This window comes from Dromiciops gliroides, chromosome 1, assembly GCF_019393635.1.
Source record: "Dromiciops gliroides isolate mDroGli1 chromosome 1, mDroGli1.pri, whole genome shotgun sequence".
Taxonomy (NCBI): domain Eukaryota; kingdom Metazoa; phylum Chordata; class Mammalia; order Microbiotheria; family Microbiotheriidae; genus Dromiciops; species Dromiciops gliroides.
The window spans coordinates 649669931-649958288 of record NC_057861.1 but is presented as its reverse complement, the minus strand read 5'-3'; the positions used below and the strand labels follow the sequence as shown (position 1 = coordinate 649958288).

At 37.6% G+C, this 288358-nt stretch overlaps 1 protein-coding gene across 1 annotated transcript; it reads left to right on the top strand.

The window, feature by feature from the left end:
* Positions 1–99761: 99761 nt before the first annotated feature.
* LOC122753232 (copper chaperone for superoxide dismutase-like) lies at positions 99762–218762 on the top strand. The gene is made up of 6 exons (XM_044000510.1): positions 99762–99817; positions 100223–100565; positions 110580–110747; positions 194889–195002; positions 199683–199741; positions 217979–218762. Exons 1-6 carry the CDS (start codon positions 99762–99764, stop codon positions 218760–218762), a joined length of 1524 nt encoding a protein of 507 aa, XP_043856445.1.
* Positions 218763–288358: the final 69596 nt, after the last annotated feature.

Genomic DNA, 288358 nt, shown 5'->3' with positions numbered 1-288358 from the left:
TCTCATATAAGTAATTTGGTAAATAACTTCTAATCTATTTTGTGAACAGTTTGTGTAACACATGGGATAATTCTTTAAAAGTTTTAACTGGGGAAAGCTAGGTGGCGAAGTGGATAAAGGTGGCCCTGGATTTAGGAGGACCTGAGTTCAAATCTGGCTTCAGACACTTGACACTTGCTAGCTGTGTGACCCTGGGCAAGTCACTTAACCCCCATTGTCCCACCAAAAAAAAAATTGAACTAACTTCTTACTAAATTAATCTAGACTTGGTTCCTCTCCTGCTTCCCCTCCCCCCCACACTTTTGGGAGTTTTTATGATTTTTCTAATTTCTCTTTCTGAGATCAGATTGTTTACATTCTGTACTTCCTATTCTGCTAATCTGGATCTTTTATTAGATTGTAAATATATGACCATCTTATTTGTTTTTAGATTTGTTTGAACATAGAGAGGATAGTTTCAGATAATAGTCTTCATTTCCTCTCCATTAGCTAGTTCCCCCTTCTTTTTTGATTTTTTTTGATTTTCCTTTCTCTTTTAAAAAAAGACAAGCTAATAGTTTATTTTACTGACATTTTCAGAAAGATCTTAGTTTCAACTATCATGTCAATAGCCTTTTTGTCTTCAATTATTAAAAATCTTTTAATTTTTAGTATTTTTATTTTTGTTCATGGATTATTCATTTCCTAAATTTTTTATTTGCATTCTCAATTCATCAAATTTGTCTTTGTCTAATTTTTTTATATGGGTATTAATAACTCCCTCATTTTGCAGATAAGAAAGCCAAGGCCCAAAAGAAGCTTGGTGACCTGCTCAAGGTCACATAGCTAGTTAATGACAAAATCAGTTCTAAATCCCAGTTCTAAATCTTCTAACTCCCGGTTTTTTACTTTCTTTAAGTTCTTTCAGCAAGTGACTGAGGAAGCTGAATTAATTTCTTTTCAGACCACCAAGAATGACTTGGTAAGTCACTATCTATACAGTCACACATTCTGTAAAGGAACAGTACATTTCTAAAGAACAAAAATCAGTAACAAATTGCTTCTTCTTACAATCAGGTAAAACAAAGTGAATGTAAATTTTTGAAAACAAATGGCAGATCTCTTCTGAGGGGGAAGTGAGAATAAAAAGGTCATGGTTGAGATTACAGTGCTAAACAACACAATGAGATCGATAGACCAATAGGAAAAGGTTTACACAATCACCAAAATATGCAGGATACCCCAGGGGCCATCACTGACTTGTACTGTGTCTCACCAGCAAGGGCTGTAAGTATAAACATAGAGCAACAGTGACACCAAAGGGCTGTATTTCTCCATTTTGATGACTCTGGGTTTATCAGAAATCGGAATGTTTGCAGGGATGAGGTGGGGGTGGGGAAGGCATAAGAGGTGGAAAGAACCATGGAAATGTATGTATGATGATTTCAGATTCAGATTTTCCTGCTCAGTTTATTTTTTGCAGAAGCTAAGGCTTTATCATTTCCTGCATTGCATGTGTTAAATTCCTTTTAGAATGTTACTATCCCAGAACAATCAGAGGAGTATCTTTGATTCAAGGAATCAAGATCACTGACCCTTGTACTCGAGGCCATGTGGTCAATTGATTAATCCTGAATATTTATTGAATTTTATTCTTAAAAAGTTGCTCCTTAAAAGGATAAAATTTAGATCGGTGATATTCCTTTACAAGGGAATTGTATACAGAATAGGACCACTAGAGGGCAGTCGAGTCCATATTACTCAGAACTTTGTTTCCAAGTTTCTGCCCCTCATTTCTTCCTCTAGCTATTCCTCATACCAGTCATCTAATGGAGAATATCCCATGGTCAGAAGGGTAGCTTAGTAAACCCTGAGAAGTTTAATGACACTGTATAATCATAAATATATTCTATGCCTCTTTGTATTTTCTTTTTGTGATCCCAGCACCTAACGGCCACAAAGTATGACTTAATCATTTGCAATTGTATGGACTGGGTATTGGTTTGGATAATAAAACTATGATTCTGACAGGTTTCAAATTTAGCAAAGTCACTTTACAGCAGAATCCAGTGAATAATAAATCCAGTGATAACCACAATAATGTAGATATCGTCAGAAGATAATACAACTCACATTAAATGCAGTTATCAATAGTGTTTCCAGATGTTGGAGCATACTTATTTCTTCTTGGTAGGGAGTTGATGGAGCAGCTACGTGTCACAGCAGCTAGAATACTGAGCCTGGAGTCAGAAAGACCTGAGTTCAAATGCGGCCTCAGACACTTGCTATGTGACCCTGGGCAAGTCATGTAACCCTGTTTGCCCAATGGCAAACCCCCCAAACCCCAAATGGGATTTCAAAGAGTCAGACGTGACTGAAAATGACTGAACAACAGGGAGTTGATAGATATGGGTATACAAATATACAAATTTTGCCAGGCCCAGTAGTTGTATTGAACAGGGTTTTTTTTTCCTTTTTTATAAAGGACAGAATTATGTGGAAGGTTATTAGGGAGTGATTGTGATTATATATATATGTATGTAAACATGTATGTTTATATATAAAACATAAAAAGTGAAATGAGTTGCCTCAGCAGCTAATGGCTCTCCACTTGATGGGAGATCTTTAAGCAAAGTTTGGACAAGTACTTGTTGGGAATGTAAAAGAGATTTCTCTTCAGATCTGGGTTGTACTAGCTGGCCTCTAGTGTTCTTGCCAACTCAGAGATCTGGGGATTCTCTGCACATCTAAAAAAAAGACCGATTGATGCTGCCAATTTTTAGAATTTCACTGAGAAGTTAAGGAAGAATAATATTCATTACTATGCATTCCTGTGCAACCCAGCCAAATAAGGTTATCACAAAGTTGTTTTAATGCCTCATTCTGCTATGGTGTTGAAACTATTTTCTCAATTTGATTATATTCAACAAGTATTTATTTAGTTTCTACTAAGTGCAGGGTACTGTACTAGGCACTGAAGATACAAAAGGGAAAAAAAACCCACCTTGCCTTAAAGAATTTTATATTCTAATGGGAGTGTAGGGTCTAATATGTATGTATTTATATATGCATATATGTATGCATGTTTGTATCTATTTATTTATGTATATATATTTGTGCATGTGAATATGTACTGGAAAGGAAAGTCCACAGTAATTTCCAGAGAGAGGAAGGACAATGCTAAAAACTAAGGTGGCAGGGGTGGCTAGGTGGCTCAGTGGATAAAGCACCAGCCTTGGATTCAGGAGTACCTGAGTTCAAATCCGGCCTTAGACACTTGATTTACTAGCCATGTGACCCTGGGCAAGTCACTTAACCCCCATTGCCCAGCAAAAAAAAAAAAAAAAAAAAAAAAAAAAAAAAAAAAAAAAAAAAAAACTAAGGTGGCTTGGAAGGATCTTTTGTAGGATGGGACATATGAATAAGCTTTGAAAGAATGTAAGGATTCCAAGAGGCAGAGGTGAGGAGGGAAAACGTTCCATATATGGGGGTGGGGGTGGCGGAGGCTGTGTGAAGGCATGAAAACAAGAGCAGGAGTTTCATGTACAGGAAACTGAAAAAAATTCATTCTAGCTGGAATGTAGAGCATGTTAAAAATCAGTCTAGAATAGAGTGGAGCCATAGTGTGAGTCTTTAAAATGACAGAAAAGTTTGTATTTTATCCTAGAAATAATAGGGAACCACTGAAGTTTCTTGAAGGCAATGCCATTATGGTATAATCTCTGGTAGTTCTACCAAGCTGGAAAGACTTTGACTAAAGGAACAGTAATGAATTGTATATCTGAAATCTGAGGACCAGCCTAATAAAATTCAGAGAGACAGGTACTAGGGTATGAGATTTTTTTCCCCCACAGCAATTCATATTGTCTACTGAGGTGTTAAGAGGACCAAACCAGTGAAATTACTATCTTGGAAATACTGAAGTCTATCTTTTTTACTTGTAAGGTTAACTTCCTTCTCCCACCCCTCTCTCCAAATGTTTTGAGGAGGGAAAACTGTGGTACAAAGAGGAAAAAAATAGACCTTAAAGAGAGTAATAACAGTTTATGCACAAAATATTGAAGATTGATTGACATATCAGAGATGAGTTATTGGAAATAGTAGGATTCTGGAAGCTATATTAGTCCCACCTCTGCCACTAACTAGCTGTCTGACATCTTTGATCCTTATTTTCTGTATCTCTAAAATAGGAGCAATAATATCTTCACTGACTACCTTACAAACTTATTGTAAGATCAAATGAAATATACTCTAAACTACTTTATGAACTATAATTGTTGTTGTTGTAATTATATTCAGAGGAAATCCAGACTCAGACCATTCTGGACAGATCCTGAAATAGGTCAAGATCTCTGCAGTGATGAGCTTAACATTGCCTTGGCAATAAGTAAGGTGAAAAGAAAAAGAGTGATGTTTCTGCTGACACAAATTCTGGGTCTGAGGAAGGCCACTGATGGGAGTGGGAGGGGAGTTGATGTCATTACCCTCTTCTTTTACCCTTCTCCACCACAGGATCCAGTCCTACCCACTTTGGACTTGGCCCCAGGATGATATGAAAATTAGGGATGGAGTACAGATTGGAGGTACAATACCCATCACCAGAGATTACTCCATAAATTTTAATGAAGAAGGAAGGGGAATCCCCCAAAATAGCAGTGGAGAATGAAAGGAGGTTATTTGACCTCTGAATAAATCTTAGGTAGCCTTCCAAGTCAGTGAGGGATAAATATATGAAAGCATATGAAAACCTGGGACCTAATAATTAGGAAACCACACCCCCAATTAGGGAAAGAAGTCCTTAAAGTTGACTGTATAGTCAATGTTACAAGAGATATGAAGACTTAAATCCGATAAAATGACATACATAAATGAAAACTTGTCAGACTCATGATTCTCTTTAGGAAAACAGTTCAACTGCTTTCTTGTAAACTTTGCAGATTTCACCAAAAAAGTTTTTTCTCCCTCCCTTCCTCTTTCTTTCTATCTTTCTTTCCTTCTCTCTCTCTTTCCTCTCCCTCCTTTTCTCCTTCCCTCTTCATCCTTTCTCCTTCTTCCCTCCCTCCCTTCTTTCCTTCCTTCCTTCCTTCTTTCCTTTCTCCCTCCTTCCCATCTACTCTCCTTCCCTCTTTTTAAATTTTAGATGAAGCTAGTGCTTAAAAATGATGAGATTAAGTCAGGTTAGAAACATAATGACATTTATTGAGTTCAACAAACATTTAACCTTGACTACCTTGCTAAGATTCCCTCACTTTATCAGAAGAGGCAATAAATACTGAAAAATAAGAGCCAGTTAAGACTTTGTCTTTGGACATCATTGAACCAATTCTGCAAGCATCCCTAGGGTTCTCCAGGCAGGCCAAAATAGAGACATCAAGTGAACTGTTGTGGTCACCAGCTATCCAATATCAAGTACCAGAAACTGGTTAAAACAGAATTGCAGTAGCACAAAAGAAATGTGTGATGTGCAAATTTAGAGACATCTCCATTTCAAATGTTCATAAGGACTATTTGTGCTGAACCTGTGGTAGAGCCTTCTGAGTTTGTGTTGGTCTCATCAGCCACAATTGGACACACGGTACATTGACCCATACAGTGATTTCATTTTGGTCCTCTTTGATTACAAAGGATAACAACCACCAACCATCACCAGAAAGTGGACAAAAATTATGGTCCAATCTGCAAGTGAAGATAAAGGATCATCCCAAAGAAGTTGAGGATAATCAGGGCTTTTCTCCAGATAGCCATATTTAGAGAGTTTCAAGTCTAGAGCATACTGAAAACAACAGTAGTCCTTTAGCCATGTATAAACAATAGAGCCTAGAACTTAGCTGGCAAGAAAAAAAAGGGGGTTTTATCTAGACCTTTAATTTCATTGGTATAAGAACTGCCAGTTAGGAAAGTCCCTCTGCTAGGGCAGACTGGCAACTATTCTACAACTGATATTCTTAGAATTTTCTGGGGGTACTAAGTGGTTAAGTGACTTGCCCAGGGTCACACTGCCAGTATGCATCCAAGTCAGAACTTGAGCCCAGAGCTTACTGATTTTGAGGCTGGCTTTCTATCCATAGTGTCATACTGTCTCTCATCCTTGTTACAAGTTAGCAAGAATAATTAGTTAAAATATAAAGCCACTAGTTGACAATCACCTCATGCTGATGTTATGGGTTGTCTCTGTCCCATGCCTCACTCAAATGACATTATGTTTCATGCAGCTTGCCCCAGGAACAGAAATTCCTAGCTATAGCTCTAAGTAAAGACATTTAGGATTTGGCAAATCTTTTTCAGGGGTGGGTTGGTCCAGATGACCCAGAGGTCATGATCCTGTGGTTCCCACACCTACAAAACTCTCTACTGTGCATTTAGCCACAAGTATATTTTGGGATGCAACCGTTTTCCTGAAGAGCTTAGTCAGGAAGGTTTCACCATGATTCATCCCTTATAAATGCTGAAGACACTGTAGCTATTTTATAAAGCAGGAAAACAAGTTCTAGCAAACCCGATCTCTATCAGCTTCAGATTAAAAGGCCATGCTTAGGAAATGAGTGGTAAAATAGGCTGGTTACATTTTAATCTCAGTTACATAAATGATTGTTTTGAAAGAGAGCTGGCACATTGCTTGGCGAGCTTTCATGCCCATTAGTTAACATTTTCGGAAGGAAAGGAGAGAACTGATCTAGGTTAAGTACATACAAAGACTGGCATCTTATGCTTGAAATCCTAATTAGGATGTCATGAAGAATGAGCTGACTATAGCCAAGACTGGCTCTAGTAAATTAAAATTTATCTTTGATTTTTTTAAAAAGGACATCAAATCAGATAGGTGTGGTTTTCTATAGGTGGTTCTACTTAATCATAATCTCTATAGATGTCAGCCTTTTATGTCAGTTCTTAGATACTTTGTTATTGTTATAAAGGAAGCCTGGCTTGCTGGCTAGAGCTTGCTAGGTTTGGAGTTGGGAAGACTTGGGTTGGAGTCCAATCACTGAATTTTAACAGCTATACAACTTGAGGCAAATCAATTAATCTTTATGAATTTGAATTTCCTGCAAAATGGAGATAAGATTCCCTACCTCATAGGGCTTTTGTGAGTCTCAAATTATATAATGTATGTATGTGTATATGTACATATATCACTCTATAAACTTGAAGTTGTTATATACATATCAGTTATTTAAATTTATTATTTTTATTATTATCTCTGATCTCATCATTTCAGGTACTCCCATCAGTGATCTACAGCATAAGCCATCCATACTCTGTAATTCTGTGGTACTCCTCTTTTTATCTTCTCATAAATCCTCTATAGTTAGGGAGTCTACCTAGCATGCTGGGGGACCCTTCCCTAAATACAATATTGTAGATATACATATCATGTGTATGGAGCAGCCTCTAGGAAGGCTCTGGTCACAAAGATCCTAAGATCTTTTTTCTCCCCACTTTGGAAAGAGAAGATGCTAACAGGAGATCCAGGCCAGAGGGCAGGATTTTTCCCTTGTCTAACTAGATTTGGGCGGAGTACTTGAAAAGGAAAGGAAAACAGAGAGGTGATTGGGGCTCCCTAACCCTTGGTTGCCGCTGGTGGTAGTAACTTTTGCTGTCTCCTTATAAGCGTTCATGAGAGACCTTGAGAGGCAGCCTCTAAAAGGAAAGGCAGAATGGTATATGCCAGTGTATTTTACAGCAGGGGCTCACTCCAGCAGCTGACACAATGAGAGAAAAACAGGAGAAACTAGTGGTCCTTAATTGCCCTATTGTCCTTGTCTTCAGCAAAGTGCGGATAACACATTTTTGTAATTCTGTCCTTTAAAAAACTGTTAAAATCTGAATTTGACATCTTATTTTATTTCTCCTTAACACCTATATTTGACCCTGTCTTTACATTTCCTAGTTCCCTTTGTTTACTGTATGAGGGTACAGAATAGCTCTTGGAGCCACACAGGAAAGAATGACTTTCCCTCATATAGGAAACTCAGGAGAGATTTTCTTTCCCAGACATATGATTGGGTACATGAGGGCCTAGGCTTCACCAAGTAGCCAATCTGTTGTTAAGGAGCCCCACTGAACCTTAGCTAGATTGGTCCTTGGAAGGAAGGTTCAGTCTACTACTGAGGTCATAAGCAATCAAAGAACCTTCCAGAGTTGGGCTCTCTTTGTAGTCTTAACCTTCAAGAACTCAGAGTCCCCTCTATGTCATGCAGAGACATTGCAGATGGACATTATTAATATCATTGTATATATTGGTTTTAAACTAATTTCATCTTCTAGCTGACCAGTAGAAGAAAATACATTGTGAGGAATGGAGATTGTAAATTATGGTTTTGAGAGGATATGTACCCACAAAGAATCTTGAACTAAAGATAGATTTTTGGGGTCTCAGTTGTGTTTGGAGGGGGATGGCATGTGCTACAAACTTACATAGATATGAATAAATACATGTGATGGATGGAAGAAATAGCTTTTTGCAAAGAGAGGAGCTGAAGATAAGAAATGGTTTCTTCTCCTGTAGGAAGATCTATGTTAACTGAATCCTAGTAGTTCTTATTAAAAGTGTGCACCTATAAGTGCTAGCAGACAGAACAAAAGTAGGAAAATAATGTGCTCAGAATACTATCTGCAAGAAGGCACAGAGGGGCAGCTAGGTGGTGCAGTGGATAGAACACGGGCCCTGGACTCAGGAGTACCTGAGTTCAAATCCGACCTCAGACACTTAACACTTACTAGCTGTGTGACCCTGGGCAAGTCACTTAACCCCAATTGCCTCACTTTAAGAAGAAGAAGAAGAAGAAGAAGAAGAAGAAGAAGAAGAAGAAGAAGAAGAAGAAGAAGAAGGCACAGAGCAGGGTTGTGGGAAAACAGAGTACCTTGGAAGAGACAGAGGAGGGAAGAAGGGATATGACAGAGACTCATCTCTGGGAAAACAGCAGGAACTCCCAAGAGGAACCTGGAATACTTGGAGGAATAGGACTAGAAAATAGTAGCCCATAATGGTGGTAAGCAGAAGTACTAGTGCCAGCAGGAATTGGAGAGGAAGTGATTGAGAATGGAGTACTGATACTTTCCCATTGGTGTCTTTCTTTCTTTCTTTTATGGAAAGAGAGCATATCATTTTGAGAAGGAGAAGAGAGTAGGAAATTGCATTACTACCAAAGGAAGAGGAATACACTTTTTTTTTCATAAATATATACACTAAGGGAGATGCAGCACTAGCTTTTTCTCTATCATTGTCCTAAATAAATATTTTACTATGTTGATAAGAAACCAGTATTACTAGTAGATTAGCTGCCTTAAAAGAAAATTAATTTCTGTTATTTCCAAAGGGATAAAAAGAAACCTTTTAGTTTGGGGCAAGATATGAGTCATATGTGAAAATCACTGAGTATCTCCCAAGATTGAATGTATCCTGATTGTAGAATACAGAGCATGACAGAGAAAGACAGAAAGATAGGGAAAAAAAGAGTGGAGAGCTTGCCAGTTTGCAAGACCTTTAATTCTTGGTGAAATTAATATTATTCTTGGTTTGAAAAATAAAATTGCAATCATTTTAGCTTTTTAAAAAATTGAACTCTAACATTATTCCTGTATTTAATAGTAAGAATGGACTGACTACCAGAGGAAAAACCAAGTAGGCAAAAAAAAAAAAATTGGCAAATTTTTTGAAATGCACTACAGCTGTGTTACTCATAGTAGAATTCAATTAGGATTACCTGTGTCATTTCATGGGAGAAAATAATCCTGTAGAGACATTAAGTGAGTTTTTCTCATGAATCCGTGAGCAGCCAAAGGCAACATCATGTATTAAATGCAAAAGTATCTCTACTCGACTGCTTATCCCATCCAACAAAAATCAACACACTGATGGTATAAGTCCTTCTGTTTCTCTTGGATAAGGGGATATTAATGGTTTAGAGCTTCTCTCTGATGACATTAGAGACAAACTGAAATCCAGAGAGGCACAGTCATGGCATGGAGCAGGAGGGAAATCTCTGAATTTGGAGTCAGAGCATCTGGATTCAAATCTTGGTTCTGCTATTTATTAAACCCTTATCTAGTCACAATCCCTGGATATGGCTTTAGTTTCTCTCTCTATTAAATGAGAAGGGTTGCACAAGATAAATTCTCAAGTCCCAAACAGCTCTCAGTTTATGATCCTGTGATTTTATAAATCCTTTGGTCTCTTGGCCCCAGAATCCTCAGCACTTGGCAATAGCATGGATTCAGTCACTGGCATATTGTCATTGCTATGCTAAAGCATAATGTTTAATGTGCTATACTAATATATTGCAAAGATGATATATACTTATAAATGAATCCCATGCTAATATGACCTTGATATATATATATACATATATAATATATGTATACATATACACAGATATATGTATATGTGTATGTGTGTGTCTATATATACATATACATACATATATACACATATATACATATATATATATATCCCAAGTTATATGAACATCAGCTGAATGAACCATTTTACCATCAGTTCATTATTATGTCACTTCTCTGATTGAGCCCTGTGTGATGATGGAGGAGTTTTTTCAAGGCACCAAGGATAACTTAGAACTTGCAAGGTCCCCATTTGAGGGGAAAATCCAGAAGAGGAAAAAGTAAAGTTAAACAAATAGAGTGTAAGATTGGCCTTTAATCTGTAAACAATGCAGCTGATTCCAAATTATTGTTGTCCATGTAGTTTTCTCTTTTGTAATAACAACTCACATTTAAAGTGTGCTTTAAGGTTTGTTTTTCTTAAAACCACCTTTCCTTAATACAAATATTGTACAAATGTTATTATCCTTGTTTATACAATTGAGGAAACCAAGATCCTGAGAGTTAGTGACTTGACCAAGGCTACATGGCAAGCAAATTATCAAAGTCAGGACTGGTACCCAAGTCTTCTGACTCAAAGACTGATTTTATACCATTCTCTCTCTCTCTCTCTCTCTCTCTCTCTCTCTCTCTCTCTCATATATATACATATATATATACATATATCTATACATATACATATATATACATATATATATAATAAGGAAGTGGTATTTGAATTCATTTTAAAATTTAATTTAGGTAAAGATTTAGCTAACAATTTTATATTAACTTCAGGTAATATTATGAGAAATTACATGCCCTACAAATTAGTGTTCTCTTTTTTCTGTCTTTGTTTCTATCTCATCATATATTTATCTGCCTAGATTATACTCACTCATACATATTGAATTCTCTTTGATTCAACTTAAACAGACATTTGTAAAGCACCTACTATGTGGAAGATATAAGAGATCCAAAGACAAAAAATAAAAGTTTTTTGTTCACAAGGCATTAGCATTTTATTGGGTCAACACAATTTGTACACAGGTAAATAGTACAAGATAATCTGAAGAAGGAGGCAGGTGGGTGGTGTGGAGGTGGGAAAGACTTTTTGTAGGAGGTGACATTTGATCTGAGCCTTGAATAAAGATAAAGATAAGGAGAGGCTATGGAGAGGAGGGCCTGTATGCCTACCAAGCATAGACAGCTTGTATATCAATATGGAGTTAAGACACAATGTGGCTGCTGTTTGGCTGAAACATGAAGGATATTAAAGGCAATAGAAGATTCTTATAAAGGCTTGGAGATAGGTTGTAAATGGTCTTCAGTTGTATCCCATGGAGTTTTTATTTCATCCTAGAAGCAATAGGCAACTATCAGATAATTGTGAATACAGGAGTAATGTGATCTGTGCCTTAGTAAGATTATTTTAGAAGTTACATAGAGAATAGGTTGGAGAGAGTAAAGACTAGGAACAGAGATACCAACTAATGTTCTAGTAGGAAGCAATGGTAGCCTAAATGACACGGGGGCTGTATGAGTGGAAAGAGGAGGAAAGATACAAGAGATCTCATATAAAAGAATGAACATTTAGGAAAGGAATTGATGATTACAAAGACCCTATGTAGCTTCACCAGTAGGACAGCTAGGTGGTAAAGTGAATATAACGCTGGGCCTGGAGTCAGGCCAACTTGAGTTCAAATCTGGCCTCAGCCACTTACTTGTTGTGTGACCCTAGGCAAGTCAATTAACCCTGTTTGTTTCAATTCTTCTTCTTCTTCTTCTTCTTCTTCTTCTTCTTCTTCTTCTTCTTCTTCTTCTTCTTCTTCTTCTTCTAGTGAGGCAATTGGGGTTAAGTGACTTGCCCAGGGTCACACAGCTAGTAAGTGTTAAGTGTCTGAGGCCGGATTTTAACTCAGGTACTCCTGATTCCAGGGCCGGTGTTCTATCCACTGCACCATCTAGCTGCCCCTCTTCATTTTTAAAATGAACTGTAGAAGGACATGGCAAACCACTCCAGTATCTTTGCCAAAAAAAAAAACCCCAAATGATATCACGAAGAGTTGGACACGACTAAAACAACTGAGTAACAATGGTTTCACCAAGAACACATTTTTTCAGACTGACTTCATTTCCTTTTTTGGAAGGGTTATAATAATGGAAGGTTCAGGAAATGTAGTAGAGAGATAGTAAATATTTTAGCAAAATACTTGCTAAAATCTCTCATATTATATTCTTGTGGATAAGATGGAGAGCAATGGGCTGGAAGGTAGTACAGTTAGTTGGATTCAGAACTGGTCAAATGACTAGAAGCAAAGAATAGAAATGAATGATTTAATATCACCTTGAAAAGACTTTTTCAGATCCCCAGGAATGTGTGCTTGCTTCTATGCTGTTTAACATTTTAATGAATGTCTTGGATAATGGCAAGATGATATCCTTATCAAATTACAATTTATGACCCAATATCCCAAACTCTGGGTTTACACTGGCTGGGTGGATTCAGTAGGTGGGAAGCAGGCTGTCACACAGATCATATTCCTTGACTCATTTTCCCCCACCCAGAGTTTTCTCTCAGAACTTCAGGCTATAGCTCATGTCTAGGTCTCTTCATACATGCATAAAAGGTCCCTTGTTCCTAGGCAACTACTTATGGTAAGAGGACATTTTAGACATGAGACGGGATTGAAATAAAGTCTGTCTCACTATACAATTCATAGTAGTAGTTGAGAGCAAAGTCCAGGTTTCTGGTACTCCATAACATGTGTTAGTTCCTTGCTGCTCCTCTCATTCTTTTTTTTTTTTTTTGCAGGCAATGGGGGTTAAGTGACTTGCCCAGGGTCACACAGCTAGTAAGTGTCAAATGTCTGAAGCCGGATTTGAACTCAGGTACTCCTGACTCCAGGGCTGGTGCTTTAACCATTGTGCCATCTAGCTGCCCCACTCCTCTCACTCTTAAGCAACATGTTTACTACTCTTCTTTCTAAGACACTGGCAAAGTCTAGGAACTCCCTTAAAGTTATCCCCACCTCAGACTTCTTTCTCTAGAAGGCTGTCTTCTAGAACTATCTAGGAACTTGAGATTCTCCAGGAAATCTCCTACTTCTATCTCTCATGTGGCTCTATCCCTTCCAAAGTAACGAGGTTAAAAGCCTCTGCCATTGTCTCTTTCTACAACCACTTGGCAGTGTGCATCTGCAGGTGTTTCTGCCACTTCTTCTCCAAACCTGGATATAGAAGCTCCCAGTTGGAGGGTGGCTCTATGGGTTTATATTCCACAACCCCTAGTTTTGCTGTGGTTCTATCTCTCTGTCTTATTTTGTGATGCCTCTGTTAAATAGGCTTACTACAAAGAGGTGATTCTTATTGAGATTTTTCCCTTTGATCTGTTATTTCATTTTTGTGGTGAACTTTTTCCCCCAGTGTAGATTATCAACTTTTCTGTTAGTCTATTGCCTGGGGGTTCAGAGAGATTACTTAGGGTCACACAGGATTTATCAGAAGGAAGACTTGAACCTCAATCTTCCTGACAGTAATACAGACCTTCTGTTTTCTAGTGAGAGGGAGGTACTTTCCATATTCCATCAAAGAGATACCCTCAGTTACCTTACCAAGGTGCCAGTGGGTATGTTCATACCTCCCATAGGGATAGGCTATCAGAGTCCTTCTCCTCTAGCAATCAATCCATGGGGATATGGTACTTAATCACCCCACAGAGAGATTTCCATTTATTTGGCAGTCTTTCATACATGATCGAATGCCAAATTATGTTCTTATCCCTTTAAACTCCTGAGGTTGCCAAGGTTTGCTCCTAGTCAAATCTCTTCAAAATTCTCCAATGTCACACGACTACAAGAGAAATATAATTCATTAGCTAACAAAGTTAGCATTAAATGTTATCTTTTTTTCTTTTTTTTTTTTTTCTGGTGGGGCAATGAGGGTTAAGTGACTTACCCAGGGTCATACAGCTAGTAAGTGTCAAGTGTCTAAGGCTGCATTTGAATTCAATTCCTTCTGAATCCAGGGCTCGTGCTTTATCTACTGCATCACCTAGCTGCCCCCTAAATGCTATTTTGAAACAGTGTATAATAAGATTAAATTAAATTAAATAAAAAATTCAGCCTCACAAATACAACATGGGGGAGATATGGCTAAATAGATCACCTGAAATTTCTTTCTTTTTTTTTTTATTTTATGGTTCAGTATGATGGGTTGGGATTGGACCTGTGATTTCATGGCTTTGTGGGATTTGCTGATAAGCAACATTCCTCTTTCAGTACAGGTCAGCACTTTAAATTCTTAGAAAGTTGCCTGGAGTGTCTTTTCCAGGTTCATACATCCAATTTGTGCCTGAGGCAGGACATGAACCCAGGTCTTTCTGGCTAGATGGTAGACTAAAAAAAATCCATTTCACTGTATTGTGTCAACAGTGTGATATGGCAGTCAAAAATTTTAATGTGATCTTGGACAGCATTGAGAGAGGCATTGTGTTCAGAAGCAGAACAATATTCCTCTCATTCAACACTGCCCTTTTTTTTACATTTAGTCATAATTGTCACATTTAGGGTAGGACTTTTGATAACATGGAGAGGATATAGAGAAGGGTAACTGTGCTGGTGAAATGCCTTATGATTATACCATATGAGAATTTTTGAAAATTCTGGACTGTTAACTTGGAGAACAGAAAACTTGGGGATGGGGAAGTTGGATGTAGGATGTTATAGCTGTACTTAGCAGTTGAAAGGTTTTCACATAAAAAAGGTATCAAATTCTTAGAGGTTGAATGGGGTGGTAGAAAGATATCTGAACCTAGAATCCAAAGATCTAACCTTGCCTATGGCACTTCCTAACCATATGACCATGGAGAAGTCATAGAATCATACATTTAGAAATATTGTAGAAGGGGCATAAATAATCATATAATCCAACCCTTTAATTTTACAAAAGAAACTAAAGCCCAGAGAGTGAACTTAATCGAACAGAGGTATACTAAGTGGAAGTAAGTAGATTCAGTGAGCTTCTCTGACTCCAACCAAATCCAGCATTTAATGCCTTGGAACATTAGTCATCCATCCTGTAAAATGGAGATAATAATGCCTATATTATCTACCTTAAAGGGTTGTTATAATGATCAAATTAATATTGTATGATGAATGGATGAAGATGCATATAATACTTTGTAAACAATGGGCTATATAAATGTTAACTTTTATTATTATTTTATTCTCCTGATCTGTTAAATGAAATAATTTAGAGTAAATAATTTCCCATGTCCAGCTGTAATATTCTGGGATTCTAGGGCTTAGATTCAGGAAATCTGGATTCTATCTGTGTCTTCCATTAATTATTTGTATGAGAGGAATCATGCTGTAGTGGAAAGAGTACCAACTTAGTAGCCAGGAGAAGCCTGGGTTAGAATCCTACATCATATACTTATGAGTGATGTGATCATGAGTACAACAATTAATCTCCCTGATTCTCAAGGGATAATAATACCAATAACTTCAAAGAGTGAGAAATACAAAGAATGAGAATAACTTCAAGTGTGAAAATGTAAGACATTTGCAAACCTTAAAGGATTATATGTCTAGTACTCTTATTACTACTGTTTCTGTTGCTGTTGCTGCTGCTTCTGCAGCCACCACTGCCACCACCACCACCATTACTACTACTACTACTACTACTTTGTAGGTCTCAGTTTCTTACCTGTAAAACTAAGGGGTTGGAGATTATCTCTAAGGTGGTCCCTTCTAAAATTCTCTGGTTTGTAGCTGGTTTCTCATTCAGCCAAAGTAACCTGGTATAGATGCCTGAAGACAAGGAAATCCTGTTTTCCCATTGACAATGAAATGTAAAGAATGGGTGTTCCCTGGGGGAAGGGAACTGGGCCAGTGTTTTCCTGAAAGTATGTAGAGTTTAGTCCCTGGCAGGAAAATGAAGCTGCCATAATCAGCTTAAACCATTACTCTTCTATCTGGTACACTACTAATTAAGTCTATTTAATCATGATTGCCTTTGTTCAGGAGAGAAAACTTAGAGATAGAGAACACAGGAAGCAGGGGATGGTGGAGAAGGACAGGAATGCCAACGGCAGGATGATGGAGATATTTGGGGGTTTTGCAATAGTACCATCTGCTTTGACAGGAATTGGACACATGTTTGAAGACCTTGGAGAGAGTCTTGAATCTCTGTCCTAAGAGGAAGACCTTGTCAATCACTTACTGTTGAACCAGTCTACAAATTGCAGGCTCCTTGGCATATACCAGTGTCCATGGTTACTGGAGGAAAGTAGGAACGTACTCAGAAGTCCTTTTCAAAAGAAACCTTCATATCTACTCCCACTTCACTAACAGGTTTTCTAAATCTTCTGTAACTTCGTGTTAGCTGGGAATGAATGTCTGAATTTAGGCTTCAAAAATGTTCCTTTTTTCCCCCTCAATCTGTATAATTACTGTTTTTTTCCCTGAAGCCTTTCAAAATACTATAATTAACAGATTGGCAGATAACCCATATAACTGCAGTTAAGGCAAATATAGTATGCAGCTGTCTTTGCATTAAGTGATTAAATCAAATAGCAGAGTTTTGAAGTACATTTATAAAGCATAAATTTACCTCCTGGCAAAACTGACTTAAGTAACACACCCTATGCCATCTGCTCACTCTACGGCTCCAGTACTAATGTTGTATTCCCCAGGACTGCAGCTATGAATGGCATTGCCACCAGCTGTGGGGAACCAAGTGGTATTTAGGGATATTTTCATCTTTGAGAAGGCACAACTTTGGGGCCTTTCTATTGATACTTGCAGAAGATGTGTATATCCTGAACACACGCACATACACAGTTATTCACACATGAACACGCAGATGTCAGGATGCATCGGAGGAGGTGAGCTCGAGATTCCCTTCCACCTAAAATATTTGATGACATCATTATATGGTTTGAAACCTCAAGAAGCATATAATTGGAATGCAAACATCAAAAGCAAACAAATGAAAATATGAATAATGGGCAAGAAAATACAGACATTTTATGCTTCATACCCCAAGCCATAAAGTTTCTTAGTACTCAATTAAAATGTAGGCATTTCTTGGCTCTCCAGTCAATTATTAAATATTTATTGTACATCTACTATGTGCTTAGCATTGTTCTACAAACTGTGGAAGATCTAGGAAGAGTTAGTCCCCCAAATTGACAGTCTTAGCTGGAAAAAAGACTATATGTATGAAATTTTACAAATTCATTAAAAATTCAAATAGCTAACATTTACATAATGCTTTAAAACTTGACATATGGGGCAGCTAGGTGGCGTAGTGGATAGAGCCCCGGCCCTGGAGTCAGGAGTACCTGAGTTCAAATCCGGCCTCAGACACTTAACACTTTACTAGCTGTGTGACCCTGGGCAAGTCACTTAACCCCAGTTGCCTCACTAAAAAAACAAAAACAAAAACAAAAACAAAAAAACTTGACATATGATCTTTTATATTGGTCCCCTTTTCTCCATTAACACTACAACCACTCTAGTTGAGTTCTCTTGCCTAGACTATTTCAATAGTCTCCTAATTACATCTATCTATCTATCATCTATCATCTATTTATCTATCTCTCCTAATTGCATGTATATATATAATATATACACATATGTATGTATGCATGCATGTATGTATGTACACACACACACACACACACACCCCTAGAAGTAATAGGGAGTCACTAAATTCCTGAAGCTTTAGAAATATCAATTTCAATTTGGCAAATATGTGGAGAATGGATTATAGAGGGAAAAGCTGGATTGAGGAGAGGTGCATACACACACATATACTCATACATGTGTATACATACATATATACATAATATAGATTTCATATATACCACTTTATAAAAGCTTCTTCCTTTCTTCTATCCACAATGTTGTGTGGCCTTAGAAATAGCAACAGAAAATCCAAAACAGTAGATCATTGTTTCTCTTGTCATCTAGGAGTTAAACCGTAAGCTATTTGAGTGTTTGTATGTACAGAATGATTATACATATACACATATAAGTACATACACACATATATACACTACATACACATACACATATTTGTGTCTAATGGTGGGCATCTCTAGGGTGGGGGGAGAAAAAAGGGGGAAAAAGAATGTTATACAACAACTAATACATATTTAAAAGGATTAGCAAATTGTACATAATAGTTTTGCTGTTTCATGTGCAATAATTTTTTTTCTATTCTACTATGTCACGGAAATGCCCATTTGCTTCTTAAGTTAGTAATAATAATAATAATAATAACAACAACAACAACAACCTGTAAACTATTGCTTTATTGCGTGCAGCTTAGACTGAATATTGACCTTCAAGAGTCAGGTGTTCAGCTGTTAACCAGTAAGCCAGATCAGGTAGGTCTAAGGCATTGTTTTTTATTCTTAAGACTGAGAGATAATTCTTTGATAATTTGAAATTGAGTAGCATGAAGTTGTCAGACTGGGCCAGAGAATTCAAGTTGCAGAAAATGAAGGCACTCTGAGTTTGGGTTTGTATAAATATTTTTTAATAAATCAGCCATTTACCATTTTATTAGCAGGCTTTATCTGGAGACAGGAGCAGATTCCATAATTATTATGAATCACATATACTCCAGTCATTTAAAAACAGTCTAATTTTTATTTACTGTAGCTTGTATTGAATGTTTCATATTATAAGCCATAAAGTAACAGGTCAGAGAAAACTGGAGGTATCTGGCCTGCTCAAATAGATTTTTAAGTTTTATTGGTCAGTGGGGGTTGACTTTGTACTCCCCAGTTTATGATTTATAATCTGAAATGGTATTCGTTTTAGAGTGTGTTTAAGCAAGTATGTTCACTTTGAATAAGGGGAGCTCCCTTTGTTTCTGAGATGCTCCATATCTAGGAGAATCTCTTGTTTTAACTCCCTTTCTCTCCAGCTAACCTCAAATCTGGTATTGAAGGGATTTATTAGTGAAAGGAAGTGGGTGTAAAGTAAGACAGAGAAAGCAATGCCCCAAAGGAGAGTTTTGTGAGGTCATGGCAACCTTCCCTGCGAAGATGGACTGATTATCTTTGTAGCATGGGGAATCTTACAAACATTAAGTAAAAATCCAGCTATCAGCAATGTGCACACGCATGTTTCTAGAGGTTTCTCGGGGGTTCTGCTGGTATTTGGAAAACTTTTATGGGCTTTCATTGGGTGAGACAATCTAAAAAGGTGATTATATGGCTTTTTTAAATAACAGAGGAAGCATCTTAACAAAATGAGCCTCCCTAAGGGAATAAAGGAGAATGCAGTTGTATCTTGAATGTGAAAAGCCCTTCATTATGAGAAATGGGGCATATAATTAAGCATGCCTGTGCTAGGCAAACTAATGAGTAAATTGATGCTCCAGGTGAAGCAGGAGAATAGAATCTCTCCCTATCATGATAGATAATGATAACCAATTTTAACAGAGAACTTGATGGTTGCAGAGTATTTTTTATATATGTATTATCTCATTTGATCTTCCCAAGCACCCTGTGAAGCAGACAGTACATTTTATTATCTTCCTTTTTGAGAGGAGATAGGCAAGACTCAGAAGAGGTTGGAACTTGTCTATATTCACAAAACCAAGACTTGACCCCAAGTCTTCGAAATCCAACTCAAATACTTTTTTGTACTATACATACAACATTGACCGAAAAATAACCAGTACTGAGATTAGTCAGCCAAGGTCAACATCAAATAGAAAAAAAAAAAGCAAAAGTCAAAGAACTCAAATCCAAACCAAACAGTGAAGAACATTGAACTAGTTGTGTAGGTTATATTTCTATTAAAATATTTGGAAATTTTGCAAAGGAAGAAGGAAGATAAAGGAAGACAGGTGGTTACCCAGAGCACAAAGATGGAGGGTTATTTCTTTTTTTTCTTTCTTTCTTTTTTTTTAGTGAGGCAATTGGGGTTAAGTGACTTGCCCAGGGTCACACAGCTAGTAAGTGTTAAGTGTCTGAGGTCGGATTTGAACTCAGGTACTCCTGAATCCAGGGCTGGCGCTTTATCCACTGCTCCACCTAGCCGCCCCGATGGAGGGTTATTGCAATGGAAAAAGCTGTTATTCTAATTAATTTAGGGTAAGAAATCATTCTATGAAATGAGGCAAGGAATGTAGGAAAGGCCCGGAATGTGAATACACTTAATATCATTGGCCAGGAGAAAACTATCTAAAAACTATAAAAAGGCAGGAATGATGTGGGGTGGGGGTAGGAGGGAGAGGGAACAAGCACTTATTAAGTGCCCTCTCTGTATCAGGCACTGTGCTAAGCACTTTACAAATATTATCTCATTTTATCCTCACAACAACTCCATGAGGTAGGTGCTAATATTATGCTCATTTTGCAGTTGAGGAAACAGAGACAGACAGAAGTAAACTGACTTGTTTAGGGTCACACAATTACTAGATATCTGAGGTTGGATTTGAGTGAGGTCCTTCTGACTTCAGGTCCAGTGCTCTATTAACAGCACCATTTAGTCAATAGCATTCAAATAATAATAGCCAGAATCTATATCACCCCTTTAAGGTTTGCAAAGTGCTTTACAAAAGGTAACTCATTTGATCCTCACAGCAGGAGTATGTATAAAAAGTATAGTAGAGGGGCAGCTAGGTGGCACAGTGGATAGAGCACTGGCCCTGGATTCAGGAGGACCTGAGTTCAAATCCAGCCTCAGACACTTGACACTTATTAGCTGTGTGACCCTGGGCAAGCCACTTAACCCCAATTGCTTCACCAAAAACAAACAAACAAAAAAAAAGATAAATCTTACCAAAAGTAGGAGTAGATAAATCATTGGGCTAAGAATCAGGAAAGCTGTACTTTAACCTATATTCCTTTACTTACTACCTATGAGGCCTCTCTTGGCTTTAGTTTCCTCTGAGGGGAAAAGGTATATTGAGCTTCCATTTAACTCAAACTATCTGTTTTACGCAACTTTTGTTCCTGGATCCCTTAAAGTGATTTCCTATGTTCCCTTTAGAAGGTTGAATTAGGTAGTACTAATAAGGTACTAGGGATGGCTGGGTGGTTCAATGGATAGAGTGCTACTGGGCCTGGAGTAAGAAAGACCCATCTTCCTGAGTTCAAATCTGGCCTCAGATATTTACTGTCTTATGACCCTGAGCAAGTCACTTCACCATGTTTGCATCAATTTCCTCATCTACAAAATGAGGGGGAAATGGAAATGTCAAACCACTCTAGGATCCTTTCCAAGAAGACCTCAAATGGGGTCACAAAAAGTTGAATATGACTGAAAATAATTGGACAACAACAACAATAAAGTATTAACTTATTTTGATTACGAACACCAAGAGTTTATTAGAATTTTTTCACTCAGTTATGTGTTTTTGCTATATTCTTATGTGTGATTCTCTTATAGCCTAGGCCAAATTATTTGTAATATATGACTATTTGATTTTTATTAGGAATAATTAGAAAACTTTCATTCAATGAGATAATATTTATAAAATATTTTCATCAAAAATGATATACATGTAAATCATGACTATTATTAATATTTGTATTCATTTTAAAAGAAATTTTTTCATGTGGTAAGGCAGTAAGAGCAATGGGCTTAGAGTCTAAAGACCTGGTTTCAAGTTCTGTCTCTCAGCCACAGAGTTTAATCATTAACCCTGTATCATATCAACACTTTCCATGTTACCTTCACTTAACATCTCTTTCCTTATCTGTCAAAGGCAGGTAATAATTCTTTCACAACCAGCCTCACTGGGCTGGGAGGAGTATTATATGTGATTGAGTCCAGAAAATTCAATAATGTATGGAAAACATGTCTTAACTCTAAAACCTTAGGTGATTTGGTATAGCTAAAAGCATATTGAGTTTGGACTCAGGAGAGTTCAAATCCTGGCTCTGTCTCTGGCTACATGTGGAACTTTAGGTAAGTCATTTCTCCTTTCTAGAATCCAGTTTCTACATCTGTACAATAAGTAACTTATTAATGACCATGCTAAAAGATAGGCAAGGAAGGCAGGTAACAATTGTTTATCGAGTACTTATTGGGTGCCAGTCACTGGGCTGAGCCTTGGGGATACCAAAACAAAAAAAAAGTACCTACCTTCAACAAGCTTACATTCTAAAGGGGGAAGAGAACACATAAAAGGGAGCTGAAAAGTTTGGGAGAGGGATAAAGGTATACATTTAGGGACATGTTTAATGTTTGCTTTTGTGAAAAATAGATTCTTAGGTCAAATTGCTGTGGTTTCAAAAGGCTCTTTCTTTAGCTTGATTCAAAATTCTTGGTATAGTCACTTTATTTCTTTGATATTGTTTTATTAATGTGGGGAACTACCTTGGTATGAAAATCCTTTCCAAGGACACAATTCATCTGTGATTTGTAATCTTAAAGGGTTGCCTGGGATGCCAAGAAGCTGTGACCTACTACTCTCAGAGCAGCAACCACTTTATATTACCCTTCAGTGGGGCTAAATATTCTGTATATATGCAGGAAAACTCTCTCTCTCTCTCTCTCTCTCTCTCTCTCTCTCTCTCTCTCTCTCACACACACACACACACACACACACACACACACACACACAGATGCATAACTACAGTTTTCAAACTCTTTGCATACAAAGCCACAGATTTTTTGTCCAGATATTTAATATTATGTATCCCCAATTGTGTCAGGGGAATGCATCTTTCTAAAGAATCATCTTAAATTGTCCTTCTTCAAGATGAAAAACCCAGTAATATTTAAACTGGTTTTCAAAAAGGGGAAAGATCACACAGATTTATAAGGCAGACCATAAAGGAAGTAGTAGGTATGCTAAACAACAAAGAACCTTTGAGGAAGTAGAGATTTGGTTTTAGAGATCTTGGTTTTTTGTTTGTTTGTTTTGGTTTGGTTTGTTTTTTTTCGGGGCAATGAGAGTTAAGTGACTTGCCCAGGGTCACACAGTTACTAAGTGTCAAGTGTCTAAGGCCAGATTTGAACTCAGGTCGTCCTGAATCCAGGGCCGGTGCTTATGCACTGTGCCACCTAGCTGCCCTGCAGATCTTGTTAAGAACAAATATTGCCACAATTTTTTTTTGTTTGTTTTTTTGTGGGGCAATGGGGGTTAAGTGACTTGCCCAGGGTCACACAGCTAGTAAGTGTCAAGTGTCTGAGGCCGGATTTGAACTCAGGTCCTCCTGAATCCAGGGCTGGTGCTTTATCCACTGCGCCACCTAGCTGCCCCAATATTGCCACTATTAAACCTTATAGTAAGCATGGTTACTAGACAACATATAAGTGTAGCTGCCACTGAAGACTTCTGCTAATTCCCCATTATGTTATAGATTGGACTATAGAAGGCTGCACCACTGGACTGCAAGTAAAGGCAGATTCCATCAAACTGGAAAGAACCTGGCAATATTCTGTGCATTTAATATCCATGGGACAGCCTAATTTGATAAGAAATTAGCTCATCACCACAGGACTGACCATTATGTGACAGAATGGGGCTAGGGGTGGAGGTGGGGCAAAGCAAATCACAAAGACTACTTTGATGTGGAAAAATAAAGGCATGTATGTGTAAAGAGGACCCACACTGACAGAGGCACAGATCACTGAAGCATAAAAGTATAGAATCAATTATGTTCATTTTTTCATTCATTCAATCAGTTAGTCAACAAATGTTTATTGATCATTGTGCTATATGCTAGGGATGAAAGAGAAAAGCCAAATGCTCTCTGTCCTCAAGAAGTTTATATTCAACCTGAGGATGGGGGTAGGAATAGGGAAATATATGGTCCATACACAATAAAAAAAGTACAAGGTAATATAAGCATTTTTTGACATGGAGGGAGTGTTAATAACCAGAGCAATCCAGGAAGACTTTGTGTAGGATTTGGCAGTTGAACTATGATTTGAAGGAGGCTGGGGGTTCTTTGATTGCAGAGGTGAGGACTAAATTTTTTAGAAAGGGGCAGAGTGGTGTAAATTCATGGTCAGTAAGTCAACAAGCATTAAGGGTGGGTCAATCCATGACTCCCATATGTTTAATGGTGTAAGTTATTATTGTTATTGTTGTTGTCATAAAAGCCTAGCATTCTATGATACCAGAATTTCAAAGTTGAAAGGGATGTCCAAGGCCATCTACTGAAATACAGGTCTTATGTATTCTTATAGCCTCACTCAGCCCAGTAGGGGCTTGGAGTTAAGTCATGGCTGCAATTCCTGCTCCAATATAGGCAGCTCCAAAACTATACTATTGGAGCAGCTAGGTGGCATAGTGGATAGAGCACTGGCCCTGGATTCAGGAGGACCTGAGTTCAAATCCAGCCTCAGACACTTGTCACTTACTAGTTGTGTGACCCTGGGCAAGTCACTTAACCCCAATTGCCTCACCAAAAAACCAAAACCAAAACAAAAAATCTATACTATTGCTTGGGCTTCACTTTTGGTTTAGGCTTGATGCTAGGGCACTGTGAACTACCCACAGCAACCACATGGAGACTAAAGACTGCACAAAGAATCCTCATAACATACTTCTTTCACCAAAGTGAATTTTCTTTTATTTCACATCCTTACCTCACCCCATCTAGTTTATAAAGGAACTGGATATAGGGACAGGAGAAGAGTGAGAGGAAGCAGTGTGTGGTATAATGACAAGAACACTGAGATGTAGTTTATTCCTGTCTCTGTAACTATGGTACTTTGGCCAAGTCACTTCCGTTCTCTGGGCCTCAGATGTCCTCCTCTAAAAAGGTAGGTGATGGGCTAGATGGTCTCCATGCTGCCCTCTATCAGTTAAGAAGTCTATGCTTAGGGGCAGCTAGGTGGCACAGTGGTTAAAGCACCGGCCCTGGAGTCAGGAGTACCTGAGTTCGAATCTGGCCTCAGACACTTACCACTTACTAGCTGTGTGACCCTGGGCAAGTCACTTGACCCCAATTGCCTCACTAAAAACCAAAAAAACCAAAACCCACCCCCCAAAAAACCAAAGAGGGCCACATGAAATTGTCTCCTTTTGTTGTTGTTATGCCCAGATATTCAAAACATAAGAAATATTATAGTATTATAAACTAACAGAGTGAGAAGGGCCTTAGAGTTCCTCTAGTCTCATCCCCTCATTAAACAGATGAGGGAACTTGGATTCTGAAAGGGGATGTGATCTGCCTGAGCTGACAAGAACCATAAAATCAGTTTCTTTCCTAAATAACAAGTTGTTAAAACTTGTAACTCTCTGACTTAAAAAAAGATACTTCCCTGTCACCATAGTAATAATCCCAGCAACTGCTATATTTATAACTATTTCACATCCTCACCCCAAGGTCCCTCTCATTCAGAGAGCTTCATTTCCTTCTTCACTTATTGGCTCAATTCCTTATTCACTTAATGGCTGAATTCAATTGGTTTTACTTTCTTCTCCTGTGGGTTGAAATGTTTGGTCAGCATCCTTAGAGACTGAGTCTCTTTTAGGGAACATGTTTTTAACCACAAAAACCCATGGAGAATGATGTTTTTGAAGGGACTAATTCAATCTGGGGTCTAATAGTCATGATCCATCAACTCAAAAAACCAATGTGATGGAGAGTCATTTGCGACTTGGTACATAAGGTATCTGAGGCCTATTTCCTTAGGTTAGAATGTTGATCTGTTATTGAATTAGCAGATGGCACAGAGACTCAGGTAGTTAATTTGTAATGACCAATTAATGTTGGATGACCTATAGAATTCAATGGAAAGTATTCTCTTTTCCTTGCTCCATTTTGCTCCCCCACCCCTTGGGAAACAGCTCCTGTTCAGGTTTTCCATTATTCCACCTGCAATTAACCCCCAGGGAATAGAATCTAGAATTTCCTGGGAGGTCATTATTGGCTCTCTTGTGTTCCTCCATTGTGGTGCAACAGGGGAAGACAGACTCAAATTAGATACTGAAAGGTAAGCTAGGACGAAGGGGTGCCTACTCAGACAAGGGCAGAAGGCAAGAAGAGAAACAGTTTATAGCAATTATACTTACAGTCTTGAAAGGATTAGGTACATACACACCCAGTTAATTTGTCCCCAGGAGGCATGCAAGTGATTTTCCTTCCCTGAGTAATTCTGTCAAATGTATCTGTGTTTTCATTAACTGCTCAAATAATTTTTTTCCTGTTCATTGTATGGCTATACTGTATTTTTTGTATTAATAAGTATTTATCCTCTTTCCTTATATTATTATAGCCATTAACTGTGGTGTGTAAATGTTCTGGTTATTACTGTCTAACTCTTGTTGAAAGAGGCTGAATAAAAGGGTGAAGGTGAAAACACATTACATAAAGAAGCATGTAGCCAGAGCTTCCTGCCAACTACACAGGGGCACCAAATTCATGACATTTAGTTGCTGGGCACAGCAGCTCTGTCGTGTGGTTACATTGAAAGAGAATGTCACTCAGTTGGAGAAACATAATATACTTGAGAACTGCACATCTTGGAGCTGAGAAAAATGAAACATTGGAGAAAACAAAAATCTTTGAGTTGTTTCATAGAAGAACTTTAGTAGTGGTGTTGGCCACTAAACAGTTGAAGCCAAGATGGACCATTGTAGCTCACGAGAGATATGGGGACTATCAGTCATAGAGGAAGAATTTATGGAGAACACCAAACAAAAGGGAAAAGTAATTGGGGTTAAAGTAACTCAGTCAGTGATAGAAAATTGTCAGAGATGAATAAGTGCTTATGTGAAACTCTCCTTCAGGAAGAGAAAAACTCACAGCTGTCAAAGCATGTCAGAAGTGTTGTGAATAAGCAGTATCTTGAAAATTTGGGGGGGCAAGAAGGAGGAGGATATAATATTTTAAGGGAAACAAAATATGGAAAAATATAGAAAAAGCAAAGTTTTAACTGCATTATGTTACTATGTCAGATTGGTTATAAAGTTGAACAGCTTGAGGGAATGACAATATTTTATAATATTATATGTTAACCTGACCTTTATAAATAATTTCTATTTACCTTCAAGATGTTGTTAAATTGACTACATTAAATGTAATTCCTGTGGAGTTTTTTTTTTCTCTTCCTTTTTCTTTCTTTCTTTTTCAACTTTGCATTATTTTAAGATTGAAGAACAGAATTTTTTTTTAAAAATTGGTAATGGTAAAGAACATTAAGACAAAATACTGGAGACAGTTTAATTTAGGGGAAGGAACACTGGCCACTGGTTATGAAAGCCTGATATCAAGTTCACTTTCTGCCAAACTATATGGCCTTGAGGAAATCACTTTCCCTCTCTGGGGCTCTATTCCTTCATATGTAAAATGAAGGGGTGGGTGGAGATAATCTCTAAGGTCTCTTCCTGCTCTAACATTCTTTGAGTGTTAATGGGTTTGGCAAAAGGGGAAGTGGACTTCATTATCAAGCTGACTTTGGGGTGTTGTTAGAGAAGCAAGGGGGGAATTGGCAAGAAATTAGATTCAATCTCCCCAAGCTTATTGAAACTATAAGCTAATTGTAAGTTTACTTGACAAAGTAGAGTACCTTAGAATCATATGTAGTAGATCTTCAAGTATCATCATCTTCAAATGTTCAAATGAGGAAACAAATGCATAAAGAAATTATGTAATTTAAAGTCATACTTATTCATAGAACTGGGAATTTAATCTTCTTCCCTACATGGTAAAAATCCACTAATATGTGAACTATACGAGTAAGTTAAAAACTTTTCTTGGCTTTGAACATTTCAGAATCTCAGAGAAGGAAAGGGGCTCATAGGCTTAACTAGTTCAAACCATAGATAAGGGAGCAGCTAGGTGGTGCAGTGGATAAAGCAAGTCACTCACTGCCCTGTAAAAACAAACAAACAAACATAGCTAAACAAGACTCCCTTCAACAAGTTACATAATAAATGGTTATCCAGCCTTGCTTCAAGATCTCAAGTGTGTAAGGAATTAATTGTGATTTGGGGTTTCCATGACTCCATCTTTGCTTCATTATGGTCAGACTGAAAAGATGTAATCTTGAAAAGCCTAAGAAAAGATGGGTGTATAATTGAAGAGATTATAGAACAAACAAAAGGAACTCTGATTAGATTTGTCATGTATATTAGGTGGGACTGAATAACACAAAGAACATTTACTGAGTCAAAGTATCCAACAAAGTACCTAAACCCCATCTGGAGTTCCTCCACGCCCACATGGGCCTGGCCAAGTTATAATGAGAAAAGCCCAGGAGGTATGTTGAACCAATTGGAGACTCAGCATGGCTCAGAACCTCACTTCCTGTGGGAGAGGAAGGGAGGGGTGGTTGACCTTCTGATTGATCCAGGAGATGCTACACAGTTGATTCTCCTTGGAACTACAGATTCCAGGTGGTGGTGAGTTTGTGTTGTTGAAGTGAGGCTGGCTCTTTAGGCTAGCTGGAAGAAAGTTTAGGGTTTGAGGCAGTTTTTGTTCAAGCCAAGCTGTTCTGAGTAGCTGAGAATTCAGGGCTTATTTGAGGTACCTGGGGGCCTTTTTAAACCCTAGAGATTTAGATTCTAAACATCTGGGAAGTGGGACATATTTTTCCCTTTCTCTATCCCCTTTCTCTTTGTCCCTGGCTCTATTAACTTCACATGTGTTGTAAACATTGTTCTCATTAATAAAACCTGATTTGTTTGTGGAAAAGAAGCTGTTAATCTCCTTTCTTATCAGTCTGAGAGAAATAACTAAAGAAAAGGCAGTTTGGAAGAGAGGAAATTCTGGACCTAGTGGTCTCCCTTTTTTTGGGGAGGTGGGGCGCGGGGTAATGAGGGTTAAGTGACTTGCCCAGGGTCACACAGCTAGTAAGTGTCAAGTGTCTGAGATCAAATTTGAACTCAGGTCTTCCTGAATCCAGGGCCAGTGCTTTATCCACTGCACCACCTAGCTGCCCCCTCTCCCATTATTTTATGAACCCCAATATTATGGTGAGCCACCCAATTAACTCTCCTCATACTGAATTTGGCCCATACAAGTGAGAGGGAGGTCACTATTTCTAATATAGTTTTGGGCAGCTCACACTGGTAGAAACATTTCCTTTAAATCAAAATGAAATTTTCCTCTTTGCAAAATTTGACACTGAGACCATGAATGAGAAGTCCAAACTCTCTTCCACATGATAATCCTTCAGATACATGAGGATAGCTGTCAAATCCCCAAGTCTTCCCTTTGCCCAGTTAAACATCCCCAAATCTATCAAATGATCCCCACTGGGCATGGATTAAGGCTATTCACCATCCTCATTACCCTACCCAAGATATTCTCTAGTTTATTAAGCTATCTCCTTAAATGTAGGGCCCAGAACTGAATGTTCTCTCTTATCAATCTCTATTAACCTTTTTCTCCTCTTTCTGGTGCAAAGACGTATGCGTATGTGTGTGTGTGTGTGTGTGTGTGTGTGTGATTTATTTTTGTCAGAGAAAAGAGAAGCACAATTAGAATTGGATATCTCTGCCTTCATTGTCACATCTCTGAGAGATCTGGCCTTGTCTCTTCTTGGAATCTACTCTCCCCTCCTCCCCATATAGCTTTGAAAAAACCTTTTTATTGTCTTGAGCTTTCTTCACCAGCCTCAATAATTTCTGTACATTAAGCACTCCTAACTCTATTCTTCCAGGAAAGAATTATGCTTTTGTATTCATACTATGCTACCTATATGTACGGTCCTTTAAGTAGGATGCTATACAGGAGTTTTGTGGATTATCCTCTTCTTTGACCAAGCAATGCATTCCAAGGAATTTTAGGGAAATCTTTTCTTAAGAGACCATTGCTCAACAACCTCAGGAGCTCTAGAATTTGGGAAACCTCAGTATCAGGAAACTACAAGGCTGAGAAAATCCATTCTCAGGAACTCTAGACTCTGACCTGTGCAGAGAAAAGGACACAAAATCAGGAGGTGCAACTGGAAGTCTAGGAACCCACCTCTCTCAAGCTTGCTATTTGCTTCTCCTGTCAGTAACCATTGTTTTCTTCTTGGCAGGAGAAAGAGAGTGAGATATCCTGTCCCTGGGAACTCCCCCCCTCCCCCATACCCTTTGCTACACTACACTCTGGACAATAAGTGCACATAGTAGGTGCTTAATAAATGTTGATTGATTAATGACTATGAGAAATGTTGGCTCTTCAGACAAGTCTTTAGTTGCAGATTCTCAGTGACCAATTGCCTTGGAGGCAGCTCTATTCGCTGAGAAGCAAGAAGGGGAATGCCTATATCCTAATAAAAGGTACTAGAGTGAATGGAGTGTAAGTCTATCTCCTTAAGATAGAGGTATACATCTTTAAATCTTATCAGGTAGAGAAGTGTATTCATCAAGCTCATCATTACATATCTAATTAAATGGAACCATACACAGTTGGTGTACATTTTCTTGGAATGATGCACACACACATATATTCTGAAATGCAAAAAAGCTAATTTTAATAAACAAAATGTGATACTCTTCAGATATTTGTTTCAAAGTTGCATGGCCATGCCACACTTGACTCTATTATATTCATAAAACATAGACCAGACATTCCCTATGAGTCAGTTTCCAAAAATAAAAAAAGATGGATAACTTTTGTTTTTACATTTATTTTATTTTTTTATTTTTATTTTACATTTTAAGTTCCGTTTTGTCCCTCCCTCCCAACCTCACATTAGAGAAAGCCAATATTCTCTCTCTTTCTATATATATGTGTGTGTGTATATATATACACACACACATCTAAACACACATACACACATATACACATGTGTACATATATGTATATGTGTGTGTATATAAACCATATAATACATACTTCCATATATTTCTCTGGAAGTAGATAACATTTTCATTCATAAGTTCTTCATAGTTGATTTGAATAATTATATTACTCAAAATTTCTTAGCCATTCACAGTTACTTTTTGAGGAATATTGCTGTTTTATTCTACATGTTCTCTTGATTCTGCTTGTTTCACTCTGTATTATTTCATGTAAGTCTTTCCACATTTTCTAAAACCAACCTGCTCATCAATTCTTATAGCTCAGTTGTATTCCATCACACTTATATACCACAACTTATTCAGCCATTCCCCAATTGATGGACATCCCCTCACTTGTTTTACATTATTTATTGATCTATGTGCTACCCTTCCCACTCCAAATCAGCACTAAACTCCTCCTTGTACTGAAGAAAAATAATTAAACCAAAAGAGCATAAACAAGATGTCTGACAATGTATATAATACTCTGTTCCCATATTTCTTTACCTCTCTACTGAGAGAAAGAAGGAATGTTTTCTTATTGTTTATTATAATTATCCTCTGTCCAGTGTTCTTTTAGGGATTTCCATTACTGCAATAATAGAGTATATTGCTCTTCTTGGTTCAAACTTTGCCTGTAGACTATTTTGGGGGAGGGGGGTCTGGGCATTGAGGGTTAAGTGACTTGCCCAGGGTCACATAGCTATTAAGTGTCAAGTGTCTTAAGCCAAATTTGAACTCAGGTCCTCCTGAATCCAGGGCCAGTGCTTTATCCACTGTGTCACCTAGCTGCCCTTTGCCTATAGACTACTGCAGCATCTTTCTATATCTCTCCCCACTTCAATCCATCCTCCACACAACTGCCAAAGTGTTTTTCTTAAAGTCCAGATCTGATCATGTGACTCTTCTACTGATTAAACTCCAAAGGCTCCCTGTTGCCTCTGGGACAAATATAAATGCCTTTGTTTGGCTCTTAAAGCCTTTCCTAGCCTTGTCCCAATTGCACTTTTCCAGTCTTATTAGATATTATTTCTCTTCATTATTATTTTTCTACACTACATCCAAATGGTTTTCTTGATATTACTCACATGCAACACTCCATCTCTTTTGTCCATGCTTTTGTACGGGCTTCCACTATAATGCAATGTATGACTTCCTCACTTCTGCATCATAGAATCTCTTATTGCATTCAAAATTCACCTAAAGAGACATTCTGCTTCCCCATCAGCTAGTGCCCTCCAAAAATTGCCTTGTGTTTATTTATATGTTGTGGTAAAAAGTTTTTAACAGTCAGTTAGTGAATACAGACGTACGCCAGTTTTTGAAGGACCACCCTTTCTGGGAGGAGACCGATGGCTATGCATGGGCTACGCACGCCAGTCCAGCTGCTAAGCACTCCATTTCCGGAGTGTGAGCTTAAAAGGCAAGGAGAGAACAGAAGTGGAATCTCTTTTCAGCTCTCCTTGTTCAATGACTGCGCTGCACACACAGACGCTGACAGAGGTTGGACTCAGCCTGGCTCGCCGTAGCAGCACGTGCCTCACACGGCTCTCCTCCCCAAAGGTGGCCTTGGGCTTTTGGTGAGTTCTATACGGAATAGAGACTAAGCTTAGACTTAAGACTATTTGTTTTGTATTTCTACTTTCCTATCCCTTTAATCAACATCGCCTTGTAGCTACCAAACAATAAAAGCTCTAACTAGAGACCAGAAGCTTCTTCCATTTACTAGTCTGGGAGATAAATTAAGGGAAAGGTTAAAGAGGGGAGATTAATGCTCTAGTATCCAATTTAAAATCTCACAATGTGTTCATATTATATCTCCTGATAGAATATAAGTCCCTTGAGGCTAGGAACTTTTAATTTCTTTCCCTTCCCTTACCCCTCTGCTTTTTATCCACAGAACCTAGCACAGTGCCTAACACTTAATAATGTCTGTTGATTGATTGGTTGATTCTGGTTCTGCTTATTTTTACCCTGAATCAGTTCTTAGGAATCTTTACATGCTTCTCTTACAAAGTTAGCATGAAGTAATCACAACTTACCCTCTATTTATATGCATCATGTAGAGGTTCTTTAAGCCTCTACCAATGGAGAATCATTGCTGTCAGAGACCATGAAACTGAAAAATCTTCAAGTACAGCTCTGCCGGTTGCCTGGATGTTTGTTGTCTGGGGGCTGATCTAGTTAGGTTTGGAGTAGTTCATAGCAGGTTAGATACAGGGAGAATGACTATAGTTCACAGCTGCTAAAACAATAAAATCACATATCATTATATTACTATAGTGCTTCAAGGTTCAAATAAGTGTTTTCCTTATAACAATTCCATAAGAAAAGTGTTAAAGAGTAAATTACAGTTATCTGTTTCATATCTGTATGATAGACTGTAAGCTAGATGAGGATAAGGGCTGTTTCTTATTTAAAGTTTGTGTCTTCCTAATTACCTAATTCCAAGTTCTAGCACACACTAGATAATCAATAAATGCTTTTTAAATTGAATGGAGCTAAGAGAATTTTGTTTGAGAATTGAATAAGACACAAAAGGTCTATAATGTCCAAATAAATTGATAGCCACAGGGACATCAAATCATTCCTTTAAAGTCTGAGTTGACCACTTCTCATAAAGAAAGGTGGTCTTAAACCATATGTTACAGTCTATTAAACATACTTTTTTCTTAATAAATAGTAAAGTTTTTATAGTACTTTAAGGTTTGCAAAATACTTTCCTGGCAAAAACCTCATGAAATAGGTAATACAAGTCACTATTTCCTCCACTATGCAGATAAGGAAGTACATTCATAAGGATTAAGGGATTTGACCATGGTCAGTCAGGCAATTAGTCAGTATTTGAATCCAAGTCTCTTGACTTTTTGGTTGGCTGGTTGGTGGCACAATGTATAGAATGCCAGGCTCAGAATCAGAAAAGTTCATCTTCCTGAGTTCAAATCTGGCCTCAGGTGCTTACTAGCTGTATGACCCTGGGCAAGTCACTTAACCTTGTTTGCTCAGTTTCCTCATCTGTAAAACGAACTAGAGAAAAATGACAAACTGCTCCAGGTTCTTTGCCAAGAAAACCCCAAATGGGGTCATGAAAAGCTGAAACAACTGAAGAACAATTCTTGACTGTAAGTGCAGAGTGCAGTGGAAAGAAGTCCAAGAATCTGGGAATGATTTTTGGCTCTGACACTTACTACCTGTGTGATTTTGAGCAAGTCACTTAACCACTTTAGGCTTCAGTTTCTTAAACTTTAAAATGAGGGGTCAGGTGAAACAAATCCAATCTCTCTTTCCCCTGGAAGCCATGGAAGTATATTGAAATAGTTATAATGTATTCAATGAGTATTCTTTTCTGGTCTTTTTGAGTTGCTGTGGCTTAAAAAATCTTACCCTGTTACCATGCAAGTGATGAACTCCTCTGAATCTAGCTAGGCATCTCTTCAGATGATAGATGCTATCTGTTTCCAGGCCTGCATCCCAAAACTTTGCCTATTGGTGGGAACTATAAGAGCATGCATTATATTGGCAATGCCTTTGAGAAACCAGGGTCACCTCAAGGTTATGATAAAACATCAGATAATGACCGTAGAGATGATAGTTGCTTGAATAGAGTGGCAATTTTGGTTTACAAACAAAAATAAACAACTGAAAGATGTATTTGTTAAAGGCTTTGAAATAGTTTAGAGTATTATAGAGAAAAAAATATAAAAAAGAATATAAAAATAGAGTATTATAGAGCTGGAAAGGAAAGGAAGTATAGGAAAATTAAGGGTTTGAATAAAAAAAAAGCCCACTAAGATATGGAGAGGACAAATCTTGGGAAATTCTAGGATTTATAACTGTGACAGAATCCAAATGGCTGACTTCTGTGAAGATTTTAAATTCAAAGTACATGCAAGAAATTACCTAGAGTCATCACTAGAAATTTTGGTGCCTGGGGAAATCAGCACACATCCCACAGGCTCAAATCAACTTTGCAATTCGGGAAGTAGAAATAATACCACAAGAAATTGAGTTAGATTCAGTTGAACTCAAGGGAGAATTAGTTACTATAGCAGCTAAGAAACTGATGTTATTAACAAAGGCTAATCAAGTCTTCAGGCAGGTAGGTGATGCAGTGGATAGAGTGTTGGGCCTGGAGTCAGGAAGATCTGAGTTCAAATCCAGTATCAGACACTTACTAGCTGTCATTTAACTCTATATGCCTCAGTACCCTCATCTGTAAAATGAGCTGGAAAGGAAATGTCAAACTATTCCAGTATCTTTGCCAAGAAAACACCAAATAGGATCATGAAGAGTCAGATACATGTGAACAACAAGAACAAAAACCAGGTTTTATAAAAGCCCTTCTTTTCTTTGACTCAGTTCAAGCACTATTCTACATATCTTTCCTCTTCTTCCTCTCACCTCTTAGTTCCCTAAGGCCCCTTTCTTCCAAAATTATTGTTGTTGTTCAGTCATTTTTCAGTTATGTCTGACTCTTCATGAACCTATTTGGAGTTTTCTTGGCAAAAATACTGGAGTTGTGTATCATTTCCTTCTCCAGCTCATTTTATAGATGAGGAAACTGAGACAAATAGGGTTAAATGACTTGCCTAGGGTCACATGACTAGTAAGTGTCTGAGGCTGGTTTTGAATTCACGAAGATCAGTCTTTTTGACTTCAGGCCCAAGGCTCTATCCAGTGGGCCTTTTAGCTTCCAAAATTACCTTGTTTTATTTTGAATATGTTCTGTATCTGATTATTTATGTATGGATTATTTCTAGCCAATAAAATAGAAGCTTTTTAGAGCTGGACCTCAAGGAGCTTGTTTCTTTTTTGTCATTGTATCTCTAATGCTTAATAAATGCTTCTTAATTGATGATTCAATGATTAGTGCCATAGAGAGGTGTTTTGGTAACATGGATAAAAAATCAGACTTGAAGTCATCAATGTAAGAGTTCAGGTCTTGCCTCTGACACATTCCACCTGTGTGAAAGTCACTTAATCTCCCAACACCCCAGGCAACCCTCTAAGATTAGGAATTCCAGAAGAATTGCCTACATGCATTGGTAGAGAGAGTCCTCACACTTGAGATTCACCTCCATGACTAAAATCACAGGTCCAGATTAAACAAAACAAAACAAAACTAGGTGCTAACCTCAACTGCTTTTACACTAAAGAACAAATTCATGTTTTCAAATTTTTGCACCTTCTGAATACTGGTGTCTTGGGGGCAAAGCCCTGGTCACCTTGCTTATAGTTGTAGCTTTATATCCACTAGAATATTTCCCCCTCTTTCATATACACATTCAAATGCCTCTAGTTTTTCTCAGTGTTGAAGGCTGTAGTGTTGACAAACCATGAATGGCAACCATGTATCTGTAGATGAGAGTGTCTGTCATACTGAAAAGAGGACTATATGGATAAAGGTAATTTAGCTCTTCTAAGTTTCCTCCAGAGGTGTGTGATCTAGGGACCAGGGTGAGCCTGGAAATACCTACCACAACTCTTCCTCCCTGATTATTTTGAGTCATAATGGTACCATTGCTCTAGAAGGATTAGTGTTCCCATGTCTCCAAGAGAGGCTAGATTTATAACAACCTGCTTAACAGAGTGCTTTGTCTGTCTTAGCTTCCCCATCTGTAAAATGGGAATAATCATAACACTTCCCAGGGTTTTTGTGAGAAACAAATGAGATAATAATTGTAAAGCTCTTAGCACAGTTCTTTGCACATAATAAGAGCTATAAGAGTGTTAGCTATTACCATTATTATTATTATTATTGGAGAGGAGTCAGGATATCTTGAATCTAGTTGCTATAGACACTATGAAGAGACAATGAACTGGACCCCAAATTAAGCAGGAGACTTGACTTTATGGGTCCTATCTTTTTGACATTAGCATTCTTCTTCTAATAATAATAATGATAATATTTAACATATATGTACATATATGTACATGTATATTGCTTGCTATATGCCAGGCACTGTGTTAAATGCTTTATAAATATTATCTCCTTTGAACCTCACAGAAACTCTGGGAGATAGGTGCTATTATAATCCACATTTTACAGGTGAGAAAATTGAGGCAGATAAAGGTTAAGTGACTTGACCAGAGTCACATAGCTAATAAAGGGCTGAAGGTATATTTGAACTCAGGTCCTCCTGATTCCAAGCTTAGATCTCTATCTATTGGGCTACCTAGCTGCCTCTTCTGGTGGTACAATGTGTCTACAAGTCATGAAACAACATTTGCAAAGAGTTAGAGCTTCCAATCACCCATAGAGTAATGGGGGGGGCACCCTGTGGTTATGGGTAGCTTGCAATAATACCAATGAAGAATTTTATGCAGTCTAAATGATATCATCAGAGAGATGGGAGTGGAAAAAGAGGTGGGGCCCATCATGAAGGTATGGTAAGGTATAGATAACCCCTGGACACACTCAGTGCTTCACTGGTTATTGACATGTGTCAAAAGATTTAGGGAAAGCTCCAGCACATTGTATGTAAATCCCATGGAGGATTTATAGTGGAGCCTAGACAGATGTTGCACAGGATGAGAAGGCATGGATGGATTGTGATCAGCAGACTTGGTTGGATTCCCCAGAAACAATGAAACAAGAAGGCATTAATGTATAATTCATAAGAAAGGAAAATACTGTATTCAATGTGCCAAACATTTATAAAGTGCCTACTATGTGCCCCATTCCCTGTTGGACACTGCCGGGTGCTAGAGCTACAAAGATGAAAATTACAAAGTCTCTGTTGTACAAATCTGATCATCTAATGGCAGGAAGATGGCACATGCTTACATTCATTCACTCAATAGGCATTAAATGCCTTCAATGTGCCATTCAGGTAGCAGGATACAAGGGGATCAACAAAATATCCCCTGCCCGTAGATAGTTTTAGATTCTATTGGGGCAGGGTTGAAGACATGGTAAGTTGGGAACAGCATAGACATAGAAAATTAAATTCATTCAAGGTAATTTCCAGAGGGAGGATACTATCACCTTGCTTGGAGAGGAATGGACCATCAGGATAGGCTTTCTGTGGAAGATAGTGCTGAAAATGAGTTTTGAAGGATGCAGAGATTCTAAGGGCAGCTAGGTGGTGCCATACCGCATAGAATGCTGGTCCTGGAGTCAGGAAGACTCGTCTCCTGGAGTTCAAATCTGGCCTCAGACACTTACTATCTGTGTGACCCTGGGTAAGTCATTTAACCCCTGTTTGCCTCAGTTTCCTCATCTGTAAAATGAGCTGGAGAAGGAAATGGCAAGCCACTCCAAGTATCTTTGCCAAGAAAACCCCAAAATGGGGTCACAGAGAGTTGGACACAACTGAACAACAAGAAACAACAACAGTTAGAGACACTTGTACTATGAGCCTGGCAGAAAGCATTTGACTCACAAAATAAAACAAATCCATGGGCCAGTGAAGTGTTTTGTAATGAATGGGTTTTTCCTGTACTGTATACAATGCATGTATGCAAGCATGGCCACGAAGCCAGGAGGCCCACAGCCAATTCTTCCCTCGTTGCTTGTTGTCCTTGGCTGATTGCCTATTGAAGCAGCTTCACAATGTGATTATGCAGCCTCTTTGCCTCACAAACCATAAAGGACCTGTGCTTTTAGCAAGTTGTCATGTGTCTCAGGGTCGCATGTAGCTTGTTGGTCTGTCAGGTGCTAAATCCCTTCCCCCAGAATTCCATGGCTAGGCTCTACCATTTATAGAACCCCTTGTCTAGAGTGGCTTCTCCCTGCTTGTGGAATTCCCACTCAGCTCCTCCAAGATGCCTTTCTTGATGTTTCTGATTGACCTTAACTTTCCCCCTCAGACCACTCATAGTACTTTTGTTTTGGAGTTCTATGAAATATGAATATATAATAATGTGCAATGAATTTGTTTGTACTGATGTATCATTCCACTTTTAGATTGTGAGCTCTCTTAAGCTAGGAGAGCTAGATGGTATATTGGATAGGCCTGGGGTCAGGGAAACCTAAATTCAAATCTGGCCTCAGACACTTTGTAGCTGTGTGACCCTGGGCAAGTCACTTAACCCTGTTTGCTTTAGTTTCCTCATCTGTAAAATAAGCTGTAGAGGGAAATGGCAAACCATTCTAGTATCCTTGCCAAGAAAACTCCAAAATGGAGTCACAAAAAGTTGAACACTCCAGAAACATTTGAAAAACAAAATCTCTGAGGCCATGGTCCACGTCTCCTCTAAACTTTGTATCTTTCTTAGTTCAGTTCTATGTCCATAAAAGGTACTTAATGAGCATCTCTAAGAAAACCTCATTCCTGTTTTCTCATCCCACTGTTTTCTGCAGCATAGTATAGTGTATAGAGTATTGGACTTGGAGTTAAGAAATCTAATCCAATTCACCGTAATTATGACATCATCTCCCAATGTCATGGTCCTCTTGGAGGATGAAGGACAAACAACAACAGCAATAACAACAACAGTAACAACTTTGAAAAATAGAAACGAAAGATGTCATCAAGGAGATGTATGATAGAAAAAGATGGGCAAGGGTAGTGAATGGCAGGTGGACAGCCAGAATGTTCCACTGATATGAGGAGAAATCAAGGAAAGCCCTTAACCTACTAGGTGGATCCTTAACAAATTGGTCCATCATGGGTAGGTTGAGCTGTGTAACTGAATAGAATTTTCAAACTAATAAGATCACAGGTCTTTTTGTATAGTATTGTTGTCAAGGCAGTTGGATTTCATTGGTTCATAGGATCATAGCTTTAGAAATGGAAAGTGTAGGGGCAGCTAGGTGGCATAGTGGATAGAGCACTGGCCCTGGATTCAGGAGGACCTGAGTTCAAATCCAGCCTCAGACCCTTGACACTTACTAGCTGTGTGATCCTGGGCAAGTCACTTAACACCAATTGCCTCACCAAAAAACCCCAAACAAACAAGAAATGGAAAATATCTCAGAGGCTATACCCAACCTCTTCATTTCACAGATGAGTCTGAGAGAGGTTAAGTGACTTACCTCATGTTCCACAGCTAGGAAACAGCTAAGGAAGGACTGGAATTTAGGTATTCCTTACTCTAGGTCCAGAGCTACCTAGCTGACTCTTGGCTGCCAATAACATTTCTTCAACTCTCTTTGTAGTTGCCGAACCCAGGGGATTTCTTGCCAATCCCAGCTTTTACCTGTTCTCTATACAAGGCTATGTGTGTTGCAAGATAAATTTCATCATAGAAAATATATCACTCTACATTAAAAATAGTTTAGTCTGACAGTGAAATGAAAAGTAGAGCTTTCATGTTGTGCCAACATTCTCCAGCAGATGGCGATTTCAATGTGTCAACTAGAACCAACCTATTCATTTCTGTTCCAAGGAATTCTACAGTTAGCAGTTTTTTCCTCAGTTCTTCAATCTTGGGTCTTTGACATCTTCCGTTTGGGAAGGGAAAAAAGAATCACTTAAAAAATATGCATTACATCTCATTGAAAAGGGGGGAGGGAAAAAAAAGAAAAGGGGGGGAGGGAGAATGAAGTGAAAGGTACAGCTCAGAGAGAGAACATTGAATTTGGCTTTTGGAAAAAAACTTATTTCAGTAAAACAATAATAGAACTTTAAAAGGAAGTTTTGTAGGCATATGAAAATATAAACGGAAATAATAACACAGCTCTTGTTTATTGAAGTTGCAAATACCTGTAAATAAGAAAATAACCCAAAGACTAAGAATAGCATATAACTATAAAAATCTTTTTAATCTCTAACCGGCAAAATGTGATTTCCTCAGTTTAGTCTATTTCGCAGAAACATCCTGTTAGCATTGTGATATGGTGGAAAGAATACTGGGCTTGGAATGAGAGGACCTATGTTCCAATACCAGATGTGCTGCTTAACGGCTGTGTGGCCTTGGACAAGGCAAGTAACTTCTCTGAACTTTCATTTTCCTCATCTCAAAATGAGGGGGTTTGGCTTAGATGAACTCTAGAATCCTTTTCAACTCAAAATCTATGATCCCACGAAAAATAACACAAATACCTTCTTATAATCCTAATGTGGCAAAAGAAAGTATTATAAAGGATCAGAACTATTATTGTAAAATTTGAAAAATTAAGACATCCTGAATTTTAGTAATTTGACCAAAAAAAAGAGTCATAATTCTGGTGTGCATGCTATGGTTTAGATGCTAAATGGTTAAAAATGAGTTTAAAAAAAACAACAACAAACTTTGAAGCTATGGGTTTCCTCTCTCATAAACATGAACTTTTAAAATGTCAGTAAAATCCTTTCCCAGGCTTGAGTTATTGGGAATGGGATTTTTCCCCCCAAAGCCTAGTAACTTAAAATGGACTGGATGACTTCCAAACCCTTCAAAATAAATTCTGGTCTGGCTTAAGTCTATGTTATACATACTTTTCAAAGTGGAGAGGATTTAGGGAAAAATAAAAAGGCTCAAAAATGGGTCTTAGTAATGAATGGCTTTTAGAACTTTAACAGTAAAAATGACTAGATTGTGTAAATTAAAACATTCCCTTCCCTTCTTCCCTTCTTCCATATTTTCTTTTTTCTTCTTCTTTTTGTGTGTTCTCTCTCTTTATTTTGTCCTTTTTTCAAAAAATCACATTGTTTCTTTTCTGACCCTACTTTTAATTGTTAGCTTTATCTGTTTACCTCACTAACTTAATTTTATCTTGAGGTACTGAATATCTAACCTGAATCAAGTTTTCTGAATTGTTTGTACAGTTAAGCAATCCACTTCATCTTCAGGAAGTGGTCAAAGCATCATTTGCTTAGCTGAAGGATTTTTAAGAAGGCAATATAAGGGATCCTTATCTTTGTAAGCTTTTTTTCCCTAATAAATGATGGGTTTTACCTGCAGTTTTGGAGGCCTCAGGCCTACATAGAAGACAGAAGTAAAATAAATGCTAACAATAAACAAAATACTAACATCCCACATCAAAAAGGCCTTATAAATATAAGTGTATATGTGTGCACATACTTTTTGGTATGAAAAGCAGAATTCTGGCTTCAGGTAGGCGGTAACCACAGCTTCTCAAACTGACAGCTTCTTGGCCAATGATGCCTGCATCAGCTTGATTGGTCCATAAGTAGAACCAGGGAGAAAGCAAGGAAAAGATAGGAGGAGGAGGAAGGGCAAATGAATTTTGTTTGTCTTTTGCAAAGCACCAGCACCATCCTGTGGTTTAAAGGAGAGATGAGAGCAGAGATAAGAGCAGCTTCCCTAACAAAATTTGAGAAAAGTGAAAAACAAAATCAAACCATCCATCCAAGCTGAAATGCACAAGAAATGGCTAGATCTTCTACCTGCCACCAAATACTGAAGGGAAAGTGGATTTTAGAAATTTAAATGGGTAGTGTAATAACAACACAGGTAATTTGCAGGTTTCTGATACTGCAAACCATGTTTTGTAAAGATCATGGATTTAGAGTCAGAAGGGCCCATCAAGACCACCTATTCCAATTTTGCTTTTGTACTTGTGAAGACCAAGACTCAGAGAATTAAATTTCCATGTCCTAGATCACACAGGTGGTCCTTGGCAAAGGTGGACTTTGAGCAGAGATCCTCTGACTCCCAACTCCAATATCTTTTCCTCTGTACACACTGTCTTGGACCATGTCTCAAAGACATTCACTTGGCCACATGGCCAGCCCAAAGGGTTTGCCTGCTATAATGAGAATACCTTTCCAACAAACATTTAATAAGAAACTCAGCTTTATAGAACGTGATGTACCTTGTTGCACAAGAAACAAATTTAGATAAGACACAGATGCTACCTTTCATGGAGCCTAAGTTTTAATAGGAACAGGTGATAGAAATGGTGGTAACTTTGATTCACAATATAATGCCACAAATCTAGAATGTGTTCTAGAAAAGAAAGACCAGTAGATAGAGGAGAAGTGATTCCTCGACAGCTTGTACACCGTTGTTTGTACATGGCTATTTGTATATTGTCACCCCTACTAGATTGTGAGCTTCTTGAAGGCAGGGACCGCTTTTTTTTTTTTTTACCTTTCTTTGTGTCCCCAGTGCTTAGTATAGTGCCTGGCACATGCTTTATAAATGCATATTGACTGACTGCTTGTTTTCAGTTTCCTTATCTATAAAATAAAGGTGTTAGACCTGGTGACCGCTAAGGTCCTTTCCATCTCTAAATACTAAACTACTTGAGAAAGACAAAACAAAATACTATACCAGGATCTGGGGTTCGGGTTCTGCTTGAGGTTTAATTTGAGACTGACTTTAAACAGCCTTGAGCTAAAGTCATTTGCCTTTCCATTGCTTTGAAGCAAATATTTTGGTTTAATACCTGCAAAACAACATTTCTGTGTTAAAATGGAATGGTTTGGGGGCAGCTTGGTGGCACAGTGGATAAAGCACCAGCCCTGGATTCAGGAGGACCTGAGTTCAAATCTGGACTCAGAACTTGACACGTACTGGCTGTGTGACCCTGAGCAAGTCACTTAACCATTATTGCCCCACAAAAAATAAAATAAAATAAAACAGAATGGTTTTTGTGATATAGAAAACTTTTGTTTCTTTTATATACAGAAGGATATAGTTGAGACACACGTTGTGGTAATGTCAATATTTGGCTACAAATACTTAAATATAGATAGATAGACATATATGCCAGTACTTTAAGGAAAATTCAGAGATATGTTACCAATTTTTTAAAATGATTAATTTTCAAAGTAACTCATGACTAAAACCCCAATGAATTGGGGTGAAATTGCTTTCATGTAATTTTTTTATCTTTTTTATTTTTGTTTTATTATTTACCTCGTATCATTTATCCTGTAGCCTATCCTACATTGTAGCATGTGTAATTTTTTTTTATGTGGGGGTACAATATATGATAAACACTGAAGAGCATGATTATATGTATTGAATAATTATCACCTATCTTCATACTTTTACATATCTAATTACAATGTTATATAAATGTTGAGGCAAAAATCTTCTAATACATACTATCTACTCAGGACATACCTAAATGGAAGCACTCCATAATATGTTAGACAAGTGGTCATCTAGCTTTTGCTTGCATACTCCAGTGATGGAAAACCTACCACCTTCCAAGGCAGGCTATTCTACTTCAGGGGCAGCTCTAATTGTTGGAAATTTTCTTGGTCTCATATCTAAATTTGCTACTTTATAACTTCTACCAGCTGCCACTGGTTCTGACCTTTAGGACCAAATAGAATATAACCAATCCCTTTCCACATGGCTGCCCTTCAAATCATAGATGATGGCTATTGTGTCCCTCCCCTTTCAAGATTAAATATTTCTTATCCATTTCTTTATCCTGTCCTAATAGACATGAATTCAAGAATATTCATTATCATGTTTTCCTTCTTCTGGACACTCTCTGGCTTATTAATAGTAGCCCTCTTAAACCCTGATGCTCAGAAGAGAATACAACATGCCTAGATCAGGGAAGAGTATTTTAGGACTCACTCCTTAACCCAAGCAATTATGCTTCTCTCAATGCAGCCTAAGTTTCCATTAGTATTTTTGGTTGCCACATCATCTTACTGATTCTTTTTGAGTTTGAGTCTGCTAAGATCTTCAGACCTTTTTCAGATAAGCTTCCTTCTATCTATGCTTCCGCACTCTACATTTGGAGAATTGGTTTTTGAGCCCAAGTGTAAGACTTAATTTTTATCTTTGTTGAATTTCATTTTGTTAGATTAAGCCCTGTCTTCTAGGCTGGAAAGATCTTTTGGGATTCTGGCTCTGTCATTCAGTGTGTTAGCTATTCCTTCCAGCTTGAGGTCATCTACACATTTTACGAGCATGAGATTTAGGCCTTTATCTAAGTCACTGATAAAAGCATTAAACTATACAAGCATAGCTCTCTGAGACATCATGACACAGGAGACCTCTTGGCCAAGTTGACTTTAAACCATTGAGTTCAGCTGTTCAAACAGCTCTGAATCCATCTTTCTCCACAAGAATAGCAATCCATTAATGAATCAACAAATGTTTGTTAAGCCTCATGATGTGCTAGGTATTGTTAGACATTAGGGATACAGAGGCAAAAGTCAAATATTCCTTTTACTTCAAGATGTTACAGTGTGAGGGGTACGTATGTATGTATATGTGTGTGTGTGAGAGGGAGAGAGAAGTTACATATATATGTATACACACACCCTTATTTTTATATGTATATATGTAGACAGAAAATATTATATGGGTATGTATATATATAGTATATATGTGTGTGTATATATATTTATATACACATACCCATATATATATACATACCCATACAATATATATGTGTACACACATATATACATACACACATGTGTCTATATATGTGGGTATATATATATACCATATAATGTGTGTCTATATATGTGTGTGTGTGTGTATACCAAATAATGTGTGTTTATGCATATGTTGTATATATGTGTATATATACACATACACATACACATACCCATATAATACAAAATAGATATAAGATTAAGTGGGGATATTAACAGTTAAGAAGATTACTACAGGTCTTATTAGAAAGTGACATTTGAAAGGCAGAGGTGAGGGGTGCATTCTAGGCAGGAGAGACATCTTTATTAAACTCTTTGCTAAAATCTACAGTAACTATATCTTTAGCATTCTCTTGATCTACTAGTTGAGAAACTCGTCCCTTAAGAAGCTTATATTCTCATAGGAGACAGAACCTGTTAACAGATAAGTAGGTGCAAGAGAATTTGAGGAGGGAGAGAGCACTAAGAATCTGGGGCACTAAGTAAGGCTTCACATAGGAGGTGACAAAGGAGCTGATTTGAAGGAAGCTAGAGCTACTAAGAAGGGCAACTAGATGGCGGGCTGAATAAAGCATGGGGGCCTTAAGTTAGGGGAATCTGAGTTCAAATATGGCCTCAGACACAGTAGCTGTGTGACCCCAAGCAAGTCACTTAACCCTATTTGCCTCAGTTTCCCCATTTATAAAATGAACTGGAGAAGGATATGACAAATCATTCCAGTATCTTTGCCAAGAAAACCCCAAATGGCATTATGAATAGTTAGAAATAACTGAAATTACTGAACAAGAGATGCTAAGAAGAGTAGAGAATGCATTTCACAGAGAGGAGATAGCATGTACAAAGGCAAAGAAGTGGGAGACAGAATGCTGAATTTGGGGGACAGCAAATAGGTCAGTTTGACTCAAATGCAGAGTAAATGAAAGGGATTACTTGGAGTGTTCTGAGGAAAATCATTGAAATACTTTAATATACTAACGTTTTGCATACTGTATATCTCCACAGCACAAGGACTTCCTGAGGCTTCTTACCTGATTGCTCTCTCATAACACAGGTAGACATTTGGCAAAACTACTCATTTGGCCAAATTACTCCTCCAGTATACACACACTAACCATAGGCAGCTATAGCAGTTGTATAATGAAAGGGACACGACATCTGGAGTCGGAGGACCTGACCTTGAATCCTACCTCTATCTTTGGGTAACCCTGTGGCAGAGAACAAATCACTTAAATTTAAGTCTCTGTTTTCTCCTCTGTAAAATTAGGAAGTTGGTCAAGAACAAAGTTTTTTAAACTGTGGGTCATGAGCCCATGTGGGATCACATAACTGAATGTGGGAGCTACAAAGAATTTGGCAGTAATGCTTGATTTGTACACTTATTTTATTTACCTATATACACATAGAAATTTCTCTAGCAAAAAGGGGTCATGAGTGGAAAAAGTTTAAGAATCCCTTGTCTAGAATATGATCATTAAGATTATAATAAATCATATGATATTCTCCTCCATCCTTCAGGCATGGAGAAAAAGTGAAGAATTCTGGAGGGGTTGGGTGATATGGTGAAAAGCCATGGGCATTAGATAGTGAGTTAGACAGGACAAAAGATAAAGGGGAAAAGATTTTCTCTCCTTATTGTACAAGGGTGTATTGCTTCTGAAAAAGGAAAATAATTAAACAAGTTAAATTTTCTTTAAACTAGAGTATTCAGCTAGAGTAGAATAATATTTTCTTTAATCAAAAGAATACTGAGTTCTGAGACTAGCCTTCTCATTGAACATAGATTGTAAGCAAGGGATCTCATTTCTTCGTACTTCAGCTGCTTTCATTAAGAAATAAAGGGATTGGACTACCATTGAAATAGGATTTATTATTCTTTTTCCCATTTAGCTCTGGAGGGAAGAACGAAGAACAATGGATAGAAATTTTGGAAAGAAAAGGCAAATTTAGATATATTAATGTCAGTAAAAATCTTCCTGACACAGCTATTACAAAATGGAATGAGCCTCTTTGGGTGATGGTTATATTTCCCCCCTTTTTGGAAGTTTTCAAATAGAGGCCATATGACCACTTGTTTAATACATTGCAGTGAGGATTCCTTTGGGGGATGAGTTGAATGAGATGGTCACTGAGTTTCTACTCTAGTTGTATTGAACTCCAGAACTCAAGTTATATGATTAAATGATCTCTAAAATCCCTTCCAGTTTTGGATGTTATAAAACCAAAACCCTCCCCACCCAAGGTTCCATGTTTCTAGATGCTAGGCAAGTCACTTAGCTTAGCTATGCCACTAAATTATTTTCCAGTCCAAGCCAATGCTTAATTAGCTAATTTTGTCAATGTGTTCCCATTTCCATTATTCCATCTTCAAATTTGAATAAAATAAAATATGGAAGACAAAAAACTGGAAATGTTTTCACTCAGATAGCCTAAAGAATAACAAAATAAAACCATCACAATTTAATAGTATTTGGCTGTGTGTGGGTGCACATTTTTATCTTTCTCACCCTAAGAAGAAAAACTGATGATCTGGAAAGGATGAAGGAGAGTCTGGGGTCAATTAATAAAGTATTATTGAGAATTCCTGCCTTGTATACATATCTGGCCTGAAAGTCAAGAGGGAAAAACTCTCCCATGTCGGGGTTCTCATTCTTAAATGCTATTTCCTGTAACAAATCAATAGTTACAACATGCTTTGGATTTTCCCTTAATAAGAAGTAAATAAGCTTAAAAACAACCAGAAGTCATTTAAAGTTTAATCCATCCTTAAAATCATCAGATGCTCTCCATTCTGTCCTTTTCTTTTCACATGAGATGTTCTTTGCTGAGACAAGTTGAAGTATTCATTCATTTCCCAAGCCTCTTTGAATGGGGTGGATTAAGAACATCTGGAGCATCTTCAGTGCATTTTTTATTACAAATGTCCAACTTGGAAGTCCCCGTGATTTATAGCTTCTATGCATTTTAGCACATTGCCTGGTTTTTGTAGCTTTTTATTTTGGGACATCTATGTAATGATGTAATATGTCACTTATGAAAATTATCTAATGATAAAAGTCAATAAATCTGTTACATGTCATATCATACCCGGGAGGGAATTAAATTTGGACAGATTCCTGCTCATATTTAATAACTTGGATTGTGTGGAATGCATCTAGGGTGCTAGTCTCAACCTGTTCCAGACTTCAATGAGTTTGCTTTGCACTTTCTTCCACTTCAGCCTTGCCCAAGATCTGAAGATTCTCAAACTTCTATGGTTCTCTGGAGTTACTGAGCCAGAGTGAAAGGATTGATGTCATGGGGGAGGGGGAGGTCAGACTTCAATATTTCATGGGATCCAAGAGCTCACTGATGTGGGTGCTACTCAGTACTGGGCAGGAGAAGACTAGGAAGCTAAAGGAAACAGTGATGATGATTAATAAGATTCACAGGGGGGGCAGCTAGGTGGTGAAGTGGATAAAGCACCGGCCTTGGATTCAGGAGTACCCGAATTCAAATCCAGTCTCAGACACTTGACTTACTGGCTATGTGACTCTGGGCAAGTCACTTAACCCCAATTGCCTCACTAAAAAAAAAAAAAAGATTCACAGGGAATGTAGATTCTCTGTCTTTTTCATCTCTAAATTGATTTTTTTCTTTATAATAATTCTCACCTCCCTTTCTTTTTTCCAATTCCACTTGGATCACTAGAATCAGGGTCACCTCATGCTCAGTTTGTTGCCATAGTCTCTTAACTGATTTTGATGTCTTTAATTTATCTCTGCTCTAATATCCAGTTACCATATAAATGTTCCTAATACTTCAATTTCATGTCTCTTCTATGCTTAAAAAACTTAATGTTTTCCCATTAATTATAAAGGATAAAATTCCAAAATTATTGTTCTGTCATTCAGAGCTTTCCATAATCTGGCCTCAAAATTACTTCACCAAATTTAGCCTGTTATTCACCAACACAACCCTTTATTTGCATCATGTTGATATTCTCAGTCTTCCTGTAGATTCTCATCTCTGTGCTCTCTTGGGCCCTCTAGGGCTTTCCAAAGCATACCTTTCCTTCTAGCTCAAGTTTTATCTCCTGGAAGACACTTTCCCTGACTGTTTTAGTTCATAGAGATCTCTCCTTCTTTCGAATGCCTAAGGAGCTTGCTTTTCATTGTAGACAGTTTTGTCATAGCGACTTCTTTGTTATCTCATTGCCATTTTTCATGTATTTGTCTTGTCTTCCCAGCTCTGTTTATTCAACAACAATTTACTTAGCCCCTACTTACAATGATTATATTATACCTCTATACAATGCACTGGGGAACAACATGCATGCTAAATCTGATTGAAACAAAGAGTTGCGGTTGGTGAGTAGTGGGAGATAAGTTTAAATCAGGTATGGGGTGATGCTGGATTCTGGTGGTAGAAATCATGGAAAGGAAAGAGAGACAAGCGCTATTATGGAGGAACAATCAGTATGGTTGGATGAATGATTTGGGAGATTTTGTTGTCAGAGGAGATGGGTTTCCTTTGAATCTTGTTAAGAGAGATGTAATGGTAGGGGCAGCTAGGTGGCACAGTGGATAGAGCACTGGCTCTGGATTCAGGAGGACCTGAGTTCAAATGTGGCCTCAGATACTTTACACTTACTAGCTGTGTGACGCTAGGCAAGTCATTTAACCCCAATTGCCTCACCCCCCCCCCCAAAGAGATATAAAGGTACTGAGAGAGAGAGATGAATTTCAGGTAAGACATAAAGTCCCTGCCCTCTTGGGGCTCACAGCCTCCTCTAGGAATAACATGAATAATTAATACAAAGCATTACAGAATTTCATGTGCCTACCAATATTGTGATAGGGTTGGCTGTCCAGGAGGCCATAAGACAGTGAATACTTGAATTAACTAATCGATAAGCAAGTATTTATCCAATGCTTACTATGTGCCTTATATCTGAGTTAAACTCTGTATCTGGTGATACAGGGGTGTGAAAATAGCCCTTGACCTCCAGGAGCTTATAGTCTTTTGTTTGTTTGTTTGTTTTGTTTGTTGGTTTGGTTTTTTGTTTGTTTTTATTTTTCTGGGCAAGGAGGGTTAAGTGACTTGCCCAGGGTCACATAGCTAGTAAGTGTCAAGTGTCTGAGGCCAGATTTGAACTCAGGTCCTCCTGAATCCAGGGCTGGTGCTTTATCCACTGTGCCACCTAGCTGCCCCCAAGGAGCTTATATTCTAATAGGAATTTAGATAATCATTTGGTCTTTTCCTTTTATTTATACTTTACAGAACCTAGCACAGTATTATGTACATAACAGGTATTCAATAAATAATCAGTTAATGGAAAAATTGGTAAAAACACCTTGGAAGCCTGAAAACCAAAGTTTTAAAAAATTTCTACTATTCTGGTGATGTCTGACAGGATAAATATGGTATATACTTTTTCCAATCTAGGGTTTAGAGTTGGAAGAGATTTTATAAGTCATCTAATCTCAACCTTTCATATTTATAGGTGAAGAAACTGACGTTCATAGAGGGGAAAGGACTTTCTTGGGGTCCCACAAGTAGTAGGAAGTCACAAAGGTACTGGGTTTTGAGCTGGGGCACACAGATTTCAAATTCTGTTCTTTTTTGCATTATACGGAGCTGTGTTTCTAGTTAGGACAAGTTTTTGAATTGCTATCAACATTGTGTTAAATAGAAGTCAGAATTCTGTGAATAACAGAATTGACACAGTCACCTCTCTTCATGAAACTGATGAATTAGATGGGTTTAGGAAGGTGTGAGAGCAAATAAAAATGTCAAGGATGTCCTTTGTACACAGAAAATGATTTCCATATTGAATAACAACATCATTTCAAAGACAATAAAGAAGGGTCCTGGGCTGTTCAGTAGCTCTAGGGCAGTTGAGAGCAGTGTTCATTTCTCTCAAATTAGTCATTCCCAGTCTCACACACCTGCTTATCCTTTTGCCCATAAAACCTGTCTTATTTCGAAGTCACTCTTTCTTAACATGGTACTTAGCAAGTGGGAAAACTAATAAAACCACAAAACAACCCCAAGTCAATTTGGTTTAAGCAGAGTTCAGACAGGAAAGAATGTTTGCAATGGGCTGAACCACCACTGGACAAAGACCAGTTACTTGCTATCAGGGTCACATGTAGAGTGATCACATGATAGTGAGGGAGGGGCCCCAGTGCATTCATTGGCAATCATGCATAATGAGCCCATTCAGATCAGGTTGAATAAAGTCTGTGCATCACTCAACACATTCCTGGGTAGGTTGAAGATTGAATGCACCAGGAAGACTTCTCACACTGGAATGTGGTATAAAATAGTTTTCCATTGGGGTTCCTTAGTAAATAGGGGGAACAAGAAGAGGGTTTGAAGGACTTTGAATGAATTTCCTTTACAAGATATTTGGAAAGACATACCCTTGAATCATAGAGGTCCCTTAATAGATAGAGAACTGAATTTAGAGGATTTGGATTCATGTGTTGATGGGATTATAGAATAAGAGCTGGAAAGAAACTCAGAAGTCAGCTAGTCCAATACCCCCATTTTACAGATGAGGAAACTGTGGCTAAAACAGGTTAAGGTTACACAAGTACCAGTGCCTGAATTAAAACCCAGCTCCTCTGTATCCAAAGCCAGTTCTCCTTGTTGTGCATTATGCTGCCTTTCACACCCTACCTTCCATACTTACTGTGTGACCATGGGTAAATCAATCTCTTTGAAACTCAATATCTATAAAATGGGCATAGTTACAACACCTCCCTCAGAAAGTTATCGTGAAGATGAAAAGAGCTAATGCCTGTGAAGCACACCCTAAAAGCTGCCATATAAAAGTTATTAATATTGTTATGAGTCAACAGATGTAAGTAGTATGCCCTTCATTTTACAGAAAAGTAAAGTGAGTCGCAGAGAAGTTAAGCAACATTCCCATGGTCTGTAGCTGGTGTGGAATGCCCAGTTAGTATGGATCTAGAAAGTGCCTCCTAGTACTAAGCTCTCTCCAGTATACTATAATATCTCTACTATTTGTTAAAAAATAAAGAAACCTAGGATGAAGTGAGAGTGGTGTTCTAATACAACTGCAAGCAAAAATAATGAAATAATGATGGAATTTATTATTAGATTCAAAGAGAGTGGATAACTATGGAATAAAATTGTATACTTAGATTTCTGCACTGTTCAGAATTTTTGATCTGCTGCTGTCCAATAGTGGACAAGGAAAGCACACCAGGTGATAGAAAGCCTTAAATTTCTAATCTGGGGCCTGCAGATGCCCAAGAGGTCTGGAGATAGATTTTAGGGAGTTTGTGAACTTGGTTTGTGTCATGGTCAGGCCTGTGGAGAATGGATTGGGGAGGGATGAGACTTGAGAGAGGAGGATAAATGAATGAGGGAGGATGATTAAAGTAGTCTGGGTGAGAGGTGAGGAAGGCTAGAATGAGAGTGGTGGCTGTTTGAGTAGAGGAAAGAGGACAGATGTGACAAATGTGAACTAATATTTGCCCAGACTTGGTAATTAATTGTTTGGATCTGTCTTTCTTGCATCTGAGTCTGAATCTGACACTGTACTCTTTCTTTTCCCTCTTCATTAGTTCAGTTCCTTGAAAACAAATGTTCTCTATTTGGAGGGATAAGTGAAAATACGGACAGGAAAATAACTTTCCAGAGAATGGGGGGGGGGGGAGGGCTTTCATCACCAACTACATTTATCCGCTGGCACATAAATGCCTTCATTTCTTCTTAAGTACCACTTTCATATGAGGAGATGAACATGCTTAATTGAGAGCAATTAAGCCTCTTATGAGACAGATATTATTATGTTTCTCTTAAAGATAGGGAAACTGAGACATGGAGAACAACTGAATCAAGGCAAATCACAGAATAGACTGGGGGAGGGGTGAGTACAGTCCTACACCCAAGGGAGAATTCACCCACAGAGATAGAACACAGAAATTCTTTTGGAAAGATATTATTGAGCAAAAGCCGGGGGGTGGGGGAAAAGAGGACTGGGAAAATGTGTGTGTGTGAGAGAGCCCAGGAGAGAGAAAGAGACAGAGAGACAGAGAGAGACAGAGAGACAGAGAGACAGAGAGAGAAGGTGGAAATATACCAGTGGAGGCATTTTAAAGGAAGAGGCCTGTATATCTTTTGGGGAAAAGTAAGGTTTTCCAAGGAAACATAAAGACAAAATAATATGTAAAAGTAATAAGTAGAAAGGGAAATGCTTTAAAAACATCAATTTGCTCTCTGATCTAATTTATGTGAGATTACTTCTCCCTCCACCCCCACCCAGACACAGCCTTTCAAAAGTAGGGGGAGAATATAGTGGGAAAAAATCTAATATGAGCAGCTTTCTAGAAGATTCCAAAAAGGACTGGTATGGAGCCAAATGTTTCTAATCTGCACTTTGCTTATAAATGGGAAAGTAATTTTTAAAAACTATGCTGATAAACCTTCTCTTTGTTTCTTTTGTTTAATCTTGATTAAATTTTTTTTTAAATGGCAGCCAACGAAGAATGTTGATGCTCTTTGGAATATCTAAATGCTTCCAGCTGCTTTGAAGCTTTAAAAAAAAATCTCTTAAAGGGAACTTTCTTGCCTGCTTGAACCATGAACATTATTAAGAGTCTTTCTGGATTTTTTTCCCTTCCTTTTCTATTTTTGGATCTTGTAATTCAAACTATGATTCAAACTATGTTATTCAGACTCTGATTAGTTCCATATAGGAAATGAAATAAATGTTTTCAGAAATTCATTTCTTAATGTCCCACTACAACTCAAAATCTTCATTAAACTGTGCTTCTTTGGAAAAAAAAAACACAAACCAACAACAACCCTGAAATAATGGACATTTGCTGTGAGCACCCATTGCCAGAAATTCAGAACATACTTTGTGAATAAAAAGACATCATTTACAATGTAACTTTAGGACAGCAAATTCTAAGAATACCTTTGAATACCTTTGAATTCACAGGATTTAGTGTTAAAAGGTATCTTAGAAATAATTTCATCCAATTCCCTCATTTTGCAGAGAAAGTTACTAAGAATGGGGGGGGGGGGAGTCATTCTCCCAGGGTCACCTTGGTCATAAATGACAGAACTAGGTCTTCTGGTTCTAAATTTTGTCCAAATTTGTCCCTTCTTCCCTTCCTCCCTCCCTCCCTTCCTTCCTTCCTTTCCTCTTTCCTTTCTTCCTTTCATAAATGTTGCCTAACTCCTATAATTTCAACTGAGCTCAATTAAAGTAGATACAATAAATATTGATTAAGCTCTTATTATGTGCTAGGAGATATAATGTGCTGTAACCAACTCCTAATTCAGGAAAGCAGATTGCTAATTTTTCTCTGTGACCATTTATATCTCAGAAATAACTAAACATTACAAAATTAGGATTTGATTTGTTTTGTTGATTGTCTAGACTTAAGAAAGTAATAGAGAGAATATTAATACTGCAGTTATGACTTCCAGCCAAAATGTAGAAGTAGAGGAAGCACCCAACTGAGCTATGCAAACAAATTTTAAATCGTGCCTCAAATTGAATCTGGAGTGGCAGAGCCAACAAAGGTCAGGGCCACATATTCTTCCAGCCCATGATAAGATAGGAGATCAGAAAGAGAGAGCTGTGATATGGGAGTGGAGGCTGGCTTGGAGCCCCAGTGGTGGGACTAGGTGGTGGTGAAAGAAGCAGCAGTAGTTTCAGTTCTCAAACCAGTTAGGGTAAGGGAACCTGACAACTTGTCAGAAAGAGATACTAGATGCAAGACCAGACACTCTCTGGTGACACCGTTGCCTATACCCATTTCTTGGTCATAATTCAAGGATAGAGAGGAACACTTTCAGCCAAGAGGTACCAGGGGCCCTTTGGAACAGTTGATTACAATCCCAAGGGATAAGGGGCCCTTTTTTGGTAAGGATCAGATTGTAAACCAGGAGAGCAATGACCAGACCTCTTCACACATTACATCACTTTAGAAGCACCCAAAATGTTAAAATCCCCAGAACTAGCTCTGGAAATAGTAGCACCAAAAAACAAACAACCCCCCCCCCCAAATGCTGAAGGTTGACACGTGCCCCTTGATTCTGAAGGTTGACAAGTGCCCCTTCCCCTGGCCTCCAAGCTGGAAACAGAGACCAACTTTAACATAAAAGTACAGAATCAAGAAACAGGGTTAAAAATGAGAAAACAATGGAAAAAGAACCTGACTATAAACCATAACAACAACAAAAACAAAAACAAGGAACAGTGGTGAAGGAAAAAATAGGTAGAGAAATGAGAGTGAAGGAAGAAAATTATGAAAAGATAATTAACAGCTTGGTAGAAGCAAATAACACCTTAAAAATAGAATTGTTCAAATGGAAAAAGAGGTAGAAATATTCACCAAAGAAAAGAATTCATTAAAATTAGAATTGGGTAAATGGAAGCTACTGACTTCTTGAGACATCAAGAAACAAGAAAATAAAGTCAGAAGAATGAAAAAAAAGAAAATGTGAAATATCTCATTGAAAAAAAAAACAATAGACCTGTAAAATAGATTGAAAGACAGTTTAAGTATTAATCAACTACCTAAAAGTTATGATCAAAAAAGAGCCCAGACAGAATATTTCAGTTATATTCTTGTTTTGTTTTGTATTTTTTCCCTGTGGGGCAAAGAGGGTTAAGTGACTTGTCCAGAGTCACACAGCTATTAAGTGTCAAGTGTCTGAGACCAGTTTTGAACTCAAGTCCTTCTGAATCCAGGGCCAGTGCTTTATCCACTGTGCCACCTAGCTGCCCCCAAGAATATTTCAAAGAAAAAAAATATCAAGGAAACCTGGCCTGATTTCCTAGAACCAGAGGGTAAAATAGAGATAGAAAGAATCCACTGATCACCATCTGAAAGGGACCCCAAAATGAAAATTCCCAGGGATATTATTGCCAAATTCTGAAGCTCCCAGGTCAAAAAGAAAATACTTTTACCAGCCAGAAAGAAAAAAAAAAACTTCGAAATACCATAAAGCCACAGTTAGATCACACAAGATTTAGATAATTTGACAGAAAAAATTTGACTTTCAAATGAGACTCAAGAGAAGCACAAAAAAGTAAACAGGAAAGAAAAATCATAAGGGACTTAAAAAGGGTCCAACTATTTACATCTTTCTGTGGGAAGATAATACATATAACCTCTAAGAATGTTTTCACTATTAGGGTAGTTAGAAGGATTCTACAGAGAAAGAGGATGCAGGAATGGATTGATCATGTTGGGATGATGTCAAAAAAGTAGATAAATGAGAACAAAGGATGCTCTAAGAGAAAAGGGAAAGGAAAAGGAGAATGGGGAAAATTGTATCACATAGAAAAGGTGCATAAGAAAGAACTTTTATAGGGAAGTAGGAGGGAAAAGGGATAAAGGGAAAGGATATGTGTATGAAAAAAGAGAGGGAGGGGGAGAAGCTAGGTGGCACGGTGGATAAAGCACCAGCCCTGGATTCAGGAGGACCTGAATTCGAATCTGACTTTAGACACCTGACACTTGCTAGCTGTTTGATGCTGGGCAAGTCACTTAACCCTCATTGCCCTGCAAAAAACAAAACAAAAACAAAACCAAAGAAAATAAAAAGAAGGCAATTTGTAGACTCTGTTGAATTACTAGACCTTTGGAAGATGTTAATGTGGGATGGGGGTAGTGTATAGGACCACTAGTGGATCAGTGTCCCAGTTTATCCATGTCCCATAGGCTCATGTTATTTAACATAATAGTAAGACAATGAATATTGATTGAATATTGATGAGCATGCAGTGATGCAACTATGTAGTCCGATGGATAGAATATAAGATTTTTTTTTCTGGGCAATGAAGAAAAGCAGAAATGATAAATGCAACCTTTTAAGACTTTAATGCAATAGAAACCACATTCAATAAAGGGACATAGAAGCATAAATTAAAAATTAGTTGAAAACTAAATAATAAAATTTTTAAAGATTGATTCAAAAAACAAATCATAGGAACACCCAATAATTTTGTTAAAAAGAATGACAACAATGAAACAACATTTCAGAATTTGTGAGATGCAGGCAAAGCAGTGGTTAGGGAAAAATTTCTATCTCTAAGTTTGTAAATCAATAAAGGAGAGAAAAAGCAGATCAGTGAGTTGGGTAAACAAGTATTAAGGATTAGAAAAAGAACAAATTAAAAATCCCAAATTAATCACCACAATGGATAAGCAAATGCAAAATATGAACAAAGTGAATACAAAGTTATTTTGGGGAGAGGTAAAATAGTTAACAACTGACAGGATCATCTAAGAACTCTTGAAAGAGGGGGCTCTTGAAGTGATCTCTGAATAATGGAAAAGTTTTCAGGAGATGGAGGTGAAAAGAGGAAACATTACACTGTAATGCATTATGCAACTTTTAAAAAACATCATGTTTGGGGGGCAGCTAGGTAACGCAGTGTATAAAGCACCGGCCCTAGATTCAGAAGGACCTGAGTTCAAATTCATCCTCAGACACTTGACACTTACTAGCTGTGAGACCCTGAGCAAGTCACTTAACTCCCATTGCTCTGCAAAAACAAAAACAAAAACCAAAATCATGTTTGGTGTGGGAGAATCAGTGCTGTGTATGGGGAAGATTGCATATATCAGTTTGACTAAAATATTGGAGAAGGCAGGATAGATAATGTGAAATCAGTCTGGAAAGATAGGTTATGAAGAGTTTTAAGTGGTATAAACAGAAATTCATAGACTTAGAAGCAATAAAGAGCCACAGAAGCTCATTGGGCAGGGGAATGACATGATCATATCTTTGATTTAGGAATTTCAATTTGAAAGCATCATGGAGAACAGATTGGAGATGGAGGGACTTGGAAGCCAAATAGGAGTTTATTGCAATAGTATAGGTAGAATAAAGGAGATGAGGCCCTAAGCTAATATGGTGACCATGTGAAGTAAGGAAAGGGATTATGAGTGAGTGATATTATGGAGGAAGAAACAACAGGTCTTGGTAATTAAGTGGATATGGAAAAAGTTGCTGAAGGAGAGTGAAGAGTAGAGTCCAACTTTCAGGATCTAAAATCCAGTGAAATCAAGGAGTTATTCAGTGGGCTGAGTGCTATGTTAGGTGCTATGAGAGATAAAAGGAGAAGAAGCATGGTTTGGCTATGAAGCATAATAGGGAAATAAAAAACTACTACATGAACTATTTCTCTTAAAACAGGAAAAACAAGAAGCTGGTCTCCTCTGCATGTGATGGCTTGGGGCTGTTTGGATTTTTGTTTCCAAAAATAACATAGCAATAATTATAGCTAGCTTTTATATAGTGTTTTAAGGTCTGAAAGGGGCTTTACAAACATTCTCATATTTATCCTCAAAATAACCCTGGGAGGTAGGTTCTATTATTTGTCTCACATATTAATGAGGAAACAGAGGCAATGATAGTTTAAATGACTTGCTCAATGTCACAAAGCAGGTTTATATCTGAGGCAGGATTTGAACTCATCTTTTTAACTACAGGTTCATCCCTCTAACCACTCTAGCACCTAGCTACCTGTTGTTGTCATTTAATGTTCTCTTTAAGGCATTCACATAAGCAAAAAGGAGAAGACACATGCTGCTGGAAAAGTCTTAGCAAGGCCTCTTAACCTGGCCGTGAACTTCTTTTAAAAAATATTTTAAAGACTATATTTCAATATAATTAGATTTCTTTGGAATCCAATGTATTTTATTTTCTGTTTTTAAAAACATTATTCCAAGAAGGGGTCCATCCATAACCTTCATCAGACTCCCAAAGGGGTCCATGACACACACATACAAAATTAAAAACACTTTCCATAAAGGGATGACACCAAATCTAGCAGAATTTCTTAGGATTGTACATTTCAAAGGCTTAATTTATCATGATCATAATCATGGAGTCATTGTAGGCATTGCCTTCTGGGTTTAAAAATACTTTTTCAGGGCAAACATAAATAACCGTTTTGAATGAAGTTGCTTTGGAATGGAAAAGTTGCTTCGGAATGTCAGAAGGAGAAGCTGTGATAAAAAATGAAATATTGCCCTCTAGCTCAGAGTTAAGTGCCAGCCAGTGCTTTGGACAAAGTTTCTCCCTGATAAGTGAATCAATTTGTGTTGTGGTGGTAATAGTGAAAGGAAGATCCAGAACTAGGGTAGGTTAATGGTGTGGAATCCCCCTCTGCCAATGAAGATAGGTACCTTGTCTATAACTTATATATGGTCTTAGAGAACTGGCTCGATGTATTAGGAGGTAAAGTGATTTACCTGTGATCACACAGCAAACACAGGACTCAAGCCCAGCTATTTTTTCACTCCAAGGCCAGACTTCTCACCACACACCAGGCAGCCTAACCAATAATAATAATAATAATAGGGATTTCCTACTCTGTAGCTCTTAAAGATTGATAAAAGGACTTTCCACACAACTGGCCCATGAGGTATTCAGGACAAATATTATCTTTTCTGATAAGGAAAATGAGTCACAAAGAAGTTAAGTGACAAAATTGTCCAAAGCCATATAGCTTACTTAGTGGCTTTTTAGAAATAATAAATATTGATTTCTACAAAAAATAGTTAGAAACTCTTCACTGAAAAAGGAGAGACACACATCCCCAATGTAATAGATAGCATTAAATAACACTTAGCTTGTCTACTCTTGAAATGGAAGGACATATAAAAAGGACCCTATATTAATGGAATCTAAAAAGGGTTTTTTTCTCCAACCTAGCCAACCCCTTGACGTCAATAATAGCAGTGCCTCAGCAGCCTGTTAGTTCTGAAAGTTCTTCTATCCCTATAAAACAACAGAAAGGGTTTCTCAGTTTTTAATTTTTAAGTCAAGAAAAACAAAAATGGAAATTTCTGAAACATAACAAGAGGAGGAAGTGGAGGAGGGCTGGAGTTTAGATTAGTAATGGATTTGGAATGAATTACCCTTTGGTCTGGGGATGGGCAAACTAATATTTTTGTTGGTGAGAAGATACTAGAAGAGTCCTAGAAATGGCATACACATGATGAATAATGGATATAGAGAGCTCTCTGCCTATCACCTAACAGGGCTGTTCTCTGAATCTGTCTACCAGCTGTCTAGCAGCTGCATCCCCAGCATATTTCAGCTGCTCTTTTCTAGAAAAGAATTTAGTAACTGATAGTTTGGGGCAGATAAAAAAGGGGTAAGAATAATCTTCACCCAGGTAACATTTCCAATGATTCCCAGGAAAGCTTTGATTGCATAAGATAACTCTCCCAATTATGCTTAAGACTACATTGCCTATGTCAATTCCTGGGCACAGAGTAGTGGCAAGCCTGCCCATTTTCACTATAAGATTTCTATTATTTTTTCAGTCAGACCTCTAATAGCTTCTATTTAGCATACCCGGCAAAAGGTGACTGTAGTTTTCCATCTGAACCCTTTTTCAGAGGTGCCAAGCAATAGGATTGCTATGGGTCAGAAGCAAAAAGAACATGGAATTTAGAGCTAGAAAGGATCTCAGGTATTTTTTAAGTTAGTTTTCTCCTTTTATGGGTAAATGGAGAGAGGCTGCTTGGTGTAATGGATAGAAAGCCAGCCTCATAGTCTGAAAGACCTGGATTCAATCAAACCTCTGATGCATACTGATCATATGACCTGGATGAGACATTTAATGTTTCAGTATTCTGAAAATCTCTTTGACTCTAAGTTGCAGAATCATGCTGATTTGTATTGGTAGAATGAAATTTCTCACTAGGTGCTCCTTTCACTGTTGAAATCACAGATATAAACCCTCTCCAGAAAGAAAAGAACCCCCCCGCCAAAAAAAAACCACACTAAATTTTAGAGATTAAGTGACTTTGCCAAAGTCACAAAAGTAATAAATAGTAGAGTGAGTATTTGAATTCAGGTCTTCAGATTCCCAATCCAGTGTTCTTTAAGGAACCTGATGCTAATATGCTATGGCTATGCTATGGGTTGCTTCCTCCTGATGGTCATATTCATTAACTACCCTGATTTTAGAAAGGGAACTCTGAGGAAGCTCATGAATTCGATTCTACTACATGCTAATATTTAAGAATTGAAGTGGCCTAGCAGGCATTTCAATACTTGGTCAATGAATGATTCATAGGACAGTGTTTGCTTTTCAGGGGAGTTTGAGTAGACCCACATTCAAGTTCTGGCCCAATCACTGGGTGACCTAGAACAAATCCTTTAACCTCCATGGGTCAATTTTCTCATCTATAAAACCAGATAATTGAATGAGATGGTTTCTAAGGTTCTTTCCAGTTTTAAGGTATACTATGCCTTATATAATATATATTACATATAGTATATATATATATATATATATATATATATATATATATAATGTACAATTATATAATTGCCTGAACGGAACCATCACTGCCTAGTTAATGAGTTCTGGTGATTGAGGGGTGGGGTAAGAGGGGGATTTATGTCTGAATTCTTCCTGGCCATGCTACTTACTATTTACTACTTACGATGTGACAATGATGAGACAGTCATTTATCATCCCCCCCACCCTGTCACATGTACATTTACTATTTCCCTTTCAAAAATCAACAAATCTTGTAGTTTCTTTTTATATATTATCTCTAAAGTTTATTCTTTACCTATTTACCACCTCCTCCTTGTTTATATAGATGTCTACCTTTATGCTATGAATATGTTAGATAATTTTCCCTAACCCTCCTTTCCCTTCCCTCCCCTCCCCTCATTCATTCCCTTCTCCATTCTTTTCTTAAAAATAGCAGAATTGTACCTAGGCCATGTCAAATTGGCCTTTTTCTTTGCGTCCCGATGATGATAGGGATAAGAAGGAACATATATATCATCTCACCATATTTGAATGTAAGCAGTTTATCCTTGGTCAGTCCCTTATCATTGTTCATTGATATTCATCTTTTAAACTTTCTTTTCACTCCAGTGTTTGTAGTTCAAAAGTTTTCTTCAACTCTGATCTTTTTATCAGAAATGCTTAGAAGTTCTCTATTTCACTGAAGGATTATTTATATCCTGTAGTATTATACTTAGTTTTGTTGAGTAAACTATTCTTGTTTGTAAGCCCATATTCTTGTGTTGGAGGGTATTACATTCCTACTTCCTATGTTGGATGTAGGGATGTGCTGGTAAATGTTTAATAACTGGCTCTTCGAAAAGTAAGGTACATTTTAAACTTTAATCTGAATTATTAACATCTTCTCCATCCTTGTGTTAAGGCTAGAAAAAAAATAATAAAGCTCTGATTTGTAGCTTTACCAATTTCTGAAGTGTAAATACTCACAATGAAATTTAACAATTGTTTTTTTCTTTAGTTGACTCCAGGACATCCCTATTGGACTAGCCTCTGTCCATCAAAGATGCTGTACATTGTTATACCTCCAGTCTTTGTTCACATTGTTCTCTGTACCTGGAACATCCTTACTCCCCCTCACATCTTCACCTGCTGAAGTCTTACCCATCTTTAAAACCTAACGCAAAGGTCATCACCTCCAAGAAATCTTTCCAGATCTCTGTCAATCAGTAATGACTTTCCCTCTCAGGCTTCACATAGCACTTTGTCCTGCACAATATTGGGTATTATTGTTATCCATTTTATGTCTTACCCATTTACTAGATTAGAAGCTCCATGGTAGTGCTATCAAAACGTTGTTATATTCCTGTGCCTAAGAAAATGCTCTGCACACAGTAGATGCTTAAACAATGTTTATTGCATTAAATTAACCTGTATCATATCAATCCTCATTAAGAATTCTAGTCACATCTAATTTTTATACCATGGTTCCCAATTCATGCTCCATTTTAGACTTTTTAATGTCTCTTTCTTTTATTTTTTTTTCTTATACTGGTCTAAATATAATGACCCATACATGGGCATTTCCACATTTTCAAATAAATGAATCAGATTGCCAGTGCCCAAATCTAAAAGATGATTTAGAGCCATTCAAACCAATTGAGAATAACAGTAACAGAAAAATAAATCACTTTATGGTTTACACTGTGTACTTTTATCTAATACATCACAATTCTGTGATGTAGTCAATGAAGGTATTGTGAGTCCTTTATTATAGCAGTGGAAACTGAGACAAAGATGTTGAGTAATTTGTCCAAAGTTACATAGATATCTAAGTCTCAAACCCATATCCTCTGACACCAGATACACTACTTTCCCCACTATTCCATAGTACTGTCTCATATATGATATAGCAATATTTTGACTACTGTTGATTTTAGACAAATAACAACTTTGAAAATACACATTTTGCATTTCAAGGCTTATAAAGCACTTTCCTTTGAGTGCCTTTACTTCTGTCATTCTCTCTGCCTCATGCCATTATCTAGGATTCTTCTTCCTCTTTCCCCCAACCTACCCCAACATTTCTTCCACTGAAGTATTATCAGTCCTTTAAGATCCAGTTCAACTGCTATCCCCTGTAGGAAGTCTTCCTTGATTCCCCCCAACCTCAAACTGGAAGTGTTAGCTCTTCTACATTTCATAGCATGTTGTTCTTTTTGCTCTCTTATTTTTTGTCTACTTTTATCTATATTCATTCAAATCTTTTCTTCCCTACTAGATCAGAAACTTATTAAGGATTATGTGATATTTTCTTTGTATGCCCATCTGATCTTTAATAAATATTTATTGAATTGTATCAAGTAAAGCAAATAAGCCCCTACTGAATCAAAAATTAATTTCTTTTTCTTTCTTTCTTCTTCTTCTTCTTCTTCTTCTTCTTCTTCTTCTTCTTCTTCTTCTTCTCCTTCTCCTTCTCCTTCTCCTTCTCCTTCTCCTTCTCCTTCTCCTTCTTCTCCTTCTCCTTCTCCTTCTTCTTCTTCTTCTTCTTCTTCTTCTTCCTGGGGCAATGAGGGTTAAGTGACTTGCCCAGGGTCACACAGCTAATAAGTGTCAAGTGCCTGAGGCTGGATTTGAACTCAAGTCCTTCTGAATCCAGGGCCAGTGCTTTATCCACTGTGCCACCTAGCTGTCCCTAAAAACTAATTTTGATGACTTTTTTCTTCTGAAAGTAATCAAACTAAAGTTCTCCCCACCTGAATGACTCATTTTTTTGGAGGGTCTATTATTTTTTATTATGCTTAAGTCATAGATGATAATATTTGCGGTACTAATAGTCCTCTTTCAAAACATATTGACAGTTTGTCTTTTTAATCAATTTTCTAAATGTAAGCCATCATGCCACATGTACAGAGATGTGCACATTGGCATAATTTTATGAAAATGGAGTTTTTTGGCATATGGTCCTTTACCCATGAACACTTTAGGTAGTCACAACTTTTATCCATATGTACCATTTATTCTTTGTAATTTTCCCAGTTTCCTAAGTCTACTTAGAGTTCAGTCTTACCTTTTCCCATTCCATTCTCTTGTCATCTTCTTTTCCCAGTGTCTCTGCTTTGCCTTAGGACACATAAATTATTCCTAATTATATTTAAATTAAATTATATATAAATCTCCATGATAACAGTAAAAATAACATTTAGAGTAAATGCTTGAGAATTAAGTGACCTAACCCATCCTATTAATAAGGTGACACACTGGTTGTAGAGTCATTATGTCAAGGATCTGTGATTTTGTCACAGTGGGAAAATCCTTCCTCATCAATGACTTGTAGTGTTAGAGAGTTAAATTCCAAGAGGTTGTGACATAATCACTGTCACTTATAAGGGATAGAATTTGAACCTAGATATTCTTGACTCCAAGTCTAGAACTCCACATTGTTTCTCTGGTTATATTTTACTGGATTCCAATTGTATATCTAATTTTTTAAACTTGAGGGTATTCACATTTACCAAACTGGTCCATCTCTAGGATATATTTGACTTGCTTCTGAGAAATTGATTTCTGATGGTATTTAGAATCATTCATCACATACAATGTAATATCTCATTTGATCCTCACAACAACTTTGAGAAGTAGGTACTTTTATTATCTCCATTTTACAGGTGAGAAAACTGAGGCAAAGAGAAGTTCAGTTATTGATCAAGAGTCACATAGATAGTGAGTATTTGTGTTGAGAGTTGTACTCAGGTCTTCCTGACTCCAAGTCTCACTCTCTATCCACTGTGCCACCTAGCTTTTATTAAGCACCCACTGTGTACAAAGCACTCTGACAAGCAGTAAGGGAGATCTAAAAATTAAATAAGACATGGATTTCACATTTGAGGAAGGTACTATATGATAGGGGATATAAGACAGAAACATAGATATTTATTATACATAATATTACTTTTATTGGTAAGTATATTAGAAAATTATGAGACAAGTAGGTAATATTGTAGATAGAGCCCTCAAGTTGGAGTCATGAGAATCTGAATTTGAAGTTTCTTTTAGCTTCTAGATGTACGACCTTGGGTAAGTTACTTAACCTATATCAATCTCAGTTTTCTCATCTATATAAAGCAATAATAATAGCACTTATCTGATAGAGTTGTTATGAGTATCAAATGAGATAATATACATAAAACTCTTTGTAAATCTTGAAATGCCATATAAATGTTAGCTGTTATTACAAACAAAGTACTATGTGAGGTTTAAGAGGAAAGGGGATTAGGAAAATCTTTCTAGAAGCAGTGGCATCTGAAATAAGCTTTAAGGTGAGGAGGGGATTTCAGGTCATGGGACCAGAATGGACAAAGGCAAAGAAGCATGAAAGACCAGTGTGTGGAGCATTGAGACTAAGAGTTTGGCTGGAGGAAATGTAGAAGGAAGTTATATTTGTTAAGAAAAAAAGTTTATGGAAAATTTTAACTAGATTAAGAACCTCATTTTACAAAAGAGGAAATGGAAGACCAGAGTCCAAATGACATCCCCAAGGTCTCATATTATAGTCAAAAGGAAGAACTGGGATTCCAAACTAGGTCTTCTAACTCCAAACCTGGTGTTTCATCTTCCACTCTACCTCATACTATGCTCAGGCATTGGAGTGGGTCTTTAGTGGAAGTCACAGAATAAATGAGATGAAAAGTATTGCCTTACTGCTTTCTTTGGGCCACCAGCCTTAATGCCTTTCATAGAACATTGCATTCAATGTTCAGGATTTTGTAAAAACTCAACAGAATTTCAGCATTCAAAAGGATCCCAGATGCTGTCTCCTCCAATCTATACCTGACCCAGGATCTTCTGTATAAAATCCTGAAATGGTCATCAATCTTCTGCTTGAAGTCTTCCAGTAATGAGTCTACCCTCTCTTTTTTACCTTCCACCTCCTGTTGCAGTCTCATTCCAATTCTTGTAAAATTATTTCATACAATACTTACAATAATTAACTATTATAGAAACGGTGACCTTGCCTTTTCTACCAATATGAGCATACTGTGCCTTCCCATTCTTAGTTGAGCACAATTGTATTTTCTAATGATGTATTTGTAAGATGGAGTCCATGTATAGATCAGCAAAACAATCTGGTCACAGAATGCTTGAAAAGGTGTCAGTCTTTTGTTTCTACCTGTTCTTATGTAAACATATGTCTCAGGTGTCTGAAAGAATGGTTGATACGGCTTCTCAGCTTCCAGTTTGCCATTAATCCATTAGTGGGTTTCATGCATGAATCCCAGAGTATTTGTTGAAGTGCACATTCTGCCCTTGTGAACCAAATGCTGAGTGATTTGTTTCCAAAGCTCTACATTAAATGTCTCTTTAAGATGCCATGGATCTGTGATTTCATCAAGGTGCTATGTCCCTCTGTCGATACAACTTACAACCCTTCCAGGCCATATCAGACTGATCTCCCTATTACCCTACAATTAACCTTGTGATGAACCTAGAATTTAGCTTGACTGATCCTCAGTTGGCAAACATGTGAGTCATTGTCAGGATGAAGGTTTTGGGGAAGGGCTTAAGGAGGATTTGAAACCAACCCCACCAAAACCTTCAAAATAGCATGTTAGATTTGGAAGGAACCTTAGGGAGCTTCTAGTCCAGGTTTTTACCTTATAAAGAAGAAACACACACACACAACCCTAAGGTTCCTGATGTCACAGAGGAATGGCCATCCAACTCTTCTTACTGAAACTGAGGCTGAGATGAAGTATTAAATGGGGCACAAATTTCATAGATGAGTCACAGTAAGAGCCAGAGTTGATATGTGGAAAACACTTAGTCTAAGTCTATCATTTAAAAAATTATTTTTTTAAATAATAAAATTATTTTTCTCTCCTTTTCACCTTTCCCTTCCCATTGGAAAAATAAAAATAAAAACAAAACCCTCATAGTCAAACAAAACAAATTCCCTTATTTGCTATGCTCAAAGACATGTGTCTCATTCAGTATTTTAAGACTGTCACCTCTCTGTCAGAAAGTGGTTAACATAACTTATATCTGGTCCTTTGGGCAACCATTTTACTTTCTAAAGGAATAAAAAAAACCTTCCAGAGTTGGTGTCCAAGAAGGAACTAGAACTTGGGTCTCTTTACTTCTCAGTACTTCCTCAGCCAGATTGTTGAAAATTGGCCTTTTGGCATATAGCAAGACTCACTGAGATACTAGCCCTTCCTAAGTACAAGACCCCAGTCTCATGATTTAAGGATATGTTGCCCCTGAACAGAGGGGCATGTATGCTGGGAGGGTGGTAGTGTGTATTGTCCTAGTCTGTTGGAGGATGGGGTAGGCTGTGGCCTGTACTCACATTACTATCATCTGCCTTGCCCTCCCTTTGTTTGGACTCTTAGCTGCAGCTATTTGCAATGATATTCATTAGCCAGGGCTAGTGCTAGTTCTCCCTTCATACCCTTTGGTAGGTCGGGACCTTAGGTTAATTAGTTGTATCTGTCTTCTTTCCCACATCCTGTGGAATAAATTCTGCTTCATAGAATTCCTCTCTTTTTTTTTTTTCAAAACTCAGTTCAAATATCACTTTCTACAAGAAGGTTTTCTGAATGTCCTCAAATTCTAGTGCCCTCCCTCCAAACTACATTATTTTAAAACTTTTTTGTATTTCTTTTCTTCATTTTTATTCTGCATATGCTTATATATGTCTTTTTTTTTGTTCTAAGTTAGAAAGCTGTTTGTAAGCAAGGATTATTTCACTTTTTGCATTTTCACCTCTAGGACCTAAAACAATGCCAGGCACATAATAAGCTCTTAATAAATGTTGGTTGGCTAATGATTGATTGACCCAGTAAAGGAAAGAGAATGATCAGATAAGTTAGAGGACAATCAGGAAAAAAAAAAAGCAATGTTATAAAAATACAAGGATAAGAGAGCATCAGAGAGTTTGAAGAAATGGTTAATAGTGTCAGACTCTACAGAGAGGCCAAGAAGGATGAGAACTGAGAAAGGATAAGGGGGAAAAAACCCATTTAAGCAGAGTTATAACTAGGAATATTTTGTTAGGTGTTGTTGGTGATATGCCCCACTCCACAAACCCACACCCCTGGGAAAAAAAGGGCTTACAGAGAGATCAGTAGTGCTGGGAGACACATCTGGCTCAGGACTTTGTAAGGGAGCCATTGTGATAAGACCCTAGGGGGTGGTGTGAGGACATTTGTGCCACCTAATGGAATAGCTTATTGGAGGACCAAGAATCAAATTGTGGAGACATCTCCAACATCTCATATATCCAATCTCTTGTCAAATTCTGTCATTTATACTTTCACTTCATCTCTCAAATCCAACTCCTTCTACCTATACACATTGCCAAAATGTAATTTTATCTTTCTTCTGGTCAATTATAATAGCTTTTCAGTTGGTCTCTCTGCTTCTAGTTTCTCCTCACTTTAATCTTTCTTCAAATATAGCTGCTAAAGTGACTTTACCAAAGTCTAGGGTTGTGTCATTTTTTCCTCAATAAATTCATATGACTCCCTATTGCCTTCAGGGTCACTTATAAACTCTGCTCTTTGATTTTTAAAGCCCTCTACAACCTGGCCCATTTGTTACATTTCCAGCCTTATTACACATTAGTCTTCTCAACTGACTTTATGGTCAATCCAGAATATCCTTTTTGCTGTTTCTCACACATTACACTTCATCGTCCATCATCCATCTCTATTCCTTTGTACCCACTATTTCCTTTGTCTGGAATGGACCATCGTATTCCTTTTTCACTTTGGCTTCTTACTTTGGCTACCCAAACAGGTCCAAAGTCATCTTCTATTTGAAAACTTTTTCTTGATTTCCCTAGATGCTTGTGGCAGGTGCCCTTGCCTTTTATCCCCATTACCTGGTGCTTATTGTGTGTATGTATGTGTGTGTGTGTGTGTGTGTGTGTGTTTGTGTGTGTATTATACACAAGTTGCCCTCTTTGTTAGAATGTAAGGTCCTTGAGGGCAGAGACTATTTCCTTTTTGTCCTTGCTTATTCGGTGCTAAAAAGAATGCTTTGCACATACTCAGCAATTCATAAATGCTTGTTGACTAATGATACTCATACACATCTTGATGGAAAAGATGGAAGTGTGTTTTATAATCAGTGTAACAGCATATATTCATAAAACCCTTACACCTTTGCCAATATTTTTGGGCCCCTTAAAGGCCAAGTTTAATCTGGGAGGGGAGGGAAGCAATAGCTGCTACCTGTGTGGTCAAAAGTAGATTAAAAACTGAAATCCATCTTTAAGAATGAATCAAAGAAAACAAGACTGAAATCAATTCTCTAAACTCTATACCTGCTGCTTTATTTTCCACACCACATCTTTTAAAGCAAGCAGTAATTAGCTGCACATACCTTTGTTAGATGAAAGCCTATTATGAGGTGGGATTTCCACATTAATACAAAATCCTTGCACATGCCTTTGATATACATAATGACCAAGCATGCTTGGCTTAGTTGGAAACCAAAGTAGATTAGTCACTAATCCATACTTGTAAGAGCCAACAAAAATGGGGTGCATATTAGAGGGGGATATTGCCAAGAGAGGTTGCCATTGCCATTGCCCATTCTATGTGACCTCTCTTACAGCATTAGCTAGTGTCTTTTCTGCCAGGCCCTGTCCTCTTTCTGACTTCACTGTTTCTATCATTCACCCTCTTTTCTGTTGGCATTTAATGAGCACCAAGGTCCCTTTTGGCTCTCAGTTTACAATCCTAGGATTGTATAACCTCTTATATGTCATCATTTACCAAGTCCTATCAATTCTATCTCTATACAAATCTAGCTATTGGATTCAATCTCTCCTCTCTATTTCCACTGCCTTTACCCTGGGGAGCTGGGTAACATAGTGGATAGAGGTCTGAACCTATTGTCAGTAGAACCATAGTTCAAATCTGGCCTCAGACACTTATTATCCTTATGACCCCAGGCAAGTAATTTAACCTCAGTTTTCTTAATTGTATGTGAATAGCATCTACCTCCCAGGATTGATGAGAGGAACAAATTGCAAAGTACTCCAGTACAATGCCTGGCACATAATAGGCACTTAATAAATGATTATTCCTTCCTTTGTTCCTCCTGGTTTAGGTCCTTTTTACTGCCTGGTCAGACTATTATAATAGCCTCCTGGAAGCCTTCCTGCCTCCATTATTTTCTTCCTCAAATCCATTTTTTATACATCTTTTCAAGTCCTATTCCTGAGATATATAACTGGCCATGTCACACTCCAGGTCTAAAATCTTCAGTGACTTCCAAATGCCCACTAAATAAGGTTCAGATTCATTTGCTTCCCCTCCACATACTGGCACTATAACTTCATCTTTTTTATTCCCTAAATACCCCCTCCACTTTTCCATGTTCTTTATTTTGAACAGATTGTGAAGGGCTCGAAGTGTAGGGTGTGTGTGCGGTGTGGTGGTGGTAGTGGGGGGGGGGAGCCATTGAAATTTCTTGACAAGAGAAGTAATATAGGTAGACCTAGGCTTTAGGGATGCAAATTTAGCAGTTTTGTGGAAGATGAATTAGAAAAGGGGAAAATGCAGTAGAAAGCTGGATATGTAGATTTGGAAATCATATGCATATAGATAATACTTGAATGATGGGAGTAGACGAAATCATTAGGTAAATAATGGGTCACATAGCACAGACTCACATTCAAGGCTATTACCTTCCTTCAGCCTCTTCAGGTTAATACCTCAATGTCAGTTTCTGGTTCTCCTTGAAATTTTATTGCCTTAATATATCCAGAGAACAGAGGATCAAAAAGGAGACCATAGTCTCCTCTCTTGGTCTCATCATTTTCTTATGACTTACTGGGGTGCAGGTAGGATTTATATTATCTGATCTAACACAGTTCCTAGCACTTGTACATCTCCTTGGCCTACTTATTCTTTAGACATTGCTGGGAAGAAGCAAAAATGTTCTTCTTTTAAGGGTCACAGCCCAACTCCCATATACATCAGTGGAGATGTACTTCTCCTCCAGGAATGACTGGGAAATGCTGTGAAAAATAAATACCTAAACAGGAAAAAAGAGGCCATAAAACTATCAGGGTTGGAGGGGAATTGATAAAATGAAAAAAATTCTTAGAATTGGGAATCAGCATGGCAAGTGGTTGCAATCATGATCTTCAAAGGAGTAGAGAGAACTTATAATTTAAGTTCTTTGAGGTCATGGATGTTTTTGGTTTTATCTTTGCATCTCTAGAGCCCAGGACATCTTAGACATTTGTAAATGTTTATCTCTCTCTTTTTTTCCTACTGAATTTCCTACTGAATTCTATTGAATTATTGAAGATGAAGAATAGGAAATAAGGTCAAATAGGTAATGTTGGCCACATTATGGAGAATCATGAATTCCAGACTGAATAAGTTGGTCTTTATGCCACAAGCTTTGGGGAGTCATTAAAAGTTGTGGAGAAGCAGGATGAGGTGATGAAATTGGACTGGACTAAGTATAGACAGGTCATAGTACTGGCATCTTCTTTCTTGGTCAGACCACATCTAAAATATTGTGTTCATTTCTGGGTACCACATATATGGAAGGACATTGACAGGCTACAATAGGTCCAGAATAAGGCAAGCAAGATGTTGAAGGGCATTGAAGTCATGCCATCTGAAGATTGATTGAAGGAATTGTCTTCCCATTCTCTCTCTCTCTCTCTCTCTCTCTCTCTCTCTCTCTCTCTCTCTCTCTCTCTCTCTCTCTCTCTCTTTCACTCCCTCCCCTCTATTTTGCTTTCTCTCTCCCTCTCCTTTTTCCTTCTCTTTCTTCTTTTATAGAATCTATGTCTCTTACTGTCTCCATCTCTTTCTCCCTGCTCCTTCCCCAATCCCCTTTCTGTCTTGTATTCTAATAATTCTTAGCAAGATATCTTTCCCTCTAAAGAGTAAAATCATGTAATTATTTGGGGAGTTTGATTTTACTGCCATGCTAAAACCAGGGTCAAAAGCTATCTGTTTGGATAAATGGATTTATTCACTATTCCCTATTTCTCATAGTCTTTTGTGTAGTTAGCATTGGTAGGAAGATATCAAGCCTTTGGATATGAACTTGGGGAATCCTATCTTCTTTAGGGGAAAGTCACCAGGAAAGTGGTTTAAACCCAAGAAAAAATCATTTCCCCTAAATTAGCAGTATCAGGAAGGGGGCCCAGAAAGAAATGCCTAGTTTAGTACCTCTTCTTTGAGGAGAACAAAGTGATCAGCCTTGTGGCTCCTCCTCTTGGCCCCTAATAGGCAGGGAAAGCCCATCAGAATCACCTTATGAACTTTATTTAGACAAACCTGTGTGGACGCACATATTACCTGCATAAGCAGCATGTACATTCAACACCTGAATCTGGGAAAGCCTAGAGCCAGTCACTCTCTCATAGTCAATGTTGTGACCATGAAATTCACACTGGAGAAAAGTCTTATGAATATAATGAAAGTGGAAAAACCTTTAGCCAGAGAGATGATCTTAAAAACAAACAAACAAATTAACTAATATTGTAGAAAAAACCTTAGAAATATGAACATGGGAAAGTGTTGACTTAGAGTTCAAGTCTTATTCAAATCATATGATTTAAAGTAAGGAAAAAACTTTAGCTATTTCTAATTTAATCTAGTTACAGATCTGCTTTAAATGTTTTTCCTTTTGTTTCTTGCTCCAGTCTGTAATGATTTTCTTTTAATTGGAGAATTAATACCATTCACATTTGTTGTTATAAATAATACACTGAATTTGTCTTCTGACATTTTCTTTTTATTATTGGTATTGCCTAGAGGGAGTGACTGACTGATCTATTCATGCCACTATTAGAACAAGTTAATATTTTTCCATGTGAATTTTGTTACTTTAATTGGGTCCAGAAAGTATCCTCCTGCTATTTTAATGGATACAGCACTAAATTTTTAGATGAATCTATATAATAATAGCATTCCTTGGGCAGATTATATTTGGAGTACTGTATACAATTCTGGGCATCACCCTTTAGGAGGACATTGAAAAAGTAGAACTTATACAGAAGAGGAAAATCAGGATAGCAAAAGGACTCAAATTGATGGCAAATCAGGATTGTTTGGAGGAACTTGGAATGGTCATCCTGCAGAAGAAAAGCTCTGGGAAGATATGATTGTTGTCTTTAAGTATTTGGAAGGTTGTTAGATTGGTTCTGTACAACTCAGGAGGGCAAATCTAGGAGCAATGTGTGCAGGTTGAAATGTGGCAAATTTAGGTTTGATATAAGAAAAAAAATTCCTGATTATTAGAGCTATCTAAAAGGTGAATGGGGTCCCTAAAGAGGAAGTAGGGATTCCTCAGCAGATGTCTTCAAGCAAAACCTGGGTAAGCATCTGTTAGATATTTTTTAGATGAGATTCTTACTGTCTCAATTATTCAATAACATGATCCCTGAGGTCTCTTACATTTATAGCAGTTCTTTCTGTAGTGGCTAAGAATGCAAAATCAAAGTAATGCCCATCAATTGGGGAATGGCTAAAAAAGCTGTGGTTTATGATGGTGATGGAATATTATTGTGCTTTAAGAAATAATAAACAGCATGATTTCTGAAAGGCCTGGAAAGATTTGTATGAACTGATGTATAGTGAAGTCAGCAGAATCAAGAGAATGTTGTGCAAAGTGACAGCAATATTGTTTGATGAAGAACTGGGAATGATTTGACTATTCTAAGCAATACAATGATCCAAGACAATCCCAAAGGACTAATGATTAAGCATGCCTCCAAAGAAAGAGCTGATAGTGATTGAACACAAACTGAAGCATGCTATTTTTCACTTTTTTTTTTTAGGACAATGGGTGTTAAGTGACTTGCCCAGGGTCACACAGCTAGTAAGTGTTAAGTGTCTGAGGCCGGATTTGAACTCAGGTACTGCTGACTCCAGGGCTGGTGCTCTATCCACTGTGCCACCTAGCTGCCCCTTCACTTTATTTTTTTTTTCATTTTTTTCTTTTATTTGAGTTTTCTTGTACAAAATGACTAATATGGTAATGTTTTACATAATTGCACATGCATAACCTATATCTGTTTACTTACTGCCTCAGGGAGGGTAGGGGAAGGAGGGAAGGAAGGAAGGATAAAATTCAGAGCTCAAAACTTAAATAAAAATGCTTAGGGAGCAGCTAGGTGGTATAGTGGATATAGCACTGGCCCTGGATTCAGGAGTATGCGAGCTCGAATTCAGCCTCAGACACTTAACACTTACTAGCTGGTGTGACCTTGGGCAAATCACTTGACCCTCATTGCCCCATCCCCCAAAAAGTTTATTATTTTAAATAAATAAATAAATAAAAAGGTGCTCACTATCTTCTAACTCCTTTATGATCATAGAAACAGAATTACCAAATATCCAAGATGGAACATATACCTGAAATGTTGAGTGGCCTTTGTTCAAAGAGCTCCCTGTTGCATATAAATGTACCTTTAACATTTTTAGGTTATTTAGGCTTGGAATTCAGGACAGAGATTGGGAATGGATATGTGTGTACACACACACACACACACACACACACACACACACATATATATACATATGTATGTGCGTAGGGGTGTGTGTGTGTATTTGAGAATCACCAGCCTAAAATTCTATTAATTGAACACATAGGACAAGATACAGATATTATCATTAAGGAAGATCATGTAGAGAAAGAAAGACACTTTTAACAATTTTCACTTGATCATACCATAGCCTTAAGCTAGCCTCCTTTTCTCATCTTCCCTTCCTAGACAAGATCTTAGAAAAAAAAATGATCCATAATTGTTGCCCCAAAATTCTTCTTAGCTCTTTGTAATCTGACTTCTGAACCTATGAATCAACTGGATCTGCTCTCTCAAAGTTCATCAAGGATATATCCATTGCTTAATCTGGCAGGCATTTTACCTGAGGTTCTTTGACCTCTGAGATTTTAGCACTGCTAACACTCCCCTCCCTCTTTCTGAGTAATCTTTGTTCCTTATCTTCTATCAAATTCTTCTCTTGTGTTGACTCTGGCTTGTCTGCTCATTCTTTCTTGAGCTCCTTTGTTGGATTATCATTGATCTCCCAACCCTTAAACAGGGGTATGTCCTAGGACTCTATTCTGGCCCCTGTTCCTACTTTTTTTACACTTTTTCCCTTAGTGATCTTATCTAGTCTATGCATTTAAATAACAGAGATCTATGCTGGTGATTCCCAAACATAAATATCCATACACATATATTCATATATAATAAATGTCCTTTTATGTATAAATATATATACACATACATATATATATACACACACACACACATATATACATACATATTCAGTGTTAATTTCCAACTGAAATTCCAAGTCCACATAACCTACTACTTACTGGAAATTTCTACATGAATGTCTCTTTATCATCTCAAATTCAACACGTCCAAGACTTGAACTCATTATTTTCCTCTTAAACTCACCCTTCCTGCAGAAATTACCTATTTATATTGAAGCCAATGTTCTGTTAAGGTCTTTAAACTGAAAGTGAAGGTGGAGGAAGGTGGGATGTGTCTACCTACCAAGCTAGACAGTACAATATAGGAAGAAGAGTAATAAAGACACCCAGAAGTTTACATGAGACACAATCCAAGAATGGAACCATGAACAAAAGCTATGACCTAACTCAGAAGTCTATGCACAAATACAAAAAGCCAGGGTAATAAGTAAGATGAACTGAAAACTCTGATATAAGGAGGGAACATTTGGGTTTATAGATGTCACTAAGACCCATGATTGGAATATGGAACAAGAAGGGTATATCTTATCTAAAAGAAACATGATAGGTAAAAGTGAGTGGGGGCATTTTATACTGAGTATATGCATATGAAGAAATGCAGGAACCAGATAATAAAAGCAGCCTGGGAAGCATTTGAGTAAAGATCAATGAAGATGAATCAGTGAAGATTGATGAATATACATTGTCAAAGACCACCTATTTAGAAAGAGGAAATAGATGAGGAATTTGGGAATTATCACAAATCTGGCATAAAGTATGATGTAGTAGAATTTAGTGACTTCAGCTATTCAGACATCTGTCTCTGAATAGCTCTCTGTCTCTCTCTCTCTCTCTCTTACTCCCACCCCCCCCAATTTAATTTGTTCCTTCAAAAACTGGAATAATTTACAAAGGGAAATGTTATTCCATGTCTTATTCTGACCAGCATTAAGATGACGATTAGGGTGGAAATATGGAAACTTTGAGGGAGAAGCGAATACTATTAGAATTTGTAGTAAAGAAGGAGATGAAAACTGGGCATAGTCTGATATGCTTTTTAGGTTTGGAGAGTGTGGATTTCAAGTTTCAGAGAAAAAAATATTTTGTTTAGTTCTGGGTATCATGTTTTTGGAGGACATTAGTCATCTGCAAGGCATTAAGAAGACCCCCAGGATGATAAAGACCCAAGGAATCATGCCATATATTAATTGGTTGAAGGAACTATGGGTGTTTGAAGAAGGGAAAACAGGGTGGACATAATATTTGTATTCGAGTATTAGAAGAACTGTTTTCTGAAAAAGAGATTAGACTTGTTTTACTTGCTCTCAGAGAAATCACATAAGCATAGAATTTGAGAGATGGAAGAGAACGTAGCAGCCACTTACTCCAATCCATATCTGAAAAGAATCTCCACTATAATCAATTTTGCCGGCACTGTTACTATAGTTTCAAAATGTATAATGGTTCACATTTATTCTGCATTTCAGGTTTACAAAGTACTTTTGATGTGGGATGCAAAAAGGGGTTAACAAAAAATCCTAAGACCCCAGCTCTAATTCAGATATGAGCTCTAAGAGGGATTCAGACCCCAGTTAATGGATAACTTACAAGTCAGGATGCTAAGTTTTCTTAATCAGTACCCAAAACAGGGACATAAAGGGGCAGGTCATATAACAATGATAAAATTGGCAGGCTTTAGAAACTCAAACTAGAAATAAATTATAAATGAAGATCTTTTGAAACTAGTCATGCACAGAAAAGGCCAAATTTGTCCCCAGATTGAATGCCAAAAACACACCTCCACAGGAAAAATTACCCACCTTGGGGGTTGGCTTAGGACCCCAGGAACTCCAAATAAGGATAAGCCCTCCCCTGTACCTCCCCAAGGTAGAGATTATTATAATGAGACTGATAATCAATTTATCTATACTATAAATATAACTATCTTTTCTTTCTCTATTCAAGAGATTCCACTTTTCTGGTTCTCTCCCTGTGGTCACGCACAGTATTACAATAAAACTTGGGAAACTGAGTCACTGAGTCTTGTAATTCTTTTGGGACAACTTACGATCAATTTGACCCTATTTCCATCCCACATCACTTTCATCATAACAACTCTATGATGTTGGTTGTGTGTAGTTACCCTTTGCCCCAATATACAGATGAAGAAATTGAGGTTCAGACCTAGAACTATAGATTTAGAATTGGAAACAATCTTGAAAGATCTAGTCCAACCACCTCATTTTACAACTAAGGAAACTGAGACCACAGAAAAGTAGTGTCTTACCTAAAATTACACAGGAAATGGCAGTCAGGATTTGAATCCAGAACCTCTGACTCCAAATCTGTCAGTCTTTCCCTATACCACATTACTTTAGTCAGACCATAGCTAGGATTGGAATATAGATCTTCTGACTCCCAAGTCCAGAATGTTTTCAGATCCAGGACATTGCATTGGTGGTATGTTTTCTAAAAACAAAATATTAGATAAATCTAAGGTATGTGCATTTCTTGATTTTTGTCTAGGATCTCACTAGTGCCTTGTGGGGGGAGGGGGCACAAAGGGGTGGGAAGGTACAGTGAGAGTTGTTTTCAATTAGAGAAGGTTTCCTTCTGACAGTTCTCTCTGTCTTAAGTCTTTCTCCACTCCATTCTACCCATCCTCAATTTGACACTCCCCTGTCAAAGTAATCTTCCTAAAGCACAGGTCTGACAGCATTCCTTTCATTGGTAAACCCAAGGGCTCCCTACTACCTCCAGGATGACATATGAAATACTCTGTTTAGCTTTTAAAACTTTTCAGAATTTTTCCTCTCCTCCTTTTTCATTTCTACACCTTACAACTCTCCATATTGTGAGAAAATAATTATTAATAATGGATATCTTGTGCAAATTAAAACAACTCTGAGGTACCACCTAACACCTATCAGATTGGCTAAAATGACAAAAAAGGAAAATAATAAATGTTGGAGAAGCTGTGGGGAAATTGGAACACTAATGCATTGTTGGTGGAGCTGTGAACTGATCCAACCATTCTGGAGAGCAATTTGGAATTATGCCCAAAGGGCAATAAAGCTGTCTATACCCTTTGACCCAGCAATACCACTTTTGGGTCTTTTCCCCAAAGAAATCATGGAAAGGGGAAAGGGACCCACAGGTACAAAAATATTTATAGCTGCTCTTTATGTGGTGGCAAGGAATTGGAAGTTGAGGGGATGCCCATCAATTGGGGAATGGCTGGACAAGTTGTGGTACATGAATACAATGGAATACTATTGAGTAGGAGGAGTTCAGAGAAACCTGGAGGGTCTTTCGTGGGCTGATGATGAGTGAGATGAGCAGAACCAGAAGAACATTGTACACAGTATCATCAACATTGAGTGTTGATCTACTGTAATGGACTATATTCTTCTCACCAATGCAATAGTACAGAAGAGTTCCAGGGAACTCATGATAGAAGAGGATCTCCAAATCCAAGGGAAAAAAAAAAGAACTGTGGAGTATAGATGCTGAATGTGTGAATGAACCATACTATTTCTTTTGTTTTTGGTGTTGTTTTTTCTATTTTGAGGTTTTTCATCATTGCTCTGATTTTTCTCTTATAACATGACTAATGCAGAAATAGGATTAATGTTATTATGTGTGTGTGTATATATATATATATACATACATATATATACATACATACATACATACATATATATATATCCTATATCAGATTTCCTGCTGTCTAGGGGAGGGGGGAAGGATGGGAGGGAGGGAGAAAAATCTGAAATTGGAAAGCTTGTATAAACAAAAGTTGAGAACTATCTTTACATGTAACAGAAAAATTAATTAATTAATTTTAAAAAAATAATGGATATCTTGGGGGACCTACGGATCAGTTTCTTAGTTCCTTCTCCCCCACACCAGAAAGTCCTATTCTCCTTGATCTTATTTGGGACAAACTTGGAGATTCTTTTGTTTAGCTCTCTGAAGGACTAATAGGATCAAACCACAACTAGATAATAGACATTGCCTTAAGGACCTTGAGTGATGTTCTTCTCCCAGATGTCATTAATAGAGTTTTTTTTAGACCACCCTCAAATCATGTCAACCATTGGAATTGAATGATGCTAACCAATAAGCTTTGATCAATGTATAATGACCCAACTCTATTAAAAGAGGATAAAACCCTTGGCCACAACAGGAGTGCTCTCCTGGCTGGCACTTGGCTCTCTCTCTGGACTCACTCTTGGCTTGGCCCTCCCTCTCAGGACAGCATAGGTCTGATGACCTGAGACCATGAGAAGTTAGGGAGATATGAAGTCAATCCTTTACTGGTATATAATATTGATAAAATAGTAATATACTTAACTGACACTGATATAGCAATAGCAATTATTTTTAAAAACAATTTTAGCTTAATTTTAAGAAACACAATATGCTGTGCAAGCCAGTAACACTGACTAGCCTCCTTACAATTCCTTGAAGGAGATTATCTCTTGACTGTGCCTTTCACTTGCTGTCCCTATTTCTTGAAATCCTCTCTTCATCTTTGTCTCGTGACCTCCCTGCATCCCTTCAAATCTCAGTTAAGGTCCCATTTTGTTCAAGAAGCCTTTCTCCATTCTCCTTAACCTAAGTTCTTTCCCTCCTCTATTATCTCCAATTATCTTATAAATATTTGTATATATTTGTTTGCATGTGGTTTCCCCCATTAAGACTGTGAGCTCCTTGAGGGCAGGGATGGCTTTTTGCCTTTCTTTGTATCCTTAGTACTTTGTACAATGGTTGGCACTTTGTTGTTGTTCAGTAGTTCAGTTTTGTCTGACACTGCATGACTTCATGGACAAACTCCTTGGCAAAGATGCTGGAATGGTTTGCCATTTCCTTCTCTAGTGTATGTTCTTATTTTACAAATGAGGAACTGAGGTAAATAAAGGTTAAGTGACTTGCCCAGGGTCATATAGCTAGTAAGTGTGTGAGGCTGGATTTGATTTCACAAAGATGAGTCTTCTGACTCCAGGCCCAGTATCCACTTTATTACCTAGCTGCCCCAGCCTGGCATATAGTAGGTGTTTAATAAATGCCCAGGTCCTATGAGAACATTTTATTTTGAATTTTTTCAAAAGTTTATAGAAACTCAAAGTTCTCTGCATAAGTTACCAGTGAAGTGTTTTATTCCTCAGAAAGAAATTTTATTTTACTGTTTATGTCTGACAGTATGTTCAGGAGAAGTAGAATGAGTTTGATGAAAGCTTTTCTTATTCAAACCAGACAGATCAGAGTGGCAACTGAGGTTTCCTGCAGCGAGGAACACTTTGCCATGCTGCAGGTGGCTAGAAATAACTGCACAAAAGAATTATAGGTAAGATAACTCTGGTATTGTACAACAACCTTGGAACAAAGGCATGGGCCAAAATAAGAAAGTTGGGTTCTGGGACAATTGTGATCCTCACTGAGATAGCACTCTAGGGCATTTGTACAGTAAGACCTAGAGTGAAGGTAGAACGCTTAACTTTTATTTTGAGTATAGCATTTCTGCTTTGAAAATTTAAAGAACTTTTTTACACTTTTTTTTTAGCATCTTCATTTCACAATGTCAGAAGATTTTGGAAATGACAGTCAACAAGCATTTTACGTGAGCAGAACAGCACTATTAGAGATACAAAAAAAGACAGAAGCACTGTCCTAGTCCTTCACATAATGTGGGGGAACAACATGCAGTTAATTTTATACAGTGTAAATGGAAGGCAATCTCAGAAGGGAAGCTAAGGAGGTGTTGGCCAGAGTGGACCAAGAAAGGCCTCCAACAGTAAGTAGGATTGGAGCTATAAGTCCCAATAGTATTATTTTTTTCTTGAAATCACATGCAAAAATGTCCACTTTTCTGGAAGGACAGCTTTATGGATAACCTTTTTCACCTGTATGCAGAGGGTACTGAATCTAAGGTCCTTTCCAGCTAAATTTAAATCTATAATCTGATGATTCTGTATACAGTAGCTAGGCAACAAGTAAGTATATGACTACTTTCCCAGAAAAAACATCTACATAGGGGTGGGAGAATAAGATATATTGTGGGCAAGAATAACTAAGCTGACAGTAGAGCTGTGACAAGTTTCTCTTTAAACAGCTATGTTGGTTTTTTTTTTTTCCTTTTTCCCTAATCATCTTTGGAAGTAGGCCTAGTAGTGGTATTGCTGGGTCAAAGGGTAGAGACAGTTTAATAACTTTTTGAGCACAATTCCAGATTGCTCTCCAAAATTTTTAAAATTATATTTTATGGAAATGCTTGCTTTATTCCATAAATTAAAAATTAAATTAAATAAAACCAACTATGTTACAAATGTAAATTTTACAATACTGATAGTAGGAGGGAACCTTAGGTTCTAAGCTGGAAGAGAATTTAAGAGATTATTTGTTCCCACCCCAAATTCCATCCCTTTTTTTGTAAAAAAAAAAAAAAAAAGGAAAATGATTTACTGCAAGTCACAGAGAAAAGGGGTTGCAGACAGAAGGTCTGGAGCTGAGGTCTTCCAACTCCCAAACCAGTATTCATTCTTGATCACTGCTGCCTGAGTGTGAGGACCTCTTTTCAGGTGTATGTTAATCAAAGGTGACATAACAAAGGTAAACATCAAAACTAAAAAGGAGCCCATCTGCAGAGAAAGAACTGATAGTATCTAAAAACAGATGGAAACACATTAAAATTTTTTTTTTCTTTTCCTCTGACAATTCCTTAATCTGAAGTTTTGGGGTTTTTTGACTATTTTCTCTCACAACTAGCTAATATGGGAATTTTTCCATGACTACTCATGTATAACTTATTTTGAATTGCTTGATTTCTTGTGGGTGGGGGGTGGGAATGGAGGGAGGAAGAGAAGTTGGAACACAAAGTTTTAAAAAATTGATGTTAAAATTTGTTTTTAGGGGCGGCTAGGTGGCACAGTGGAGTAAGCACTGGCCCTGGATTCAGGAGTACCTGAGTTCAAATCTGACCTCAGACACTTGATACTTAGTAGCAGTATGACCCTGGGCAAGTCACTTAACCCCCACTACCCCGCAAAAAAAAAAATTGTTTTTAAATATATTTTGGAAAATAAAATTCTTTTCAAAGCCAAAAAAAACCCCAAAACCCAAAAAACTAAAAAGGTGCACAGTGAGTTAGAAATGGAAAATGTCTCTATACACCAGTCTTTATGTTCCATTCATATGTCATTATTGCTAAGGTAAGTTTTACCTTTGGTTAGTAATATCAAACAATCAACAAGCATTTATTAAACACCAACTATGTTTTGGGCCCTTTGCCAGGTGTTAGAGATATAAAGATAAAAGTGAAAAAGTCCCTGCCTACAAGTACCTTACATTTTATTAGGGACACCATTATATGTGTGTGTGTGTGTGTGTGTGTGTATCTTTCTCCAAGTCCAGTTCTGTTTCCACCTCTCTCTCTCTCTCTCTCTCTCTCTCTCTCTCTCTCTCTCTCTCTCTCTCTCTCTCTATATATATATATATATATATATATATATATATATATATATAAATGCACACACACATATCATACCCACACAAATATACATAAAATAGATAAAAGGCAGTTTTTATTTTTTGAGAGGGAAGGGAGGAGGGACTCAGGAAGGGCCTCGCATAAAAGGTGGTATTTCTGAGTCTTAACAGAGACTAGAGATTCTAAGAGCAGCTAGAACAAAGGCACAGAGAATGAAGAGGGGATATCTATACATAGAGGAGCAGGGAGGCCAGTTTGACTAGATGGTTGATCTTGAGAAGAGAGTTTACAGGAGGCTTTGGAAGCTGGTAATTATACCCACAATTTTCCCATTTAAAAAATAAAAACAAACAGAAGACATATTTGATCCCCAAGGTCCTTCGACCACATTTTGAAAAATAATATATCAATTTAGCACAGGGTTTTTACACATAGTAAACAAAGTAATTTTTCTGTTAGTGCATTTACTGATGGTACTATTACATGCATATTTTAAAAAATTCTGTGTACTATGTCTTGGGTATAGGGAATGAAGATTAAACAAAGACTAATAGAGAGAAGGAAAACTATGAACTCATTCATTAATTTTGTTTTTGTTCAGCCTTATTAATTAGTAGCTGTTAAAATAAGAGTACTTATTTGATTTCCCATGTTTCATATTTTATCCAAGAGAGATAAATTTAGCAAACTTTAATGAGCTAACTTTTTTTTAGTCAAAACAGAAATCTTTATTTTAATAAACATTTAGCCTTGTAAACAGGGCACTAAACACATTCAATTCAAGTATCTACTCATCATTCTCCCTGACTTTGGGTATCCACTAGAGTAGAGTTTTGACTGTGATTGTAACATAAAAATTTCAAAATTTAGGAGTTTTGACCACTTTTGATATTTGAATCTCCATTTTGGAATATGCTTCATTCTTGTTTAACTATCAGATGTTCAAGAAGATGAATTTGAACCAAATTTCTATGGCATTCATTGAGGGAAAATCTGGCTTTTGAGTTTACTGTCAATAAGATTTTTTTTTCAGTTTTTCTCTTGATTTAAGAATCTGTTCTTCTGAAAATCCTGTTGCAAGATATTTGTAAAATCCTTTTTATCAGAGGCTTCTTAATGTTTGATTAGAAAAAACTGGCATGTATTGACATAATCATATACTTTTCTGAACTGTTTTGACACATTGGTGGTATTAAGGAACTTTTAATATTAGCTAAAATATGAGGTCATCAGAGAGTTGTAAATCACTTTTGCACAATTGACACTTTAAGCTAATGCTTATCTTTCATCAGAAATGGTCTCTGTGGTTCAGACACTACTAAAACAGACTTCTTGGCACATTTGGATCCAACTATGTTGTTAAATTAGGAACCCTAGAGAGAGAAAACCTTGAAGATGGTTTTGTGATAAAAAAATAGACATCAAATTCTTATCACAAATTACAGTTGGAGGGATAGAGCACCGACCCTGGAGTCAGGAGTACCTGAGTTCAAATCCAGCCTCAGACACTTACTAGCTGTGTGACCCTGGGCAAGTTACTTAACCCCAATTGCCTCACTAAAAATTAAAAAAAAAAATTACAGTTGGAGCCCTCAACAATTGTTCTAAAAAATAATTTGGATGAAACAAGTGAAATACTAAGTAAAAATAATATGTGTTCCCTTTGCCCCCATCTTCTCTCTCCCATATTTTTTTTTTACTATGAAATTAAAGAGAGGTATGTGAAATGTACTTGGATTATTTTTTCTTGAGGGGTTGGGTGGGGAGAACTAAACTCAATGTGACCAAAAACTTGGTTCTTACTGATTTTATTTGGCTTTATTATAATGAATATATGTGCATACACACACACACATATATATATATATATATATATATATATATATATATATATATATATATATATATCAACACAGTAAAAGCAGCTAAATAACTTCAAAGAATTGGAAATCAGAATCACCTAAAAAGAAATGAAGAGGTCCATTGGTAGGCAACACATTGTAAAGAAGTGATTATGAAGAAGTGGTATAAAATGGGTCATCAAAGAAATGTACTGTATGATAAAAAAAAAGTAGATGAACTGGCCATGGTGGGAGAGCAAAGGATAACTAATGATCAATCAATTTCTGATCTTTTTTTTGTTTTGTTTTTGTTTTTTGTGGGGCAATGGGAGTTAAGTGACTTGCCCAAGGTCACACAGCTAGTAAGTGTCAAGTGTCTGAGGCTGGATTTGAACTCAGGACTTCCTGAATCCAGGGCCAGTGCTTTATCCACTGCGCCACCTAGCTGCCCCCCTGATCATTTATTAAGTGCCAACAAGGTTAGTCCTAGATTCTAGGGAAACAAAGAATAAAATCAAACAGTCCCTAAGCTCAAGGAGCTTATATTCTATTGGGAAGACAGCATGTACATATAGAAGTAGAAACAGAATAAATAAAATATAGTTTAGAGAGGGAGGATACAAGCAGTTGAAGGGATTAGGAAAAGCTTGATAAAGAGTGCTTTAACTAAGTCTTGAAGGAAGTAAGGCATTCTATAAGGGGAAGGGAAAGAAGGAATATATTCCAGGCATAGGAGGTAGTCAGGGCAAAGTATGGAGAAGACAAATGAAGTGTCATGTGTAAGGTAAAGCAAGATTAGTTTGTCTGGTCTCCAGGGGGCAGGAAAGGCAATAATGTATAATGAGGTTTAAAGGGAGTGATTGGGACCAGGTTGGGAAGGGATATAATATCAATGAGATGAGTTTATAGTAAGCTGCTTGACAGTGGTGATTGTTTCATTCATTGTATTTATTTCATAAACCTGAGCACAGTGACTGGCACATAGTCACTGACTAGCGAATAGTTGTCTATTTTTTTTTTTATTCATTGATCTTAGAGGCAATAAGAAGATACTGGATTTTATTAAGTAGTGGGGTGACATGATCGGACTTTAATTTAAGGAAAATCACTTGGCATTTTGTGATTATAATTCAATATTCCAGTGGATTTATGATCTCTCCATAGCAGTCCATTTCCCATATGGCATGACTCTTGTCTATACCTCCCAACCCCATACTTTTGCCCAGCTAAATTTGTTCTGTATGATATATAAAGGGCAGCACTATCTAGTGAATGGAGTCTTGGATTCAGAATAGGAAGACCTAGATTCAATCCTAATTCTGCTTACTCCTTAGACTTCAATTTATTCATCTGTAGAATGAGGAGGTTGAATCAGATGACCCAAGGTTTCTTCCACATCTAAGTCTCTGATTCTATATCTTATGAAATCTAACCAGATGACAATGTTTTTGGTATCAGATACTTCTGCAATTAAGGAACTTAAATGACTTTCCCATAATGAGCTGTGATAAGGAAAACATAGATTCCCATCTCTAAACATTCTTTCCTATTCCACTGTTATTCTCATGATAGATGTCTAGACACCTTATGTTTATTTCAGAACTGATATTGTCATTAAGGAACTCCTCTCTCTGGTCATGCAGGCTTCTAATTCTAGGGATATTAGTATAAACTGCAAGCACAGACTTTCAACAGGCATTGCCAAAACTTAGGAGAAATCCTTGTCTCAGATGAGTTCTGTTTTTGCACTTCCCATTTAAACAATAAGTCACTGTTTGTAGAAATGGGAAAGTTGAGACACATTCCCCAAACTATCCCTGGCTGAACCTTGACCCTGGTGTACCATAATAGCAAAAACAACTAAGGAAACCTTATTCTATCCTGAACTTTGTTTATTATTTCTTGCAGAGATCCTCCCCACCAGTCTTTAGGGTCATTATGGTTTTCTCACAGTTAATGTATCCTTTCCTCTTTTTTTTTTTCCCCAGCTTGTTGCATATCCTGTAGCTCTGACTTCCTCCATTAATCTTGTTGTGGTAAAATAGAGGATTAGTCGCACCTGCTTCCTTTAAATGAATAGAATGTTTGGAGTGAGGATGTACCTGGTTCCCTCTTCCCCACCCATAATGGACCATTAACTTTTAGAATCATCTGGTGGTCTGATGATCATGTCTCAGTTGTCTGCAAGTGTAACCCATCTCTGTCTTCTATGGTTTAAGGCTATACTGAGTTTTATTGAAAGGGACAATCTTTTGTTTCCTTAGTTTTTGCGTTTGCTCAGTTCATAGATTGCCTCCAGACATGAATTATGGTACAATATTTTTTACTGAACAATATTCAAGGAAGACCATTTTAATTCTGGCCCCAGATCCATAATTAGGAATTCTGGCAACTGAGGCAAATTCGGTAGAGAAAGGATGGGTATGTGTGGGTGGAGAGTAGACCACATTAATTTTTTTTTTAAACCACATTTTGAATTTTGGAGATTCTGGAAGTTTAGGAAGTTTAGAAACTCAGAAGTCAGAATGTCCAAAATGGTCAGGAACTGGGGTGGATAAGATTGTAATATAGGTACTGAAATTACTGGGGAGGAGGGAGAGAGACATGGAGAGTCATGAATCAGATATATTATAGACTGAGAGCTAGAAGGGACTGAAGAAGTCATCTACTTGAATGCCATCATTTTATAGATAACTTATTTAAGTTGCACAAAATTACATAGGCAATATATAAGTGAACAAGTATTCAAACCTGAGTTCTCTGACATGAAATCCAGTAATAATACCATTGTATTTTTGCTGCCTTCTATGATTGCAGAATTGATCTGTGTTAGGGAAAACAATCCTCTTCTCAATAATTTTTGGAAAAATCAGCATCAATGTGACAAAGGCTCGTTTATTTCCTTCTCGTGAGAAGGAGGCACTCTAGTGTGCAGCTAGTGGGTGCCAAGAAAGGGGGCTCTCAGACCCTGTTTTAAACTCTAGTCCCTAACGTGAATGGACCCTCCCCTTTTTCATCATTGGTCTGATTACTCAAGTGTTACAATCTATGTGCAAAAACTAGCTAATCAGAACACAGTATAATACCTAATCAGTTCTTTCTTATATGGCCATAACTCATGAGTGGACCTTATTCTTCCTTATATGAACACAACTCAGGAGCGGACCTTATTGAGACCTGGGCTCCTTGAACCATGTGATTTTGTTAGCCAGAGGGGGAGGAGGGTATCTGAGACCTTTGTCCTAAAAACAGGTCAGGAGGGAAATGATTGACTGTTATATCCTCATTGAGAGGAGACAACTACCCATTTTCTCACAATCTGTATAGTATTGAATAAACTTTTAAGAAGAAGTGCTGGCAGAGGGTTAGCAAGGAGTATTCTAACACTTTTATTTCTTTGTGTAAATGTTGTTCCCCTCATAGGCTATAACCTTCTTGAGGGTAGTTGTGTGACCTTGGGCAAGTCACTTAATAGCTTTTTGTCTAAGTTTCTTTATCTGTAAAATGGGATTAATAATAAGACCTACCTCTCGAGGGTGATGTGAGGATAAAATGAGGTAATACTTATAAAGTACTTTGTAAACCTTAAAGTGCTATATAAATACTAGCTATTATAATTATCATCAAAATAAGAAATAAACCCAAAGATATTAATTCGTTTATTAAAAAAAAACATTTATAAAGGGTCTATTGGGTAGGGAACTGGGGCAGAAGTGGGGATACTGAGAAAAAAAGTTAAGATAAGACATTGTCTTAACCCCATAGATTTTATTCATCATGCTATCTTTGGTAATGCTCAGTTTTTTTCTTAAATTTCAGAAACAAAGCAAAATTAAGCTACTATCCTAAGTTGATAACAAGAAAGCAGACCAACTTTCTGTATTGAGAAGTATTTTAAAATGTATATAAAACTATTGAATCTAAATGGCTACTTGTAAAAATCTCCTGTGGTATAATGAACAGAGAAGAAAGTTGTGGGGAGAGTATGATGATCCATTGGCAGAGGTTGATGTGCTTTCTTGTTATTTAGTGATGGCAATTGGATACAATCCCCTGGACTAGACAGAACAATTGAAAAGAAATCACATTAGCATTAAACCAGAAAGATTACATTACAATTTTCTCTAATCTATGTCCTCACTTGAATTTGTTGATGATACCCAGAAGCAAACCATTTAATTCTTGTGCTGAAATGAAGATGTTAACCTTGATTTTGTTGTCATATTACCAAGGTTTCTGATGTTTTTGTTTCTCCTAGGGAAAATCTTGTATGTGTCTCAAATTCAAATGCACATTGCCTTATAAATTCCAAGAATCTAATCACCACTCTTTTAAAAATTATCAATCCTTTGAAATCCATAAATAGCAATTAAATAGCAGTTTAGAAAATACAAGTATCATTTCGTCTTCAGAAGCAGGTCACTTTGAGACTGACTGGTTTGAGATGGTGCATCTAATTCTTTCCCCTATGAGGAAGAGTAATCTCAGAAGAAGGTTGTATTCAAAAAGCTGTGAAATTGTGAAAGCACAAAGATACCATTGTGAGACCATGCATACCCTGGGCCTCATCAAGTGCAGAGAATTCATAGAGAGCTCAATGTGCTAATTGGCTGATCCAGTTCTGAGCCCAGAGAAGCTAGAAAACATTATTTTCTCCAGTTGTCTTTACCAATGAGTTCTGCTGTGGTCAACAGTGGGAATATATCTATTTACTTTAAAAATTGCAAACACATTAGGTCCCCCTAAAAAAAAAAGGTAAGTAGCAGCACATATAGAGTAGAATGCTGGACTTGGGGTTGGGTAGTTCTAGATTCATGTCTGGCCTCTGACACTAACTGTATGGTGAAATTTAAACTACTTAGCTCTCTGTGTCTCAGAGAACTCTCAGACTACAATGTTCAGATCTAGAGTTCTCAGGTCAAACAGAAGGATGATCTATAGGCATTTATAACACCATTCCCCACCCCCACCCCCCCATCCTGAGTCTTATGCATTTACAATTAAAATATACTTAAAAGTAGAGAACTGACCTTAATATATCCTTATATGCTGAAGACATAATATTAAGCAAATGGACTTTGCAAAGGAGACCAAGGTGATATAAAAGTTCCAGAGGAGGGCAGCAAAGATAAAGAGACTAACAAGATGAACTCAGGTAGAGTGAACAGAAAAACTCATTGCATTCCTGAGTAGTAATATTTCCTTTGACATTAGTAATATTTTGGGATGAAGATTGTAATTTTGATTTTAATTGAAATTCTTTCCATGCCAGGAAACTTGCTGGTGTGGAGATAAGGCATGGGCGGCTTGAAGTTTATGGGCATGGCTTACTCCTCTTTCCAAATTATACAAAATAAAGGGTTCATATTTCTCTCTGACTGAGAAGAAGTAAATTTGCTAAGGCCATAAAGTGTGCATTATTGTTAAGTTGGAAAGAAACAAATCCCAAACCTAGAAATAATCGTTCCCAACCTACTCATATGGTTTTGAAGCACTCTAACCCTCTGTTTCCTCCTCCCAGGGAATGTAGGGTAGCAAAAAAAAGCTCTGGATCTAGAGGCAAAAGATGTGTTTTCCAGTCCTGGCTCAATAAGTCACTAGCTTTATGATTCTGAGTTAGTACAACCTCACTGAGCCTTAGTTTCCTTATTTATAAAATGGGATAATGCTATATAATTAAATTGTTCATCTTGTGAGGTTATAAGGCAAACATTATAAACACTAAAATAGTATGTAAAAGTAAGATATTATGGTATGACTTTTTATCTAGGTGTCATGGGGAAAATGGGGTAGGGGTAGGGGCAGGGGTAGGGGTTTGGGGTCCTTAGGAATTCCTCTTTAAAGAATTATACCCTCTTGTACACAAAAGCAGTTAGAATAAGATAGTTTATTTTGGGGCTGAGGAAGGGAAGGGGAAGGGAAGGGAAACCATGAAAGAAGTCCCTGGATTTCTCATGGGGAGAAAGGTATGGCACAGAGAGAGTGGCTCTGAGATACCAATCTCTTCGAGCAGGAGACAGGCAGGTACTTTTATAGAGGACTGATGGGGGTGACCATCTGACTGTGGAAAGTTCCTTTAGTGAGGGAGGACCATCCCCCACTGGTGGTGGCTGCAGATATCTCAAGCCATCTCTCTCCTCAGGACACAAAGGAAGCAGCCGCACCTAATCTTATCTCTCCAGGGTTGAGGGAGACTAGAATGAAGGGTGGAGGTGGAAGATAGCTCAGTCTGATCTGGTTCCACTTATCTCTTTAGGTGTGTATGTCTTTTGGTTTAGTTAAGGAGAAGGTTCTTTGATGTGCCCCAGAGAACTTCTGGGGTGCTATGGGCCCACAACATAGGTAAGCATATACTGTTAGGTTAAAACATTTCTTTAAGACCTATTTAGGGCTTCTGGACTAGGGAAACAGGAGTATAAGCATTATACATTGAGGCAGCTTGGTGTAGAGAAAAGAACATTAGACTAGGAGTCAGGAAACCTGGGTTGAGGGCCCAGATCAGGGCCCAGTCATGTTGATTCTCATCTCTGGGTCTCAGTTTACTCCTCTATATAGGAATCTTGGGAGTGGCAGCACCTCATTCTTCACTTTTAGTTTGGTCCTCTCAGGGATCATCTGGAGAAACAATTCTTATGGAAAAGGGACCAACCATCCTCATCAACTACCAACCAACTGCCACCCATAGGGCAGGCATACCAATTTAGATGAAGTGGCAAGGCATCCTGGGGGAGAGACAGAAGGCAGCATGTCCTAAGCAAGTCAAACCACCACTGTCACCTTGATTATCATATCTTCTGTGATGATTAAAAAGATTAGAGAGATAGTTTCTGGGTAATTTAATCCTTTTACTAATGAGGTCAGCATGTTATTTATAAAAGGATGGCCATTTGGATATCTCTCTTAGACCTAAGATCCTTCATAGTGGTGGGCTTATAGTTTATATGACTTTCAAAGGTATCCTGAAGGATGCCTAATAATGTCAGATTGGTTAACACAATAGGAGGTGGGCTATCTTGGGGTATGTGACTTAAGTCACTCAAATCTTGGTCAAAGAGACCTCAATGTCCATATCTCCTGTCTTGATAATAGGGAAAATCAACATTTTCACAGACCTGTCTGAGCAAACACAATGAGCAGGAATACACCCATTAGTCCAAAATTAGAATTTCTTTTACTGTCTGATTAGAACTTATTCTGGGTAAATCTCTAAGAGAGATTTCCCACACTGGTTAGTTTCTGGATGAGGAAGTAGAAAGAAAAAACCTTGTTCCTGATTCGATAATTAGTTATTAAATATGAAATAATTAATTTCTCACACCTCTTAGACTCTGATGGATATAACTCAGGACCCTGAACTGAAGAGTCTTGGCAATAGCAATGCTTTTAGTATGGTGCCTTCATCATCCTGGGAAGAAGCCCCTGTGGAGATGTAGCTTGGCAACTGCTCTTGGGGGGCTATAGTCACAACTACTGAGGACTCAGAAAAGAAAGTTCATACTACCAAAGTCCTCTATCAGGATGAGAAATGAATAAAATTTCCTGATTGGAAATGACATAAAAGGGGAGGCATTGCCATGTGTTTTGATGTTGTATGCTAAGGACAATGGGACTTGAAGCTGAAACAGTCCATATGTTTGGTCTATTAGAATATGAGCTCCTTGAAAGCAGGGATTGTTACATTTCCCTCTTTCAATAACCAGTATTTAGCACAGTGCTTTACATAGAGTAAGTGTTTAATAAGTGGTATGAAATAGGGGTATCTCAGAGGATTGGTATGAGAACAGATTTAACTAATCTTAAAGTGCTCTAGAAGTGTATGCTATCATTCATAAGGTTAGAAAGAGAAAGGAAAGGAAGTCGACTATAACTGACAAGATGGGGAGAGTGGCAACTGGAATTGAGGACTTCCCATATTCTTTCTGCTGTAACAGTTCTCTACTGGATCTGGTAGTGAGAATGACAAAGGGTTCTTTGGGGGAGACTTGTGACCTAGATCAGGGGGCTAGTTCACCCAAAGAATTGGAGGCTTATGAGGAATCTTGTAAAATAAAAAGAGATGTATTAAGAGAGGAATATATGGCCAGGGAACAGATTATTTTGGTGACTGTCCCACTGGTGTAAGAGAAGACTGGTCTTTTGTATTTTTACCAGACAGAAGGGAGGGGAAGAACATTACAAAGAACTGGGAGGGAATTACAAAGCAAGAAGAAACACAAAATAAACTGGGGCCAGACAACTAAGAGGGGGTCTTTGATAATGGGGTATCAGTAGAGTATGTAGCATCCATCCAGATCTTGCATATCATTTTGCAGACCTTAACATTGCTCATCAGCATACTGGGGCCATGCCCTACCATGCCTCATTCCTGAGATGGGAGAGAGCTGTTTTCCCCTTGGTCTAGGGGATTTGAATCTTTTGGATTTCTTGTGGTCCCACTACAGTTAAGGCATTCCTTTTTAGCAAATATGATGGACAGAAGAGTTGATGCACGACTAAGATGGCATGGGGTTCTACAAAGAGTGCTAGATTAGATGGCATCTGAGGTCCTTTCTAACTTGTAGGTACTATGATTATTGTACATTGTGAATTGAATGTAAGGTTTATAGAAATCTACAAAGAATAAATTTTGTATCCGGACTATGCGGTGTTTTGGTTAATCCACTTCTCTGACTAATGTAGTATTACCAGTTTTCAGAGAATTAGAATGCGGGAGGTTTTCTGTATTTTAAGGGAATGAATTGAGAAATAGAAGAATATTGAGTCACTCTCATTAAGCAACAACTTTAGTAGTTTATGGATCTAAAACTTCTGAGAAGAAAAATCTTCTACCTTTATCTTCCACAAAAGCTGTTTATAATCCCTCTCTACATTAGCAGATAATTTTGATGAATTATTACATTTGGAAACATTCAGCTCTAGGTGACCAGCTCTCCGGAGGTGTAATTCTCTAAATATTGCTAGCTGATTTTCTGAGAACAGATAGTCATCTATATTTAAAGGCTTTACTAAATGGTAGAACTGGCCAGTTCTTGCAGCATGTAGGCACAGCCTTTGAGAAACTATGGTTATGTTATGGGCCTAGCACCCCAGAAGTTTTCTGGGGTACATCAAAGAAACTTCTCCTAGAGAAACTAAACCAAAAGACAGACACACCTAAAGAGATAAGTGGCCCCTGATAGGGACTGAGCTAGCTCCCACCATCACCCTTCATTCCAGTCTTCCCACCCCTGGGGAGATAAGATTAGGTGTGGCTGCTGCATTTGTGGCATGAGGGGGAGAATGATGGCTTGAGAGATCTGGAGCTTCCCCTCACCCAACTTCTCCTAGCCACCAGCAGTGGGGGATGGTCCTCCCCCAATAAGGGAACTTTTCACAGTTGGACGATCACTTCATCTGACAACCATTGGTCCTTTATAGAAGTATCTGCCTATCTTCTGCTCAAGGAAATATGTATCTCAGAGCCATGCCTTCTCCCCATGAGAAGAAGTCCAAGGATTTCTCTCTTGGTTTCCTTTTCCTAGTCCCTAAATAAATTATTATTTTATCCTAATTGGATTTGTGTGCAAGAGGGTGTAATTCTTTTTTTTTATGTTTTTAATAGAATTTTATTTTCTAAAATATATAAAAACAAAATTTTAACATTAATTTTTTAAAAAAACTTTGTGTTCCAATATCTCTTTTCCCCCTCCATTCCCACCCCCACCAACAAGAACTCAAGCAATTCAAAATAAGTTATACATGAATAGTCATGGAAAAATTCCCATATTAGCTAGTTGTGAGAGAAAACAGTCAAAAACCCCAAAACTTCAGATTAAGGAATTGTCAAAGAGGAAAAGAAAAAAAATTTAAATGTGTTTCCATCTGTTTTCAGATACTATCAGTTCTTTCTCTGCAGATGGGCTGCAATCTTCATAAGTCCTTCAGGGTTATATTGGATCATTGCTTTGCTGAAAATAACCACATGCCTCCCAGCAGATCATCCCCCACTATTGCTGTTATTTTGTATACAGTACATTTCACTCTGCTTCAGTTCATGTAGGTCTTTCCAGGTTTTTCTGATAGTATCCTGTTCATCATAACCTGTATATAGTACCTTAAGCTTGACAGAGAATTTTCTTCATAAAAGCCCAGCAAAGTAGGTACCATATGTTTTGCCATTATAATCAATCATCATAACTATTTCCCTCCATCCCACTCCCTTCCCATGACATTAACTCTATCTTCTTTTTGCCTATTCCTCCTCAGAAGTGTTTTACTTCTGACTATTCTCTCCCTCACTATGCACTCCCTTTTTTCACCCTTCCTTCCTTATCCTCTTCCCCTCCTACTTTCCTGCAGGGTTAAATAGATTACTCCTCCCAATTGGGTATGAAATCTATTCCCACCATGAGCCCACTCCAATGAGATCAGGGTCCCTGAGCTAATTCTCTGTTCTAAATTTTTCTTCCTCCCTCCCTCCTCAACTCTCCCTATGAGATCAAGCAATTCAATATGTCATACTGGTGCAGTAATGCAGAAAATCTTCATCTTCCTTGAAAGTGTTTTGCTTTTTACTGCTCTCTCCCCCAATCTTCCTTTTCCTCCTTCCCTTCTCCCCCTCTCCTCAGGGCAAAAATATATTACTATACCTACTTGAGTATGTATGTTAGTCCTTCTTTGAGCCAATTCTGATGATATTAAGGTTCACTCACTCCCCAACTCCTTCCCCCTCTTCTACTCTCCTCCATAAGCTCTTTTCTTGTTTCCTTCATGTGAACTACCTCTCCCCAGACCATCTCTCTCCTTCTCCCTCTCCCAGTTTATTCCTCCTACATCTCAACCCTATTTCAATGATGTCATCATGGATTAGTTAGGTGGCACAGTGGACAAAGCACCAGCCCTGGACCCAGGAGGTCCCAAGCCCAAATCCAGCCCCAGACATAAGACACCCCACCCTGTCTGCCCCACAAAGAATAAAACATAAATGCTTTGCAGATATCATCCCTTCATATTCAGTTCATAATTGTATCTTCTGTGAGTTTCTCACTGAGATAGTTCTTATGATTTTGAAGTATTATCTTCTCATGTAGGAATATAAATGGTGTGATCTTTTAATATCCCTCATGAAGTCCTTTTCCTGTTTATTTTTTTATGCTTCTCCAGGGTCTTGTATTTGAAAGTCAAATTTTCTATTCAGTTCAGGTCTTTTTATCACAAATGCTTGAAAGACCTCTTTCTCATTGAAATCCCATTTTTGCCTTTGAAAGATTATAGTCAGTTTTGCTGGGTACATGATTTTTGCCTGTAGTCCCAGTTCCTTTGCCCTCTGGAATATCATATTCCATGCCCTTCGGTCCTTTAATGTAGAAGCTGCTAGATCTTGCTTTATCCTTATTGGAGCTCCACAGTATTGAATTCCTTTTTTTTTTTTTCTAGCTGCTTGCAGCATTTTCTCCTTGACCTGGGAGTTCTGGAATTGGGCTATAATATTCCTGGAGGTTTTCCTTTTGGGATCTCTTTCAGGAGGTGATCTGTGGATTCTTTCAATTTCTATTTTAGCTTCTGCTTCTAGAATATCAGGGCAATTTTCCCTCACAATCTCTTGGAGGATGGTGTCTAAGCTCTTGTTTTGGTCATGGTTTTCAGGTAGTCCAATGATTTTCAAATTCTCTCTCCTAGATTTGTTTTCCAGGTCAGCTGTTTTTCCAAGGAGATATTTCACATTGCCCTATATTTTTTCATTCAATTGGATTTGCTTTACTGTGTCTTGGTTTCTCATAAGGTCACTAGCTTCCATTTGTTTAATCCTAATTCTTAGGCAGTTATTTTCATCAGACAGTTTTTCAATCTCCTTTTTCATTTGGCTTTTCAAACTGTTGACTTTTTTCTCATGACTCTCCTGCATCGCTCTCATTTCCCTTTCCATTCTTTCCTCCTTTTCTCTACATCTTCTTTCTATTTCTCCTACTTTCTTTTCAAAGTCCCTTTTGAGAGCTTCGATGGCCTGAGACCAGTTCATATTTTTCTTGGAAGCTTTGGATGTTAGAGGTTTGACCCTGTTATTATCTTTTTCTTCTTCTTCTGAGGTTGTATTGTGCTCTACCTTACCCCCAAAGAGGTTTTCAATGGTCTTCTGCTTTCTCTGCCTACTCATCCTGGCTTACTATTTCTTGGCTTTTAACTCCTTCTTAAAGTATGGCTCTGCTTCCACTGTTCAAGCTACAGTGTGGCCTGGGGGATGGTTGGGCTTCTTCTCAGCCTTCCTGGCCTCCCATTCACTTGATTTTAAACTCTCCACTGGGGGGTAGGGGTGGGGCTGCTTCTTGGCTCTGCTCCTGTTCCCAGCTTCAGAGGGTCCCAGGTGTTTTGGTTTGGGGGGGGGCAGGTTTTAATCTCACCTGGCCTGTTCTTAGGTCCGGAGATAACCTCAGGCCTACTTACTAAGCAACCAACCAGCAAAGCTTTCTGTGGTGTGGTTTTTAGCTTCTGATGAGCCTGCCTGCTCCCCTCCCCAACCTGGGCCTTCCGCCACTCAGGATTTCTTTCTGGTTGCCCACTGGGGAGGGACAGTCGAATACTTCCTCCCAGTCCACTGGTACCCCTGCACTTACACCGACCCCCCCCCCCACCACCACCACCAGCTATTCAGCCTGATTATGTGCTCGGTTCCAGAAGATGCCGGTGCTGCAGCCAATTCAGAGGCTCTGGGGCAAATTTCTCAGGTGGGTATCTGGTGTGTGGGCCCAATTGCGGGGTCAGAATTTATTCATGGGCCAGCATGGCCCCCCGAAATCTATCTATAGCTGTAGAAATCTCTCAGCCCAAAGTTTTGTGTGTTTTTCTGCCCCAATGGTTCTTTTATTGCTATTTTTGGGGTGATTGTATCAGGATCCCTCTGTTTAATGTCTTTCCTCTATCTTGGCTCCGCCCCTCTTAATTCCTCGAGGGTGTAATTCTTTAAAGAGGAATTCCTAAGGACCCCTACTCCAAACCCCCACTTATTTCCCCATAACATAATTAGAGGCCAACATTGCAGGGTATGGAAAATTCCTCTTTCCTCTTACCACATAAAACCCAGAGTTAGGAATCTCCCTTTTGGGTTTCTTTTCTCCCTTTGTGTCCCTCTCCCATCTGACTCTTCTTCTCGTTTGAGTCACAGAGAGGTAGAAGTGGTCAGCTTTTGCACGTGACAGTGACAGGCAGTCTGGGTCTCCCTCCCTCCCCAAAAGCTCAGCCAGACATCTGAACCAAGCTTGGACCCTCAGACTCCATGTTTCTGGGTAAGAACTTGTGTGTTTTTGTGTCTATCCCTTGCCAGAGCTCATCTCTTCCATGAGATGGGCATCCCACATCTCCCTCCCTTGAGAAAGCTCAATCTAATGTCTGAACCACATTCAGCCCATTTTCCTTAGACAGGATGATATCTGGGTACAGCCATGGAGCAGAAAAAGGGTGTTCTGAAAGGTTCACCTCTGGGTTGCATCTTAAGAGATTGGACTAAATTAGAATTTACAAATTTGAAAAAGAAATGCATGATCTATTATTGTAATACTGTTTGGCCAAAATATCATTTGAAATCCCAAGAGAATTGGCCTTTACATGGAACTCTTAACTATAACACCATTTTGCAGTTGGACAAGTTTTGCAGGCATGAAGGGAAATGGACAGAGATTCCATATGTACTGGCCTTTATGGCTTTAAGCCAGAACTCAAAAGGAAAGGAACAGACCAGAATATGCCCAGTAAAACCAACTGAATCTAAGGTTGCTATCAATAACCCTAAAAGGCCTCCTTCCTCACAGGAATTCAATGATTTCTTAGATGACTGCCTCCTGCTGGTAGGAACAAGCAATTAGTTAAACTTTCTGGCACCCACTGGACCCCATCCCCTCCTGCTTCCCAATATCATTCCCTGCCTGTTCCTCACTTCACCCCTTCTTCCCCACCTGCTTCCATCCCTATGGGTAAACCCCGGGCATACCACTCTATGACTGGGATTCTTCTTTGCCCACCAGCTGATCTCAGAACCAATCTCCTGTGCCTTTCACAGCCAAGCTTTGGCCACACTTGGAGTGGATGTCAGTATTCTTCTATTTGCCCCACCAAACAACTGTCTCCACAATCCATACAGCCATACCCTTCACAGCTGTACCCCTGTCTTAATATGGGGTGCTGCAATACATTCCCTATTCTTCTATTTCTTTCATTCAGCAGCCACTCCCATCTGCTTTACCTCATCTGCAGTTGCCATGCCCATTCTCCCAGTCCCCTTTACCCCCTCCCCCACCCACTCCACAGCTAAAGACTGCTACCCCTCCCCCATCCACTCCACTAATTACCTTGGCTCTTCCACCCAATCCTCAGACTCCATCTCCACCTGACCCTCTGCAGGTGACTATACCTATTCCATCAGCCCCCTAGTCCCCTTCCCAACCTGCTTCACCCAGGTCCCTACTAGCGTCTTCCACTGCTCCTCTGCTTCCATTATGAGAATTGCCCATTGGGGAGGGTACAACCCCAATACATGTTCCTTTTCCATGAGAGATTTGTCTCAGATTAAAGAGAAATTGGGGTGTTACTCAGAGAACCCCACAAAGTTTATAGATGGCTTTAAGTCTGTGACAATGCAGTTTGACCTTTTCTGGACTGACTTGCAAATTATTCTTGTCAGATATTGTAGCCCGATGAGAAAAAACAGATTTGGGACCTGGTTGTCCAAGTGGGTGATGAATGTTCCGAGGTTGGAAATTGGGCTGGGGTTCCTGGAACTACAGCTGTTCCAACTGTAGACCCAATATGGGACTATCATGAAAGAGAAGACAGGGCCCATAGAAACCACATGATCATTTGCCTTGTTGAGGAAATGAGAAGGGGGATTAAGAAACAGGTAAATTACAAGAAAGTGAAGGAGATCACACAGGGGCCAAAGGAAAACCCCGCTCTTTTCATGAGTTGCCTGGTGGACTCTCTGAAAAAATATATTACTCTAGATCCAGAAAGGGATGTAGGAATAACAGTCCTCAATATACATTTTATTAGCCAATCTGCTCCTGACATTAGGAGAAAACTCCAGAAATTAGCCTGGGGTCCCCAAACCCCACCCTCACAACTCCTTGATATTGCTTTTAAGATTTTTTTATAACAGGGACCTTGGACTAGCCAAAAAGAGAGAAAGGAAGGATCGTTCCCACTACATAGAACAAGCCTCCCTAATAGCAGCAGCCATCACATCTGCTATCAGCAGATTTCTGGGTGGCCAAGATTCTGGAAGCTGCAGTAAACTGGGACACTGGAGTGGGGGATGCTCCTCAAAGGTGAGGCCACCTCCCCTAACTCCTTGTCCCCAGTGCAGCCTCCAAGAGGTTGGCAGAGCAAAAACCCAGGTTCCTGCAGTCCAATCTCCTGTGGACTCTGAATTCCGTGGGCCAGGGACTGGCCAGCCCCCTGTTACTGAAATTTCTATGGCCAAGCTCAGGGTCATGCTCGATGTAGGAGGTAAGTCTATGGATTCCTTAACATACACAAGGGCGACCCCTGTCTTACTTTCTCATTCAGGTTCCACTATTTTATCAAAGCAGCAGGTTGTTGGGAGTGGGGGAAGACCCCTTAAATGTAGGCTGACACTGACTTTTATGTGTATGCATGAGGATCACAAATTCCATCATCCCTTCCTGGTTTTACCATCTTCACCTTGGCCCTTATTTGGGGTGTGATGTCAAGAAAAAGTGAGCTCAGTGAGAAATTCCTAGCTTATGGGCTCTTAGTTCATTGCATAAACCAGAAGAAATAACCTGTAGCTATCTCACTGTTGTTGATCTGTTTACTGCTATTCTTAAAATCTTTCATAGTAGAATAGTTTAAAATTGGGAATTATTTGTAATGTGTAAATGTTGCAAAGGAAAAAATATTTTTTTAAAGTCCTTAACCATTGAATTGCACTGAATTAAGAACAGCTTTTTTGTCTTTGGTTTGATTACTTAACTCTGGTAAAGCAGGCCATGCCCTATCTTGCATTAAGCCTTGCCTGCCTCCACTGAAGAAAAGAAAAAAGCAGCCCCAAACTGTTTCTATAATATTGCTTTCCCTCTCAAGAAGCCAGTGAATCAGAAACTGGATTGGAGGAACAGAAATTCCATTAATGATTTGTCTTACATAATAGCTTTTTTTTTTTTAAGTAATGTTGGGGTATTCAGGAGGACCTGAGTTCAAATCTGACCTCAGACACTTTACACTTACTAGCTGTGTGACCCTGGGCAAGTCACTTAACCCCAATTGCCCTGCAAAACCCCCCCAAAAACCCCAAAACAAAACAAAAATGTAAGGTTGAGCCAAAGGAGCTGCCCAAGTGAAAAAGTTATTCCAGCCCTTTCTCACTTTTACTGTAAAATCCATATGGAGTCTTCATAATGTTATTTCTCCTCACAGAAGTGATAGCTGTTCTAAACACACTTAATAGTTCATTCTATGAATCAAGCAGGAAATAATCTATTCCCGTTTAGATTGATGGGAATCCAGGGATCAGGGTATAAACACTTGTGAGGTGTCCTAGAAAGATGTTAGAGGAGGCATGATACAAAATGGAGCAAAGATGGAAGGTTGAATTTTCTTAGGCCTTGAGAGAAAAAAGAAAATTGGTTTTGGAAGTTGATCCAAACATTCTGACTATTTACCAGGGAGGGAAACCATCACATACAAAAAGAGATGAAAGAAAAGAAAATTGTTCTTTACTTATGGGCTTCTTGTATTATGTGACACAGCTGTGCCCTCAGCTTGTCTCCAGAACTCTCTTACTTTTGCCTGAAAAGGTGGGGAAACTAAAGCTTCTACCATGGTTCAGGAGTGAGGGAAACTGGGTAACCAGGTGCAGTGATTTAAAAGCTTGCCTTGACACAGGGGCCATAATGATGAATTGGAGTGTTTATAGGAGAAAAACATTCTCTCTCATTACAAAGCCAAATGTTAAGGCCACAGGCTTTCCTCCAAATTGGAAGCCAACCCAAGGTGTTGGCAGGTATAGGCATTGAAAAAGTCAACCCTTCCATGTGCTTTATTAGCACTCTCAGCAGACTGAACTTGGTTGTCTGCCAGCATGGAATAGATCCAGATTAAAAAGAAAAAAATGTCACGAGTACTCAAATAGAATCCAAGGCCTGATGGGAGATGAGCACATGGTTCATGGACTGCCATCCAGGACTCATTTACAACTGAATGGTTTGGGTCTGTATGGCATAGGAAATCACCACCACTGTAGATACACACACACACACACACACACACACACACACACACACACACACACACACACACGTGCCTCCAAAGGCTATCTGTGCGGGACCACTTTATTTAAAAGGGTAACCTCAATCTCTTCTTCATCTCCTAGATAAACAAACAGACATTTTAAAAAGAGTCTATTTTCTTGTAACATATGGGGAATCACTGCCCTCTGTGATGTGCATGTTTTTTAAATTGAGCTCTTACTTTGGATTCCAGATTACAAAATGGGTCATGAGCCAATCTGAGGTTATTGAATTCTACTTAACATCAACACTTTTATTGCACATTTGAGCAGAATTGTCTTTATTAGCCATTCCTTAGTAGGAGCTAGACAGATGGATTATATGTTCAGCTCAAAGTTAGCACAAGGGTTCAAATGTACATTTATAAAGAGGACTCATTGTTCAGTATCCAATCACAAATTCCCTCCATAGAATTATAGTCTATTGTGAGGAAGATTTATTGATCTGTTGATCCATTTAGTAAATATTCAATTAAGTCTCAAAGATATTTAATAAAATGTCATCTTAGTCTAAAGAGTAGAACTGGGAAGGTAGATCAAAGAAAAATTATTAAGATAGGGATTCTTAATTAGTCTTATGATTATGAATTCTTTTGGCAATCTGGTGAGGCTTACGCACCCCTTCTCAGAAAAACGTTTTAAATGCATAAAAATAATTACATTTGGTTACAAAGGAAACCAATTATATTGAAACAAATAGTTAATTTTTCAACACCCCCAAAGCAAGTTAACGTACCCCAGACTAAGAGCTCTTGCAATTAAACCATTGTAACAATTCCCTCAATTGTAATAAAATAACTATTTCTCAGTCATAAGGATTATTTAATAGTTAAAGACAACATTGAAAAATGTATGTTTATATATATACTGTGCACTAAGACACTTTTCTGCGTCCTAATGGTATGGCTGTGACCATGGGTCCTTGAAGGCTATGCCAGTTATCAACTGAAGCACAAGCTTGGGGTATTCCCAAAATTTATCCTATAAAGCTGGAGAAGTTTTTAATATGGTCTTATAAGCCTGGTGATGTCTATTGAAACAGTACTGGCTTTGTTAAATTTAGAGAGGATCATAGAAAGCTGGCCAATAGGTGATATGTTTTTCTAACAGCATCTTTTAAGGATCTTTGAATTTGAAATTAGGCCATGTGGGTCAGCTAGGTGGCGCAGTAGATAAAGCACCAGCCCTGGATTCAGGAGGACCTGAGCTCAAATCCGGCCTCAGACACTTGACACTGTGTGACCCTGGGCAAGTCACTTAACCCTCATTGCCCTGCAAAAAAAAGAGAGAGAGAGAGACAGAGAGAGACAGACAGACAGACAGACAGACAGAAAAGAAATTAGGCCATGAAATGTGAAGAGGATATAATCTGTATTTGTGGAAATGATACCTGCCTGAGGGAAGTTAGAGTTCTTTCAAGGAATTAAACAAAATGTGTGGGTGCATGCCTGTGTGTGTGTGTGTGTGTGTGTGTGTGTGTGTGTATGTGTGTATACACAGATACATGCATTTCATAGTGCTTCAAATATAATATCTGAATAAATGTTTGTTAAATATGAATTCATTAGCTATGTTTCAAATAAAGATTGGCATTTGCTTTAAAAGCATTTACTGCATATTTCTTTGAGACCTTGCCCTCTCTAGCTTCTGGGCATTTCTACAACTATCTCTATTGCCTTGAATAGTCTTCCTCTCTTTCCTTTTCTGCTCATTGAAATCTTGATCTTTTGAGAGTCAGATCAAATGTCACAGCTTCCTTGATCCTTCTTTAATCCCCTCAAATGGAAGTGAGTCCTCCAATTTCTCTTCCCTCTCCATCTGACGTCACCTATGCTTTTTATCATATAGTAACTTGCATTATAGCTATTCCTATGTATACATATATATGTATATACATACATACATGCATATACATTAAGCTTCTTGAGGGCAAGAACTATGTTCTTTTCTATATTTCTATCCCCAACACATACTACAGTGCCTTTACTCATATAGGCCTTTAATTTGTTGTGTTTGTTGAATTATATTGAAATCTCTGGCAGGATTCAAATGGCAAATAGGAAGCAATGGACATTTTCACCACCATGAAGATGTAATTTGTCTTGAATTACTATCACAAGGTTGGCCTCCTCTATGTTAATGGACTAATTAAACTGAAAATTTAGAAGCTCTTGCTTAATCTTGGGTCAGACCTGGGAATACTGGGTCTTGTGCACCTTCTATTTTTAATGCCTCAGGAGGCCAAGGAATGTGTTTTATCCAAACCTTCTTTTTCCATCAAGTATTTAACCCTGTTCTTTATAAACAATAGGGGTCAAATGAATGTTCAATTAAATTACACCTACACAATTCCAAATGTTTTCTAAATTTAAAAAAGTATAGTTTATGAATATGTTTATGTGTATACATACATGTATATATGTACATGCACACATGCATGTGTGTATATACCCATGTCTAATGTGCTTTACATATTGTATGGCCGTGGTAGATAGGTGATATGATACAGTGTTAAAGCATTGGGCCTGGAGTCAGGGAATCCTGAGTTCAAATCCAGTATCAGGCACTTACTAGCTATATGACCCTGGGTGAGTCACTTAAGTTTTGTCAGCCTCAGTTTTCTCAACTGTAAAATTGGGATAAGAATAGTCCCTAACTCCCAGGGTTACTGTGAGGATCAAATGAAATCACTGCAAAGAATTTAGCACAGGTCCAGGCACATAATAGATGCTACATAAATATAAGTTGTAATGATCATGACAATGATGATGATGTGTCTATATCTGTATGTCTATCTGTATATTGTGTAAATATGTTTTTGTCTCTATGTATAAGTGTATTCCATATCTATATATATATATATGCATAGGTATATATGTCTATGTGCATAGTTGTCTATGTCTATGTCTATGTAACAGAATTATTGGTTCAGTGGTTTAGCCATCCAAAGATTTTTGACATTGTAAAAATGATGAAATCTGCCACATTAAGAGTAGTAGAAAAGTCTGGGTGGTGGACACTACCTAGACTAATTGCTTAATTTTTACCAGTTAGGAAACAGGCTCAGAGAGGTTTTCGCAATAAATGCCAGAGCAGGAACTGTGCCAATGTCTCCTGCCTCCCATAACAACCAGAACTGGAAGAGATCTCAGAAGTCATCTAATCCAACCTCTTACTTCACAGATGAAGAAACTGAGATCCAGAGAGTTTGACTTGACCAGACTCACATAATTAGTGATGGTCAGAGGAAGCATTTAAACCTAGGTTTTTTGACACCTCCAGTTCCACTTCAGCTCTATGTTCTGTCTACTATGCTCTTGCTAACTTGGGATGTAATTTTAAAATTCATCCCATAATTAGTCTAGAATTTGCCATTTATTAGTTGGTGGACTGAACTAATAGATTAATCAAAACTTTTAGGACCAATTCGTTTATTAAGAGTTCTCCTCAGCTCTTCCTATGCTATGTCATGTTAGGATTGACTGCTAGCACCTTCTACCTCAAAGAGTAGGGAGGTGGTAAGTCCATGGAAGAGTTTGTTTGTTTTCACCTAGCTTTCCAATATAGATTTCATCATATAATCAAATGGAAAACTTTCCGTTGTTAAATAGTGTGAGGACCTTTTGATTCATTATTCTGGACCTGTAGTAAGTATGTAGTCTGGATTGAAGAGACAGGTGTAAGGTTAAATCCTTTCAGATACAAGGGTGACTGGGGGCAGCTAGGTGGTACAGTGGATAAAGCACCAGCCTTGGATTCAGAAAGACCTGAGTTCAAATCCAGCCTCAGACACTTGACACTTACTAGCTGTGTGACCCTGGGCAAGTCACTTAACCCTCATTGCCCCACCCAAAAAACAAAAACAAAACTGATACAAGAGTGACTTTTATTGGTTTAACTTATAAGAGGAAGCATTGCCCTTGAGGGGAATTACCCTCCTTTTCCATTATGACCTCATTGACAAACTTCCTTCCATTTTAGCCTTCTTTCTCTCACACTCCTACCATCTTACTGTACTTAAGATAAGGTAGATTCCCCCCAGAGGTCATTGAATATAGAGGTTTTTACCTTCTCCAGTACCAGGTATGTCTCATATCTCTTCCTCCTTGTCTTTGACACAAATATTAGGACAGGAGAATGAGACTTTCACTTCACGCAACATTTTTACTTTAGACCCTAACCCTATACTTGCATTACTCAGAACTTTCTCCTTCTTTGATATTAACTCCATGTGACTATCCAGATCTTAGTTGCAATTATCGACTGGCCCCCTCAGTAGTTCTTCTTTCTAGTTCAATGAATTTAGGAACTGGCTTACCATCTTCTCCTCCATGTTGATGGCCCCTCAAACTCTTCAGCATTCCAATTCATCAATCAACTCAACTCTCATAATTTTAATTTTCATTCCAACCCAGCCAAAATTTATTCATATATTTTACCAGTGGTTCTCAAATTATGGTGTGGAGATCCCTGGAGATCCTCAGGGGGCTCCCAAGATGCTTTCAATTGGTCCACAAAGTAAAAATAATTATCATAATAATACTAAGGCATTTTTAATGTTTAACATAGTGAATATTGATAGGTTTTAAAGAAATTATTATAATGATTATGCTAATAATGATAATAATAGCCTTTATATTGTGCTTTAAAGTTTGCAAAGCACTTTGCATGTTATTTTATTTGATCCTGACAAGAATACTATGAAATAGGTACTATCTTTATCTCTATCTTACCTCTGAAGAAACAGAGGCACAGAGATTTTTGTATATGTCATTCTCACTTTCAATCTCACTGCTCAGTTTCTGAATTTCAGGAGTATCATTTTACCATGTTATATTTTGCAAGCCTAAAACTCACTTTGGTTAAAACCATGGTATAGTCATCAATTGATAAACCATAAGCCACAAGAATTTATATGGTAATTTGATCAATAAGCAACTCTTATGTAATAGCTGGCCTGTAATGAGAAAGCTTGGATTTCAGTCATTTATTTTCACAGAGTAGTCGATTACACATCTGTAAATATTATTAAGCTCCTTGAAGTCTGCCTGTCAAAATTAACTTTCTTTGCTCTACAACTGTAGGTCATTTAAAAAGTAAAATTTATGTGACTCATGATATTTTCCATCTAGTGACATAATGGATTCAAGTTCATCATGTGGAAAAATACAATATTCCATACTCTTAAGTCTACCAAAAGAGGCTGATTTTTGTTTTCTGTTGTCTAAGTGAAATTTGCAATTTAAATTGGGAATAAAATGGAATGACAATTCTACATTTATTGTTCCTAACACTTTAAAAAAATAATATAGTATATTATTTTTATATGTAGTTATATGTAGAGATAGTTTTCAACATTTGTTTCTATAAGATTTCTAGTTTCAAATCTTTCTCCCTTCCCCCCTCCATTCTCCCTTCCCAAGACAGCAAGCAATCTGATATAGGTTATATATGTACAATCACATTAAATATATTTCTGCATTAGTCATGCTGTGAAAGAAGAATCAAAGCAAAAGGGAAAACCTTCATAAAAGCAAAACAAAAAAAGTAGAAATAGTATGGTGCAATCTGCATCTAGATTCCACAATTCTTTTTTTCTGGATTTGGAGATTATTTTCCCTCATGAATCCTTTGAAACTAACTTGGACCATAGTGTTGCTGAGAAGAGTCAAGTCTATCACAGTTGATCAACACATAATGTTGGTGATATTGTGTACAATGTTCTCCTGATTCTGCTCATCTCACTCAGAATCAATTCATTTAAGTCCTTCCAGGTTTTTCTGAAATCCACCTGCTCATCGTTTCTTTATATGGATTTTTCTTAAAACTTTGTGTTGGGGCAGCTAGATGGCGCAGTGGTTAAAGCACCGGCCCTGGACTCAGGAGTACCTGAGTTCAAATCCGGCCTCAGACACTTGACACTTACTAGCTGTGTGACCGTAGGCAAGTCACTTAACCCCCATTGCCTAAAAACAAAAACAAAAACCAAAACCAAAAAAAACCCTTTGTGTTCTAAATTCTCTTCCTCCCTCCCTCTTCAATCCTCCCTATGGAATTAAGCAATTCACTATAAGTCATACATGTGCAATTATTCCAAGCATCACAACTCAAGTTGAGAAAGAAAATAAAATAACTTTAGCAAGAGGAACTAACAAATAAAATTATACTTCAGTCTATATTCAAATACCATCAGTTCTTAATCTGTTGATGGTTTGCATTTTTTCATATGTCCTTCTGATAGCATCCTGCTCATTTCTTTCAGTTACTATTGCTCCTCCCCTTGATATTTACTCTATTTTTCAATCTTCTTTCACCCTATCCCTCCTCAAAAGTGCTTTGCTTTTTACTGCCCCCTCCCTCAATCTGCCCTCCCTTTCTTCACCTCTCCTCCCCCTTTTCACCTTCCCTCCCACTTTCCCTCAGGGCAAAATATATTACTATACTCACTTGAGTGTTTATGTTATTTCCTGTTGGAGCCAATTCTGATGAAAGTAAGGCTCACTCATTCCCCTGTTCCTTCCCCATTTTCCCCTCCACTCCATAAGCTTTTTCTTGTTTCTTTTATTTGAGCTACTTTACATCCTTCCATCTCTCCCTTTCCTTTTCTTTCAGTGCATTTCTCTTACCCCTCAACTTTGTTTTGAAGATGTCATCATGGATCAGCTAAGTGACACAGTGGACAAAACACCAGCCCTGGACCCAGGAGATCCTGAGCCCAAATCCAGCCCTAGACATTAGCCACCACACCCTGCCTGCCCTACAAAAAACAAGGATAAATTCTTTACAGATATCTTCCCTTCATATTCAATTCATACTTGTGCCCTCTGTCTGAGTACATTCCTTTCAGCTGCCCTAATACTCAGAAAGTTCTTAGGAGTTGGAAGTATTATCTTCTCATGTATCCTTCATGATTTCTTTTTCCCATTTTCCTTTTTATACTTCTCCAGGGTCTTGTATTTGAAAGTCAAATTTTCAATTTTGTTCAGGTCTTTTCATCATAAATGCCTAAAAATCCTATTTTTCATTGAAGTCCCATTTTTTACCCTGAAATATTATACTCAGTTTTGCTGGGTAAGTGATTTTAGGTTTCAGTCTCAGTTCCTTTGCCTTCCCAAATATCATATTCCATGCCCTCCGGTCCTTTAACATAGAAGCTACTAGATTTTGTGTTATCCTGACTGTGGCTCCACAGTATTTGAATTTCTTTCTAGCTGCTTGCAATATTTTCTCCTTGACCTGGGATCTCTGGAATTTGGCTATAATATTCCTGGAAGTTTTCCTTTTGGGATCTCTTTCAGGAAGTGATCGGTGGATTCTTTCCATTTCTATTTTACCTTCTTCTTCTAGAATATCAGGGCAATTTATCCTGACAATGTCTTGAAAGATGGTGTCTAAGCTCTTATTTTGGTCATGGTTTTCAGGTAGTCCAGTGATTTTCAAATTATCTCTCCTGGATCTATTTTCTAGGTCAGCTGTTTTTCCAAGGAGATATTTCATATTGCCCTCTATTTTTTTTTCATTCATTTGGATTTGCTTTACTATGTCTTGGTTTCTCATAAAGTCACTAGCTTCCATTTATTCAACCCTAATCCTTAGGCAATAATTTTCTTCAAAGAGCTTTTTAATATCCTTTTCTATTTGGCTTTTCAAGTTGTTGACTTTTTTCTCATGACTTTCCTGAATCACTCTCATTTCTCTTTCTATTCTTTCCTCCACCTCTCTAAATTTCTTTCAATCTCTCCTACCTTCTCTTCAAAGTCCCTTTTGAGTGCTTTGAAGGCCTGAGACCAATTCATATTTTTTGGGGAAGCTTTGGATGCAGGAGGTTTAACTTTGTTATTATCTTCTTCTGAGGGTTTATTCTGATCTAGCTTGCCCCCCAAACAGCTTTCAATGGTCTGCTGTTTTTTCTGATTGCTCATCTTGACCCCCTATTTCTTGGCTTTTAACTCCTTCTTAAAGTGTAACATTGCTTCCAGGACACACTGTTCTGAGCTACAGCTTGGCCCAGGGGGTGATTAGGCTTTTTCTCAGCCTGACTCGCCTATGAGTAACTATGGCTTGCTTTCTCTTTGACCTGGAAACAGAAGTCTGATTGAAATCTGATTCTCTATGGTTGGAAGCTTGGTGTGCCTCTGCCCCTCCCCCACTGGGTGGCTGTGCTTCACTTTCCTTGTTGGTTCATAATGTGGGCTCCTTGCCCCAGTTCCAGCAGAGACTGCAGCTATTCTCCCCAAACACTGGACCCCTTGACCAGTCCTCAAGCCAAGTTTCAAAAGAAGCAGCTGAAGATTCTGAGGCTTTGGTTGGAGGCGCTGCCTGCTTGAGGCTGGTCCTGCTCTGTGCTGTGCTCCTCGTTCAGCCTGAACAACAGGTGATCCTAGTCACCTAATGAAGCTGTATTTGGCTGGAAAAGAGTCTTACTCTGTTCTTATGTGGGTTATGCTGCTCCAAGAGTATCTTATTGCATTATTTTTGGAGGTATGTAGACAGGTTTTCTGGAGCTGGGAGAGTCACAGCTTTTCTTCCACCATCTTCCCTATCACTTTTAAATTTAGGAGAATCCTCACATTCTTAATGTATTGTACCCTCATTTTCTTGCTAACCTTCTAATCCCTCATATTACTATAGTTCACATGTCCATGTCTATTACCTTTTAAGGTTCACTTTTCTTATAACACATCCCCATTTTATTAATAAGAATACAGAAATAGAGTGATAAGAAGCAATATTCCTAGGGTCACATACACTGTGGATTCAAACCCAGGCCTACTGTATCCAAATACCAATTTTTTAAACAACTTTTATCATGATATCTTCCACTTTCTAACCTTTTTGGAACTTTATTCAATGGGCTTGCTATGTTTCTTATAAGTGTTGACAATTCTACCCCAGAAGCAACCATATTAAGCATGAAATTCAAATATTCATATGATGGTCTTGAAATTTAACCCCCTCATTTTGTGGTTTAGGAAACTATGGCTCAGAAAAATTAATTGACTTGTCCAGTATCACACAACTAGTAAGTGTTGGAGGACAAGATCTTCCTGATTCCAAACCCTTATCTCTATTCACTATACCACCTACCTCCCTCATACCCATAAATATTTCCCTGACTTCTCTTGCATTGTTCTGTTGTTAAAAAACAAAACAAAAACAAAAAACTGCCATTCATATTAGACTTCTCAAACTCCTTTCATCTTCTTTCAAACTCAGAAAAATGGCATATCCCTGAAGCTACTACTGCATCCCTGACAATCTCTCCAGTACTGGATGGACCAACATTTATGGTTCCTGAAACACAGAACCAGTAACAATTGTAAGTCTGTGTTGTCATGCTCTTGGCTGCCACTTCTAATCCCTTTCTTTACCACTTTCACTCACTGAGCTGCCTTCTGTTGATTTTCATACTATGCAGATATATGTCTTTATTTAGATCCTGGGCATTGTTTTATAACTAGCCCTAGAACATTTTCCCTCCCTCTTTGTTTTATTTGGTCTTTTGTGGCTCATGTTAAAGAAGATACCTGAATTGTGGATTTCTAGGTATTTGGTACTCAGGAATCATGAGCTTTATGTTATGTGAGGCAGAAAGCAGGCAAACATATCATATACACATGATATGGAAATATAAACAGAAGAAGGTTTGTTCCCTCATGCAAAAAACTCATCCAGGCCTGAGAATGAGGAAAATGTGTTAGAGAGAACAAGCTTAAAGTTGGGGTTCAGGTGGCAAGATTATATATACCTTAAGAAAGAGATTGGTTGAAATGGGTAATTGGTGCCAGATGTAGGAGGGAGCATTTCTAATCAGTCCCAGATGTAGAAGAAAGTTCTGGGATCTCTTATAGATAAGAGAATTGTGTGAAGCTTGGGTAGGGAAAGTTTATCTTCTCTCTCTTTCTCTCTCTCTCTCTCTCTCTCGGTCTCTCTCTCTCTCTCTCTCTCTCTCTCTCTCTCTCTGTCTCTCTGTCTCTGTCTCTCTCTCTGTCTCTCTGTCTTTCTGTGTGTGTGTGTCTCCCTCTAAATTAATGTCTTGCTATGCAATACCTTGTAATTGATGCAGTAGATTTTTTTGGTCCCAAGTGTACCACTTTGCATTTATTCATTTTAAAATTTCATCTTATTACATTTTACCCTAAGTTCTAGCTTGCTTAGATATTTTTGGACAGTCATGAGGAATTAGACTTTTTTTTTGCTTAATCTAAGAGGGCAGAACTAGGAACACAAGTTTAGGTTACACAGGGATACCTTTTGATTTCATGCAAGGTAAAATTCCCTAGTAATTGGAGCTATCAAAAAGTGGAATGGGCAACCTCAGTAGGTTTTGGTTTCTCTTCACTTTCTAGAGCCTGACTATGTTATGCAACATGTTTGATATTCATACCAGTTTTGTATCATTTTCCAAATAGGTCTATACAAAGTGAGATGGTTGTCTCAGTAGGCCGCAGGTTACCCACCACTAGATATCTTCAAATGAAGGCTAGATGCCTACTTACAGAAGAAGCTGCAATGAGGGTTCCTATGTAGAAGTAGATGACCTTTGAGGTCTTTTTCAACACTAAGATTCTGTGATTTTTGTGTCCAGCCCCCAGACCTTATAATTCCTTGCAGTCTTTCCACTATCTCATGATGCCTGTCATGAGAATTAATCAACTGTGAGTCATATCTTTTCTAGTGATAAAATAGCAGATCCTGGCCAAAGGCATGTGGCTCCTTATTCCAGTGACTAGTGGTGAATTTTCAGCTCCATTTTCATATAAGCACATTTTAAAGATTTAGGAATGTTAACTCTATATTCCACTCAATCAACTGAGGAATTCCTGACTTTGGCAATGAAAATGGTGTGAAACCTGGCAGCTTTAATATACAGTAGATTGGGGTAGATCATTTTTGTTTGACTTAGCCCACTTGGGTACACACCCACTGTGTCTGGCTCCAAAAACTACAACCCCACCCAGCCCCTAGCCTATTTTGTACACAGTTAAATTCAACCCAAATCACCTGATGTGGCATAGTTTTCACTCATACTCATAAATTGGCCTAATACTGCTTTAAAACTTGTTCTGTAGTTCCAGGCTTTCCTGGAAGTTTGTGACCTTGGGGGAAACTAGACTCAGTTTTGAATTTGAAGCAAATCCTAACTCCTTGTATGTGTCATATTTGCCTAGAAATGCTGTCTTCTAGTTACTTGTAGAAATGTTTCACAATCTAGCAGAATTTAGCTGTTAAGAATGGCCCAGGTGTACTGAGTATGTCCTAATGGGGACTACAATATACTAAGACCTATAGTCTACAAGCTAGTGATTTCCAAAGCATCATGATAAAATTTCAAAATTATATAGATAGCAGAGATTACCTAATTACCTCTAGATATTAATACTAATTATTTATTTTTTCTTGAAAACAAAACTTTCAAAATTTCCAACACATAAAAATATAGCACTAAAATTGTTATTGAACAGAATTTGATTAATTTGGCAGCCTCTAAAATGACAATTCAGGGAAAGCAAGTCCCAGTGAGCTATAGTATTTCCCTAATTTTTTTTAAAAGGTACTTTGGCTTTTTAGATTTTGGAATGGAAGATGAGGTATTACTGCTCCTCAAGAATTTATGAAATGAGGGGCAGCCAGGTGGCTCAGAGGATAAAGGACGGGCCCTGGATTCAGGAGGACTTGAGTTCAAATCTGGACTCAGACACTTGATAATTACTAGCTGTATGACCCTGGGCAAGTCACTTAACCCTCATTGCCCAGAAAAAAAAGAAAGTATGCTAATTGAAATCTTTGATCCTAAATTTATTAGGAAAATAGTCATGGCAGGCATAAAAAAGTGATAGATGCCACATGTAGTTAAATTAAATATCTCATTATCATACTTGACAGGTTGTATCTTGCCACAAACTTTCAAAAGTGGAAAGTAATGAATTAGAAAGTCAATATTTGTTGGTTCTATTGATGGTTCCAGTACTAACCAGCTATGTAATATTGGACAGATCTCACAATCTCAGTCATTGGAGGTGATGGGTGATGGATGACAGGTACCTGCTGACACTTGTCTCTCCTTCAAGATTCCATGAAGCTTCAGCTAGTCTGTGTAGTCTACCACATAGGTGGCAATTGCTTGGCAGTTGGTGGGGTTGACTGGCCTCTTCTTCACAAGGGTTGTTTCTCTGGATAATGGTTGTGAGGTCTGAGCTAGAGACAGAGCCAGTGGTCAGGGCTTGCTACTCTTCCCAGGGCCCTTAGGTTTACCCACCCATTGGTGGCAATTGGTCAACAGCTGGTGATTATGATAGAGGGTAGTATGGTGGGTTCCTTCCCCAGAGGGGTTTGTTCCCTTTAATTATGGCTTCAAAAGTAGGGCTGGTAATGGGACTGGCAATCTGTTGGTGCACTATTATTCCCAGTTTAGGGTCCTGGGTTATTTCTATTAGTAGTCGTCAAGGTGGTGCTGGTGGTTTGACTCCTCTTGTTTCTTATCTCTCCCTCATAGTGCCTTGGGGCTTCAGCATAGAAACTAGGTAAATTATAGGGGGCTAGTCTTCTTTCTTCCTTAACTAAACTTTCAGAATGCCATCAATGGTGAGCCTCAGATCAGAACTATCATGATTGCTAGAACCTGAATATATGTGTCCACATATGAAATACCTATAGGATTTCATTGATTGATTGATAATGATGATAAAGAGAGGTTTTATATATATATATATATATATATGTATATGTGTATATATATATATATATATATATATATATATATATATATATATATATATATGATTCAACCTTTATAGAAATGCTTAATATGGTTGTCCAGCTATGGCAATAAACACAGGAAGGCACACCACTATTAAGAAAGATAATGTAATGAGTTTTATGTTAACTTTATCTTGGATGGAAATAATCAGCTTCTGGAAGGAATTTAAAAAAGGGCTTTCCATCACTTTCTATCTTTATCTACCTCTCTCTACTCAAGTTGCGAGTAGCTTAAAATAACTGGATTTTATATCTTGCCTCTAGGCTTCCATCATGCCTGATGCTAGGAGATAACTCTTCAATTTAACAAAAATATATTGAGCAGCCACTCTGTGCATGCATTGTGCTAAGCTCTATGGATATTTTGTACAAAAGTGATCTTTCAGGAAGAAATCTTCATCTTCGAGTAAGACAAATACACAAAAATATATGTCAAAGTAGAATAACAGCAGTGCCACAAAAGAGACAAAAAAGCTTCAAGGAGCCAGATTATATTTGGAAGGTGTGGAAGGGAGAATACCATTTGGATGGGGAGCAATCAGGAAACAACCTTGATAGATAATCAGAATTTCAAAACACAGATGCATAGTTATGTCATTCCTCATGGAAGGAACTGCATAATCAAAGGAATGGACAATGGAAAGTGTAGGATCTATTCAGGGAACAATGAGTTGCCCAATGTGTCTAGACCATAGAATTGTGTAAGGAACTAGTATGAGATAGATAGGGTCAAAGATTAGGTCCAAAATGGGACTCAAAGGAAGGCCTTGAATACTAGACTGTGGAGTCTGAACATTATCTAGTAGGTCCATGGGGAGCTGTTGAAGGTATCTGAGTAAGGGATGACATGATTGAATGTAAGTAACCCAGTTTCTAGCCAAACCAGAGTCTTTTCCTAATCATGGGAAGAATCCTGCTTGAGCTGTGTAATGAATGGGTGTGAGAATTTTAGAGAGAATCATTCTTCATTCTTTGAGAGAGACACACATGGTTCCACACTCTCTTCAGAAAGGACTCTAGAAAGAAGAAGAAGAAAGGCTTTCTCCAAAAAGGAATGAAGAATGTTTCATCCCTCCCCTCCAGACCTCTTCCCACCAATTCAGACCCTCAGGAACGCATGGAGCAATGTTGAATCAGAATTCGCTCCACCATTAGCAGTGTTTCATGCAAAATGTAGCAGGCTTGGCTGGAAATCCAAACTATCTGTGGTTGAGCTTGATGGAATAGATGCTCTGCATTCCTTTCCAAGTATGACAATCTTTAATTCTAGGTATAAGAAAAACAGCTAGAAATTGTCTTATAGTCAATTATACTTCTGTAACATTTTAAAATTAAAAACATAATTATTTTGATAATCAATTATATGACAACTAAAAAGTAATTATTTAAATAATTAATGTTAGAAGACATATTGTGGGTAGTTGAGTTCATCTTCTATTCCATTCTCAGGCATAGAAAATGGGACTGGGGCCCTCCTTGCTTTCATAACTTACATAAAGTTTCTCCCAGATGTGAAAGGGAGAATCAAGCTCAATAAATCATTTCATGGTGTAGATGTTAGACAATCCAGGTGCTAGCATTTTTAAACCTGAGGCATTCCCCACATTTTGCATGTCTGCATTATGACAGAAATCCAGAAGCACACTAAGTGTTTACTATAAGAGAAACCATGAAACTTGCATAGTCTATTTCCTAGACTGGGAAGGAGAAAAAAATCTGAAAGTATATAAAAAAGACAAAATAATATAACCCAGAAATGCCACTCATTATTCCAAAGCAAACTAGATTCATAACTGCATGGAACATAGAGACCTTGAACATCATCTTAAATTATAGATGAGGAAAATTAAGTCTAGGGAAGTCGGTTAGTCAGTAAATCAACACGAATTTATTAAGCACTTACTAAACGTCAAGAACTTTGCTAAGTGATGAGAATGTAAAGAAATGGAAAAATACAATCTCTGCTCTCAAGAAGAACACATCTTGATGGACAGGTAGGGAGGAGGGGATATTGAAGTAACTATGAGTTACAAAATGCATGCAGTGTAGGTACAAAGTAATCTTAGAGGGAAGAGACTAGCAGAAAAGAGGACAGAGAAGTTCTGAAGAAGGGGAGATTGGAGTTAAATCTTAAAAGAATCCAGGATAATAGTAGTAAGAGGTAAGGAGGGGATGCATTCCACATATATGGGATAGCCAGTGCAAATGAATGGAATCTAGGTAGGGGGTGTATTATGTGCCATATCTGGCAATAGAACTCGTTTTATTGATTCCTCAAACAATATTCATAAAACCATATACATACTGACTCCCTTTTCTTTGTAAAAGAAAATTCATCCTTTTGTATGTTAAGAGCAATAACTAGGCATTTTCCACTTGGGTAAAAACAGCTGGGAGAGGTAATATGGAGCAGGATGACAGTGAATGACAATCTGATTGTAGGTATAGCAGTGCTAGAAGAGGGAATGGTCTCCTGCTTGCCTCTTTAAAGTTGGGAGTGTGTTAGACTATAGGAAAAGAATGTCATAGTGATGGGACCCTGAGGATGGGGGCTATCTCCTTGGACCTAGCTTTTCCCTCATTTCCTATGGGTATCATGGGCCAAACTAACCTTACTAGGGTTTTACTGTAACTGTGGTGAGGTCTGGGCTAATAGAGAACCATCAGTACAAAGAAAGATGATAGACATCACAGGGAGAAATAAGGGATATTCAGATAGTCACATCTTGGGGAAAAGTCCTGTTTCCCTTGCATTAGTCATGGCTTTATATAAGATACATCAGCTATAGAAAAAGAATTTTAAAATCACATGACAATATAAACCTGGTATAACACAACAGTAGCATTGCCCACGATGCTAAACATTTATCATCAATGACATACGGTTCTATTTGACAAACACTTTACTAGACACTCACTAAGGGTAAGAACAGGTATAGTGATAGAAACAATGTCACTTTTGCTTTTGGGGAAGATATAAATATATGAGAGACCCCCAACTGATTCATGGTCAAAGGATATAAATAGGCAGATCTCAAAGGAAGATAGCTAAGCTATCTATAGCCATATGAAAGTCTCCAAATTACTAATTAAAGAAACACAAATTAAAGCAACTCTGAGGTTCTGCCCCATAACCATCAGATTGTCAAAGCTGACAAAAAAAGAAAAATGACAAATATTGGAGGGGCTATTTGAAAACAGGAACCTTACTGCACTGTTGATGGTGCTATTAATTAGTACAACCATTTTGGAAAGCAATTCGGAACTATTCCTCAGAAGTTACTAAACTAAAAGTTATATACTATTTTAAGCCTATATTCCAAAGAGTTCAAAGAAAGAAGAAAAGAACTGATTTGTACAGAAATATTTATTGTGGCTCTTTTTTGTAGTGGCAAAGGTGGAAACAATGGCTCTACCCATCAAATGGGGACTGTCTAAACAAATGATACATGAATATAAAAATATTACATATTACATTATGTATTTGAACCCAAATCTTCTGACTCCAAATCTAGCACTCTTTCCAATAAACAACTCTGCGTATTAATTAAGGGATGGATTAGAACATATATTACCATGGTAAAGAAGAAAGTAAGAATGGACTTATGAGAATGGTAAGACCTCTTTCATTGGGCAGGGGTGGGGTTAAAAAAAGCTTCATGAAGGTAGTGGCATCTGAGTTGTATCTTGAAGGAAGAGAGATGTTTTAGAAGGAGATGGAATAGGATTCCACCCCAGGCACAGGAGATGGTATAGGTTAAGGCAGGGAGATAGAAGACAAAAAAAAAGTATGGGGCAGAGTGCTGGGGTTTTATAAAACAGAAATGGATAGTATTCTGAGATGGCTTAGATAGGTAGGTTAACAACAGATTGTGGATGGCCTCAAATATCAGCCACAAGCTTACTTTTTTTTTTTTTTGCGGGGCAATGGGGGCTAAGTGACTTGCCCAGGGTCACACAGCTAGTAAGTGTTAAGTGTCTGAGTCCGGATTTGAACTCAGGAACTCCTGAATCCAGGGGTGGTGCTTTATCCACTGCACCACCTAGCTGCCCCCTTACATTTTATTTAATAGGCAATGGGGTTTTGAGTTACAGAATCAGATTGCATCCAATCCTATAGCAGCCATTGACATAATGGGTGAAATTGGACAAGTCATTCAAGTTTCCTATCTATTATGAAGGCAATTAGGAATCTTCAGTGTCTGTGATTGCTGTTAATAGAAGTATAGCTCCTAGTTAAGTAAAGAACGGACTATTTCCAGCAGGTTGGCTGCTGGGTGATAAATAATTTGGCCCTGGTAACTTATAAAGATCAATTACAAACTGCAATGATGGAAGAAGGATTTGCAACAAATGGATCACATATCCATTAAAGTATCCAAACAGCCATAATAGATCACCAAAAGTTTGTTTTTATGCTTAAATTATTAATAAGATGGATTAAAAAAAATTTGGGACCCTGAGGATGGTGGCTTTCTCCTGTGACCTACCTATTGGGTATCATGAGTCAAACTAACCTTACCAGGGTTTTACAATAACTGTGATGAGGATTGTGCTATGACAATATAAAGGCAATACATGTTGGGAATTGGCTGAACAAATTAACATTATATGAATGTGTTAGAATAATATTATGCTGTAAGAAACAATAAAGGAGATGGTTGCAGAAAAACCTGGGATGACCTCTGTGAACTGATACAAAGGGAAAGGGAAAGGGAAATGAGAAGAACCAGTAGAAAAAATTTTGCAGTAACAATGATATTATAAAGATACTTAGTTTGAAAGACTTAGGAATTTTGATCAATACAATTAGCAACCACAATTTCAAAGGATTCATAATGAAACATACTATCCCCCTCCAGATAAAGAACTGTTAAACTCATAATGCAAATTGAAGAATACTTAATTTTTTCTCCTTCCTTCCTTCCTTCCTTCCTTCCTTCCTTCCTTCCTTCCTTCCTTCCTTCCTTCCTCCCTCCCTCCCTTTCTCCCTTCCTTCCTTCTTTCCTTCCTTCCATCCTTCCTTCTTCCCTTCCTTCCTTCCTTCCTTCCTTCCTTCCTTCCTTCCTTCCTTCCTTCCTTCCTTCCTTCCTCCCTCCCTCCCTCCCTCCCTCCCTCTCTCTCTCCCTTCCTTCCTTCCTTCCCCTGGGTAATGTGGTCATTTGTTTTGTTTGACCATATTTATTTGTAATAGGCTTTGTTTTTCTTAGCATTTCAGTGGGTAGGGGAAGAAAAATTTGGTAGAGAGGGAGAGAGAATTTGGAATTGAAAATAAAATAAAATTGAATTAAGAGAGAAAGAAAATATAAAGGAATTTTGAAAACCAAAATGCATATAAGATCTTAATCAAATTCTCCTATGGATACAAACAGTAATTTGAGAAGCAGTAAATAATATATAATTTTGTAGAATGTGAACTCCTTGTAGTCAGGGTCTGTTTCATTTTTGTCACTCCATCTTTAGCACCAAGCACAGTGCCTGGTCCATAATAGCCATTTAATGAATTCCTGTTGATAGATTACTGTGAAACCCAATTAGGCAAAGAATGTTGACTGAATTGTGCCTAGAGTGAGACAACTAACTTCGGTGGAGGGAGTGGGAATAACACATGCCATCATTCACAAATCACTGCAGCAACAATTTTTAGAGCTGTTTCAAGACTGGAAAGCAAGCGCTGTGCCTGGTATGTCTGAATTGAGATATGAATAACCCCAAGAAATTAATCTTCACCCTTTTAAGAGACAAGCCTGACCAAATCTGGAAAGACATGGCAGGGTGTTGTACTGCAAAATATAACAAGCTCAGAGCAGATGATCCAAGTGGTCATTTATGGCCCTGGTGTCTCAGGATTTATGACTCTTCCAATACTGCGAACATTTTGTTTTACTTAAAAATGAGTTAACTCTATAGTTATGGGCAGCATAGAGGAAAACTAAATATAGTAATGGTCTTCAAGTCATAAAATAGATGGGAGCTATTAGTAGCTAGCCTCACTTACCCAAGTTTAATACATATTATATATTTAAGAGGAACAGAATTGCCGAGAATTGCAGATAATTAATACACTAGAGAAGGAATGGGCAGTATCATTAAACAGTGGCATGAAGAGCACACAGACATATAAAGCTAAAAGTGATCTTAGAATACACCTGGAATAACCACATTTAATGATGATACCCAAAGAGGTTGGGTAACCTGAGATTATCTCCCATTATTCCTGTACATCTCTTGTTTGTACATAGCTGTTTGTACCTTGTCTCTTTCATTAGACTGTGAGTTTCTTGAGGGCAGAGACTATTTTTGCCTTCCTTTGTATCCCTACTTCAGGGTTTGGTACAGAGAAGATGCTTAATAATTCCTCATTGATGGGGTCAGCTAGGTGGTACAGTGGATAAAGCACCAGCCCTGGATTCAGGAGGACTTGAGTTCAAAGCCGGCTTCAGACACTTGACACTTACTAGTTGTGTGACCCTGGGCAAGTCACTTAACCCTCATTGGCCCACCAAAAAAAATCCTCATTGACTTGACTATATTCACATCAACTCATTTTAAGAGCAATCATTATGGATACAAAATTAGGTCTGGAGTCAAGAAGACTATAGTTCAAATCTGGCCTCAGACATTTATTTGCTATGTGACCCTAGGCAAATCACTTAACCTCTGTTTACCTCAGTTTCCTCAATTGTAAAATGGGGATAATAACACCTACTTTTCAGGGTTGCTATGAGGATCAAATAATATAATAATTTTAAAGTTCTTAGCACAGTAAATGCAATGTAAATATTAGATATAAAGGACTAAATGTAGTTTAATAGTTTGGTAAATAGAAAGAATATGAGTCAGGAATTTCAAATATTAATTGCTTGCTGACTGAGTAATATTGGATGAGTCATCTCTCTGAAACTTATATTTTTTATTTGTAAAATGGGAATAATAATATTTATAACATCTACCTCCCACATTTGTTGGGAAGAATGTCTTTTATAAATTGCAAAAGTGTGAACAACTCATATTTCACAAGAGACCAAAAGCCAACCCCATGTTCCTGGTCTCCTCAGAAATTAAATAAACAATAAACAAAAGGAGAAAAGTATTAGGTAGTTCCCTTTTATGGATCTAGAAAAAAAAGTGTCTTAAATTCCCATGGAATTTCTAAATTCAATTTTTTACATACTTATGAATAAAATTTGGTAGATATTCTCAAAAACATACAAACATCACATAGAGATAAGCAAAATACAAAAATTATTAAAATAAACAAAACATACGAACACACTAGAAAAAGAAGTAAAAATAAATCACTGGTTTGTGTTTTAATTTGATACAAAAACCCTAGAGCTTTTAAGATATGGTGGAATACAGAGAAAGATTTTTTAATTATTGAAAATGTGTGATCTTCAACTTTCCCTATGACAGGCCTGAATTTCCCCATTTGTAAAATAAGAGGCTCTGGAATAAATGACCTCAGAAATCCTATCTATATCAAATTACTGTGCAAAGGTTGTTAATGTGGTCTACTTAATTTCCAAGGTTTTCCTTTTCAAAATTTTAGTCTCCATAAGTAGACTTGTGACTGTGTAATCACTTATACATTTTCATTGTTGGGGTTGGACATTAATCTTTGAAAAAGATAATTCTTCTTAAACTATCCCAGGAAGTATCCCAGGGCAGGTGTGACATCAACTATATTTGCAAATATTGTAATGGAAATCTTCAGAAAGGGTATCACTCCAGCTGTTTTGTGGGAAATTATTCCCACAAGGTTGAGGACTATAAATCAGCCCTGTAGATCTTAGCCTGGTTACTTTCACTCATCTGCACTGTCCATTTCAATCTCAGTATAATGTTCTTTTACATCAAAAGTGACAGTTTAGCAGGCAGTGGGTGAAAGTTGAAGGTAAATAATTAATAGAACAGGTGATTGGCCTTCTCCTCTTTCTTCCTAAGGGTTTTTTTGGTCACTATATACTGATCTTATATATTGTGTAAGTGTAAAACTATGATTTTCCCCTTCATTTGTAAGCATACTTCCAAAGGGGTGTATGTATGGGGGGGGGGCGACAGTTAGGAAAACCTTGGTATGTAGTTTCTGGCAACTTTGTTATGAAGTGTATAAGGATATACTTGTTCTGTAGAATTTGGTAATTCAAAGTACCTTTCTTCTGGGGAATGGAAATAAATTGACATTGCTTGTATAATGGGTATCATCCACGTTATAATGCCTCAGATCTCTTACTTGGGCATGTATACACCTACCATTATCTGGATTCCCTTCTTCACTCTTACTTGTTCTTTTCTTTTTTCTTTTCTTTTTTTTTTTTTTTTTACGGGGTAGTGAGAGTTAAGCGACTTGCCCAGGGTCACACAGCTAGTAAGTGTCAAGTGTCTGAGGTCACATTTGAACTCAGGTTCTCCTGAACCAGGGCCTGTGCTTTATCCACTGTGCCACCTAGCTGCCCCTGCTCTTACTTGTTCTTGTACCAGAATGGTTAGATTCCTTGAGAAGTACCATTACATGCGGTTAGGCTCAAAGTCTCTCAGAATGGTAGGGCTAAACACTGTAGGGGTGAAATACAGTACCCCTACTTGCTAACTTAGTTTTTCATTTTCTATTGAGGTATTTCTATTTGCACTCTCAGCCGCTGACAAAAATAACATAAAATAAGCATTTATTTATTCATAAAGACATATAGATACACACAAATACCTCAAAACAAATATAAGAATAAGAAAGATGCCACAATCCACACATTAATCTAGTTTACACTTTCCCACCAATGCACTCAGTATCTGTGAGAGTGGGCATACACTTACAGAAACTTCCCAAGAAAACACATGAATGAGGAAAACTCTCATGCCCAGGGAAGCTCAAGACTCTTGAACTATAGTTGAAGAGATGCCTCCAATGCCACGCTGATTTGATCCATGCTTAAGATTGACTAACGTCTCACTTCATGTGGCATTTCAGCCAAACTTCCTTTGATTTGCTGCTCCTAATTTCTCTGTCCTCAAATGGACATACTCATCAACAGAAATTGTCATACTTATCACTTCTAGCTTCGGACTTAGTGAATGGAGTTCTGAAATCTGTACTTTCATCTCTCTGTGTCTCTGACTTTTTTGGGTGAAAACTCTGAGGTATCTCTGTGATTAATTCCACCTTAGCTTGTAATTGTTGATCACATCATCATCTTCTGTCTATAATTAGATAAACTGCATTTGTCTCCAAATCATACAACAGAGTGTCCAAATTTCCCTCATTTACTATAGCTTTTAGTATTGAGAACTCAGCAGCAACAATTATGTCGGACTCAGTCCTTAATAACAATCTCAATCACTTGGAGAATCTGTTTCTTTTTGACCTCTGAGCAAAATATACTTCACTCAGAAATTAACTTTAAAGGGAAAGTATGTTAATCTGATAAAGAATATATACATGCCACATATGTATACATACCTGTATTAATAATTAAGGCTTTTCTCCCCCTATAGAACCTGAGTTTATATATATATATATATATATATATATATATATATATATATATATATATATATATTTAAATCTCAAAGGAAAAGAGCCATAAGCCAAAAGGCATATTACCCAAGAGTATGACCCATACTCTTGCCATTGGCAGGACAATTCAAAAGCAGAACTCCCTAGAGAGATCCATGTCCACATTAGTTGGCTGCCTATGAAGTTTTAATTCCTTCTCGATTTGTTTTGTTCATGCATGAAACTAACTGAAGTCTTCCCACTTTCCCAATTATAACATCATGAATAAGTATCATCTAAGCCCAAATGGCATGTCTGAGCCTGAAATCATAGATAAGATGCTCCACATTTCCCTTGTTAGTTAATCTTGAGTAAACTAGGAAATATCATTGTTCTCATTCCTCTCAATTAATTATTGACCTCAGAGACCCCAAAGCATAGATTTGGAAATGTAGATAGTAGATAATATGTTGGTCTTCACTAATAACCATCTTGGAACCCTGCCTCCCCTTCACCCCAAGGAGGGAGCATCTCTACCACACATGAGAGATGGAACACTTCTTGTACAATGGGGAGCAGGTAGGCCATCTTTCAAAATGCCACATGCAGTCATCATCCCAGTCTGGTCACATATTTGGAAGAATACAGCCACTTTTATCTTCATTCCTCCTGAGGCCTCAGTAGTCTGCATAAAAAAATAAATTTATTTTGGACATGTAAGTTTTATATGTGATTTCCTCCTTCCTCCTCCTAATTAATGAGGATTCTTAATTACCACATAATTACTCATTTAGAGAGGGCTTTGCAACCAGAGGTAGGAATTGAAATGGGTAAGAGAAATAAGATCAAATCTTCTCATTTAAACCTTTTCAAACTTACATAGAGCCCTCTTTAAATTGTGGTGACCAGTGGCTATATTACATGAGAATGGGATGCTATTATGAATTTGTGATATGGATTATTTAATGTTTTAGAAATTTAGTAAATACTTATCTCATTTTTCTATATAATAAGAATAGCTCACATTTATTCAGCACTTTAAGCACAAAGTAAACACAAAGTTTTACTTCTTTAGAGGATTGTCCTTGTGAGATACCCAAAGCAAGTAACTTTCCTCATTTTAGAATTAAGAATGTTGAATGCCACAATAAATCCCAAACCAATCCAAATTAATTTTATTTTCAACCCTAGATTAAAAAATAATTCATAGAGCTGAAACAGACCTTAGAGATCTTCTAGTCTAATTCAAGCTTTTCATTTTATGGATGAAGAAACTGAGGTAAGAAAAGGGAAGTGTTACCCACATGACAGGGCAAGGATTAGAATCAGCTATGCTTCAATATAATCTAAAGTTCTATCCACCACACCAAACTGCCTCTTCTATTCTGTTAGTCTGATCACAGAGAGGGAGAGCATAATAGACAGAAGTAAATATGTTGAACATGATATTTTTCAGGCTCTTCCCATTCCAATACCACTTTGTTCACTTTTTTCCCCCTCGAATTGCTCATCATCCTAGCAGTTACCCAGAAAACACACAGGGACAAGCAGTGTGAAGTGTTGTGTCAGCACATGCTACACTAGAAGTGAAATTAGAACACTTAGAAGTTTGTTAAGTGGTTCATTAGATTACACAGTGGACCTACCAAGTGTCTTTAGAGGTATATGTTCCAAATGAATGGCTGAAGCCAAATGAATTTAAACAAAGTTCCACTAAGTAGAAATGAAGAGTTGTATAATCTGAGATACTCAGTTTCAACATTCTGCCAACACAAACAGTTTCTCACTCTAATGTATTCCCTGTTGCTTTGTGCCTTATAGCTTTAATGACACAAGTAATTAATTTTCTTATAATTGAGAAACAACATTATGATCTTTATATGATTCTTATTTTAAAATGTCAGTGTAAGATCCTAATAATAGCCCACATTTGTATATCTTAAAGTAGTTTAAATTTGTATACCACTCCCTCTGTGATACTCTCCAAATTTGTACTCTTACTTGTGAGTTGGGACTCCAGATGGAAGATTCTTCCTTTGAGGTTCAAGCGGTACCTGTCTTACAAGCTCTCTCTGTTGGGCTTCCCTTCAACAGTCAGTTGGTAGACACCATTATCTTAAAGTAAAGGCATTTATTGAGAGGGCAGATTAAAAAATAGTATCTTTAAAACATCCACATCTTATACCTGGAGGCAAACTCTCTCATAAATGTATACAATGTTTCTAGGAAGCGTGGGCTCAAACTGAGAGTACAATGGAAATGGGGCACTTATATAGGGAATATACGTGGCCTTCACAATTTGCTTCTTCACTACACAGAACCTCAATGTCCTTTATCTACTTATTGAGTTTAACTCCTCCACCTGTGTTTGATCTTATTCTTCTATCTTGACCTCTTGATTATTTCCACTCTATCTTATGCATTATAAATTCCCTTCCCTATTGTCCTCTTGCCTCTATCTAAATGTGTAAAATCTTCCTTTGATGCTATTACTTCTTTTCTAGCTATAGTCCCCTCTTGCCCCTTCCTTTCATTGCCTATCTTCGAGAAAGAGTAATATATATTTATTATATGCATTTTTTTCAACACCCAGTCATTCCTAATTCCTTCATTTGGTTTTTGTCCCCAACATGCTATTAAAACTCTTATGTTGAAGGTTACCAATAAGCTTATTTCTATATCTAGTGACAATTTATCAATCCTCATCTTCCTTGACCTGACTTCAACATTTGGAAATGTTGACTGCCTCCTTCTTTTGGATACTCTCACCTCCCTTAAGCTCAATGACATTATTTTCTCCTGGATTTCCTTCTCCCTTGATGACTGCTCCATTTTCATTGCTTTTGACTACCCCCTGTCCTTCTCTCTCCCCAAATAACTCTGTTGAATCCTTCTGATTCTCCCTCTCTTGTGTCTTTTCCATCTCTGCTTTCATCTCTCTGTTTCCAATCTTTATTATTCCCTCATCCAAACTGCAGTCTCATTTACTTTGCCCTCAGCCTTCCCAACACCCCCCCTTTATAAAAATGCCAAAGTTTTTTTCCTCTAAAACACGAGATTATACATATTCTTTTTTTTCAAAAACTTTTGGTTGCTTGCCATTCTGGTTTTTTTTAAAGAGGGAAAAAAAAGAATACTTCCCAGTTTAGAATATGATACCCAAAGTTCTTCCACTATCTACGTATCTTTGTCCCATTATTTAAGCTTATTCCTCTACACACACTACATGCTGCAGCTCAACTTCAGGAATTCCATTGCCAGATTTTGATTTATAATCTCCTACATCCATCTCTATTCTCCGACTTGCTAACATTACCAAATCCTATATCCCTCCTGACTCACCCTCTTGCTACGTCTAGAATCTAGACCTGGAAGTGAGTTTAGAGATTAATCTGTCCCAGAGAGGTAAGACGATTTAACTAAGGTCACACAGATGGAACAAAACAAGGCCAAGATTCCAACTCACATCTTTCTTTTTTCTTTCTTCAGGGAAATGAAGGTTAAGTGACTTGCCCAGTGTCACACAGCTAGTAAGTATCAAGAGTCTGAGGCCATATTTGAACTCAGATCCTCCTGAATCCAGGGACAGTGCTTTATCCACTGCGCCACCTAGCTGCCCCCCAACCCATATCTTTTGATTTTACATCCACTGCTCCTTCCCTTGTCCCATGGCTTATTTAATCCTCTTTCAGCTCTGACAGTTGAAATCCATGCAGTCCTTCAAACTTTGAGGTCTAGTTCAGGTGCTATGTCCTGCTTGATGCATTCCTTGATTCCTCCTGCTAAAAATTATTCCTCCCTCCTAGAATCTCTCAAATCATTCTTTGACCTTTCCCAATGATTTCCCAACTTGCCTTATAAGTGCATACTTTCATCTCTTATAGTGTAGCAAGACAGTGTCAAGCTCAGCTGACTGAATGTCCCCATTCCCAGACCCCTGAATTGTCTGAGGCTGACCAGATATTATCACTCCCAGCCTTTGAGTATTTTATAAATGTCCCAAACTCTCCCCTCCAGAAATGTCCAAGTTTTCTCTAAGGTCTTTTGCTTGTTATGCAAAGCAATTTACCTGGTGAAACTGTGAGATGCCTCTAACCCCTCCCAACTGTAGCTTGGTCATTTCTTCTACCTTTATACCTCATACAAACCCTGTTTCCAGCCCCCTCCTTGGATACCTCTGGACTTGCTAAGTGCCACCCCAAGCTGCAACTCACTTGACTTTATTAAATACCTCACTTTTGCTATGTTGACTCTTTTCTCTTGAATTTGGGTTGACAACAGTAAAGTTTTTGCTTGTCAAAATAAAGTCCAAAACGAAGTTGTTTTGATAGCAATAGATATGCAAAGCAAAAGCAGGAATGGGTTGAAAACTTTGGGTCCATAGTAGGAGCAGCATCTGGTTTATATAAACTGTGCTGGTTTCCTCTGAAGAGGTCAAGGAGGCAGCCCTAGGTCTAGGAGATTAAGATTTGAACCACTGAATGGTGTTGTTTTTAGTCCAACATGTGGAGAATTGTTACTCCTTGGATTGATTTAAATTGCCTCTATTCTAGGGGTGAGTATGTCTTTCTGACTGGAGCAACACTCTCTCTCTTTTCTTATTCTTTTTGCTGGGCTATGAGGGTTAAGTGACTTGCCCAGGGTCACACAGCTAGTAAGTGTCAAGTGTCTGAGGCCAGATTTGAACTCAGGTACTCCTGAATCCAGGGCCAGTGCTTTATCCACTGCACCACTTAGCTGCTGTCTGGAGCAACCTTCTCCAATTACTTTTTTCTGACACATTCATTTTGAGCTAAGCTAGAGAGGCTCTTGGGTAGAGCTAATTCCAAGTCAGACAGAGTCTGAGAAAGAGAACTTCTTTCTCCACCCTGGGTATGGAAATTTAGAAGACAATACTTCATCCTAGCCAGGAAGAACTCTACTCTCCTTACGGAGTGTGGTCTGGCTATTGCTAAAGAGCTATAACTCTTCTCTCAGGGAAGGACTTCTAGACACTATTTCCTAACAGACTGGAGTGCAGGTGTATGATTGGTGGTCCTAAAGAGATTAAGTCCTGAAGTTGATAGCAAGAAGCATTGTCCAGGAAGACCAAGAGACCAGAAGAGTAAAATGCTATCATGGGGGGCAGCTAGGTGGCACAGTGGATAGAGCACCAGCCCTGGATTCAGGAAGACCTGAGTTCAAATCCAGCCTCAGACACTTGACACTTACTAGCTGTGTGACCCTGGGCAAGTCACTTAACCCCAGTTGCCTCACCAAAAAAAAAAATGCTATCATGTAACTCCCTCACATTTCTACTATTCTTTGAAGTTTGCTTTCTTTACTTTATGAGGCAAGTGGTGGGAATGTAATCTGTATTTTATAGATGGGGAAGTTGAGACAGAGAGATGTGAAGAGTGTTGCTCAGCATCACAAAGCTAGGAAATTTCAGAGCCAACTTTTTACATGTGAATCTGAGGAATAAAGAGAAAGATGGAAAAAAATGTATAAGTTGATGCATTCTCCTGACTATAAGACTGATGCTAACTAAGGCATTGAAAGAATATAACCACATAGAGAAATCTCAAATGAATTTAGAGCTATACTTTTTTTATGGCAGCAAACAACTGGAAAGAAAGCAGGTACCCATGAATTAGGGAATGCCAAGACAAATTGTCGTATTTTAATACAATTCAATTTCATTATACCATAAGAAAGGACAAATTTGAGGGATTCAGAGAAACACAGGAATACTTATGTGACTTGATGTGTAAGGAAGTAAGAACTCAGACAACAATATACACAGTGAGGGCAGCTAGGTGGAGCAGTGGATAGAGCACCAGCCCTGGATTCAAGAGGTCCTGAGTTCAAATCCGGCTTCAGACGCTTGACACTTACTAGCTGTGTGACCGTAGGCAAGTCACTTAATCCCAATTGCCCCACCAAAAAAAAAAAAAAAAAAGAGAAAAGAAAAGAAAAGAAAAAAGAAACTATTTAATAATAGTGACTAAACAATAATATATTGACTAATATATATAGTCACTATAGTGACTAAACAATAATATATTGAACATAAAATAAAAAAGCAGCTGATCTCAGATTAGACTCAATGACCAGTCTTGTTCCCAGAGGACAAATGTGAATCACGTTTCTCTACTTCCAATAGAAAGGTGGAGCACTCTAAGGGTGGATATTATATATACTATTAATTTTGTTAAATGGTTATTTGTTAAAGGGAGAATTCCATCAAATGGAGGGAGGACTGTAAAAGTAAATTGTTCCAGTAATTTAAAAAATCATCAATAAAATTAAAAAAATATATTTCAGGATCTGAATTGAAATTAGTTATTTCAATGATATGGTTATCCCCCAAATTAATGTTATTTAACTTTTCCTTACTGTAGTAGATGGTTTTATGATTTGAAGTAAATAAAAGGATTTATTATTGGTAGTTACTTTTCTCAGGATGAGTCTCTTGGGACTTAACTAGCCTTGTCCTCAGGAAATAGAGAATTGCTTATCTGGCCCAGCTTGGTAGGCCCTGACAAGGAATTTAGGTTTTTACAAGCATTGCTTTTGAGAACTCAGGGGCACATCTACAATACAATTCAATTGTATATGATATAGTAAACATAATGAATTTTAAAAGTTAGATAATAGTAGAGAACACTCCCAATGTGGAAATTCCATAATTTATCATCTTAAAGAGTTGAGGCAGAACTTCCTGACTCTAAGTTGTTCTTTGTCCACTATGTTGCACCTCTTTGTACACACACACATACATGTATATACACATAATACACAGACGTATAACAGACACATATCATGTATTATATGCATTTTATATAAGCACATGAATGTTACACATGTATGTATATTACAAGAATGGTTTTGGGGAAATATATATCATAAATTAAAAGGAAAAATTTAAACAGAAAAAATCTAATTCAAAACTGAGAGAAACTTATGAAAATAGAAACAGTAGGTCAATGTAGAAATTACCTTTTATCTTTGGTGAGTTCCCCCTGGAGCCTCAGTTTTGAGGAGAGTCCCAGGTTGAACAATTTTCATTCTCCTCTTGGCTCTGTTTCTAACTTTCCAGACTTTAACATCATGCCTCACACAAGATGTTTTCACAACCCACCCCCCAACCTTTCCTGCTCTTTCCCCCGCTAAAATTGTATATTTCTTGAGGGCAGGAATTGTCCTTCTTAAAATTGTATCTCCAGCACTTAGCATAATGTATGGCAGTAAGTGCTTAATAAATCCTTATTGTTTTGCCTGATACAATGTATGATATAGTAATATATTGTAAGGTATACAATAATGTCTTATAAACATGTTTTTTTCATATAATTCTAGTACCTTAAATCCAACTCAACAGCAATTTTTAAAAATCACAGAATGGTGATTTGTGATTATATATAAGATGGAAGGCCCAATAAAGAATACCTATCTCAATTCAGCAGACATTTGAGTTTCATTTCCCTCTCCCCTTTGGACTTGACTCTCTCATGCCCCTAAAAGCCTCATAATCAACAAACTCATTATTCTGACAGATTGCATCCTCTTTTTTACTAAAAAAAAATCAGCAATACCCTTAGTATTTTCTACCCTTCTGATTGGAGAACTAGAGGGAGGAGCAGAGAACTTCTCCCAAAGCTGCTATTTAAAGAAGGCTCCATGAATAAACTTTCTCTTAACTCTTAATCCTGCTACACTCCTTTAGACTAGAATTGATCATGTCTCCATGGCAAGTACATTCCCTCTCCTCTCACAACTCCCCTTTCAGCTTCTTTTTGTGTATTGTCTTCCTTCATTAGATTGTAAGCTCATTGAGGGTAGGGGCTATCTTTCTTTTTCATATTTGTATCCACAATAATTAGTACTGTGTCTGGCACATAGTAGATGCTTATTGGTTAACTGACTGACTTAGGTTAGCAGCAGATTTATGGTCTTTGGACAAAAGTAGTGGTCTGTTCAAGAACATCTCCCTAAACAGATACCTCTTAACTAATACCACCATAGATCATGGATGATGAACTCTTTTCAGCTAAAAAAAGCAAATGAGGTAAATCAGGTAATGGGAAAAAAGAAAGTATTACTAATAATCTTTCTCTAAAAGAAAATTATAATTAAACAAAGGATAATATTCCCCTAAGATTGAAACATGATTAGACATGGACAAATTTTAAGTTTGTAAGACTTCAAATAACTACATAAAATATTATGTTGGTTCAATATTTTTTTTGAAAGTCAACTAAAGCTAAATCTGGAACATAAAATTCCAAGGAGAGAGACAGGCCATTAATCAGAATATTCCATAATACTACACCATTGCATGATAAATGAACTGCTATAGAAAAAGGAATGAATGTAAGTTATCCCTGTTCCCAACATTTAATCAGGATTGTGAAGCCTTCTATAGTGGAACACAATTCAATAGTTAATGTCTTCAGTTCAAGGATGATTTGATAATCAAGTTCAGATTCATGAAAAATTAGAAAATGACAAAGGTGTGAAGGATATAAAAATGCAAACAGATCAACCTTGCATGAACAATTACCAGTTGGCTTCAGATCTTGTATATTGCATCAAGCATGTATAAAATGTCATTACTGGAAAGCAGAAGAGTAGTTTCTAATGTGTTTACAATCACTGATGAGCACTCAAAGGGATACCATTGTCCCTCTGGCGGGGTAGAGAGATAATGTATTCCTGGACACTTGACTAGTTGGGGAGAATTTTAACTTCATCAATTTAGAGGAGGAAAAAAAAGCTTCCTGTTTCCCTTGATCTACAGACCCCTACACACTGGAGTCCAGACTATTTGCAATTGTCTTGTACAACAGTATCTGTGTTTAAAAATTCTGACTTTAATGGAACGTGGGAAACTCTTTTTCCTCACAACATCTGAAAAAGAATTAAATTATAGATCATTAATTCAAATGCTGTTTATTTTTTGTTTGTTTTAAGGGAAATCATTTATTTTTTAAAGAAAATTGAGACTTCTTTGATCTTATAAAATTATTATTTTTCATCACAACATTAATAAAGTCCTGGGTTTTGATAATATAAAAAGGGTTGTCAGGTTGAGCATTTTATTCAGAGGAAAGTCGTTCTAAAAATAAACCAAATCAATTTAATTCAACTCAGTAAATGGTCATTAAGGGCTTACCACAGTGGTTCTCAAACTTTTTTGGTATCAAGACACCTTTATTTACACTCTTAAAAATTATTGAACAACTCACCCTGCCCCCCATCTCCAAAGAGCTTTTGTTTATATGGGCTCTATCCATTGATAATTATCATATTAGAAGTTAAAATGTCTTAGTGTTAACGTGAAAATAGATTGAAAGGAGCTGTTAGGGACTCACAGGGGTCCTAGGACCACAATTTGAAAACTACTGGCTTAGTATTTGCAAGGCTATGGCCAGCTCTAGAAGAAATTATGGAGTAGGTACAGTTTGCTTTCCTGTATTTTCATCCACTGTTCTACACTGCATTTTAGCCGACCTTTCACCCAATGTCCTTATTCTTCCACCAGATGCCTAAAGCCTTTCAATTTCAGTACTCACATCCTAGTCCTTTCTTCCTTACTCCAGAAGCCTTCTAATTCTTCAGGGCTATAAGTATACAATGGGAGGTGTTAATGATTAATAGTGATTTAATATGTTACTCCTCTTCAATAATGTTTGCATTTTAACAACTCTCCTGTGAGTCTAAAGATAGAGTTCCAGAGCACTTTTTTCTGTCAATACTCATCTGGAGTCTTGTGTTCATTTGGGGGCATCACTTAAACAGTTATCACATTGATGAACTGGAGATTATACACAGGAGGGCAACCAGTACATTGAAAGATCCTGAATCCATGTCATGTGAAAAATGGTTTTAGGAACTGGGGATATTAGGCTGGAAAAGAGAAAACTCAAGGCAATCTTGACATGTGTCTTCAAGTATTTAAAGAAGGGTTGGATTTGTTCTAGTTGGCCTCATAAGACCAAACCAGAAGCCTCTGAGAGCATCACTTCCTTTTCCTTGGGGTTAGAGTTATCTAAAAACAGAATGATTGAGCTCCTAAGGTCATTGTTTTACTTTCTATAAAGATTTTAAGCAAAAACTGCATGTATTGCTGAGAATAGCTAAGTCGTTCACAGTTCTTCATCATATAATATTACTGTTTCTGTGTACAGTATTGTCCTTGTTCTCCTCACTTAACTTTGCATTGCTTCATATATGTCCTTGCAGGTTTTTCTGAAATCATCCTGCTTGTCATTTCTTATAGCACAATACTATTCCATCACAATCATATATCACAGCTTGTTTGCCCATTTCCCAATGGATGGTTATCCCCTCAGTTTCTAATTTTTAGCCACCACAAAAAAAGCTGCTATAAAGAGTTTTGTACAAATAGATCCTTTTATTTTCTTTTTAAAAATATTTTGGAATACAGATCTAGGAGTGGTATTGCTGGACCAAACAGTATACGCAGCTTTATAGCCCTTTGGGCATAGTTTTGTAAAAAATATATATTATTTATAACTGCTAATCTGAAAAACATATCTATGTTAGCATCTGAAAAATTATAAGTAGCTGAAAAATTATATCTGGACCCATCTGAGTCACCATTCAATGTAAAAAATATTTAACTTAACTGGGCCTAATCTATGAACTCCTGACTGGCTATCTGACTGCTTTTTACTGATAAAGCTATAGCTGGCTATTAGCTGCCTACCGGCCAGTGGGTTTAAAAATTCCCCCAGGTTCCTTAAGTCCCATATGGGACCCAATTTATAAGGGCCTGCTCCTTCCTACTGCCTCTCAGACTGATAAGCAAAAGCCTTTCTTTTAAATAAACTAGGCAGGGTTTATTTATATTGTAAAGAATTAATTGTTATTTGAGGTTTTTACACCTTGCGGGCACTGGCTTGGGGCTCCTTAAACTGCACGGTGCTCCACCCACTGGTTGTAGCCTTTGCCAGGGCTCTGGCACCTTAAGTCATCACCACTCGCCAACGCTTATGTGGGCCTGGCAAAATTATAGTGATTGGAAGCCTAGTGAGGGTAGTCATGTGACTGTCGGAGTGGCCATCCCATTGGCTGGGGCTGTGTGGGGTGTTTCTAGGGTTGGGGGAGGAGAATTGGGCATTCTAGGTGGAAGGTGGAAATAGACAGGTGTTCTGCTGCGTATTTTCAGCTGATTCCTGGGCAGTGGTATTTTTTCAGGTATTATAATTTCCCTTTCCCCATTTTATTTCCTTTCCCTTGATCCTACTGATCCTGTCTGTGTTTTTTTTTAATTTCGTTCTTGTTAAAATAAATCTTGTTCTGTTTTGAGAGAGGCTGCCAGTCTCCTTCTTTGCCCCAATATTGCAGCGTGCCGCTTAGCTAGCACTCCCCAATTAAAAATTGGTTCCCACAATATGAATAAACTTAATAAGGATAACAAGAGAAGTAGGATAACAAAAGTAAAATACAACCTGACTGCATTTTACTTTCTTTCCTGCTGGCCACTGCTTGTACTTACACCGCCCCGCCCCGTAGCTGGGGGGGGGGGGTGGGGGGCCTCTGCAGGGGCCATGCTGCGTGGCTGGGGCCCAGAGTTTTCATCCATGCTGCTTAGCCTGGTTCAGAGGCCCCTGCAGCTGAAACAGAGGGGGAGGGGTGGCTCCATTTGGGGCACCAAGGCTTATTTTAATGCTTACAGTTCCAAATCTGAAGAGCTACTTTTCTGGAAAATTTGAGAGAAGACTCTTACTGATACAGGTCGAACTTATGAAAGTGACAGAGGAAACATTAAGCATGCAGATTAAACTTAATAGTGCATCCTGAATTCTCTACCACCATCACCCGTACCCCCAGAAAGCCTATTCTTATACATTTACTAGAATAACCACTGAAAATAGTCTCTAAGGTCCTTTCCAATTCTCAGATCCTGGATCAACTGGTCTGGTTAAGTTCAGAACGTCCATCAGAAACTTGGGCTCTATATAATGAATATTTTTGTCTTTAAAAATTAAGAAAGTCCTACCTATTAAAACAGGATGGGGGAGGGGTGGTCAGATGGGAGGATTGGAATCTGTGTCAGTAGAGAAAGGACCTACACTCATGAAATCATAGACCCTTTGAAGTCTTGAAATTATCACTTGCATAAGTGGAGACTAAATCATGTTAGAAGTGGGATATAGTAGTGGAAAGAATGATTTAAATATTAGAGTAACTGTAGGTTTCACTGACAACTCAGCTTTCCCTTAATAAAAACTGAAAGGGGAAAAAAACTGGCTGACTGAATGCCAGGTGAGAGAATTTTGAAAAGTTTTATCCAAATCATAACTTGGTATGAATCTGGCACTGAAAGTAGGTCTTCCATGGCTCACATGTGTAGCGTTAGCTTTGACATATCCCCAAAAGCTGCCTGCAAGAGTCAAGGAAAAGCAGAGGCAAAGTCAGGAGAAAATTTAGGAGTCTAGACAAGGCAGTTTGAGAAGGCATCAGCAATTAGGGGATCAGTAAAAGCTTCATGTAGAAGGTCAGGTGTTGGAGTTCCATCTTGGAAGAAGAGAAGGAATCTATGAAGAGGGAGTTTGTTCCTGGCAAGGAGAAATGGCCAATGTGATGGAATAGAGAGTGGAGATGGAGTATTGCATGTGAATAAAGGCTAGTTTGATGGATTGTAGAGTGAGGGAAGGGGAATATGCATGAGGGTGGAAAGAAGCTTGCAAAGGGTGGTAAAGGACTTTAAAAGACAGTTTATATGTTATCCTCCAAACAATAGGGAGTCATTAGTTTACTGAGTGATATGGTCAGATATGTACTTAAGGAAAATTACTTTGGTGGCAATGTAGAGGATAGACTAAAGTTAGAAAATTTGAGGCAGAAAGAGCAATTAGGAAGCCATTGTGATTGTCTAAGCAGGAGGTGATGAGGGCCTGTAGCAGAATAGGGAGGGCAGCTGTGAGAGATATTGAGGAGATAGAAAAGACAAAATTTAGCAACTGATTGGAAGTGAAGAAGATGAAGGAGTTGAAGATAATACCAAGGTTATAAACCTGGGAGACATTCTCTCATATGATTTTCTATGAAGTGGACAGTGTAGGTATTATCATCTCCATTTTAGATGAGAAAAATGAGACTCAGAAATTGATTTGTCTATGGTCACACAACTAGCAGGTACAGAAGCAGGATATGAACCCAGATCTCTCATGAATAAATTCAATACTACTATACCAAGCTGCATCTTCATAGACTTATCAAACAAGGGTGTAGAAATCTGGAATCCAAAGGTTTAAAAGATTGCAAAAGGACAGTTAGTCCAGTCCTTATACAATAAAGGAATCCCTTTATTGGTAGTCATATAGCTTTTTCTCAAGCCCTTCCTAAGAAAAGATCTTGAAGATTTACTGTGACAGAAAACAATTAAATCAGCCTATGGTTAACCTAAAGATAAGGCCCTATAAACTTAGCTATTAGACAAAATAATTTATGATGGTGATGATTTAGATATCACTTTGAGTTTTGCAAAGTATTTTATTATTATTATTTAATTTTATCCTCAAACAACCCTAGGAAGTATCATTAACCCCATTTTACAAATGAGAAACCAGAGGGAGGCTGGGTTAATTGACTTGCCCAAGGCCATACAAGTAGTAGTGTCTAAAGTTGGATTTGAAATTGGTTCTTTCTGGATCTTTATTGAACCTATGTTTAGAACTATTCAAGCATAGTATGAGCTTCTATAGCCGATAATCTGCTGGTATAGCCATCAAGAATACCATAACAACATTAAAAATCTTTTTTTTTTTCAGAAACCTCATGAATTATCTACATACTATGGTGAGATATTGAAATAGGACTTGTATGGACACATTTTTTTATTCACCTTTTAAAAATGAAGCAGAATCGTTATCCCTTCTTTTCTAGGTATGGAATATTGCTATATGGTCATAGATGTTAATGAGTTGGTTAACTTTACTGAGCTGCTTTTCCCCACCTCCTTTAAAAATCTTTGTTACAAGGGAATGGTTGCTGGGTAAAGGAAGGAAGATGAATATATTTAGAAATTAATATGATATAAAAGACAAGAGGGATTCAAGAAGATTTTCTTAAGGAGAAAAACCATGTAAAATTTTAAGATAAATTGGGTTCAAGTTCCAGCCAATGTCAAGGGTGAAATTTTAGTACAATTCCTACTTGGACCATATTCCAATGATCATTCTTCAACATCTGAACTATATTAAAATGAATTTGTTTGGTACTCTTGTTGGGAATTCTTCACCTTTAACATGTTTGCAGTATAAAGTATATATCTTGGCAAACTTCATCTTTTTAACTTTATAGTTTATTGAAACTATTCATAAGAGTATTTCCTTTTGTTTTCAAGAATTTGGGGGGTTTTTTATGATGTCCTTTGATTTTTATCTGTCATGGGATAATTACAAAGGTGAAAGCTTTTAGACTATAGCCTTTCATGTAACAATAACTCAAAATCAAGAGCTTGTTTCCCTCTTGGTAGCCCTGTGAATTAGCTAGTGTACCCCCATTTTACAGATGAGGAAACCATATGAAGTAAAATGATTTACCTAGGATCATTCTGCTCATTAGGGTATAGAGCTGGAATTTTAATCCAGATTACTCTGACACTGAGGTCCTAGCCCCTTTCCATGTTGTCTCTCTTTTCTCAGGAAAGATAGAATTGCTGGGTTGAGTCAAGAAACTGCTGTGCTCTTTGGAGGAGGACAAAAAAAGTCCACAATAGCTTTATTGGAATGTGCATAATTCATGCAGTTTTCTAAAATGAATGTAAAGTTATGTGTATGCTAAAGAGCAGACACAGAGTAACTTCATTCATTAAACAAGCACTTTTAAGAGAATATACAGTGCACAGCATTGTTGGTCAAGTCACGACACAAGACACAAAAGACGTGGAAGGCCTGGTCCCTGCCCTAGAAGAGTTCATAAGCTAGCTGAGAAATGTATGTTTTTTCCTCTTCCAGGCTTCATAGTTCTTATAAGGAAATGTAGAAAGAGAGTTGAGCTTGAAGCCAGGATAACTAGGTTTGAAAATCAGATCTGACCCCTTGATAGCTATGTCACTATGGCCAGTGACTAGGAGGAAGCTTAGAAATTGTCTAGTCTTACTGCATTATTTTACAGATGAAGAAACTGAAGCCCATACAGGCTAAGCAATTGCCTCAAAGACACAAAGGTAGTTTATAGCACAGACAGAATTTGATACCATATCCCAAGGAAGAACTGAGTTGAAATTCAGTTTCAAACACCTACTGCCTGGGTAACCCTGGGCAAGTCATTTAACTTCTCTTAGACTCAGCTGCCTCATTAAATAGGGATGATAATAGCACCTACCTCATAGTGTTATTGTGATACTCCAGTGAGATAATATATGCTAATAGCTTTGCAAAGCTTAAAGTGACATATTCGCACAGTGCCTGGCACAGATTAGTAGTTTAACATGTTTATTGACTAATTGATAGGTTTTATCATTATTATTATTATTACCCCCAAATTAGTTTTCTTTTTCAATTTTTTATTGATTTTATTTTTAATTTATGGAATAAAACAAGCATTTCCATAACATAGCATAATAAAAAATTTACCAATTCCTTTTTCACATTTCTGGGTTTCAATTTCCCCATATATAACTGGTAAGATTCGACAAGATGACTGTAAATTTTCCTGTAACCCTAAATTTTGTGCTCTTACGATTTCTCTACTTCTCAGTCCTCTCCTTTACAAAATAGAGTTCATATTATTTATGCTACCTACCTCCCAAAATGCTGTTGTATACTTAGCACACAATGCCTGGCACATAGCAGATGCTTAATAAATATACTGGCTGACTAAAAATCAAAGTAGTATATAGGTACAGTATATGATTATTCCTGTTGTTACTATTATTTTTGTTTGTTTGTTTAAGTCTTTAAATAACTAGGAAATCCTTATATGATAAAATAGGGTCAAAGAATCACAGCCTCTCAGAGTTGGAAGGGAATTTGGGAATTCTCTGGCAGATTTGTTCTTGAATAAGCAGTGTCTCCTTATTACACTAAATGAGTATCCATCCAGCCTTGGTTTGAAGACCTGTGGTGAAGGGAATTTGACTTCTTCCTGAGGCAACCCATTTCACTTTGTAATATCTAATTGTTAGGCACTTTTCCCTTATATCAAATCTCATTTGCCTCTTCATAACCTCTAATCTTTGCTCCTAGTTGTACCCACTTGGCCAACCACAATAAGGCTATTGGGACAACTGTTCCCTGGGGATGATACAAAGTTGAGCTAGATCAATTCCCCTACCCTCACAGAGCTTACATTGAATAGATCAAGTTGTATACTTAATAGAAACATCACAAGAAGATGTATAGGAAAAAAAAATAAAGCTACAGAAATGTTAGAGGTGGAACAAATGTGCAACATCAAAATAAAAAATAGATTTAATTCAGCAAAATTTGTCATTATTTTGAATATACAAGTAAAATTGTTTCCTGGTATTGAGCATCCTAACTAGTTGTTTTTGGTTTTTGTTTATAATAACCACATATTGACATTAGTTTAGACAGTAGGCATCTATATACTTGTCACAGCCAAAACAATTCTATATCAACCGTAATGTACTCACTAATAGAACGCCTGCTATGATGATGTGTTAATACCTGATTAATCTGAAAAATAATGATAATGGTCTCCACAGGATCTTTTTGAAACCCCATATCTCAAGATGAATTCTTGGCTGTCACAGCAAAGGTAGATCAGAGTATGAAATATTATTTCAGCATGATATTACATAACTATTCTACCATGGTCCCCTTAAGACATATACAACACATACACAGCATGCACATGGAACATGGCAAGGGGCAAATGGCATACACATGGCACACAGCAAACATATGGCACATACAACACACACGGCAAGCACATGGCACACGGTACACGGCACCCCTCCCTAAAACACACATTATGTGCATACACAAAATGCACATACACATGAAAAATATAAAATTACTCAGAAAAGTTCTGTGGAGAACATATAAATAAATGTGATTCAAGAGAAAATGTGATAAATGTTTGCAGAGGTTTAGAGAGGTTCAAAGGTTTAGATTTACTTTTTCTTTTTTGAGAGAGGGAAAGAAGGATAGGAGTAGGATTGGGCCCTCCAGAATAGAAGTTACATTCTCCACTATATATATGTGTATATATATATATATTTACTCTTTTATGAATTATAATTATTATTATAGAGATCATTTTTCAGAGGGGGATCTTCCTTTTAAACAAAAAACAGGACGATGGAGAGTGAGGGGGAGCACAATCAACTGAATTACTTATTCTTTTACTTTTTTTTTTTTGTTTGTTTTTTTGGCGGGGCAATGGGGGTTAAGTGACTTGCTCAGGGTCACACAGCTAGTAAGTGTCAAGTGTCTAAGGCTGGATTTGAACTCAGGTACTCCTGAATCCAGGGCCAGCACTTTAACCACTGCGCCATCTAGCTGCCCTGAACTACTTATTCTTGAGAACAAAGTCAAAGAACTGAAACTGATGTAAGGACTACTCTCTGTGCAAGAGGAGCATGAAAGTACAAACCACATGGGTAGATTAGTTCCTAGATTACCCTATAAAGTAAAAGAAGACTTTATATTATAAAATCATAGATTTAGAGCTAGAAGTGACCTCTGAGAACTGAGGTACTGAGTCACTGTGAAGTGCCCAGGTTCACAGCTAGTACCTATCTGAAGTAAGATTTCTGACATAGTTTAGTTTTCTATCCACTAAAACTAAGAGAAGAGATATGAGGGTTTAGAATAAGAAGGGTTTAGTACCATAATCTTAGATGGATTATGGAGAGAGACCCTGATCAGATGAATGTATGCAAAATAAATGTTATGAAGTGCTAACGTAAAGGAGGAGGAAGTAACCCAAATATCAGTTTTATAGAAGGTACAAATGTCTAACGCTCCACGTGAATGCATTGAAGTGAAAGCAATGAAAGTCAATGGAGACATTGGATTTGTTCTGCAGTTACCAGAATAAAATAGCGGCAGGAAGTATGTTTAGTTAATCAGGAGCTGATAGAAGCATTCAAGTTTTTTTCAAATATTACCTCATACTTCCTCCCTGCTTCTTGGTTAAGTGCTTCAGCAATTAATGCTAATGAACATTGAATCCACATATAGGGTCTCAATTTCCACATAAAATTTCTTCCATTAACTGAAAATCCCTATGATTTTTTCCAAGAAAAACACTAACTTATTTATGATTTCCTGAAAGGATTCTTGATGGTAACTCATTTTGGCCCCATTTTCAGCCGAAAATTAGGTAGATTCAAACCTAAGATTTATATGTTGTTCAATTATTCTTGAAATGCATCTAGACCCAAAGTTTTCTAGCAGCTTTGCACTGAGAATTATAGCACTGCCTTTTCATTGTATATCTTTGATGTTCTTCTTTATTTTCCCTTTTCTTCTACATTATTCAGTGACTGGTGATTGATTACACAGGTGTGATGCTGCTATTGCTACTGGCTTTAGATTTATAGCCACAGCAGATGGGTGAAAAGAAAAAGATGGATCCAACAATTTTAATGAATAGAAGCCATAAGGTGCTTTATAAATGATCAAACTAAGGCTTTTATATCAATGTCTTCTTCTGTTCCCAAATAGTCTAGTAGAGACAGCTATGTTTCAGTCTTAAACCTATTATTGTTTATTGTATAAAATAAGAAGTCATCTTTAGTGCTATATAATCAAGACAGACATTGGTAAAAATTCCTATTAGATAAGAAAAAAATGATATCCTGGCACCTTAGGTTTAATTGATATAGAATATATATATGTACACACACACACACACACACACATATATATAATACCAGTGTCTGTAAAACTAGGTTCAAAAATGCATTCATTCTTGTAGGAAAGTCTCATAATTTGCCTTTGTCACTAAAATGTTAACAAGCCCATAAAACATTGTATTAGCCACATTCACAATTTTTTTCCCTCTGAATTTCTATTGAGTTTATGTTGAATGCTCTGCAGTTTTTCCCTGAAGGATCACAGAACTTAGTGTTGGAAAGGATGTTAGATGTTACAGGATCCAAGTACATCATTAAAGGGTTATGCATTAAAGGTGGATTGCATTCTACTTCTTTGGGGTCCATTGACTTATAAAACAGGTAAAAAATTAATGACTAGAGATGTAATTCAGACAAGGTCTCACAACTAGTGTCATAGCCACAATTCCTACTGAAGTCCTTCCAATTTGTTGGTCCTCTTAAATTAGAGAAGAGAAGGCTCAGTGGGCAAGATAGTTCATCATATGGAAGAAGAATTCATTGATCCCAGAGTATAGAATTGGGGAAAATGGGTGGTTGTGTCAGGGATTGATTGTGTTAGGCTTGAGAGAATAAAATAATTTCTAACAATTGGAACTTTGCAAAGTAGAATGGCCTATCTCTAGATGCAGTTATTGTTTTGAACACTTGTGATATCACAGTGAAAATTATTTTATCAGACATGGATTGGACTAGATAGCTCCTGAGGTCCCTTCATCTGTGTGGTCCTGTGTGGAGAAGGACACGGACACAGACACAGACACAGATATGGACATGGACATACATGGACATGACACGGACACAGATGGACATAGATATGGAAATGGACATGGGTACAGACACACATGGACAAAGACACAGACATGGATACAGACAGACACAGACATGGACCGATCACAATGATCCTGCAAAGTAGGTGCTATTATTATCCTTCTTTTACAGTTGAGAAAACTGAGGCAAATAGAAGTTGTGACTTCCCCAGGGTCATCCATCTAGCCTGTGTCTGAGGTCAGATTTGAACTCAGGTCTTCCTGATTCCAGTTCCAGAGATCCATCCATTGGGCCACTTGCAGTCAGTATTCTGGAGTAATAGGCAAAATACCATTGACAAACCAAAGAATAATATGCATTGTCTACAACAATGTAAATAAAGGTAACCATGATAAGCTAGAAAACACTGTTCAAACTGTCAATGTTAGTTTCAAAATATCAAAGACTGTATCCCTCTTTTAAACTAACAACCTATTAATAATTTTTAAGAAATGGGCTTCATAGGGGGGCTTTGTGTGAATGCTTTTGGAAAATGGCTATTGTGACAAAAAAGTGACAATAATTTTTTTTAAAGATATAACATCTAGAATAGTGATGTCAAACTCAAAATAGAAAAGTGGGGGAGCACTAAGCCTTACCCTGCAGGCACATGTGGACTTAACTGCATGTTTAACATTATCTGTGATTTATTGTATTTTTAAAAAATTTGTTAAATATTCCCCAATTACATTTTAATTTGATTCAGGCCTCACTGTGTGAGTGTTGCTGGTCACATGACTCCTGTGGAATGTTTGATACCTCTGATCTAGAAGTAAGAATCCACTTCTATTAAATTTAACAAATGTTAATTAAATATTTGTTATGTGCAAGATGTTATGCTAAGTCCTATTGATCAAAGACAAAATGAAAAAAACACCCTTTGTCCTCAAGGAACTTACATTCTTCTGGGAGATGTAAATGTATACATAGATAAGTAAATACAAAGTTAAGATGGGCAAGTAACAGATAGGGCAATCATTAAAAAGCTACTAAACTGCGTATACCCTTTGAACCAGCAATATGTCCAATAGGTCTATATTCCAAAGAGATCAAAGAAAGAGGAAAAGTTTCCATTTGTACAAAAATATTTATAGCAGCTCTTTTTGTGTTGGCAAAGATTAGAAACTGGAGCACTGTCTATGAATTGGGGGAATGGCTGAACAAGTTATGATATGTGAAAGTGATTTCCTGTGCTACAGGAAATGATGAAGGGATGGTTTCATAAAGACCTATAAAGACTTGTATGAACCGAGGCAAAGTGAAGTAAGTAGAACCCATAGGACGATTTATACAATAATAACAATATTGTAAAGGCCAATCAGCAAAGACTTTTTGTTGGAAGTCACAACAGAGTAGACCTAATAAGGAAGCTGGAAGGTGAAAGTTAGGAGAGAATGGATTCCAGGAGAAGCAGATTTCTTCTAAAGTAAGTCCTTTTCTTTATGGGTTTTATAGGACATGCTCCATAATAACACTAAATATCTTTGATAGTATATTAATAACATTAATTTTTCATGTAAGAAAGGGATTAATCAATTTCATCTAGGAAAAGGAGATGAGCTAGAAGGAAGAATAACAGACACCTTCAGTGATACCTGTGGAAGGTTGAAGACTTAAGAGAAGGACTCCTAGTATATTGGATGGGTCTTCTATAGAAGACAATTTATAGAAAAGAACGGTGACAAAAAGTACACAGATTGAGAAGGCATGGATTGAGATCTGTATCATAGGAAGGAGTATTCACACTCATTTGTTCACAAATGCATTAGAAAATTGAAAATTGTCAGCATTTTCCACAAGTTTCTGTCCTCTTGACCATTCTGTAAATATTCAAATTTCACTGTTTCATTTTTTTCTTTTGTATATAATCTTTTGAAATGTATAGGAATCAGAGTTTACTCTTGGTTACTTTAGTTTACTCTTTTTCTTCTTTTTTTGTGATTGTATTTCCAGAACTTCATTATGTTAGCTTCCCATTTTGTGGAATGATTATCTCTTTTAGACAATTCTATTTTATTATTTATTATTTTATCGTTTTATTATTTCCCAGTCTATTGTTTCAATTCTATTCCCTCCACCCATTTTTTCTTGTTTAAATTTAAAAATGAATTCTAATTACTCTAATTCCTGAATGCTTAATTAACTATTTTACTCATAGTTACATCTAGTATTATAAAAGATAGGCTGGAGGGGCGGCTAGGTGGTGCAGTGGAAAAAGCACCAGCCCTGGATTCAGGAGTACCTGAATTCAAATCCGGCCTCAGACACTTGACACTTACTGGCTGTCTGACCCTGAGCAAGTCACTTAACCCCCATTGCTCTGAAAAAAAAATAATAATAAATAAAAGATAGGTTGTTAAAAGGGCTGTTTGTCTCTTACAAGTTATATATGGTCAGACTTACCTGAAAGTTACTGTTTGCATTCTCTGCATATGTGGTTTTTTTTTTGTGTGTGTGGGGGGCAATGGGGGCTAAGTGACTTGCCCAGGGTCACACAGCCAGTAAGTGTCAAGTGTCTGAGGCTAGATTTGAACTCAGGTACTCCTGAATCCAGGGCCGGTGTTTTATCCACTGCACCATCTAGCTGCCCCTGCATATGTGTTTTTAAAAAGATAGTTTGTCTAGAGAGGCAGCATGATGTTGAATAGAGGGTTGACCTTGGAATCAGAAAGTCTGACTTCCAGTCCCAACTTTCACATGTGCTAACCAGGTTGTTTGACCATTGGCAAATCACTTTACCTCTCTCTGCCTCAGGGAACACTTAACAACTTACTTATAGACAAATTGCTTGTTTGCATCAGACCAGGGAGTTTCCATCCCCAATAAAACAACCAATGAATTTTTAAGTGTGGGCTAAAAAACAAATGACTTAAGATTTTGTTTGTGAGGTATCCCAATCACTGTATTAAAAGCTCTCCTTTTTTCCCCACAAATTGTCTTAACGGATGTCTCATTATTGCAGCTGAATCAAAATCAAGCCAAATTCTCACTCTCCAGATGGTTTATGATGCTAGTGAACATCCTGTTGAGGGTGGGGGGGATGACCAGCTGTAGGGAAGTCTACTTAATTTCCCATCTTAGCATGAACATTAGAAGGAAGAATAGTAACCTTTGAAAAGTTTTTTGTTCTTAATTTTTTGTTATATCAAGATGCTATAGTTTTTTTTTCTCATTTTAACCTTTTTTAGAGTGATGCCCTTATTTTATTATTTTCCAGTTACATATCAATATAATTTTCAACATTTGTTTTCATAGGATTTTTAGTTCCAAATTTTTCTCCCACCCTCCCTTTCCTCCCTCCTCCCAAGACAGAAAGCAATCTAATATATTAGTCATATTGTGAAAGAAGAGTCAGAGTACAAGGGAAAGCCCTCAGAAAAGAAGGAAAAAAAAACAGCCTAAAAGGAGAAACAGTATGGTTCAATCTGCATTCATAAACCACAGTTCTTTTTTCTGGATGTTGAGAGCATTTTCTATCATGAAGTTCTTTGAAATTGTTTTGGACCATTGCATTGCTAAAAAGAGGCAAGTCTATCACAGTTGTTCATCACACAATGTTATTACTGTGTACAATATTCTCCTGGTTCTGCTCCTCTCAGTCAGCATCAGTTCAAGTAAGAAGTTCCAAGTTTCTCTGAACTCCTCCTGCTCATCATTACTCTTCACATTGATTTTTTAAAAAACTTTTTGCTCTAAATTTTCTTCTTCCCTCCCTTCTTGTCCCTCCCTATGAAATCCAGCAATTCAATATAAGTCATACATGTGCAGTTATGCAAAACATCTTCTCATTAGTCAGGTTGTAAAGGAAAATATACAAAATACCTTTGGAAAGAGGAGCTAATAAATAAAAATATACTTCAATCTCTATTCAGATATCAGTTCTTCCTCTGTTGATGGTTTGCATTTTTTCATATAGCCTTTTGATATCATCCTGCTCATCATTCTTTCACAGTTACTGTTGCTAACTGTGTTACCCTCCATCTTATTCCCTCCCCTTGATATTTATTCTATTTTTAAATCTTCTTTCACCCTATCTTTCCTTGAAAGTGTTTTGCTTTTTACTGCCCCCTCCCCCAATCTGCCCTTCCTTCCTTCGCCTCTCCCCTTCCCCTATTTTATTCCTCTCCCACTTTCCCTGTAATGATTGGAATGATGCCACCTGCTGGAGACTTACTGTAGAAGAGTTCCACCCATGAAGCGAAGGTCTTTGAGGGCAAGACCAGGAGTCTTTTCTTTGGCGTCAGGAAGTGACGCGGGCTAGTGGGAGGAGGAAGGAAGAGACTGGTGCTCAGTCTTGCTCTCTTTTCCTTTGGACTCTGGTGGAGAGTGGAGCTAGAAATGTGCTCTCCCTTCAATAGATAGGAATTTAGGCCTTTCTCTCTCTCTTTACCAAATTCTTGTTTTCCTTAATAAATGCTTAAAAGCCTAACTCTTGCTGAAGCTTATAATTTATTGGCGACCACTCATTAGATATTTTAGACAAACTAGCTAGAATTTTAGCCCTTAACATCCCTCAGGACACAATATATTACTATACCCACTTGAGTGTGTATGTTATTCCCTCTTTGAGCCAATTCTGATGAGAGTAAGGTTCATTTACTCTCCTGCTCCTTTCCCATCTTCCCCTCTACTCCATAAGATTTTTCTTGTTTCTTTTAAGTGAGCTACTTTCCCCAGTCCACCTCATCCTTTCCCTTTCTTCTAGTGCATTCCTCTTACCCCTTAACTTGATTTTGAAGATGTCATCATGGGTCAGCTAGTTGACATAGTGGACAAAGCCCCAGTCCTGGACTCAGGAGGCCCTGAGCCAATATCCAACCCCAGATATAAGCCACCCCACCCTGCCTACCCCACAAAAAACAAGGATAAACAAAAAATAAATGCTTTACAGATATCATCCCTTCATATTCAATTCACACCTGTGCCTTCTTTCAAAGTATATTCCTTTCAGTTGCCCTAATTTTGAGAAAGAGCTTATGAGTTAGAAGTATTATCTTCTCATGTAGGAATGCAAACAGTTTAATCTTTTAATATCCCTCATGATTTCTTTTTCCTATTTATTTGCCTTTTTATGCTTCTCCAGGGTCTTGTATTTGAAAGTTAAATTTTCTGTTCCTCTGACATCTTGGCTCCACCCCTTATTTTAACCTTTGTTAGATAATTAATTGGGATTTTAAGAAATTGTTGAACATAGAACTTTGGCTAATATCATTAGGAACCCCCATTTTTTATTTGATAGTAAAATATTTTTCTCTTAATGTGTTTCTATTTTATATTTGCATTTTCAAGGGTAGACTCAACATTGGAAGTTTCTAATGAAACCAAGTGGGAACAAATGATATTACAATAAGCAGAAGTTTATTCAATTTAAAAAAAAATACTCTCTTTTTTGTCAGAGTCAACTTCAAACTAACCAAAGGCATATTTATGAAAAGAAGTGAAATTTGAACCTAGGCATTTTGAAGTGTGTAGTGATTGTCTGCCACTTCCATTCCAACTCACAAGAAATACAAACAGGTTCATTTTTTCACTTAACCAAAGTCTGCCATTCATTCCCTCTAGCCCTGTATCAGTAATTGGGAAACCAGCTTTACTACTTTTGACAAGCTTTGAAGTACCCAAGACATCCAGGGAAATAACAATGGAAACTTTTTTATTTGGCCTTGATTCCTCAATAGCTTGGTTTTTGTAATAATTTTGTGGAGGGGGGGTTGATATTAAAAATAGCAGGTGCTACATAGAAATTTCATTCTATAGAAGTTTTTTATTTCCCCTCCTTGCTCGAGTATGAACATCTGTGCTGTATTTTGACAGCATACTAACATATAGTCTTAAAGGGGGAACCACTAGATCCCTGGGATAAAATGACTTTTAAAAGTTAAAGGTTTTCAGGGGCAGCTAGATGGCGCAGTAGATAGAGCACTGGCCCTGGACTCAGGAGTACCTGAGTTCAAATCCATCCTCAGACACTTAACACGTACTAGCTGTGTGACCCTGGGCAAGTCTTGCCTCACTAAAAAAAAAAAAAGTTAAAGGTTTTCAAATGAATCTTGGGAAATTTCCTAAGGTCTTCTTCATTTCCTTCAAGTCCTTGCTAAAATCCTACCTTCTGCAAAAAGCCTTCATGATTCTCCCTTAATGACTGGACTTTTCTTCTGAGATTATTTATACTGTATTTATCTTGTTTATATATAATGTTAACATCTTGTTCCCCAACCCCAGCCCCATCAGACTGTGCGTATGTGTATGGGCATGTGTACTCCGTGTGTGTGTGTGTGTATATTTATATGTGTGTATTGTATGTATACTATATGTACACGTGTACTATATGTGAATATGTACTGTATGTGTACTACACGTGTGTATTTTATGTGCATGTTTGTATGTATGCACATATGTGTGTATTTTAATTCTTTTTTTTTGTATCCCTGGCACTGATTACAGTGTGCCTGGAACAAGTAGGCACTTAATAAATGCTAGTTGATATAATGTTTCTGATAAATCATTTAGTTCAATCCCTTCCCTTTCACTTTTTTTGTTTTGTTTTGTTTTGTTTTTGGTGAGGCAATTGGGTTTAAATGACTTGCCCAGGGTCACACAGCTAGTAAGTGTCAAGTGTCTGAGGCCGGATTGTGAACTCAGGTCCTCCTGACTCCAGGGCTGGTGCTCCATCCACTGCCCCTCCTTTTTACTTTTAAAGAATGAGATGGCTGATACTCTGATCAAGACAATGATTCGACAGTTCTGAAGGACCCATGATGAAAAATGCTATTCACCTTCAGAGATAAACTGGTGAACTCAGTGCAGCTTGAAGCATTTTTTAAACTTTATTTTTCTTGGGTTTTTATGTGTTTTCTTTTGCAATGTGATTAATGTTTTACATGTTTATATGTTTTACATGATTTCAGATGGATAACTGATATTTTTTTTGCCTTCTCAAGGGGTAGAGAAGGGGTAGGAAAGAAGGAGATTATTTGGAAGTCAAAATTTTTTAAAGGTTATTTTTTTTAATGAAATTATGAAATATTTAACAAATTACATAAAGGTATACCTATATCTCTATAGAAATCTCTATCTATAGATCAATCTATAGATAGAGATCTTTATCTATAGATGAATAGATATAGATAGATCTCTATAGATTGATATATTGATTGATCTATAGATCTCTATCTTTCATCATCATTATCATTATCTATTATCTATATAGAGAGAATGAGGGAGCTGAGACTCATAAAGTTTAAGTGATTTGCCTGGGATCACATAATATTCTTTCCTCTACAATTCTCTTCTCCCTTCAGTCCTTCCCCAGTCTTCAAATAAAATGGTTGTGTTCATAGGAGGAATAAAATTTTGATATGAAGCCAAAGATTAATAAGAAAAACCCTAAAGGAATTGAATTCTTACAGAATTGGGAAGAAAGAAAAGGAAAAGACATTGAAGAAAGAGTTGGATTTCTAAAATTATCTTCTGTTCTACTTGATTGCATCTAGTTCATTATATTGTAACATCTGCTGTGTCTATTGGGCAGATTTATGAAATATACCTGCAATTCATAATATTTTAGCATTTGGGAGTGAAATTATGAAATGGCTGGTGCTTATGTTAGGGAAAACCACTCTTCACCTATGGGCTGGGGATGGAATGCCCATTCCCTATTCCATCCCCAGCCCTGGTCTAGGAAAGCTTTCTTTCTCATATGGCCCCCAATGCACCCTTATACCCAGGCAACATCAGGACAGGATGGACCACAGATGTTTATGGGAAATAATATTATGTTTGGCCAATGTACTTTTAGCAGAATTAACAAAAAGCACAATGAAGTAGAAGGAAGGAAGGGATAGGGAAGGGTCCGATGATTCCTTTGGTCTGGCTTGTTTCTTTCACTGCTCCTACATATAAAAGCCCACCTCTGATATTCTCCATGTATGCGTATGTGCATGTGCATGTTCATTGCATGTATGAATGTATGTATATACATACATACACACATGTCATTATCTTTCCTGGTTTTAAACCTTTTGCCAGAAAAGGGAAGAGGACAAAACTACCCTTATAAAAAGGTCAATGTTTCAAGAAGTAGCAACAAAGTTTATCTTCTAATTTATTTCCTTAAAGTATGAACTTTTACTATTTCTTGAAGTTTATCTTTTTTTCTAGAGTATAATTAGTGAGCTATTATTTTAATAAGAATTATATTACTATACAAATGTCAGTTATGGTTCCTTCACATAGGAATATATTTTATTTTATTTTCAATTTAATATCTAGAAATTTAGTTTAATTTTAAGCATTTAGAACTACCTATCTATATAGCAGTTCTATGAAGTAGTTTTTGGGAATAATCTATTATTTCATCCATGTATGAAAATTCCCTCCACTGATGGAGGTAGACACTTTTTCTGTAACTCATAGGCTTAGTGAGATGCCAGGCCATTGAGAGGTTAAGCAACTTGCCTGTGGTCATATTAAAAAATATTATAGGGGCATCTAGATGGCACAGTGGATAGAGCACCGACCCTGGAGTGAGGAGTACCTGAGTTCAAATCCAGTCTCAGACACTTAACACTTACTAGCTGTGTGACCCTGGGCAAGTCACTTAACCCCAACTGCCTCACTAAAAAAAAAAAAATTATAGATTTAGAGCCAAGGGACCTTAGAGGTCAACTAGTCTGCCCCTCTTATTTTATAGAGAGATCCAGATTCAGATTAATGACTTTCCTAGAGTTATATACAGAGTAAATGGTAAGACAGATTTGAAAGCAGGTCCTGTGAGTCCAAATTCAACTCTCACAATTGTACCATATTGCTTCTTGTAAGGTAGGCACTGAAAATAATGTAACCACCAATTTGTAGGTAAAGAAAGCTAATTCTCAGAAATAAAGCCATTTTCCCTAGGTCATCCAAATAAGAATATCAGATCCAGAACTTGATTTAAGGTCCTTTGAATCAAAGATCACTATTCTTTCTACCATACCATATAAGAACATCCTGCCACACACATTTCACTATAATGAAAAGGACAATGGGATAAAAATTAAGTTTTAAATGGAAATTAGGAAAGCACAATAGTTTAACAGGTTTCTGGTTCGGTCTTTCTATCAGAATGTACAGGTTTTTCTTGCTTACATAGGAAATTTCATTTTTATCATAGACTTCATTGGAGAAGGTCATGGTATTCCATTTCTCCAAGTGTATTTTGTAAATTTTCTTACTTTTCTGGATAACCATTTTTCATGAGCTCTTATCTGCTTAGAGAAATCACTTTTATTAGACTTTAATTTCTCCCTACTGAGAATCCCCCTAGTGCTTGTGTCCCCCTCTACTTGGAGAAGAGACCCAAATATGAGTGTGAGTTCTGACAGAAATTATTTTCTTCCTTTAGTAATTTTTTTGGTGGGGCAGGAACTGTGATTTTATTCATAATAAAATCAAAGTGAATTCTTATGGATCGAACTCTGTACAGATGCAGACTGGCACCTGCTTTGCAACTTATAGTCTCAGAGAATTGTTTGGAGCAGTAAGCTAAGGTCACATAGCTTATAGGGCTCAGAAATAAGTGTTGAATGTAGCTATCTTCATTCATGCCTTCTTCTTGCCTTCCCCACACCAGATTTCTAAATCTAGTTCTGAAAATGGTAATTGGCAGTTGTGGAAGTAAAAGTTTTCTATCTGTGTGACCTTGGATAAGTTGCTTAATGTTTCTGGACCTCAGTTTCCTTTACCTTTAAAATGAGGTGGTTGGACTAAATGACCTTGGAGGTTCCTTCTAGGTCTAGATGTATGATCAACAGTATTTCAATATAATCAATCCTACCTGAGAGACTGTCTATGAAGTTTCCCTCCACCCTCCCACAAAATTTCTACATTCCTTCTATTCTGGGCTGCATTGGTTTTATTTGTACAAGAAAATTTTAATTTAAAATAATTGAAATTATACATTTTACACTTCAACAATGTTTTCACCTTATAATATAGTGTAAAGTCTCATACTGCTAATCTCCTTTCTTTATGCCAATTTCCCCCCTAGTTTCATTGAAATTCTTGGCATTTTGTTCTTCCAAACAAACTGTGTGATTATTTTTTCTAACTCAGTAAAATAATTTTTGGTAATTTAATTGGGATGACAGATACATAGATTAGTTAGGTAAAATTATTTATTTTTATAGTTATTGTATAGTTCTCCTCGTTTTGCTTATTTCATTCCGCATCAGTTTATAAAAGCCCTCAAGTTGCTCATTTTTATACTCAGTTAATCACTAGACATTTATTAAGTGATTATTATGTGCCAGGTACTGGGAATACCTAGAAAGATAAAAAACAGTTCCTGCTCTCAAGGAGTACCAAGTGAAATGAGAGAGAGAATGTAGAAAACTATATGCAAACAAGGGCAGCTAGGTGGCACAGTAGATAAAGCACCAGGCCTGGAGTCAGGAATACCCGAGTTCAAAAGTGACCTTACATACTTACTAACTGTACTATCCTGGGCAAGTTGCTTTACCCTGTTTGCCTCATCAATAAAATGAGCTGGAGAAAATGGCAAACCATTCCTGTGTCTTTGTCAAGAAAACCACAAGTGGGCTCAGGAAGATTTGGACATGACTGAAACAACTAAACAACAAAAATATACAAACAATTTATATATAGGACAAATTGGAACTTAAAGATGGCTCTAGAACTAAAGGTGATTTGGAATGTTTTTCTGTAGTAGGTAGGATTTGAGCTGGGACTTGAAAGAAGCCAGAGGCAGAGATAAGGAGAGAGAGTATTCCATGTGTGGGGTGACAGTCAACTGAAAAATGCCCAAAGTTGGAAGACAGAGTATCTTGCTTGAAGAATGGTAAAGAGATCAATGTCACTGAATTGAACAGTATGTGGGAGAGCACTTAAGGTGTCAGAAGATCAGAAAGGTGATGGGGAGCAGGTTATGAAGAGCTTTGAATGCCTGAGGTATTTGATCCTGGTGGTGACAGGGAGAAATTGGAGTTTATTGAGTGGATGGGTGACATGGTCAAACCTATGTTTTACATAATGATTTACATAATCATTGAGTTTAATTTATTTTACTGAACTGCTTTTGTTAGTGGCCAGGAAGAAAGAAGCAAAGGCCTTTACTGTAACTGCTGAAACAAATTGCTCTAAAGGCAAATTTAAGTCTGATACAGGGTTTCCAACTGTGATATTAGGGAAGTTAAATTTGACTTAGAATTCTGGCCTCTAACCAGAATTACATAAAATCTCTTCCTACAGATTTACAACAAGTAATCAAGAACTGCTATCAAAACATAATAATAGCTCCCATATGTATAGTTCTTTATTATTTTATATTATAGTTATTTATGTCTCCTTTTTTCAATCCATCTGGTACAGAGCTGTCAAAACAGTACACAAAGTAACTGGACTTCTTGCTGTAAACTTGACATGCCATCTCCTGCCACTATACATTGCAATAGGCTGTTTCCCCTGCCTGAGATTCAGTTCCTCTTCATCTTTGCCTACATATTCTTTTTTCCTTCTAGGCTCAGCTCATGTATCATTCTACAAGTAGCCCTACCTGATCACCTGAAAGTATCCTGCCTCCTTAAATTTCCCAGTATCACCTTGACTGGGTTCCTCCTTTAACCCCATCATGTCCTACCTTGTATCAAATATTGTGCATATATATATATATATATATATATATATATATATATATATATATATATATATACACACACACACACATACATATATATGTATATGTGTATATATATATTCACAATATATACATGTTTTATATATAAATACATACATACATATATAGTGCCTTATAGATCTTAAAGTAAAATATAAATATCAGTTTTTATTAATAATGTTATTATTACTTCCATCTGTAATGGTAATGTTCCCTATTCTCCCTATCCATCTACTGTTAGGGTGACCAAGCTTCTAGTATTGAGCTAGGCTGGTCTGTCAAGGAAAGACATACAGTTTGTCACTGTGCTGGAAGACTTTCCAGCTTGGTAATTCCTTCAAAATCTGGAGTCTGAACTCTAAGATGCATTACAGGTGGAGAAATTTTGTCATGAAAAGGGCAGGAAAATAGAAATTTCTGCAAAGGAAAAGATTTAAGTTATTTCTTGAAGGATGTGAGGCTTCAAGTTTCTTTTTCTTTTAATAATAAAATTATTTTATTATTTTCTAGTTTCATGTAGAGATAATTTTCAACATTTGTTTTGATAAGATTTCTAGTTTCAAATTTTTTTCCCTCCCTGCCCTCTCTCCCCCTCAAGAGAGCAAGCAATCTGATATAGGTTACTTTTGTGAAAGAAGAATTAGAGCAAAAGGGAAAAACCTCAAAAAAGAAAAAAAACATAGAAATAGTATGGTTCACTCTGCATCTAGATACCACAGTTCTTTTTTTTTCTGGATTTGGAGAGCATTTTCCATCATGAATCCTTTGGAACTATCTTAGACCATTGTATTGCTGAGAAAAGTCAAGTCTATCAGTTGATCAACACATAATATTGTTGATACTATGTACAATGTTCTCCTGGTTCAGCTCATCTCACTCATCATCAGTTCATGCAAGTCCTTCCAGGTTTCTCTAAAATTTGACTGCTCGTTGTTTCTTACAGCCCAATAGTACTCCATTACATCCATATACCACACCTTGTTCAGCCATTCCCCAATTGATGGGCATCTCCTCAATTTCAAATTCCTTGGAACCACAAAAAGAGCAGCTATAAATATTTTTGTACATGTGAATGAAAAGCGGCCAATTAATCAATTATGTGGCTTATAGAATATAGAGGAGGACTTCATTTATGCATGCTCAATTATCCTGAGAATCTTTACTGTGAGTGAGATTTCTCCAACCCTTAGAGATAAGTGATTTAACTATAGTAATAATCAGTAATTAGACTATAAATTGTGATTTAATATGTTTAGGTATTCTTTAGTAGCTTAAGCAAATGATAATAGAATAAGTAAGACAGATATTGGTAGAATTTATATACATGGTATATGGTAGATTGATGCAGAAACCATATCATTGAAACCATTAGCTTAATCTATTGTGGTTAGATATTCACCAATCAGCTTAAAGGTCAAATACTAAAAATAGTTACTCTGGACCAATCAGAACTTGAGAAAAGGCATCATCAAATGGAAATTAGTAACTTCTATGTCACCGCAGTGTCATCCCTGTGTCATCTTGATGTCATTCCTATGTCACTATAATGTCACCCAGATGCCACCTGATGTGACTCTGTTGTCAACTTGATGTGACCCAGATGTCACATGAATGTGGCACATGATCCATCCTTCCATCCATCCATCCACTGACATTGATGTGACCTTGGGTGGCATCCAGGTGACATCAGGTGTCATCAGGGTTATATCAAGATGACATAGAAGTGACATTGAGGTGACATTCATGTGACATCTGTCACCCCCAAGGTCCAACAGGATGATGATTGTGTGCATCTTTTCATTGATAGGTGTTTGAATAAGTTTTGGCTCATCATAGTTTTATTTCATAATAGCATATTCAACTGGAATTGGTTTTATTGGTTCATTGGTGTTTCTGTTGCTGTTTTCAACATTTTCTGACCCTGACTATTATTTTGTTTCATTGCCAGGATGACCAGCTTTCAGAGCATTCACCTCCTCTTTAAATGTTGTCTTGTTACTATGATGGTATTTTGAGGCAAACTGTATTTTCATCTCAAGTGTGACTTCTCTCAGAGCCCACGTTAATGATGTATCTTCTATCTTTCTTTTTTCCCCTTCCTGAAGGGTATGAATATTGTTGTGATTATTTTCTAGTGAAAGTTCAAAGATGGTATGAAAAGCATATTGTAGCTTTAAATCAAGATGGCCAACAAGATTCACATTCAGCACCGCTTTATGCACCAGTGGGAAACCCTTTTAAAAGGCCATAAAGTATCCTGTAGTGAAGTCAAGTTTTTAGAACTTCTGATATCAGCCAATAGTCTCTGTCTTGTAGGATTAGAGACCTCTCTACTATCCACTATGTCCAGGTGTAGAGCTCTCAGCCCAGCCACTTTCCTTCCTAAGGGCATGGAAACCCTGACTATGCACAGGATCCATGATTGTCTTAAAAGAGTTTGACTTTATTTTAATCTGCCTCCAGAAGATTTCCAAGAAATGGAGATAGAAAGCCCAGATGATTCCTGGTTTACTGATGGCTCCTGCTTTGGAAATGATTCTGGTAAATGAAACTCCTGGATAAGCTATCACCACTACTTAGGAGGAGGTGATTCAGTCAGGATCCTTAACTTGGGTTTCTTCCACACAACAGGCCCAACTTGAAGGCCCAACTCCAGCTTGTGAATTAGCAAAAGGCAAAGGGGTGACTACTTACAAGGTTAGCTGGTGTGCTTTTAGGGGATGGCACATGATCCTTGCATCCATGCATCCATGCATCCATGCATCCATGCATCCATGCATCCATCCATCCATCCATCCATCCATCCATCCATCCATCCATCCATCCATCCATCCATCCATCCATCCATCCATCCATCCATCCATCCATCCATCCATCCATCCATCCATCCATCCATCCATCCTTCCTTCCTTCCTTCCGTCTGTCCGTCCGTCCGTCCGTCCGTCTGTCCATCCATCCATCCATCCATCCTTCCATCCCTCCCTGCCCTTCCTTCATTTCCCTTCCCTTACCCTCACCTCCTTTCCATTCCCCTCACTTCCCACCCCTCTCATCCCAATGTCATCCCCTCCCGGGGGTTTAACAGAATCATTTCATAGGCTGGAACAAGTTAACTGTTGCTGTTGCTTTTACTGTTGTTGTTGTTGCTGTTGCTGTTTTCTTCTTTCTCAAAAAGGACCATGACAATCAGGCAGGGTTGTCTCACTCCAGAGCTACCTGGGTCCAGTGAGAAAAGGAATGGATCTTGAAACTAAATAATTGCCCAGGGTCACATGGGTAATATGGGTCAGAAGGGAGATTTGAAGTGAGGCCCTCTGCACTCCCGAACCAGTGACCTATCCACTGAGTCACCACTGGTACCTGGTGCCACACCACCAAACAAAGCCTTTAGCAATTTTGGAGGATGGATGGATGGATGGATGGATGGATGGATGGATGGATGGATGGATGGATGGATGGATGGATGCCCCCCTTTCCCCCTCCCACCATCCCCATCTCCCCTCTCCCTCTTTCCCCTCTTTCCTATCTCTCTCCATTTTCTCCCTTCCCCCATCTCCCTCCCTCCTTTACTCCCCCCTCTCCATCTACCATCTCCCTCCCTTCCTTCCTTCTTCCTCCCCATCTCCTACCTTCATCCCTTTGCCCCCCACCACCTCATCCTCATCCCTCATCTGGCAGCACAGATTGGGCTGATGCCATGGCATATGGTGCTGATAATATTTCATTCAGTTAAAAGAAGTGCCTCTGACTGCACGTATACAGGTTGGATAGAAGTGGCACGTGTTGCCAACAAAAAACTAGTTTATTTTAAGGTCTCAAACTGGGGGGGGGACACAAAGTTAAGATGTTTGTTCTTGTTGTAAAAAGATAATGAATACAGTAGAAGAGTGAAGAAACTCAGGGAAGAGAACAGATGGAATATTTGGCAAATTTTGGCAAATGAGTGGGAAGTCTGACATCTGGCAGCACAGATTGGGCTTCAGAACTCATGGCCAGCTGGGAGGGGGCAGTGTTTGAGTTTTGGACTAGGGAATCAATTCAAATCTTGAGATAATGGCTAACTTAGTGATTCTGGGAAAGTTACTCTCTTTCAGCCTCAGTTTCTTCAAATGTAAACTACCAATAACAATAGTACCTACCTCACAGCTGTGAGGAACAAATGAGAGAACATAGCTGAAAAGCTTTGCAAACCTTAAAGTGTTATGTAAGTAATAGATATAAGTAGGGGTGGTAGTGGTGGTGGTGGTGGTGGTGGTAATAGCAGTATCCTCTAAATTGTGGTTGCTTCCTTTGCTATATGATTTAGTACTAATTAAGCATTTATTTTTAATTTTTTTTTTAATTTTTTTTTTTTTTGCGGGGCAATGGGGGTTAAGTGACTTGCCCAGGGTCACACAGCTAGTAAGTGTCAAGTGTCTGAGGACGGATTTGAACTCAGGAACTCCTGAATTCAGGGCTGGTGCTTTATCCACTGCGCCACCTAGCTGCCCCTATTTTTAATTTTTTTAAAGTTTGTTCAGTATGATTTGCAAGTCTAGCAGAAATAGAGTTCACAATCTGGTGCTTTCTTCTCTGTAATTATTTTCTGCCTAATTTGTTTATATATTCTTAACATATACTTTGTTATTTGTATGCTATTTCCCTCAATCCAATAGGAGTTCCTTGAGGACAGGGACTTTTTGTTGTTGTTGTTGTTGTTTTGTCTTTGCACCCCCAGCATTTAACATAGTCCTTGGAAAGTAGCAAGCACTTACTAAATGTTTGTTTATTGTTAGCTGACTTGACTAATTGTAAAGGAATCCATTTGATCTGGGTGGAAAATGGAGCCAATAGAACCATATTTATTTGCAAGATATTCCACACTGAACCAAGCCGAATGTGAAATTCACAATTCCTTAGTTTTTTTACAACCAGATGTAATTCCTGGAGTTGTTCTTTCAGGTTTTCCTTTCAGCTTCTGCCTTTTGGCTTTAAAACAATTCAGAAGAACCTGAACTCTTCCTGGTTCTCATTGTCAGAGAACAAGTTATACTATAAAATCCCAGGTTTCTCTTAAAACCAGGGTGATGAAGAAACCACATCTTTTCCCCAGTCATTTATAAATTTTCCACTGTAGAAAGACATCCCCCAAATGAGAACCTCAGATTCTTTGCTTGCCCCTTTTGAAGGCCACTATTTACTTGTCCTATTTACTTTCTTAGATCAGATTTTTTTTTTTTTTTACTTCTGGAGACTGTTACATTTAGCTAAGCTCTGGGAGGGAATATAAGAGGGAAGCATTTTCCAATTTTTCTTGTTTGGCTTTTTTGATTTATCTTATACAAATGACCTTGTTCCCTTTTGCACTGTTTTAGGGGGAGGCATCAAATGCCTGCTTTCCTTCTCTCAGTGAACTGTATGGTCAATACCCTTGATAGAAACCAGTCATACCAACTCTTTTGACTTGGGAGGATAAACTTTCTTTTCCTATGGTATTTCTGGCATTTCTGTGTTTATAGACCAAATGCTTTGAGTTCATGGGGAGACCAGAAATAAAGTTTATTACATGATTCATTCTGAATATTCGACCAACCCTGTTGGACCAAGGAGCTGATCATTAAAGATGCCCTCTTCCTTTTGAGTAGAGCAAAAAGAAAAGTGAAGAATTCTTGCACTGTCATATTTTTCAAATACTACATGTAGAAACAACCAGCCAAACAAATAATATAACAATGGTGCAAAACTAATGCAAAACAAAAACAAAAACCTGTCCTACATCAACTTTTCCTGGAAAACTAGGGAACTCAGTGAAATACTTTCACAATCACTGCAGGATAAGCAAAAGTGACTTAACTATAAATTGAAAGATAGAGGACTGGAAGAATATTAGAGACTGTATATTGTAATATTATAGTTTTAGAACGGGAAAGGACCTGAGAGATTACATTGTCTAACTTAGACACCTTCCACTGAATTCTGACTTTCATAGAATTTTACATACAGTCTGTAATGAATTAAGTGTCAATGACATGCCATGAAGACAGAAAAATGGTTAAGGAAAATAAAGAAACTGAATCTGCACATGCATGTACATCAAAGAAATGTCATTACAAACATTTCAGTCTAGGATTAAGCTCTCATTTTAGTAATTATATCTGCACAATTCCAGTTACTTCCCAAAAGGTTTGTTCTATTTCACAGCTCCACCAACCACACATTAGTGTATTTATAATCCCACTAATCCAACAATATTGACTTTTGCCATTGTTTGTCAACCTTTGTCAATTTTCTGCATCTTGAGGTTTGTTTTGATTTCTATTTCTCTTATTAGTGATTTGGAACATTCATAGCTTTGTTAATTTTTTTTAGTATTAGACTCTCAACATGGAGGTTTAAAATAAAATGATGTTTGAGATGTTCTGCTAAAAGATTTATAAATTTTAGTAAATACATATTAAGCATCTTCCACATGGAGTCCTTATGCAAGGTGCTAAAGGAGATACAGACAATAAACAAGATACTATTTCTGTCTTTGAGGATCTAGGAACTTTAGTAGCTTTATTATTTAAAAATATTATATCATCGAGGGCGGCTAGATGGCACAGTGGATAAAGCACTGACCTTGGATTCAGGAGGACCTGAGTTCAAATCCAGACTCAGACATTTGACACTTACTAGCTGTGTGACCCTGGGCAAGTCACTTAACCCTCATTGCCCCTAAAAAAAATTTTTTTTTAAATTACATCATCAAAAGCTATGGATTCTTGGCAAGAAATAGAATTCTTTCCTATATTGAATACATTATCCAAATGACTTTGGCTTCCTGGAAATTTTAATAACTCAACAAAGTATCATACAAAGTCCTATTTTATTACCATATTGTGGCATAGAGATTTCCCTATTTTTTTCAAAGCCTATGCTAGTTGACCTATCATACTGGAAAGACTTTGAATATTGTCCCTCCCACACCCTAAGTTATATTTCTGAGCACCAGCCTAGCTTAGTATGAAGAGCTCATAATCAGTTAATTAACCATTTGGTAATAAACCCTTTGGCTATGGCAACCCATGAAACAGAAATACAAAATGGCCCTCAGTCCTTTGTGGCTCCTCGTTCTGTAGGGATAGTAGCAGAGTGATGGGAAAAAGATAGAGGGTGCTAAAAACAGAATGGTCATTAGACCATTTCAAAACATTAATTAACTGCTAGTCTTTGAAATGCAAGATCATTTTCTAGTGACATGCAAATGAACATATTTTCAGAAGAATAGAATCATAACATTCTTGGCATTCACATGGTAAACCAGACCAGAAGACAAAAGAAGGTTGTGCTCAGTGGCAGGAATGGTCTTATATTCTTCATGGAGAGGTAAATAAAGGACAGGACAGAATTGATTTATTCCTTTCCCCCTCCTCCTCCTGCCCCAAATCAACAAGAAATGTCATTTCATGCAACACTTTTTTCTCTTGCATTGCAGTGGTCATGATGAATATTTGTAAAGTGACCATCATGATAGAGCACCTGCCCTGGAGTCAGGAATACCTGAGTTCAAATCCCACCTCAGACACTTGACATTTACTAGCTGTGTGACCCTGGGCAAACCACTTAACCCCAATTGCTTCACACACACAAAAAAGACTATCATGAAGGTTATTGACTATCCAAGAAGCAGTTATTAAGTACTTGTGTTTATTAAACACTGTGTTAGGCTAGTTTCACTATGGCATAGAATGTGTGAGTAGTATTCAAAAACAGAAGCAAGGTATGTGGAGGGTTTTAAAAACCAGAGAAGATTTTATTTTTCACTTTGATCAGGTGTTTTTAATCTGGGGTCAAAGGTTCATGAACTTTAATTAGAAAAACACATCTTGATTTTGACTAACATCTTATTGAAAGTTAACATTTCCTCCAATTGTTTATAAACAATAGTTTATAGACTTCTCCAAATGCACAAAAAAGATTAAGAACCTTTGTCCTTAATACAGTAGTAGTAGGGATTCACTGGATCTTTCTAAGTAGGAGAATGTATAGTTTGTTCTGGACCTTAGGAAAATAACTTTGGCAGCTATGACTTAAAAGAATCAATGAGGAGACTATTGAAATTGTGTAGACAACAGATGAAGGATGCTTCGATTTATCTGGTTGCCATATGGATAAAAGGAAGGAGAGCTATAGGGTAAAAATAAGACTTGGTAATTTATTGGATATTTGATATGGGTAAAATGAGGAGCTGAAAATAGTTATGAGGTTGGAAAGCTAGAGGCCTAGAAGGATCATGATGCCCTCAAGAAAAATAGGGAGATAAGGAAGAAGGAAGAAGTTTGGAAGAAGAAAGAAAATATGTTTCTGTTTTAGACATATTAAGTTTGAGATGTCTATGGAATATCTGGTTCTAAATGTTAAATAAGCAGTTGTATCCAGTATTGGAACTCAGGAGAGAGATGCATACTGGATATATAGAGATCTGGGAATGATTTATAATCATAACTAGATCTGTGGGAGCTGACGAGGTCATCACCAGAGAGTTTGGAGAACGGGCTATTATAAACTTAGCAGTTTCAGACCTTGGATAGGAAAAAATTGCATCTTTATTTTTATAAATCTCTCAGTGAAAATTGTCATTTCCTTCAATTATTTAATAACTTTATTTCTGGGAAGAGGTCTCTAGGTTTCACCAGACTGCCAAAGGGGTGACTGACACAAAAAAAGTTAAACCCCCCTGGTATGGTTAAAGAAGAGGAGAGAGTCTAGGAAAGAACTTGGGGGAGGGAGGTGGGGTAGTTTTAGAGAACAGAATAATGTAAACAAACAAATATAAATAAAAAATCGACAAAGATGGAGATAGAGAAGGAAGATAGAAGAACCAAGAGAGAACAGTGTCACCTCCCAAAAAACAGAAACAAAAAACCAAACCAATGAGAAGAGGATTGGAGTGGGAGTAGGAGGAGTGGGTCCGAGAAAGAAATCATTAGCATTACAAGCTGGAGAAAAGAAGGCTGTCAAAAGAGAAAAAGCCATCAGATTTGGCAATCAAGTGATCATTTGTAACCTTGAAGAGTACAAGTTTCAATTGAGTATTGAAAATAGTTGAAAAGCAGGTGAGGTGAGAAAGTGGAGGCAGAGAGCTTGCATTAAGAGTTTGTCTATGAAAGGGAGGCAAGACATAAGGCATGGGGGACTTACTGGGTCAAGTGGGAGTGTTTTTAGAATAAGAAGAACTGTGTGCATTTGTATGCAGCAGTGAAGGAATCAGTAGATAAGGAGAGTGAATATTATAGGGAAAGGAGATGATTATGGGGACAGTCCCCTAGAAAAAAAGGGAAGAGGATGGTATCAATGATTTTATACACACACACACACACACACACACACACAAGAAGTTACTATTAATAATCAGTGATTTGGGGAGATCCTGAGTTTCCCCTTTTTTCTAAAGTCCTCATTTCAAAACTCAGTCTCTGAAGGTTGAATTAACTTTTTCCTCAATCTTGGTCACACCATACCCAACCTTATAAGAAATTTCATCCAAGGAGGGAAAACCCATTGTGCTCTGCACAGGTTTGGGTGGGGATAAATTTTTTTTATCTCTCTCTTTTTTTTTTTTTTTTTTAGTGAGGCAATTGGGGTTAAGTGACTTGCCCAAGGTCACACAGCTAGTAAGTGTTAAGTGTCTGAGGCCGGATTTGAACTCAGGTCCTCCTGACTCCAGGGCCGGTGCTCTATCCACTGCGCCACCTAGCTGCCCTGGATAAATTTTTTTTAATAGCTTGCCAAAGGTTTGGGCAATTTAGAAATAAATGATGTAATGAAAGTTCCTTAGAATGGTTCCACCTCTCATTGTAATATTAATTCTCTCATTGTTAATGAATCAGAGCTCTTTGCCACCTCTGGAAAACCACTTTTCCAAGATCATATAAACTTGAACTGGTCACCATGATTGTCTTTGTCATTCATGAATGCTATTGACCTCTTTTTATTAATAAAATGATTAATAACCCCAAAATTATGGCTCTCAAACTTTTTAAATGTCACACATATACATATGTATGTGTTTCTTATACACACACATAGCCTTGGCAAGGAATTTGATCACTTCTTCACTAGAGTGTGGCATAAAGGAGGAAAGAATGAAGAATGATGTCAAAGGGTTTTGAGTTGTAGAAGAGAGAGCTTGCAGCAAAAAAGGAGGTGAAATTCTCAGTGAAAGTAACAGTAATGTGTGAGACTTCAGGAGAGAAGAGAAGGTTTGAGAGAGCCTCTTTGGTGAGTGTGATGGAGAAGCATTGGGCAGGAGTAAAAGCATTGCCATACTTAAATGAGGGTTTCATTGAGATTAGAAAACAGTGGGAGGGTAAAGCCAAGATAGTGGAGAGAAGCCAGGAAATTGCCTGAACTCTCCTGTTTCCCACAAAAAGAACATTAAATCAAGCCTATAAATGGACAATTGACCTGGAAAATAGATCCAGGAGAGATCTATTGAGAATTATTGGACTACCTGAAAGCTATGATCAGAAAAAGAGTCTAGATACCATATTCCAGGAAATTATCAAGGAGAACTGTCCTGAAATTATAGAATCAGAGTATAAAATCATAATTGAAAGAATCTACCAATTACCTCCTGAAAGAGACCCCAAATGGAAAACTCCAAGGAATATTGTAGTCAAATTCCAGAATTATCAGGTTAAGGAGAAAATACTTCAAGTGGTCAGAAAGAAACAATTTAAATATCATGGAGGCACAGTCATGATTGCACAGGACCTGGCAACTTCAATATTAAAAGATTGCAAGGCTTGGAATATGATATTCCATAAGGCAAAGTAGATTCGATTACAACCAAGAATCAACTACCCAGCATTCTCTTTCAGGTTAAAAGATGGACATTCAATGAAATAGGGGAGCTTCAAGGTTTCCTGATGAAAAGACCAGAAGTCAATAGAAAATTTGATCTTAACATACAAGACTCAAAAGAAGTATAAAAAGGTAAATGGGGTTGGGGGGAGTTATTCAATAAGGTTAAACTGTTTACATCCCTACACAGGAAGATAATACTTATAATTCTTGAGAACTGTATCTCTATTTGGGCAGACAGAAGGAGTATACATAGAGGATATAAATACAAATTATCTTTGATGTGATGATTTAAAGAAAATTAAGGAGTGTGAAAAAAGGAGTATATGAGAAGAAGAAGGAAGGGGAGGTGGAATGCGGTTAATTACATCATGTGAAGAGGCACAAAAAACCTATTACAATAGAGGGAAAGAAGGGAGGGCTGAGCATTGTTTCAACCTTACTCTCATCAGAATTGGTTCAAAAAGGGAATAACACACAGTCATTTGGATAAAGAAATTTAGCTTATTCTTTAGAGAAGTAAAGAGGTAAGGGGAAAAGGGGAGGCACTGATAGAAGGGAGGGCAGAAGCAGGGGAGAAAAGGGTAAAGAAAAGGTAGAGGAACTGATAAGGGGGAGAGCAGATTGGGGCAGGGGTCAGAAGCAAAAGGCTGGTGAGGACGAATAGGGTGAAAGAAGGAACAAACGGGGTAAATAGAATGGAGGGAAATAGACAGTTAGCAATAATAACTGTGAATGTGAATGAGATGAACTCTGCCATAAAATGAAAGTGAATAGCAGTGTGGATTAAAAACCAGAATCTGACAATATGTTGTTTACAAGAAATACATTTAAAGCAGAGAGATACACACAGAGTAAAGGTAAAAGATTGGAGCAGAATATATTATGCTTCGGCTGAAGTTAAAAAAGCAGGGGTAGCAATCCTTATCTCAGACAAAGCAAAGACAAAAACAGATCTAATTAAAAGAGATAAGGAAGGAAACTATAACTTGCTAAAAGGTACTATAGGTAATGAAGTAATATCAATACTAAATATGTATGCACCAAGTGTTATAGCATCCAAATTCTTAGAGGAGAAATTAAATGAGTTACAAGATCTGAACCTTCCCCTCTCAGAATTAGATAAATCTAGCCACAAAATAAATAAGAAAGAAGTTAAAGACGTGAATAGAATGTTAGAAAAGTGAGATATGATAGATGTCTGGAGAAAATGGAATGGGGATAGGAAGGACTACACCTTTTCCTCAGCAGTACATGGCACATATTAAAAATTTGACCATGTATTAGGGCACAAAAACATCATAGTGAAATGTAGAAAGGCAGAAATAGTAAATGCATCCTTCTCAGATCATGATGCAATAAAAATTACATGTAAGAGTCATGAAAAGGTAGACTGAAAATTAATTAGAAACTAAATAATCTCATTCAAAAGAATGAGTGGGTCAAACAACAAATCATAGAAACAATCAATAACTTCATGCAAGACAATGACAATAATGAGACAACATATCAAAACCCATGGGATGTAGCCAAAGCAGTACTTAGGGAAAATTTTATATTTCTAAATGCTTACATGAATAAAAAATTGAAAGAAAAGATCAATGACTTGGGCATGCAACTAAAAAAGCTAGAAAAAAGAGATTAGAAAACAGTGGACCTATATAGCACATTTGGATTCCTTCCTCCAGATCTATTCTGTAGCACATGAGTAGGAGTCAGAAGATGGATGGTAGGACTAACCCAGGATTGGGGTATGAACAGAAGAAGGACAAAAAGGTAAGAACAGTGCAATTGCAATATGGAAAGTATTATGTAGTGGATGGGAAACTGGACTTGGAGTAAGGAAATCTTGCCACAGACACTTACTGGATGTCTGACCCTGGGCAAATCACATCAACTTTCTGACTCTGAGTTTCCTTATCTGTAAAATAGGAACTCAACGAACACTAAGGCACCTTCTAGCTCTATATCAAAATTCTTATGATTCTCTAAACTATAGTAATAAGATTGGGAAAGGAGGAAAATGAAGCCAAAGTAGGTGTGATGTTTGGTGTCCTGGTAGCATACTCAAGAAAGGAAGGATGGATGGGGTGTCACAGTGAAGAAGAGAAGACCAGATCTGGTTCCAATTCTTTTTAAAAAATTTATGTTTAGAATTTTATTATCTAAATTACATATAAAATAAGAATTTTGACAACAAATTTTTAAAAAACTTTCTGTTCCAAATTATCTTACTTCCTCCCTCCCTCCTTAAGAACACAAGCAATTCAATATATTATACATGCATAGTCATGCAAAACATTTCCACATTATTCAGGTTGTGAAAGAAAACAGACAAAAAAATTTTAAAAAGGAACTAGTAAAATTATGCTTCAATATGTATTCAGACAACATCAGTTCTTTCTCTGGAAATAGACTGCATTTTTCATAAGTTTTTCAGAATTGTCTTGGATCATTGTATTCCTGAAAATAACTGAAATAATTAAATCACAGCAGATCATCTCATCATTTTTTATGGTAAAATACATTTACATAGTACTTTAAAGAGAGATTTCCTAATAATAAACCCATGAGGATGATTATTGCAGCAGCAGTAATAGATGACTTTTATATAGTACCTTATACTTGACAAAGAATTTTCTTCACAATAGCCCAGCAAAGTAGCAGATGTTTTGCCATCATAATCATCATCACCAATCATCATCCATTAATCATCATCCTCAGTCAATCCTCATATTTCTCATTCAATTCTCCTCATCATCAATCAAATGTCATTAATCAATCTTCATCTTCCTCCAATCATCAATCCATCAGTCAATCCATCATCATACATTACTTTTGCCTCTGCTTCAAAATTTTTTCACAATTATTATTAACTGTTTCCCTCCATCCTATTACCTGTCCATAATATTTACTCTATTTTCTATCTTCTTTTACCCTATCCTTCCTCAAAAGTGTTTTGCTTCTGACTGCCCCCTCCCCCACTATGCCTTCCCTTCTTTCACCCCTCCCTCCTTATCCCCTTCCCCTCCTACTTTCGCTAAGGGTTAGATAGATTACTCCACCAAATTAAGGGTGTATGTTATTCCTTTCTTGAGCCAACTATGATGAGATTAAGGTATTTGAGCCAATTCTGATGAGTATAAGACTCATTCACTGCTCTACTCCTCCCCCATCTCTCCCCCCACTCCATAAGCCCTTTCCTGCTTCTTTCTTGTGAGAATTCACCCCATTCTATCTCTCCACTTTCCCCTCCCCCTGTGCTCTTCCCCCTCAATTTTACCCTAAAGATGTCATCATGGAGCAGCTAAGTAGCACAGTGAACAAAGCACCCACCCTGGACCAAGGACAACTGAAGCCCAAATCCAGCCTCAGACACAAGACACTCATGAACCCCATGACCCTAGGCATGCCACTCAACCCTGGTTGCCCCACAAAATAAGAAAAAGATAAACAAAAAATAAATGCTTTACAGATATGATCCCTTCATAATCAATTCCCACTTGTACCCTCTGTCTAAATTTATTCCTATCACTATCATCTACCCTAATACTGAGAAAGCTCTTATAAGTTAGACATATCATCTTCCCATGTAGGAATGTAAACAGTTTAACCTTTTACATCTCCAATGATTTCTTTTTCCTGTTTACCTCTTTATGCTTCTCTAGGGTCTTGCATTTGAAAGTCAAGTTTTCTATCCAGTTCAGGTCTTTCCATTATGAATACCTGAAAGTCCTCTTTTTCGTTGAAGTCCCATTTTCCCCACTGAAATATTATACCCAGTTTTGCTGGGTAGGTGATTCTTGGTTGTAATCCCAATTCCTTTGCCCTCTGGAATATCATATTCTATGCTCTCCCATTCTTTAATGTAGAAGCTGCTAGATCCTGTGCTATCCTGACTGTGGCTCAACAGTACTTGAATTGTTTCTTTCTGACTGCTTGCAATATTTTTCCTTGACCTGGGAGCTCTGGAATTTGGCTATAATATTCCTGGAAGTTTTCATTTTGGGATTTCTTTCAGGAGGTGATTGGTGGATTCTTTCAATTTCTATTTTACCTTCTGCTTCTAGAATATCAGGGCAGTTTTCCCTGACAATTTCTTGGAAGATGATTTCTAACCTGTTATTTTGTTCACGCTTTTCAGATAGTCCAATAATTTTCAAATTATCTCTCCTGGTTCTATTTTCCATGTCAGCAGTTTTTCCAAGAAGATATTTTACATTGCCCTCTATTTTTTATTCATTTTGATTTTCTTTATTGTGTCTTGGTTTCTCATAAATTCACTAGCTTCCATTTGTTTAATCCTAATTCTTAGACAATTATTTTCTTCAGAGAGCTTTTCCATTTGGCTTTTCAAGCTGTTGACTTTTTTCTCATGATTTTCCTGCATCACTTTCATTTTTTCCTCTACCTCTCTTACTTTATCTTCAAAGTCATTTTTGAGTGCCTCTATGGTCCAAGACCAATTCATATTTTTCTTGGAAGCTTTGGATGTAGGATCCCTGATGTTGCTCTTCTCTTCTGAGGGTGTACCTCAATCTTCCTTGTAACTAAAGAAACTTTCTATAGGTCTCATCTTTCTCTGTTTGCTCATCTTGCCTATTTTTTACTTGTCTTTTAACACCTTGTTAAAGCTTCCAGGCTGCACTGTCCCAAGCTTCAGGGTTTCCCATGAGGTATGATTTAAGGAGGGACAGGTTCTTCACTCACCTGGCTTATGCTCTGGTCTTTAAACAACCCCAGGTAATTTGCTAATTAACCAGGTAACAAATTTTTGTTTGCTATGGTTGTTAGCTCCCAAGCCTGCACCCCCTCCCCTACCTGGGCCTCCACCACTCAAGATTTCTTCCTGGTTCTCTTCTGGTGAGAACAACTGAATTCCATCTCATCTCCAACAGAAACCCCTGTGGTCTCCCTCCCAGCCAGCCATTCAGCCCTCTCACCAGACCATGAGCTTAGTTCCAGAGGACACCAGTGCTGTAGCTATTTTCAGAGGCTCTGGGGGTAAATTACTCTGGTGAAGCCTGAGGTACAGCAGCCCCCTCCTGCCAAACTTCCTAACCATCTTTGGCTGGAAAATGGTCTCAGCCCATCCTTTTGTGGGTTTTGTTGCTCCAGGAATTGTCTTATGGCTTTGTTTGGAGTTTTTTGGAGTAATTGTGTCAGGAGCTCTGAGCACTAACTGCCTTTCCTCTGCCATCTTGACTCTATCCATTCCAGGTCCTATTCTAGACAATAGGGAGGTGTGAAGAAAATATTAATAAAGGGCATTTGGGGGAATCAGAGACACCCCCCCCCACACACACACACATAGGAACTCTGGCTGGTTTTGCAGGGCCAGCCCAAAGTCAGGAGAATTTCAAAGGAAATGTAGAATGACCTTGCTGACTACCTACAGGAAGTTATCTCACTAAAGCCACACTCACTTGAAAGCCTTGTTCCTGCCAGAGGATCTGTTCTCTGGCCTCTGACATCAGCATGACTGCACCAAACCACCCTCAAACCTAGTGAACCAATAGGTTTGAATGATGCTAGCCAATTAGCTTTAAGCATTCTGTGAGGGCTGCCTTTCCTCCTTCTCTCAGGGAGCTTACACTGGCTGATTGCTCTCTTGGCTTGGAATGCTCAAGGAGGCAGGATGCAGATGATTCTCTCCCCTAGATCCTAGCTACGCTTTCCTAACTTTTAGGGCCATGTTCTCTATCTTTACTAATACTTAATATGCTTTAATAAATGCTTAATGCCCCAAAGCTTGTGCAGTAGCCTCTAATTTCTAAGGAACAAATATATAATAAACCCCAGCTAATTTTTCCTAAACTTGAGACAGTAATAGGGCAACTATATGTAGTTTTATTTGCTACAGAGGTATGGGTAGAGATGGAATAGAAGGAGGCTACTGTCAATTAAAGGATTATAGAAATGGAAAGTGGTTCAGAGTGATGAAGGGATTTTCCTAAGATCAAACATATACTAAGAAGCAAACCCAGGATTCAAACTTGGGTCTTCTGACAAGGGTGGTTGTTTGGTTGTTTTGTTTTGAGAAATTAATTCTTTTGATCACTTGAGCATTTATATCATACAAATAAAAAGTACTGTTCATGAATAATGAATATGACCTCTTCCAAAATAATCTCCATGGAGGTAAATGACAAACTAGTAGATATTTGACAGTTCTATTAATTAGTAAACCTTCAGGAAGATTTAGAAAGTTGGATTAAATAGGTAATATGTCTATTTATTTTCTGGGTTTGGGCTGCTACCATGGGATCATAAATTTAGAGTTCTAAAGGATATTAGAAGCCATCTAGTTAAATATGATAAACTGAGGCCCAAAGATGTCAAGTGCTGGCAGGGTGATGTGGTGGAATTTTGTGTTGGTGTGTGTGTATATTGTCCAAGGATAAACCTTGCCACAGCCAAAAAGATTAATCACCAGAGGTCTGGCCACCAGATGAAGAATTCTTTTTTTCAGCCACTTATAAAGAGCATTTGCTAGCATGTCAAAAAACTGCAATGTGTGAAGGTGAATAGAGCACCCATACCCATGAAATCATAGATCCCTGAGGGTTTGGAGTCAATCTTCTCTTCCCCTGATTGAATCAGGAAGTCCTCAAGGGCAGGAAAGGTGTTTTATATTTCCTCATAACCCTACCCCACAAACCCATTGCCTTGTAAAAAGTAATTGTTCAAAAGTGTCTACTGATTTGATGCATTCTTTTATGAAACACAAATAGAATGGTCAGAGATATAGAGCTGGAAGGAACCTTAAATGTTTTCTAACCCAACTTTCTCTTTGTATAGATGAGGAAATTGATGCCCAGAAACTCTGGGCCAGTAGGTGTTCCATTCATATGTGTGTGTATGTGTATGTATGCATGTATATATGTCTATATCTGTCTGTGCATATATGTGTGTTTACATACACGTATACAGAGACATGGGGACACTTGGACATGGATATGGACATGGACATGGACACAGGAGATGGACACAGGAGATAGACACACAAGATGGACACATAGACACAGACACATGCACACAGATGGACATAGACATAGATGAACACAGATACAGGATATGGACACATGAGGTGGACACATGGACATGGACACACACGAAGATGGACACGCACACAGACACATGGACACAGGAGATGGACACATGGACATAGACACACAAGGAAATAGACAGACATAGATACAGGAGATGGACACAGACACATAACAAACACGGACACATGGACACAGAGACAGGAAATAGACATAAAAGACAGACACGTGGACATGGACACACAGGGACACACATGGACACTTGTGATATCACAGTGGAAATTATTTTTTCAGACATGGATTGGACTAGATAGCCCCTGTATGGTACTGATGTTTTTTTCCATGGACATAGACACACGGACGAGGACATTGATGCCCAGAAAAGAAATGATTTGTCTCAAAGGTACTAAGTGCTAGAGCTGAGATTTGAACTCCAGTCCTATAATGGCCAGTTTCGTGTTCTTCCCACTCTATCCCTTGTTTCTAATAAATCAGACAGTATCAAATGAGGCAAAAGGAGTGTGTGAGGCTGTGTGTGTGTTAAGTACTTGTAAAAGTATAAAGGAGGACTAAGGCCTGTATAACCTTGTCTCACTGGATTTAAGTAGGTAAAGTCCCAATGAAGTAAAATCTATACTTTGCTAATAAGTTAAACATAATAGTGTGTTGAATTCATCAGGTCTGCTTCTTCTTTGGTTTTCAAAACTACCAGACCCCTCTTTGATTCTCACTTTCCTACACAAAAGCTCAAAGTACCATTCTCTCTCTTTTCCTCTCTCACTTTCTCACTATGTGTGTCTCTCTCTGTCTCTCTCATTTCTCTATGTCTTTCTCTCCCATTTCCTCCTCCTCCTCCTCCTCCTCCTCCTCCTCCTCCTCCTCCTTCTCCTTCTCCTTCTCCTTCTCCTTCTCCTTCTCCTTCTCCTTCTCCTTCTCCTTCTCCTTCTCCTTCTTCTTCTTCTTCTTCTTCTTCTTCTCTCTCTCTCTCTCTCTCTCTCTCTCTCTCTCTCTCTCTCTCTCTCTCTCTCTCTCTCTCTCTCTCTCTCTCCTTCTATGTTTCTGTATCTGTCTCTGTCTATCTGTTCATTTTTCTGTCTGTCTCTCCTAAGTGCTTCCTCCTATCAGGTTTTCCCTATGGGGCATCAGAACATCTGAGCCACTTTCCTTCTGGAGGCCTTAAACTCAATTTTTCCACAGGTGAATACAATTATCCCTTAGGCTGTCCCTAGGTGAATAACTTAGCCATCTGGCTTTATAAAGGAGCCAGACTCTTAGCCCCCAATTAATATATGTTAAATGTCCTCAAATTATAAATTAAACCACCACAAATTTAGGCACAGGATGCATTTAAATGGTTGTGGATATAGAGTAATTGATCTAAGAGAGATTATAGGGGAGCCAAACCTTTTGCTTAGAATCTGTCTCCTTTTTGGGCAGTTGATTATCTTACCCAACTGTTAATATCCAATCTAAATGCCACCTAATATATGAAGTCTTTCCTGTTTCCACTGTTGGACCTCATGTAGCACTTTGTATCTTTGTAATGCACTCATTATGTCATATTGTGTATTATGCTTGTCTGTGTCTATATTTTATCCTCTACTGTCCTCCAGTATCTTACTGATATTTGTATCTTAGTCAATACCCAACACAAATAGGGTATTTAATAAATATTTGTTGAATAAATGTGTGTAAATGAAAACACATACATGTACATATATATGTATATATACAATAACATATATATGTATATGCACATATCTCCCCTTCTTATTGGCTTTGTGGCCTTGAACAAGTCACTTAACTTCTTCTAGGCTACTATTTCTTTATAAATTACAAGGCTTGTACAAAATGTTAGCCAAGATTCCTTTCACTTATAAAAGTCTACAATTCTGTATGTGTATATGTTGCCTAAAACAATAAAATAAAATAAAATAGAACTTGCCCAAAGAGAATATAAAATTATATTAAGAAAACAGCAGGCAAAAAATAGTGCCATTATTAAGTTGGGGTGCTTCCCACAGTTCTTTAGTAGTCTAAATTACAGCTCTCTAATCTAGTCAATCTATTTTTAATTAAAACTCATTGCTTCTCCAAATCTTGAGCTAATCCTTGAGAATTAGAGACACCAGATAGATGGAAGGAAAATAGTTCCTGCTGACAGACCATGGGGGGAATAATCTTTGGATTTTCCAGGTTATCACTTGCTAGTTTCGGAAGTCAGGATTATCCTCGAGTGGGCATCTAAGATTTGATTTCCTTTGGAATTAGAGACTGTAATAGCATCACCCCGATGCCTGTAATTTAGCCTTTGCCTTCAGTTCTCCAGCTGTCTCAAACTGATGTAACTGAGAATGGCATTGAAGGCCTAATAATGGGAATATTTATCATAATGATGGCTAGAAAGTTTTGTGCTTAAGACTACAAAAATGAATGAATTTCAAATGACTTCCTGGTTATTGTTCATGAAGAAAACAAACCTAGTTTTAAGTGTTTGCTCAGATTCCCTGATGCGTAGGCTTTATTTATTGTTTTTTTATCTATTAATAACCTATCAAAATGAACTGGTTTCCTCATCTATAAAATAGAGATAATAATTGCTATCACAGGGTTGTTGTGAGGAAAGGACTTAGTAAAAAAATTTTAATACTAAGAAAGCTATTGTAATTGTGTCACAATGCCTGGCACAAATCCCTTGCACATATTAGGTATTTAATAAATGTTGGTTGCGGGGCAGGTAGGTGGCACAGTGGATAGAGCACCGGCCCTGGAGTCAGGAGGACCTGAGTTCAAATCCGGCCTCATACACTTAACACTTACTAGCTGTGTGACCCTGGGCAAGTCACTTAACCCCAATTGCCTCACTAAAAAACCAAAAATCAAAAAACAAAACAAAAAATAAATAAATAAATGTTGGTTGCATTGAATTGCTCCATAACCTAGGTTAATTCTAATATAGCATCAACTTCCATTCTGCATCTCCAAGTAGAATGTATGATCTTTGTGATCACTGAGTGGTTTTTCATTTTTGTATCTTTACAATGATATCCTGAAGGAAAAAGGGCCAGTCCTATTTCAGGAAGATGTGGATTCAGGTCCTACCATTCACCCATGTTAGCTAAATTAACATGGACAAGTCCCAACTTCTCCATGCTCCCAAGTCAATGCTCTAAGTCTAGAACTTACAGAACACTTGTAGGATTTGCATTGGTAGAGAGGGTTTCCTCACAGGAAATTCCCAGTACTAATGAAATCAAAGGTCTGGACAAAAATAAACCCCTTGCAATAAATCAAGCAATCAATGAGTATATATTAAGCTCCTGATATATGTCAGGGATCTTGCTATGTGCCAGATTTGGAACTAATAAGGTAATTCCTATTGAAAAAGTGCCGATTAAGCAAGGAAGAAATCTGTCAGCTCTGTAGAGAGGGGTAGAATTCATTACAAAATAAAGAGAGGATAATGCAAGATAAGATGGACAATTCTGATTATATAAAATTAAAAAGTATTTTATGCAACAAAGTCTAAAGTAGTAAAAAGTAGAAGGGAAATAGGTAACTGAGTAAAAATCTATGCAGCAAACATCTCTGTTAAAGGTCTTGTTTCAGATATATGAGGAACCAATTCAAATGTATATGACTAGTGCTACAAACTATCCCCAACAGATAAATGTTCAAAGGATATTAACAGATATTTTTCAAAGGAAGATATCCAAGCTATCAATAATCTTATAAAAATGTTTCAAATCAATAATAATTAGAGAAATGTGAATAAAAGTGACTTTGATGTTCTATCTCACTCATCTCAAACTATCAAAGATGGTAAAAGACAGGGCAACTAGGTGGCGCAGTGGATAAAGTGCCATCCCAGGATTCAGGAGTACCTGAGTCCAAATCTGGCCTCAGACACTTGACACTTACTAGCTGTGTGACCCTGGGCAAGTCACTTAAACCCCATTGCCCCGCCAAAAATATATATATAATTTTTTTTTAAAAGATGGTAAAAGAGGAAAATGAAAAATGTTGAAAGGACTGTGGTGAATAGATACACTACTGTGCCATTGGTGGAAAGCAATTTGTAATTATGTCCAGAAAGCTACCAAACTCTGTATATCCATGGTCTAGCCAGCTATATCACCACCAAGCCCAGACCGCCCAAAGAAATCAAATAAAGAGGAAAAGGATATATATGTACAAAAACATTTGTACCATGAAAAAGGTAGTTCAACACTTGAAATTAAAGAAGGGTGCTCCTATTGGGGAATGGCTAAACAGACTGTGGTAAATTAATCCACTGGAATATTAGTGTGACAAAAGAAATGACAAAATGGACAATTTTGGAGGAAACTGGGAAAATTTTTGTGACCTGACAGAGAGCAAAATAAGCATAATTAGAAAAACAATTTATACAATGATAACAACAATATATAGAAAAACAACTTTGAGAGATTTTAGAACTCTGATCAACATGATGATTAACCATGATTCTGAAAAAAAAAAATGTGGGTGAAACATGTTATACACCTCGCAATAGAGAGTGATAAACTTAAAATAAAGAGTCACATTTTAAAGACATGGCTAATGTGGGTATTTGTTTTGCTGGTATATATAACTGTGTATTGAGGGATGCTTTTTTAAAAAATTTGCTTAATTGGAGGGGGTAGTTAGCAGGAGGGACAGATTAATGATAAAAAACACCCTTATTAAATTAAAAATTAAAGAAATTAAAATACTGATTGGAATGTATTGGAAATAATTTAATTTCTCTAAGTCTCAGGGTTTTTTTCTGTAACTTCAGTAAATGTGTAACTATGCCCAGAATAAAGTTAAGGGATTGGAATAGATGACCTTAATGTTCCCTTTCTTGAACACTGTGGTTCTATCAGTTTCCACGAATTTTAGCTGTCTTCAGCTTCCTACCAGCAAAGAAGCTATATGACTCAGTCATTCAGTCATTAAGCATTTATTTTTAAGTGTCTACTATGTTCCAGGCACTATACAAAATTCTGGGGATACAAAGAGAGGCAAAAGGCAATCCTGACCCTCAAGGAGAAAACACTTTAATGGAAGAGACAACACACATACAGATATGTACAAACAAGTTATATACAAGATAAATAGGAAATAATCAATGGAGGGAAGGAATTATAATTAAGAGGGTTTGGAAAAGACTTATTATAGAAAGTAGGATTTTAGCTGGGACTTGAAAGATGCCAGGAGGTGAAGATAGACCAGGAGAGTATTCCAGGCATGAAGGGAAGTCAAAGAAAATTCCTAGAGCCAAGAGATAGTCACTGGATCTTTAGAAAAATTAATGGTGGCTAAGAGGTGGTGACAGTATTAGAAGAGAGAAGGGGAATGTATTTGAGAAATCAATAGACCTTGGCAAAAGATTGGATATGAGGATTGAGAGATAGTTAAAAGTTGAGGGTGACACTTAAGTTGCCAGCCTAGGGAACTTGGAGAGCAGTGGTCCTCAACATTAATGGGGAAGTTTGGAAGGAGAGAAGGGTTAAGGGGAAAGATACTAAATTCTATTTTGGATAGGTTAAGTTTAAGAGTCTACTGGATATCAATTTCAAGATGTCTGAGAGGCAGTTGGAAATGTTAAACTGGAGGTCAATGGAGAGACTAGGGCAAGATAAACAGATTTGACAATCAAAAATTTAGAGATGATCATTAAATTCATGGGGGCTGATGAGATGAAGTGAACTGGTAGGGCCCGCCCAGGACTGAGCCCAGTAACAGAACACTTGCTGTTAGGCAGAAATCTACCTACACTCTTTAACAAGTATATCTAAATCACTGTTGTTTTTACAACTAATTTGTGAGGGGAGAGAAAACTATCAATGCTTTTTATGTCTTTTTCTAATCCCTTTCTTTCCCTGTAAGCAATTCTACTATCAATAATAAATTTCTATAGCTCTTCAAGATTTATAAAGAGTGCTTCCCTTATTGACCCTGTGAGGCAGATGGTACGCTTACAATCATCCCATTTTACAGATGGGAAAACTGAGGCTCAGAAAAACCAAATAACTTTTCATGGTCACTCAAAGAGTAAGTAGAACAGGGAAAAAATGAACCCTACTCTTCTCATTCCAGGTTCCATGTTCTTTTCTCCAAAGAATTTTCCTTTCTAACTAACTGAGCTCTCTGAAGGTTGGGGCTAATCTAGTTTTGTCTTTGTGCCTAGCATGGTACTTTTCACAAAGCAAATGCATAATAAATATTTGCCAAATTGAATTGAGAAGAAGTTAAAGTCAAATTGGAGACTGCTGGTATTATCAGAAGTCAAAGAATGTGGGCTGTAATCCAGGCCTTGTTACTTATTACGTGTGTGTGTGTGTGTGTGTGTGTGTGTGTGTGTCTTCAAATAAGTCAATGAATACTTCTGGGCCTCATTTCCATCACCTGTGAAATGAGTGGATTGGATTAGATGATTTCTAAGGTTCCTTTCAGTTCTAAATGTCTTTTGAAGTCAGGTCATCAAGATATCCAGAGGAGTCAGAATGGTAATGGAGTAGTTCTCATAATGGGGTACCCAATCCAAATGCTCCCTTCAAGGCAGTTCACCTTGTCCTGCCAAGTCTTTAGCAGTAACCTTCAAAATTATCACTCTGAAAAATCTAAACAAATCATTGTATATGAACATACTAGAATATTAGTACGCCATAAGAAATGACAAACTGGTTATTTTCAGAGGAAAGCACAATACTTTAGGCTAGGAAAATGCCCTACAATCAAGGTCTGGTAGGATCCACAGATTGGTGGTTGAGACAAACTTAAAATTTAAGGATGATGCCCAACTTTTCTTTTACTGATATATTGGTTTGAAAAATTCAGTATATAAATTCAATTTAACAAGTTTTTATTAAGTGTACTCTTGTGTGCCATCTCTGCTGTTACTGCATATATACAAATAGCTTTAGCCTATGTAAAATGTTACAGGAGTCAAGATGAGACCCAGACAAACTGCTGTTGTATAATTTGGGGGATGAAAGAATTATGTGTTTGTTCTGATTAGAATGATAAGGCACTGTTTCAGTAACTCAAGAATCCAGTTTCAATTTCAGAAATCCAAGATTTTTGAAGCTACATTTTTACGGAGCCCAGAATTTGATGAGACCAAATATTTGAATTTGCTTTAAGTAGCAACAGAAATTGGCCCACTGGAAATCCTAGATAGAGAAGTCAAGAGAAATTTACCTAGGCAACTTCTCTCTTGGTAATGAACAAGAATACATTATGACAGCTTCTAGGAGGTGTCTAGAAGATCACACAATGCACAATATAAACATGACAAGTCCTGTCAATGAGCCTGTGCTCTCATCTTGCCAATGAGCCCTACCCTGTTATTTTCATTTTATTTGGGGGAAAGAGGCAGTGTTTCAAGGATCCTGACTCTATAACCCAAAGACCAAACCAGAAATCTTCACAAAGGAAAGGGAAATAAAGAAGAAAAAGAAAAATATGCCACACATTCCCAAACAAATCATTTGGTATGCTTTTATGTTTACTCTTCATCCTTGAAGCAATCAGGACCATGGTTACAAATCTGATCAGTCTGAAACACACAGAAGAAATCATAATGTCTACGTCTGTGGAAACCTCAAGTTGAACATAACTCATTAGGGGAGATGGTATATCCCCCAAGGAGAATGTAAATGCTCTGAGGGCTAGGACTGTTTGATTTTGTCTTTGTATCTGCAGTGCCTAACACAAATACTGATTCATTGTACTATAGCAGATCATAGATCTCTAGCTGGATGGGATCTCAGAAGCCATCTAACCCGACCCCCTCATTTGACACATGAGGACATTGGGGTTCAGAGAAGTTAGATGACCTATTTAAGGTCACAGAGGGAGTAAGTGGCACGTGGGATTTGAATGTAGGTCTTCTAATACCAAATCCAGCACTCTCTACACCAAAATTGCCTAACAAGCATGCTGATATGAGTTGAAGACAATGTGGGAGCCCCTTCAGTTCACAAATGATTAACCAAATGGTAGTACAAGAATGTAGTCTAATGTTAACTGTTCTGTAAGAAACGGTAAAGTTAAAGAATTCAGACACTTAGAAAACCTATATGAACTGATGTGGAAGAATGACTAGAACTGGAAAAAGAATTACTGCAATAATCCTAATAGAAAAAAAAACTATAAAAAGAAATTTAACACCACGACTAGGGCAACTAGGTGATGCAGGTGATAGAGCATTGGCCCTGGAGTCAGGAAGACCAGAGTTCAAATCTGGCCTCAGACGCTTGCTAGCTATGTGACCCTGGGCAAGTCACTTAACCCTGTTTGCCTCAATTTCTTTATCTGCAAAATGAGCTGGAGAAGGAAATGGCTAGCCACTCCAGTAACCAAATGGTCCTGATTGCTTCAAGGATGAAGAGTAAACATAAAAGCATACCAAATGATTTGTTTGCCAAGAAAACCCCAAATGGAGTCATGAAGCATCTGACATGATTGAAAATGACTGAATAACAAAAAAAAATATCATGCCTAAACCCTCTTCCTCTGCTGCTCTAGCTCCTTTCTTCCATTACTAAGCTATTCTGGGAACATCATTTTGAAGAAGAGCTCAAGCCAAACCAGAGAGCAGGCAATATCTTACTTTTTGCTTATATTTGTATACCCAGTACATAGCACATTATTTGGTACTTAGTAAGTGCCTAATAAATGCTTTTTGACATGATGAGGTGGGAAACTATGGATGTGGAATGTTGCATATACTATCAGACATGGTTTGTGCTTGTCATTTTGCTGCCCTATTTTTTGTTTTTCCTTTCTGTTAAAAACATTCGTTACAAGAGAAGGTTTGCTGGATAGTTGAAGGAAGAAAGATATATTTGGAAATGAATGTGATATAAAAGAAGCATCAATTAAAAAGAATGGATGAATGAACAAATAAATAATTGAATAAACACATAAATTGTTTGATAATTCAATGGAATATTGTTATGTATTTTATAGATGGGCCTTAGTTGAGTCTAATCATAGTCTTGCATGGGTGTTTGGTAGACATTTACTCAATTGTTAGCACTGCCTCCTCCAATTAATTTCTATTTCTTTTGAATACCTTTTATAGTTGATTATTTGTATAAAGGATTTCCCTCCCTTCCCTTATCCCCACCTACCCACCCCAGGAATGATAGTAAACCTCTTGAATATAAGCTTTTTTTTTTTTTTTTAGTGAGGCAATTGGGGTTAAGTGACTTGCCCAGGGTCACACAGCTAGTAAGTGTTAAGTGTCTGAGGCTGGATTTGAACTCAGGTACTCCTGACTCCAGGGCCAGTGCTCTATCCACTGCACCATCTAGCTGCCCCATTGAATATAAGCTTCTTGAGGAGACTTTTCTCCTTTCTTTGTGCAGTCCAGTTCCTAGCATGTAGTAAGTACATAATAAACACTTATTGACTGACTGACTTTTTCCCTTTGTGTCCCCAAATGTCCAGTCTAGTATTTGATACTTAAAGAACAGTTTTTTGAACTAAACTTTTGAGCAAAATCAAGTAGTGATGATAAAAGGGCTGTTAAAGTTGGAAAAGATGGTGGCTTATACAGTCCAACTATTTCATTTTATGGATGAAATCTCTGAGGAACAACAATGGGAAAAAAAGCTTAAATGACTCCTCCAGAGTCAGACAAGTTCTGAGTAGCAGAGCCAGTCTAGGAACCCCAGTGTCTGGACTCTAAATTCAGAGAAATATGTGACTTCCCTAAGTACTTTTGGAAAAGTGAATGAGTCAGGAGAAAAATGCAGACATTCTTCAAGGAATAAGTTTAAATATTGAATTTCACTTCAAACTTCATTTTAAAAACAAGTCTGTGGGGTGGAGTGGATTTTCCTGTGCTCTTTGTGCTCTGCTTACAGCATAGCCACAGAATTCCAAGCCCTTCTCTTTTGTCCTTTGATGTGGTTTGCAAACCACAGGCACTATCTTGAGACAGTGTTCAACTTCTGACCTACCTTGAGCATGATTGGTGTTCATTTTTCCTGAATAAAAGATTCAGTCAACTTCCAGGCATAGGACCCAGCTCATCACCTTCCACTACAAGGGACCCACATTGTGGCTCTGAAAGAAGCAGCTGAAATGTGGTTAACCTTCATCCTCGTGTATCCCCCAACCTTGTATGACCTAGGAAACCTCATAGAGCAGCTGGAAGGAATCTGAATGAAGATAAGCTCCTCTTTTATTTCTATGGTATACAATCAGGGCAACAGAACCTTAAATGGGGAAATAGTTTCTGATAGAGGGTCTCTCCCAACATCGTTAGCCTAATGGCTGAATAGTACAAGGATGTGACGGCTTCCTTCCTAAATCCCCAGGCATCTCTCATTCCTTTTACTTTTTCCTTCTGTTCACTACTTCATTCACTCATCAATTTGTCATTCCTTCTTTCCATCATGCATTTCAAAAGATCTCTTCATGGGAGTTAGAAAGCCTGGCTTCTCCTCCCATCTAGGTGACCTTGGAGAAGATCGAACAGCTCAAAATGGGCAGAGTGCAAAAGACAATGGAGATGAAAAGGTTCTTTCCAGATCTAAGTCCAGAAACTACTACCACAAGAATATCAGCTAATATCATTGAGCTTAAATCACCTCAAGATTACAAAAAATGTGACCTGTTAAATCACAGAGTTGTTGTGAGGATAAAACGAGAAGGGAAAGCATTTTTCACATCAACTCTGTGATATATATATAAATATATATATATATATGATATGCACATATATACATATGCACATATATATTTACATATATACATGTACATGTATATGTAAGAATATGCTCTTAAACATACTTTCCCATCTCACTTTATCCTCACAACTTGGTGGTTGTTCAGTCATTTCAATCCTGTCTGATTCTTCATGACTCCTTTTGGCAAAGGTACTAGAGTGATTTTCCATTTCTTTTTCTAATTCATTTTTACAGATGAGGAAACTGAGGCAAGCAGATTAAGTGACTTGCCCAGGGTCACACAACTATTAAGTGTCTGAAGCCAGGCTTGAACTCAGGTTGGGATGGGGGTGGGGTGGATTAAACTAAGCACCATGTGGTTCTGATAAAGAAAAGCCATTCCCAGGTGGGATGGGTCAGGAAGGCTTCCTAAAAGAGGAAACTTTTGAATTGAACTTTAAAGAATGAGCAGGAATTCAAAGGGAAAAAAGAACGAGGAATCTAAAATTCATTTTAAAATTCCATTCATATTCAAGACTGCCTGAAGATGTTATTATGATCTTGATCAGGGGTAATTTAATGCAATTTTAATAATTTACTCATGATCTTTGTCTCCTAATTATACTTATTGGCTGTGTGACAGGGGTTCTATGAGCTGGAGGTGAGGAAGGAATGCATTTCTGGAATGGAATATAGCCACTACAAAGACATGGAGACAGGAGATGGAGTTTAGGAACAACAGAGAGAAGGCCAGTTTGCTTAGAACGTGGAGCATGGGAAGGGGAGTAATATATAATTTGAAGAAAAGATAGATTGGACAGAGGGTGTGAGAGACTACCATTGTGGGGGGGGGGAGTTTATATTTTTTCCCCAGAGGCAATAAAAAAACCTAGAGCTTATTGAATAATGATAAGATGTTCACTTAAGGAAATTACTTAGGCAGTACTATCTATATATAAAAATGGGTATAGTGCCTTCTTCCTAGATTCTTGTGAGAAAAGTATTATAGTATAAATAGGCTAAGAGTTCAAGGTAAGAAGCATACCTTAGTGCCCAGGATGGGATTGTGAACCCAGGCAAGAGGACATTCCAGACACATGTGGGGACCTCACCACTCATATTTCAGAATACCATGACAGGAACAGGTATAAACTGGAAGCTTTGTTGCCCACTGTCCAGTTCTGGGTCACAAATCCAGGACAAACTGATACGTGGATCTGCACCTACCCTTCCCCAACAATGGCCTCAGGTGTTTATACTGAGAGAAGAGCAAGTTTAGAAGCTGGGAGCAGGGATGTGGATCACCCCAGGAGCAGAACACCTTTGGTCTAATAGGAATCCTTTAGAGGAATAATCAGGGCAGAAATCCCAGACCAAAGGAACCTGCAGCTTGTCATTCTGAACCAACAGAGCTGGCTGAGAGTGGCTGAGTCCAGCAGTAATCATCTATTGCTCAGACCCAAACGCAGGCCAGGAATTTACAGAACTCAGAGCATGGGAGCAGTGATCAGACTTTGCCTTAGATCAGACCACTTTTCAAGCACTGAAAGACTGCAGGTCCCTGACATCCTAGAACAGCACAACACTCAATATCCCAAGAAAGTTGCAACAGGACCAGTCCAGATTTTCCCTATAGAAGTACACATAGCCCAAGCCTAACATCAAGTGCAAAGTCAGGAAGTTGGAGAGAAAAATGAGCAAACACAAGAGAAAAATCCATCATAAAAATTATTATGGTGACAGGATGGACTTTTGAGTCAGCCATCCATGTGAGGCTTGGATCTAAGAGGAGGAAAGTGTCCTTTCCAGACTGGGTGAGCCTGTGTCCAGGAGGCAGTCACTCAGCTATTTCCAGCACAGATCCCGTTTCTTTTTTTTTCTTTTCTTTTCTTTTTTTTTGCAGGGCAATGAGGGTTAAGTGACTTGCCCAAGGTCACACAGCTAGTAAGTGTCAAGTGTCTGAGGTCGGATTTGAACTCAAGTCCTCCCGAATCCAGGGCCGTTGCTTTATTCACTGCACTATCCAGCTGCCCCCTATCCCATTTCTTACCACATGCATTTACCATGTTGTCAAGGTATATGTTCATCATAATGATAAATCTATACTTACATTGGAACCTTATTTCATGAATAGGGGTGTGAGAACAACCCATAAGGTAGTTGCCACATAGAAATTAAAGCTATCTAGAATGTTTTCTTTAATATGAAAGGAATTCTAAGATTTATTCAAACAAATGCACTTTTTTCTGTTTAGTTCTGTAGACTGATAGTGTTCGGAGTGATCTTGAATATCATCTAGTATAATCCCCATATTTTACATTTCCCCAGAAAAGGGAAATGGCTTACTAACAGTCCTAGGTTATAGACTAAGTGACAGAGCCAGGTTTAAAGCTAAGATCCTTTGGCTTCAAATCATTCCATTTTGTAAGGAATCCCCCTCTTTGTAATTGCAGGATATTATAGTGAAGCAGGAACCTGTGCCTGGAGAATAGAAGATGAAAACATCCTCTTTTTTCCAGAAATATGGAGGATTATGGGTACTGAAGTTTGCATATGGCCATCACCTTTAGTTGCTTTGGGTTGGTTTTGCTTAGCAACTTTTTCATTTTATTTAATTTTGCTTTATTACAGGGAGACATAGTTTGGGGCAGTAAATGAGGAAATGATAATGAAAACAATAACAAAACCAAAAGGCATCAATAAAAGGGGAGAGGAAAGAAAAGAGTAAAGCTGAGCTTTATCTGTGATAAGACTGGGATTTTAGATCATGCATCAACCCATTGTTCTGACTTTAGAAAAATGCCAGTGACCATGAAGATAAAGGCGGCCCTTACCTCAAAGGATATGCCTTTGGTGAAATCAATGTATAATGCCCAGGCATTTTAGCTCCATTCATCTGTAAATGTAATGACAGAATTATCATGGTAGAATAAAAAGGTTAACAATAACAGGTCAATCTAAAAGCTAAGTCTTTAATTTACAGAGTGTAAGTGTCAAATGATTTTCTTAGCAGAACTGAGATCATTCAGTGGTTTTCCAGAGATACTCTAATGATACCACATTATGGTAATTCAGGGGGAAAAAACTGAAGAGTCAGTTTTGTTCCATATGAAAGAATCATTAGGAAGCCATCCTCTGGGGAAAGGTAACAAATCCTTTAAGGCTGTGTGGATACTCAAATTTCCTTGGCTGAATTTCTCACCTTCATTGGTACCTAAATTGGCTTGAACTAGTGAAGTTCTGGATTTAGCAGTACTTCTGGGACCTCCATTAATAATAGGGAATAAATAATTCTGGAATTCTTATGTAAAAGAGGAAAGCTGAATCAGCATCAAAGTCACCTTCTTTAGAATAAAATCTCCTTCTTATTCCCAAGCTGGATGGTTGCAGCTAGGTAAAGTAAGGTAGAGAATTAGTGTCAGCAGAGGGTATAACCAGACATTTTTCTGCCTGTGAGAAAAACTGTGTGTGTGTGTGTGTGTGTGTGTGTGTGTGTGTGTGTGTGTGTGTGTGAAAAAGGACTGTAGTTTACTAGTACACAATCCAACAATGAGTGCAGCCATGCAAGGAGATGGACTAGTTCATTCCTTTCCTCCCCCAACCTCACTTCTCTGCAGGAATCTTATTTTACTTCTTTGCCTTCTCCCAGGGTTCTCTTTTCCCAAACCAATTCAAGGGATGTAGGTCAGTTGGTAACTACCAAGTGTAGAGGCAGTAGTATCCACACCACCTCAGAGAGGAAGCAAACTCTTTCCAGAGGAATGATGGTCCTGAGGATGTCAGCGCTCTGAGAATGTCTCACCCAACTCTCTGTGGTTAAGGCGCTATCAAGATGATTCAGTGGAAATATATCTAGTAATGAGGAAAAAAAGAGGAGCAAAGAAATTTGGGCTCTGAGTTTTTCAGACTGTCTTTATTGCTCAAATTGACCGGATAGTTAGCTGCTCAGCTCTCTACTTTTATTTGCTTCTGTAAATGCCATTGAGGGTAGTGCCATGAACCCAGTGCACACTCAGATATTGTTCAAAAACAATCAATGACTGGCAAAGAAAATGACCTTTTGAGTCCAAATTCAAGTTGACATCTGAAAAGCAATCAATGTTGCTGACCCAAGATGCAGGCTTGGCATTCTCTGAATAGAATCCCAATGCATATTCTTTGTGGCTCCATGTTAAAATGCTTTCTTTCTGTTTTGTATATTTTCAAAGCAGAACATTGAGGTTTTATAGTATACAGAAGGGAGTCCACTTTGGAAAAATTTCCTTCTCCATAGGGAAAGGGTGGGCTCACATTTTCAAGGGCTGTTCTCTTTTTGTTTCCAACTCCAGTATCATGCTATCATACTAACTTTCAAGTGGTCCCATCCCTGTTGCAGCTGGTGTTATCATGAGGGGTTTAGAAAAGCATAACAGTGGGAAGGGAAACAAAATGGGGAAAGGAGTAGTCTGGATCAAGAGGAACAAGAAAGTTTTAATCAAGTGTGTTCATTGTTATAAAAAGTTTTTAAAAGTACTAAAAATTACTGACATTAATAATAATAACAGGGGCAGCTAGGTGGAGCAGCGGATAAAGCACCAGCTCTGGATTCAGGAGGACCTGAGTTCAAATCCAGCCTTGGACACTTACTAGCTGTGTGACCCTGGGCAAGTCACTTAACCCTCATTGTCCCACCCCCCAAAAAATCTAAAAATCATAATAGCAATAAAAAGTAGCATTTATATAGTATTTTAAAGTTTAAAAATGCTTTCCAAATAATATCTCATTTTATCCACATAATAATTCCGGGAGGTAGGTGATATTATGATTTTCATTTTATAGATGATAAATCTGAGGCAGAGTTAAGTGACTTTCCCATAATTACACAGCTACTAAGTGTCTAAGGCAGATTTTGGACTCAGTTTTGCTCATTCAGGATCTTATATTCAGGGGGCAGCTAGGTGGCACAGTGGATAAAGCACCAGCCCTGAAGTCAGGAAGACCTGAGTCCCAATCCAGCCTTAAACACTTGACACTTACTAGGTGTGTGACCTTGGGCAAGTCAGTTAACCCAAATTGCCCAGAAAAAAAAGGATATTATATTCTATCCATTGGACCACCTAGTTGCATCACTGCATGCTCATCAAAACTCAATCTATATTCATTGTCTTACTATTATGTTAAGTAACACAAGCCTATGGGATGTGGGAAAACTGGGACACTAATCCACTGTTGGTGGAATTGTGAACTGATCCAACCATTTTTTTTTTCAGGGCAATGAGGATTAAGTGACTTGCCCTGCATCACACAGCTAGTTAGTGTCAAGTGTCTTAGGATAGATTTGAACTCAGGTCCTCCTGAATCCAGGGCTGGTACTTTATCCACTGTATCACCTAGTTGCCCCCTTTCCAACCATTTTGGAAAACAATTTGGAACTATGCCCAAAGGGCTATAAAATTGCATGCCCTTTGATCCAGCAATACAACTGCCAGGTTTATATCTCAAAGACATCCAAAAAAAGGGAAAGGATCTATTTGTACAAAACTATTTTTAGCAGCTCTTTTTGTGGTAGCTGGGAATTGGAAATCAAGGGAATGCTCATCAGTTGGGGAATAGCTGAACAAGCTGTGGTATATGATTGTGATGGAATATCATGCTGCAAGAAATTATAAGCAGGATGATTTCAGAAAAACCTGGAAAGAGTCACATGAACTGATGTATAGTGAAGTGAACCAAGAGAATGTTGTACACAGTAACAGCAATATTGTTCTTTTAAAATCCTTTTTGAGCTCTTCCAAAAAGGCTTTTTGGTTTTGAGACCAATTTATCTTCCCTCTTGAGGCTTCACATGTAGGTATTTTGACAGTGTTGTCCTCATCTGAGTTTGTTTTGGTCTTCCCTGACACCATAGAAACTCTCTATGGTAAAGATCCTTTTCTGTTTCTTATTCATACTTTGGCCTATTTTTTGACTTTTAAAGTTGAGATCTGCTCCTGGGGCTCAGCGGCCACTATTACAAGCTTCTTGTGATGGGGGATAGAAGTCCACTGGCTTTCTGCTCTGAGGGCTTTGGGGTTTGCTCCTGCCTTGGGATGGCTTGGCCTAGTCCCACCTGTTTTGTGGGTGGTTCTTTAGCTGGCAGTCTACCTTCTCAGCAGGTCGTAGGGGGTCTCACATCTGGCCTGCTGTGCCACCACCCTGCTGACTTGCCAGACACCCTCCATGCTGCATTGAGCTGCACTGCGCTCCCCTTTTATGCAAGTGAGACAGACCTTTCCTGAAGTCTTCTAAGTTATCTCCATTTAGAAGATGGTGTCTCTCTGTGTTTTTGTAGGTTCTGTAGCTCCAGAATTTATTTAGAAATTTGATTTAATGTTGCTTCTGAGGGAAACTTGGGAGAGCTCAGGCAACTTCCTGACTTCTCTCCAACATCTTGGCTCTTCCTCAGCAACATTGTTTGGTGAAGAATTGTGAATGACTTAGCTATTCTCAGGAATACAATGATCCAAGACAATCCTAAAGGATTAATGTTGAAGCATGCTATCCACCTCTAAAGAAAGAACTGATATTGATTGAATACAGACTGAAGCATGCTATTTTTCACTTTATTTCATTTTTTTCCTTTTCCTTTTCTTATACGAAATGGCTAATATGGAAATGTTTTACATTACTTTCCATGTATAACCTATATCTGATTGCTTATTGCCTCAGTGAGGGGGGAGGGAAGGGAGAGAAGGAAGGATAGAATCTGAAATTCAAAACTTTAAATAAAAATGTTTTTTTTAAAAATCAATAACATAAGCCTATGTTATACCACTAGATAGGAGCAGAATCAATAATATTAATTATTTTTATTACCCCACCAAATTTTTTTGAATATTCAAACATCTCAGAATCTAGTGAGCAGTAGCAGAATCCTCCATCTTCCATTCTAAACTTCACTGAACAAAGTATCTTCTTCTGAAGTCCAAGTTTAAAACTTTGATTTGAGCCTAATTTGATTTTTTATGAAGTTAAATATTGTGCTGGAGCTACTGTCAGGTCAGCAGAGAAGCAATGGGGACACATGGAGAATCAGAAGTGTTTAGCTTCACCTTGACCACATACCACAGGGATTGAAATAGAGAGGAACCATATGAATTTGACTGTAGCATACATACTGGTATTCATCCATTTATTTATTTATTTATTTTTAATCTTTCTTTCCTTTTTTTTTTTTTTTTTGGGCGAGGCATTTGGGTTAAGTGACTTGCCCAGGGTCACACAGCTAGTAAGTGTTAAGTGTCTGAGGTCGGATTTGAACTCAGGTCTTCCTGACTCCAGGGCCGGTGCTCTATCCACTGCGCCATCTAGCTGCCCCCATCCATTTATTTTTTGTTTGTTTGTTTGTTTTTAGTGAGGCAATTGGGGTTAAGTGACTTGCCCAGGGTCACACAGCTAGTAAGTGTTAAGTGTCTGAGGCCGGATTTGAACTCAGGTCCTCCTGACTCCAGGGCCGGTGCTCTATCCACTGCGCCATCTAGCTGCCCCCCATCCATTTATTTTTTAAAAAGATTCTATTAAGTATTCATGACAAATACTGAGGCAGATAAAAAGATAAATTAGACAGTACTGGAAAACCAAAACTAGACTCAGAACAGGCTAACCAGGTCCTAGCAAACTCTAATTCTTATGCTTGGACACTTCCAGGGATATTCTAGTAAGTGTTTAACAACCAGCTCTGCCATCAAAAAATGCAAACACAATACAGTTGAATGTTTAATCTGCATTAACATTAATATTTTCTCCATCATTTTCTTAAATCTACAGAATTAGCAAAATAATAAACCAATGCCCGATTTGAAATATTTGTTAATTTCCTAGGTGTTAATGCTCACGCTAAAAATTTAACAATCTGTTCTCACAAGTCAGTTCAAGTTGATTCCAGCACACCACTGGACATGTCACATCTAAATGGTATTTATTCATTGAAAAATATTTACTCAATAAGCATTTATTAAGTACCTCCTGTATACCAGGCATTATGCTAGATACTCAGGATACAAAAACAGAAAAATGAAAGTGCCACTGACCTCAAAACTTTTATATTCTATGGAGATGTACATCATGTGCATATCTATATCTGTGTATTATATGTGTATATGTATGCATATGTGTGTATTTATGCACGCAAATATGTATATGTACAACATATTTGCATATATACATATATATTTGCAAAATAAATAGAAGTGTTTTGGAGGTGTGGTTAGGAAGCAGATGAGTAGCTGTTTGAGGGGGTAGGGAAGATCAGGACTTGGCAAACAAAGGTGAATAAGATGCGGACCCTTACCTCAAGAAGTTTACAAATATACATAACAATTGACTTGGACATTTCTGATTCAGGAGCTGCAGAAATTTTCCTAACCTACTATCTAATTAAGCAGGATTATCCTTGGTTTGATTCCTTTTGCCTAGATGCAGGTACATTTTAATCCCAGCTGGGATATATTGGCCCAGATGCCAGTAAATAAAAATTGATGCTAATTGGGGTGAGGGGGTGCTTTTTATCTCAAAAGAGTAATTTACACATTTTAATATGTTGTAATAATGCTTCAGTACTTCAGGGATGCCTAATGTGTATACTGTGTATATATGGTCTCCACTGATCTAAATTATAACCTCTCCCATGGTTACTATGACTTCATGAATTACTATGACCAGAAAAAATTCATCACTTGATGGCCAAAACTCTGATAGTAAGCCTCTGTGCAGGGAGTTAAGCTGGTCCTCAGATTACTGATGTATAATTGGTTTGATTGGGTCTATATTTAAGGCCTCTCTAACTTATTGGTACCTGCCAGGGTGTGTGCAGAGCATAGGGTTATCTCCCAGTTTCTATGAAGCAGGCAAAGTTAACAGAATCTTGTTGAGGGCACTGGAGAGGGAGAAGGTGCAGCGGTGCTCTCAAAAATACTGAATCAGTTGTCCATTAACACAAGGCAAATAATGTACTGATGCTTACTTTGTCTATATAAGACTCAGTTCTCCATAGTTTGGTCCATGGAACCCTGGCTACAGAATTCTCTGTTCTCATTTCCACCCTGCAATTGTACTCATGTCTTTACTCAACCAATAATAGCAAGATATTTTTCTCTTTAAAAATATGAACAAATTTCCTGAATAATTATCAGACTAAACATAACAAAAATAAATCAATTTAATGCAAGGTCATGCTGTACAAATTTAAATTTTTCAGTAGTTTTCTCTTTTAAAAAATTCCTTTCATTTCTTGATTAGTCCTTTGTCTTTTGATTTTATTCCAGCTATGACTGTTTAGAAAAGCACACATGGTTTATCTGGGGTAAGTTATCTGAGAGTTGAATTGGAGGTGGGGTGGAGCACAAAATATTAATGAGATGAAATAAATGATGTCAAGATTATGATAAAGAATAAAACTGCCAAAATCATTTATAATATCCACAGCTGTGTGATTATCTCAGTATAAAAAGCATTCTCTTAAAGGCTCACATTAACTTTATATTTTGAAAAATTTACAGGATTTTGCACTTGAAGGATGTCATAAGCTATTTAATCCTACTGAGGTTTAGTGGGCATTGGAGTCAGAGTAACTGGATTTGAATCCTAGCTCCATTATTATCTGCATGACCATGGGAGAGTCACCCAATTTCTCTAACTCAGTGATCTCCAACTTTTTTGATTATATGCTTCATCAGTAAAAATATTTGGAATACCTCTCCCCAACTATGTGTAGAGTTGCTTATTTATACTATGATATATCATAATGAGCACAATGCCTCACACATAGTAAGCATTCTATAAATGCTTATTTCCTTTCCCTTCCAATTATAAAACTTATGCCAAAATAGAAATTAAAGAAGAATGGCAGGCAAATAAAACAATACTTGATCCACAAGGTGAAAGAGAGGCACTGGGGTTTATTGAGTAAGGAATGATATGGTCAGAACTATACATTAGGAAAATCAGTGTGGTAGCAAAGTAGGGGATGCCATTTAGTAAGTTATTATACTAGTTTAGGAAAGAGGTAATGAAGACCCAAACTAAGGTAGAAGCTGTGTGAATTGAGAGTGAGGGACAGATTTGAGAGATGTCATAGAAGTAAATAGACATCCTAGAGAAAGAAGCCAGGCATCCAGGAGAATGAAGTCAAGTGGGTTTTAGGAAGCATTGTTAACAGTAAGGTTAGTGGAGATGATGAAATTCTAGATCAGCTATTTTAAATCCCAAAAAAGATAATGCTGTAAAAGTGCTGTACTCAATATGCCAACAAATTTATAACACTTGACAGTGGTCATTGGATTGGAAAAGATCAATTTACATTCCAATCCTTAAATAAGGAGATGCCAAAGAATGTCTAAATTACTGATCAATTGCACTCTTTTCTCATGCCAGCAAGGTTATGCTCAAGATTCTGCAATTGAGGCTTCATCAAAAGTGAACCAAGAATTACCAGAAGAGCAGGCTGGTTTCCAAAGAGATGAAGGAACTACAGACCAAATTGCCAATGTTAGCTGGAAAAAGCAAGGGAGTTCAAGAAAAACATCTACTTCTGCTTCACTGACTACACAAAAAAACGTGGCAAGTCATCAAAGAGGTAGGAGTATTTGTCTCCTTAGTAACCTGTATGGTGGCCAAGAAGCAATAGTTAGAAATGACCAGAGAAGGCTGTGTGTTGTCACCTTCTTTATTTAACTTATATGCATAGTAGACCATGCAAAATGCTAAGATGGATGAATCAAAAGCTAGAATTAAGGTTGCCAGGAGAAATATCAACAATCTCAGATATGCAGACAATACCGTTCTGATAGCAGAATGTGAAGAAGTATTGAGAAGCCTCTGGGTGAGGGTGAAAGCTAAGGGTGTGAAGGCAGACTGGAAGCTAAACAACAACAATAAAACAAACCTAAAATCTTTGCAACTGGTTCCATCACTGTGTGGCAAAAAGAGGGAAAAGAAATGGAAGTGGAATTAGATTTTGTATTCTTGGGTTCAAAGATCACTGCAGATGGTAACTGCAGCCATGAAATTAAAAGACACTTACTAGCCTCTTAGAAGTAAAGCTATGGTAAAGCTGGACAGTATACTAAAAAGCAGAAACATCTTCTTCCCATCAAAGGTCCATATAGTCAAAGCTATGATTTTTGCAGTAGCAATGTATGGCTGTGAGAGTTTTAGTATAAGGAGAGCTGAGCACCACAGAATTGACACTTTTGAATTATGATGCTGGAGAAGACTTTTGAGATTCATTTGGACAGTGAGGAGATGAAATCAATCAATACTTAAAGACATTTCTTCACTGGAAGGTCAGATACTAAAGCTGAAGCTTCAGTACTTTGGCCATATAATGAATGAGAAGACAGAAGTCACTGGAAAATACCCTGATGTTGGGAAAGATTGAAGGCAAAAGGAAAAGGGGATGGTAGAGGATGAGATGAATGGATGGTGTCATAGAAGCAATGAACATGAGCTTGGGCAGACTTTGGTAGATAGTAGAGGACAGAGTGGCCTGGCATGCCAGGATCCATGCCAGGACGGGGGTCACAAAAAGTCAGACATGACAGAATGACTGGACAACAACAACAACATAGAAGTAAAAAATGGAAAGATTTAACTACAGATTGGAAATATAAGGTGGGGGAGAGTTGAGAAGTCAAGTATGACATTGAAGTTAGTAAGGGGAGTTAGTGGAAGAGTGATGGTACCCTGGACAGTAATAGAGACGTTCAGAGGAGGAGTATGTTATGTGTGTGTGCGTGTGGGGGGAGATAATATAATATTTGTGAGATGTAAATCAAAACTCATTTATGCCTGTTCATTCTATTATATTCACTAAGTTTTACTGAAAATGAAAGAGCGAGAATGGTTCTTACTTACCAGACACTATCAAGATCAGGGCTTCATGTCTTGCCAAAGCCATGAGGTGATTTGTGCTTGTACTGCATTTGTCTGGGTTCTGGTTATGTCTAAGATAAGGCATCACTGTGGGTGGTCAGTAGCAGGAGGGGACAAATCATTTGTTGATAATGAATAAAGGTGATGGCATAGTTATGTTGGAGAAAAGCTCATGTTGGCTATTGATGAAAGGGTAGGATGTTACCTAGTTTATTGTACTTTAAGGAATTGTCATATAATTCTTCAGGTCATGCCATAGTTCCCTTGGGGTCATGCCTTAGGTACTGACCCCTCCCCACTCCCTCTTTGGAGGCCTCAATTTCTTCATCTGCAAAATGAGGAAGCTGGGCTCTATAATCTCTAAGGTCTCTCTCCCAGCTATAGATTTATATGAATCCATTTTGCAGATAAGGAAACTGAGGCCCAGAGAGGAGATGTGACTTATCCTCGGCCATAGAATTGATAAGCAGCATTGTCAGGATTCAAAGCAAGCTCTTTACCTTTCAATCCAAAGCTCTTCTTGCTACAACACACTATTTCCAAGATGTGCCTCTAAGGTCACAGTGAAGCAGTAATTTGAAGCAATTTCTTGGCTCATTAACCGGTCTTCTTTGGCTGTGGAGATTCCATCTTATATGAGATATAGAAACCAGCAGCCAAATTCCACCCATATCAATATTAACTTACAGTGCTTGTCCCAGGGTGGTACAGACTCTGCCTGAACTTCTCCAGGTCCAGTTTCCACCTAGAGATTATATACTCTTTTTATCTATTACTGTCAGTGAAAATGAGGGGATTGTATGAGTGAGTGAGAGCAAAGGAGTTTGAAAAACCACATTGCAATCCTGTGAGATCCAGTCTCCTGATGGGGCTGACAAGGAGTCACCTGCTGGAAGGGAAGGAAAGATAAGACTAGCACTTAAAGCAAATTTGTTTGAATGAAATGATCAGGCTTCTCCTATTTTATCTTTAACTTGTGGAAAAGTGTTGTGTTTCTGCAGAAGACAGTACAATCAGGCAAAGGGCACCAAAGCCCATTTATCCTCAGGCAGAGGAATCTGTTACATGTTAAAGGACTCTGCCATCTCAGAATATGGGTCAAGTTCTTACAAGAGACATTTCTTTTATGCCTCCTATCTAGCGTTGTGCTTGGCACATAGTAGGTGTTTAGTAAATTCTTTCCCATTGATTCATTATAAATAGAGATTTCATTTGGCAGATAAAAAGTCTTGTTTAACAGCATTATTTATTCTAGAGTTTTCTTATTGTTGTGTTGTGGAGGTGGGATGGAGAGGGAAAAGATACATTGCTGACCCTAGGGAAAAGAAATGGATTTGAATTGAAGATCCAACACTTGACAGCTCCATGTGACCACAAACAAAAGACTTGATGACCTTGGGCCTCAGTTTCCTTAATTATAAAGTGAGCATGGAAAAAAAGATATTTGTATTACATGCCTCATAGAATGGTTGTGGAAAGTGGATTTGTAAACGTCAAAGTGATAAATAAATGTTATTTAATAGGAGTAGTCTTTAAATGTGCATATAATTTATATAATAACATTGATAACTGACATTTATATAGCATCTTATGGTTTGCAAAATGCTTTATAAATATCTCTTTTTTTACTCACAACAATTGTAGAAAATATTATTTTTCCCATTTTAGAGATTTAGAAACTGAGGAAGATAGAGATTAAGTGATTTACCTAGAGTCATACAGTGTGTATGTGGGGGCAGCTAGATGGCGCAGTGGTTATAGCACCGGCACTGGATTCAGGACGACCTGAGTTCAAATCCAGCCTCAGACATTTGACACTTACTAGCTGTGTGACCCTGGGCAAGTCACTTAACCCCCATTGCCTACAAAAACAAAAACAAACAAACAGTGTGTATGTGGTCAAATTTGAACTCAGATCTTCCTGACTCCAAGCCCAGTCCTCTATATATCACACTACCTAGCTGTCGCATTCCCACACTTGTTGTTGTTGTTTGTCTTTTGTTCTTGAAGAGGACCATGACATCAGGGAGGTAATGTCATGATGTACAATGAATTGGATTTAAGTGAGGAAAGGCTGTGCAAAGTCACCAGCTTCACTTTCTCCTCTGGAGCCAACTGGATATACCCCTGAAGCAGTGGGAGATTTTAGCCTTTTAAGCTAAGGCTTTTCACAGGTGTCAGTCTGCCTGAGGCAATGCCCATTCAGTGATTAAGGCTAGGTGAAAAAGGAGGCAAATCTGAAATCTGGGGTAATCTTTTCATTGGTTGACCTAGAAGACTGGCCCTTGTAAGCATTCTGGGCAAATATATATAATGACAGAATTATTAGACATTCATTAAAAAAAAAAGATGTTTAACTTAAAATGTCCTAAGTCCAAATGATCCTAGTTGAATGTCTCTCAGAGTAAGAACTGCCTCCCAAGCCATGGCAGTTGTGTTATAGTGGTCCCTCTTTCCAACTGCTCTACTAGAATTTCTGTGGTATCCTAGGAGCTGACACTATGAGTCTGATAGGTTACCTAGATCTTTGCTCTGTTACTTTCAGACAAAGGTGAATAAAATCCATGTTTCTGTGCCTGTCTTTACCTTCTGTTCTGCTGCTCTCTGATGATAGTTTCTTTTTCATGCTCTCTTTCATTCCACTTCATCTGTCTCTTTGACAGGTGTGGGTCCTGTCACAGTCTCACTGTATCCTATAGTGGGACACACTAATGATCTTTTCGCATTCCCTCAAAGATCCTTTTATGTTTAGAATTCACACTCACCACTATTGGGGGGGGGAGGGTAGCAATGGTCACAGATTCTGACTTCATGCTATTTAGGATGACCCATGTCTCAGGTAAACTTTACTTCCTTGGATTATCATACCCCCAAATTTGCAGGAGCTGCTGAATCTCATGTGTTATACCTTGATTTATTCCCATGAGTCCCTGAGGACATAGAACAAAGGATTCAGAGCTATGAGAAAGTTTAGAGATTACCTAATTCAATCATCTCATTTTATAGTTTGGGAAATTGAGTCCTATAGTTGTTAGGAATGTTTCCAAAATTTCATATAACAAGAACTGAGATTAAAATCAAGTGTAGATAGCTCCAAATTTAGTGTTGTTGCTATCACATCAGAATAGATCACATTGTAAAAATGAAGCACCCCCCCCAAATAAAGAGCTTTAATAACTACCAAGAGGGTTGCATAGTGAAAACACCCCTGAATTTAGATCCAAAGAACCTGGGTTTGAGTCAAGCTTTGGCATTTTCTACATCTTTATTTATTTTCTCTATGCTTCTCCACAGTTCAACCCCATGACCCAGCAGGGTTTCTCCTCTGTTGCTGAAGCCCCCTTTTCCCATTGGTGAGTAAGAACTAGGAATCTCCATTTTGAGGAAGGACCAAAGATATCCATCCTTCGTTCTTTTGACTTCACCACTATGCTGCTGCAGGAATAACTACTTCCTCCTGGCCCTCCTGCTTTTTAGCACTCTTTTAGGTAAAACACAAGGCCTTTTACAAAGGAATAATTACTTCCAATGGTATAACAACAAATATACAAACATATTCCCAACATGTACATTGGAGACTAAATCCTTATCTTCCTCTGTACTACCCCCATCTCTAGGGAAGGGAAGGAGACTATCTTGGTTCTTATAGAGCTCAGTACCAGTTTCATGTCCAAAACTCTCCTTGGGGAGGTTCTTGCCTCATTCTTTTTAAACCTGTTCTGCATTTTCAAAACAAACTCCAGTCACTCTACCCTTTCCTAATATTAGTGCATCATCACTGTGTCTGTTTCACTTTCCTTTCTTTGTAGTCTTGACCATATGATTAACTAGTTCAACAATAACACTCCTACTATCATTGAATCCCTTGCCCTATTTTCCTATGATTGCTCATGCCTTGTCAAATCTCAGTACTAGATTACAATACCATTAATTTTCATGTCGCTGAATATTCAGAGAGAGGTTTTGAAGGGCTTAGGAGGGGAGAGGAGCTATTGTGGCCGATGGCCTAATTCTCTATATTGTTCCTCATTTTCTTTACCCCTGCTTGAATCCATGATGAAGAGGTGACTCTTCTTGTCAAGGCCAATCCCTATAGTTAGGTCATTGATTCCATCCCTTTCCACCTCTTCCCAGAGCTTGAGCTTTTGATCATTCATTTTTTCATCTTAATTCACTTCTCATTTGTTGTCTCTTTTCCTCCTGCCTATGAACATGCTCAAGTTTCTCCCATCCTTAAAAACTTTCACTTGACCCTTTCATTCTCTCAAGTTTCCTTTCACTATCTCTTTTCCCTTTAATAGCTGAAATCCTCCTTTCGTCCACTTCCTCATCTTCCATTCACTCCTCAGCCCCTTGCAATCAGATTCCCAAACCTACCACTGGACTGAATTTGTTCTCCCCAAAGTTACTAATAATATCTTCATTGCTAAATCTGATTGATTTTCCCCCTCAGTCTTCATCTTTCAATAGCTTTTGACACTGCTGACTCCCTCTGCTTTAATGATGTGTTGTTTTTTTTTCTTCTGGATCTTCTCCTACCTTTCTGCTTATTGTTTCTTATCCTCCACTATTGGGTCATCATCCACATCCCTTCATTTAACTATAGATATTGCCCAGCTCCACTGGGGCCATTTCCAAAAATACATCCTCTTTCTTAGTCAACTAAGATTTGTAGGTTCAATTTTCATTTATATTCAGCTATATATCTAACTCTAATCTCTCTTCTGGGCTCCAGACCTGGATCACCAACTGCCTGCTAACTTGACATTCCATTGGCATCTCAAGCTCATTATGTTCAAAATGAAACTCATTGTCTAAACCCATTCTGACTCCAGTTTGCTTTTGAGGGCACCACCAACCTTCCATTCACTCAGGTTCAAAATCTTGAAGTCCTACGCAACTCACCAGTGTCCCTTAATCCCTCCGTCCCCTATATGCAGTCAGTCGCCAAATCTTCTCAATGTCTATATCCTTCACATCTATTGCTTTATTTTCACTTATGTGTTTACCATTTCAATTCAAGCCTTTATTACTTCTAACCTGAGCTATTTAAATAGCCTCTGAATTGGACTCTCTACTTCTAGCCTCTTTCCTCTCCAATCTATCCTCACAAAAGTCTTTTAAAAGTAGAAATGTACTGATGTCACTAATTCACTGAAGAACCCCAGGTGGCTTTCTCTTCCTCTAGGATAAAATAAAAAGCCCTACATCACATTAGTCTCATTCATGTACTCCGTGTTCCAGTCAAGTTGGCCTACTCACCATTTCCCAGACTTGGGGTTCCACTCATCTCTTCTCTTCCTTTGTACATGTCGTAATGTACTTACTCCTTATCTTACAATCCTCAGTCTTGGGGCAGGTAGGTAGCGCAGTGGATAGAGCACTGGCCCTGGAGTCAGGAGAACCTAAGTTCAAATCCCGCCTCAGACACTTAACACTTACTATCTGTGTGACCCTGGTCAAGTCACTTAATCCCAATTGCCTCACAAAAAAAAAAAAAAAGAAAGAAAAATCCTCAGTCTCCTTCATGGCTCATCACAGGGGTCACTTTCTACAGAAAGCCTTTCCTCATTCCCCTAGTTTCTAGGTTTCTCTTTTTTATCAAATTGTATTTAGGTGTTTAAATGTTGTATTTCTCAGATGAACACAGTCTGAGCTTCTTGAAAGTTGGGATTGTTTTTCTTTTGATTTATATCATCACCCCATGGCATAATTTCTTACACATAACAAGTTCTTAATAAATTCTTGTTGTCTTGAATGATTACCATTGTCCACTCTACCAGTGGCCTCCAAAGTGTAGTCTGTATACTCCCACAGGGTGATGAGATAATCTATTGGGGCAGGCAAAGAAAATGTTAGAATTAAGGGGAGTGGCACAGCTGTTCAGCATGATTGCAGCCACCACCTGCTTCTGCTGCTCTTCTCTCTGTCTGCTTCCAGTGCAGGCTGAGATGGATGGTCAGCAACAAGCTCCTCCCCAAGACAGATGGGAAGGCAGCTGTTGCTGCCAGTGGGCTTTGGGCTCAAGAAACTAAGCACAGAATTCTCTTGAATCTGCAGCCCTGCTCCCAAGTCTGCCCTTCCCTCTACCAGGAAAAAAAAAAATCCAACACTTTGGAAGCAGATAAAGGTTACCTAAGCCTACAACTGTCTCCTAACTACCTATATTATTCCTCCAGTCCTGGGACCTGTCTTCGTGAGCCCAAGCCTACTCCTTTCCCTAACCCCTCCCGTGTCAGGGAAAATGGAAATTTACTAAACAGATTTCAACAAAAACCTTTGAATAATTGTTGGATGGGATTGAAATATGAGTATTATGATGTAGTAAGCATAGTCCATGATGGAGTTCTTTTTTGTTAGGTATTTTCAGTTTTGTTCATCTTTAAAACTAAATATTGAAATAAACAGAATTTTTAAAAGAACTAAGTCTTTAAACTGATGAATCATTAAGTTTTAAACCAAGATTTTAAAAAATGAAGAATATTCCATCAAATTGCTCTCACATAATTTTAGTGACTTTTTATATTAAATTATCTTAAATATAAATAATATTTATAAATATTAAATAAGTTCATTTTTATCACATACTAAGACTCCTAATTTATATGTTTTACTATATATAATATTAATACAGTAGTTCTTGCATCTACTTTGTTAGAAAACATATACATACATGTATTTATGCATACGTGTATTATAAAGAATTAATTGTTATTTGAAGTTTTTGTGCCTCCGAGGGAACTGGCCTGGGGCTCCGCAAACCGCATGGTTTTTTAGCCATTGCCAATGCCTACATGGGCCTGGCAAAATTATAATGATTGGAAGCCTAATGAGGGCAGTCATGTGATTGTCAGAGCGGCCATCCCATTGGCTGGGACTGTGTGGGGTGTTTCTAGGTTTGGGGGAGGAGAATCGGGCATTCTAGGTGGAAGCTGGAAAGCGACAGGCGTTCTGCTGCGTATTTTCAGCTGATTCCTGGGCAGTGGTATTTTTTCAGGTATTATAATTTCCCTTTCCCCATTTTATTTCCTTTCCCTTGATCCTACTGATCCTGTTTGTGTTATTTTTTTAAGTTCGTTCTTGTTAAAATAAATCTTGTTCTGTTTTGAGGGGACTGCTGGTTTCCTTCCTTGCCCCAATATTGCGACGAGCCTTTTAGCTAGCACTCCCCAATTAAAAATTGGTCGCCACAGTACATGTGTGTACATATGCATGTTTATAATAGTACCATTATCCTTCCACATATCACTCAGGTCTGAAAACTTGGTGTTATCCTCCATTCCTTACACTCACTTTTCATATATAATCTGTCAATTTTTCCCATGATGACAATTTGACAATGTGGAGTCTCCATGCTGTTTATATTTTGTTTGCATTGCTAGGCTGACCTTTTCAATGATAACCACAATTATTTCAAAGAGATCTTTTAGAACAAAGGTGTCAAAACAAGTGACCTAAGGTCCCCATGTAGCCCACAACATTCCTGAGTGACCTGAACCAGATTAAAATGTAACTGGGAAATATTTAACAAAATAAATGAAAATACAATAAACAAACATAAATTGTATATGTGAGTATGTATGTGTACAACTATCCATCCATGTATATATGTATATATGTATGTGTGTGTGCATTATATACAATTGCATTTTAAACCTAAGTCAATAGGCAGCTGCAGAGATCCTTACATATGGATTAGTGGGGCCCTTTTTCTATGTGAGTTTGACACCACTGCTCTAGAAATCCTCATGGGAAAACAATATTGCCATCAAGGAGCCCTATCCTAATTCTGGCTTCTTTACTCCCCAAATCCTTCAGTCTATCCCAGAAGACAAGTCCAGCTTAATTCTGATGCTTAGTTTCAGGCATTTTGGCTTGCTTGTTTTGAAAGTGATATTAATAATAATACTTCTGCTTTTGTCATTGTTTAAATGTTCAGTTGTGTTTGACTCTGTGACAGGACCATAGCATGCCAGTGCTGTTGATGAAGTTTTCCTGGCAAAGATACTGGAGAGATTTGCTATTTCTTTCTCCAGTATAAGAGCTTATATAGCAGTTTAAAGCCTACGTAGTGTTTTCTTTACAATAACCCTGTGAGGTCATTATTAATAGCTCCATTTTTCAGGTGAGTAAATGAGTATTGCATAAGGAAAATGACTTGACCCAAGCAGAATGGCACAAAGAACATTAATTCTGAAGAGGGCCTGAATTTAAATCCTGCCTCTGAGGCTTCCAACTTATATAACCGTAGGTAAGTCACTCCATCTCAATGGGCCTCAGATTCCTCAACCATAAAATGGTATTGTATTCTAGGTGAACTCCAAGATCTTCTGACTACTACAGAGTAAGATTGTGCAAACACTTTGTGCAAATGATTCACTCATTAGGACTGTCCTTATCAGGAGCCCTATTTCCTATTGTGGATACAGCTTTCTGATTGTTCCACCTGTGTGTGTCTAGAACACAAAGAAATTAGAGCAATACTGGTGATGGGGTGGTGGGGATAGAGTACTGAAGCTTTTAAAATGTTCAATCTCCACTCCTGCAAGTTCAAAGTCATGGTCCCATTGATTGCCCTCCTTACCCAGTCTCTTGAATAAAAGGGGGTGGTGAGGGGCATCTGGCTTCTGAGCCCTAAGGCTCCCACACTAATCATTTATCTCCTCCCTTGAGCTTGCTATGCAACGTGAGTTCAGTACTTTTCCATTATTCTTTTCCTCTAGGGAGAGAGACTGAACCTTCTGCAGCTGGAAACACTAGAGTGTTTTTTTTTTGAGACATAATGTCCAAACTTATCTGAGAGCTGCTATCATTAGCTAGGGGCTTAAATTAGAAGGGATGGCACAGGAGAAGAAAGATTTAGACCTCTTCCCCTATCTATTTATAGAATACCATTAGATTTTTTTTCTTTTGGTCCATATCTATGATCTGAACTTAGTGACAACCTCTCCTAGTGGAAATTCCCTCCACTGATATGAATAGCCAACTCTTCTATAACTTAACACTGTCTAGAATTGTCTGTGGCATTGAGAAGGGATTCTACCCACAGTTTGTGTCAGAGGCTACACTTGAATCATAGGATCAGAGATTTAGAGTTGGAAGGGACCTGAGGGACCATTGAGCCCAACACTCTCCTTTTATAGATGAGAAAATGGAGTCACAAGTTAAGGGACTTGCTCAGTCATAAAGCTAGTAGGTGTTTGAATCTAGGTCTTCCTGCATCCTAAGTGGACCTCCTTATCCACTAAATCACATGACCTCTTACCATTAGATTCTTTCCCTCTTTTAGTCAACTATTCTTCCCCTCTCCAAATTCAGTAGGCAGCCCTCCACAAATTATAGGAATTAACCCTACACCTTAGGTCTCTTAGAGTATATAACGATCTCCTCCTATCCTGGTCCAGTCCAATCCAGCCCAATCTATTATTTTCTTGAGCTTTATTAGAGTTTCAGACAGTGGTATGCTGGAAGTAGCTCCTGTGGGCTCTAGAGCTGATTATTAACCTTTCATTGTGAGGATTTGTACTTCAAAAATCAGCCAGTGCTACATATCAGGGCTTGATTTATTGTTTTATTGATTGTTTAGAATTAAGAAGTGATGGAGAAATTGTTAATGAAGATTAAACTTAAAAGTGCATACTCTGTACATCTCCCTACCTCCCCACAACATGGGCTGGTTGTTAATTATTTACCAGCACATCTGGGCTGGTCTAGAAAGACGAATTTAAAACTGTAATAATTACATATTTTCACTACCCTAAACTTGATCTTCCATTTATAATGTTGTTATGGTGCTAACTGCTCTTGTAAAAGTTTTACCTGATCTCGTCCTTTTGAGTGAACCTGTAAATGACAATAGGTCACAGATGCTATTGCTGTGTTTTCACTACCATGGAAACTTTCTCAATTAAGTTGTCACTGGAGAGGGAAGCCTTTTCATGGCATGTGTATAGGTATAACAAGATCCTGCAAGCTGCAAAAGAGTAAGAGGGGACAGGATTCACACCTTCATTTGGTAAGTAAACACAGGTTACAGAAGCAGGAAACACAGACAGCCTTGCTTAACCAGGCTTTATGTTATTCCTCATTCAAGTGTGGAAAAAAGAAATGATTTGCTGTCACAGGCCAAACATTACACATTTTAAAAGAAAAATTAAATAATAGATCAAAATGTGGGAGCATGGTATGGTAACTAGAGATAGGTTCAGTTGAGAAGATTCTACTTAAGCGATTAAAGTACTAGCCCTGATATAGACTCGCTGTGAGATCTCGGGCAATTCATATAACTTGTTAATATTCTAGATAACTTGTTAAAACTTAACTTATTTATTTCATGGGACCCCGTTGGCAGTTTGATGAAGACTATGGACTCCTCAGAATAATGTTTTAAAATAATTGAAGGAAATGTTAAATTTCAACCAGAGGTTAGTAAAAATAAAGATATAATATTTTCCCTCATCTAAGTTCATGGATCCTGTTGAAATCTATTCATAGATCCCTGGTTAGGAACCCCTGCTCTAACACTATGATACCAAAGTTATGGATAATTTGAGGAATTTATTGATAGGAGGAGGTTTCCCATCTGGTGTTCCTGATTACTACAACATCACAGGTGCGGTAAAAGAAAAAGAAACCCACTCTATATTATGGAGTTATAGGGATTCATAAAATTGCCAAAAGTACTAATTGGCCTTCATTCCTGAGAGGTCTCTCTCTGTTTCTACAGTGATTGAAGTGGTTCTGAGACAAAACCATTAGAAAATGCTAAGAATTCCATAATGTTTTAGTCCATTTATAAATGTCAATGCCACTATTAATTATTATTGTACGATCTCTGTCCAGTGACCAGTAAGTTGGCATTTGGAATAGTACAAAAACTAAGTCCCTGGTTCTATTGAGATTCTCACTATAAATGAAACAAGATGACACAAAGAAGTTGCAGCTGAAAGAGAAGATTGCTTGAAGTTCCTTTTGGAAAAGAAAACAAAGGAGTTAGGAGAGTAGATTCCATAACATGTCCAAAGGTAACGTGAAACACAATGGAGCAAAAATTAAATATTACTTGGTCATCTTTTCTTCAAGTGCTCATTATGAGTTGTAAGCAAACAGACCACCAAGAAGCCACCTCTATGCTAACATCTATTTCAAAGGATGAAAAAGGAAAGAAAAATCTATTAAGTACCTGACAGAACCCTCCAAAGTCCACATTGTACCTTGGCATTAAATGCCTTTGATGTGAAATGAGCACAATAGAGAAGGTAAAAAACAAATTGAATAATATGGAAAAGACCAAGAATTGAAAGAGGAGAATGCCTCACACTTGTACAGGTACAAGGAGGCATGAGATATGACAAGTACCAAATTATATAATAAAAGTGAAATTAGTTATAACAAGTATTGAAATTACTACTTTCAGATATCATAGCCATTCCTAAACAGCAATCAGATCCTTAAATAGTTACAGCAAAATTAAAGGTAAATATTGGGGCAGTTAGGTGGCGCAGTGGATAGAGCACTGGCCCTGGATTCAGGAGGACCTGAGTTCAAAGCCAGCCTCAGACACTTAACACTTAACTAGCTGTGTCACCCTAGGAAAGTCACTTAACCCCAATTACCTCACCAAAAAAGAAGAAAAAAAAAAAGAAAAATTAAAGGTAAATATCAAATCAGAAGGGATTAGACATAGTATATTAGTAAAACAGATGAAATCTAATCTGTTTAAACAAGTTTCTAACTAAAAGAAACAGCAACCTGTGAAATGGACCAAAAAATAGAAATTTAACTGACACATAACAACCACCAGATAATTCTACAGTAGATCAGATCACATCTTCACAAGTGACTGGAAGTTATTAGGAAAACTATCAGCATAACTGACCATATTAAAAACAAAAATAACAAAAATTATGTTATTATCTCAATAGATGCAAAGAAAGCTTTTGCCAAAAGACAACATCCATTCCTTTTAAAAACACTAAAGTATAGGAATAAATGGAGCCTGTTTTAAAACTATAAGTAGTGTCCATCTAAAACAAAGGACAAGCATTATCTGTTTTATAGATAAACTAGAAGCCTTCCCAATAAAATCAGGGGTGAAGTAAGGATATCCATTATCATCATTATTATTCATTATTGTATTAAAAGTGTTAGGTATAAAAATAAGGCAAAAAAAAAGAAATTGAAGGGAAAAGAATAGGCAATGAGGAAATAAAATTATCACTTTTTGCAAAAGAAATAATGGTATATTTTAGAGAACCCTAGAGAATCAACTAAAAAAGAACAATTGAAACAATAATTTTAGCAAAGTTACAAGATATGATTAAACCCAGCATTTCTATATATTACCAATAAAGTTTAGCAGGAAGAGATAGATAAATTTTTCTTAAAATAATCACAGAGAACATAAAATCCTTTGGAGTCTACCTGTCAAGACAAAGCCAGGGACTATATGAACACAATTATAAAACACTTTTCACTCAAATTAAGACAAATCTAAATAATCAGAGAAATGTTATTTGCTCATGGTTAGGTCAAGCCAGTATAATAGAAGGGACAATTCTACCTAAATTAATTTACTTATTCAATGCCATATCAATCAAACTACCAAAGAATTAATTTTAAAAGTTAGAAGAAATGACAAAATTTATCTGGAAGAACCAAAGGTTAAAAAAAAAAGAAACCTAATTGGAAAAAAAAAATTGTGAAGGACAACAACCTAGCAGTACCAGATTTTGAACTACATTAAAAAGTGGTAATCATCAAAACAATCTGGTATAGGCTAAGAAATAAAGTGGTAGATATACAGGATAGATTAGGTATACAATACATAGTAGTAAATGATCACAGTAATCTAGTGTTATATAAAGCCAATGATCTAAGCTTTGAGGGTAATAACTCTCCATTAGAAAAAATTTTCTGGGAAACCTAGAAAGCAGCTTGGCAGAGACTAGGCATAGATCAATATCTCTGACCATATGTCAAGATAAGATCAAAATGAGTATGTGATTTAGACATAAAAGGGGATATCATAAGTATATTAGAGGAGCATGGAAACATTTGCCTGTTAGACTTATGGGTAAGGGAAGAGTTTATGATTAAACAAAGGATAGAGAGGATTACAGGAAGTAAAATGGATGATTTGATCACATGAAATTTTTTAAAATGGACAAATAAAACTGTGTAGCCAAAATTAAAAGGAAAGCAGAAAATAGAAAAAAATTACGGCAAATTTCTCTGATAAATGCCTCATTTCTCAAATACGTATGCAAGTAAGCAAATTTATAAAAATATGAGCCATTCCCCATTGATAAATGATCAAAGGATATGAATTAGGAGTTTTCAGGGAAAAGAAATCAAAGCTATGAACAGTCACATGAAAAAATGCTCTAAATCACTACCAATTAAAGAAACACAAATTAAAACAATTATAAATTATCACCTTACACCTATCAGATTGGCTAACATGACAGAAAAGGAAAATGACAGATGTTGAAGGGGTTGATGAAAAATAGGATCACAATGTACTGATGGTAGAGTTTGTTAATGGAGTCATGAACTGCTCCAATCATTCTGGAGAATAATTTGGAACTATGTCCAAAGGGCTATAAAATGTAACCTTTGACCCAGTATACCCCTATCCCAAAGACATTTTTTAAAGGACGTATTTGTGAAAAAAATATTTTTAGCTTCTCATTTTGTAGTGGCAAGGAATTAGTAATTGAGGGGATGCTCATCAATTGAGGAATGGCTGATCAAGTTGTAGTATGTGAGTGTGATATAAGAAATGACAAGTGGGATGGTTTTAGAAAAACCTGTAAAAGCTTATATGAACTTTTTCAAAGTGAAGGGAAAAGAAACAAGAGAATGTTGTATACAATAATAACAATATTATAACAATGATCAACTTGGAAAGACTTGGCTATTGAGATCAAGACAATGATCTAAGGTAATTCCATGAGGAAAACTAACATCCATTTTATAGAGAGAACTGATAAACTTAGAGGACAGCTTGAAGCATACTTTTTTCACTTAATTTTTCTTTTGTGTATATTTTCTTTTGCATCATGGCTGATATGTAAATGTGTTTTGCATGATTTCAAATGTATAATTGATATTATATTGCCTGCCTTCTCAATGTGTGTGTGTGGGGCAGATGGAGCAAAGGAGAGAATTTGGAACTCTTTTTAAAAATGAATGTTAAAATTTTTGGGTTTTTTTGTTTGTTTGTTTTTGTGGGGCAATGAGGGTTAAGTGACTTGCCCAGGGTCACACAGCTAGTAAGTGTTAAGTGTCTGAGGCTGGATTTGAACTCAGGTACTCCTGACTCCAGGGCCTGTGCTCTATCCACTGTGCCATCTAGCTGCCCCCCAATTTCTTTTAAAATCTAATTGGGAAATATTTAACCAAGATAAATATAAAACTATTTTTTAAAAAGTAAGTGGGGAAAAAAAAGTAAGTGGGAGGTATAGGAAAACAAAATATCCTGCTATGCCTCTTGTTTGCTGATTCGTTCATTTGACTCAGGAGAACAAAATACAACCTCAAAGATTTCCCTCTTACAAATTATCTTCCACACATATATTGAAGATATGCAATACTCTATCATAGATTTGACTAGATATATACATTTTTATACAAATATTCCTATTCTCAAATGACATTATACCAAATGTATCAAGACCTTACACCACAAAGACCTGGTCTGTTCAGTGCAGAAGAGATTGTTCTTACCATCCACACTGCAAAGGGAAGGTAGTTAAAGCATGAATATTCCTCAGCACAATACAATGATTTAAGAAAAGAAGGAAATTGGACTCATCACATTTGGGAAATTGTGCCATGTTTTTAATGATCCTAAACTACTCATTGCTATAAAAGCTTATCACTTGAAAGTCAATATCCTCCAGAGATGTTACATGGCTGTGAATCAGGAACCACTAGTATCTTGGAAGAATCATAGTTATAAATAAGCCCAGGAGAAATGCAAAGAAGCACGTTAGATGTTAGCAGGCTACAACATATTACCAATTATAATGTGTAAGAAGTGGCATAAAAGACATCAATTTCACATATGACAACTAAGGAGAGGGGCAGGTCATGTAACAACACTGGGAGACAACAGATAGACCACAAAGATATTAAAAGAATTGGAATTAGGTCTCTAGTGTATCGAGCAGATTTTTTATACTGGAATTATTAGAGGACATGGACAAAGATTGTTTTGGATGGATCAATGAGGAAATATACCCATACCAATTAAATCACACAGTCAAATTATCAACATTTTACAATGCGGTCTTTGATCATTAAAAAATCTGGCATGTCCTAATTACATTCCTTCTTCCTAGTAGCTATTTCCTTCATTCTATTCTGTTTCATCTCTGGAACACCTCATATACGTATCTTCTATGAAGAGGAGAATGGAATAAATATTTGTTCTTTCAAACAAAAGTACCTACTATGTATCAAGCATTGTGTTAAGTGCTTTACAAATATTATCTCATTTGATCCTACGATTAGAAGCTTCCTGGCTATATAATTCCTGTTTCTCAGCTGATTAGTGCCTTTTGGCCTGTGATCCTAGAGGTGGACCACTCATTAGATTCTCCTGATCAGGACTCCATCCTTCCTTAGAGAACCCCTGAGTTGCCTTGCTCTGAGACTTGAATGAGTATCTTAAAAGCATGATGTGAAGATAGACCTAATAGTCTCAGAAAACCAAATGCCTGGCATAACCCTTTGGCAAATCTTTGGAGTAACCTTTGAAAAATCATCCTAGATTCTCTCTTCCTGTCATAGGCTGGAACTCATCACACTAGAGGATTTCTAGGGCTATTATATTATATTGTTGTATACCTTCCCCACCATTTCCCATTTGACTTTGGAGGTATCAGCACCAGTTCTTGGTAAAGGGGAAAAGGGATAAATGGAAATGTTCTAATTCTGGAGTTCAAGTGGACCACAGGTTCAGTGTGTGTGATGTCAATCATCTGTGCTACTACCCTTGTATTTTTGTTCCTGCCTTCTCCTCTATGTCTCTTCCATGTTTAGAGTTAAGCTGTCGGCTTTCTATTAATGAACCAAATAAAAGGACTTATTTTTTTTTTCAGAATTGATAGGCTCTTCTTTGAAGGCCCCAAGTCTAAGCAACACAAGGCTTTTGAATGATAATCAAAGTGCAATATGTTTTTTTGTAGACACTGATTAAGTTGAATCTTCCTTACTTTTGCTCTTCAGAGTGGAAAAAGAATGCGATTATATAATCACTTACATGCTACCTTTCTCCCACAAAGATGACAACCCCTTCCTCAAAAACCATCATTAAATCATGGATATTTAGGTCTTAAAGAACCTTGGAGATAATTTAAAAACAACAACAACAACAACAATAATCATAATTATATAACACTTTCAGATTTGTAAAGCTCTTTACATACACGATCTCACAACAACCCACTGAAGTAGGCACTATTATGTCTATTTTACATGTGAAGAAATGGAGCCTTGAAAATTTTAAACAACTCACCAAAGGTTGTTACACAGCTAGTGTTTTAGTCAGGATTCCAACATAGATCTTTCTTACCTCAGGTTCATTACTTTTATCCACAGCCACATTGACCTAGTCACATCACTTATGTTAGGAAAAACCTATTAATTATAGCAGCTAATTTCTGTAGTAAGAATGAGTTGTCTTGTCCAGTGTTGATAAGGAGCTTTCAATGTGCTCATGTGCCTGGGAGAATGTTAAAATAAATAGCATGATCTCCTACCTCTTCCACAACCACTGTTACCCAGATCTTATGAGATATAAACAAGGTTTGAGAAATATATGGGGAAAAAAATCTTAGCATCCAATGCATTAACAAAACTTGACCAGTAGTACTATTCCTTTAAGAAAAATACTTTAAGATGTTGTCTTTAAGATGTGTACATAGGAAACTGCTGAAGCTTTTTAATCCAATTAAATATATGCTGAATATCTGGAACTGAAGTTTTATATGCAAAAATAAATTACATAATTACATGTAATTGGTAATTACATATAATTATAATGCAATTAATAATTACCCATAATAGCTTACATTTATATAGGACTTTAAAGATTTACAAAGTCTTTTCCTCACACCAGCTTTCTGGGATAAGTACAGAATTACTCTCCCCATTTTACAGACAAGAAAGCTGAGCCTCAGAGAAATGAAACGACTTTCCCATAGCCATATAACTAGCCTCAGAGTCAGGCAGGCAACAGGCAACAAGCATTTATTAATTCCAATGTGTCAGATGTTGTACAAACACCAACCCTCCCCCGTTGACAAAAAACAAAACCAACCGTCAAGGAATTGAGCTGGCTTTCAATGGGGGAAGATGACACATAAAAGAGACCTGGAAAGGGGAGGGAATTGAAGGTAAATTAGCGTTCCAATGATGAAGTCATCCAAACCCAAAATGGAGAACAGGATTGGGGGATTAGACTTTCAGGCTCCAGTTTTATCATCCTTCCCACAATAATCTTTTCTGACCTTTCTCTGGCTCCTACTGCATCACCATTTATGGAGGCCAGCTTAATCTGGTCTTTCCCAGAAGCATAGATGCTGGAGTCCCCAAGAACAACATTTTAGAAAGTATAACTATCACCTTTTGTTTGCAAAAAGAGCAGATTTCTAGGGAGGACTCCTCTCAAACTTTTCCCCACTACATCTTAAGCAACCGAAAGAATTGCCCATGCTTCCTTTCTTGCTGACTTCTGAGCAGTGTGATGCTTACTAATTACTGGACCAGGGTTCCATGAATGGCGATGGCAAGAGGAGGGAGAAGAGTGACAGGAAGCAGCAAGCAACCTAGATGATTCAAACCTAATTTTGAGTATATAACACATACCCCCAGGAGGCAGCTCAGTCCTAGAAGCTTGAGTCTTTTTCTGCTCCTTTCTTCCCCTACTCACCAGCTGCTCATCTTGCCCTAGGCTTCTCCCCAACCCCCACTAGGATTTGCTTGGACAGAATTCACACCTATGGGCATCATAAGCTATTTTAATTATTCATGTTTTGTTTGCCCTTTTAAAAAAACATGTAATTTTATTAAATTGCTAGCTCTGGGCCTTTCTACTGAAAGGGTGAACATGGCTTAATCCTTTTGGGCTTAAGGATAATTTTCTATATAGAGCAATCATTTAAAAAAATTCTAATTTAGACACAATGATGTTTTGCACTTATTAAAGTGCTCTTCCTTGGCCTCTTGGAAAAAGATAATGTTCAAGTGTTGGCACATAATAGTTGTCTACTTCTGACCTAGTTATATTAGTTTAAATTGGATTTTTGTCCACACAGCAAGATGTTAGTCACAAGTGCAAATCATTAGCTGGTATCTCAAATCAGTCAATGCTTTGGCAGCAAGAACACTCTGCTCCAATTTTTTGAGAGCCATGATTCTGGAGGGTGAGCTAGTAGTGGCTTATTTCTCATCAAGGACTCAGGGTTATTGCCTAAGTAATAGGATGCCAGTCTCTCCACATGTGAAAACTACATTTTGACCCATTTCCAATAATGATTACACATTTACAATGATCTGTCCCAATTTTCTTGTTTTCTCTTCTTGGAAAACAAAAGCATAACTGTCAGTGTTAACACCTGGTGACTAATTTGCTGGTGGGGATTTCCAAAAAAGAGCATCTAGGTGTCACAGTGTATAGGGTGTCTAGCCTGAGTTCAAAGCCAATCTTGGACACATTAGCTGTGTAACCCTGGGCAAGTCACTTAACCCTGTGTGTCTCAGTTTTCTCATCTGTAAAATGGGCAGAAGAAGGAAATGGGAAACCACTCCAGTATCTTTGCCAAGAAAACCCCAAATGGGGCCACAAAGGGTTGAAAATGAATGAAACACCTCAAAAACAAAAACAACCACCAAACCAGGTTCACCTTATCCTTGCAGGCCACATTTGCTCAAGAATCCTTGCTTATGAGCCACCACCAACGTGTTTACTTTTTATCATCAGACACAGGACACACAATTAGTTAAAAGCAAAGACATTTAATTAAATAGCATGGTAAAAAAAATAAAAGATAAATATACAGCTTTTCTTCCATAAAACTGGGACTCTCACTAGGACACTTACTGTCTATGGAAAGAGTGGACACACATAGTGAACAAATATGGAAAGATATACAATACGCAATATATGTAAGTAGAACATGCATTTAAGGGAATACATTTAGAGAACAGATACATACATCTATGGTGCTCATGCAGGTTGAATGGCTTACCTAGGACACAACAGGATTATTGTTATCTTCAGGTCCTTGTGCTACTGCTACCAGTGCACCTTTTCCTTGCTGGTTTCCCATGGTTGCTATTGAAAGTGCTCTTCTGTTGCCTTTTTTTCTACTGTTTTATAATAGATGTGGTTCTTATGGAACCATACCACACCTCTCTGCTTCCAGTTTCAAGCTTCATCTGGTGAACTGAGGTAAGGTGCTACCTCTTCCCCAAAAGATGAAGAGTAGATAGACTCTTTTAACTTATTGACGAGATGTTTAAAGCAAGGCCCTCACACACCTGTTCATAAAATGAGGAAGAGTCTGTCAATCTCTAGAGTCTTGATTGTGATAGGTTTTTTCTTTCTAAAAGAAGAATCATCACCCCAGAGACCAAGCTCTTTGGAAACACAGAACAACTACTTAGACAAAGAAGCGGCTCCTGGCATTAAATCTATTATTAACTTCATTTTCCTGATTCAACAATTATGGTGTCTGTTTCAAATCTCTATCTGACTCAAAGTAAGAAAGTTCTTGTGCCTCCTAATAATTGTGAAACCATGTCCATTCAAAATCATTTTAGGGGCTGACTGAAATTTGACAAGCCATCAAGGATTGTATGGGTCTGAGATCCTTCCCCCCCACTCCTGATTTTTTTGGTTCCCCATTTAAATGAATTGGTATATTAAGGAGCAAAGGTAAAGGAACCACTCACCCCCAAGTAGGGGCTACTTCAAAGCATCTACCTCTATCTTAATCATGTCAAATTTTTGCCCTAGAAACCCACCTTTATTTTATACACACACACGTGTGTGTGTGTGTGTGTATGTGTGTGTGTGTATATATATATATATATATATATATATATATATATATATATATATATATATATATATATATATATATCAGGAATCCTTTTCATTTTAAGTTGTTTTGTATAAATTAGACATCTACCTCTTCTGCCAATTGATTCAACATCCACAAATATCCTTCTTCTTCCTTACAAGCCCTCTTCGTTCATGAAGTCATCTTCAATTTGTTTTTCTTTTCATTGCTCTTGAATCCATGGCCAACCCCATGCAATTTAGTGGATAATTACTCTTCAGGTATTTTCATGTGTTGGTCTTATGTCCACAAAGTGCCTGGAGTATCCTTGAGGTAGAGCCATGTCTCTGGCATCCCTCATGGCAGCCATGATTCCACTGACAAAAGTAAATGCTAGATAAGAATTGAGTTTGATGGCTCAATATTATGACCACCACACCAATGGGAGCTATCCTCTCCTGTAATAAAGTGACACCTTTCACCCATGGTTGACCTCATTAATAAGAATAATCATAATAACAATAATTAGCAGTCTTTTGCACTTAAGGTTTCAAAGGTGATTTTTTCACAACAATCCTGTGAATTATTCTGCTAAAGACAGTATAGAATTAGTGCCTTGTCTGTGGAGCTGTAGTGGGCCAATGTAAAATAACTTTATTGACTTAGACAATACACCTTAAGACAACTTCATACAATGTTCACAATTTTGAATAAGCAAAATGTCCTGCTTCTGCTGTAATCACAGTACTACCTAGAATTTTTATATGTCCTTAAGGTTAATGAAGCACTTTTTACATGTTATCTCATTTGGTTAATAAGCATAATAACTTGTTTTTACAAGACATGGCATTGTATTCCTGATATCTTGATACATATAATTCTTCATGAATAAACCACACTTTCATTGCATTGGATACAATATGAACCCAGTATACCAGAGTTGGAAACAATAACCAAATTTACTTTTCTTACAACAATCCTTTGGGAGAAGCGGTTCAAGTATCATTATTTACATTTTAAAGATGAGGAAATTGAGGATCAGAGAGAAAGGTATACACCCACAGTTACAGAACCCTTTAAGTGTCAAAGGTAGAACTCAAACCCATTGTTCTACCACCACCACCACCACCACCCCCCCACACCACATTGTCTCCAGTTTTAAAAAAAAACACAGAAAAAAAGATAACACAATTTTATTTATTCATTTATTTATTTATTTTTTCAGGGCTTTGAGGGTTAACTGACTTGCCCAGGGTCACACAGCTAGTAAGTGTCAAGTGTCTGAGGCTGGATTTGAACTCAGGTCCCTCTGAATCCAAGGCCGGTGCTTTATCCATTGCACCACCTAGCTGCTTGAGACCACAATTTAAAACACTTTTACCAGTCCTTGGGATTATACAGATGCAGAAATAACATGTTATATTTCTATTCAACTCCTTTCTCTCCCTCCCCCCACCCCTGGAATAAATGGATAAGTGGCTATTTGCATGAATGCAGCATACCATTTTTTAAAAGTATACTGTGGGTGCAACTGAGCTGCCAGAGCTGCGTGGACTCCGTGCAGACATCCCTACGTGGCGTGACAGGTATCCAGGACATGGAGGTGCACCTGGAAAATCAGAGCGTCCTCGTGACCACCACCTTGCCCAGCCAGGAAGTGCAGGGTCTTCTGGAGAGCACAGGGTGCCAGGCGGTGCTCAAGGGAATGGGCAGCAACATGCATCAAAACCTGGGAGCAGCAGTGGCCATGATTGGGCTGCCTGGGTCCGTGCAGGGAGTCATGCGCTTCTTGCAAGTGTCCCCCAAACACTGCCTCATCGAGGGTACCATCGATGGCCTGGAGCCTGGGCTGCATGGCCTCCACGTCCATGAGTATGGGGACTTGACCCAGAACTGTGCCAGCTGTGGAGACCACTTCAACCCTGATGGAATGCCCCATGGCGGCCCCAAGGACACCCACCGGCACCTGGGAGATCTGGGGAACGTCTATGCTAATGTCGACGGGAGAGCATCCTTCAGGATAGAGGATGAACAACTCAAGGTGTGGGACATCATTGGTCGCAGCCTGGTCATTGATGCAGGTGAAGATGACCTGGGTCAAGGAGGACACCCGCTTTCCAAGGTCACTGGAAACTCTGGAGAGAGGCTAGCCTGCGGCATCATTGCCCGCTCTGCCGGCCTCTTCCAGAACCCCAAGCAGATCTGCTCCTGCGATGGCCTCACCATCTGGGAAGAGCGGGGACGGCCCCTCGCTGGTGAGGGGCGGAAGAAGCCTGCACAAACCCCTGCTCACCTTTGACCTGAGACTCTCTAATCAAGTCCAATGGAAAACCCTCCGCCCCCCCCCCCCGTGGGACCAGCCATCCAAGGTGACCTCGCGTGTCCGCTCCAGTGTCCAGTCGGCCGAGATGCACACACTCGCGAGTGGCTTCTTGTCTGTCTCTTTCTCTTCAAATTAAAGCTTATTTTCCTATCAGACAAAAAAAAAAGTATACTGTGGTGTGCAAAATGGATTATTAGGGTTGTATTATTCTTTTAAAAATTAAATATTAAACTGATTGTCAGTTTTAAAAGCTTTTTCACTATTTAGGATACTTTATGTAAAAAAAACAAAAAACAAAAACCCTGAAACTTTAATCCATGGACTTAAACTGTCTGTACCTATTCTCCAACATTTAATAGGCAAGTATCCTTGACATGAATGAAACAGAGCAATAAACCAATAGATTTCCACCAATGAGAGTAAATCTGTTTTGTGCTATAAAAATGCCAAGATAAATAATTGGTTCTGTATTTCAGTGGTTTCAAATGACTACATGTTAGATTTGATCATTGATTAGGACAAACCTCTAGCAATAAACAATAGTGTATTATTGAGGTATACTAATATTATCTTTTTCATTAAAAGATCTGGTCAGGGAGGCCATTTCGAATGGCACATTGAAAGAAGATATTGATTTCAGTCTGAGACTTTAGAGTATATTAGGACCATTAAATTGGCTACCCTAATCTCTCTGTCTTTCTCATCCTCTTTTTCTCTCTCCCTTGCCTCCCTCCTTCCTCTTACCCTTTCCCCCTTTCCCCCTCTTCCCTCCCTTCCCCTCTAATCTTTTTTTTTGTTTCTCCCCTCATTTCTTTCAACCCTTCCTTTTCAGTCTCCTCCTCCCCCCTCTCAAACTCCATCTCCCTTTTTCTAAAGCAAATCTATCCTTCATCTTTCAAATAACAGGGATGAACTAGATGATCCCAAAGATCTCTCTGACAGCTATAACATTTGATGATCCAACAATGAAGAATTTTTCAGCAGAACCCCTTAAGCAAGCTGTAATTGTAATGCAGTGATTACCCAACAAGTTGTCTCTTTTCTCTTGTGAGCCCTTATTTTTAGGGAAGAAATGGGAGCTTCCTGAATTAAAAAAACAACAACAAACTTATCATTGTGCCAAATGATTTTATTTTATTAGAGAAATCATTCATTCAACTCCAATAAGGATCAGTACTTACCAGAAAGTATGGGGAAAATGGGTCATATTTCCAAGTTTAACTAAAATTCCTAGCAACCATTTTAGGACTTAAGATTGTGAGGGTGCTATTAATGAGAGAATTGGATGTCACAACTCTGATGGCTGGGCACTTTGTTAGAATGCCAAACTTAGACTTGCCTAAAAGACTATTTTATGGAGAACTCACAGAAGGCAAGCAGTCACATGCTGGTCAGAAAAAACGACATAAGGACACTCTCAAGGTGTCTCTTAAGAACTTTGGAACTGATTGCATGGCATGGGAGACACTGGCATAGGACCACCCAGCATGGTGTGCCCTCATCAGAGAAGGTGCTGTACTCTATGAGCCAAACAGAATTGAAGTGGTTCAAAAGAAATGTGAGATGCACAAATTGAGAGACTCCAACCCAAATGTTCACATGGATTATTTGTGTCTGACCTGTGGTAGAGCATTCCAAGCTCTTATTGCTTTGATTAGTCACAGCTGGACACACTAAAACTTTACTGTAACATAGTCATGTCATTTTGGTCCTCTCTGAGAATGAACAACAACCAAGCAAGTAACAAAATAAAGGACGGTCAGGGAGGCTTACAGAAATAGGTTAGTTCTGATGGGCACTCAGGTAGAACTGGGCACTCATTTGAGGCCCTTGAGGGAATGGGACCCTCTTTCCTCCCATCAATGAAGTCTGGGGTGTTTTTGCAGAGTTCTTTAGTGGGTAAGGATTGAGTATTCCAGACCTGGGGACTGGTACTGATTTATGTTAGTGAGGGAAGGAAGACTTCTGTGGAATTTGTAACTAGTTGACAGTCAAATTCCCAGGCCAGGAAGGGGAGCTTTAGGATTAATTTAGCTTCTCTGATAGAGGTTATTGATCTTCCCAGAGACTTTTTAATTTAGTTGGTCTGGAAATGTTACTAGGGCCAATAAAGAGAGGTAGCAAAGTTCTGAGGGAAGAGAAAGGATGAAAAATGGGGCATGGACTATGCTAGAATTACATGCTGATGTGGAATGCAGTCAAAGGCCTAATCATAGAATGTTGAATTGATAGTAACTTCAGAGGCATCAGTTCCAATTTATAGGGACCTGAGAATGAATCTCCTCCCTAACCCAATATCCCTTTATCATAGTAATCTGCACTCCATGCAAATCTCACTGACTGTCCTTCATAACTGGAATTGTCTCTCCTCACCTCTGCTTCTTGGTTTCCTTCAATTATCAGCTAAAATTTCTACCTTCTGCAAGAAGCCTCTCTCATTTGGCCTTTATGCTAATGTCTTCCCTCTGGGATTATCTCTAATTTATCTGGTATTTAGCTTGTTTGTACAGAGTTGCTTGCATGTTACTATCCCTAATTAGGTTGTGAGCTTCTTAAGATCAGGTACAGTTTCTTTTTTTTTTTTTTCAGTAGTAATGATGAAAGTGATGACAATACTAACATTTATATAGTACTATGTTCCAGGCACTGTGCTAAGCACTTTACAATTATCATCTCGTATCATCCTCACAACAAGTCTGGAAGGTAGGTACTATTATTATCCCCATTTTGCAGATGAGGAAACTGAGGCAAACAGAGGTTAAGTAACTTGCCCAGGGTCAGGTTTTCCTAACTCCAGACCCACTTGAAGTTCTATGCATTGTGTAACCTATTTGCCCCAACCCTTAACACAGTGCCTGGCACATTGTAAGCACTTGATAAATGCTTGTTGGCCTAATTTGATCAATTAACCTCTTCTTGAATACCTCTAGAAATAGACAACTCACTTTCTGTTTTTAGTACAATGCCTGGCACATTAATAAATGCTTATTGACCAGTGACAGCCTGGAGAGGAAGAGGAGTGTAATGGAGATAATTATAATAAAAACAAGGGTATGATGGTGACAAAGGAAAGATCCAGAGGTTTCCAGAATCCTCCAAATGTGGTTCTACTAGGGCAGAGCTATCAGAGCCCTCAGTATAAAGAGGATACTTCTGTTACTATTTCTATTCCTTTTGCTGCCACCACTTCCTCCTAACCTCCCATCAGAAGCTACTGCAGTGGAAAGTAGAAGTGGACTATTCATTCAGTTGCTACCCCAAACTACCCATAATCAGGGTGGAGGCAAATAAGATCTTCCTTTTCATTTGGAACTTTGACCACAGTATCCCACATAGTGTTCTTTCCTTGGCCAGTCTCTTACTCCTGATTCCTTCAAAGACTAAGCTACTCATCAGACAGTGTGGGGGAAGGGAGAGAAGAACATAGCCCAGTGCCCTTCAATATACAGTTAATCCATAAACAAGGGGAAACTAGGTGATGCAGTGGCTACAGCACTGGCCCTGGAGTCAGGAGGACCCGAGTTAAAATCCAACCTCAGACACTTGACACTTACTGGCTATGTGACCCTGGGCAAGTCATTTAACCCCATTTGCCTCAAACATCCAGGGCCATCTCCAGTCGTCCTGATGTATATCTTGCCACTGGAACCAGATGGCTCTGGAGGAGAGTTAAGTTAAGCTGTTAACTTTGCTCAGCCCTTCCTCAATTACATCCAATTCATTGCAAGCCATGATATCTGTCATGGTCCTTTTTAAGAATGAAAGACAAACAAGAACAACAGTACATAAACTGCACTTTTCCCCTTTTCTAAAACAGACATCAACTCTAAATTCATCCTTCTGCAGATAATCTTCAGGCAGCAGATAATCTCCAGTTCAAGGCTGCTCTTGAAGTTTGTTTATTTACTTACTTATTTGTTTGTTTCTTTATTCATTCATTCAGTCTCAGTCAGTCATTTGTGTTTTTGTTTGTTTGTTGGGGTTTTTGTTTTTTTGTTTTTTGCTAGGCCTGATTTCATCTCTACAAACATGTGTGTTTGTCCTGATCTGCAGCCTCCAAGAAAAGTTCTGTCACAACTTTGGGGATAGATGCCTTTTATATAGTAGATACTTATTTAAAATCAATGCATTGAGTTAAAGTAAGCATGCCTTAATATTTGAGCATCTCTTTTATTTCTGTCCTAGGTTATTAGCAGCAATTAAGACATTAACTCCAGAACTAGTAATGGAGAAAAATTTAGAAATTTTAGTAAGGAATCCAATCAGGTTAGGCCAGTTAAAAACTAGGGTGTAGGGGCAGCTAGGTGGCGCAGTGGATAGAGCACTGGCCCTGGAGTCAGGAGGACCTGAGTTCAAATCCAGTCTCAGACACTTAACACTTACTAGTTGTGTGACCCTGGGTAAGTCACTTAACCCCAATTGCCTCACCAAAAAACAAAACAAACAAAACTGGGGTGTGGTGTGTGGGGATGGGGAAGCAATGGAAGTAAGGGCAGGGTAAGAGGATTTTGTTATTAATTTAGGGCTTTATAGCTTTAGGCCTCTTTAAAGTATATTTATCTAAGCTAGGCAGTATTGGCTAACATTTCTCTGGCCTGAGGTGGTGGTGGTGGAGTCTCTTGAATTGAAATTCTCTTACCTATGACTGAATCAGGTAAGACCCACAAAATTTCCACTCTTCACTATGACTTTAGTAGATTCTGGGATGAATAGTTTATGTGTTGGTGAGTATGACTGACAGAGGTGTTGGTGGTGGTGAATAGGAGGGGAATTAACCTTATCTTTTGTGGGAGGAACACCAGCATCATTGATGTAATAATAGAAGCAGGTAAGGCTTAATTTTTAAATTTCTTATTTTTCCTCTGTTACATTGATATTAGTTGTATCAAAAGAGGGAAGGAATTTCTGAATTCTTTCTGTAAATTAATCCCTCTGTGGCTACTACCGTCATCAGAGAGGGTATCACTGAAATATAGTACCATATCTGGAGTCTGAGAAAGCAGGGTTTCCATGAAGCACTGGAAAAATTCAAAGGAGATAAAAATTCCAAACCAAAGGCAATTAACTCTGAATGCCTCTCAGGGAGTGATGCCTATTTAAAAGTCAACAGCAGCGTCATTCTTTCAGAGATTCAATTTTGGGACCTGTAAAATTGGGATTTAGATATTAAGGGGTCTTAGAGGCTGTCTCATCTACTTTCCTCATTTTATAGAAGAGGAAGAAAATGTCTAGAGAGATGAAGTCACTCTCTCAAGGTCTTACAAAACTAAGATTTGAACTCAGATTTGAACCCTGAGATTTTAATCCTTTCCTGTCCTGCGCATAATCAAGTTGAGATGATATATAATGTAATGAACAACTATGACAATTCCTGGGTTTCCTGATAAAAGATTTAGAATGTTATATTTCCACTGCAACAACCTGTATTAAGGAAAGTACTTTATACTTACAATTACTATCTATAGAATCTCAGAGGTCATCTAGTCCAGTTCATATGGAATCTAATGATGGTGATACTAATAGATGGTATGTATATAGAACTTTAAAGGTTACAAAGTAATTTACATATATTATTTGAGTTAGAGAATAACACTGTAAGGTAGGAACTATAGCTATTACTGTGCCCCTTTTTCACAGATGAGGTAACTGAGACTTGGGAAGTTAAATGACTTTATCTTAGTCCTACTATGACTAAGTCTCAGAAATAGAATTTGGACCCAGATCTTACTAATGCTAATGTCCTCCCTCTTGTCCTTATGCCATATTGCTTCCTGGTGGTGGTAATGATGGTGATGATGAGAGGAGGAGGATTAAATTGAAGACCTTAGGCAAATTAAATTTGGATAGATTTAGATTTAGAATCAAAAAGAACTTTTCAAACTTTCAGGCCAGCAAGAATAGCAAGAGGCTTATAGAGAAGCAGCTCTGGAATAGTGGGATTAGCATTGAATTTAGAATCAGAGGACCTAGACAGTCACTTAAACTCTTTGAGTCTCAGTTTCCTCATCTGTCAAATGCAGGAGCTGGTCTCAGGGACTCCAGAGATCCCTTCTAGCTCTAACTATATGATTGAATTCTAAATGAATAATCTAACAGTAGCATCCTCAAAGTCACCCCTTACATAAGGCCGAGGGACTGACATGATTGCTGTAATTTATTGCCTATAAGTAATTGGTTCAGGAATACCTGATTTGATTTGATATTCATGTTTTTCTTCATTTTCTCCTCATTAGATTACCAGATTTATATCTACCTAATAGATTTGGAATGGCCTCCTCTTCAGCCATTCACAGCTCTATTCCTTAGAATATTTATCACCAAAGACTTTTGATCCATAAGCAGACCATGGCAGTAACCCTCAATGGGTAATGACCTGCATCTAATGGGGGGTGGACATTTCCTAGGTTTTTCTGAACACTCTTGGCAAAAGCATTCTGCCTAAATCTTATTTAATTCAATTTAATTCATTTAAACATTTTGTGCCAAGTATCTAATATGTGCTAAACATTAGGGGTGTGAGGGCCAAAATTTGATATACGGAGCATTATTTGAATGACTCGACTTAATATTGTCATGTGACTCACAGGTGTTCTCTTTTGTTTGTTTGTTTGTTTTTGCCGGGCAATGAGGGTTAAGTGACTTGCCCAAAGTCACACACAGCTAATAAGTGTCAAGTGTCTGAGGTCAAATTTGAACTCAGGTTCTCCTGAATCCAGGGCTGGTGCTTTATCCACTGTGCCACCTAGCTGCCCCAGGTGTTCTCTTATTATGCTTTTCTTTACCTATAAACAAAACTCAGTGCCTGTTCTTATGGAGCCTCTATTGTTGTAAAAGAAGATGACACAGGGGCAGCGAGGTGGCACAGTGGATAGAGCATGGGCCCTGGAGTCAGGAGTACCTGAGTTCAAATCCTGCGTCAGACACTTAACACTTACTAGCTGTGTGACCCTGGGCAAGTCACTTAACCCCAATTGCCTCACTAAAAAAAAAAAAAAAAGAATGAAAGAAGATGACACAAATAACAATAATGCAAAGTGACATATTCTGTATTATGCAAAGCATTTTAAAGAAATAGATGAAGTTCCTCACCAGAATCTGCCTACATGGATGAAATCACATATCTATGATATATATATATGTATACACATATTTACATAATATGTATACAGCATATATGTATGTAATATATTCTAAAAATAGACATCAAAGAGATGCAAGAAAAATTCTACTTGAGATACAAGATATAAAAGGAGATGAGAAAAAATGTATTGGAGCAAGGATCATTTGAGTTGGTTTGAAGGAAGGAAGGAACTTAACCAGAAGGAAGGTGACTGAAGCACAAGGAATAATGTGAACAGTGGCAGAAAGACTAAGAAATGTAAAGCAGGTATGGGGGATGTTGAGCAACCCAGTTTGACGAATCATATAGCATAAATAGAGAGGAGTAATATGAGATGAATGGAAAAGCAGAGTGCTGCTGGATTGTGGAAGGCCTGGAATGCCAGGTAAAAGATTGAATTTTATTTAATAGATAGTATGGAGCCACTGAGGAGTTTTGAGCTGAGGAATAGTTAACCAAATATACGTATGGATAAGAAAAGTAAATTTAATAGCATTCTGAAGGATGGCTTAGAGAGAAAAGAGTAGAGATGGGAAGGCGTTTCTAAGAGGTAATGAATAGGAAGCTATCACATTGATAGTAAAGGTCAGGGCAGCTAGGTGGCACAGTGGATAGAGCACCAGCCCTGGATTTAGGAATACCTGAGTTCAAAGCCGACCTCAGACACTTAACACTTACTAGCTGTGTGACCCTGGGCAAGTCACTTAACCCCAATTGCCTCACCAAAAGAAAAAGAAAAAGAAAAGATAGTAAAGGTCATATGGAAGGTCTCTATAAGGGTCAACATATTGGGCATAAAACAGAGAGAATGATTTTGGAAACTTTGGAAAAGGTAGAATCAAAGCACTTGGCAATCAAGCAGATATACAAGATGATATAGTAGGAAGAGTAAAAAAAATATTGCCTAAAGTTATGAACACAAGAAATTGGATAGAATGGCGGAAGTGTTGGCAAAAATAATGAAGTCAGATTTAGCTGAAGGAATTATGGGAAAGATCATCTCGCACTTGGACATATTGAAGTTCACATTTTGGTAGTATACCTGGGAAGGGATGTTAGGGAATTAAATCTGTATAGGTCTAGAGCTAGGAGAGAGGTTAGAAATGGAAGAATCAATTTGAATGTCATCTATATAGAAGTGGTAGCAAAAGCATTAAAGGGAGATGAGATTACCAAGGGCATAAGTCATTGGAGAGTAGATCAGAAAGACAATGACAGACCACAGAATCACAGAATCAAAAAGCTGAAAGATCCCACAAAGGTCATCCAGTCCAACCCATACCTGCTCAATAATCCTTTTCCATGTTATCCCCAACAAGTAGTTGCACAACTATTATTTAAGGATTGCCAATGGTAGAAAACTCACTACTTCTGAAGGTAGCACAATCCACTTTTGGATAATTCCATGCATTAGCATGTTTTCTCTAAAATTAAGCTTAAATCTTCTTGTCAGCAACTTATTTCCATTGTTCCAAGTGATGCCCTTTGGGGCCAAGAAGAATAAGTTTAACCCCTTTTCTATAGGATAGTCATTAAAATACTTGAATGGGCCCTCTAAGTCTTTTCTTCTATAGGCTAAATATTTCCAAATGATCCTTGTATGTCATGTATGTCATGGTTTCCATTTCTCTCACTATCATTGCTGTCATTTTCTAGACATGCTCCAGCTTATGTATATCTCTGCTAAAATGTGATCACAGGACTGAACACAACATTCCAAATGGTACCTGAACCAGGCAGAATATAAAACAGCTATTATATCCCTCAGTTTGTATACAATACCTCTCCTAAAGTGGTCTAGGATAGCATGAGCTTTTGTAACTTTCATATCACACAGTTGATTAAACATATTTGGACCATTACAACACCCAGATCTTTTTTTTATAGAAAGAGTTGCCTAGCCAAATCCACCTCATTGGATTTTTGTGAAATTACTTTTTAAATCCAGTATAAAACTTGAATGAATACTCTTAAAAATTTCACCTTTAATTTAGCCCATCATTTTAGCATCCAAGATTTCTTTTGAATCTTGGCTCTGTGATTGAACACTTTAGCATCATACCATTTGAAAATTTGATAAGTGTATCTTAATCTAAGAGAGTGACAATGATATTGAACAGCACAGGTCCAAAGGATATATGAGTGAAGAATTCCAGTTGAGATTCCATTCAAGTAGACATCAATTCATCATTGACTACTCTTATGGTCTTGTCATTTCACCAGTCCCAAATCCATCTTATCAACAAACATAGAAAGAGATTTGATGAAATTCTTTGTTAAAATCTATATATATTATGTGTACAACATTCCTCTGATCTATCCATCTAAGTCAAGTATATTCCTCAGAACTTTTGGGAATATTCATCATGGGGTCAGGAAGATGATGACAAGAAAAAAAAAGGAGACAGAAGAGTATTTAGAAAAAAATTGGAGGAGAACCAGAAGAATGTGTACCCTGGAGTAGGATGATTAATCATGTCAAATGCAAAGATGTCAAGGAAGAAGAGGATTGAAAAAAGAAGCTACTGACTTTTGGGGGGCAATTAGGTGGCACAGTGGATAAAGTACCAGCCCTGGATTCTGGAGGACCTGAGTTCAAATGTGGTCTCAGACACTTGACACTTACTAGCTGTATGATCCTGGGCAAGTCATTTAACCTTCATTGCCCTGCTCCCCCCCCAAAAAAAAGCTACTGAATTTTAGTGATTCGGAGCTTTGAAATAGCATTTTCAGGAGACTGATGAAGACAAAAACTAGATTGTGAAGGAGTTGAAAAAAGAGTAGAGACATTTTTCTTCCCCAAGAAATTTACTAGTAAAGGGAAAGACAGAACTGCAGCAATAGCTGGCTGTGGGGACCAATTTTTAATTGGGGCATGCCGGCTAAGCGGCTCACCACAATATTGGGGCAAGGAAGGAGACCGGCAGCCTCCCTCAAAGCAGAACAAGATTTATTTTTAACAAGAACGAACTTAAAAAAAAAATACAGACAGGATCAGTAGGATCAAGGGGAAAGAAATAAAATGGGGAAAGGGAAATTATAATACCTGAAAAAATACCACCGCCCAGGAATCAGCTGAAAATACACAGTAGAACGCCTGTCGCTTTTCAGCTTCCACCTAGAATGCCCAATTCTCCTCCCCCAAACCTGGAAACACCCCACACAGCCCCAGCCAATGGGATAGCCGCTCTGACAGTCACATGACTGCCCTCACTAGGCTTCCAATCATTATAATTTTGCCAGGCCCATGTAGGCATTGGAGAGTGGTGATGATGTGAGGTGCCTGAGCCCTGGCAATGGCTACAACCAGTTGGTGGAGCACCTTGTGGTTTGTGGAGCCCCAGACCAGTGCTCGCCGAGGTGTAAAAACCTCAAATAACAATTAATTCTTTACATGGCTTATACACAAAGTTCAAGGGAATCCTTTAAAAAGTTTGGGGAGGGGCGGCTAGGTGGCGCAGTGGATAAAGCACCGGCCCTGGAGTCAGGAGTACTTGAGTTCAAATCCGGCCTCAGACACTTAACACTTACTAGCTGTGTGACCCTGGGCAAGTCACTTAACCCCAATTGCCTCACTAAAAAAAAAAAAAAAAAAAAGTTTGGGGAGGGGGCAGCTAGATGGCGCAGTGGATAGAGCACTGGCCCTGGATTCAGGAGTACCTGAGTTCAAATCCGGACTCAGACACTTAATACTTACTAGCTGTGTGACCCTGGGCAAGTCGCTTAACCCCAATTGCCTCACTAAAAAAAAAATAAATAAAATAAGTTTGGGGAGAGACTGAAAGTGAATGAAGAAAAGGAGTTGGTTATGCATAGGAATATAGGTTTTGAGGTTAAAAGGGGTTTTGGAGAACATTTAGTTCATTTTTTAAAAATTACAGAGGAGGAAACAGAGTCATGGAAATAAAGAAATATTCCCATAAAGTCATCCAGGTAGTAAGTATTAGAGATGCATTCAAACACAGGTCTTCTAATTCCAAATTTAACCCTCTTGCCAACATCAGGTTGGCTGCCTCCCTGAACCAGAAGGATGAATCTTGGCAAGAGGCAAGGATACCTCACCAGCTGAATCAGAAGGAAACAATGAAAAAATGCATGACATCGCTAAAATGTTTTCAGAAATGGAATGAAGAGAATTGAGTGAGTTCCCTTCTATCGCATTCTCTTCAGTGAAGTGGAAGGGTAAGTCATCTGTGTTGTTTGAAGCTTCACTATGGGGAATGAGAGAGGAGGTGTCAATAGGAGTAGAGTAAAAGGATTAATGAGTAGCGGTAAGATTCCAGCTAATCTTTCTTTTCTTCTCTCTCTCTCTCTCTCTCTCTCTCTCTCTCTCTCTCTCTCTCTCTCTCTCTCTCTCTCTCTCTCTCTCTTTCTCTCTCCCTTCCTTCCTTTTCCTTTCTTTCTTTTCACAAAGCCTGAGATGGTCCCTCACTGCTATTGACCAAACCTTCTCTAGTCCTTTTGACTCCCTACCTCATTTTCCATAATGACTGCTGTTTACCATACATTTGAAATCAATTTAATTTATGGATTTTTTCCAATGAACAACAAAAAGAACAGAGAGGTATGCTCCATAAAGGTAAAGCATCATTGTGGTATTAATTCAATATGAACTTTCAAGTTTATATCTGTGTGTGTGCTTGTATAACTTTTTATTGTTTATGGGGAGTTACCATCTTGAGAGTTTGACAAAGGATTTAGGAATTTCTCTTTATGGATATATTTCAATTCATTTAACCAAATAAAATTCAATAAACATTTATTGAATTCCTTCTATGTACAGAATATTAGGGCTAGAAATACAAAAATGAAAAGCAGTCCCTGGAATTAAGGAGCCATTTTTTTGGTCAAAACTGTTTCATTTAAGAAGACAGTATTTATTTAATTATAAATCTATTTCATGATGATCATGATGATAGCTAGTGCTAGTTTTAAAATTTGCAAAGTATTTTATATGTTATCTCATTTGATCTTCAAAACAACCTGGTAAAGTAGATGGTGCTATTATTCTAGTTTTATAGATGAAGAAACTGAGACTGAGAGAGGTTAATTTATTTGTCCAGGATCATACAACTACTAATAACTATCTAAGGAAACATTTGAACTCAGACCTTCTTGATTTCAAATACAACACTCTATGATTCCACCTAGCAGCCACAATGGCTAAAACAAATTTCCCACCAAGTAGCCAGTGTTCTGAGGTCAAGCATCTTTGTAATTAGGTAGGTTGGTTCCGGAACAGCATTTTTAATTTTTATTTTTTTGTAAGGCCAATGCACTTGAAGTCTTTCCAGCTTGATCAGGAGTTGTCAGAGATTATATGTCTCTGACATAGCCTTCAAGAACCCAAAGTCATAAATGTGACATGTAGCTGCAGAGGAAGATTTTAGGTTGTTACTGAAAAAAAAAAAGAAATGGGCTGATCATATATTGAAAGTAATGATGGATAGCCCAAGCACTGTACTAGTACCCTCAAAATAGTAGAAGATCAGGGCAGCTAGGTGGCTCAGTGGATAAAACACCAGCCCTGGATTCAGGAGGACCTGAGTTCAAATATGACATTGCCCCATATATATATATGAAGATCAAGAAAAAGGCTCCTAGCAAGGTAAGTCGATGGCTGGATCCTATCTGGAGAAGTCATAGAATGACATGAACAACCCAAACCATCCACTCCAACATATAATTATTATTTTTTAAGATAGAATTTAAATTTTCAGTGTATGAGTATTTTTAAACTCCCATCTACCTCCCCATCCCCCAAAAATGAACAAAAGAAAGCAAATTCCCACAATAACCATGTCCAAGAATGTATTTCTCATTCTACATTTTGAGTCTATTAATTCTCAGTCAGGAGATGGATAGCAAGCTTCATCTCCTGTGCTCTGGAATCATGGATTATCATTGCATTGATCAGAGTTAAGATATCTTTCAAAATTATTTTTCTGTATAATGTTGTTGTTAGTATATAAATCATTGTGCTATTTCTGCTCACTTCAATTCATACAGTTCTTCGCAGTTTCTTCTGAAACACACAATTATTAAACACCTACCACTATATGTGCTAGGCACTGTGATAAGCCCTAGAGATTTAAAGACAAAACAAACAAACAAGAAACCTACTAAAAAAATCACGAAGATTGACAAGATATGGAGAGGTTGTGGTCTTTGCTAGTAAAGAAAGTGCCCGGTTGGGTGAAATAACAAATAAGTCCTCAAGTATGAAAGATATATATTTAATTAACTGATTTTAAGTTTTATATAATTTATTTTGGCTTTGAGTATGAGGGCTTTCTTTACAGGAAGAACCAATTAAACAAATTAAGAACATATAAAACTTTGATTAAGTTAGACTAGAGATCCATTAAGCTAACATAGTTCTTTGCCTGGGAGAAAACAAATACATGAAACATTGGCATGGGTTGCCAAGCTTTCCCTTCATCTCAATTAGTGGTTCCCTCTTGCTGTCTGAACAAAAGAAAGAAAAAAAGAAATCTAATTCTATCCCAGAGGAAGAGGTTTTGGTTTTTTTTTTTCTTTTTCTTTTTCCTCTCTCCAACTTCCTGGTAAGAAATGCATGTTCACTTAATGATTTTCTCCATCTTACTAAATGGCACCTCTAGAGAACCTGTTTGTTCTTACTACCACTCCCAGGTATAAAGCAGAAGAAAGATGCTTTTGTTCTTTGTTCACTGCAAGTGATGACTGTTAGATATTATCAGATTTTTCTTCAGACCTTGGAAACAAAATGTTTCTGATTCTAATGTGTAACTATAGTTATGATCTTCTTTTTTAAAAAAATGAGATTTACCTGGAGAAAAATAAAGGGTAGAAAATGAAATTAAAAGTAGCTTCACATATTAAATTGAGAATGGGTTAGTCTACTTTAAAATTCTAATAACATTCTGATCCTCTCCGGAAACATTCTTCTGTATATCATGATTTCACCTTGTATCTTTATGTAGGGCATAAAAATACATAATACTGGCACAGGGCTCTGCCTAGCTGCACAAGCATAAGGCCCTACTGTCCTTAGCCAACTGAGGACAGCAACCTTCAGTTAGCATGATCAAAGGACTACTCTCCTATCAGCCTGAGAAAATGCAGGGGGGAAAAAATTACTGATAGGTCATTTTCCCAGGGGACTCATTTGAAAACACTTGGCAAACTGACAAAGAAATTGGAAACATACAAAAGCAGCCATGTTCAGCAGGTGCCATGGAGGATTTTGATATGAACAGTTTCTGTTGGAGGTGATGGCCAAATGATTTCAGAGTTCGGAGACCAGAACTGATTTATCTGCACTCGATTATCGACCAGGCCTTCAGTTTAGGTCTATGCTTTGAAATAAGGAGTTTGTGTTTTCAGGCTAGTGAAATGAAATATTTCCTTACAGGAAAGAATGTTTTCTTACAATTTGATTAACATAACTACCAGAAGTTTATCACAATATGGTAACAATTTTAATCAGGGCAGAATGCCAAGATTTGCTTATGGAAGAGGACTGTTTCCAGCAAAATTTCCCAAAGAGACTTGTAACAGAAAAGAGTAGAACTCTTTTAAAAAGTTGGTTAAATAACATCCCTAATCTAACAGAAATTTCATGGTACAGGATCTTTTTCAATTACTATTGAACTTTAAGTCTTTTAGAATTAGAATCGGATTTTGATGTCAAGTGTCTCCCCTCCATACATCTGCCAAGATAAATTTCCTAAGGCATAAGCATGAGCATGTTGTTTCCCTGTTCAAGAAGCTTCTGAGGCTCACTATTGCCTTTGTGATAAAATATTGACTTCTCAAGGTGGCATTAAAAGCTCCTCCCTTATGGGTCCAGCATACCTTTCTAGGATTGTTGCACATTGTTCTCTTTTAATCACTCTGTGTTCCAGACAAACTGTTCTACTTGCATTTTCCCCCGAATCTGGGGTTTCATATTCTGGATTCTTACTTTTGGAAAGTCCTTCCCATTCCCACTCCTCTACCCCCACATCTGGAATGAGCTCCCTTCTCATATCCTTCCTTTGGAAACCCTAACTTCCTTCAAACTCACTTTATTTGCTGCTTCCTATAAGGTATCCTGTCCTGTTCTTTCCTAAGTGCTATCTACAATATTAAATTATCATGCATACACTTATCTGTCTACAGAGATACATGCTGAATTTTTCTCCTCCTTCTACCATTTCTCTACCCCTCTCCCATAAGCTCTTTGTGACAATAACTCATTTTCCTTTGTCCTCGTATTTATGGTACCTGGAACTCAGCAAATGATTTACAAATGTTGGTTGGGTTGGGTTAGACAGGATTAGATTGGATTGGATTAGATAACTATTGGAATGAACCTTAGAGATCAATGAGTCTAGGCTCTGACACTTGGAGGACTTTGATCTGGACAACTCACTTCAATTCATCCACCTTTGGTTTCCTTCTTTCTATAAGGAGGGTATGATTTTTTCCCCCCCTTTTTTTTTTAGGCAATGTGGTCAAGTGACTTACCCAGGGTGACACAGCTAGTAATTTTCTGAGACTGGATTTGATTTTAGGTCCTTGAAAGGAGGGTAACAATAGATTCAACCCTCATAGGGTTGCTGTGAAGAAAGTGCTTTGTAAACAAACTTTAAAGTACTATGAAAGTGTGAGCCATCTTTATGGTTCTGGTATGAGATTCATATGCACTAATGCACTGGTATAAAATTTTACTTTGAGATATTGAAGTATTACTATCAAAGCATCATTGTCATTATCACTTGATTCATTCTCCTTTTTATACACATAAGGGAACTAAAAGCCATTGAGTTTAATCGACTTGTTCAAGATCATACAGCAAGTAGGTTTTTGGTAGACCCAGGATGAGAATCCAGGTGTCCAATTCTCGCTGTATGACAACTTCATCTCTTTCTGGGGATGATGTGAAGGGACTCTAGGTCTGTGACTTCATCTGTGTAGGGAGCACTTAGAATGGAGGTACCCCCCAACCTATCAAGATTGCACTCCTCTATAACACAATCTTAGAGAGCTGCACTGAGAGTTTAAGGAATTTGCTGTGGTCACACAGATACTATATATTACAGCAAGAGCTTGATACAAGATCTTCCTGACTCTAAGGCTGGTCTTCCATCCATTGCCTCTCTCTTCTCAGCAGAGCTATATTGAATAAGTGGTATTGATCAAAGAACTGATGAGAGAGAGAGAGAGAGAGAGAGAGAGAGAGAGAGAGAGAGAGAGAGAGAGAGAGAGAGAGAGAGAGAAGGAAAAGAAAAAAGAAAAATCATGGTAGATCCAGACACCTTTAATAAGAACTAGCAAGTACATGAAAATTCTGGCCTGTTTCTAGCTTACAAATCCATCAAAATGAGCTCCATAAATTGAAAATGTAATTGCTAATAATAATCCTAAAGATTCAATACACACTTTAATTCTTTAAAGGAGGATTGAGAGTACTTGCTTCTCTAGGACATAGTTGGCCTACTTTGACATAAGAATGCATAGAAAAAGAGAGTCAGCTGGCATTTTTTAAGCAGTTACTATGTACCAGGCGCTGTATTAAGGGGTAGGGATACAATGAAAGGCAAAAATCATGGTTCCCCAAGATAAGGTCACACTATAGTCTGGGGAGACAAAATACAAATTAAATAGAGTGTAAATGAAAGTATTCTCAGAAGGGAAGGCCCTGGCAATGGACACTGAGGATTGGAAAAAGCCTTTTGAAGGCAAGATTTGAGCTAGGGAGATAGACACAGACAGACAGACAGACACAGGGAGAGAGACAGAAGGAGAGACAGAAGGAGAGATAGAAGGAGAGACAGGTGAACTGGTCATGGCTTTACTAGTCATCAAGTAAAGAATGTAATATTTCTACTGACTGTTGTCCATAGAAGATATGAAAAGCCAGGATACTTTCTGCTTTTCTGTCTTCCAGGAGAAGAGGCTGGCTAGGAAGTCACTGTCTTCTGCTCTGTTATCCACCAAGAAGAAGAGAAAAGCAAAAGAGCCCAATAGAAAGCTGAGATGTCAGACAACCCAATTCTTAAATCCTTGCTGACAACTTCCATTTTAATCAATTAAGGTGCTACTAGTCATATTCTAGTTGAACCCCATATTTTTAGGATCTAGGCCTGCTCGGCTATTCTCCACTGAGTGCTGGAGGCAGATAATTCCTTCCCCATTCTGGTCTCTATCAGACCTGAAGGTTAGTAGGATAGCTGTTTAAGGTACAAATTGTTTTTAAAGCAAGGGAGTCCTACATTTTTAACAAGGGAATGCCACTTGCTCAAGGCAATTAGCATAACAGTTTGGTGCCTATCTGTTGCTGTGCCCTGAGTAAAGTGACAAGTCATTATGTAGTCCTTGCCCACAATACAAATAGCTATAAGGTGCCTTGATATCAGTTGTAATTATGGGATTGCCAGGGGTGGTTATGGAGGACATCTTGAATTGGATCAGACTAAATGAACTCTGAGTTTTATTCCATCATTAAAATGTTAAGATTATGGAATTTTTCTCTCTTTCTAAGATATCCTTGTCTCTCCCCCATTTAAGTCCTCATCTGATCTCTCATCATGGCATGAAAGTAATTCTGGTCTGTCCAATAATGAGCTAGTGAAATACAAATTTTCCATGTCCCACCAAGCTGGAAAGGTTTCAGGTATAAGATCTAGGACAGACCAGATGCAAATAGTCTGAGAACCATATGAGATAAGTGTACAGAGCCTCAACACCAGAAAATCAGCTAGAATGACAACCTCATATTGGGAAAGAACTTTGAAATCAACTAGTAAGAGTGATCCTTGAACAAGAATCTCTTCTGAAACATACCTGACAAAAGGTCATCCTGCTTTGGCTTCAAGACCTTAAATCAGGGGAAACACATCACCTCCTGAAGAAGTCCATTCTGTTTTTGCTTAGCCTTGCTTGTTCATAAGTTATTCCTTTCTTTGAGCCAAAAGTTGCTTTTTATCCAATCCCTATCCATTGTTTCTCTTTGCTTCCCCTGAAAACAAATAGAGCAAATGTAATCTCCTTCCCAAAGGTTGGATAAATATTAAGAATCCTGGATTTAGAATAAGAAGAATTGAGTTCAAATCCTGCCTCTCCACTTACCACCTGTGTGACTTAGGACAATTTTTTTTTCAATTTATGGGAGTCTCATTTTCTTCATCTGTAAAATGAAGGGATAATTAGATAACCTTTATGAGATCATCTAACAGCACAGTTATTGTATCTACCTGAAAATTTTCTCTTCATTAGGCTAAATATTCCTATTTCTACAATCTATCCTTATAAAGAACGGACTTGAGGCCCCTCACCATACTGCCAGTCTTCCTTTGAATGTTTTCTGGGTTCTTAAAAGGGTGGCTCTCAGAACTAAACAGAGTGATCTAGATGTAGTCTCCCCAGGGTAGAGTAAGGCAATATTCTTTCATCTGCAATCCTCTAGATGACGATGGGGTTTTTTAGTTTTGTTTTGGCCATAGCAATTCATAACACTATATGCTGTTGTCTGGAGGAGTGGTGATCTCTATTGGTGATATAATAATAACAGCTGTCATTTACATAGCACTTATGGTTTATCAATAATTCTATATCAATTACCTTGTTTGATCCTTACAATATTTCTATAAAGTGATATGACAGAATCATCTCTATCTTATAGATGAAGAAACCAAGGCATAGATAGAAAGATAGATAGCTAGATTGAGAGATATAGCATTTATTAAGTGCTGATTATGTGCCAAGCACTGTACAAAACACTGAGGAGAAAAATAAAATAAAAATAAAATTTTAAAAAAAGCAACCAAGTTAGCCTCTACCCTTAAGGTGCTTAGATTCTCAAGAGCAAGAAAACAAATGAAAGGTATCTGGAAATGAGGGTTAGAGTAACAGTCAGAGTTGGGGAAAAGGGGGACAAGGTACCCATTTGGATGCATGACAAGGACACTACAAGAATGACAGTGGTGTCATAGGAAGAGGAATTGACTGAAAACTTGGAGTTCCAGTTTTCAGTGGGGCAGAGATGTTTGTACAGTAGGACCACGGCAAGGTGACTGTTGTAAATGTCAATGAATTTCCCAAGATTCTATAGCTAGGAAGTTGTGAAGCTGGGGTTCAAACCTAGGTCTTTTGATGCCATGACAAATGCCCTTTCTACTATACCACAGCTACTACAATTTCTTTAATAATAAACATTTTTGGGGCAGCTAGGTGGTGCAGTGGGTAGAGCACTGGCCCTGTATTCAGGAGGACCTGAGTTCAAATACGGCCTCAGACACTTAACACTTACTAACTGTGTGGCCCTGGGCAAATCACTTAACCCCAATTGCCTCACCAAAACAAAACAAAAAACCCCACAAATAATAAACATTTTTATTTATATTTTGAATTTCCAGATTTTATCCCTTCTTCCCTCCCTCCCTTTCCCCCTTCCTGAGGTGGTAAGCCATCAGATATAGGTTGTACATGTGCAATTATATAGAACATTACCATATTAGTCATTTTGTATAAGAAAACTTAAAGAAAAGAAAAAAATGAAAGAAAATCAAAATTAATTCTTTCTCTGGAGTTGGATAGTATGCTTCACCATTAGTCCTTTGGTATTGTCTTGGATTATTGTATTGCTGAGAATAGTTGAGTTATTCACAGGTCTTCATTGAACAATATTGCTGTCACTGTGCATAATGTTCTCCTAGTTCTGCTCATTTCACTATGCATCAGTTCATACAAGTCTTTCCAGGACTTTCTGAAATCATCTTGCTTGTCATTTCTTTTTTTTGTTTATTTGTTTTGTTTGTTTTTTTTAGTGAGGCAGTTGGGGTTAAATGACTTGCCCAGGGTCACACAGCTAGTAAGTGTCATTTCTTATAGCACAATAATATTCTTTCATAATCATATACCACAGCTTGTTTAGCCATTCCCCAATTGACAGGCATTCCTTTAATTTCCAATTCTTAGCTACAATAAAAAGAGCTTCTAGAAATATCTTTGTACAAATAGGTCTTTTTCTCTTTTTGGCGGTGTCTTTGGAATATAAACCTAGGAGAAGTATTTCTGGATCAAAGGGTATGCACAGTTTGATAGCCTTTTGGGCATATTTCCAAATTGTTCTCCACAATGGTTAGATATTTTCACAACTCTACCAACAGTGGATTAGCATCCCAATTTCCCCACATCCCCACCAACATGCAACATTTTCCTCTTTTGTTATATTTGCCACGCTGATAGATATGAGGTGATACCTCAGAGTTGTTTTTAATTTGCATTTCTCTAATCAATAGTGATCTAGAACATTTTTTCATATGACCATAGATAGCTTGGATTTCTTTGTCTGAAAAGTGCCTGTTCATGTCCTTTGACCATTTATGAATTGGAGAATAACCTGTATTTTTATAAATTTGACTCAGTTCTCTACATATTTGAGAAATGAAGTCTTTATCAGAGATACTTGTTTTAAAATTTTTTTCCACAGTTTTCTGCTTCCCTTATAATCTTGGTTAAATTAGTTTTGTTTGTGCAAAATCTTTTTAATTTTATATAATCAAAATGATCTATTTTATATCTTGTATTGTTCTCTATATCTTCTTTGGTCCTAAATTTTTCTTCTGTCCATAAATCTGACAGATAAACTATTGCATGCTCCCTTAATTTGCTTATGGTATCACCCTTTATGTGTAAATCATGTACTCATTTTGAACTTATTTTAGTATATGGTGTGAGATATTGGTCTATACATAGTTTCTGTCATGCTGTTTTCCAGTTTTCCCAACAGTTTTTGTCAAATAATGAGGTTTTTTTTCCCCAAAAACTTGACTCTGGGGCAGCTAGGTGGCACAGTGGATAGAGCACTGGCCCTGTATTCAGGAGGACCTGAGTTGTTCAAATCCAGCCTCAAACACTTAACACTTACTAGCTGTATGACCCTGGGCAAGTCACTTAACACCAATTGCCTCACAAAAACAAAAATTTGACTCTTTGGATTTGTCATATACTAGGTTATTATAGACATTTACTATAGTGTAATTTGTACCTACTCTATTCCATTGATCTATTTCTCTGTTTCTTGACCAGTACCAGATTGTTTTTGATAATTGCTGCTTTACAATACAGTTTGAGATCTGGTATTGCTAGACCACCATCTTTCACTTTTTTTTTAAACTGATTCCCTTGATATCCTTGAGCTTTTGTTATTCCAGATAAATTTTATTATTGTTTTTTACTAAGTCCATAATTTTTTTTGATAGTGTCATGGGGTGCAGAGCACCCCAGAAGTTCTCTGGGGCACATCAAGGAATCTTCTCCTTGAGAAACTAAACCAGAGGACAGATAAGGCCTAGAGAGATAAGTAGAACCAAATCTGACTGAGCTATCTTGGGATTCCCACCCTTCATTCTGCTCTCCCTTGGGTGTGGTTGCCGCCTTTGTGTCCTGAAGAGAGAGCCACCCCTCACTGAATTCCTCTAGTCACTACCAGTGGGGGATGGTCGTCCACTCCTCACCCAATTCCCCCAGCTACCTCTAGTGGGGAATGCTCCTCCCTCACTAAGGAACTTTTCACAGGCAGATGGTCCACCCCCATCAGTCCTCTATAAAAGTACCTTCCAGTCTCCTGTTCGAGGAGATTTGGTACCTCTGAGCCATGTGCTTTGTGCTTATCTCCCCATGAGAAGTCCAAGGATTTCTTTCATGGTTTCCCTCCCCCCACCCTTCCCTTCCCTTGCCCCTAAATAAACTATCACCTTATTCTAACTACTTTTTGTGTGAAAGAGAGTGTAATTCTTTAAAGAGGAATTCCTAAGAACCTACCCCAAACCCCATTTCCCCCATTACAATACTTTGATTGGTATAGCACTAAAGAGTTAAGTTAGGTAGGATTGTCATTTTTATTATATTAACTCAGCCTATCCATAAGCAATTCATTTTTCCACTTCTTTAGATCTGACTTTATTTGTGTGTAAAATGGGTATTATAGTTCTGTTCATATAGTTTCTGGGTTTGTCTTAGCAGGTAGACTCCCAAGTATTTTATATTGTCGACAGTTATTTTAAATGAAATTTTATTTACTATCTATTGTTGTTGGACTTTGTAATATATAGAAATGGTGATGATTTATGTGGGTTTATTTTGTATCCTGCAACTTTGCTACAATTGCTAATAATTTTTAGTAGTATTTTAGTTGATTCTCTAAGTATAACATCATATGATCTGCAAAGAATAATAGTTTTGTTTCCTCATTACCTACTCTTTTTTTTTTTTAGTGAGGCAATTGGGGTTAAGTGGCTTGCCCAGTGTCATACAGCTAGTAATTGTTAAGTGCCAGTGCCAGTGCTCTATCCACTGTGCCACCTAGCTGCCCCCCTCATTACGTATTCTAATTCTTTTATTTATTTTTTGGTGAGGCAATGAGGGTTAAGTGACCTGCCCAGACTCAAGCAGCTAGTAAGTGTCAAGTGTTTGAGGTCAAATTTGAACTCAGGTCCTCCTGAATCCAGGGCCAGGTCTTTATCCACTGTACCACCTAGCTGCCTCTGAGTGCTATTATTAGTTAAGGAAACTGAGGCAAAGTGAGGTTAAATGACTTACCCAGAGTCAAAACAGCTATTGGGTGTCTGAGGCTGGATTTTAATTCAGTTTTTTTTTTTTTACTCCAGGCCAATTGCTTTTTACTATGTAACTGAGCTGCTTAGGTAGTGTGTGTATGTGTATATATATATATATATATATATATATATATATATATATATATATATATATATATATATATATATATATATATATATATATATATATATATGTATGTATGTGTGTGTGTGTGGTGTTTGTATGTATATGTATAAATGTATGTATACATATGTGTGTGATACTCAAAGTACTTATACTCCTGTTTTATTCTGTTCCATTATATATGAGAGCCAAGAATGCTTCAATAAAACATTTTGTCCATTTATTGCTTCAATAGGACTGAAGGTTGAAAGCAGAGAAGTTTCCTGTTGGTTGGCTATGAAGGCTGATAATACTGAGGAGGATCAAACAGGCTCAATTTTCTTTTTTTCTCCCCCTTTCAGAGTCTGAAGCAGATTTTTGTTTTCTTTGTTTTTTGACAAGTCCCATGCAGTGGGTGGGGCACCCCTGAAGCTGGAACAATGGAAGCTTAGAGTGGAGAAGAATAATGGCCTGAGTAATTAATTCCCTGAAGCTAGTTTAGTCTTTCCTTAGCTGACTTGTTTGACTTGGCCACACATGGGATTTGAGAATTATGCAATAAAGAGCCTCTGTCTTGCTTAGTGGTCAGCTTGTCTTAATCAGAAAGGAACTAAAAAGAAAAAAAAAAGATTTTCTATTCAAGTCTTCCTTGTGTATGAGTAATGGATGATAGACTTCAGGGTGACTATTACTACTTGGGATGTGGAAGGTCTTGGGGATGAGCAGGCTTCCAAACAGGATGATCCAGTCCCTGACTAATTTTAATTAGCTAGAACAATAGCTATCCACTGGAAACCATAGATATCTGGGTGTGCTGTGAAATTAACGTTTATTTTCATTCTTATGAGCATTCTTCAAATATGTTCCTGAATTTCATTGCCTGCCCTAGTTTGAGATTAAGATCATGAATAATGAAAGTGCCTAAATAGATGCTTGACAATAATAGCAACTGGTATTTATAGCTCACTCTTAAAGATCTCAAGGTACTTTATTTCTTTTATCCCATTTAAGCCTCACGGGTTAAGCAAACTTGTGTGGGAAGGTTTTATTAGCTCCTTCTTATGTAAGAGAAAACTGTAGCTGGTAGAGGTTGTGGTCACTTAGGTGTTGAATTTTGAAGACCAGATCTGAACCCAGGGCCTTATTCTAAGTCCCACACTCTATCCACTGTGCCATGTATTTATTAATCAATAAGTAGCTCAATCAAGCAATACACATTTATTGCATATCTTCAATGTACTAGATTCTGTGTTAGACATTGGGGATATACAGATAAAAATGAAACAGTTTCTGCTTTCATGAAGCTTACATTCTAGCAGTAGAGAAAACATGCATGTATATGGCTATGTAAAGAACTTATACTAGCTATATTAAAATTCATAGAAAATAAATACAAGGCACTTTTGAGAAGGAAGGCATTCAAAAGCAGATAGGGGAACAAGCAGAAGACATATGAAACATGGTACTTGAGATTGTCTTATAGCAAATTAGAGGTTCCAAAAGATTGAAGAGATGAGAGAAAGCATTCATGGCACAGGAGACATTCAAAGACTCAGAGACAGGAAATGAGATGCCATGAATGAGGAAGAGAAAGAAAGCCAGTTTGGCAGCATTACAGATTGTGTGAAGGGGTAGAAAGGTAGGTTTTGGCTAATTTGTGAGGTGCTTTAAATGGAAAACAGAAGAACCTTGATTTGATCTTGGAAGTTATGAGGAGCTGGCTGAGATTTGTTGAATAATGGAAGGGTGTGTGTGTGTGTGTGTGTGACAGACAGACAGAGACAGACTGTTCAATGAGTGGTTTGTGAAAATCTCTGGCTTCTGTGTGGAGGAAGGATTCTAATGACGAGAAAAGGAGGTTTTTGCATCCTCACTGGTGAAGACCATAGGATCTGAAATTAGGAGCTGGAAGAGATCTTAGAGGTCCCCTAATTTAACCCCCTCATTTAATACAAAAGGAAACTGAAATCCAGAGAGGTTGTGACTTGTTCAAGGCCACCCAGATAGTAAGTTGGAGGATTGAACTCAAGTCTTCTAACTCCAAATCAGCATGCTTTCTGCTGAAATCTGCTTTTTTTGTACAATGAAGAAGCTGTTCTAACAGTCCAGGTGAGAGATGATGGGGTCCTGAACTAGGGTGGTGATACTTGTACTATCCATGCTATGTTATGTATCTGTATCAATATCTACTAGCTCTCCTGTTATCATCTTTGCCTTACTGCCAGTCTGAGCCTTATAGTCACCTTCCCTGCTATGCCTTCACTTCAGCTCAGCTCACCTGGAGTTTTCTAGATTTCCACATAGCAATACTTCATGGCATCAAATGCTGTTGGAATGTGTCTTTTGGCCTGCTCTTGGGGAAGCTACATTTTCACTTGTTCCACAAAGTAACAATTTCAGAATCATGAGATCGAACGGTCTTAGCCATGAGCTCTCCCAGCCAAGCTGGGCCACATTATGCCTGACTCCAGAGAATAGTGGTCATCTATTTTCCCACTAAGAATATGGTGCTTTTTTTTGCCCCTTGATACATAAACATCTTTATTCTTTTAGTTTGCTGCTGCTTCTGAAGTTATTTCTCACGAGCATAAAAGAATGTTGGTCTGTTTTGTCCAGTGAACATTAAATGCATCTGCCCTTTCCAGCTGTAAAATTAGAGACTTTATGTCTTTGGGGCTGTATTTCTCCTTTTATTTCTTTAAAAGCAGATATAAAAAAGGGTCAAAAATGTGGATCATCTAGCTAGCTAGCTATCTAAACTACTTTGTGGTTAGGACATTGGGATAATGCTTTTAAAAATTTTTTTAAATTTTAAATTATTTTCAGTACTGATATTTCATCAGTGGAGGGATGTCCTGATAAAACAACTCACTCTGCTGGTGCAGAATGATGATTCATTTATAATTTGTAGTCTTGGGAGTTGCCTGGGGTTCTGAGAGGTTGAGACCCAGCCATGGTAAAACAGTTAGTTTCTGTCAGAAGAATTACCCAGAGCATTGAGAGGTTGAGTCATACAACCAGTATGTGTCAGAGCAAGGACTTAAATCCAGGACTTCCTGACTTTGAAGCCAGCTCTCATCCACAATGCCAAAGAGGCATCATCATTATCATCGCCACCACCACCATCATCATCCTCATCACTACCACTACCATTATTAATTGTAGTAGTACTATTATCATAATCATTGACATTGTTATTGTTCTATGGGGACTGAGTATGAAAATTATAACTGGCTGGGGGAAGGGAAATCAGGGAAAGCTTCATGGAGGAGGTAAAATTTAATATCTTTGAATAAATGCATTTGATCAAACCTCTTCATCTTATAGGGAGGAAAGTTAAGGCCAAAGAACTTACATAGGCACAACTGTCCAGGCAGCAAATAGTAGAGTCAAAATTCAAGCTCAGGTTCTTTAAATGCAATCCGCTTTTCCCAAAACATTTTCCGTGTTTCTTGTTGGATTTTAAAGGATGTGTAGGAGATCATCAGGCAAAAAGAAGAAGAGAGAGGCCATTCCAAACATGGCAAACTGTATGAGCAAAGTGATCAAGGTACAAAATTCAAAGTAGTGTTAAGGGGTGATCTGTTTGGCAGCAGGAAACAGGAAACAGAGCTAGAAAAGTTGGTTAGTATAAGATTGTGGAGGATCCTGAATGTCAGACTTAGGGATTTTAACCTTGCTGGGGTTAAAATGGGGTGCCATTGAAGATTTTTGGACACATGACATGCACAGGTTAGGAAGCAAAATTTATCTTGGATAATTTTCTTGACAGGTTTTCCTCTCTCCCTAGTTTCAGTCCACAGGAGAATTTGCTTTAACAAGTTTCTAGGGGGACTATATTTTCCTCATGTTAATTTACTAAAGGTCTCTGATGTAAATATAGAAGTTGTCCCTCAAATATTTTTTCAACAGATACTGCAAGTGAACAAAGAATTGGGCACAGAATCGGGCAGGAGAAAGAACATAGATTGGATTGCCTTTGGGAAACTACAAAGTTATTTTAATGATTCTAAACTTCTTCATGGAATTGGGGTCCAACTTTTCATCTTTTTTTTTTTTTTTGAGGGGCAATGAGGGTTACGTGACTTTCCCAGGGTCACATAGCTAGTAAGTGTCACATGTCTGAGGCTGGATTTGAACTCAGGTCCTTCTGAATCCAGGGCTGGTGCTTTATCCACTGAACCACCTAGCTGCCCTCAGGGTCCAACTTTTCAACAATATGAGTCATCTATCGTCCAAAGATTTGAAATTAAGAAGTATCCAGGGGGCGGCTAGGTGGCGCAGTGGCTAAAGTGGATAAAGCACTGGCCCTGGACTCAGGAGTTCCTGAGTTCAAATCCAGCCTCATACACTTGACACTTACTGGCTGTGTAACCCTGGGCAAGTCACTTAACCCCCATTGCCCCGCAAAAAAAAAAAAAAAAAAGAAGTATCCAATGGGTCATGGAGAGACACATGATGGCTGCAACAGTCAATAAGCATTTATTAATCATTTACTCTGTGCCAGTCTGTGTACTAACTGGTAGAGATACATACAAAGAAAGGTGAAAACATGGTTCTGCCCTCTAGGAACTTACACTCTTATGGGGGAGACAACATGCAAATAACTATGTATATTCAAGATATGTACAAGAGAAATATAATGTAATCTCAGCTAGGAAGGCAATAAGGGTGGGGGGCATGAAGGAAGTGTTTGAATTGAATCTTGAATGATGTCAAGGTAGCCAGGACAAAGATGAAGAAGGCAAATGAAGAGCCAACAAAACATCCAGAATCTTTGAATTGTAGAGGAGAGTAAAGGGGAAGCTAGATGGCATCATAAATAGAGTGCCAGCCCTGGAGTTAGGAGGACCCAAGTTCAAATATAGCCTCGGATACATGCTATCTATGTAACCCTGGGCAAGTCACTTAACCCTATTTGTCTCAGGTTCCTCAACTGTAAAATGAACTTAAAAAGGAAATGGCAAGCCACTAAAGTACCCTTACCAAGAAAACTCCAAATGGGGTCACAAAGTGTCAGACATGGCTAATCGAACACAACAAAAACAAAATATAAGACTGAAAAAGTAAGGATGAGTCAAGATGCAAAGGGCTGTAAAAACCAAATAAAGCATTTTCTATTTCATCCAGAAGGAAATAGGGAGTCACAGTTTACTGAATAAAAAGAGGGTATAACATGATTAGACCTGATTGATCTTTGATAGCAGAGTGGAAAAATGGACTAGAGTAGGGAGAGATTTGAGGCATGGAGGTCAACCAGAAGTCCATGTTTAAGGAGACTTGGGTCTGCAAAAGGGTACTGGCTGCCTAAGTGAAGAGAAGGGGATGTATATGGGAGATATGGGAAGATAGAAACACAGAAACTTGGCAGTAGATTAGATATGTGGACCAAAAGTGAGAGCGGTCAAGGGTGACACCAAGGTTGAAAGTTTAGATGATTGAGAAGATGGTATCTTTGACAATAATATTGTCAAATATAATATTGTCTTTGACAATAATCAAGAAGTATAAATAGGAGAAGATTGTTTTTTGGTAGGGCAAGGTGGGATGGGGTGGTGACAACACTTCTGTTTTGTACATATTGAGTATGATGTCAAAGGATATTATAAAATAAAACTATGACTAGGACAAATGCTAAACTTCTTATATAATAAGAATGAGGGAGAAATGGTGGACAGCCTGCAAATTCTACTTCCATCCATGTCAAGAAGGTAAAAAATTGAAAATCATGTGGGTCAAAAGCTAAAATGTCTTCCATCTGAGGAAGGGCCAGCAGACTTCTAGACTGTATTTATGTAACTGTGGAATTAGGTGTATCTGAAAGATCTTAAAGACATAGAAATTGTTCAGTCTGATAATTCCATTTCATATACCATAAAATTAGTTTCATAGAAAGCCAACACTCATTGACATTGTTTGGCAAAATGTAAACCCCAAAGTTATGAAAATATGGCATAAAATGGGTCCTATTTCATAGGTTCTTTCCATAAAATGGTCCTTCCTTCCTTCCTTCCTTCCTTCCTTCCTTCCTTCCTTCCTTCCTTCCTTCCTTTCTTTTTCTTTCTTTCTTTGTTTCTTTTCCTCCTTTCTTCCTTGCCTCCTTCCTTTCTTCCTTTTTGGAGGCAATGGGGGTTAACTGACTTGCCCAGGGTCACACAGCTAGTAAGTAACTGTCTGGGGCCAGATTTAAACTGAGGTCCTCCTGACTCTAGAGCCAGTACTCTATCCACTGTGCCAACTACCTGCCCTACAATGATTATTTTTTAAAGATTGATGGAAATCCCATAGGAATCTCTCTAGACTGACTATTAAAACACATACACACACACAGCAATAGCCAAAACTATCCTGCTCTTTTATTGTCATTCTATTTCCAAAGAAATTAGAATCATAAACTCTTATAAAAAAAAAGGGACAACATAAAGGGAGAAGCAGCCAGATTGATATTGGATGTGGGAATTCACAAAGCAATAATGCAAGAATCTGGCTTCTCATCTTCATCTATTTTTATATTATTTTATTTTTAGTACTCTAGTCTTTATTACCCATTATAAGAGTTCAAACAGATGCCTCTTGTTTTCAGTCTTAACCTCACAACAATCAGTCACTCATCTCCAAATGGAAAATAATGTCAGTTGATTGGTTAGGAATTCTTGGATATGGAAAGGGAGAAGGATAGAGATAGGGACTGAGTCTGGGACTTCATTAGTATAGGGAACTCATAGATAAGAAAACTCCACAAATGCACCTCGGCGCTTTCTGAACAATTTATAGCCTTAGACAGTTGCTTTGGGCACTTAGACATTAAGTTACTTACCCAGAGACACCCAGAGAGTACACATTGGTGACAGGACTTAAGCCCATATAGAACTTCATGACTCCAAGGCTAGCTCTCTAGCTACTCCACACTGTTTTTTTGTTCTTAGTTATTTCAGCATTCACTGTAGCAAGACGGTTTTCCTCCAGTTTCATTATTTAGCCTCCTTTGATAGAAACCAAAAGAGGTGATTAATACCATTATTTAAAAAACAAAAACAAAACAAAAAACTCAACAACAACAAAAAACCACTTCACTATGATTGTTTAAATATGTACTAGTTTGAGGAGCCCCTTGCCTTACAGAATACATGATTTCATATCTTTTTTAATCTTTAACTTCTTAGCAGAGTTGATTTAAAAAATAAACATGGCAAAAGGGGTGAGAGAATGAAGCTTTTCCCTTCATGTTCTCTGTAAGAGATATCCCATCAGCATTTCCTATTTAGCTCAATGACCCTTTCCTTTTGTTGCCACCACATCAATCTCACCTTCCCTTTCCTTCCCAAGTAACCTTTTCTCTTTGGGAGGCCCATATCAAAAACCTCTGAAGTTTGCTTCAGATAATCTGGTACTGATGGAAATCTGTGTTCCTTCTCCAGGTCCCCTTCTGAGAAAACTTAACAGAGAAAGCCATGCGTTTATTTCTGAGACCATGGCACCTGTCCAACAATGTGTCCACTTTGTCAAGAACATCTGACTGAAACCCTTTATTATCATATGTTGGTGAAATGATTTGCCTGAAGGGGAAATGGGGCATTAATAAATGGAATGAATCGGGTATTGTTTGTGGCTTTCAATATGCATACAGCATCCTCTGTATATACCTCCTTCCTAGAATCTCCTTCAAATTCCTACCTGGTCAGTAATCCTATGTACAAGGGCTGAAGAAATAAATTTGAATGGGCCCAAGTAGATAATTTCTAAGATACCTTGGGGAATTGGGTCCCAGAATGGATCATAGACCCTTTCTTTGTATTTTCCTCTACAGGAACTAATCTTTACTGGAAATGACTGTTTAGCATATAAATGTGACATTCAGGCTCACACATCCTCTGAACTTCTCTGTCATCTTTTTTTCTTCTTTCTTTCTTTCTTCCTTCCTTCCTTCCTTCCTTCCTTCCTTCCTTCCTTCCTTCCTTCCTTCCTTCCTTCCTTCCTTCCTTCCTTCCTTCCTTCCTTCCTTCCTTCCTTCCTTCCTTTCTTTCTTTCTTTCTTTCTTTCTTTCTTTCTTTCTTTCTTTCTTTCTTTCTTTCTTTCTTTCTTTCTCTGTCTAACTGCTGTTATTCTCAATGAGAAGAAAGATATTTATGAGCTGACTTTTTTTCTTTCATAAAAAAGCCACAACATGACATTTTGATTGAATTTTATCTTTCTACCAACCAGTCATTTATTGGTTTCAGGAAACATGGGAAATTAGTTCTTCTCTTTGTTATTGGGAACACGAGAGCCATAAGTAATAAAGATGGATAGATCTTTGTGATGGCTCACTTTCCCCAAATAGCAATTGATGAATTGCATTGACCATAGCTTGATTAGAGAGAGAGCATTACGCAGTAATAATATACAACCCAAGAATAATATGTGAGGCATTGACAAAACCCCTATTTTTCAAATTATAAGTCTCATAATACATTAATTATAACAACATATCTACCAGGGGAATTGAGGGACATTAAATGAGCATAAATTGGGATCTGGAAATTAAATAAATAATTTTAGCTTAAATAAGTGAATTATAAATGGATGTGTTTGAATCAACACAGAAGTTGAAAAAAATCCATCATCCATTTGAAGAGCACAATGAAGATGTAGTCCAGGACTGCATTGACAAATTAAGCCCAATTAAGACCAAATAGCATTCTGATGTAAAAAATAAACCTGAGGAATAAAATTGGAAATTGGATTTCAGTAAAGATCAATGTAGAAAGAAACCAGATGAGGAATTTTACTTGTCATATACTACATACCACTGACATAGAAAGAAAAAAATAAATGAAAAGTTACGGAATTAGATCACAAGTCTATCATGCAGGCAAGATATAAGAATTATAGGGAACTTCAATTACCTGGACATTTTCAGGACTTGTTTCTTTGCTAAAAGCCCAGCAACTAATAATTTCTTTGTTTGCCTTAATGGTAATTTTATCCTTGAAAGTGAGGGAAACAGTCATTCTGGACCCAGTTCTCACCAAGGAAGACTTGGTTGCTGAAGTGGAAATGATGGGAACTTTGGGAAGAGGTGGGCAGAATTTGTGATAGAGGATAGGAATGTTTCATCCACATAATTTAGCATGCATCATAGATTTGGGAAGAATAAATTTCAAAGGGTTCGATAAAAGGATAGACAGACCCCATGGTAGAAAAAAATCTCCACACACGAGAGATAGGAAGCTATCAAGTGAATCACACAAATAGACTTAGAGAAACAATTTCACTGAGGAAGAAAAAGGAATGTTGTCTAAGAAGACTGATATAGAGGTACAAAGAATTCACCCCATAATTAAAAAAAATTAAAGATAGGTAGAACCAAGAGAAAATGACAGAGCAAGAATACAAAATGAAAAATTATGAAGATAGCAAAAAAGATTTGCTTACTTTTCTTAATTTCTTAATTTATTTTGGGGGGGGTTGGGCAATGAGAGTTAAGTGACTTGCCCAGGGTCACACAGCTAGTAAGTGTCAAGTGTCTGAGGCTGGATTTGAACTCAGGTTCTCCTGAATCCAGGGCCAGTACTTTATCCACTGTGCCACCTAGCTGCCCCAATCTGCTTACTTTTCAAAGTTCTGTTGGGGAAAAACAAAACAAAGCAAGGATCAAATACGTGATTGAACTAGTGCTAGTGTAGCCCTGGGGGCATTGCAGAATGGGATAAAGAGAAATGACATATTAATCTTTAAAAAAAAAGGTAAGAGAAGGCAATGTACAAAATGGAGCCCATGGAAGTTGACTAAAATTTCTGGAAAAAAATTTAGAGTGTATATATATATATATATATTTATTTAGTGAGGCAGTTGGGGTTAAGTGCCTTGCCCAGGGTCACACAGCTAGTAAGTGTCAAGTGTCTGAGGCTGGATTTGAACTCAGGTCCTCCTGAATCCAGGGCTGGTGCTCTATCCACTGTGCCACCTAACTGCCCCCAATCTGGAATACTTAAAAGATGGTTAGTAAACATCTAGAAAAAGAATAAGGAAATACCAAAAGTCAATAAGACTACATTAAGAACAGATCCTCTTTATTATTTGGAGAATAGCCAAACAAGTTCTGATACATGAATGTTTTAGGACATTACTGTGCTGTAAGAAATGACAAATATAATGAATACACAGAAGCAATGAAAGACATGAACTAAAGCAAAATGAAGCAAGTAGAATCAAGAAAACAATATACACAATGATGACAACAATGGAAATATGAAGAACAAACAATTGAAAATGAATTTTGAGAAATTATAAAGAAAAAAAGTAGCTCCAAAGAAGAGATATGCAAAAATAGAAGGTACACAGCTCTGGAATGCTACATGTAGTTTTAGATTTTTTTAATGCACTGATATGTTTTGCTGATTTTTTTCCCCCTCTTCCTATTTTTCTTTTTAAAAAAATCTTTGCTGTCTGGAATGACTTTTGGAACAAAGCATTCTGATAAATGTTTAACAACTAGCTCTTTGAAAAGCAGTATTGCTTTGAAAAGCAATCTCAATTTAAAATATTTCCTCTATTACTCTCTGAAGTCAAGATAATCAACAATCCAAGTCTTGATTTGTAGCTTTCTTTATTTTTGAAAGGTAAATTCTCACATTGAAAATTTAACAATTGATTCTTGTGAGCTGGCTTGAGCTGGCCCCAGCAACCCTTCTGGGATAAAGGGAAGAATTTATGCAATGTGAATAGAAAAGATATAAATAATGACTAATTTTGAAAAAGAACATGACATCAGATTAATTTCATTTCTTTTTCAGCTGGTAGTCTTACATTTGGGTTTCAAAAAGCAACTACTTACAAGCCAAATGAAGGGAGTCATAACTAAATGGTAGCTTGTATGATAAAGATATGGAGGTTTTAATGGATGTTATGAAAGCTCAATATAGTGATATAGTCTCTCTCACATGCACACATATGTGTGCGCACACACAAACAGCCACTGTGATCTCAGATTGCATTAAGAGAGACCAAGTGTCCAAAAGATAGAATTGATGGTTCCATTGTTCTTTATCTTAGTCAGTACACACACACACACATACACACACCACACATACAACATTCACACACACAGGAGCAGAAGGAAGGGAGGGAGGAAGGAAAAAAGATTTACTATATGGCAGATAATATGCTAAGTACTTTGCAAATATTATTTCATTTGATCCTCACAATTGTTAACCTGAATTAATGAAAAATCAATAGAGGAGAAATAAGGTCTTTAATCTGGGCAGAGGAACAGAGGAACTATAGTTTGTGGTATCACAAAGCAAGATGGTAGGAATACCCAAAGATGGGGAACTGAGGACAGGGTTTGTATGGGTTACCAGAACAAAGGGAACCTATTGTAAAAGAACCTTTAACTGGGAGCTATGAGACTACACTTTATTTAAGTATAGAAGCTACTTACTTAACGCTAACTAGAAACTACTTAATGTAAATGGATTCTTTTACATAATAACCCAAAATCCAGGGATTAAAGTGGGGAATCTTTGGGAGGAGATAGTTTGTTTGAGGGAGATCCATAAGAGTCTGGAATTGACAAAGATTGGTTAGCCCCAGGCAATTCATTGGAATAGAGAATAGTCAGTCAGTTCTCTGTAAATTTGTGGTTATCACAACTACATTGGAGGCAGGTGCTATTATTATCCCTATTTTACAAATGAGGAAACAGAGGCAAGAGAGGTGATATGACTTGTCCCAGGTCACATAGCAAGTAAATTTTGGAGGCAGTATTTGAAATCAGGTCTTCTGGACTCTAGGACCAGTGCTCTCTATCCACTATTACACCTCTATATAGAGCTGTATCATATTGAGGAGGCTGTGCAATGCCTTCAGTAATCACAGTTGCCCCACTATTTAAAAAAAAAAAAGTAATCTTTTAAAATACTATTCTCGGGGCAGCTAGGTGGTACAGTGGATAGAGCACTGGCTATGGATTCAGGGGGACCTGAGTTCAAATCCAGCCTCAGACACTTAACACTTACTAGCTGTGTGACCCTGGGCAAGTCACTTTATCCCAATTGCTTCACCAAAATAAAAAAATAAAAACAAAAATACTATTTTCATGGGCAAAGCTAAATGTTTGCAAATTCTGGGATCACAAAATCTCAGAAGAATAACAATTTTAGGCTACACAAAGGTCAAAGGAAAGTTATATAGTGATTGTAAACAGATTATTTGCAGCACCAATGATAATGACACACCAGTTAAATGACAGAAAGCAAGGACAAGAAGATAGGTTGGACATGCAATAAGAAAGGGATAACAGATGACTAGCCAAATGCACTGATATTTGCAAAAAGTTAAAGGGAGGGGGACAGCTAGGTGGCACAGTGGATAAAGCACTAGCCCTGGAATCAGGAGGACCTGAGTGCAAATTTGGCCTCAGACAGGACACTTATTAGCTGTGTGACTCTAGGCAAGTCACTTAACCCTCATTGCCCCACCAAAAAAAAACCAACCCAACCCCCCCCCACACACACACACACAAGTTAAAGGGAGCAGAGGAAGGCCCTGAGCACAACAATGGGTAGGTCTTCTATGCAAGCTTTTTAGAAAAACACAAAGGAGAGTTGTGACAGTCTATCCTGATAGAGGAACTCCCAACTTTGATAAGATCCTGCATACATATAGGCACCAAAGCATACTTATCTATCACAGATAATGTCCTAAAGTAAAGATTGTGACTTTTAGTTGCCTCCAATTTCATGGAAAATTATGTGTTTGTGCTTGTGTGCTTCTGTATCTGTAGTGTGGTTGCATGGAATAAAATATAACATAGATTTCCAAAATCTTACTATAGGATTGGTGGTTAAAAATATTATCATTGCATTTTACACATGAGTCCAGGGAGGAAAAGTGACTTGCCCAAGATCATACAAGTAGAAAGCATTAGTTTTTTCCAGTTGTGTCTGACTCTTTTTTTTAACCTCATTTGGGGTTTTCTTGGCAAAAAAATACTGGAGTGGTTTTTCCCTTTCCTTCTTCAGCTCATTTTATAGGTGAGGAAGCTGAGCAAATAGGGTTAAGTGACTTGCCCAGGGTCATACAGGTAGTATCTGTCTGAGACCAGATTTAAACTCAAGAAAATGAATCCGCCTGACTTTAGGCCCAACAATCTATCAACTATGCTACCTAGATGTCCTAGTAAGCATTAGAGGAAGTATTTTTAATGCAGATTCTCTGTCTCCAGAGACTGTTCCTTTTACTGTACCAATCTATTTCCTAGGGTCTACAAGTAGTAAACAGGAGGGCAGATATTCTAGCCCACGTCTTCGGAGTCAAAATCTACTGCTCTTTCTTCTACTACACACTGACTGCCTTGACATTAAGAGAGGTATTATTGAATTACAGATACTCAGAGCTAGAAGGGAAACTCACATGTCATCCAGTTCAATTTGTAACTGAACAGAAAATTCCTCCAAAACTATCTAACAAATTATCATCCAGCCTTGACAAAAACCTTGAAGACCTTTGGAGATGGGTGAACCCACTACCTACCAAGGCTTGTTCCACTTATACTCCCTTATAGATGTTCAGGGATTTGTAGTCCCTCCCTTTGTCAAGTCTAGATAGGCATCCTCCTTGGAGCATGAATTGAAAGATCTTCATGATGCCATCTCATACTTGAGTCTATCGCATCTCCTCCCACCCCCTCCACCCCTGCACTACTATCAGCCAAGCACGGTTTCTGTTTTTTGTGTGTAACTGGGATTTCATCTGTATGGGGACCTGCCAGTGAGGGGCTTCCTCTGCCAATGCAAATCAGCTCCTTCTCTTTCACCTAGAGTTTTAGAGAGATGTTTATGGTCATTGAAAGGTTGTGACTTGCACAGGGCCACATGGCTCGTATTTGACATCAACCAGATTAGAGTCTAAGACTCTCAAACTCTGAAATTAATCTTGTATCATATCATACTGACTCTCATGCATGCTGTTGTTCAAAAATTGGATCATCTCTTTCTTTGGGTATTTTCTTCCTCCTATTGGAGTAAAAGGGATTTATAAATCATACTGACCTTTTCCTTTTAAGTGAGACCTAGAAAACATATTGAGTTTCACTCTTCTCAATTTCTGTCTCTACAAATGTGTTTTCTTTTCCCTTTTCTCCATGAGTTACATTCAATCAAATAAAGGAGCTGCTGGTGCATGGATGAGCCTCTCATCTCCATCTGGTGCCTATGAGATTTTATGTCAGAATAAAGTAACTTAAGTTGTCCTGTTGAAAATCAGCAATGAGAGGAATTTTGGTGGTGGTGTAGGAATTTTCTCATTCTGATGATGATCCCAGAATCATATAATATATGTCCTGTCAGATGATGAGTAGAGGAAGAAGAAACTGATGATAAAGTCACATAGTAGCAATCTACAGTTTCCCATCTTATTATCTTACTCCATTTTCCAACTTCCTCCATTAATATTGGTTGACTAAAAGCAGATGGTAATAGTGGTTTTATGAAGGGTCAGTTGAAATAACTTCAGCCAGAGAGTAAATGTTTATAATATATCAAATTATACATACATATATATGTAAATATATACTATACATACATGTATAGTTAGTATTGGCTCACTTATCTCATGGATATTCTTATCACTATATATCACTGTATCTGAACAGAGAACTAATAACACAAGCTATTTTAATTGCTTCACCCATCATCACCATCAAAATACTCCTGGGGTGGTTTTACTGAGAAAATAATCAGGGTAAATTATCTATAAACAAAGAACTCCAGGTTCCCAAGGGAAAGAAAACTGTTACCTGTGATTCATCACAAATTGTGAAGTACTAAAGAATGGGGATAAGAAATTATTCTGGTTTTTTCTGCTTTAAAAAAGGCAATTTATATTTGATAATAAAGACTCATGAGTACAGTAGTAAATTGAAGGTTTACAAAGTACTTTATTGCTACCCTGTGAAAGAGGCAGTGCAACTAATATAGCGCTCCAATTTTGCAGTTGAGAAAACCGATGTTCAGGGCTCTGCTGTGACCATCATATACCTACTAAGTATCAGAGCCGGGACTAATAAAAATAACTGGGGGGCAGCTAGGTGATGCAGTGGATAAAGCACTGACCCTGGATTCAGGAAGACCTGAGTTCAAATCCAGCCTCAGACACTTGACACTTTTTTTTCTTTTCTTTTCTTTTTCTTTTTTTTTTTTGGTGAGGCAATTGGGGTGAAGTGACTTGCCCCGGGTCACACAGCTAGTAAGTGTTAAGTGTCTAAGGCTGGATTTGAACTCAGGTCCTCTTGACTCCAGGGCTGGTGCTCTATCCAATGTGCCACCTAGCTGCCCCTGACACTTGACACTTAACTAGCTGTGTGACGCCGGGCAAGTCACTTGACCCTCATTGCCCTGCAAAAAAAGTAAAAAAACATTAAAAACCATAACTGGCATTTATATAGGAGTCAAAAGATTGCAAATCACTTAACATTCATGGTTTCATTTGATCTTAATAGCCACAGTATGAGGCAGAGCATTACTATGTCCATGTTACAGAGGAGGAAACTGAGGCCCAGAAAGGTATCCATAGGAGCAGGATTAAAGCTGGAAGGGGACCTGAAAGACAATCTATTTCAGTGTCTTCCTTTTACAGCTGAGGCCCAGGAAGACTTGCCCAAGGTCACACAGGTAGAAAGGAGCACGGCTTGAATTTAACCAGAGCTGGCCAGGAGTCTTTCCACTACACTGTGACATGCCCAGGGTGTGAGAGGCAGGATTTAAATCTAGATGTTCCTGACTCCCATTCCAAAGCTTTAGCCACTAAGTCATTAGGTTGACTGTCTGTAGGGGTAATGCCTTTTCCATTCTACCACACTGGCCCTAAAGTCCTAGGCAAGAATCTTTCCCCCTCCCTTTAAAGTATATGTAAAATTTACTTTAAAATGTTTCAATCACTGTATGCCTGACAATTGGAACATACTTTCTTTTTTCCCTCTCCAAGGATAATGATGTTCCTGGCATTACCACTAAAAAAATTCCACAGGAATATGGTCTTAGTAATTCTTTGCATATGGAGACAGAACTTTCCATTTCTGTATAGTTTACTGAATAAGCATCATTATTCCCATTCAGTAAAAGGAAAGTAGAGGCACAAATTGATGGTAGAACTCATCCAAGTAACATATTCAGATTTACATGATGTGGCAGATAAGATACAGAACTATAGTGTTCAGTGTGCATAATATGGTTAGAACCTTCTCCTGGTACTGTGGCTGGGCCAGAGACATTTGTCCTTGCCTCATGCTGGTGTAAATTGTCATTCAATAATTCAATTCAATAAGCACTTTTAAAGAGCCTACTATGTACCAGGCATTGTGCTAGGAATGGAAGGTAAAAGAGACAAAAACAAAGAGGCTTTATTTTCAGGATGCATAGGCATAGAAAAATATACAAAATGTAATGCTGGGAGAGGTCCTGGGAATTGTGGGGATGAGGATGGATTTTCTGTCTGATGTGGTACTTGAGCTCAGTTTTGAAGACAACTAGGGATTCTACCAGGCTGAATCCATACTTATTTGGTATTTAGACTAAATGGAATTTACAAGGAAATGAAGAGCAAAAGTTAATGGCATTAAAACTACTTAAATAAATCACTACTGCTCTACGTAGAGTATGAATTTCCAAATCTAGGGATCAAAAGGACAATATCAGATCACCACAGTCCAGTTCATATGGTCTCTTCCTTGTTGGAGGAGATCAGCTCCTACTCATGGCATGGTTCCTAAGGAGGCCACAGCCCAGTTCCTGATGGCTCTGGCAAGCTGGCTTCCTGGAGGGATTTGCCTGGCGAGGTCTCTTTTTAATGTTTCATGAGGTGACCCTCCATGGCAAACTAGAGCTGGTGACTCAAAGTACCAAATCTGGACCCTTCTGGAAAAGCCCTACCAAAGCATGACCTCAGACAACTACTTTTTTCCCCCCATTTATTTAGGATTTTATTTTTCCCAAATTACATGTAAAAACAAATTTTAACATTGATTTTTAAAACTTTGTGTTCCAAATTCTCTTCCTTCCACCCTCACCCTCCCCTTAAGAACTGAAACAATTCAATATGTTATACATGCGTAGTCATGCAAAACATTTCCACATTAGTCAGGTTGTGAAAGAAAACAGAAAAAAAAATTAGAAAAAGGAACTAATAAAATTTGACACCCCTTAATCTCCAATTCTTGCTACAACAAAAAGTTTTCTTTTTTATAAGTATGAAGATTTTATCTCTTTGGAATATATGCTTTGTATTAGTATTATTGGGCCAAAGTATGCACAGTCTAATAACTTTCTGTGGACTTGGTCAATGTAGGAATTTATATTAAAATGAAATTTAATTAAAAATGCATAACATAGTTATACAATGTTTCCGTTGGCAAAATTGTTAAATTCTTTACTTGTTTAATAGGGATAATCATTTCATTACCTGTCTCACTGAATTTTTTTTTGAGGAATTATAGAATTATAGAAATGTGAACAAAAAGTATTACTCTGGAAAGGCAGTGTGGCATTATGGATATAGCACTTGAATTAGGAATTAGGACATACCTGGATTCAAATCTCATCTCTAACACTTGTTAGTCATATGAATTCCCTAAATCCCAGTGTTCTCATCTGCAAAATTAGATAACAATAACACATACTTCAAAGGGTGGCTGTGAAGTCCAAATGGGAAGAACTTTGTGAACTGGATGATCAATACAAGTTATTTCTTGTTATATTCTTTTCCCTCCCATTTTGCCAGCGTCATTGGATGTTTGGCAGAGGCATGCAATGGCCTACATCTTTTGTATTCATGATTCTGTACCCATTGTTTACTTCCCTTAGGGATATAAACAAACAGAAAGGAAAGAAAAAAAAATGAAAGAAAATGAGGAATGATCAATTGCATTGTTCTTTCCCCCCTTTTAAACAATTGTTTGTTCTGTGAGACAGTCACTGTGATATTCATGGACAGATGCCATAAGACAATAATTACAAAGTGAGATGCCAAAACTTCTCACAACACAAGCTGGGAAGAGCTCAACAATACTTCTTCCAAGTATGCTTTAGAACTCACACAGGATAAAACAATTCATCTTAAAGTTGGACCTACCAATTAAAATATGCCCCCACTTTCAGGAGGTGACACTGACTCCACCCTTTACATCTTACAGATTGCAAAGATTATCAAATATTCCTGTTTCCTGGCCAGAAATGGACATTATTTTCTCCTTATGTGTTTCAGGGTCTTTTTCCACCCTTAAACCAGAAAAGTGTGCTTTTTCCAGGATTTTGGCCATGTATCGTGCAGACCATTTTCTATGACTCACAATACACCAATGCTTTATTCAGCCCAGGGTTCAGCTTCCCCACTTCTGGCTTTGCGATCTCTGCAGGGATTCCCTCTGGCTAATGTGTAGGCCAATCTAAATTCAAAAAGCCAAAGAGGATCAGACCCTCCCCCTCCTACCCCTCCACCCCCCATTTTTGGCTTCAGAATCTTCTCTTCTCTTCCAAAAGGAACTGGACCTAGGCGGTGCCCTTACTGCTTCTAAGTGCCCTGATGAGTGAAGGACCTAGCAAGGTACAAAAAGCCTGGAAAATAGGAAGGGGGGCGGGGCAGAAGAAGATCATGATATGATTCTGCTACCAATCTCATTTTATTTTATTTTTTAAAGTATTTTTTAAAATCATAAAAGTACTTTATTATTTTCCAGTTACATGTAGAGATAGTTTTCAACATTTGTTTTTATAAGATTTCTAGTTCCAAATTTTCTCCCTCTCTCCCCTCCCCAAGACAGCAAGCAATCTGATAAAGGTTATATATGTACAATCACATTAAACATATTTCTGCATTAGTCATGTTACCAATCTTATTTTAACAGAAATTTTGGGGTTTTTTGGTCTTTCAGTGATATAGCCCAATTACTTCCATTCCTACCTCTAATGTGTGTCTGGCACATATGCAAACTAAAGGTCTGGCTTCCTTTCAACTAAAAAAAAAATGAAGATCAAAGGGAATTTAGTTAGTGCTTATTGAATGGAAGGTACTGTCAAGAAAAGGTTAGCTAGCAAGATTGGCGCTTTCCATCCTTGGGGAGGGCCAGCTCTTCCATCTTTATGCTTGTAGTGCCTAGAGAAGTGATGAAGAGCAGAGATTTCAAGATGGAAGGAATCTTAGAAATCATTTAGTCCAGCACAGCTAGGTGGCGCAGTGGATAAGCACCAGCCCTGGAATCAGGAGTACCTGAGTTCAAATCTGGCCTCAGACACTTAACACTTACTAGCTGTGTGACCCTGGGCAAGTCACTTAACCCCAATTGCCTCACCCAAAAAAAAAAAAAAGAAATCATTTAGTCCAACACTCATTTTAAAGATGAGGACACTGAAGTTCACAGCAGTGATACACACTTCCTCACATGAGGAAGGCTGCAAGGAGCTGAGATAGGATTCACTACAGCTCCTACAACCCTGAGTTAAGTGCTGTAAGGTCAGTATGTTACCCATTGCATCTTGCACTCTCCAAGTGCCTTCATGCTTTCTTCTTTTTCCAGGATATATTCAATTAAGTGGAACAAATATTAACTAGGGTGCTGGGGAAAAAAGAAGATGATAGAAGGAAGGAGGAGGAAGAAGAGAAGGAGGTATAAAAGGAGGAAAAGAAGAAGAAAAGGGAGAAAGAAGGAACAACTGGGCCCCTGAGGAGCCAGAAAAAAAAATTATATCCCTATGACAAACAGTAATCAACTATATAGCACATAGAACTCATTTGTATTCTGTTTGGTCCTTACAACAACCCTGTAAGGTAGGTCCAATTATTATTCTCATTTTACAGTTGAAGAAACTGAGGCAGAGAGCAGTTAAGTAGCTGAGACCAGATTTGAACTCAGTTCTTCCTGACTCCAGTTCCAGTGATCTATCCACCACACAGCCAATAACTAACTGAAAGCATTTAGCAGGCACGAGTACAGTCTTTGTCTCAGAATTTTCTGCAAATGTTCCTTTTCTGTGATCAAGAATGGAAAGTAGTATGGTGCTTTGAAAAGAGTGCTGGGTCTTGAGTTAAAAGATTTGAGTTCAAATTCTGCCTCTGAAACTTAGTACCTATATGACCATGGGGCAAGTCCTTTCCTCAGTTTCCATATTTGGATGATTAGAGTACTAGACTAGATAGCCTCTGAGACTCTTTCTAGCCATAAATCTAGGATTGTATGATTCCATGATCCTTCAAAATTCTTCTATCAACTCATAACTTCATTATTCCATCTCTCCCTATGCTTACTCTTCCTAAAAGTATTCTTGCTCCTCACCATGACCTTCAATCCCTCCTTGCCTCAATGCTCTCCCAAGCCATCACTCTTCTTCTGACTTCTTTTTTTTCTCTTTTCCCAGTCTTGGCCCTATAGTTAATCTGTTTAACTTCATATTGTCATCTACTCTGTGATCCTTAATTATTGTTCATGCCTGAGAAACTCTAACCCTGAATAGTCCCTATTATCAGCCTCCTCCTCTGAAACTCAGCTGTTGTTAGATGGTGCTGGATGATGTCACCCAACTGGACTGACATATACACAACAAATCTGTATCTTGTCTCAACTGGGCCCTCATTGCTACAAGGCTATACTTTTACTGTTTGACATTTGAATTTCTATGGCATTTGTCACAGCAAAAGTTCCAAATTTTGTCTTTTCTCCTCAAGCACCTTACCCAACCTCTTATGGCTCAGCAGAAGACCTCACCTCATATCCTACTGATAAAGAGATGCCATCAACTGTGCACTCCCTATTTTCCTTTATTCAACATTTCAAAATCTCTTGACGTCAATTGTCACTATTTCCTTATTTACTCTAGTCACTGTTTATGTAGTACTTCTCCTTGCCAAAGTCAATCTGTCTTCATCTGCCCTTGATCCAATCACTCCACCATATTTCTCCTGCAGTTACCCCACTTTCCCTTTCTCTTATCTTCAATATTTTCTTTGATTCCTGCAAACACTCCCAGGTCTCCCCCACATACAAACAAATAAATAAATGAATAAATAAACAAAAAAATAAATAAAACACTGAATGAATGAAGCATCTCTTGATAGTACCATACCCATAAGCTATTATCCTATAGCTCTCCTCCCTTTCACAACCAAACTCCTAGAAACGACTGTCTTCACTCATTGTCTCTACCTTCTCACCACTCACTTCTCATCTCCTTGAAATATGATTTCTGATTTTTATCACTCAATTGAAATTGATATTTCCAAAGTGACCTATGATCTCTTTATTACCAAAGCCTTTGGCCCATTCTCAGTCCTCATCTTTCTTAATACTATTAACCATCCTATCCACTTGAATACTATTTCCTCTCTGGATATTAGTGATATTCCTTTCAACCTCTTTTACTAGATCATCATTGGGGCAGCTAGGTGGCGCAGTGGATAGAGCACCGGCCCTGGAGTCAGCAGTTCCTGAGTTCAAATCCAGCCTCAGACACTTAACACTTACTAGCTGTGTGACCCTGGGCAAGTCACTTAACCCCAATTGCCTCACTAAAAACAAAAACAAAAACAAAAAACAAAACTAGATCATCATCTATATCTTACTCTCTAAACTTCTGATGTACTTAAAGCCTTTGTACTGGTCACTCTTTTCTCTTTGCATGTGATCTCTTCAATTTCATCATCTCCCATGTGTTCAGTGATCATATATGTGCTGATGACTCCTAGATCCAATGCTAGTCAACTCTAGCCTCCCTCAGAGCCCCAGTCCCACATTATCAAGTACCTTTTGGACATTTCCAATTAGATTCTTGTTGTTTGTTCATTCATTTCAGTTGTATCTGACTCTTCATGACCGCATTTGGGGTTTTCTTGGCAAAGATACTAGAAAGATTTGGCATATCCTTTTCTAGTTCATTTTATAAATGAGAAGACTGAGGCCAACAGAGTTAAGTAAGTTGCCCAGAGTCACATAGCTAGTAAGTGTCTGAGGTTAAATTTGAACTCAGGAAGATAAATTTTTCTGACTCCAGTCCTGGCATTCAATTCACTGCACCACCTAGCTGCCCCAATTAGATTCCTAGGCATCTTGAATTCAATAAGTCCAAATTAGAAGTCATTTATTTTCCCCCCTAAGACTACTTCATAGTTTTAACTTTCCTGTCTCTCTCAAGGATACCACAATCCTTCCAGTCACCGAAATTCCCAATTTAACCTTGAAGTCATCCTTGACGTCACTCTCCAGCACCTCCACATCTGATCAGTTGCCAAATCCTAGTGTTTCTATCCCTGACAAATGTCCCTTTTTCTCTGCTCATATGACCCCCCACAATAGTTAGAACTCTGATCACCTATCACTTATATTATTGAAATAGTCTTGTAATTGGTCTTTATTCTTCAAAAATCTTCCCTCTCCAGTATCTCCAAATTATCTCTGTTCTCCATCAAGTGACCAAAGTGATATTCCTAAACACATGAGCTCTTCCCCAGCCTGGATCTGTTCTGTTCTTTCCTTATGTAGCATTAAACTCCTCCCCAGTATTAAACTCCTAGTGTTCTAGGGTCTCTGTCTCTGCCTTTGTCTCTGTGTGTTTGTCTGTGTCTGTCTGCCTGTCTGTCTCTCACAAACACACATACACACACACAGCCCTGTGGGGCCTTGTGTCAAAGGTCTCTTCATATGCCTTATATCCTGAGATCTAAGGTCTCTTTCCACAGTTATCCCCATCCCCAAAAGGAATTTTTATTTGCACCAAGGTACATTTAATAGAACTTGTCCTAGGCACAAGAACTGCTAATTACAACTCTGACAACCTTGAATTTTCTGACTTCCCAGTCTAGGACTTATTGTATTACATACATCACACTGAATATGTTCCTGGGGATTCTTGTGTAATTATTGGTGTCACTTGCCCCCTCTGAACCCCAGCTTCCCTCAACTGATGTCTTGTCACATGTCATCACATGTCATTATATATTGTATCATTTTACATGTAATATTATATTATGTTGTGTTAATATATTATTTATATTGCATCACATCATCCTGATTCTATGCCCACCCAGTGCTTTTTCTAATATCCTGTACTCTGATCCCATTATTTGCCTGTATTTTGTTTGGTCAGGTAGACTGCCACATCTCATGTCATGTAACATGTCATGATATCACAGGTCACTGTAGATAACCAATGAGATGACATGTGCTGCCACATGCTGTATCACATGTCAGCATGTGCTATCACACAGAGTTCTGCACCACATATAGGCACAGGCCACATCATGTCAAGGCATGCCGCCATGTATATTGGCTTGTGTTGTTACATTTCATCACATGTTGTCAAGGTCATAGCACATACTGTCACGCTGTCTCTTATGTTGAATGTCATCACATGTCCTATCATGTCATGTGTCATGTTATATTACCTTAATATATTATTTATATTGCATCGTATCATTCTGACTCCACGCACTCTAATATCTCATGGTGGAAACTCTTCCCATTGATAAGCCTGTGGATCCAAAGCTCTATGGAAGTCTGAGTTTGAGACATACATCTTATTCCAGCTGAAGTCTTAAATACCTATCGTCAACCAGAACAGAAGGAATTATTCTTTTTGTTTGTTTGTTTGTTTGTTTGTTTGTTTTTTTAGTGAGGCAACTGGGGTTAAGTGACTTGCCCAAGGTCACACAGCTAGTAAGTGTTAAGTGTCTGAGACTGGATTTGAACTTAGGTCCTCCTGACTCCAGGGCTGGTGCTCTATCCACTGCGCCATCTAGCTGCCCCAGAAGGAATAATTCTAACTGATGAATGACCTTGAGTGAAAATTCAAGTCTTTGATCCAGTATGATGAATGTGATCTAAACCCCACACATTAAAACCCAGTAGATTATTTACAATGTTTAGATTTCATTTTTACTTTAGCATGGCACATATAACAGAGGGAGATTCAAATCACAATGAGCTCTGCCCAATGCCTAGAGCACAAACAAATGGAGGAGGCTGGGGAGAACAATCCAAATGTCTGTGGTTTGTTTCTAGTCCTATTTGGAGCATGGATGAATAAAGAGCCGGTATGTCTTGCCAAGGTTCAAAGAAAACAAGGAGAAGCTGCTACTCCAGAAGCTCGTTCTGTTTTCTTTTTCTTTTTCAGTTTTCAATGAAAACTATGAAATTGGGTCTATTCAAAAGAAATAATTGAATGTTAACTTGAATCATGTAAAAAGAGAAAACTAAAAGACAAAGAGATTCAGTAATGTGCCAAAGATAATAAAATGTGAAAGCATCACTAGAATATAAAACTTACACAAGAATGTAAGTCTTCTAAGCCCTAATTCAAACAGCCCAGGAATAAGGAAAGGTCTGAGTCACTGAGAGGAGAGGGCTGGGTCATTGAGTTTTAGATTATAGATTCACAATCGGAAAGAGTTTTAGAAATGATCTGATCCAATAACTCATTTTAGAAATGATAAAGAGGACTTTCAACAGCCAGGAGCCTTCCTCTGAAAAAAGCAGGGTGATGAAGAAGAGATTGTGGGACACATAAGACAAGCTTTGTTCCCTTCACTATTCCCCACCTTTCCCCCGGTCAGAGAATTCCTAGTTACATCTCTGGGAGCAGAAAAGGCAGATGGTGGGGCTAACCCATCAGTGGTATTTGGCAAAGCAAAAACACCTCAAGGAGAAAGGTGAAAAGAGGATTTTTATGCAATTGACCTCATTAATATAAGTACAAAACAAGGATAAAGGAAAATGAGGTCAGAATAGGGGTGATAGAGGCAAAGATCAGAGAGAACAGAATGGCTAGAAATTGAAATAAAGATGAAGAATGGGTTTTGGAGAAGTGATTAAGAAGTTGAGGTAGAAGGATGGGAGGTTATCATTAGAGAGAAGTGGTTCAGAATTCTGCATCAGGGATCTCTCTCTCTCTCCATCCATTCATTCATCCATCCTTTCTATCTATACACACATGCATATTGAAGCACACTATTTTGTGTTTGCATGCATATACACACACGCAACACATGCATTCACATGTATGTGTATGTGATGTACATGCACATGTATGTATGTGAAGGTAGGGGCTGAGGTGAAAAGCAGAGCTGTCTACTAGTACTGAATTGAAAGAAGGGTAGAGAATAAACCTCAAAGGAGAGATTACTGAGGTATACTAGCAGGAGAAGGCTCTGTGAGTGTCAGTTTTTCTTGTTTGGTCATTTTCATTTGTGTCTGACTCTTTTTGACCCCCATTTGGGGATTGTTTTACATTTCCTTCTCCAGTTCATTTTATAGATGAAGAAACTGAGACAAATAGGGTTAAGTGATTTATCCAGGGTCACACAGCTAGTAAGTGTTTCAGGCCAGATTTGAACTCGTAAAGATGAGTTATCTGGACATCAGACCTTGCACTCTATCTATCCATTGGGTCATCCAGCTGCCTGTCAGTAAGAAACTAGAAATACACCTACTCCTCCTTTTATTTCAATGTAGTAGGGAGGCATGAGAGGAAATACATCCATGATTGATGACAGCACTAAGAAAAAGAGTGTCTTCCTGAGAAAGCTATGTTTCCTTGGATGCAGAAAAATGGAAGGTTTATGGGAGGAATAGGTCTAAGATGAAGAAAAATTTGCTCTTGTTAGAATGTGGACTCAAGGGAATGATGAAAGAGGAGGTCAGAGTAGGATAAGGACTCAGGAGGGGTAGGTAAATGAGCTAAATGGGGATGGGAGAATGGACAGTGGTAGAAGAAGAGAGTTTCATCTAGACCTTGGGGATTCTGAATCACTTAGGACAGGATGAGGTGTGGATTTGTTAATTATGGAGAAGGAGTAGGTACTGGATTTGTGGGTGAGGAATTCCTTTTACCCATGCAGGTTAGCACTTTCTCTGCATTTGGCTAGTATAATGAGATGTGACAGACTAGCTCCAGGCACACAAGCAATATGTATCAGAGAAGGGACCTGAACCCAGGTCTTTGGGTTTTAATTTTGTTTTTTTGCTTTTTTTTTTTCTTAATAGTATTTTTTCGGGGGCGGCTAGGTGGCGCAGTGGATAAAGCACCGGCCCTGGACTCAGGAGTTCCTGAGTTCAAATCCGGCCTCAGACACTTGACACTTACTAGCTGTGTGACCTTGGGCAAGTCACTTAACCCCAATTGCCCTGCACAAAAAAAAAAAAAAAAAAAAAAAATAGTATTTTTTCCAATTACATGTGAAGATAGATTTCAACATTCATTTTTTGTAAGATTTTGACTTCCAAAATGTTCTCTCTCCCTTCCTCCCCCCCCAAGACAGCAAACTGATATAGGTACAATCATGTTAAATATATTTCCACATTAGTCATGTTGCGAAAGAAAAACCAGAACAAAAGGGGAAAAAAACACAAGAAAGAAAAAAAACAAACAAAAATAACAAATTAAGTGAAGACAGTGTGCTTTGATCTTCATTCAGACTCCATAGTTCTTTTTTTGTTTTTTTGTAGGGCAATGAGGGTTAAGTGACTTGCCCAGGGTCACATGGCTAATAAGTGTCAAGTGTCTGAGCCTGGATTTGAACTCAGGTACTCCTGACTCCAGGGCCGGTGCTCTATCCACTGTGCCACCTAGCTGCCCCTAGGGTGTAATTCTTTTTTTTTTTTTTTTTTTTGCGGGGCAATGGGGGTTAAGTGACTTGCCCAGGGTCACACAGCTAGTAAGTGTTAAGTGTCTGAGGCCGGATTTGAACTCAGGTACTCCTGAATCCAGGGCCGGTGCTTTATCCACTGTGCCACCCAGCTGCCCTAGGGTGTAATTCTTTAAAGAGGAATTCCTAAGGACCCCAAACCCCTACCCCATTTTCCCCATGACAATATCCTTGACCATAATACCCTTCCTAAGGATACCACTCCTTTTTTTAGTTTTTCCTATTGGAAAGCAAGATCCTTGAAGGCTGCTGCTATCTTGCTTTTTTTTTTTTTTAATTCACATCTCCAGCTCTTAGCGTGGTGCCTGGCAAATAGAAAGAGCTTAATAGTTTAGTAAAAAGCTCATTCATTCACTGAGTCATTCAGAATCTGGTCTGGGCCCTCAGGTCACAGGAATATGACCTTGGAATGAGGAAACAGCAGTCTCTAGACCACTTCAGTAGGGAAGCAAGCCTTCTGGTTGGTGGTATCCTGGGACAAAACACCAGTTTCTTCACCCTAGTTATATTTCTACTTGTTCCTGCTCACACACTGTTGAACACTGTCAGAGGAAGCTGCACATCCCTCTTGAGTGGGTCCACTAAAAATTGATCTAATCTCAATTGCTTTCTCACTGCTCTTCTCTTCTCTTCTCTTCTCTTCTCTTCTCTTCTCTTCTCTTCTCTTCTCTTCTCTTCTCTTCTCTTGCCTCCCTTCTCCTCCCTTTCTTTCCCTTCCCCTTCCCTCCCCTTCCCTCCCCTTCCCTCCCCTTCCCTCCCCTTCCCTCCTCTTCTCTTTTGTCCTAAATAATTCTAATGGGAAGAATTCTTGTTTCCTGCTTTGTTTAAAAAAAGAAGCCAGCTGTTATGACCTAGCTCTTCCCTCTTACTCTACACTTTAAAACTCTTCTTCATTTTCCTCCACATCTTTAGTAAAGATTTTTCTTTCTTTCTTTCTTTCTTTTTTTTTTTTTAAGTGAGGAAATTGGGGTTAAGTGACTTGCCCAGGGTCACACAGCTAGTAAGGGTTAAGTGTCTGAGGCCGGATTTGAACTCAGGTACTCCTGACTCCAGGGCCAGTGCTCTATCCACTGTGCTACCTAGCTTCCCCTTTACTAAAGATTTAATGATAATTTTCTTTGACCAGGCCAATCTTTCCTTCTGCACCCTTCATTCCATTCTAGTGTATATTCACTTTTTCTCTCATCTTTGATTTCTCCTTATCCACACATTAATGTATCTTCATATTCCTTTAAAACCAAACTTCTAGAAAAAGCCATCTACACTTAACTCTACTTTTCACCTACCATTCACTTCATAACCCTTTACAATCTTGCTTCTAACACCACTCCGACAACTATATCTCTTCAAGGTTATCAACATCTTAATTGCTGAATTACATAGTATTTTATAAGTTTCTTGGATTCTCTCAAGCTTTTGACACTATTGACATGAATTTCTCTTACATACTCTCTCCCCAGATTTTATGACATTATGCTGTTCTGTTTTCCCATTTTTCTTACCATTCCTGTCTTTTATAAAATTTAATCATCATATGATACCTAGTGTTTTAGTATTTACAAATCACTTTATAAATATTTTTTTCTCACAACCCTGGGAGGAAGGTGCTATCATTATCCCCATTTAACAGATGAGGAAACTGAGGCAGATAGAAGTTAAGTGACTTGCCCAATCTCTCATAGCTAATAACTGTCTGAGTTCAGATTTAAACTCAGATTTTAGTGCTCTAGCTACTGTACCATGTACCTGCTACATATAAATGTATAAAAATACCAGCTCTGTATGTGCAAGAATGGGTGGAGAATATAAGAATGAGTCTTAATTCAGTTATCCACTTAGCTCCAAAAGAAAGCTCTTCAGATCCTAAACAGTGGCAAGTCACCTGATAAAAACTTATAGGCTATTCTTGACTATTTCATGACGTATGCACCATATACTTTTTAATGAAACTTTTTTTAAACCTCTTAAGATATTTACATACTTTAGCCAAATTCTAAAGCTTATTTTAAGGAAAGGTCAAGTTCAGTCAACATTAATCTCTTCTTCTTCTTTTTTTTTTTTTTTAATATCCCCTGATGAAAACTGTCTATTTGTTTTGGGGGAGAGTGTTCTTTCATTCTCTGTTGCTATAGTGAAGTCATAACTATTTTGAAAAAGACATGTTTGCACTATCCTAGTCACATTTTTTTTTCTTTAGAGAAAAATGAGGAACTAAATTTCTTTCTAAAAAGAGGCAATTTTGTTTCCTGACGATCTCATGTTTGCTATGGACAGATGGTCCAATGTACAGAGGTTTGGTGTTTTTTTTTTCTTGTTCCCCCCCCCCATGCTTCTTTAAGGGAAATAAGAATGGATAAATGAATAACTTGTTTGTACACATAAATGTACTCATCTATTTTGGGACATAGATTCTAAATTCATCCTTGTTGAATTTTAAATGCACTTCTCTGATATTCAGGTTTTTACAAATTCCCTCTTTTATATATCACTGTTGCCCATTAGATGCTTATCTCTATAAAGTAATATGAATGAGAGGCCCAGAGACAGTGTTATGAGAGTTCATAGGAAGGAGAGAGAACTTCTGGCTTAGAGAAAAAAAGGACTACTACTCGGAAGAGATTCCATTTGAGCTGAGCCTTAAAGATGAGTAGGATTTGAAATAACAAGATCATAGGGGTAGAGTATTTCAGGAATAAGGAATAATTTGAAAAAAATTCACAAAGGTGATTTAATTTCAGTGACAAACTTAGGAATTTAGGCTTTAGTCAATGGACAATGAGAAGCTAGGGGAAATATTGGATCTTTTGTGCCATGTCTGATCCCCACCAAACTGGTCTGGAAGAGGTTGGTATATTCCTTGCTCCCTGTTGACACTTCCAAACCTCTCCAGTGCTGCTGTGATCACTCCTTTGAGGGTTACACTATCCAGGTATATAACCCAACTCCTGTCAATTATCTACCAGTCCCTGGCACTCTGCCTCCTTTCTCAAAGGTGTTTTTTTGTTTTTTTGTTTTTGTTTTTGTTTTGTTTTGTTTGTGTTTTTTTGTTTGTTTTGTTTGTGAGACAATGAGGGTTAAGGAACTTGTCCAGGGTCACACAGCTAGTAAGTGTCAAGTGTCTGAGGCCGAATTTGAACTCAGGTACTTCTGAATCCAGGGCTGATGCTTTATTCACTGTGCCACCTAGCTGCCCCCCCATATGTTAAGACCTTTGAGGCAAGTTATTTAACCCTCATTGCCCTGCAAAAAATAAACAAAAACACCAAAAATCAATTTCACTTCAGACACTTACTAGCTGTGTGACCCTAGGTAAGTCACTTAACCTCAATTGCCTTAAATATCCAGGGCCATCTCTAATCATGCTGATATATATCTTGCCACTGGATCCGGACAACTCTAGAGTAGAGAGTGAGGTTGGTGACTTTGCACCCTCCTTCACTTACATCCAATTCACTCCAAGTCATGACATCACCCTGATGACATGGTCCTCTTTGAGAATAAAGGACAAGCAACAACAACTTTAATGTACATAATGAGGTTCCCTGAAATGTCTTAATCTCCCAGTACATGAATAACCTCAACTCTCTTGACAGAAGTTTGGAAATTCTTTTATGGTCTGTCATTTTCTCCCTTCCCATGTCTTGTTCCTTGTAAACCTATTCTCTATCCTTATTTTGATCTCTAGTCCCTTTAGACCATATTGTTCTTACAAGAATCACCTCTGCTCTTGTTTTATTTTCCCTTCTTCTCAATGTTGACCCTTATAGGACAACAGTTCAACTATATAATATCCTTCACTTTCAACTCCCTTGTTCCCTTTACTGAATCATGTTCATGTCCTTCAAAACCTCATAAGTAGGACATTTGGGACCTTGGTGGCAGAACTACCATCTGTCTTCTCCACATTCTACTTCTGGCCCTTGATCTTGACTTCCAGATTTCAAAACCATGCCTCTGTTGCTGTCTCATCTTGGAACTTCCCTTAGCACTTGGAGTGTCCTTATCTTGGAATTCCCAATGAGTCCTCTGGCCTTCTCAACCTGAAAGATCCCTCTTGCAAAGTCCCTCCTTCCCCCACCCCCACCTTATCCCACTGATGACTTCCCCCAGGACCTCTATTTTACAGAGGGGAGTCATTCAACTTTTTTTTTTTTTTGCGCAGGGCTATGGGGGTTAAGTGACTTGCCCAGGGTCACACAGCTAGTAAGTGTCAAGTGTTTGAGGCCAAATTTGAACTCAGGTCCTCCTGAATCCAGGGCCAGTGGTGCCACCTAGCTGCCCCTCATTCAGCTTTCATTTTCCTCCAGGCCATGCTTCTGACTTTCTAGACTTAAATATCGCATAGATATTGTCATCCTTCCCTTACACTTTTATGCTCTCTTTTATGTGCTGTCCCCAAAATAGAATGTAAATTCCTTGAGGGCAGTGACTGTCTTTGTTTTTGCTCATATTTGTATTTCCAGTGCTTAGTTCAGTGTCTAGCATGTGGTTAGTGTTTAGATAGGTAGTTTCTTCCCTACCTATCTTCTCTCCAAAGCCAACCCTTCTATATGCACCCATCCCTTCCCATCTCCCCCCAAATTATCCCTCATCTTTAATCCATCTTTTTCGACTTCTTCCTTTCCTACTGCCTCCATATGTGCCATCCTTCCCACCCTTAAAACAAAAAACAAAAAAACAAAACAATGACTCCATTACTCTTTTTTTGATTCTATGTTCCCTCTTCTTACTTTGCAAGTTGGACAGTGCCAGAGGGAATGGAAATGTGAGAGATACTGTAGGTATTTCAGAGGTAGCATCATTAGGTTTTAGACTTCCTAGAAGTAGGGAGTAATGATGAGGACTTTTATTTCTGGAAATCTGACATTGTCAAGGGGTGTGTGTGTGTGTGTGTGTTTGTGTGTGATCCTAAGACGATGTCTATGTTCATCAAATAAAAGGGGCCTCAACCTGTTTTCTACAATTAATTGACATGGCACTTGGCAGAGCTAGCTTGGTCTTACTTGGTTGTTCTCTATGGATCTCAATTCCAACAATGAGTACTAATCTAGGTTCAGTATTTCTTGTCCAAGGACATAAGTAGGACATTTGGAACCTTGGTGGCAGAGCTACATATGGATACTTTCAATTTTGACTGATCATTTTTTTCCTAATGAGGCACTAATCTCATTTCTAAATTTTGTTATATCAGTGCCCTCCAAATTTCAGCACCCTGGGCAAAATACTCAAGTGCCCCACTCTGGTAACTGCTCTTTTCGCTTCAATGTCAGTCATTTAATGAACTTGACTTTCAAGTCTCTTTTGTTGAATTCAAGTTTGGACCCATTTGATATGTACCCTCTAGTCACCCAGGTATCCTGCTGAGAACCACCCAGTTATCCCAAATAGGGCTTTCTAAACACAGGTTTACCCACTGATAAATACTTAAACTCCAGAAACTCATCTACTAGATTGATATTCCATGGAGCTTTACATGTTCCAAATATGGAGAAATAACTTCTGGGTCCCTTGGTGAATGTCCCCTTGCATACAGAAAAACCTTTGTAAATGGAAATGACCAGCACCAAGAATCATGTTACCTCTCACTGCCTAACTTTTTTATTTTGAATTACTAGTGAGAAAGTATGGTGGAAAGAACTCTGGGTTGGGAGTCTTTCTACTCAAAGGATTTGGGGTAAGTCATATAATACCCATAAAACTCATTTTTCATTTATAAAAGGGCATTTTAAGTTTTCTTCTGTGTAATTCCTTACATCTATGATCCTGCTAATATTTTAAATTAAAGTGCACCTGTATCTCACTACCTATTTTTTTTTTTTGGACAAAACACATTTGTTGATTAATGTTAAAAATTAAATTTTAAAAATTAGGGCTGATGATCCCTCCTTCCTTGGTGTTACATAGATGAGAGATGTAGAAAAAAAGAGGAAGTGACACTTTAGAGTCCTCAGTTTTTCTTAAAGCATTCTCTCCTTCCCCAGCCCCACCTATAACCCCAGCATAGTTTCAAGAGAAATCTGAGACAGCAACTTAATAATGCTTTAGAATGTCCTTGATGGCTGAGGAATTCTGTATGCACTTTGGTTGTGTTCCAAAAACCAGAGTTTGAGAAAACAGAGTCTGAATTTAGGACCTTCATTATATTTTGAAAGGGGTGACTACCATGCCAAAGCATGTAACTTTCATGCCAAACTTTAGTTCTCTTTAAAAAAAATGAAATAAACTAAAATCCCTACAACTTCATAAATACTTTACCATGATCCAAAGGAAAATCATAAGTAGTTCATAGATCCTTTAATTCACTCTATGTTAACAGTGGTATAAAGGTAGTGACACTTTTGATGTCTTTTTTTTTTTTGAGGTAAAATTTTACAACTGCTATAAGAATATATACTATAGGAAATAGTGAGTGAGGAACTCAAACTTGTTAAAGTTCAGATGTGGTTCATATAAACACATGAAAGATAATTTGCTTCTGTGAAAAAATCCAAATATGCATGTATAAAACTAGAACTTCTCTCTGCCTGTTGAAAATATCGAGTAATTTTTAGGTCAAACTATTAAAGGGTATGTACAGACATAGTAGAAAAACCACAGTACTAGAAACCCAGGGACTTGAGATCAAGCCCCAGTTCTGACATTTATTAGCTCTGTGACCTTGGCTAAATAACTTCATCTCTCTGAGCCCGTTTCCTTTTTGTTGTTGTTGTTTGGACCAGTTTCATAAATGAGGGAAAATGCCTCTGTGGAAGCTTCCTCCATTTCTTCTCTGTTAACCCTAACTCCTCAATTTAATATCATCAACTTAGAAAACTGTACTATAACATCTTAGAGAGTTATCTGATACACTCAGAAGTTAAATTACTTACTCAGAGACCAACCTAGGTTCACACAGCTAGTATATGTCAGAGTCAAGATTTGAATTCAAGTCTTCCATACTCCAAGATTGTTCCTCTACCTACTATATAGAAATTGCCATCACCACCAGCACTCCTCTTCTTCTTCTACTTCTCCTCTTCCTCCAACCACCATTTATGAAGCATCTTAAAGTCTTCAAAGTGATCTATACCACTCACCCCCCACAAATTATTGTATATATAATATATAATCTCATTGGAGTAGTCCTATAGCCACTCTATGAAGTAGCTAATTATAAAATGAGATGCTTAGCTAAAATAATATATAACCATTTCAATACCCATTGACCCTACTATGGCATATATACCCTAAAGATATTAAAGACAAAAAATTCAAATACATGCCAAAATATTAATTGTGGTATGTTTTATGGTAGCAAAGAACTGGGAGAAAACAGTTGCCTATCAATCAATTGAGGAATAGTTCAACAAATCATAGGAAATGATATAATGAATTATTACTGAGCTATAAGAAATGGCAATATAAAAGGATTAAGAGAAATGTGAAAACATGTATGAATTGATAGAGAGTAAACAACTGATATATATATATATAATATGCTTATATATATATATATAATAGAACTGAGATACAAAAAGGAAGAATAGCAACAATAATCAAAAAAGGGCCCAAAACTCTTTTTTATTCTAATTGATTAAGTTTGGCCTCAGAGAAGAGCTGAGAAATTGCAGCTCTCCTTATTCCAGAAGTCAGGAACTATAAGTGCCGAATATTGAATACACTGTCAGATATGGTCAGTGTGTTGGTTAGTTTTTCTTTTTTTTTTTTTTTTTAAAAAAACAACCTTTTTATTTATTTTATCCTGAACTTAAGAAATAAAACAAATATTTATATAACATAGTAGAATGGGAGAAAAGATGATTGCACGTGAAACTAAATCTATTATTTATAATTTTCTAGTTTTTCTAAATTCTTTTCTTTCTTTTAATATATTTGTTACAAAGGATGGCTTGTTGGACAAGGAAGTGTTATTTTTAGAAGTAAATGTAAAACAAAAATAGAAGGTATCAATAAAAATGAGAGTTGTTTTGTGTGAGGTGGGGTTTTTTGTTTGTTTTTATGAGATAAATGGACCAGATGACCTCTAAGTTTGGGGATTATTCCTTTTAGCTTTCACTCTGTTTCAAAACCTAATCCATGGATGGTGTTTCAAGATCCCTGAATTATCTTATAAATTTGGATACTGCTCAGAAAAAAAGTCGATTTTTTCTCCTTGTGAAAGTTTCAAATAAAAAAGTTGGACTATTTTATAAATTTGTAAAGAGTCCAGAGAGTTTTTTAATGAACCTTTGATTTTTTTGTAATTTTTATATTTTTACACATTTCTTTAAATAATTTTTCCTACAATTTTATTCTTTTGTGATCCAAAGATAAGCCAACAATAGTAAAATGAAGACAACAAGGAAATAACAGTTTGGTAATGTGAGTCATAGATTTGATGGGTGAAAGGGACCTCCACAGATTATCTGGTCTAGTTTCTAGCCTTCAGACAGATAAAGGTTATTTTCCCCATTTTGTAGATGAAAAAACTGAGGCCCAAAGAGATGAAATCACTTGCCCAACTCCATAACACTAATTAGTTGTGGGAAGGGAAGGAAAAAGAAGACTAGTACTTGCAGTCTTTTGCCCATAGTACATTTGCTTTCCTTTACATCATCAATATGCTAAATGACTGGGGTTTCAACAATGTGGGAAGTCCCTCCATCAATGTAGATCCCAATTCATCTCAAAATTATTAGATAAGTCTTAGACAGTTGTCCTAATGTTAAGAGTGTGAATGACTTGCCTAAGGTCATACAGCTAGCAAGTATCACAGATGAAATTCAGACTCCTTCTGACTTCAGATCCAACATTTATCTACTATATCATATATTCTCTCAAATAATTTAGGACTAAATTATCTGAGTAATTAGCTCAATTTTTAATCTGCTTCAAGAGCCATGTAACAATATTTCACTGGCAATATAAAGACAAAAACAAAAGTTCCATTTGACAGCATAGCTGTGGCCTAATTGCAATTATAGTAGATGGTAGATGGTAAAGAATAGTTGTCTCATAAGAGAAAAGATGGACTAGTTATAGAAAACAGAAGCACAAGAAAACACTTTGACAAGTATAAAGCATTACTTCACAGATGGAAGCTGCCATTAACAACAGTGTCTACAAGGACAGGCACAGCAGCAGGAAGTAGGGTATTAATTGAGTGTTGGTACACTGTTAAGGAAACTTTCTAGAAACGTTTTCCTTTGTCCCATTGATTTTTATTCTTTTTTTTTTTTAAGTGAGGCAATTGGGGTTAAGTGACTTGCCCAGGGTCACACAGCTAGTAAGTGTTAAGTGTCTGAGGCCGGATTTGAACTCAGGTACTCCTGACTCCAGGGCCGGTGCTCTATCCACTGCGCCATCTAGCTGCCCCTGTCCCATTGATTTTTTTTTTTTTTAATGTATAAGGTATTTTATTTTTTCCGTTACATGTAAAGATAGTTCTCAACTTTCGTTTATACAAGCTTTACAATTTCAGATTTTTCTCCCTCCGTCCCCTCCCTCCCCCCTCCCCTAGACAGCAGGTAATCTGATATAGGTTATATCTATATATCTCTATACATATAGATATAGATATAGATATATACACACACATATATATACACATAATAACATTAATCCTATTTCTGCATTAATCCTGTTACAAGAGAAAAAATCAGAGCAGTGATGCAAAACCTCAAAATAGAAAAAAATAACAACAGCACCCAAAACAAAAGAAATAATATGGTTCAATCAGCATCTATACTCCACAGTTCTTTCTTTCTTTTTTTTTCTTGGATTTGGAGATCCTCTTCTATCATGAATTCCCTGGAACTCTTCTGTACCATTGCATTAGTGAGAAGAATATAGTCCATCACAGTAGGTCAACACTCAATGTTGATGATACTGTGTACAATGTTCTTCTGGTTCTGCTCATCTCACTCATCATCAGCTCACGTAAGACCCTCCAGGTTTCTCTGAACTCTTCCTGCTCATCATTTCTTATAGCACAATAGTATTCCATTGTATTCATATACCACAACTTGTCCAGCCATTCCCCAATTGATGGGCACCCCCTCAACTTCCAATTCCTTGCCACCACGTAAAGAGCAGCTATAAATATTTTTGTACATGTGGGTCCCCTTCCCCCTTCCATGATTTCTTTGGGCAAAAGACCTAAAAGTGGGATTGCTGGGTCAAAGGGTATGCGCAGCTTTATTGCCCTTTGGGCATAATTCCAAATTGCTCTCCAGAATGGTTGGAGCAGCTCACAGCTCCACCAACAATGCATTAGTGTTCCAATTTTCCCACAGCCTCTCCAACATTTATTATCTTCCTTTTTTGTCATTTTAGCCAATCTGATAGGTGTCAGGTGGTACCTCAGAGTTGTTTTAATTTGCATCTCTCTAATCATTAGAGATTTAGAGCATTTTTTCATATGTCCCATTGATTTTTAAAATTTATTTTCAGCATTTGGCCCAAGTGTGTTTGTCTCTCAGTTGTTTATTTCATTCACACTTTTCTCAACATTTAGTCCTATCTAATTTAATCTAACAAACATTTATCAGGTGCCTACTATGTGCTAGGCCCCATACTATGTTCTAGAGATACAAAGACAAAACAAAAATAGTCTTTTCTCTCAAACGGCTTACTTTCTATAAGCGTGAACAAATAAGAGTAGTCAAAACATCTAGACCTATCTAATCCATCATTGCTCATCTAAAGGCCAACCAGGCAGTGACAATGCCTAGGAAATATTAGTCCTGTAGCATAATCTTAGTTTCCTCAAATATTTGAACTATGTTCCCTGACAGATCTTAAATACTCTGTGCATGATGAATATTCCCAGCTGTACCTTCAACTTTTGTACTTGAAAATTGAATGAACTAAATATTTTGTTCTCATTTCCAATTAGCTCATAGGAAAATAAGTTCTTGGTTTCTATATTTTTGTCTATTCATTCATTTGGTCACATGGTTATTAAACAAACATTTAATAAATATCTCACTCTTCAAGGTTGTGCAGGAGGGGGAAATTTCATAAGCATAAAGACATTGGTCTATATAAAAGTTTGGGTAACAGAATCCCCTTACTCATGGAGCTAATATTCTAGTAGGAAGATAAAGCATAAATTCAGATAATGGTATATAACATGAAAAGTATATTAGTGAATTGCAAAATGAAGAACTAACTACATTCGGTTACTTATTTCTTTGGATTAAATCTGTATAGCTCTATATGTGTCTCTACTTGCACGAGCTCATTGTCTAACATTTCTCTTTCTACTGAAGCGATGCCTTTTCTTTTCTTTAAATCATTTTTTAAATTATTTTCTAGTTATGTGTAGAGATAGTTTCAACATTTGTTTTTATAAGATTCCTAGTTCCAAATTTTTCTCCCTCCCTCCATTCTAGAGAGCAACCAATCTGATATAGGTTTTATATGTACAATCACATTAAGAACAATGGCTTTTTGATACCAAAGTATCTAAAACCACACAGCAGATGGTCCAAAAATATTTTTAGTTCTGGTGATTTTATCAGTTATGGAAATTCCCTCTACCAATGCAGGTTGACAACTTGCTTGCAAATAATGGTCTCAGATAATTAGTAGGATACTGAGAAGTTAAGTTTTTGTCCAATGCCACATTGATTGTGCCAAGGTTAAGATTGAACCCAGGTTTTCTTAACTCCAAATCCAGCCCTTTACCCACTATGAGAGACTGATTCTCATGCTGCAAATATGGGTTAGATGAGAGGCTCTTAACCTGGAGTTTGTGAACTTAAAAAGAATATTTTGATTACTATATTTCAATAAAACTTGTTCCTTTTGGAATCCTGTGTGCTTTATCTTATATATTAAAAAAAAAAAACAACAACCCACAACATTATTCAGAGAAGGGAGCCAAGGCTTCACCAGCATGCCAAAGGTTCCACATCAGGTTAGGAAACCCTGGGTTAGGTAATTTCCATGGAAAAATTGTGAAAGTAATGGAACAAAATGTCCATTAGAGGCATAAATCAGTCAATAACAAATCTCTGATGGTCAACAGAATAGAATCACATCAGCTAGCTATTTCTGTAAAGTAAAACATTTCTAAGGAGTCACTAACAAATTCCCAGTGAATCTTAGATTAAAAAACAAACTAACTCTGAGGGGAAGAGAAACGTGACAAGAAGCTGGAATATATCAACAATAAAGAAATAAATAATCTGCCTTTTTCAAATATGTCCTTTTACACAAAGGGAAAAGAAACACATTAGATGATAGATTTATATGAGTCTGGCTGATGTAAAAATAATTGTGTAAGATTGCTTTGAGAATAATCCTACAAGCATAAAAAATGATTTTGTTCCCTCATTGGACCATGATTACTCATTAGCAAAACCCGAAATAATGCAGGCTTTAAAATGTATCCTCCTCCAGTAACTAATGGTCCCAGGACATGGGTATCAAATCACTAACCAAATGTATTTTTTAGGCAATATTTATACTTCACCTTTTCCAGTGGATATAGATAAGTATGGTATTGTCTCAACTTCAAATAGGTCTGGCCTATCAAGTCACCTTGGTCAAGAATAGTGTATATAAAGATCTTTTTAGACAGTGCGGCGATTATTTGAATTATATTGCATATTATATTTGGTTAACATTTAGTAGGCATGCAAACTTTTGAACTTCAATTTCTCAGAATTTTTCACTGAGAAAAGTAAAGAATTGCAGCAATTATCCAGATCATTTGAATAAAATAAAAGAAAATAGAATAAAATGTAAACTTCCTGTTCTGAGAGGTCAGCCTTTGAGCTAATGCAGTTCAAATCTTATCCTAAGGTCTCCTTTTCCTCACTTCTTCCCTCAGTCTTGAAAGTGTTGGACTTGGAATCAGGACGACTTTAGTTCTTCCCTCATCTCAGACTAATTGTGTGAGGCTTGGCAAGTCACTTAACTTCTTTCACTCTTAACTTCCTCATCTGGAAAATGGGGATAATAATGCCTATGGAATCTGATTCACAAGATTGTCGTGAGATTGTATTAATGTTACATATGTAATGTGTGAATGTCAGTTATTATTCTGGCCTGTTATTCTTTCCCTTTTCTCCTTCCCTTCAATTTCCTCACCTCTGAAATGGAGTGGTAATGCCTACAGTGCCTTCCTCATATTGTTGTTGTGAAAATCACATGAGCTAACATGTAAAAGCTTTGTAAACCATAATGCTTATCAATTTTGGGTTATTAATGTCTGATGTGTCAAACATTTCACAATATTTTAATTCTTTTCTCTGGCTTCAGGAAAGGGTATGTTTATAATAGAAGCAAGAATCAGCAAAGTATTTGTAATATTTTTATTATCACTGCTAAATAAGTGGAGAATTTCTATTCACAACTTATAATAAGGCATTTTTTCTATCAGAAGAAACCAAACTAATAGAACATTTAGAGTTTTTTCTGTTTGTTTGGGGGTTTTTTGCTACCCATCACCCTCTTTATAACCCCAGGCATATGAATTATTATTGATGCAATGGGAATTTGTAAAGAAAAAAACTGAATTAAATATCTACAATCCTGAAAGTGCAATTTAACATGTGTGCACATTTTGGACTATATGTCATTCATATTTTAAAACAACAACATTTTCTACATAACATAAAACTGAAGATAGAGTTGCATTCGTTCCAAAGAGAGAAAACTTTGATGGCAAAAGAGTCAAGATTACCTAAGAGAGCAACTGGCAATATTTGGCAATCAAGGATCATGATCTTGACTCACACTCTTGAAAATCAATGCTTTATTGTACATAAGAGATTAGCCTTGCTTGGGAACCAGAGCCTCGTTGATGTCCTGCCAGAAGGATGAGCCAAAACTATCTCCCTTGAGTGTTTACAAAGGTGTAGTCAATCTGAGGAGTACAGAAGAGCAGTTCAGGAGAGTTCTATCCCATGGATCAAATGGATGAGCAATTATGGAATTAAAGTACAGAGTTCTCTGGGAAATGGTGTGTATTCTTCATTCACTTCTCCACTAAATAGTCATCTTAATAATAATAATAATAATAATCTCATTTTTTAAAAGCAGTGATCATTTGATATAGATAACTGTAGCCCAATGAAATTCCTGTGATTGAAAGAAAAATGAAGATTACAGGGGAGAGGAAAAGATAAAACTTTAAAATTCATTCTGAATTAAAATATTGATCAAACACACCTCATAGAAAATGGGAAGGGCAAGTTTGACAACACGACAAGTTTCCAATAAGCCCAAGGTAACTGTAATACATATATTGCCAAAGAAGTGATGTGAAATAGTGCAAGGAGAGATGGTCATGAGACCAGATTCAAGACCCACTTCTGATCCATACTGGCTATGTGAGTCTAAGCAAATCACTCAACCTCTTGGCACTCTGGGCAACTCTCTAAGAGAGAAGGTGTAGAAAAAGTGCCAATTGACACAGTTTCCTCACTCATAAATTCCCTATACCGATGACATCACTGACCGGTTCCACTTGAATGCATTTATTAGATAAATATAATCTACATATATTTGAAATCAACATGTGTGCTTTTTGGGTTATTCTACTGATTTTGCTTTGCTGGTGATCCTTGTATACTGTTTCTTTCCTCATTTGCTTAGATGCCATATAATAAGTGTCTTTCCTTGTAGTTCTGCCAACAATTTTAAAAATCTGCTCTTATACTTTGATCATTTTCTAGTGGAGGTTGTATATTGTTATAATCTTTTCATGTCAGCCCTTTAATGAATATATTGCAAATATTTTCCTCACTTATTTTTATTCTAGAAATAAAGATGTTTTTGTCTAACAAAATCCAATTATACGTATAATCAAACCCATTGATTTTGTTTCCAATAACTTTTTCAATTTGTTTGGTTAAAACACATTTTACTCCCCCAAAATTGAGATGAATTATCAAGTTAGAGAAAAAAATGGTTATAAAAATCTAAACACAACTTTTTTCATTTTTCTTCTACTTATCATTCTCTTTACAATTTTATCTTTAATTCTTTTTTTTTGACCCAGCTTAATCAAGTCTCATGAAAAACTTTATTTTCCCCTTCCATTATTTACTCTTGCCGTTTTGCAAGGCAACAATGATCACAATCTTCTACTATCATTCTCAGTAAGATTTTGCAAAGGACTTTATAGATAGATGAATAGATACAACATTTATTGAGCACTTGCTATGTGCTAGGCACTGTGCTTAGCCCTGGGAGGGGAGCACCAATACAATTAGGCAAGCCAGTCCTTGTCCTCAAGGAACTTACATTCTTTTTTTTTTTTTTTTTTTGGTGAGACAGTTGGGGTTAAGTGACTTGCCCAGGGTCACACAGCTAGTAAGTGTCAAGTGTCTGAGGCTGGATTTGAACTCAGGTCCTCCTGAATCCAGGGCCAGTGCTCTATCCACTGAGCCATCTAGCTGCCCTGGAACTTACATTCTAATGAGAGAAGACTATAAAGAAAGGGGAGCTAGAAAGAGACAGGGTTAATTCAGGGCTATGGCATGAAGATAGCCAGTAACTTCACTGGAGGCCTGTATTTGAGCAAGATAAGGTCATAATTGGCCTATCAAGACCTCAGGTAGTTCCAGTGGGAGGCATTTAAATTGTAACTTATCTCTGTTTCTGACAATGACAGTAGTCATGATATCTTGATTTTAATGTCACAGTCTCTACTGTCTTGAGTAAGGAAGTAGAAATGGCACTAGGGGAAAAAAAAGATATAAAAAACTGAAAGAGGTTTAAGTTCAGAGAGACCCCTTTTTAGTATCTCAAAATAGTATGGAAGCATTAGGGAGGAAAGAAAAATAGGGGGAAAATGTTACATGATAACTTTATTATATATTTTAAAAGAATTATGGGGGCAGCTAGGTGGCACAGTGGATAAAGCACCGGCCCTGGATTCAGGAGTACCTGAGTTCAAATCTGGCCTCAGACACTTAACACTTACTAGCTGTGTGACCCTGGGCAAGTCACTTAACCCCAATTGCCTTACCAAAAAAAAAAAGAATTATGATTTCTGCATAATAGATTTGCACTTTCATATGCAATAATTTTTTCTATCCCATTATGGAAATGCTTGTTTTGTTTCTTAAGTTCAGGACAAAATTTTTAAAAAATGAAAAAATAAGCCTAATTCAGTGGAACATAAATTCTTCCAAGTCCTACAATGCTTAGCAGACCTGAATTGGGTCCTGTAATAGTCTGTCTCCTTCCCAAGTACCAAGCTTGTTCATTATGAAGAATCTCATTAGCAGAAGGCTGAATAGAAAGTGATCATTATTTAGCTATGGAACCCATGGAATAAAGACAAACACAAAATAACTTTCAGTGGAAGATTATTAGACAAAGATGCAGAAATTTTGAAAATCCCAGTTTTTAATGTTATCAGTAAACTTTAACTGCAGGTATTCTAAATAACATTGTAATACAATAAGTTGTAATATAACTGGAAGAACTGAACAATAGATCAATATTGGTATTTTTTAGCTATAAAAGAAAAAGAAAGGTATCAGGATTCCAATTTTGCTAAATGGCAGGATGATTTACAGGCTCTCTTTAGAGAAGCAAATAAAAGAATAAGTGGACTGATTTTTCTCATCTATCCAAAGAAAAGAAGACACCATTTCATGGATAGTTTCTCATCTTGTACTGAAATACTGACAATGAACATGAGCCAACAGATTATTATAGAACTTATGTAGTGATATAAGTTGGAGAGGTTAAGGAAGTCAAAGAAATTTATGAGTTTATTGATATGAACCTCCAAATGAAATCAGTGGGTATTCTAATACTCAATAACTTCAGTTTAAAAATGGATTATGGATTATGAGGAAGATGGTGAGAAATATGGTTTTTATTCAGAAATGGAAGAGGCAAAAAACTGGTAGACTATAGGGATTTCTCATCCCTTTATATATTTTGAATACTTTCTTCGAGAAGAGCATTGGAAGGTGCTGATCATGGAAATAACAATAAATGAAAATGACTCTTAAGAGAAGGGAAATGACCAATGTGGGAACTATTTTCAAAACTACTGTCTGTGTATACTCAGATCAGCAACTTGTTAGGACAAAGCTCACAATCCACCTTACTTAGAAGGAATAAAAATAAGACGATATGTATCATCTCATAAAACATGAGAAATAGTGGAAAGAAGAAAAGTTTATAGAAAGCTTGGTGTTATACCCAATTAAGAAAGAGCATTGTGAGATAATTTCAAGATGAAACTAGAAGAAATACAACAGAAACAAAAAACAACAACAATAACAAAATAAACATAGATCTGTTAAGATGTCCACAACAAATTATTTTCTCAAACAATGGGCCACATTGGATTCTAAGCTTCTATCTCCCAAAGTACTGAGTGAGGAAATAGAAGCACTAAAGTAATCAAAGCCCAGAAGAGCAGCTGGGTTAGTCTGAATATACAAACAGGAGGTCTGTGAGCATAACAACGTAATTCTGAGAATGTTGAGGAATTAATTCTTAAAATACCTGAAAAGAGGGGAAGATAATGATTGGGAAAAAGAGAATCACAGACATATTTACTACTGGGAAAAGGTGATAGACATGACTTAAATTATTAATTACTGAAGCTATGATCATTTTCTCATCTTTACAAAATGTTGATGAAAATACTTTACATGCCCAATGAAGCCATTCTAAATCAAAGCATGAGAAGAATGGCTTTCCTATCTTTATAGCCAAACAGTTGAGTGAAAGGTGCAGAAAATACTCCATTGATCATTTGTTGACCATAAAAAAGTAGATGTTTTGCTTAATTTAAGGGCAGCCTTAGGAAGCCTTCTCCAAAGTGGTGCTTCCCGTGCATATGTAGATGTAATAAAAACTTCCTTGAAAAAAATACAATGACAAAAAGATCTTTTGTTCATTAACCTACTTATTAATATCAAAGGAAGGATTATTCATGTTCACCAAAAAATGGGGATGTCCAGTTCAAAGTCTAAATTGAAGAGAGATTTCTTATTAGGTGCTGATGTCCTCCAGATGTTTCTTTTGGTAGATGACACTGTACTACTTTCATCATGCCCCAGAAAATAGAAGCCTCTCTGAAAGGAGATCCATAATCATTAAAAGACTTAAGACCAACTAATCCCACAGAAAATGCCCACAGATTGAAGAATGACTTCTGTGCAAACTATGATTTGTTGCTTAACAAACATCACAAAAAGCTGACCCAACAGTGCGTATATCTTCAATGGACATTACAGTTAGACAATGAAATAGGCTCAGAATTGAATTGAGGAAGGGAATGGACTATGTTGAGTTTGGAAATTATAAATTTCACTGAAATTTAAATCCCTCCTAAAATTTACCATTGATTTTCTTTTAGTAAAGCTATATGGCTATATACATTATCATCAACAAGCATTTATTAAATGTCCACTACATGCCAAGTACTGAGCTAAGTACTGGGGATAAAAGGGGCAAAATAGTCTCTACCCTCTAGAAGTTCACAATTCAATGGGGGGGGGGAGAATGAAAACAATTATTTACATTATGGGAGGTCAGAGAAAAGGGTAGATGGGAAGGATGGGAAAAGTCTTTTGTAGAAGGTGGGATTTGAAATGAGAGTTGAAGGATTATGGTATATGAATGTGATGGCATACTATTGTGCTATAAAAAATTATGAAGATGACAGTTTAAGAGAAACATTGGAAGACATGTCTGAAGTGATATAGAGTGAAATAAGCACAACCAGAACAATTTATACAATTACGATAACATTCTAATGACAAATAATTGGAAAAAATTAAGAATCCTGATTAATGCAATGACCATACATGATTCCAGGGGACTTATGATGAGACATGTTACCCATCTCCTAAGAGAAATGATGGACTCAGGATACAGACTGAGACATTTTTTGGACATGTACAATGTGAGAATATATTATTCATATAGGTTACAAGGGTTTTATTTTTCTTTCTTTTCCAAAAAAAATGTTGTCTGAGGCTCAGAGATATTAAATAAGTTGCCCATGTTGTCAAAGAAATGATTTTGCATCCAGGTCTTCCTGACTACAAATCCAGGAATCAATCCACTATAGAATTCTGCCTCTTTGTGTGTGTGTGTGTGTGTGTGTGTGTGTGTGTATACACATACAGTTGAATATGCATATATGTAAATGTATTACTTTTTATTTGTTAATATTATGCTTTTTTAGCCTGGATGAATAAACATTGATTATACTGGTCTATTATTTTCTTTTATGGATTTATTTTTATCCATTTCAGGGGTAAAAATAATATTTGCTTCCTGGAGGGAATGCGGTAATCTACTGTCTTTATAGTTAGACACAATTTACATAGTATAGGAATTATTTGTTCTTTAAAAATTTGGTTTTAATCCATTTGGAGTTTCATCTTATCCTTATGTTATTTTGGAGAGTAGCTCATTCACATCCAGATTTCTTCTTCTAAATTTGTATATTTAAGTTTTTCACATATTGATTGGTTAGTCATATTTCTTATATGAAATAGGAGTAATCAATGGATCTTTCCTCTCTACCCTTAATCTAAGTACTACTGGGTCACTTCAGATCAGCTATCTATGTGGGCTCAATCCTAAGGATTCAGTGCCTTGGGATGATGGTTCCTATGATGACAGCATGGGGGTGACAGCATGCCTCAATGGGATTGTCCACTGACAAAGGAAGAGTGACCTATTTAGGAGAATTTTAAGGGAGAGATACTTTCATTCTTGCTATTTTCCTTTCTCACTCCAGAACATGTATCATGAAATCTCCTTTCTAGACCCTCCTATGGGAAAAGGACAAGAAAAGAGTACTTCTCCCTAGTTGGCCAGCAGCAATGGTAATAATGGTTCCCTGTATATGTCAGTAGTAACATGGGGTGGTCAGATGAGCCCAAGTGTGGCCTTCAGGTCACTAGCTGCTTCTTCTGATTATGTTTCTTTTTCAGAGCATAGTTAATTGAACAGCAATCCAGAGATGGATGCTTTTAACCCTGGACACAACCTCATGAATACAGGAGTTTAGAAGTTCATGAGTTACTCAGTTACTCCTGGCTTAACTCCAGGAGGCATCCCCTGTAGCTACTACACTATTAGGAGAAGAAGAAGAAAACAACAACCAGCAGGA

Coding starts and splice junctions, on each gene's coding strand:
- LOC122753232 (XM_044000510.1), top strand. CDS start 99,762: ATGAGAAAAAACAGATTTGGGACCTGGTTGTCCAAGTGGGTGATGAAT. Junction 195,003..199,682: donor CTACAGACCAAATTGCCAAT/GTTAGCTGGAAA, acceptor GCTTCTCCACAG/TTCAACCCCATGACCCAGCA. Junction 199,742..217,978: donor GAAGCCCCCTTTTCCCATTG/GTGAGTAAGAAC, acceptor ATTTTTTAAAAG/TATACTGTGGGTGCAACTGA.